This window comes from Myotis nattereri (genome assembly GCF_964212035.1).
Source record: "Myotis nattereri genome assembly, chromosome: 15".
NCBI classification, from domain to species: Eukaryota; Metazoa; Chordata; class Mammalia; order Chiroptera; family Vespertilionidae; genus Myotis; species Myotis nattereri.
In genome coordinates this window covers 18,953,251-19,241,608 of record NC_138090.1, presented here as the reverse complement: position 1 = coordinate 19,241,608, position 288,358 = coordinate 18,953,251, and the positions used below count along the sequence as shown (strand labels likewise).

General features: G+C 42.0%; 9 protein-coding genes across 15 annotated transcripts; 6 read left to right on the top strand and 3 right to left on the bottom strand.

Annotated features, from left to right (window-relative positions):
- Positions 1-141,445: 141,445 nt before the first annotated feature.
- On the top strand, positions 141,446-153,686 carry DUXB (double homeobox B; the record flags this gene model as incomplete). Its single annotated transcript, XM_081108309.1, has 5 exons — positions 141,446-141,470; positions 144,379-144,533; positions 150,640-150,745; positions 151,071-151,213; positions 153,111-153,686. 5 exons carry the CDS (start codon positions 141,446-141,448, stop codon positions 153,684-153,686), a joined length of 1,005 nt encoding a protein of 334 aa, XP_080964435.1.
- A 1,449-nt stretch (positions 153,687-155,135) lies between these two features.
- Positions 155,136-165,075, bottom strand: TERF2IP (TERF2 interacting protein). The gene is made up of 3 exons (XM_081108100.1): positions 164,341-165,075; positions 158,486-158,640; positions 155,136-156,350 (listed from the first exon to the last, which is right to left on the bottom strand). Exons 1-3 carry the CDS (start codon positions 165,008-165,010, stop codon positions 155,958-155,960), a joined length of 1,218 nt encoding a protein of 405 aa, XP_080964226.1. The 5' UTR covers positions 165,011-165,075; the 3' UTR covers positions 155,136-155,957.
- Positions 164,636-179,908, top strand: KARS1 (lysyl-tRNA synthetase 1). Of its 2 annotated transcripts, XM_081108092.1 has the most exons (15): positions 164,636-165,289; positions 168,310-168,489; positions 170,491-170,650; positions 171,815-171,980; positions 173,382-173,475; positions 174,334-174,520; positions 174,603-174,728; positions 175,351-175,470; positions 176,517-176,679; positions 176,782-176,955; positions 177,104-177,189; positions 177,449-177,534; positions 178,107-178,233; positions 178,924-179,067; positions 179,631-179,908. In XM_081108092.1, the coding sequence occupies exons 2-15, from the start codon at positions 168,344-168,346 to the stop codon at positions 179,724-179,726; spliced, it is 1,875 nt and encodes a 624-aa protein (XP_080964218.1). In that variant the 5' UTR covers positions 164,636-165,289; positions 168,310-168,343; the 3' UTR covers positions 179,727-179,908. The 2 variants fall into 2 exon arrangements, with proteins under 2 accessions (XP_080964218.1, XP_080964219.1); XM_081108093.1 differs by lacking the exon at positions 168,310-168,489 and having other exon boundaries at positions 165,175-165,289.
- A 6,626-nt stretch (positions 179,909-186,534) lies between these two features.
- Positions 186,535-202,335, top strand: ADAT1 (adenosine deaminase tRNA specific 1; the record flags this gene model as incomplete). 5 transcript variants are annotated; one of them, XM_081108479.1, is made up of 9 exons in its annotated part: positions 186,535-186,703; positions 186,982-187,050; positions 187,980-188,034; positions 188,596-188,726; positions 192,857-193,475; positions 194,350-194,495; positions 195,237-195,336; positions 198,935-199,021; positions 202,203-202,335. In XM_081108479.1, the coding sequence occupies 9 exons, from the start codon at positions 186,535-186,537 to the stop codon at positions 202,333-202,335; spliced, it is 1,509 nt and encodes a 502-aa protein (XP_080964605.1). The 5 variants fall into 5 exon arrangements, with proteins under 5 accessions (XP_080964605.1, XP_080964606.1, XP_080964608.1 ...); XM_081108480.1 differs by lacking the exons at positions 194,350-194,495; positions 195,237-195,336; XM_081108482.1 differs by lacking the exons at positions 195,237-195,336; positions 202,203-202,335 and having other exon boundaries at positions 198,935-198,984.
- Positions 202,336-214,445: 12,110 nt separating this feature from the next.
- On the bottom strand, positions 214,446-227,804 carry GABARAPL2 (GABA type A receptor associated protein like 2). The gene is made up of 4 exons (XM_081108113.1): positions 227,648-227,804; positions 227,275-227,330; positions 225,937-226,109; positions 214,446-215,057 (listed from the first exon to the last, which is right to left on the bottom strand). Exons 1-4 carry the CDS (start codon positions 227,679-227,681, stop codon positions 214,967-214,969), a joined length of 354 nt encoding a protein of 117 aa, XP_080964239.1. The 5' UTR covers positions 227,682-227,804; the 3' UTR covers positions 214,446-214,966.
- Positions 227,805-232,883: 5,079 nt separating this feature from the next.
- Positions 232,884-253,596, top strand: TMEM231 (transmembrane protein 231). Its single transcript, XM_081108261.1, has 7 exons — positions 232,884-233,063; positions 233,168-233,337; positions 239,287-239,415; positions 239,756-239,899; positions 249,338-249,419; positions 251,246-251,343; positions 251,735-253,596. Exons 1-7 carry the CDS (start codon positions 232,925-232,927, stop codon positions 251,921-251,923), a joined length of 951 nt encoding a protein of 316 aa, XP_080964387.1. The 5' UTR covers positions 232,884-232,924; the 3' UTR covers positions 251,924-253,596.
- Positions 245,734-246,444, bottom strand: LOC308531143 (protein phosphatase inhibitor 2-like; the record flags this gene model as incomplete). The annotated part of the gene is made up of 2 exons (XM_081108013.1): positions 245,734-245,954; positions 246,060-246,444. 2 exons carry the CDS (start codon positions 246,442-246,444, stop codon positions 245,734-245,736), a joined length of 606 nt encoding a protein of 201 aa, XP_080964139.1.
- Positions 253,597-255,308: 1,712 nt separating the features above from the next.
- On the top strand, positions 255,309-266,260 carry LOC308530243 (carbohydrate sulfotransferase 6). Its single transcript, XM_081106768.1, has 3 exons — positions 255,309-255,400; positions 255,542-255,751; positions 264,630-266,260. Exon 3 carries the CDS (start codon positions 264,646-264,648, stop codon positions 265,831-265,833), a length of 1,188 nt encoding a protein of 395 aa, XP_080962894.1. The 5' UTR covers positions 255,309-255,400; positions 255,542-255,751; positions 264,630-264,645; the 3' UTR covers positions 265,834-266,260.
- A 3,279-nt stretch (positions 266,261-269,539) lies between these two features.
- On the top strand, positions 269,540-285,393 carry TMEM170A (transmembrane protein 170A). Of its 2 annotated transcripts, none has more exons than XM_081108112.1 (3): positions 269,540-269,812; positions 281,969-282,070; positions 284,744-285,393. In XM_081108112.1, exons 1-3 carry the CDS (start codon positions 269,680-269,682, stop codon positions 284,872-284,874), a joined length of 366 nt encoding a protein of 121 aa, XP_080964238.1. In that variant the 5' UTR covers positions 269,540-269,679; the 3' UTR covers positions 284,875-285,393. The 2 variants fall into 2 exon arrangements, with proteins under 2 accessions (XP_080964238.1, XP_080964237.1); XM_081108111.1 differs by having other exon boundaries at positions 269,549-269,812; positions 281,969-282,139.
- Positions 285,394-288,358: the final 2,965 nt, after the last annotated feature.

Below are 288,358 nucleotides of genomic sequence, written 5' to 3'. Positions count from 1 at the left end.
ACTTTTTAGGATAAGATACAGACTCCTGGAAGTGCTCATGTGTTAACTTGCTAGGGCTTCTGTAACAAAATATCACAGAATGAGTTGCTTAAACAAAACAAACAAAGAAAAGTGAGAATTTTTAAATCTCACAATTCTAGAGACTAGAAATCCATGATCAAGGTGCTGGTAAATTCAGTTTCTGGTAAGGTCTCTCTTTCTAACTTACTAGAGGCCCAATGCATGAAATTCATGCAAGGGGCTCAGCCCTCGCAGCCCCAGCTGCCCCAACGGGCCCTCGCAGGCCCTCGCAGCTTTGACCAGCTCTCGCAGCCTTGGCCAGCCCTCACAGCCCCTCGCAGCCTCGGCTTTGTCTAGAAGGTCATTTGGAAGGATGTCTGGACAGTCTTTGTGCTATTTGGTCTAATTAGCATATTAGGTCTTTATTATATAGAATAGGCAGCCTCCTTCTTGCTATGTCCTCAGATGGTCTTTCCTCAGAGAGGAACAGAGGTCTCTGATGTCTCTTCTTCACTCTTTTATGAGGACACTAATTCTATCATAAAAGACCCCACTCTTATGATTCACTTAACCTTCTATACCTCCATACAGGCTCTATCTCCAAATACAGTCATATTGAGAGTTAGGGCTTCAACATGTAAATTTGGTGGGGGGGGAGGGGGCACACAATTCAATTCATGACAGTTCTGAATAGCTCTGCCTGGGCCTAAAGGAATTAAAGATCTGGCTGACTTATGCACAACACAACACAACACACAGATACAAACACAACAGGTTGTACCTATTAAAAAGTCTGTATCAACGCTTGAAGGACCTCACAAGGCATGTTTGTGTATGTGTGTATAAATTTTATGGACTTTTAGACCATGCCTTTGTTAACGTAAAAACTTTTAAACCTGTAAAGAATTTTTGTGAGTTTATCTGAGTCAAACTGTTGACAACTGCCGGGAAGTAGAACCTCAACGGATTGAGATAACGCTCCAGAGAATGGTGGTTTCTTCATCTATTTTTATACATTGCAATCAAAGAAGGGGACATAGGTGGATTATATGAAATCCATTGGTGATAGATGAGAGAGCCAGAAGAAAGCAAAGTGGGGAAACCTCTGGGATTGGATAAAAAGTAAAATGATAGACACATATTTAGGTGGGTGCAGGAGAGGGAGGGAGGGAGGGAATGAGGGAGAAAAGGAGGGAGAGAGAAAGAGAGAGGGAGAGATCATTGTGAGAGAAATACATTGATTGGTTGCCCTCCATACATGCCCTGACCAGGGATCAAACCCACAACCCAGGTACATGCCCTGACTGGGAATCAAACAGCAACCTTTCGGTAGACAGGACAACACTTAACCAATTGAGCCACTAAGTCCAGGCAAGAAGCTATTTTTTGAACAAATGGAATTACAATTTAAATCTAACCCAGCACTGGTAGCTCAGTTGGCTAGAGCAAGCATGTCAAACTCTCTGCCCATAGGCCGCATGTAGTCCACATAATTTTTGCGGCCCAGCCAATATAATAGTATGTAAGAAACATTTTAATAAAAATTTCCTAACTTAATTTTTACAATATCCTGTTATAAATAATTATTAATAACTTCAATGTTCACTAATGACTGATTACTATAATCGTGTTGCATTCATTTCCCTTACGCACCTTACACACAGGCGCACCATTTCTCTCCACTAATACAAGCAGCAAATATTTTAGCAGCCAATTGCCATGCCATTAGTCTTGTACTGACTTGTTTGGTGTGCACAACAGGAAAAATTTTGCTTTTGGAGAACAAGAAAAATAGGTTTATTTGCATTACGCTTATTAATTTGTGCAGTTTTTCAGTGTCTGGTAAGTTAACGTTCAAGAAAAAATCTCAATTTTTATTAAAATGTTTTTTTTTCTTCCTTGAATCCTATTCTTTTATGTTAACGATTACTCATTTATTTCAGCCCTTTGTATTTAGCACATCTCTATCGAAATAAACCTACGTTTCTATGAAAATTGAAGCTTTTGTTTTTTTGCAGCCCACATAAACTTAAGCCTAGTTTATTTGGCCCGTGTTAGCCTTTGAGTTTGACATGCTTGGGTAAAGCATTGTCCTGACATGCCAAGGTTCTGGATTCAATCCCTGGTGAGGGCACATATAAAATTTAACAATGATCCAGGAACAGCCAGTCAAATGTCTCTGTGCCTCCACATTGTATCTCTGTGAGAGTCCTGAGTACACTTGGATAGAGTTGTGCATGCTCAGGAGGATCCCCAATACAAGGTCCTAATGAACAACTAGGTGGCACTCAGGAGCCCCCAAGAAGAAGGCCAGGAAATACTGAACTAACAGTAAGTGAGCTAAAAAGATTACATTCAAGCACTGATTTTGTAGAAGAGTCAATTAACTGCAGAGGAAAAAGCAATGAAGTTGATACAAAACTTGACCTAATTGCTGGACACATCATTTTTCCATGACAAATGATTGATTGTTATAAGAAGTTTGAATGATTGTAAGTGATATATTTACATATGACATTTACCCAGAAACAAGAGAAATAGTTTATGAAAAGAATTCAGAAATTATTTTTTTAGTACCTCAACAAAAAGGCTATGCTTCCTATCTCCTAGGCCTGTCTGAAAATGAAAAGCTATATTTATAATAATATACACAGCTGACTTTTGCATAGATGTGCCCTTCATTCATTATTTTAACTGACCTGGATGTCTGCCTAAGTTGTCAGTAATGGTGTTTTCAAAATGTAAAAGCAAATACAGCTTTGCCTTATTCCACACAGCAGGCTTGTTCCAAGTGCTAAAACTGACCTATCCAAATGAGGCTCCTCTCTTGATCTTTTCCATCCAGTCCATAACATTTATATTCATTTCCTATCGCTGCTCTAACAAATTACCACAGACATAGTGGCTTACAGTTTTGTAGGTCAGATGTCTGATGCGGGTCTCATCAGACTGCAGTAAAGGCATTGGAAGGGTACATCTTTGGGAGGGCCTTTATTTTGCCTATCACACCACTGCAAGAAGGTCTTGGCTTCCACACATTGGGCATCTCACCTCTGCAGCATGTTCAGGCTTTCTCCTCTCCTTGCCCAATATCACACAGAGAAAGTCAATGTCAAATGCACAGGGGATATTATTCTCACTTGCATTAGCCTGTTTTATTGGAAACCTGAATGGTGGGACTTAGACTGTTCCTCCATAAAGACCCAGCCTTTGTCACCAGCTGCAGATTCTCTACAAAGGGTCCAATATTATATTTCTATTTTCCAATATTCATACTCAATATGTGCAGAACACAGCCCTTTTGTAAACCATTAATTTTACCATAAAATGAAAAAGGTGAGAGAACATAGCAATAACTCTTGGTGTTGATTACTTCCAGTATAGTTGCTTCAAAAATTACTTCAATTAAGACAAAAAAATTTTAGTGACTGAATCAATATTTAAAAATATAAACGAGGAAAGATTCTTCTTTAAATAGATTTTAATTAAACAATTTGTTAATTGATCTACCACTTAAATTGTTATTAAAATCATATGCAGCCCAGCTGGTATTGCCCAGTGATTGAGCATCGACCTATCAACCAGGAGGTCACGGTTTGATTCCTGGTCAGGGCACATGCCTGGGTTGCAGGCTTGATTCCTGGTAGGGGCGTACAGGAGTCAGCCAATCAATGATTCTCATCATTCATGTTTCTATCTCTCTTTCCCTCTCCCTTGTTCTCTGAAATAAATAAAAACATGTTTTTAAAAAAACATATGGCCCTAACCAGTTTGGCTCAGTGGATAGAGCGTTGGCCTGCGGACTCAAGGGTCCCAGGTTCGATTCAAGTCAAGGGCATGTACCTTGGTTTCAGGCACATCCCCAGTGGGGAGTGTGCAGGAGGCAGCTGATCGGTGTTTCTCTCATCGATGTTTCTAACTCTCTATCCCTCTCCCTTCCTCTCTGTAGAACATCAATAAAATATATTTTTTTAAAAAAACACATATGCAAAGATTTGGCTTTTATGTTGAAAATAAAGCTAATAGATATTTTTTCCTATATCTGAATGCTTTCTTGATACAAATAAAAATATGTTACAATTCAGTTAAAGAAAATTCCAGTATGAACTTAATGCTTTTACTTTTGAGCAATCTGCATAAGAGTAAGTGCATGTAAAAGGGGCAAATGCCTCATCTCCATGACTGTGATCCTATTTTCTTAGTGCCCACATCTGTTCCATATGGTGTAATTTAGGATATAACTTGCAAACCTGGAAAGCACATTTAATAAGATGGTCTTATGACTGTCTAAGGTCCAGCTGTCACCAAGATTACTTCTCCTCCTTCCCTTCTTTATTTTTCCCCCTAGCACTTACCATTTCAAATAGTATATAATAAGCTCACTTATTTGTGCAGAGAAAATGGCTATATCGATGTGTAACAATGGTTAAGAGGCTCCCTGCCCTTTGATGCAGCATCAATAGTGTGAGTTGCACAGGATGGAATATTACATAAATAATAGTAATGACATCACAGAGCCAAGGCAAGGAATATGACATTTATTGTGAATGAATCATTATTCTTTAAAGTTTTATTTGAATCCTTCTCTTTCCTTTTCACCTCAGGGGGTAAAATGTTCATTTGATTTTTTTTATTGTCCACATATCTTCTGTTGCTCAGTTCAATTTTCTTTACCTCAGGTGAATTGAACACAGCAACAGCAAAGTCCTCGGTGATCACAGGACAATTCTGGGTATCCATAGCCACAAGAAAGTGACTCAGCATGAGTTTTACAGACATCAAACTCATAGACTAATATCCCTGCCTGGCTGGCTTCATTGTGAGTATCAAGTCATCTCTGAAAAAGAATGCAAGTGCTCTTGCAGGTGTGGCTCAGTAGGTTGGCACGTTGTCCCCTATGCCAAAAGGTGGTGGGTTCCATTCCTGATCAGGGCACATACCCAGGTTGCAGGAGGCAACCGATCTCTCTCTCTTTCTCTCTCTCTCTCTCTCTCTCTCTCTCTCTCTCTCTCTCCCTCCCTCCCTCCCTCCTTCCCTCCCTCCCTCCCTCCCTCCCTCCCTCCCTCCCTCGATATGAAAGAGAGAGAATGCAAGTTGTTTAGAATGTTCTGCCTTGCCCAGGAAATCAAGTCACTTTCCCAAAACAAGCTCCAGTGGCGCTTAGGAACCATGAATTCCCTTCCCACATGAACTGATGGCTCTGTGGCCTGAAGTAAGCCCCTAAATCCTCAATCCCACTACTTACCTGTACAAAGAACATTCTCTAGTAGAAGAATTAAAGCTTCCTCTCAGCTACTCTGTCCTATTTTAGTTACTAGAATGAAATGACCATCCTCCAATTACATAAAACATGCTTGGAATTCAAAGGCACAAAGGATCATAACATAATCCAGAAACAGGTTATTTTTTCCAGGTGGTATCTTGAAGTCCATTATACACCTACTTTAAGGACAAAGAGAATGGCTGATGAGGGAATTCCTATTCCAGCCTATCATTCATTCTCCAGATAAAAGGAAGACCTGAGAGCAGCAGACTGTCAATCCTCTTCTCATATAGCCTCAGAAATGAATAGTTAACTCACTTCAAGCATCATTTGTTGAATCCCAACTATCTGCCATCATGTGCTGGTTGGTAAAAATCACAATGAGAAATCAGACAACATCTCTAATAGTAAGATTAATCTGATCAAGATGAAACATTTTTAAATACTATTTGCAATACAATATGCTAAGTGTGACAGTAAGTGCTAGCACAAGTAGTGCAAGGATCAAATCTAATTCATTTTGACACAATGTCTGCACGTCCAAGGAACTAATAGCTATCTACTAAAACCATGCACTGAGAGAAGATAAAATTAACTGCCTCTAAAACAGCGGTTCTCAACATATGGGTCGCGACCCCTTTGGCAGTCGAACGACCCTTTCACAGGGGTCGCCTAAGACCATCCTGCATATCAGATATTTATATTACGATTCATAACAGTAGCAACATTACAGTTATGAAGTAGCAACGAAAATAATTTTATGGTTGGCTCACAACATGAAGAACTGTATTTAAAGGGCCAGAAGGTTGAGAACCATTGCTCTAAAAGCTCACATTGAAACAGGACCTATGCTTTGTGCTAAATAATGACAATAATTTGTCCACTCTACATATGTAGGGTAAAAATCATGATGGAATGTAAAGGGAAATAAAAGTTAATGATTTTGGAACAAAACTGCATGATGCAAGTGCTCTGTTGGGAATAAACAAACAAGGAGCAAGTTAGAGGGTTCTGTGAGATGAAGGTCAGTTTCCAGTCCATTCCGCAGAATCAATACAGTGCCTTGGATTTGCAATAGATCTCATAAGTCATAGATTGACTGGGCCATGTATCAACCTCCACCCTGCACAGCCCTCAGTGCGTCTCATGGACAAGTACTGCTGAGCAAAAATCTGTGATAAGACTGCACTTGGAGTGGAATACTGCCCACATATAGACTGGCAGGGAAATGGAGTGGACAGCCAACAGCAAAAAAGTACCATCACTTTCAGGAGACCATATGTCAATTCCAGAATTTATTTCCAAAGTCAAAATTGAAACTGCCATGAGAAGCTTCCTCTGAAATTTCACTTCACAGATGAGATTTGACTCAATGAAAATTGACATTCTGCACAAGTCAGAAAGGCCCAGAGAATCATATTAATGTCCAACCTTCTTCTGGATATGGTTTTCAAATGGAAAAATATTTGAAGAAATAGAATTTTTAAAAAACAGAATGGGAACAATAAGCACTAGGCAATAGCATTTATTTCTCCTATATTGACTAAGTCAGTCGTGCTAACAGGCTGTCAAAAAATCTCTGCCCTCCTAGAGCTTACATTCTACTAAGAGGAAACAGAAAATAAATAAATAAATAAGCATTTCATAGATAGTTATGAGAAGGTGATAAGCACAATGGAGGAAAACAACGCAGAAAAGGCAAGGAGATCATTTGAGGGAGTGGGGCTGTATCAGTCAAGCTGCTATGAAAGTATACTTTATTCAAACACTCCAAAAGTGCTCACTGTCCAGGCAAAGGGAAGCCAAACACTTGGCTTCATCCACTCCAGTATGTAGTTTGACCTCTTAGAGCTAGCAATTAAAAACTATCCAAGGCAGGCATGCTTAAGAAACATTCCCCAGGCCCCCGTCTCATTCTAGCAATGTACTTGATGGACCAGAAAGATAAAACTTTGGCTATAATAATATCGAACATTTATATTACATTTTCTATGATCATCCACATTCTAAGAGCTTCAGTATGCTGACTAACTTAATCCTTGTGTCACTTCCACAAGGCGTATGTATTATCATCCCATTTTTCATATGAAAAGACCAAGACAGTGAGGTTCACTCTGAAGACTGGATTTGTCATTTGAATCCAGATGTTCTGGCCCAGAGACTGTGCCCTTAACTACCACTGTACAACAACATGTGCCTGATTCTAATAGTCTACCTGACACCTCCAATTGGACAGCAAACGGGCAACATGAAACTAATGTGCTCAAAATAAAACTTTGGATCCTTAATACATCTTTCCTCCCTCTTTTTCCATCTCGGCACACCTGCTCCTCACCCAGGCTTCCAGAACTGTCTTTATAAATAGCACACCCTTCACACAGCTGCTCAGGTCCAAATTTAAGCCTTGATTTATCTGTTTCTCTCTCGCTCTTTATTTGATCGGTCTGAAAATCCTGAGAAATATTTCTCAAATCCAGTGACCTCTGAACACTTCCAGGCTGCTGTCAGGTCCACCTACAGGACTAGAACAGCCTTCTAGCTAGTTTCTCCGCTTCCCTCTTGCTGTCAAAAGTCACTTTTCTCTCCTAGAGATAGGAGTGATCTTCTGAAATAAAAATCAGATCATATCATGCCCTTGCTCAAATGAGCCTGAAGGCTTCTATATTAATCAGGGTTCCCCAGAAAAACAGAATCAATAGGAGATAGATAGATAGATAGATAGATAGATAGATAGATAGATAATAATAATAATAATAATAATAATGATAGATAGATAGATAGATAGATAGATATTCATTTTAAGGAATTGGCTGATGCAATTGGGGGATGGGGGTGGGGGTGGGGGTGGAGGTGGGGGTGGGGGTGGAGGCTGGCAAATCCAAAATATGCAGGGTAGGCTGGCAGGCTAGAAACTCCCGAAAGAGTCCTGAGTCCAAAGGCTGGAAGCTCAGGCAGAATTTCTATGTTCCAGGCTGGAGGAAGAATTCCTTCCTCCACAAGGACCTCAATCTTTTTTCTAGTGGCTTTCAACTGATTAGATGAGGCCACCCACAGTATGGAGGGCAATCTGCTTTAATCAGTCTACTGATTTAAATGTTAATAACATCTAAAAAATACTTTCACAGCAACGTCTAGACTGGTGTTTGACCAAACAATTGGGCACCGCAGACTAAGAAGTTGACTCATAAAATTAACCATCAGAGCTTCCCATTCCCATTACATTCAGAACAAAACTCATGGCCTATAGGTTTTTTTCTTCTCACCTTCTCCATTCTCTGGACCACTGGGCCTTCTGTTCTGGGAACATGACATGATCTTTCCTATCTGCAAAAAAACCATGCCTTCTTTTCCTGTTTCTTGTACTTGAATGCTCTTCCCTCAGAACACCATGTGGCTCCCTCCTTCACTTAATTTAGGTCTCTGCTCCAATGTCCTTAGGGAGACCTTCCCAATTAACTTATCTCAAACAGACCAGGACCCCTATACTGCTCTCTAATCCCTCTCTCTATCTGCCTGCATAAAACTTATCAGTACTTAAAAACATATTATGTGCTTGTTTACTGTTTCCCCCTGCCCACCAGAATGTTTTACTTAAAGCCCTAATTCTATTCACTGTATATTCAGATAGTTCCTGCCATATTGTAGGTGCTCAATGAATGAGGCTGTGAAAGTGCATTTTTTAATCCTTTGATAGAAAGGAACTGTAAAAATAGTAAGAAATATTTCACATATTTATGATGTAAATGAAACTATAAATATTACTTTTGCTATAACTTGTATTCCACGCAATATTCTTCTGTTGTAATTGATTTTTGTTTTCATCTAAGGTATTTGCCAATCTTTTGTTTGTGACTTTTTTTTAAATCTGAGGCCATGAATCTATTTTTTTCCTCCCAGAACATTACACTTGGAACAACCCACCTAATCAAAGCACACTGCACTTGAATAACCCACCCTTCAAAAAACCATGCAACTCTATGTTGTACAGCAGATCTCTAGCACTTATTTGTCTTGCATAATTATAACTTTAAAGCCTATAGGTAACAGTAAATACAGTGTTGTGCACTTAACAACTTGATAATGGGCTAGATCTCATGCTAAGTGTTCTTATCACAAATAATATAACAATCAAGTGAGGAAACACAAGAATGCCTTTGGAGATGATATGTTTATTACCTTGTTTGTGGTGATGCATATGTGCAAACTCATCAAAATGTACACTTTAAATACATGCAACTTTTTTATATTAAGTACATATCAATAAAGTTGGGAAAAAATCAGTAAAGTCCACTCCTCCCCAGAGCTTTGACCTTCAGGTTGACTATACTGCAGCTCTGCCTATATATCACCCATTCTTGACTTGTTGTAGCCCATTACATATCTTAAAAACAGCATCAAGCCAGGAATAGAACCAATATAAAAAAATGTATTTATACAGTGACTAATAGTAACGTTTTTGATTTTTAAAGATATTGCTCATCATCTCATCATATAAGCGATTCAAGAGGATTTGGGGTACTCCTGCTTCCAAGTTTGCAAATTAAGTAACCAAAGAAAAATTAATGCTACCAGATTCTGCATTGGTTATAGAGACACCTTAGGAAGTAGGAGGGAAATTAAAGCAAATCTCCTGTTTGACTCCTCTGTGTTTGGCAGAGAAGACCATTACTGGGCATTTTATATGCCATATGTCCTTTTTCCTCATAATAAACAGAGATCCAGAGGGTTCAGTGACTGTTTGTGGTCACAAGGATGGTCCCTTTGCAGAGTCAAAATCCAAACCCAGGATGCTCTGACTCAACCTTTGTTCTTCTCATGACCTGGCTACCCGGAGGCAGAACCCCAAGACTCCAGGAACTCAATACGAGTTCCACAGATGGATGCTGGACTTAGAAACTGCAACCTCTAACTCTCAAGAATGTTTTCAGAAGGCTTTCCACTACCAGTCTATACAGCAAGAATCTCCAGCAGCCCAGTAAAGACCTTAGATTCTGTCTGAAAGTTGACTGAGGAATGAAATAGTGAAGTCTCTGGGTAGACCAGCAGTTCCTCTTGTCCTCTGCTACCAGGACTGTGGCCACAGGACAGAGGACTCTCTTTCCAGCAGCTAAACGTCTCAGCATACAGAGCCCTCTAGTTGCTCATGAGAGAGTTCTGACCTCCAACATGTGACTCTTCCAAAATCATGCAAACATTTTATGAATACTATTCTTTCATTTATCCTCCATGAAAAAATAAATAAATAAAGTGGGCATTTTATTTATGAAATGTGTATGTCTGTGTGTATATATATATATATATATCTACACTAATAAAAGAGAAACATGGTAATTGGCGTACGACCGCTACCCTTTTCATTGGCTAATCAGCAAGATATGCAAATTAACTGTCAGCCAAGATGGCGGCTGGCAGCCAGGCAGCTTGAAACTAACATGAGGCTTGCTTGCCTCAGTGACGGAGGAAACCAACGTTCCCCGCCTGCGGCTGCAGGCCTCTGAGCCGGCAGTTTAAGAAACATTGTAACAAATACCGCCAGACTTCAGCCAGCAGATTCGCAACATTGGAAGCAAAGGCCAGAAACCTATTTTCAGCAGAGGCCTAAGAGCTGGAGCCAAGCCTCAAAGCTAAAGCTGGCCCAGAATAAAAAAATTAAAAAAAGAAAAAAAGGAGCGTTTGGGAGTTCAGTTACCCCGAGCCTGAAAACAGCCCTCAACCCCTCACCCAGACTGGCCAGGCACCCCAGTGGGGACCCCCACCCTGAAGGGTGTGTGACCAGCTGCAAACAGCCATCATCCCCTCACCCAGGCTGGCCAGGCACCCCAGTGGGGACCCCTACCCTGAACCAGGACACCCTTCAGGGCAAACCAGCCGGCCCCACCCATGCACCAGGCCTCTATTCTATATAGTAAAAGGGTAATATGCCTCCCGGCACCGGGATCAGCGGAGCCATGAGGCCTCCCGGCACCAGGATCAGCATGACAGGGGGCAGCACCCAAACCCCCTGATCGCCCTGCGGCTCTGTGTGTGACAGGGGAAGGCGCCCCAACCCCCTGATCAGCCCTGCTCTGTGCCTGATAGGGGGGAGCTCCCCAACCCCGCCCGCCCACGGGCCCTGCTCTGTGTGTGACAGGGTAGAGCCATAACCTCCCCATCATCCCTGCCCTGAGTGTGAGAGTGGCGGAGCCCCAATGCCCTGATCGGCCCTGCTCTGTGGGTGATAGAGGGCGGTGCCCCACCCCCTGATGGGCCCTGCTCTGTGTGTGACGGGGGCAGCGCCCCAACCCCCTGATTGGCCCTGCTCTGTGCGTGACAGGGTACGGAACCCCAACCCCCCTGATGGGCCCTGCTGTGTGCGTGACAGGGGGGAAGCTCCCCAACCCCCTGATGGGCCCTGCTCTGTGCATGACAGGGGGCAGCGCCCCAACCCCGATTGGCCCTGCTCTGTGCATGACAGGGGGTGGCACCGCAACCTCCCCATCGACCCTGCCTTGAGTGTGACAGGGAGCAGTGCCCCAACCCCCCAATCGGCCCTACCCTGAGCGTGACTGAGGGTGGCATCACAACCTCCCAATCTCCCTGCTCTGTGCATGACAGGGGGCGGCGCCCCAACTCCCCAATCGGCCCTGCTCTGAGCCCGACCAGGGGCTGCACCTAGGGACTGGGCCTGCCCTCTGCCACCCGGGAGCAGGCCTAAGCCAGCAGGTCGTTATCTCCTGAGGGGTCCCAGACTGCGAGAGGGCACAGGCCGGGCTGAGGGACCCCCCCTCCCAACCGAGTGCACAAATTTTTGTGCACCGGGCCTCTAGTATGTGTGTGTGTGTATATATATATATATATATATACACACACACACACACACACACACACACACACACATACATGCAACTGGAACACTGGAATGACCGGAAATGACCAGTCACTATGGCATGCACTGACCACCGGGGGGCAGATTCTCAACACAGGAGCTTCCCCCTGGTGGTCAGCGCGCTCCCACAGCCAACCTCCTATGGCCGGCCAACCTCCCAGGTTCCTCCCCCTGTCCGGCAGACCCCAGCCGGCAGCCAGCACCTGGCAGAAAGGAAGGCCCCAGCCAGCAGCCAGAAGGCCCTGATCAGCCCTGATCACTGGCCAGGCCTAGGGACCCCACCCATGCATGAATTTTGTGCACCAGACCTCTAGTTTAATTTATAAAAGAAATGGTAGTTCTAGAGAGAATCCTATGAGCAATCATGTGACTCATGTGAATTTCATGCGCCAACCTCTTGAGCTTTACTTTCCTTAGTTATAAAATGACAAGACTGGGATTCTACAAAATCCATTCTGGCTGTAAGGGTCTGAGAGCTAAAATCAATTAAAACCTGCAAGTTTTTCCTCTCAAATTACACTTCACCTTATTCATTTTTCTCAGTTACATATAATAATATTCTATTAAAAATAAGCTCTTCCCCCACCTTTAATACTCCTTGTCTTTTCATTTTGTTTCTTCTCTTTGTACATCCCAGCAATCACAACTTCAAAAGTGCTGCTCTATTTTGTGCTGAGTTTTATTTCCTTCAGGCTTCCTCTTTCTCTGAACAGCAGGTGCCAGAATAACAAGGCAGTATGAAATTTACCGAAACAATGTGTTTATATAGTGGACTACCTATCTAAAACGTAATGCTCTTCAACTCTAAATCAGATGTCTTGCTATATGCTGCAAGGTGCAAAGAGCATGGACCACTATAAGACTAGAACCTATCGTTTGTGTGCACAAAGGTCTAGAGTCCCAAAATTACTTTGGTGAAGAACAAAAATTTATATGCATCTTTTTACTACATCTTTATATAACAGTGTTTTCAAACACTCTTCAACTGAAAGTGTTCTGTTTATAGACTATTTAATAAGGTCCCAATTAAAAACTATTCACAGCATTAACAATTCTTTAATTTAAGCATATTAAAACAAGTCATAGTGAATTCCTCATGGAGCTGAGCTATAAAATGTAATTCTTTTTGAACAAATAAATAAAAGACATTTCAAGATTAACACCTTTCCTTGTGAAATTTACTTTGTGATTATTTCTGTGATAGTCCTCTCTCAGATGAATTTGTTTTCCTTTAATAAAAGTTAAATAGAAAGGTCTTTGTTTTAAACCAACAAATAGAAATCCCCTATTTGATTCTACTTAAAGATATGTGTGAACTTCTCCTGGATTGGGGATATTAGCCATTGCTTGCTACCCACCCAGGATCAATATACTAGGAAAGCTGAGTAAGTCATTGTATTTTCCTGTTTTCCTATATCTGACATTTCTACTTCTCTCTTCCCCTGTGAAACCATTACCCCACCCAAAATGGGGCCAAGTTTGTATGTTCCAGTGAGGACATACTAGAAATAGTCATCTCTGGGTTCAAATTCAACCCATGCTCTTACAGCATAGATGGTTTTCTTTTAAATCTAATTCCTACATCATGGGCACCTTATCAGTAATGATAACCTCTAACAAATCAAGGTCTCTGCTGGAATTTAGCACTGGGTAGCACCCATAAAGCCTGCATAATGCATCAAATTCAGTATATTTACTATCTTGTATTCCACACTAGGCACCCTGGTGAGCACCACAGGTAGAGTTGAAAAAGATATATTTCTTGACCTCAATGAGGTTGTTACATTTCTAGGAGCCCAGGAAGGACCAAAATATTCCTCCAAATGGCCTGACCATGGGGTCTGAGAGTCCCACGTTTCTCATTATTTTGGAGTGAGGCATTGAAAACAATCATAAGATCACCAGTATGCAATCTCATTAACCCTTACAGAGTAGGATGCATGAGAGTCAACCCATGGACATTCTCAGTACTCACTAACCCAGTTATCCCAACTCTAATGATAATTAAAACCATCAGAGATTTTTTTCTTTAATGCAACAGGCTGGACGTGGAGAGCAGGAATCTGTATGTTCAGCCAGATTTGGAAACTAAAACCTCATTTGTTCTCTTGCTTTCTCTCATTTCCCTTCTTCTTCTCCTTCCTTCCTGTCCTCTCCTTCTCCTTCTCTTCCCTCTTACTTTTCTTTCCTTCTCTTCCAGCACCTCTTCCTGCTTCTCTCCCACTTCCTCTCCCTTCTTCAAATAAATAATTAAATAACAGAAATAAAATATTTCTGTTGTATTCTTCTAAAATATCTTATATGTGAAGATTCAGAATATGGTGGCCAGGACGGTTCTGCACCTCTACATTTTAACATTTGTTCTTAACTATCCAGTTACTAGGAGCATTCCGATTAAATGTGTAAAACAAGCATGTCAAACTCAAAGGCTAACATGGGCCAAATAAACAAGGTTTAAGTTTATGTGGGCCACGAAAAAAAAGCAAAAGCTTCAATTTTCGTAGAAACATAGATTTATTTTGATAGAGGCATGCTGAATACAAAGGGATGAAATAAATGAGTAATCGTTAATATGAAATAGAACATTTTAATAAAAATTAATTTTTCTTGAATATTAACTTACCAGATACTGAATAACTGCACAAATTAAAAAGCATAACGCAAATAAACCTATTTTTCTTGTTCTCTGAAAGCGAAATATTTCCTGTTGCACACATCAAACAAGTCAGTGCGAGACTAATGATGTGGCAGTTGGTCGCAAAACTATTCACTGCTAATATTAGTGGAGAGAAATGGTGCGGCTGCACGTAAGGTGTGTAAGGGAAATGAATGCAACACAATTATAGTAATCAGTCATTAGCGAACGTGTAGTTCGTTATTAATAACTAGAGGCCTGATGCACAAAATTCGTGTAGAGTAGGCCTTCCTTCCCCTGGCTGCTGGCTCTGGTTTCCCTCTGGCACCCGGGACCTGGGCTTCCCTCGCAGCCCCAGCTTCATCCAGAAGGTCATCCGGAAGGACATCTGGTCTAATTAGCATATTATGCTTTTATTATTATAGATAGATTATGTATAACAGGATATTGTAAAAACTAAGTTACAAATTTTTTTTTTATTGATTTTTTAAAGAGAGGAAGGGAGAGGAATAGAGAGTTAGAAACATCGATGAGAGAGAAAATCGATCAGCTGCCTCCTGCACAACCCCTACTGAGGATGTGATGGCAACCAAGGTACATGCCCTTGACCGGAATCGAACCTGGGACCTTCCAGTCCGCAGGCCAATGCTCTATCCACTGAGCCAAACCAGTTAGGGCGTTACGAAATTCTTATTAAAACGTTTCTTACATACCCTTATATTGGCTGGGCTGCAAAAATATTCATTGTGGGCCGCATGCGGCCCGCGGGCAGTGAATTTGACATGCTTTGTGTAAAAGACCCAAGAAAAACCTGGTCATTTTGTTTTGTAGAGCTACTAAACAAAGGTCTTGATTGTTTTCATGTGAACCTTACCGCACACAAGCAGACAAAGGGGATCTTGCAGTGTTAGGTAGTCCTACACACAGAAAATTTGAAATATACTGTATCTATTCTAACAAATAGTCATGGCCCTTTAAGTATTTTCTCTATTATTTCAGACACACTTCACTTGTATATGTGCATTTCTGAGAGATCTGAAGGGACTTTTCAAGGAGTTTTTATTTTAATTTCCATATAATTCTTTCAGAAGTGGCTTGCTTTTTAATAACACTTCTTAAGGCATAGTTTATAAGTGTTTATCACCTTTCATCCAGATTTTAAGGCTTTAAGACTTGAACATATATTAAATGAAGGTGTTTGAGGTTTTGTTTTCTTTGCTTTATCTCTCCAAAAAGCATTATATGCAGGTAATTATTTTAGTAAATGTTCTACTGCTGTTTATTTTATTACTTAGTTACTCTGGCTTTGTCATATTGCTCCCATATCTTCAAGTCTAACTGCTAATTATTTTTCCATCAAATTTCTTAGGATTAATTTAAAACAAAGTTGATAACTCATTCATTTCAATGTGATCTGCTTCATTTTGCATAGCAAATATTTATTCCATTGATAAGTTCTATACACAATATAAATCAAATTGCAATTAAAAACTAGGAATGTATGTCTACTGTCTCAACAAGATTACTCTGAATTGTTTTTCTCTTCTGTGAAAGTGTTTTTCCTTTCTCTAAAACTTGTCAAACAATGTTGTTTTAACTTATTCTTAATCACTTTGGGAATTCTTTTTTATTTGTAGTTAATGAATCTTTGCATGAAAAGATCTCCTGATCTGGGAATATTCTTTTTTTTAAATATATTTTTACTGATTTCAGAGAGGAAAGGAGAGGGAGAGGGAGATAGAAACATCAATGATGAGAGAGAATCACTGATTGGCTGCCTCCTGCACGTCCCCCACCGGGGACCAACTAAGCCTGCAACCCAGGTATGTGCCCTTGATCAGAATCAAATCCGAAACTCTTCACTCTGCAGGCCAAGGCTCTATCCACTGAGCAAACCAGCTAGGGTGATCTGGGAATATTCTTTTTTTTTTTTTAGCAGATTTATAAAATCCATTTTATTTTATTTTTTTTTATTTTTTTATTGCTTAAAGTATTACAAAGGGTATTACATATGTGTCCATTTTATCCCCCCGCCCTAGACAGTCCCCTAGCCTCCCCTATCCCCCAGTGTCTTATGTCCACTGGTTATGCTTATATGCATGCATACAAGACCTTTAGTTGATCTCTTACCCCCCTACCTCCTGCCCCCCAACCCTCCCCGGCCTTCCCGCTGCAGTTTGACAATCTGTTTGAGGCAGCTCTGCCTCTGTATCTATTATTGTTCAAAAGTTTATAATGGTCTCTATTATCCATGAATGAGTGAGATCATGCGGTATTTTTCCTTCATTGACTGGCTTATTTCACTTAGCATAATGCTCTCCAGTTCCATCCATGACGTTGCAAATGGTAAGAGTTCCTTCCTTTTTAGAGCAGCATAGTATTCCATCGTGTAGATGTACCACAGTTTTCTAATCCATTCATCTACTGATGGGCACTTAGGCTGTTTCCAGATCTTAGCTATGGTGAATTGTGCTGCTATGAACATAGGGGTGCATATATCCTTTCTGATTGGTGTTTCTGGTTTCTTGGGATATATTCCTAGAAGTGGGATCACAGGGTCAAATGGGAGTTCCATTTTGGGAATATTCTTAATCAATTATTTGATTAAAAGCTAATTGAATCAAATTAAATTGGTTCTTGCCCTCTGATTTATTTCAAATCTTTCTTCTCATTCAATACTAAAAGTAACTTAATATAAGTAAATGTAAACTATTTATACAACTATTTTGAGATCAGTAACACCAGCATAGGCATAGCATTAGGTTCATATTAAGTAAAGTGTGCACACACACACACAACTGTCAAAAAATAAAAAGTGTACTGGTAGACTGACAAAAATATTTAAAACAAAAAAAATAAAAAAACAAAATAAAAGGTGTATTTGGTTGATGAATTTTCACAAGTGAATATTAGGCAAAAGCTTCCCGCCAGTGACTGCATATAAGGATGAAACTCCAGCTCCTGGGTGCTGCCATCATCGACCCAATGTCCCCTTGGCTCAATGCTGTGCAGCCCTTCCCTTTGGATATCCCATTCCTTAAATAAATTCAATTTTTCTTTATCCACCATCTGAGTTGGCTATTTAGCCTGCCTGCATGCACCACCACGCTAACTATTCAAGTAGCAAACAGAGGTGTAAATGTTGAAGTATTCATGACTATAATCCAGGATAATTTAACAAATGTAACATCCTATTATACCATCACTTCCTGGATTCCTGTGTATATATACATATTTAAAATTGCTTTACCATTGAATTAAGAAAGCATTTTATGAGATTCAAAATACTCCTTCCTAACTATAGAGTGTCAATATTTTATTTTGTTGAACCATATTACATGTGTAATTCACTGAGATATGTAAGTAAAATCTGCTTATCCTTTGAAAGGTAAATAAATACTCTAAACTAAATATCTTCTAAGCCCAGTTTTAGGATACGACAAAGGGGATGGGTAGAAAAGTGTGTCGTCATTTTATCACACTGAGAATCAAGCCTGGATTGCCTCCGATGACAAAAAGATAGAGGGCTATGATGAAGACAGAATTTTTCAGAATAAGACACAAATTTTCATAAGTTCAGACAGGTTGCTCTTCAAGTCACTCAGTACACAGATAGGTTAAACCCAGATCTAAAATCAATATTTATATGCCCTAAAGTTTCCAACTAGGAAGGCAAAGAGGCTCAGATATCAATCAATACTCAGCATGGACAGTGACAGGTGAAATATGGAATTGCTGGCATCAAATTTAATCAGTTTTCAATTCTTCATTTTTTCTAAAGGAATAAATATGTCCAGATATTTGGGAACCTGTTGTTAGGCAATGTGTCTGAATTAGTAATAAGTATGAAGAGGTAGCCACGATAAGAAGGGAAAATATAAAGCTAGCACTATTGGCTGTGGAGATGGTACTTGCAAACTGCTAAGATACATTTTAAAAAAAACAAAAACAAGAAATACAACTTAGAGCACAGATATTAAATATTAAATGCATTTCCTGTCTCTCGTCCACAACCTTAAAGGCAGGAGCTGTTTTACTCATCCACCATAACAAATGCCTCTTACAGTAAACTACATTCAGTAGCTTGCAAAGCAAACACAGCACACAAGCTCACTGCTACATTATGCTCCCTCTCCTTCCAACCCTGCTCTAACATGGCCTCCCCCATTCACCTCTCCCAGAGAGCTCTGCAACTGGCATGTTTCCCACCAACTCCTATAAATCTTTGGTCCAAGGTTCCTTCCTTCCTTCACCCTGGCCTATTACACACCTAGAAGAAAGTAAACAGAATACAGGCTCAGCAGTAACCAAGTCAGGAAAACACTTCTCTAGCATATGGTCTCAAATATAGTGCACAGATCAGGTCCTCAACAAGCACTGGCAGTTCCTTGTCCTTTATCCACATGTTTCCTCTGAACCTTCGATTGACTCAATGAAGACATCCTCATGCTTTCCACTTAGCAGAACCATGTACAGAAAATGAAAATGTGAGTGTTTTCCTGAGTTAGGCACCATGGTCATGGTTTACCCCAAGCAAAATCATTGAAAAACCCTTCTGGTCAGTTCTCAGTCATGAAAAAAACAGCTGTTAGGGCTGGTGTGTGGGTCTTTCATCTTCCACAGGAGTCACTTCTGAAACTCAGTTTAGTTTGAGAGAAGTGGAACTGGTGTACCTACAGGAAGCCAGGCCTAATGGTAGGTGCTTGTAATATATTTCCCTTGAGGGCCTTTTGGAGTTAGGAGGAATCCAACCACATAGAGGGATAGTCCACAGCAGGGACTGAATTATGCATCAAATGCAAGGATAAGGAACTTAGATTTACTGAAGGAAGGGACTTGAATGTGGTAGGAGACCCACAACATTATCTACCTCCACCAGTGATAACTCCTTAAAGCCTTGTGGCCTCACTACCTTGCTCACCAAACCACAGTGGATGCCTAGATTAATAAACACAAATTCCTTTGGTGGCAACGGAACACCACAGTAAGAATTCAACATAGTTCTCTTGATCTTTTCTTCAAGCAACACTAGGTTTCATCTCTTCCGTGCTGCCACCTAAAATATATTCTTTTCCTTTTGTCAGTTGTTGAAATCCTCTATTTTTTCTCCACAGTATAGCTCAAGACTTACTTCCTCTAAGAAACATGTCTATATGCAAATACTTCCTTCCCTACTGATTTCCTTCTCTATTGCATTATCATAAATATGTTCAAATGTTATCTTGAAACAGCCTCTGTTGTCTAAGATATTGTCTAAGTTACCTTGTTTCCCTACAGGGATTAAATTCCAAAAGACAATGAATATAGGGTTTTAGCAGATTATGCAAAAATCAGAAGGTTGTAAAAGCAGCACCTCCCCTCATTGACCCTCAACTCCCAGGCTCAGCTGTTTTCTGGACAGTGCAGCAGCCATACATGGATCATCTAGGATGGTCTCTTTATCCCATAATCCTTAATTTCATCTGTAAAGACTCTTTTTCCAAATAAGATCACATTCACAGTTCCTGGGAATTAGAACACAGACTATCTTTTTTCAAGTCACCATTCAACACATTGAGATAACCTGATTACCTGAATCTTTTTCATTAACATTGGTGGTTTACAATGCACACTCATCACTTAGTTTAAGTATGGCAAATCATTAAGTCACCTCCTTCTCCCGAATTATTGAAATGTGTTCAATGAACACTTGCTAGGTGCTTGGGGGGAGGGGGGGGGGAATAGATGAATTAAGTCTTCCATTACAATATAACCTAGTAGTAAAAACAAACATGTACACAAGTGCAGGGAAGTTGAATAAAGGAGAAAATATAATGCTTTGCAAGCAAGAATAGGGGGAGAGTAAAGACTGTTCCTTTTCCTGTTTCTTCCTCAATATCACTCTTACTAGCAAGCACTCAAATACTTATGTGTATCACAACCACCCTAATAGTTGATGTTTTGGTTTATTTCTTCTATGAACACTTTGCTAAATGTGATATTATAAAGTTCACTAGAGGCCCGGTGCAAGAAAATTCATGCACTCAGGGCGAGGGGTCCCTCAGCCCAGCCTGCGCCCTCTCGTAGTCCAGTACCCCTCAGGGGATGTCCACCTGCCAGCTTAGGCCCACTCCCCAGGGGATAGGGCCTAAGCTGGCAGTCAGACATCCCTCTGGCAGCCCGGGAGCCCTCAGGGGATGTCTGGCTGACGGCTTAGGCCCACTCCAGATAGCCTTAGTGCTGCCAAGGAGGCAGGAGAGGCTCCCTGCCACGGGCGCTGCATTTGCAGTCATCAGCCCAGCTTGTGGCTCAGCGGAGCTCCCCCTGTGGGAGTGCACTGACCATCAGGGGGCAGCTCCTGCGTAGAACGTCTGCCCCCTGATGGTCAGTACACATCATAGCGACCGGTCGTTCCCCTGTTAGGTTCAACTTGTATATTACCCTTTTATTATATAGAAAGGATATGACCCCAAAACCTGAATCTGTCATATTAAAAATATAGATTACATAAAAAATACAGTAACTGCCCAATAAACCTTCAAAGGAAAACAAAATATATGAGCTATAGTATGGTTTCAAACTTATTTTCTTTAATGTGAAAGTCTTTGAAGAATATCTATAAAGCTATATGTGTGTGTGTGTAGATATGTGTGTGTGTGTATATACACACACACATATCTACACACACACACACATCTATATATATATATATATATATATATATATATATATATACACACACACATACACATACATATATAAAATCCTAAGCAACCATTATGACCGAACAACTGGCTGGTAGCTATGACGCGTACTGACCACCAGGGGGCAGACGCTCAATGCAGGAGCTGCCTGCCAATCTCCCATGGTCCCTCCCGCCGAGCCCGCCAGCAGCCCTAATTGGGACTGGGTGAGACGGCCAGGCCAAGGGACCCCACCTGTGCACAAGTTTGTGCACCACACCTCTGGTATGTGTGTGTGTGTGTGTGTGTGTGTATGAAGAAAAAACCATCTACCTTTCTAGAATTCTAGCTGCCTTTATTCCATATAGGACTAGAAATAAATACACATAAAACATTATCTACCACTAAAACTTTTACTAATTTTAACTTCTGCTTTGTGAGAACCATCACATTTCCATTTCTGTGTCTTTATCCATAATTCTGGGTCTTTATCCATGCAGAAGTAACACTAAATCACTTTCACAGAAGGAATGAACTTCTACTGCCAGCTCAGGGTCAACAGTCAGGGCTGGGATGGGAAGAAGTGCTGATTAATAGAGCTTTAAAGACAGGTTCAGATGTCTTAAAACAAGACAAATACCCAAAAGGGCTCCACATCTTTCATTTATAACATCTACTTCTAACCAAATTATATGGGACTACAATTTCCCAATGACAAAAGCCTGTTTCCTTTAGTTTGGGGGCACTTCAAGGGCAATCCATTAATTGACTATAATGTATAGTCAATACATTATAGATATGAAGTAACAGAAAGGAGATCAGGAAATGGAAACAGGGACAGTGTCCTCAGAGGATCAGGTAGAACACAATAGAGTCTCTATCTGATTATTATATTTAAGGGAGCAGATACAAGGAAGAGCACAGTTGGAATGTACTCTTTATTTTATTTTTTATTTTTTGTTAATACTCACCCGAGGATATTTTTCCATTGATTTTTAAGGAGAGTTGAAGAGAGACGGAAAGACAAAGAGAAAAAATCAATGTGAGAGAAACACATCGACTGATTGCCTTCTACAGGAGCCCCAACCAGGGGCCCAGGCCAGGGTGGAGCCTGCAACCAAGGTATGTGCCCTTGACCAGAATCAAACCTGGGACCCTTTGGTCCGCAGGCCGACGCTCTATCCACTGAACAAAACTGGCTAGGGTTGGCCTTGCCTGGTTTGGCTCAATGGATAGAGCATTGGCCTGTGGACTGAAGGGTCCCAGTTCAATTCTGGTCAAGGGCATATGACTGGGTTGAAGGCTGATCCCCAGTGGGGGGCGTGTAGGAGGCAGCTGATCAATGATTCTCTGTCATCAATGATGTTTCTATCTCTCTCTCTCTTCCTCACCCTTCCTCTCTGAAATCAATAAAAATACATTTTTTAAAAAAAACTGGCGAGGGCTGGAATGTACTCTTAATAAACACTTTGGGTTGCTTAAGAAGGAGGGCACTTTGTCTAAACATGAGTACAGAATTTTCCACAAAGGGCTCCTATCCTTAAAGCATTCATCTTTCTAATCCCCAAAGCTTAGCACAAGTTACATAAGAAAAATCTTCTTCATCAAAGTTAAAAAGAGAATATCTATTCATTCCATGCCTTGCCTACCTGGTTCCTCATATACAGAGAATGCTTCCTAAGTGGGAAAAATGATCTAAAGTGGTAGAATTTTTTTTTTAATGAATTGTTCTCACTCAAACAAACTATCAACAAGTATTGAGAAGCAGTTCACCTGTCTGCTGGCTTTGAGTTATTAGCTCAAAGCTGATTACCTAACAGTTTTTCTGTCAAAGCAGAGCCCAGCAGCTATAGATCCAAAGAATCCACCCTTCAGAAGAGACCAGCAGCCTGGCACTGTGAGCACATTGTGCTTCCATAGTAACCTCAGGGGGAGCAAAGTTCTGGATAGCAGCTCAGTATCAACTAAAAGTAGTCATTTGGGGAGTCAAAATTGAATTTATATCCACCTATATATTTTTTAATCAGTTTACTATTTCCCTGCTGAATTCTTCTAAAAGCTTTTCCTCATGGTGCAAAAGGCTGTTTATTTTTTAGAAAAACATCTACAATATAGCATAATCAAGTTTACAGTTCTTTTTCAAGCAGATACTAATCTACAAAAACAAATTTTCCAAAGAATGTCCACTGCTTTGTCCTTTGAACCAAAGTTAGGGTCATTCAGAGATTTGGAAGGTGAAAAAGAAATAGCCAATGATTCTCATGAAGCAATGGTGGGCAAAGTGAGTGTTTCAGGCAATAGCAGATGTTACAATTCGCCAAGCCTTTCAGAATATCCTTCTGCATGTCACTCACTTCAGGGATATAGGCAAATGGATTCATTGGGAGAGGGATCTTGAAGTTTTTGAACTTACTAAAGACATTTTCTCCTCCAGACCATCCATTTATCTTGAAAGCCTCTAATACCCTGTATTAAATTCCTTCCAGAGTAATTTCTTATTCCTGACCAACTCCTGACTAATCCCATAAGGAATACAAATTACTCTCAGACTGATTACTCTGATGTTTAAAAAGTAATTTTTTAAAAGTGAAACTGTTCATTTTATTTAGTCCAAACAACCAGAATTTAATTTAAAATTAACATTTCCACTGAGTCAGATAATAATTATAATTTCCAACCACACCCCATCCTCTGACATAATCTGGGATCATGTGATCATATGGTTGGTTGTTTCAGTAACATCCATTTGACCAATAAGCAATGTACATCATTGAATGTTGACAATGACCCTGTAAATCATTAATATATTATTTCCAATCTGTAGTTAAGGACACCAAGGGTTTCATGATTTGTCCTATATCCCACATCCAGGAATTAGAAGAATTTGAAATCAAACCAGATATTGTCTTATGTCTGAATCTTTTCTGCCACAGTAACTGACTTTTTGCCATAGTTAGGAAGTAATGTTGGAGAGTGGGCATTATGAACATTTTGGGTAATCAATGTAAGATAACAACAGTATGCATTGTTTTGTGATAGCATCTACATTCTGAAATCTCTCCCTTCTGATATTATAGAAATTTTCCCAGCCAGTTCATGTAGTAGATGTGTGGTTTCCAAGATGTCATGAGAACCTACTACCACATGGGTCCCAGTGAAAGTGGCTCCCAAGACTCAGAAAAGCTCTAACAAAGGAGCTGATTACAGGAAACTGATTTAATACAACAATAATAAAAACAACAATCACAAAAACATACTTCCTCAGATGTCATGTCACTGGAAGACATGCTTGCCGTATTCTATGAAATGCACACTTTGATAAATTTCTCCCAAGAACCATCACTTTCTTCCTTAACCCAATTCTGGAAATACTGAGGCTCTTTCAGAAAAGATTTGCTTTTTGCTGGGAACCATGCAACGGCAGAGCTCTCCCTTTGGCAGGCAACCTACTCAAAATATGCCCACTGGACTGCAGAGGTTTGGCTTCACCTGGGGGCAGGAAATTGTACCACCAGCAGTTTTCCCTGCCAATCCTTCTACATGACAAAGAGCATATGGATACAAATAAACTAATCCTTCTCTGGAAGAGTAAGCGGCACCTGGCAGAGAAGATGTGAGTGAGGTACCTGGGGGATTGCCACAAGCAGCAGGGAGAAATGTCCACATAGGATGCCTGAATAAAACCTAATCATCTGCTGGGGTAAATGGCCTCTGAAAGGGATACATGCTAATAATAGCATCAAGCCATAATGTTTTTAAACTGCCTAAAGGTTAGGACTCTTTGCCTATTTATTAAAGAATTCCTGAAGATGGCAACGCCACGGAAGTTCAAATAAATGAATCAAATGAAATTCTACAGAAAGAAACTGTGCATCCTGTTAATTGATAAAGAAGATATTCAGGGACAGGTCACATTCTATACAGGACATAGAGAATCTTTATAGAGAGCCAGATGGATCTCTATAAGAATTGGAACCCACCCGCACTATCACCAAACCACGGCCAAAACAATGAAACAATGATGTTGGTACAGAACATAATTAGGAACAGGAAAATATTCTTAAAAGGATTTGTAAATATATGCTGTAACTCATTTTTCAAAACATTCTCCTTTACTTTCTGTCTCTACCCTGAATTTTATAATAGTGAGGGTGGTTTTTAAAACACTTCTGTGACATCATTGATGCTCCTCCCATAGAGAGATCGGAGTCTATCCCCCTCCTTAAATATGAGTGACTTGCTTGTAACCAATGGGATGCTGCATGACTTCCTAAGCTAGGCAAGGAAAGACGATGAAGCTCCCATCTGGTTCTCATGGAACACTCACTGTAGGGGAACTCAGTCTTTATTTATAGATGACTACTCTGAGATCACCATGCTAGCAAAGATGAATAAAGAAACTCTTACCGCCCTAACCGGTTTGGCTCAGTGGATAGAGCGTCGGCCTGCGAACTCAAGGGTCCAGGTTCGATTCTGGTCAAGGGCATGTACCTTGGTTGCGGGCACATACCCAGTGGGGAGTGTGCAGTAGGCAGCTGATCGATGTTTCTCTCTCATCGATGTTTCTAACTCTCTATCCCTCTCCCTTTCTCTCTGTAAAAAATCAATAAAATATATTTTAAAAAAAAAAAAAAGAAAGAAAAAGAAACTCTTACCCACAATCCCAACTATGGTCCTAGCTTACCACCAGCTTCAACTCCCAGTCATGGGAGTGAGCCATCTTGGACATCCAGGCAGCAAGCTTTTAAATGACTACGGCCACAGCCAACATCGTATCACAATTGCACAATAGACTCCAAACAAGAGCTACCTAGTCAAGCCACCTCCAAATTCCACAGCCATGAAAGTATGACCAAGGAAATGATGGGTTTTTCACACTATTATGTTTGGAGTATTCTGTTATGCAAAACATTGTTGACCATTCCCCAAACTTCCAACAAATAATAAGTTAAGATTTTGTAATGCCTTTCAATTGACAAAGTGTAATCACAAAATCTCATTTATTTTTCTAAATATTATGTGAAACATGTAATTAGCATAAGTTGCAGAGACTGAGACAAATGTTTAATATCACAATTAAGACTCAGATCCCTGTCATCTTATTCCCATGGCCTTCAACACTGTGCCAATTCTCAGATGCAGTGAAGTATTTTAAGTGGCTAAAAATGTTACCTATTCAATGCTATATGATAATAAAAATGACAGCACTGGTCTTTTGCTCAGTATGTCCAGATATACTGTTCTTATAAAATTTAAATAATAATAATAAAGCAATTCCTGGAAAGTCTACATGGCAGCCAATTCTTGCATTTCTTTACATTGTAAATAACATGGTGATTTCTCTGTAGTTTACCTTTAATATTATGAGCAACAGACCAGGTTTCAGGCAGTGAAACAAAGCTAAATTTTAAGCAGACATAGACTGCTTAAAAATCACAACTCCTCTCTGGGTTTCACATCTTTAAACACACGCTGGGAATTAACTGAGTCCTTAAAATTTAGAACTTGTTAATCCTAAAAGAGTTTGCCAAATCTGGCATGTTGTTTAGGTATTTTAGGTTCCCCTTATTAAATTTTTACAATGGATAAATCAACAAAAACACATTTACTTTTTCCTATTAAGGGCACTGATGTGATACAAGAGGTATAAAACATGCTTCAGTCAAACAAAAACTTTACAGTCTAGTTGGGGCTATTTAGAGATAAATTAATATAATGTAGAAGAAAGCACACTGGATTAGCAATGTATTTCCTTGCATACCTAAAAAGGGTGCTATAACGATTAAGAATGGCCCTAGCCGGTTTGGCTCAGTGGACAGAGCCTGTGGACTGAAAGGTCCCAGGTTCAATTCCCGTCAGGGCACATGCCCAGGTTGTGGGTTCGATCCCCAGTAGGGGGCATGCAGGAGACATCCAATCAAGGATTCTCTTTCATCATTTCTCTCTCTCTCTCTCTCTCCCTCTCCCTCTCCCTCTCCCTCTCCCTTCTTCTCTGAAATCAATAAAAATATTTTTTTAAAAAGATTAAGAATGAAAATGCTTTATATCTCACAATACACTAAACAAAAGTAATATAAAATATATGTGTAAATTAAAACAGAAAAGTTTTATCCAAAATGGTAGGCAGATCCCATGGTATTTCTGCTGTTTTTAGGAATTGCTAAATTGTATCTTACTGGCTGATTCCACAGTGATGCTAAACTGTACCTCACTGGCTAATTCCGAAAGAATAGCCCATTTCTGACTGACTGCTAACCACACTGATTACATACATCACATTGGAAGAAAAAAGAAAACAAACAAACAAACATGTTTTCCAGGAGTTGTAATCAAGGTAGACTTTAGTAAGATTCCAGGAATTCACCATCAAGTACAGTCACCAAAAGTTGAGGTCAAGCCGAAACCGGTTTGGCTCAGTGGATAGAGCGTCGGCCTGCGGACTGAAAGGTCCCAGGTTCGATTCCGGTCAAGGGCATGTACCTGGGTTGTGGGCACATCCCTAGTGGGAGATGTGCAGGAGGCAGCTGATCGATGTTTCTCTCTCATCAATGTTTCTAACTCTCTATCTTTCTCCCTTCCTCTCTGTAAAAAATCAATAAAATATATTTTTTAAAAAAAAGTTAAAGTCAAGCTGTGATTTATCAGCACAGAAAATGCCTAATTAAAGTGAAAAATGACAAAAGGAATTGTAAGATATATAAACCAGATACACAAAAAGGTTTATAAAAATTTTTATAAATTTCTTAGAGAAATTTATCTACAGTTTATGAGAATAAATATTTACATGGTCTATGGCTGTTATGAAGTCTCAATTTTTCTGAAGTTATTTTTTTCTATCACTAAAAGGATATGGCATGATCCACAGAAATGAACTGGAGAAGTAGGTACAGTTCTTTTGTACCAGGCACCTAATTTAATGCTGTAAGGAAAATATTGCTAAAAATAAAAAATGAGGGCCTCTTGACCTAGAAGGTATTATGTTAAATGAAATGAGTCAGACAAAAAGAGGACAAATACCATATGATTTCACTTAAAAAAAAAAAAAAAGAGAGAGAGAGAGAGAGAGAGAGCAGAGGAAATAGAGGGGTGGGTGGAAAAGATGAAAGGGATTAAAAGGTATAAATTTCCAGCTATAAAATAAATAAGCCATGGGGATATAATGTACAACACGGGGAATATAGTCAATAATATCGTAATGACTTTGTTCATGACAGATGGTTACTAGACTTACGGTGGGACTCACATCGTAAGATATATAAATGGTGAATCACTGTGTCTGAAACTAATATAATCTACGTCACCTATACTTTAATAAAAAGTTTTAAGAAATATGAGCACCTCTTGAACATTAAGAATACAGACGAGAAGGTGCCTATTTCTCTTGACTGCTATGTTTCAAAACAAACGCGTGGAGGAAGTTTCCAGAATGGGGCACTACCTTGTAAGCCAAGGCACCAATATCTTGATACTAACTGCCAGCAAGTTGTATATAATTTTTTGGCCCAATTTTGGAGTTTCCTCTCCTGTTAAAAGATACAACCAAAGAGAGAGAGAGAGAGACAGAGACTACTCTTTGTAATATTTTAAGCAGCAAAACAAAATTTAAAAAAAAAAGATAGAACCGCAGTGGAATATGTCACGTTCAAGGAAATCTTACCGAGGAGGTTCCCGCTCCAGACCTCCCATGAACACACCGGATCTCCAGCTACGTGAGGAACAACTTTCTTTGAGAAAAAAACAAAAAACCTAAAAACTGGCTGAGGTCCCGCGGCCCCAGGTACGCAGAGAAGGCCCACAGGGCAGCAGGCCCCGGGGGCTGGGACACCATCTCCCCAGCACCCCCACCCGGCGAGGCGAGGCGAGGCGAGGCGAGGCGCCACCCACAGTCTGTGGGAAACTCCGAACCGAACGCGGAGCTTCTCCCCGAGGAGGGAAGGCTTTGAACCCCCGTGGGGCACCGCCGCACTTTAACACCCGCACCCGAGAGGCGGTCCCCATCGCGTGTAGGTTGTGAACCCAACGAGGCTCCCGTCTCTGAGCCCCACAAGATGAGCAATGGCTCGCAGGCCTCGCGCTCCGCCTCACCGCCCAGCGCCCAGCGCGGGGCGCCGTCCAGGGACGCTGGACTCCGTGTGCGGAGGCTCCTTCCGGGGCCTGGGAGCGTGGGTCTGAGGCGACGTCTGTCTGGCTCACCTTTGGGAGCTGCCGGGTTCTCCTCAGGACGGGAACCAGCGGGAGCTTCTTCACCCTCGCTCTTCAGCGGCCAGGTCTCCCGGAGGGGAGTTTGACACGGGCTGTGCCAGCGTTCACGGCTGGTGCCTGGTTTTACTTCCAGGGCCCGTTTTACGTACGTCTGCTGCCGGGATTTACGTCCAGGGCCTCAGGTTTACGTCTGGTGCCTGGTTTTACGTCTAGGGCCTCAGGTTTACGTCTGGTGCCTGGTTTTACGTCCAGGGCCCTGGTTTTACGTCTGGTGTCTGGAATACGTCTAGGACAGGGGTGGGCAAACTTTTTGACTCGAGGGCCACAATGGGTTCTTAAACTGGACCGGAGGGCCGGAACAAAAGCATGGATGGAGTGTTTGTGTGAACTAATATAAATTCAAAGTAAACATCATTACATAAAAGGGTACGGTTTTTTTGTTTTGTTTTTTTTTTAGTTTTATTCATTTCAAACGGGCCGTAGTTTGCCCACGGCTGGTCTAGGGCCATGAATTTATATCCGGTGCCGGGGACCATCTCTATATCCCTGGCTCTGGTGGCCAGCGGGGCTTACATTTGCAGTTCTATAGGACTGTGCATATTTGTACCCTTTAAAAACTGCCACCTGAGGCCCTGGCTAGGGAGACCAGTTGGTTAGAGCATCCTCCCCCAGGAAGGTCCAATCCCTGGTCAGGACACATATCAGAATCAACCAGTGAATGGGTGCAGAAGCATCTCTCTCTCTCTCTCTCTCTCTCTCTCTCTCCCTCTCCCTCTCCCTCTTTCTCTCAAATCAATCAATAAAAATTAAAACAACAACAAAAAGAAAAAACACACAAAAACCTGCTACCTGAGGCGCTCACTTCCAATCAGCCTAAGTCTGGGTGTTGACTGAGATTCACCACCACCACCACCTTCTGTTGGGTACTGACAGGTCTGGGCACATCCTCAACTACGGGAGCCACTGGAAAATAAAATAGGCCTCTTGGACAATCACAGAGGTTGACGGACAACCAAGAGCGAAGGCATGGTTACACAGTGAAGCTCATCTCCTGCAGGAGGCCACTCTTTCAAGACTGAGGGAGGTGGCTGTTTTATCGAATGCATAGAAACCAACACAGAGTAAAGCAAAATGAAGAAACAAAGGAATGTGTTTCAAACAAAACGATAAGGTAAAACCTCAGGGGAAAAAAAAAAACTTAATGAAACAAAGATAAGTAATATAACTGATAAAGGAAATCTTATTGAGCATTCATCAGTGTAATGAAGAAATGGAAGTGACTAACACAAGCAAGGTGGAGAAAAACACAAGGAAAAAGAAATAAACAAGAAAAATACCAGATACTGAAAAGGACAATGAAGAGTACTACTCATAATCCTATATAATAAAAGCCTAATATGCAAATCGACCAAAGGGCAGAACAACCAGTGGGTGGGCAGCGCCAGGCCAGCCAAGGTGGGTGCCAGTGGGCAGAGGAAGGGGATGGCGATTGGGGGCGGCGGTGACCACCAGTCACCTCCCACAGAGGGAGACCAGACTGCGGCTTAGGCCCGCTCCCCATGGGAAGCGGGCCTAAGCCGTCAGTCAGACATCCTCTGAGGGCTCCTGGACTGCGAAAGGGTGCAGGCCAGGCTAAGGGACTTCCCCCACCCCCACCGCCGCCTTTGAGTGCATGAATTTTTGTGCACTGGGCCTCTAGTAGTGTAATAAAATAGTACTATTAAAACAGAGCTGATATTCAAGGTTTCCCAAACTTGGCACCTGACATTTTGGACTGGATAATTCTCTGCGGAGGGGGGGGGGGGGGGGGCGGGGACTGGGAGGGAGGACTTTCCTGTGCATGGAGGGTATTTTTTCAGCATCCATGGCCTCTGCCCACTAGATGCCAGAATGCCCCCTCCAGTGTGACAACCAAAATGTCTCAAGACATTGTCACATGTCCTGTGGGGAGAGAGAGAAATCACCCCAGTTGAGAACCACTGCAATAGAGTCACTAGATGATAACTTTCAGCTCCAAATTTTTATCTTCATAATATCAGACTATAACACTGTATAGCCTGCACCTGCCCTATCCTTCCTTTCATCCAACCTTTGTGATTATAGGTGCCATCTTAAAACTATAAAACTTGCTGAGCTGTTTGCCTCAATAACATTCCAACCTATATTGTAGGAATTGAAAACACTGTCGGACCCTGCAAAATAGATGACAACGTGTCCTGAACTATTGACATAGTTAAGAAACTCGATGAATACAGCTTCTGCGCTATTATCCAGAGACAGACAGGAATACTGTCATTTCTCCAAATAAAAGCACTCATCTGCAGTCATAAAAGATAGCCCATTACCATGGCAGGAAATCAAAGCTGCAATAGATTTCAAAAGAGAAGAATGAGGAGGAGAACACATAAATGATTGCTAGAAAATCTCAAGTGAGAACATACTCAACACATAAAAGGGAGGAGTGCTGTGCAGACCATCACAGTGCTGCATAGGGAGTGACCTGACTCTGCAGTGAACAGGGAGACCCTCAGAAAACTGGTGGCGATATGTCCAGAGGATCTAGATCAGTGATGGCGAACCTTTTGAGCTCGGCGTGTCAGCATTTTGAAAAACCCTAACTTAACTCTGGTGCCGTGTCCCATATATAAATTTTTTGATATTTGTAACCATAGTAAAACAAAGATTTATATTTTTGATATTTATTTTATATATTTAAATGCCATTTAACAAAGAAAAGTCAACCAAAAAAATGAGTTCGCGTGTCACCTCTGACACGCGTGTCATAGATTCGCCATAACTGATCTAGACAGCCCTTCCCTTTGTCATCCGAATCATTTTCAAATTAAGTTGAAACCATGGCAAAGAAAAACCTACTGTTGTATTTCAGTCTGGCTACAGAAGTATTTCATTTGGAAGCTGTTAAATAGCTCATGAAATTAAAACACACCTGAACTCAAAGTCACTGTCTTCTTTCATTTGTGCTAAGACTTCAGGGCATATTCCATAGGAGATTTTGAGCAAGAAACTTTAAAAACCCCAGGAAATATGTCTAATGAGCATTCGAAGAAATAATTGAGCTCTTGGAAATTTATAGCAAATAAAAATTGGATTTCATGAGATCTTTTCTACATAATGCTTTATAGATTCATTAAAATCATTTTTAATGGGGAATTCACATGCCCTTCCCCTTCCAAAGTTATGTTTTATTTATCTACTATGTTAATAATTTTTTTAATCTTTCATAAAAAATATGTTAGAGCAATTGTTTTTCTTTGTTTTTCTAAAGAATTTATCACAGCTTTTCCTTAAATAAGTATAGGTTTCCTGGACTATGTGGCTCAGTGGTTGAGTATTAATCTATGAACCGGGAGGTCATGGCTTGATTCCCAGTCAGGGCACATGCCCAGATTACGAACTTGATCTGCAGTGTGCGGAGTGCAGGAGGCAGCTGATCAATGATTCTCTCTTATCATTGATGTTTCTATCTCTCTCTCCCTTTCCCTTCCTTTCTGAAATCAATAAAAATATATACATTTTTTAAAAGTATAGGTTGGAAAGGGCACAAGATGCCTTGAATCCCCTCCCCTACCAATCGCCAGCTATATGATTCTAGTAATTCACTCAACATTTCTAAGAATCAAATTCTTAAATATAGATTGGGTATAACAATTATATACTATCCATAGGGCAACTGTGAAAATAAAAAAAATGACATATAGGAAAATGCTTTGCAAACTGTAAAGTTCTACCAAGTACCATTTTATTATCATCTTTTTTTGTTGTTATTATTGATTTCAGAGAGGAAGGGAGAGGGAAAGAGAGCTAGAAACATCAATGATGAGAGAGACTCATTGAGCGGCTGTCTTCTGCATGCCCCTCACTGGTGATTGAGCCTGCACGCGGTCATGTGCCCTGACTGGGAATTGAACCATGACCTCCTGGTTCATAGGTTGAAGCTCAACCACTGAGCCATGCCAGCCAGGCTCATCTTATTTTTGAATTAACATGAGATGTGACCACAGTATGGTTTACATAAAACTTTCCAGCATGAATCCTGACCTAAACCCCTGCATCTGTCCCAAGGCCCTCTTTTCTCTGACTTCTTTTGCCCTCTGATTTCTTAGTGAGCCAAAGCAGCCCAGCCTAGGCTCATTTCCCCACCTAGTCCTCCTGTTATCCTAGACCAGTGGTTCTCAACCTTCCTGATGCCGCGACCCTTTAATACAGTTCCTCATGTTGTGGTGACCCCCAATCATAAAATTATTTTCGTTGCTACTTCATAACTGCAATTTTGCTACTGTTATGAATCGTAATGTAAATATCTGATATGCAGGATGTATTTTCATTGTTACAAATTGAACATAATTAAAGCATAGTGATTAATCACAAAAACAATACGTAATTATATAAATGTGTTTTCCGATGGTCTTAGGTGATCCCTGTGAAAGGGTCGTTTGACCCCCAAAGGGGTCTCAACCCACAGGTTGAGAACCGTTGTCCTAGACCCTTCTTTGCGTCACTGTCCTCAGCTTTAATAAATGACCTCTAAAATTTAAAAAAATAAAATCTTTCCAGCATGCAGATGACCAAGGCCTAAGGTTCCTTCACCTCAACTTGATTAAACGTTAGTCAGGTTTCTTCCTGACTCTATGCCCTGACCTCCCCTCCAAGGAGGATTCTCTTTAGAAAACTTATAAATTCTTTCTCTGCCCCTTTGATATGTAAATCCTGGTGAAGGCTTCTTGTTGTGTTATAATCCAGGAAGGTCTATATCAAGAAGCTGGGAGCCTTCTCTTTGAAATGTTAACATCAAGGGAGAAAGCACCCCTATCTCCCTGTGTTTCTAGGAAGGTGGAAAGCTAACTTCCTTGGGCAGTTGACTCTAAGTTGTAACACGACTCTGTCGTGGAGCTAAGAGAAAATTTACTTTTCCTTTGGGTAAGGCCAATTAGCAAACAGATGGCCTGTGACCCCTCCATATCCTTGCTATTAAAAACTCTCCCACACTTTGTTTCTGCAGAGTTAAGTTCAGACTTCAGTTCTGACCTCTCTGCCCTGTTGCACCAACTTTGAGTAAAGCCTTCCTTGGACTTTCAACTTTGCCCTCTCCAATTTTAGCTTTGAAACATATTTGCAAAAGAATGAAGCTATCCTGAGATCTGATTACAGTAAAATTTAACAGACCCTGGTTCTGAGACAGGCCAGTAAAGCCAGGACAAGTGGAACAGGGAAACTGAGGCAGATAGCTGAACCAACTGGCCAAGCAATGTACAGCCAGATACAGGTCACTTCCCTAAAGATAGCATCTAGGCTTCCGTTGTATTTCAGTTCTAGGCCCAGAAAACCAGGTGGGAGACTCCAGGACCAGCTGTAATGACTAAGCCCCGCCCTGCCCTGACACTGACCAATCAGTGGAGACCATGACCCTAAAAGAGCACACTGAAAAAACTGATGAATATTCTGCTAAAACCCTGCCCTGAGATCTCCCCTAAGATTCTGGTCTGTAAGAAAGAAAAAAAAAAAAAAACCCTGAACACAAGAAGCCAGCTTGAGCGCTCCCTCTGGGGTGCACTCCCTACCTTTCTCCTCCCCACCTCCTTCCCCCATAGGCAGCATCCCCTAAACTCTAAGGGACCCCATGAGACTTGCAACCAATGGGCAGTGGCAACTTGTCCCAGGCTAACTCTCTGAACCTGTCTCCAAGGCCCCCTTTTCTCTGACTTCCCAGTGAGCTAAAGCAGCCCAGCCTGGGCTCTCCTATAGCTTCTTCTATGTTAAGCCCTTCCTTGTTTCACTGTCCCCGGCTTTAATAAATGTACCCTCATAGTCACTTGTTACTGGAGAATCAAACTCCTCTGTCACTCATGAAAGCAAGATTCTTGGGATACCACTTAAATAAGCATTTTCAGAAGCCTCCAAGGAAGAATGAGATGTGGTAAAGGCTTTATTTGCATCGAGTTGCATTTCTAGGTTCGTAAAGTCCCCTGTCCCTTAAGCCAATCATGAAAGAGGTACAGCTGGGGTTCCAGTGAAGCCAAAAGCAAGGCCAGTGTCCAGAGCTTCTTGCCATGTTGCAGCCAGGTGTCGTTCAGCATCCAAGCTAATGAAAGCCCATTACTCCAGCCTGGCCAGGGTGGCTAAATGGTTTGAGTGTCGACCTATGAACCAGAAGGTCACGGTTCCATTCCTGGTCAGGGCACATGCCCAGGTTGCAGGCTAAATCCCCAGTGTGGGGCATGCAGGAGGCAGCCGATTAATGATTCTCTCTCATCATTAATATTTCTACCTCTCTCTGTCTCTCTTCCTCTCTAAAATCAAGAAAAATATATATATTTTTTAAAAAGTCCATTACTCCATTGGTGGAGTCCCACATGGCCATGAGCCATGTGGCCAGAGAGCACATCCACTGCAACAGGTGTGGTGTGTGTGTGTGTGTGTGTGTGTGTGTGTGTGTGTGTGAGAGAGAGAGAGAGAGAGAGAGAGAGAGAGAGACTTTCCACATCACTCAGACCTTCCTGGGCATCATCCAAACTGCCTTTGTCCAGTCCCTTCCCCCAGGGATCAGTGGGGAACAGACTGTTAATACAGCTTTTGGCAAAGCTGTATAAGGCATGCCTATAGTATTTAGCCTTCCCTTTACTCCTTTCTTGTTAATAACAACCAGATTATGACAACAGCATCAACGTGGACTCAAGTTGTGAAATCTTTCCTGCACGAAGTCAAGAATCCACACACTGCTGGCCGGCCCTGGGCAAACCCACTCAGAGCCAGGTCCTCTGTCCAGTAACAGCTCCATTTGTGATTCACCCTGGTCACATCTCACATGAGTCTGGTAGATTGTAACCTCTGGAAGAGAGGAACTCATCTAAAACCTGACCACACCTAACAGTGGCCACTCTCTATAAGCCTGTATTCATATATGCGAAGCAACATGGTACCGTTTTCAATGCCCAAATTATCTCAGTATACACATCAGGGTTTAATTTACTAGAAGCTGGGGCACCTGAAATGTTTCCACAGGTGGTTGTTATGGTAATTCTGCAAAGCAGATTGCAAAGTAAATGCATTTTTAACCACTTTATTGAGATCTGATCGACATACCAAAAGCTATACATATTTAATGCACCCAATTTGATGAGTTTGGAGATACATATACAGCCATAAAATCATCACCACAATCATCACCATAAACATATCCATCACTTCCAAAAGTTTTCTTGCACCATCCTTATTTGTTATTTTTTGTGTTTGTGATAAAAAAAAAAAAAAAAACACACACACACACATTTAACTTAAGATGTACCCTCTTAGTAAAATCTTAAGAATTTTATAGTTAACAGAATTGTTAACTGCAGGCACTACACTATACAATAGATCACTAGGACTTCCTCATCTTGTATAATCGAAACTGTTCTCTTTGACTAATATCTCCTTGTTTCCCCCCAGTCCCTGGCAGCCACCATTCCACTCACTGCCTCTATGATTTATATTCCTCATGTAAGTGGTATCATGTAGTATTTATCCTTCTGTGCCTGGCTTATTTCACTTAGCATAACGTCCTCCAGGTTTACCCATATTGTCACAATAACAGGATCTCCTTTTTAAAGGATGAATCATACATATATACACCACATTTTCTTCAGGCATCTGTTGATGGACATTTAGGTTGCTTTCATGTTGTGGCTACTGTGAATCATGCTGCAATGAACATAGGGGTGTAGATATCTATTCAAGACAATGATTTAATTTCCTTTGGCTATATACCCAATGTGGACCATATGGTAGTTCTTTTCTAATTTTTTGAGGAACTGCACATGGTTCTGCGTAGTGGCTGTGCCAAATTACATCCCCACCAGCAGTGCACAAAGGTCCCCTTTCTTCCACATGCTCTCAACTCTTATCTTCTGTTTTTGGTTGTGTGTGTTTTTTTATAATAGCCTTCCTGACAGGGGTGAGGTGCTATCTCATTGTGATTTTGATTAGTGATGTTGAGCCCTTTTCATAGACCTGTTGGCCATTTGCATATCTTTCAAAATGAATGCATTTCAATGCAACTTCACAAATGATGACTTCTATAGATGTCCTAGAGATAGCTAACTGTACAAATATCAAGAAATAGCAATATCAAACATTTGTCAATACTAAATATAATTTGGACATAGTTAATTTAACTCTAAAATGTTTTTGCTAGAAGATGCAGAAAGAATAGATGAGGCAGAAGTATGACAAACGAGAAAAGCAGTGAGTTAAATATTATTATTAAGTCCACTTTATTTGTAAAAACTTTATGTTGATAGTTTTACAGCTTTATGAGATAATACTCAAAACTATACATATTTAATATATGCAATTAGATGCTGAGGGTAAATGTCTTATTTGTCTATCAAGATAGGACTTAAGAAAGGCCTTAAGCCCATTTCTATGTGGATCATCATATCCCAAGAGTTTTAGAAACAATCTTCTTTTAAAATATATTTTTATTAATTTCAGAGAGGAAGGGAGGGGAGAGAGAAATAGAAACATCAATGATGAGAGAGAATCATTGATCGGCTACTTCCTGCACACCCCCTATTAGGGGTTGAGACTGCACCTGGGCATGTGCTCTGACCTCCTGGTTCATAGGTCAGTGCTCAACCATTGAGCCACACCAGCCAGGTGATAGAAGCAATCTGTGATTCCCAACAACCCGTTTTATGTTCCCAGAAGAGTGCTAGGACTAAAGTGCACCCAAAATGATAAAAGTTGGACTTATCCCCAGGACAACTACATGGCTAAATTTTTTTTGCCTGGATTTCCCAGAGCAACAGGTAAGTACATAACACAGATTTATTTATTTTTTAATATATTTTTATTGATTCAGAGAGGAAGGAAGAGAGAGAGAGAGAGAGAGAGAGAAACATCAATGATGAGAGAGAATCATTGATTGGCTGCTTCCTGCACAGCCCCCACTGGGGATCAAGCCCACAACCCGGGCATGTGCCCCCAACCGGAATTGAACCCGGGACCCTTAGGTCCACAGGCCGATGCTTTATCCACTAAGCCAAACCAGTTAGGCACATAACACAGATTTAGAATGACAGGTGCCTCTCTGTAGTCTCAGGAACATAAAGGTCTTAGGGGCAGAATGGCCTTCTTCTTGGACGCAGAGTGAGCTTCCTGAAACGCCTGCCTACGGAGTGCTTCTCCGCATACAGGCTGTGTCACTGGCTGATAAGCACTTTTCCAGGTACTTTAAGGTCATGGCAATTGCTCCTCCAAAAGGAAGAATGCTGCTGAGTCTCCAGCTTGGCATACCCATCAGCATGCAGTTAAATCCTTTATCCTTTGCTTACATTAAAGGGATTTGTGTCCTTTGCCTGTGACTGTTGATATCTCACTGTCAATCACTTTCTCTCTTGTGAAAAACATGCAGAGAATCACAAAACTAATAAGTGGTAGATTTGGTGCTTCAGAAATTCCAATTGCATATCCAAAGATGTCTGCTTGCTATTCCGCAGGGGTAGGGAACATCCGGCCCGCAGGCCGCAAAAGGCTCTCGATATCATTTGGTCTGGCCCTGCCAAGGCATTAGGGGTGAGTTAATTAAATGTCTGACCAAATATAGCAGGCTAATCTTTAAGCTGATAATTCTGTATGGCCTGCAAATGATGTTGTAAATATCCAAATGGCCCTTGGCAGAAAAAAGGTTCCCCATCCCTGAAATGAATACTATAATACAAACCTTAGAAATCACAGAACTGATCCCAAAGTTTATGATCAGAAAAGAATAAATGCTTTAGTATAGTACTGGTTGGGTAGCCCAGTTGGTCAGAGCATCATCCTGATATGCCAAGAATGCCGGTCCCATCTCCAGCCAGGGCACATATAAGAATCAACCAATAAATGCATAAATAAGTGGAACAACAAATTGATATCTCTCTCTCTCTCTCTCTCTCTCTCTCTCTCTCTCTCTCTCTCAAATCAATCAATAAATAAAACATTTTAAAGAATGAGTGCTTTAAAGTTGTAGGAGGAGTTCTGTTTCTGATTAGGATGTAGAATGGTGCAAATGACCCTCATTCCCATGGTAACAACAAGGAAAAAAACACCCTTCTATATAGCTATCAAAGAGCAGAGGATGCGAAGAAGCCTTAATGAGCTGTATGTAATCCAGAGAGAGACAAGCCAAGAGCTGCAGATGTCTCCATAGTTAGCAGCAAAGTCCAATCTGACGGTGGATGTGTGGGAGAGCAAACTTGCCATGGATGAAAGAGGGAGGGATGAGGAGAGATCAGCTGGATTTTAACAGCAAGGGCCAGCAAAGAAAGAATCTGTAATAGGTCAAATACAAAAAAAAAAAAAAAAACAATTGTTCAGCCTGGCTGGCAGTTGAGCATTGACTTATGAACCAGGAGGTCACAGTTCTATTCCTGGTCAGGGCAAATGCCTGGGTTATGGGCTTGATCCCCAGTGGGGTCTGTGCAGGAAGCAGCCGATCCATGATTCTCCTTCATCACTGATGTTTCTATCTCTCTCTTCCTCTCTGAAATCAATAAAAAAATATTTTTAAAAATAAACAATTTTTTTTTAAAAAAGCAAAAATCAATTGTTCAGACCAATATACCTCCATCCCTCCACCCTCTAGGAATTTTCCTGAGAAAGTAGAAGAGATAGTTATGAGGACAGAAGCTAAAAGAAGAAATTTGAACCATTTTGTGGTGCTCAGATCCCAGCACCCTGCAAAATTTGCATCCATAAGTGAATCATAACTGACTAAGCTGAAAATTAACTCTCTCAAGTTGAAATCAAAGGGATTTATTTGTCCCTCAGTTGTAGCAATGATAGTAAAGAAAGTAGGAGTTTAGCTGACAAAGTGAGATCTCCTACATCATATCTGAAATCAGACATAAACCTAAGTAACTGAGCTACCATCCAGCCCTGACCCAAATCGAAGTTAAGTAGAATCTAAAAGAACAGACCCTGCATTGGCTGCCTAGTGGAAGAAAGTTCTTGTACCTCTGGAGGGGAAAAAAAGAAAAGACATAAAAAGCGTCATATTTCACTTTCCGCCATTCTTGAATGCCTGGTATATAATAAAAATTTATAATATATGTAAAGAAGCAGGTAAATTGACCCATAATCAACAGAAAATTTCAATAAAGGCAGACATACTAACGTCTCTAATATTGAAAGCTGAAGACAAACACTTTAAAACAATTGTTCTAAATGCATTAAGTAATTGAAAAATGATAAATTGAACGGGTGAAGAGATGGTGGGGGTTTTTATGGGGATTCTGTAAACTTAAAAATAAATAGAATTCAACTTATCAAACTTTAAGGGGAAAATGTTTTAAATAATTGAATACTGCTGGTGTCTGCAGTCCTTCCCTGCCTGGGCCTCTTCCCAGGGGCCTCTCCAAAGTGCACCTGGGCTTCCTCACAGTACGGTGGCTGTGCTCCAAGAGTATGTTTCCCAAGAGACAGAAGTAGAAGCTGCTGGTTTCTATTGTCAAAGCAGCCACAGAACCCAGATGCAAGAGTGGGGACATAGACCTTTTTTCTCAGTGGGAGGAATATCACAGGATTTGGGGACCATTATTAAACTCACCAGAAGAAGAGAGTGGCTAAATAAGCATGGTATATTGACACATGTATATTTACTTAGCAATAAAAAGGATGGACTAATAATATGCACAACGTGGGTATATTTCAAAAATAGTAGGTTTAGTCAGAGAAGCCGGACTCCTAGGAGTAAATACTGACTCACTCCATTTATATAAAGTTCAAGAACAGTCAAAACCAATTTATAATGGTAAGAATCAGAAGAGTGGCTGCCTTGGAGTGGGAGGGGGAGCATTAGGGGGAGGGAGCAATGGGCTGAAATGGGTGGGGCACACAGACACTTTGGAGGAGATGACATAGTCTATATCAGGGGTCCTCAAACTACGGCCCGCGGGCCACATGCAAATACAAATATTGTATTTGTTCCCGTTTTGTTTTTTTACTTCAAAATAAGATATGTGCAGGGTGCATAGGAATTTGTTGATAGTTTTTTTTTTAAACTATAGTCCGGCCTTCCAACGGTCTGAGGGACAGTGAACTGGCCCCCTGTTTAAAAAGTTTGAGGACCCCTGATCTTTATCTTCTTTATACGTGTGTTGAAAACCAACAGAACTATACACTTAAGGTCTTTGCATTTTACTGCATATACTAATAAATGAGAACAAAATAGAATTGATCAAAACACCAATAAAAAACATTACTGAAACGCAAGCACCTCTGTGGTTCTGGATTAACTACTGATTTGGACAAACCAGTTACAAAAAAATATAACTGGGACATTTGGAAATAATGTTTTGTGTTTCAAGTATTAAGTGATACAAAATTTATTGGCCTGTAAAGACTAAAATATTCTACCAGAAAAAGCAGTGACAAAACAATGTGTACAGTATTGCATTGTTAAAAATATATCACAGAGGATTTTTAGGGCAGTGAAAATACTTTGTATGATACTATCATGGTGGTTGCATGGCATTTTGCATTTGTCCAAACCCATGCAGCCACCATGATAGCATCATACAGAGTATTTTCAGTGACCAACACCAAGAATGAACTGTAATGTAAATTATGGATTTTGAATGATAATGATGTTTCAGTGTAGGTTCGTCAATTGTAACAAATGTTCACACTCTAGTGCGTGGGGATGTGGATAGTGGGGGAGGCTCTGCATGTGTTGGGAGAGAAGGTATATGGGAAATCTCTGTATCTTCCTCTCAAGTTTTCTGTGAACCCAAAACTGCTACCAATATATATTATTGCTCAGGTATATTCATAGAAAACCTGTAGGTGGATACCCTCTAAGGTGTTACTGTGGTAATTCCTGTACCAGGGGAATGTATGAATTTTTTTCTTGTTGTTGTTTTTATTTCAATTACATTTACAGTCAATATTATTTTGTATTAGTTTCAAGTGTACAGCGTATGGTTAGACATACTTTACAAAGTGTTCCCCCAATAGGAAATGTATGGTTTTATTTTGTGTTTTTGCTTGTATGGCATTTTCTAATATTGTACAATGTATAAGTACTGTTTCTATAATAACAAATATGGCCTTGGCCAGTGTGGCTCAGTTGGTTGGGCGTTGTCCCATGCACCAAAAGACGGCAGGTTCAATTCCTGGTCAGGGCACATGCCCAGGTTGTGGGCTTGATTCCCAGTAGGAAGTAGCTGATCATTGTTTCTCTCTCTCTCCCTCTCTCTTCCTCTCTCTCTAAAAAAATCAATAAAAGCATATTAAAAATAAATAAATAAACATCTGTCCCCCAAATATGCCATTTTTACCAAGTGTTCATTGAATTAAAATGTACTATTGCAATATTTAATAGAAAATTGAATAAAGCATAACAATAGGTAAGCTTTATTAAACACTTAACATGTATTTAATCCTTGTATTTAATTCTTGCAAAACCTTCTAAGAAGGATGCTACCACTAGGCCCATTGCAGATGAGGAGCCTGAGGTTCAACAGTCATACTAGCAAAAGTCAGAGTCCCCACTTGGCCGCACTCCTGACTATGGAATCACTCACAGTGCTATTGCCGCACTTATAACACCTTCATTCTCAAAGCACTATTTTGAAATTGCAGAGGCTCAGAAGGTGAAACCAGGAAGGCAAAGACATGAAGGAACTTTCCCAAGGTCACAGCCAGCCAGTGGCATGGCCGGTAATATGAAAGCAGGTGTGACTGCTATTGACAAGAAAATGCTACACTGAATCCCTGGCTTTATCCAGAGGAATGCAGTATTTTCATGTGAAGCTAGCAGAGACCATAACTCCATGCTCTCACTGCAAAACTTATAAAATGCCCAGATAAGAGAAGTGATATTTGTGGAGGGTTATTTGAAGGAAATGAGCCCATGCATTTCGTTATAATCTAGAACTAAAGCCTGATCATCAGAACACTCCATGTTCGGAACATATTATCTTGGCCAGCTGCAAAATTGCTTTCCCTGAGTTCACTGTTCTGTCCTCAGTGCTTATTGAGGGATGAGTCAAGAAAACATTTCCTGAATCCCATAAATGTGTTTGCAATCGCAAAGTCATAAGCGAACATTTTTACCTGGCCTCTCACCGTCCTATGGATAAAGTGACGCCCCCAATGAGAATTATCCTTTAAAATTAGGTACTGAGTGAAACTACATTCCTTGAGATATTTCCTTAGCATTTACTTTATTTTTTATTTTAAAAATAATTAAATAGTGCTACCTTCGTGCCAGCCACTGTTCCATCTGCTTTACTAATACTGGCACATTTGACTTAATCCTCTTAACATACCTATATAAAGAAGTTACCTCTATCAGTCCCAATCAACTTATCAGGATACTGAAGCACAGAGTAATTACTAAATTTGCCCAAGATTATACAGTTAATAAGTGTCTTATTTTCTTTCTTTCTTTCTTTCTTTCTTTCTTTCTTTCTTTTTTACTTACAACATTCTCTTGGCAAAAAAGTCTTCTCTTTTTTATTTTTAATGTTTTTATTGATGTCAGAGAGGAAGGGAGAGGGAGAAATAAAAACATCAATGAAGCCCTATCCGTGGTGGGCAAACCATGGCTCACAAGCCACATGCGGCTCTTTGGCCCCTTGAGTGTGGCTCTTCCACAAAATACCACGTGCGGGCACGCACACACAGTGCGATTGAAACTTCGTGGCCCATGCGCAGAAGTTGGTATTTTGTGGAAGAGTGGGTATTTTGTGCAAGAGCCACACTCAAGGGGCCAAAGAGCCGCATGTGGCTCACGAGCCGCAGTTTGCCGAGCCACAGTTTGCCGACCACTGCCCTAGTTGACTTCGCTCTGTGGATAGAGCGTCAGCCTACGGACTGAAGGGTCCTAGGTTCGATTCTGGTCAAGGGCACATACCTGGGTTGCAGGCTCGATCCCCAGTAAGGTATGTGCAGGGGGCAGCCAATCAATGATTCTCTCTCATCGTTGATGTTTCTATCTCTCTCTCTCCCTCTCCCTTCCTCTCTGAAATCAATAAAAATAATAACATTTTTAAAAATCAATGAAGAGAAGAATCATTCATCAGCTGCCTCCTGTACACCCCACACTGGGGATCAAGCCCACAACCCAGGCATGTTCCCTGCCCAGGAATCGAACCTCCTGGTTCATAGGTCGACGCTCAACCACAGACCCACACCGGCCGGCTGTGTTTTCTTTCTTACTGAGCTTGCTAGGAGGTTCAGGGACAGAATTTTTACCTACCTCTAGCAGTTCTGTAAGATACTTTCACTTGTAAATATGCATCTCGTTTCCCTTTGTAGTTCTGATATCACATTATATTTTTCATTTTCTTTGTTCCTGGATGAATAGATACAGGAATGAAAATAAGGATGGAGCCAATGACTAAGCTCTATATAAAACTACAATTATGTTCGCAATTCCTGTGTGTGAAGACAAATACTTTGTAATTAAATCAAGGGAAACGAATGATTTCTGTATTTGATTAAAGGTTTGAGAAGAGTTCAAATTAAATCTTGAAACAAAGATGTGAATGAAGTTACCTTAATTAAAAATCTAAATATGCTTAGTCAAAAGGAAAAAGAATGGTAATTTTTTTTTTAAATCTGCTGAGCAAACTCAATGGGTTTAGAAGAGAAGGCAAAAGTATATGCAGGAGTTTGTCATTGCGTGGCCCAGAGTTTTGTTGTCTTTTTATTTTTATTTTTTATTTATTTCAGAGAGGAAGAGAGAGGGAGAGAGAAATAGAAACAATGAGAGAGAATCGATTGGCTGCCTCCTGCACGCCCCCTACTGGGGAGCAAGCGTGCAACCCGAGCATGTGCCCTTGATGGGAATCGAACCTACCTTTCCAGTCAGCGAGCAGATGCTCTATCCACTGAGTCAAAGCAGCTAGGGCCAAAGTTTGTCTTTTTAAAGTAACTTAACAAGGCACAGGAAAGCATTCAAGAGCCTGAACATGTAAACCACTTGTTAGAACACGATAATACTAAGAAATACCTGTTTTATTTTTTTATCTATCTATCTATCTATCTATCTATCTATCTATTTTACATTTTAAGTCTTATGCTTTCTGGTTTATTCTTTTTTGTAATTTTGTTGAATTTATTGGGGTAATATTGGTTAATAAAATTATGGAGGTTTCAGGTTCCTGTCTTTTGTTGCAGTAATGACAGATTCTCATTTGTAAGCATTCATAGTCAACTTCAGCTCTGCACTGAACCAAAGCAACTTCACACAGTGAAGAATTTTTTCAATGTTGTTTCTATAATATTCCTTTGTCAGAAAAGTGATGAGAACTGTTCCCATGGGCGATGGATGGCTTCTGTGAAAATAAAAAACAGTTTATTAGATGCTATTTATTTATAGAGATACTCACTTATCATACTTTTGAAATCATGCCCAAGATACTGCCAACATCATAACAACATAATGGTTGAGAAGCCAGTTAAATGTTTCTCTGACCAAAAGGATCACAATGATAAGGCAATGAATGCCTCACCTGTGTGTGGGACGGTGGCGGGACTCTGCTTCTAGGGATACTTGTGTATTTCGTGTTCTTGGGTTGCCATAAAAATTTACCACAGGGGGTGTTTAAACAACAGAAGTTTATTTTCTCTCAGTTCTGGAGACTGGAAGTCCAGGATCCAGGTATTGGCAGATTGGTTTCTTCTGAGGCCTCTCTCCGCGGCTTCTGTTCTGTTTCTTCATATGGTCCCCGCCCTGTGCGTGCCTGTTTCCTAAGTTCCTCTTCTTATAAGGACAACAGTTATACTGCATTAGGACCCACCCTAGTGACCTCACTTTGACTTAATTTCCTCTTCTAAGGCCATATGGCCAAATACATTCTGAGGTACCAGGAATTAGGACTTCAACATATGAATTTGATGGAACATAATTCAGCTCATAGCTCTGTGCTGGTAGGCCAGTGTGCCTCAGCAGTTGGTCATCGACCCATAAACCAAGAGGTCACCAGTTTGATTCCCAGTCATGGCACATACCGGGTTGTGGGCTAGATTCCCCAGGAAAGGGGGGTTAGGGGGAGGAGGTATGTGTGCAGGAGGCAGCCGCTCCATGATCTCTCGCATTAATGTTTCTATCTCTCTACCCTCTCTTTCTAAAAATGAATAAAAACATGTTTTAAAAAACTATTTTTTTAAAAAGCTGATGATTTACTACCAAAAGCCATTTGAGCAGACTTAGGAAAGAATTTCAACTACAAAATAAATTAGGGTCTCAATTTTTTTTTTCAACTCTTGTGTGACATAAATGTGAATTGAGAAAATACCCCAAACTAGAATCAGAATAATAGGAATAAAAGTGACATTTTAATTTCCGAGGCCCCAGCTAGGCATTTAGAGAGACCTCAAAGGAGCACACAGCTGAGAAATGACAAAGGAAGCCACTGCACCTTAAGAAGACTTAAACCAGAGCGACAATAGGATACATCACAAACTTCCCTGACAGCCCCTCCATCAAATCAAGGAATCACAATAAAACTGGAAAGGGCAGATTAAACATCAATCAATGCAGCCTTCCTAATATCCAAAGAAGATACTGTTGATGGGGTTTATAAATAGAACAAGAGGAGGCACATTAGCCTCCCGATGTCCACTGCGCACTCTGAACATTCCAGAGTTCCTCATTGTTTGCACAGTTTGAGCCAAAGGAGCTCAACCTCCTGAAATAGGAGCCATTGTTGCATTTCAGTAAATCCAGGTCTTTCTAGAGGTATCCATAGCACGCTAGAGCTGGAGAAGACCTTACACTCACCAAATCCAGTACCCTTCAGGTGGTCCACGCAATGTCAATAGATTTACCAGAACAGGGTTTGTAGTCCAATAGCTTGGGGAATGCAAACTGTGTTGTCTGTTGTTGTTATTATTGTTATTGTTGTTTTGCCCCAGCAGACTTCTCAGAGCCCCATGGTTACTAAAACATAGTTACAGTTTAAACACACCAAGGGACCTGGCAGCTTTTTATAACTTTCTTGACCTCAGAAGCACTGTTACAAGGACGGTTTTTAGAACACACCGTGCAGTTGCAAAATAGCCACAGAGATGCGGATTGCAGCATGGGGTATATGGTGAAAAAATGTTGAGATAACTGGGAATGGGACCAGGTGGGTGCTTGGGGTGGGAGGGAGAACCAGGACTCTGTAGAGTACACGTGGTTTTCCAGCCACCTTGCTGCACATCTGAAACTGGCGCAGAATGGTATATATAATAATAAAAGTGTAATATGCTAATTAGACCAGATAGCCGAATGACCTTCTGGACAAAGCCGCAGTGGTGGGGGCCAGGGCAGAGGCAGTTAAGGGTGCTCAGGTAAGCAGGCGAGCAGTTAGGGGCAATCAGGCAGGCAGGCAGAGTGGTTAGGGGCGATCAGGGAGGCAGGCAAGCAGTTAGGGGCGATCAGGCAGGCAAGCAGAGTGGTTAGGGCAATCAAGAAGGCAGGCAGGTGTGCGGTTAGGAGCCAGGGGTTCTGGATTGCGAGATGGATGTCCGACTGCCGGTTTAGGCCCGATCCTAGTCAGACATCCCCCGAGTGGTCCCGAATTGCGAGAGGGCGTAGGCCGTGCATAAATTTCGTGTACCGGGCCTCTAGTTGAATATAAACTGTAGTGGAAAATAAAAAAAAAAATAGAATACAGCTTGAAAAACTGATTGTAGTCTGATTTGCCTCATTTTACAGATTAAGAAAGAAGCACAATATTGATGCCATTTTCCCGAGGGCAGTGGCACGATCATGACAGTCCTTTTCTCGATGCCATTGAACTTCTTCCTAATGAACACTGCTCTCTGGACTTGGACAGAGGGCCAGTGCAGATATCCATTCAGGAAATCTGAATCTAAAATGTTTTCATAGGCAGATGTTCACAGAAGTCTAACGAAGAACATAGACAAAGAAAACCATTAGAAAACACAACATTCTCAGCCAGAATATCTATCTCCCTGGTCCTAACTACTTATAAAAAGAGCAATTTCAGCTGAAACCGGTTTGGCTCAGTGGATAGAGTGTCGGCCTGCGGACTGAAAGGTCCCAGGTTCGATTCCGGTCAAGGGCATGTACCTGGGTTGTGGGCACATCCCCAGTAGGAGATGTGCAGGAGGCAGCTGATCGATGTTTCTCTCTCATCGATGTTTCTAACTCTCTATCTCTCTCCCTTCCTCTCTGTAAAAAATCAATAAAATATATTTAAAAAAAAAAGAGCAATTTCAACTTTGTTTTCCTTCGCCTAAGAATAGGAAGGATATCCAAGTAAAATACAGGGTGCCCATGCTAAATTTGAATCTTAGATAAATAATGAACAGATTTTTAATATAAGTCGCTCTTAAATATTGCATAAAATATGCTTACACTGCATTTCTAGTTTCTAAATCTGGCTATTTCACCTATGAAGGATACTCACACTTAATGTAAAGACCTTAAGGTAATTAACAGATGAAAAAGTTATTAGAAAGTAAAAGTTAAGAGTAAGGAAAAGGGTGCTCATCATTCAATAACTGAGGCTCAAGTCTAAGATTTAAACTCAAGTACTGGGCAGGGGAAGGGGGACACCTTCAATTATGTCAACAATAAAAGTTTTTTGGGTTTTTTTGTTTGTTTTTTTTATATATTTTATTGATTTTTTACAGAGAGGAAGGGAGAGAGATAGAGAGTTAGAAACATCGATGAGAGAGAAACATCGATCAGCTGCCTTCTGCACATCTCCCACTGGGAATGTGCCCGCAACCCAGGTACATGCCCTTGACTGGAATCGAACCCGGGACCTTCCAGTCCACAGGCTGACGCTCTATCCACTGAGCTAAACCGGTTTCGGCAACAATAAAAGTTTTTAATAATGAAATAAATAATAAACTCAAGTACTAGAAATGAAAGGCTAAGGAATAATTTTGTGGATTATATTACATTTCCTACATTCCCAACTTAAGCCTCGATGAAAACTATCAAATGTAAACCTATATTTAAAGTGTAAGTTAGTATCTATGTCATAGCAAACAAAAAGTTAAGGAACTATTCCAGGCATAACCCATTTATGGGTGAGTTTCTTTGTGTTTAATTAAAACTATTTAATATATGTCTACGTCATACTGTGATATCACCACTGAGCTCTGAGCCTGGTGCATCTTAGCATTCAGTAACATTGCTGTATGAATGAATGAGCGAGGCCAATCCCCACCTCATTTTTACATTGGCACCTCTGGCTAAAATCAGGGAAAGAAAACTAAAATAGTATCATGACCCAGAGAAATAATGTAAGGGGTGTCCAGCTGGAAGACATTAAGGGAAGGTTGGGTGTGCGATAAACTGTATAACACTTGCTTCTCACCCATCTGGTCAAGATGAGACACACAACCCAGCTGGTGTGGCTCAGTGGTTGAGCATCAACCTATGAACCAGGAGGTCACAGTTTGATTCCTGGTCAGGGCACATGCCTGGGTTGTGGGCTCGATCCCCAGTAGGGGGTGTGCAGGAGGCAGCAGATCAATGATTCTCTCTCATCATTGGTGTTTCTATCTCTCTCTCCCTCTCCCTTCCTCTCTGAAACCAATCCTATATAATAAAAGGCTAATATGCAAATCAACCAAACAGAGGAATGACTGGTCGCTATGACCCACACTGACCACCAGGGGGCAGATGCTCAATGCAGGAACTGCCCCCTGGTGGTCAGTGCAATCCTACAGGGGAAGCGCTGCTCAGCCAGAAGCCGGGCTCAAGGCTGGTGAGTGCAGTGATGGTGGCAGGAGCCTCTCCTGCCTCTGTGGCAGCACTAAGGACCCCTCGGGGGTCCCGGACTGCGAGAGGGCATAGGCCGGGCTGAGGGGAACCCTCCCCCTCCCCCTCATGAATGTCGTGCACCAGGCCTCTAGTAAAAATATAAATGTTTAAAAAAAAAAAGATGAGACACACAGAGGGGAGAAAAGATATGGAACTGAAGAGTAAATTTAATAAACATTTACCAAGTGTATTAATTATCCAAAATTTAAAAGGCCTTCATATCACAGAAAGTACATTATTGTGGAAACTGCGTAGATATCAGAACCTAAAATAGAAGGTTTTGCTTAAAAACTCAGCCAATTTACAAGGAAAACAAGAGGTCCAGACAAGAGCTCTAGTGAAAAGACTCACACCTGTGGTGAAGCCACCACCCTGAACCAAGGAAGCGTGATGCACCGGAAGTGAAGGCAAGCATGACATCACACCCATTTCTTCAGAGACTGAGATTTCAGTTCACTACAGGCCTCATCTCCCTCTCACATTCTGTATCCTTAAACCTTAATTGTATGTTTACTGGACAAATTTATCCCAGTATGAAAACATATTGTTAGTATATAAATTCTTTCTAATAGTTACTTCTATTAACAATAGTTAATATGCAACTTATTTTCAATATGAAAGAGCACAAAGAAACTCTTGCTTCAACAAAAAAAAACCCAAAACACTAATTTGAGAGAACATATGCATTCCTCTATTCATTGCAGTGTTATTTACAGTAAGATTTGGAAGCAGCCCAAGTGTCCATCAGTAGATGAGTGGGTAAAAAAGCTATGGTACAGCCCTGACCGGTTTGGCTCAGTGGATGGAGCATCCGCCTGCGGACTGAAGGGTCCCAGGTTCGATTCCGGTCAAGGGCATGTACCTTGGTTGCGGGCACATCCCCAGTGGGAGATGTGTAGGAGGCAGCTGATCGATGTTTCTCTCTCATCGATGTTTCTGACTCTCTATTCCTCTCCCTTCCTCTCTGTAAAAAATCAATAAAATATATTTTTTTAAAAAAAGCTATGGTACATTTACACAATGGAATACTACTCAGCCATAAAGAGAAGGAAGTATTACCCCTTGAGACAGCATGGCTGGACCTGGAGAGCATTATTCTAAGTGAGATAAGCCAGTCAGAGAAAGACAAGTACTATATGATTTCACTCATATGTGGAATTTAATTAACAAATTGGACTAACAAAATAGATATAGATCCATAGATAGAGAGCTCTGGTGGTGGGGAGTGTGTGGAGGGGGTTGGAGGGATTGAGCAAAAGAGAAAAAAACTCATGGGCATGGACAACAGTGTGGTGATTGCCAGGGGGGTAGAGAAAGAGAGAAACATCTATGTGAGAGAGAACCATCAATTGGTTTCTTCCCATACACTTCCTGACCAAGGATCAAACCCACAACTTAGGTATGTGTCCTGACCAGGAATGGAACCTGCAACCTCTTGCTGTACAGGACTGTGCTCCAACCAACTAAGCCACCAGGACAGGGCGTTTGTTGGGAGTTTTTAGATTATTGCTTTAATTTCATTAGTTGTAACGGTCTATTCAGATTATCTGATTCTTTCTGAGGTGGGTGTCTTGTAAACAGCATATATATGGGTCTTGTTTTCCTATCCATTTAGCTACCCTGTGTCTTTAGATTAAAGCATTTAGGCCATTTATATTTAAAGTCAATAATATTATAATAGCGATGCATGGTGTCAGGAGGGTACTAAAAATACTGGGGGGGGAAGGGGGTCGGCTGGCTGGCATGGCTCAGTGGTTGAGCATCGACCTATGAACCAGGAGGTCATGGTTCAATCCCCATTCAGGACACATGCCCAGGTTGCAGGCTCAATCCCCAGTAGGGGGTGAGCAGGAGGCAGTCAATCAATGAATTTCTCTCATCATTGATGTCTCTATCCCTCTCTCCTTCTCCCTTCCTCTCTGAAATCAATTAAAAATATGTATTAAAAATATATGTATGTGGGAAACACTTTGTAAAGTATGTTGTCTAACCACAATGCTGTACAAACTAATAGAAAATAATATTGAATGTAAACTGTAATTGGAAAAGTGTTTTTTAATTTTTAAAATTTGATTTTACTTTTTAGAATGTGTGTGTGTGTGTGTGTGTGTGTGTGTGTGTGATTTGCTGCTTGCTTTATCAGCCACTTGGATTTTGACCAAAGAAATCCTTCCAGGGTATGTTTATAAGAGAATCTATCAAAATTAAAATAAGCATTATTTATCAGTGAAGCCAAAAAGAACATGTATATTAACACCTAAAGCTCCTAAAGCTTGTATGTACCAGAAAACAGAAACCCTTGCATACTAGCATCATCTAAAGCAAATCTTAGTAGATGAGGAAAGGGCAGCAAATGGGTAATGAACCGTGCAGAACTTGCTTTGAGAGGCACCTCGTTTGAAAAGAGCATTGTCAAGTTGACAGAAGCATTTGTCTCAGTAAGTGTTCTTCTTCATTCCTAAACCATTCAACCATGAGAAGGTGAGCACAGATAGTAGTCTAAAACTCTCTAATGAATACTTGCAACACATAAGCCAAAAAAATTCTTGATCTATCGGCCTTTTGTGTAAAATAACAAGAGCTGAAGATGGGGTTAAAAAATGAGGGAGAGGTGCCCTGGCCAGGGTGGCTCAGTCGGTTGGAGCATTGAACACCAAAAGGGTTCAATTCCCAGTCAGGACACATAGCCAGGTTATGGGTTCCACCCCCTGTCAGGGCACATACCAGAGGCAATCGATTGAGGTTTCTCTCTCATATCGATGTTTCTCCCTCTCTCCCACTCCCTACCTCTCTCTAAAACAGGGGTGGAGAATGTTGGGCCCCTTCTATGTGCTTTCTTCTTTAATTCTCTACTTGTAGGACTTCCACTCGGCCAGATTTCAGTTGCTCCTTGGAAAAAGTATGGGGTAGCCCTAACTGGTTTGGCTCAGTGGACAGAGCGTCAGCCTGTGGACTGAAGGGTCCCAGGTTCAATTCCAGTCAAGGGCACATGCTCAGGTTGCAGGATCAGTCCCCAGTGTGGGGGGGCATGCAGGAGGCATCTGATCAATGATTCTCTCTCATCATCAATGTTTCTATCTCTCTCTCTCCTTCCCCCTTCCTCTCTGAAATCAATAAAAATATATATTTTTTAAAAAAAGAAAGAAAAAGGATGGGATAGCCAGCAGATGAGCCTGGAGCATTGTCATTAACAGGCAAGAATCATGACTGGACACTAATTAAAATTGGGGGAAAGTTTGAAAAAAAAGGAGGATATTTATATAGCCTTCAAGTATCTTCTCATACCTTTTAGCTAATTATAAAATAAAGTTATAGTGAAGAAAATAGATAACAACTTATTGTAATCAAAATTATTCACCAAAAACATCACTTGTGTAGTATTCAGACCCAAAATACATAACATCAAGTCATTCATGAGGAAACATCAAAGAAACCCAAATTGAGGAACATTCTACAAACTACCTGGCCTGTATTTTTTCATGAAAGACCAAGGAAGGCTGAGGTATTCTTCTTGATTCAAGAACATTAAAGAGACGTGACAACTAAATGCAATATCTGATCCTAAACTGGATCCTCTCTAATGAGGTAAAATTTAACTTTTTCCAGTTTTTACATTAAATAAAGTCCCTTGTTAGACAAGATTTTCTTAAAAATATATAAAAAGAGAGAGCAAATGTGTCATGCATTTCAAACAATGGGCAGGAAAATAGTAGCGAAATGAACTGGCAAAAGATGTTTTAAAAACCCCAAGTGTCTGCCTGGCAACGTGGTTCAGGGGTTGAACGCTGTGGTTCGATTCCCAGTCATGGCACATGTCCGGGTTTCGGGTTCTATCCCCAGTGTGGGGCATGCAGGAGGCAGCTGATCCATGAGTCTTATTGTTGCTGTTTCTTTCTCTCTCTCTTTCCCTTTCCCTTCCTCTCTGAAATCAATTAAAATATATTTAAAAAAAATAAAATAAATAAAAACCACAAGTTTCTGAGGTACCCAAATGTGAAGATACCACAGAGGCCATTTTCAATCTCCATTTTCTCCTCTCCTTCAATACCTTTAACAATAACAGGGCTTGTAACATCAATCAGTTAGCATGATTCATAACCTGTGATAAGTCACATTTTTATTGCATAATCACTGGGACCAATCAAATGTCATTTATTAGATGGGCTCCCATTTACATAATTTTTCCTTCCATAGGATGTTGGCAGTGTGAACAATTATCACAAGGATAAAAGAATATGTATTCTCTTACCGGAAATCAAAGAGCGCTTAAATTTCAAAAGTCTTTAATTTACATTAAGAAGTCAATGTCATAAATTATTTTCATGTGGCTTTTCATCTCATTGCAAATAAAATCAAAGTCCTTACAAGGGCTTACAAGGTTCTACATGATCTTGCCCCTCCCTCGATCTCATTTCTCACCATGACTACCTCATTTATGCAATCTGAGGTACTCATACTGACCTCCTTGCTGTTTCTAGAATATTCCAGGTGCACTTAAGACGTAGCATTTGCTCTCTCCTTTAGTACCTGGAATTCTCTTTACCTGGATACCTGTATAGTTTTCCTCCTCTCTTCTGTCAAATCAGTGAAACCTTCCTTCCCTGCCCTCTGTGTATTTTCAACTCTCCATGCACACACCCTTCCTGGCCTTATTTTTATCCTTCGCCCTTATCATCATTGAATGCATTATAATCTTCCTATCACTCTTGGGTACTCATAGAATATAAGCTGCAAGAAGGCAACACTTTTAGCCTGTGTTGTTCACTCAGACCCCAGAACAGTGCTCAACACATAATTGCTAAATGAATGAAAGAATTAATAAGTAAAAGAAAAACTGAATGAATGACAACTCATGGGCAGAGGCTGGAGAGTTAGAGAGAGGCCAGATGATCCAGGGCTCATAGGTCAGGTTATGGGATTTAGATCTCCTTCTAAATGCAATGGCAAGTCATCAAAGATTTTAAGTGGGGAATGATATGGTCAATTTATATTGTAAATTCATAATTTATAACAAGAATGATAAAGGGGGAAGCAGAGAGGAGGCAATGACCCCAAGTTGTCGGTGACTCCAGTCAGGATGATAGTTGTGGAACAAAACTGGCATGGTGCCATGGATGCCAGCAGGAGAGATTGCCTTAAGGATAAAGAGGTTGAGCCAGATGTTCCCTGATGATAGAAGAGGGTGTAGACTACAGAGGGCTCATTGCATTTAATGACTTGGAAGTCCCTGCTAACCTCAGGGAGAAACATTAAGGCCACTCACAGAAGACAGGGTCTCAGGAAACCAGCCAGAGAATACATGGAAAATCAATAATGTGGACACCATGGCTTTGAGGAGAGATGGCAATGGTGTTTAAGTCAAAGGTCTATTGTTCTCACATGGAGGTTGGGGGAAAGAGGCTGGCATATCCAACTCTGTTCCTTTCTTATGCCGTCTTACAAATAACTCTCAGTCCAATTCCACTCTTCTTCTAGACAAAATGCCCTTGAGAAACAGGAAGTAGGTTAACCTTCTCTAAGTAACAATTCTACTGCTTAACCCTAGCTTTGCAAACTAAGGCCCTTAAATCCTAGGTAAATCCTCCATACCACAGGCTATTTTAGGACCATAATCTCTTCTCACTGCAGGATCAAACCAACTATCCAAATACAGTCAAGTTTTGTTTTGCATTTTTAATACATTGAATATAAAGGTTGAAATAAGAGTCTGAAAGGGTAATTGCATGTAATTATATTCCTTTATCACTAATTTCAAAAGCCCACATAACCATAATTTGCTGCCTTTGCAAATGTCATCTTGTATTGCTCATAATCTGTTAATTACTGTGTTGCTCAAATACTCTTCTTGTAAATTTTCTGGATCTGTCTATTTACCTCCTTTGAAAGTTACTCTCAGGTACACTTCCTTATAACCTTAATCATCTCCTTGAGTTGTGATGTTACTAAAATTATAGTTTTTCAGAAGATGAAAGAAAATCTGTAATGAGCAATTATAGGCATGCTCTGAGATCACCGATCAGTATACCCTCAAACTTTACTTTTCCCACCCATATTTTACTAGTACACTGTGTTTGTTACTTCCCAATTTCCCACCTTAGGAGGCTCAACATAAGTCAATTTACTTCCTAGTTAGAATGCTCAATCATACAAAAGGAAGACATTTTCAATATCTACATTTCTTAAATTATTTGAATCAAATAAGAATAGCATGTATGTCCTTTATCTTATTCATTCCTGTGCCTGGCACATATCAGATACTTAATACATACGTCGCTAAATGAACAAGGGACTGAATGAAAGCATTTCACAAATTTATGGCAGAATGTGTGATGGTCTAAATATCCTGATATTAAAGGGGAAAGGAAATTACTCTATGCACTTACAGGTGTGTGATTTTTTTAAATCAGTATTATCCTTCAGAAATTATTAAGATGATGGAAATGTTCTACATCAGTGATGGCGAACCTATGGCACGTGTGTCAGGGGTGACACGCGAACTCATTTTCTTGGTTGATTTTTCTTTGTTAAATGGCATTTAAATATATAAAATAAATACCAAAAATATAAGTCTTTGTTTTACTATGGTTGCAAATATCAAAAAATTTCTATATGTGACACGGCACCAGAGTTAAGTTAGGGTTTTTCAAAATGCTGACACGCCGAGCTCAAAAGGTTCGCTATCACTGTCTACAATCATGCTGTTCATTATGGTATCCATTAACCACATTCAGCTTCTGGGCACTTGAAATGTGACCAGTGTGCCTGAGGAACTGAACTTTTAGTTATATTTAATTGTAACTAATTTAAATTTAAGTAGCCGCATGTGGCTATCATGGTGAACAGTGCAGCTTTGAATGAATCAGTACATGTTTGGTCCAGATAAAGATAATTTGGTCCTTCTAAAGACTAAAAGCATCTTCTTGAAAGACCCATACAATCCTAAAAATAAACAAATTCAAACACCAGTTTCGGATATTTACATGAGTTTTAAACCTTAGTCAAAGACTGAGGCTGGAATAGAGTTGAGTAGGCTGGACAAACAGTCTTTGATAGTACCTCCTTCTACTCCCCCGACCCCAACACACACACACACTCCTCCACAGTGATAGGAAGGAGAGCCAGGCTAGAACACAGGTGTTCTGCCTGCTCACCCAGTGCCTATGTATTATATAAATACAGATGTGCCTTGACTTACCACTGATGGGGTTACAGCAATTAAAATCATCATAAGTTGAAAATATTGTAATTTGAAATGTACTACAAAATACCATAGCTTAGCCTAGCTTGTCTTAAACATGTTTAGAACACAATATCCGAAAAACTGGCAACACAGTACACTGGAGAGTATCGGTTACTTAATCTTATGATCACATGCCTCACTGGGATCAAAAGTTCAGGTGTGGTTTCTATTGAATGCGTATTGCTTTCGCACTATGTAAAGCTAAAAAATTGTGAGTTGAACCATCCTAAGTTGCAGACAATCTATATAGGCAACTATTTTAACTTGCTACTCGGGAACTGTTAGCAAATGGACCATTTTTTAATAACTGGTGTTTACAAAAGTCTGTCTTTTGCTGGCAGTTACAACAAACCAATTGCTCAGAGTCACTGGAATCAATATCATTCTCCCCTGGAACTTGGCTTAAATAAACTGGTAGAGAAGATGAGCAGGTATAAAGCACGGGGGCATGAATTTTGGCTTCAGGATTCTAATTAGAGGCAGGGTTTCACAGTGAATTATTTATATCTCTGTCACCTGAGGACTTCCAGGGGACAATTGGGCTAATTCACATACTGTAATTCACCAAACATTCTAAGCTTTTACTTTCTAATAAACCATGGAGAGTTTTTAATTGCTAATTAGAAAATGATTATACTTTGTCTGTAAAAACCACACTTCTTTGACTATATTGCTGTGTTTATGCAATTACTGTTCAAATTAGCTTAAACAATGTACAACACAGGAATTCTGAATTTTGTCTGAGCTGCCAGGTAATGTGAGCATGGCCGGGTTTAGGGGCATCCTGAGTGTGAGCACATTGTTCTTCATTTATAGTGCTTTCTCAGTTCATTCTAGAGTTCTTTGAAACACAAAGGGGGCACTTGGCTGCTTCCAAATCTTGGCTCTTGTAAATAACACTGCAATGAACAGAGGAGTGCATATATTCTTTCGAATCAGTGTTTCAGGTTTCTGTGGGTATGGTATTCCCAGAAGTGGTATCACTGGACCATATGGCATTCCCGTTGAAAGATAACCCACTGAATAGGAGAACACATTCAAAATGATACATCTGCCGAAACCGGTTTGGCTCAGTGGATAGAGCGTCAGCCTGCGGACTGAAAGGTCCCAGGTTCGATTCCGGTCAAGGGCATGTACCTGGGTTGCGGGCATATCCCCAGTAGGAGATGTGCAGGAGGCAGCTGATCGATGTTTCTCTCTCATCGATGTTTCTAACTCTCTATCTCTCTCCCTTCCTCTCTGTGAAAAATCAATAAAATATATTAAAAAAAAATGATACATCTGATAAGGGATTAATATCAAAATTAATAAAAACTTATATAACTCAAGAGCAAAAAAAAAAAAAAAAAAACCATCCAATTTAAAAAATGGGCAAAGGCCCTGAATAAACACTTCTCTGAAGAGGACATACAGATGGCCAATAGCCATTAAAAGATGCTCAACGTCACTAATCATCAAGAAATACAAATTAAAACCACAATGAGATACCACCTCACACCTGTCAGAATGGCTATCATCAATAAATCCACAAATGACAAGTGTTGATGAGGATGTGGAGAAAAGGGAACCCTCATACACTATTACTGTGAATGCAGATTGGTGCAGCCACTATGGAAAACAGTATGGAGTTTCCTCAAAAAATTGAAAATAGAACTGCATTATAAGATAATTCTACCCAATAATTTTTTAAAAAAATATTTAATGACACATGCATAGTGAGACTAATTTGATAGAGACCACCCAGAATCAAGAAATGTTTCTCCCTTCCCCAGTAAAAACAATGCTGATAGACTTGCTCCATGTAGGGGTCCCACAAACCTTCAATTTATAAAAAGCACAGTATTTGCAAAGTGCAATATAGTGAAGCACAATAAAATGAGGTGTGCCTACATATGACATTTTTCCAAAAAAAGGAAATAAAATTATACACATTGCTTATGTATTATTAAATATTGTGTGGTAATTCCCTCCATGCATCTAATCTATAATAATAAAAGCGTAATATGCTAATTAGACCGAACATCCTTCCAGATGAAGCCAGGGCTGTGAGGGAAACTGGGGTCCCTGGTGCCTGCCGGGGGCCGGAGGAAAGCCTGGGCCCCGGTGCCAGAGGGAAGCTGGTGCTGGCAACCAGGGGAAGGAAGGCCTACTCTTGCACAAATTTCGTGCATTGGGCCTCTAGTAAAGAAATATAAATACAGAGAAGTAAATTGCCCAAGAGGACAGAATATCTAGTGGAAAAATAAAAATAAATAAATTGACCCAGATTTCAAGAATTGTTCTTCTTAGCAGATGGCTCCTACCTATACAATAAATGCCATCTTCTCCCCCCCCCCCCCCCACCCCACAAAAAAGTAATAATTCAATCTTTCTACTGTAGATAAGTAATGTGTTTTGGTCCAATCTCACCAAATTGTTCATTCCAAAATTCCAAGTATGATCAGTAAAAGGAAGAGATAAGATAAAAGGGCATGCTTGAATTATGTAAAAAGTCAGATGAGTAAAATCCTGAAACAAGAACACTATTCAAATTGCTAACGCATTTCCCACCGATTGGGAACAATTAAAAATTTGACTTCGCTATAAGAAAAGCTATCTTGCTCATTCAATCATTTAAGAAATATTTACTGAGCACCTCTATATGCTAGGCAGATAAAAATAAAATGAAGGGAGATTTAACATCTCAGTAGAAAAATGAGAAGTGATATATGCTTGTAAAAGAACTTGATTTTTATGTCAAACTTCAAATAGACCAAATGACAAAAAAAAATTGCCAACTCATAAAGAGTTACTTATAAAAAGAATCACCCTCTTTAATGTTGGGAGTGTATTTGAAGAATCGGCAAATGAATCACTGCCCGGGGGCAGGCACACAAAAGGAACCTTAAAGGCTAAGGCACACAGGTAACCAGAGGCACCACTTGAACAGCCTCCAGTGCTGTGCTCAGTACAACTATTCATTTAATGAAATAAAGTAAATTTCAGGTCAGATAACAAAATAATACTCTTCACTTTGTATTATCTAGGAAATTGCTTGTGGGAATAGCACAAAAGAAAACCAGATAACACAGGTTTTAATTCCAGCTTTGTCGATAGCTAAGTGTGTGAATGTGAGCAAGTCTCGATTTTTTATTTTTTTTTTTAGTCTCTATGTATTTGTTTGTAAAGTAGGAATAATGTACATATTCCCTATTTACTGTGTGAGATGAAAATGAGGCCAAATCTGAAAGAATTTCTGAACCACATATCACTCCATAACATAAATAACATGTTAATATATAAGAAATGTGTTGTTTTCATAGAATTATAGACCTGTCCAAAACAAAGCCACTTTTATCTGTGTTGGTTTTTCCCTGTCTGAACTACAAACATACAAGTAGGAATAAAATGAAATAGGATACAAAGATTTTTCATGGGGTTGATCACCCCTGCCTATTCCTCTTTTCTGGCAAAGAGAGAGTTCCCTTGACCAACACCTGGATTTAAACATTTTGTTAACAGCAAAATAACTCGTTTTTAGGGAATACTGGAGTATAAATACATATGTTGAGAGCAATATGGCTGCTTTATGGTGTCCAGATTTGTAACTAAAGTACTTACAGACACCACAAGTTAGTCTTTGTTGGAATAACTGAAAGGACAACAGAATATTGAGAAGATAAGAGAGGTGAGGACATTTTGGCAGCTAAAAATAGGTGCTGCTGCAATGCAAGTTTGTGGAAAAAATAAGGTAGACTAACAAAGGTGAGGCCGCGGAAGGACACTGCAGCAGTAACAGACAAGGGGTTTGAGTGAGTTTTACTTCTAGGTTCTGCTAACAACCGGCATGAATCACTTCAGGGCAGAGTTCAAACCATAAGAATCTAGTACATTTTCACCTCTAGGAGGATGATTGGAGTTTTACTGAAAACTTTACCTGTTCATAGCATGCTAGCTATTCAGTCTTTAGAATCTCAGATAGAACCAGAAGTGAGGCAAAACAATTTTTTAAGAAAATCATGTTGCCTGGCTGGTGTGGCTCAGTGGTTGAGCATTGACCTATATGAACCAAGGTCATGCTTTGATTCCCAGTCAGGGCACATGCCCAGGTTGCGGGCTAGATCCCCAGTAGGGGGTGTGCAGGAGTCAGCCAATCAATGATTCTCTCTCATCATTGATGTTTCTATCTCTCCCTCTCCCTTCCTCTCTGAAATCAATAAAAATATTTTTAAAGAAAATCATGTTAATAGTATGCAAGAACATAAAAAGTAAATTCAATGGCTTCACACTGGTTTGTGATTATAAAAATCACAGAAAAAGAGTTTGTTTTGAGGCAGGCTTTACTGCTATTCTCTGATGCCTCCTTCTCCAAATCTTAGAACTTGGAATCAGCCATGTGTTTTTGCTTTGGGAAGTGTTGTTTGTAAATTCCTAGTGGAAGAATTTAATTGTTGGTGCTAATCTTTCTAACACAGCTGGCTCTGCCCTCAGGTTTGTGAAGGAGCCTGGCTGAGCCATGACATGGAAGGTAGTCACCCTGGAGCCTCCCAAACTTGCAGTGGATTTTGAGTGAGTGAAAAAATAAATGTTTAAAATAAATAGATAGCCCTGGCCTGTGTTGCTCAGTGGATAGAGCATCGGCCTGCGGACTGGGGGGTCCGGGGTTTGATTCTGGTCAAGGGCACATCACATGCCCAGGTTGTGGGCTTGGTCCTGGTAGGGGCATGCAGGAGGCAGCCAATCAATGATTCTCTCATCATTGATATTTCTATCTCTTCCTCTCCCCCCCTTTCTGATATCAATAAAATATATATATCTATGTTTTAAAAATAAATAAATAAATAAAATAGATAGCCCTGGCCAATGTGACTCAGGTGGTTGGGCGTCATCCCATGCACCATAAGGTTGTCAGTTCGATTCCCAATAAGGAAACATGCCTGGGTTGTGGGTTCAACCCCCAGTAGAGGGTGTGCAGGAGGCAGCTGATCAATGTTTCACTCTCACATCAATATTTCTCTCTCTTTCCCTCTCCCATCCTCTTTCTCTAAAAATCAATTTTAAGTATTTTTTAATTAAATAAATAAATAAGTGAATAAATAAATGCCTGCTCTTTTAGGCCATTAGAATTGGGGATTGCCTAGCATTTGATTGGTTCTAAGATCACCACTAAAAACCTGGAAATATAAATCTCAGTGTAGCACTGGCTTACAGCATAAGCAGTCAGAAAAATTACATTACAGGCCAGAAAGATGGCAAGCCATATTATGAAGTAGCAAAGTAACAATTAACATGTGATAACTTCTAAGATAATTTATGTTCCTAGTCACATTGTAGCTCTAGGGAAAGTAATTGGAAAACAAAACATTAGTAGCCTTGTCCTTAGAGAAATTGGGGTGTCCTCCTCGCCACTGGGTGCTGGAGGTGGGGTCCATACAATATCTGGAGAAAAAGAATTTTCTGAGATTCTCACTGGAGGGTGAGTGATTTTCATTTGCGGTGAATTACATCTCTCTGTTTGTAAAGTCCCATCCCAGTCACAGAAGTGTAGCTGAGGCTTCGGTAGAGCTAGAAACAAAGCCAATGTCCAGAGTTTCCATTCCATGTTGCAACCAGGTCCAGTTCAGCACCAGGCTAGTTACAGTCCGTTAGTCCATGGTGTGTGGGGTCCACATGGCCGTGGGTCATGTGCGTGAATACAGGAGAGCATGCCCTGAGCAATAAGAATCCCAAGAGCATAAGAGGAACCAAGAGAGCACAGGGCAGCAAGGTTCTTTGTTCAGGGGAATAAACATCCCAAATCTTCCCACACTTGCAGGGGCCACCCCCATTCTGGCCAATAACCTGTTCACAGGTGTGACTGACAGACAAGTGCCTTCCCCACGGCACCCCACCTTCACTGGGCATGCGTCTATTTTCCTCCCTGTTCCGTCCCTTCCCACAGCGATCTGCAGGGAACAGACCGATGGCTCCCTGGGGAACACAAGGCTTTAGCTTCCTGGTGAAGCTGCCAAAGGCAGGGGTGGGCAAACTTTTTGACTCGAGGGCCACAATGGGTTCTTAAACTGGACCGGAGGGCCGGAACAAAAGCATGGATGGAGTGTTTGTGTGAACTAATATAAATTCAAAGTAAACATCATTACATAAAAGGGTACGGTCTTTTTTTTTTTTTAGTTTTATTCATTTCAAACGGGCCGGATCCGGCCCACGGGCCGTAGTTTGCCCACGGCTGGCCAAAGGACATGCCTGTAATACTTGGCCTTCCCTTTACTCCTTCCCTGCTATTAATAACTAGGTTAATTACAGTGGTATCAGCATGAGTTTCTTATTGTTGGATGCATTTGACAAAGTAATTCAAGAGAGAAAAGAATTTCCATTTGTAAGAAGGAATAAAAAGGTCTAAACATTCTAGGATTTGCAAAGTCAGAAGAGGCAACAGCACCTCATCCCAGCTGGTGAAGGATTAAAATATAAGGCTTTTTCCCCTCATTCCTATCTTAATTTGGTTTCTCCCACATTGACTTAGCAATATTTGACGCAGTGGGTCATTCCTTCAAAACGCTTTCTTCACTTCGCTTTCAGGTCACTCCGCCTTCCTGTTTTTCCTCCTTTCTCACTGATCACTCATTTCAGTTTCCTTTATGGTTCTTCCCAATCTCCCTGATCCCTAAATTTGTCCAAGGACATCTTCTATATCTATATGTACACTTACTCCTTGGCAATCTCATAGCTTTCCAATGTCACAGGTACACTGACAATTTCCAACTTCTGCCCCAAAATTCCAGCTGTCTACTTGACATATCTACTTGGGTTGTGAATGAACATATCAAGCTTTCTGTGTCCAAAATTGAATGCATGCCCCCTAAACAAACAAATACCTAATCTTTCAAAACCTAGTCTTCCAACAGGCTTCATCCCCTCCTGGTTTCAATGCTATAAATCTTGGTGAACTGCTCACCTCCTGTCCTGTCACAGCCACATGCAATCCATTAGCAACCCAATTAGCTGTATTTTTCAAAATACAGAGAATCTGACCCCTTCTCTCTACCTCTTCCATTAATACTTACTGTTAACGCCATCATCTCTTTCCAGAATTACTGTCAGCACCTCTTAACTTTTCTACCTACTTCCCCTCCACCAACCCCCTTACCAGCCACCTAGAATCTATGCCCAACATAGCAGATAAGCCGGGGTTTTTTAAAACAGGTCAGGCCATGTCACTTTCCCAGGCCCTAAAAGTGATTCCCAGATGACTTAGAGAACAGGCCATGCCCCCTCAATGACCTACACGATTTTGACTTCATCGTTTATTCTCAACCCTTCCCTTCTCTTTCTCTGGAATAGTCTTTCCTCTTTCCCTTGCTTTCTTCAAATTGCTGCTCAAATGTCACCTTCTCCATCTATTTTCTTCACTATGGTGTCTCCACACCCAGAAGAGTGTCTAGAGCAGTGATGGCGAACCTTTTGAGCTCAGCATGTCAGCATTTTGAAAAACCCTAACTTAACTAAACCCTAATTTCTATATGTGCTGTGTCACATATAGAAATTTTTTGATATTTGCAACCATAGTAAAACAAAGACTTATATTTTTGATATTTATTTTATATATTTAAATGCCATTTAACAAAGAAAAATCAACCAAAAAAATGAGTTCGTGTGTCGCCTCTGACACGCTTGTCATAGGTTCACCATCACTGGTCTAGAGCATAGCAGAATTCCATTAAATGTTTGAAAGTCTACACACCCAGAGAAAACATACTTAACATCAACCCTCTTTCTCATAGATTGAGAAGATGTTAGCCTACAAGATATCAGACTGAATGCAGGCTCCTTATGACCGGATGATATCTCAGAGTAAGACAGCTTGTCCAAGGCAGCACAGTGTCTGTGGGCTAAAGCAGAGACTACACTGGAATCCATTCAAAACACTACACACATAACGCATATACATATGCACAAACATACGGGGGTGAGCAAAAGTACATTAACAGTTGTAATACAAACAAATAATACAATAAATAATAATAATAATAAGAAGAAGAAGAAGAAGAAGAAGAAGAAGAAGAAGAACAAGAACAAGAACAAGAAGAACAAGAACAAGAAGAACAAGAAAAAGAAGAACAAGAAAAAGAAGAAAGAATAAACTCTGGCCCTAGCCGGTTTGGCTCAGTGGATAGAGCATCGGCCCATGGACTGAAGGGTCCAGGGCTCAATTCTGATCAAGGGCAGATACCTTGGTTGCAGGTTCCCCAACCCTCACCGGGGTGCGTGCAGGAGGCAACCAATTGATGTGTCTCTCTCACATCGATGTTTCTCTCTGTCTCCCCCTCTCCTTCCACTCTCTCTAAAAAGCCAATGGAAAAATATCCTTGCATGAGGATTAACAAACCAAACAAAAGAATAAACTCTGTGTTTCAGGTACTCACAACTGTAAACCTACTTTTACCCACTCCTGTATATATGTATACATGCATGCACATGTACACACTTATGTCTGTGTGTGTGCATGTGTGTGTACATAAGTAGTTTCTAAACATCTTAAGAACCAACTTGCTCTGAGTGACCTTTTAACAACAGGCAGCAACTCCTCAGGTCCTTGATTTCTCTATAACAGTGGTTGGCAAACTCATTAGTCAACAGAGCCAAATATCAACAGTACAACGATTGAAATTTCTTTTGAGAGCCAAATTTTTTAAACTTAAACTATATTGGTAGGTACATTGTTATTAACTTAATTAGGGTACTCCTAAGGCTTAGGAAGAGCCACACTCAAGGGGCCAAAGAGCCGCATGTGGCTCGCAAGCTGCTGTTTGCCAACCACAGCTCTACAAAATCAACATAGAGGCTAGAATCGATAATCCCTAAAAAGACCTACTTTTCCTTCCAGGACTAAAAATAAGGTAGCTATTTTATATTCCAGCACACACTTCAGAGTTCAATACTAAGATGGACATTTGCACCCTTAAGCAAATATTACTCTTTGGATCACCTTAAACATGTCACAAGGCCTGCATTTGGCTCAGCAAATCAGCCCTGCTCTTTCTACAGTGTTTTCTCCTGACACCAGGAAAATTATTCTTCCCAATATTTCAAGATTCCCCACACTCCTGTTTTAAGATCATTTTGTAAATTGCCCTGCACTAGTCTTAAGATTAGATTTCCATTTCAGAATTCATATTGCAGTTTAAGGAAAACGAAATCCTTTTACAAATCATGCAAATATCATCATGGCTTAATGTAGCCAGCTTAGAAAGATAAGTAGAACTGAGTCTACCAGCTAACAGCATCTTACAGATGATACGCTCTGATAGACAGACAGGTACTTAACGTTAGTTGGAAGATCTGGACCTGAAATCTTATCATTTTTGTTATTAGACTCCTTCACAATAAAATGGGAACCATAATTCGGAGCTTAAAGGAGACATTTTAGTCACTTCTCTTGCTGTTCATAATAGTTTGCGGGGGGTTTTCATGCTGCCCATTCAGTATGTGTTAGTTTAACGTACTTGGGTATCAGTGAGTCCAAACTCAGTGCATTTTTCATTAACTAGGACGCTTCCTGTAGACGCCCAGGTTTCATTTAGAGTTAGCCACCCGAGCAGACCGAGCCAGAGTCCATCCAGTGATACCGCCGTCCTGCACATAAATCCCCTTCATACACTGCTGGCCATGAACACTGCTGTGTTGGAATCAGTGACCTAGAAATGCACAGCCATTGCAAGCGAGCTGAAATAAACAAAACTCTCTTGCACCCTGTAGTTGACGTGGTGGTGTGTGCCCAATATGCTCAGGGCCTAAGAAGAAAATGGGATATCCGTTTGTCCCGATTCTGGACGCTATTCGAGTAATTATAAATCAGTGTCCCTGATGTGAACGGAATACATAATGCTCACAACGATGCTCCTTTGGGGAACATTATATTCATTTTATAATCACCCCAAACACATAAAGAACACATCCTGCCTTTCATTAGTCTGGGCAAACAACCCATCAAACTCTCTCTCAGTTGAACTAGTGGAAACATTTTACTCTAATACACTGTTTGGTGTTTCCACCTTTAAAGCTCAAACATTTTCCTGTTATGTGCACTCATGCACTGCTGACATCCGCATCTTTGTGTATCCCTTTGTCATATCAGGGTCATCTCAGCTAACCGGTAAACAATCTATACAGGGCTGCAGCAACTTGGAGAAACAAACTGATGAAGCTGGTAAACAGGAATTGAGAAGTTCATTTTCTGCGAGCTAGTGAAATCCATTTAATGTTTGACTTCCCTTTTACTGTTCTTAAGCATTGCCTTTACATGTCAAACACACACTAGTTTGCTGCATTTCTCTGGCAGCCAGAAGGAAGTAAACATACCAATTACTCCATTATTTCACTGCCTTCCCCTATATCTCTAAGAACTGATCCTAAAAGAATCAATTCTGGGAATTTTACTATATGTGGTTCTGAGAGGAACCATCGCCCACAACCTTTCTCCACCTGTTTGCCTTTTTTGTTTTATAGGCAAGCTAACCTCCAAAGAGTGGGCTTTTCCCATGGACCCAGTAGTCCCCTACAGCATCCTGAAGACATTATACCTTTGGCTTTTTCATTATGATTTAATCTTATACACATGAAAATATTGCCCCAAATTCGTTCTATTTTCTTAAAGATATTTGGTCATGTTATTCCTATTATGTCTTTTTTAGTGCAGAGCTTGAGTAGGAGTTACATAAATATTGAAAGAATGGAGGGATGAGTGAGTAAATGAGTGAATCCATGGTGTGTCTTTGTTGACTTCTGGGATGTTTTTTTCCTAGTTTCCTTCAGGGAACACTCTGCTTTACTCACTGGTTGTGTATGCATGTGTCTGTGTCTGTGTGTGAGTGTGAGCACACACCCATATACATAAATTATTTCACATTCTACCTGTAACTCTGACTATAGCCTGGCTCTAATCTGCAGTACTCCCTGCATCTTACCTTGGGTGGCAGGCTGCCAGCCTCCTCAACTCTGGTTACAGCCAGCCCCTTCTAGAATCTCTAACCAGCTTCTTCCCAGGTTCCAAAAGCAGAGGAAGCCGCATCCTGGAGATTCAAGTGAAGTATGAAATGAGCTCAATAAGTAATGGGAATGAGAGCATTGGAGAGAGGGAAAGAAGATATAAAAATGGTTCCTATAAAACTTTTATTAGTGGGAATGCAGACTGGTGCAGCCACTGTGGAGAACAGTATGGAGCTACCTCAGAAGACTAAAAATGGAACTCCCATTTGACCCTGTGATCCCACTTCTAGGAATATATCCCAAGAAACCAGAAACGCCAATTAGAAAGGATATATGCACCCCTATGTTCATAGCAGCACAATTCACCATAGCTAAGATTTGGAAACAGCCTAAGTGCCCATCAGCAGATGAGTGGATTAGAAAACTGTGGTACATATACACAATGGAATACTATGCTGCGGTAAAAAAAAAGGAACTCTTGCCTTTTGCAACAGCATGGATGGAACTGGAGAGCATTATGCTAAGTGAAATAAGCCAGTCAGAGAAAGATAAATACCACATGATCTCACTCATTTGTGGATTATAGAGAACAACATAGATTGATGAAAAAGGACAGACCCAAAGACTGAGAAACAGCGATCAGGCTATCAATCCCTAGAAGGAAAGTAGGGGAGGGTGGGGGTAAGGGGAAGAGATCAACAGAAGGACTTGTATACATGTATATAAGCCAAACCAATGGACATGGACAACGGGGGGATGGGAGCACGAGTTTGTGTGTGGGGGGGAGGTTGGGGGTTAAAGGGGGGGATGAGGACACATTTGTAATTCCTTAACTAATAATAATAATAAAAAAAAAAAGAAAATCATGTTAAAAAAAAAAAAAAAACTTTTATTAGATGTAGTCTTCACTATACTAATACTTTGCCATTGTATAGCCTTCTTGCCCCCAAATTATGTTTCGCAGCTATCAATTGATTAAAGCTCATAATAGTTTGAGCCATATCACTTGATTTAGTTTGTGCCAACTATCTTGGAAATAGTCAACTAAACCAAATGAGGAGTTTTACCAGCCATATTTCTTTTTAAAAAAATATGTTTTGTATTGATTTCACAGAGGAAGGGTGAGGGAGAGAGAGAGAGAAACATCGATGAGAGAGAATCATTGATCAGCTGCCTCCTGCACACTCCCTACTGGGGATCAAGCCCGCCACCTGGGCATGTGCCCTGACAGGGAATCAAACCGTGGCCTCCTGGTTCATAGGTCGACACTCAACCACTGAGCTACACTGGCTGGGCTACTAGTATATTTCTGAAGTTATCTGAGCCACGCCTCAATTTCCCACTTCTAGAATTGTATCCCTATCAATGTGTCAGAAGAGTAGACTGGGGAAAGGGGATACACTTCCATCCTGTATGTGTCAAACGGGATTCAGAGTCCTTTAATGCAATAAGAAAGGACAAAGAGCCCTGTCAATCAGGTAGGAAAACGTAAAAACATTTTTATTCTCAAACAAATATAAAAGGGTTTTTTCCTTAAAATTTAAGAAAAATAATATAAAGTGTTCATTTTACTGCATAGATAACTGTCCCATAAGAACAATTATACATAATCATCCAAATGTCATGTCCCCCTCCACCATGCAATAACCCCACTTAATTAAAGTTGCTATCTTTGATTTTTTAAAATACTTCTTTAAGAAATAGAAACATGAACCCAACACATAAATAGCTAAATCTGGATGATTTGAATGTGTTTAAAATGTTGAGACCCTATTTACATTTTAATAAGACATTTCCTCAGTGCAGGTCTTAGATAAATCTCCATGGAGATGCCAACTAGGACACAGAATTAAGAAGAAAGAAGCACCCTTGACAATTTGGGGGGGAAAGGAAAGATAAGCAGAGTGCTGTTTAATAGAAACAGATGTGGATGTAATCCTTTTAAGAAGAAAAAAGCAGGACAAATATAACATAGGAGGGGGAGAAATGGCTTCAGACACATATAATGGGAAAGCCTGGGGAGCTTGGAGAGCTCAAGCTAAGAATGAGTTCATGACTCAGACTCTCTTCTGATTCACAGCCCGACCACTGGGGTGTTATGTGGATAACTTGAAGGAAGACATGGTGTTGAGCGTAATATGTTATTTATAAGACAGATTAACAGGAGTTTCTGAACATGGCAATGGAGGGCCAAAAAAGGAGGATTTTTAAGCCTAAAAATGCATTAATTAGATATACAGTCACAGATATGTATGCTGGTTGGCACATCTCTAATCTATGACCTGTAACAACTGTTTAATACTTTAGCAGGAAGGATTTGAATAAGCCTTAAGGGAAACCTATTGACTAAAGTTTAAACATTAAAATATGGTAATGGTATTCGTAACCACCTCTAGTTCTGCAATGCTTGGCACAGGTTGCAGGAGTATAAAATAGACCTGGAGTTACAATCCCACCATCAACGGATGCATGGTTAGCAGTTAAGTAATAAGGAGGATTTGGGGGAAGTTGCTAGAAGAAAATGTCTCCCAGTATACTACATTGAGCCAGAGCAGCACCCCCTCACTCTTCAAGGATATTCTCTCTACCTCTGAGGAAATATTTTCCTTCCTGCATAAAAAAATGGCCTAAGTGCAGCCATTTTTTTCAATAGAACCATAGCAGCCAGTCCAGAGGAATTGTATTTATTCCTTGAAACTGTATGAGGCCAAACCTTAGAACCAGGCTAACCCAGGATTGTTTTACAAACAATGGTTTGTTAAATCGGCAAGAACTCGAATGTCCCGATCACAAGGACTGATGATTGTCAACCACCTATGGACTAGAAAAATCAGTCACCAACCACACATAGCCAAGAGCAGCTCAGCTTGTCAAGACCAATAGAAATGTTTTTCTTCTTTTTAGGTAACTATTCCTTTCCTTTTTCTCATAAAACTCCTTGCTTTCACCCTGTAATCAGGACACTTTTTGCATTCTGCCTGAATCTATGTTCCCAAATGTGGTTCTTTAATCCCAAATAAGCACTTGTTGCTGGACATTTCAGGATTCTTTTTTAACTTTTGGTTAACACCTGTGTTTTATGTTTTCCCTGACTTTAAGGAACTGAGACTAAGTGACTCTCCACCTTGCTCTTTAGAGAAAAAGGGATGAGCAGAGATGGTGTCAGGGAAAACCTTTACCTGGAGAAGATTTAGAGGCAGAGGTATGCAAATCTTTCCTAAAAGTAAAGAATAAAAACCAGAGATTCTGTGTCCTGTAAATCTTGACCCTCAAATCCTATGTCTCAGGCAAGAACTTCGAACTCCAAACACATCTCTCAAAGCCAAATCACATCATTGATGGATATTATAAAAAATGAAAATAAAAAACTGTGAACAGCATCACAGTGATTCACCGAATCCCAGTGATTCAACTAATCCAAGGCTGTGATTGCTTAAAATAACTCTCCATTTAAGTTAAGTAAAATTTCTCCACCAAATTCATTCTACATAGTTGTGACTACAGACTGATACAAAAGCAACATCCTTCAGTTGGTGCAGTTGTAGGGAGAGTGGTAGAGCTGCATAATATGGGATATATTCTCCGCCTGAGCCATGCTCTCTGCCTCATTTCTGGTTAATCCTCACCAGAGGATACTTTTTCCATTGATTTTTTTTTTTTTTTAGAGAGAGTGGAAAGGAGGGAAGCAGAGAGATAGGTGAGAAGACACATTGATTGGCTTCCTCCTGCATGCCACCTACTAGGGCTGGGGATCAAGCCTGTAACCAAGGTACATGCCCTTACTAGGAATCAAACCTAGGACCTTCTGTGCTTGAGGGTCATGCTCTAACCAGCTAGCAACACTGGCCAGGGTGCTCACTGCCTCTTAATGTAGGCACAGTGAGTCAAGATTATTTAGAAGGAAAGACAACAGCAGGGTCAAGCAAACTGAAAAGTTCCCTGAGCTAACAAGTGAAGCAAATTATAGATGAGTAAAGACTTTAGAGCAAGCGAATTTATTTTTTGTAAATATTCAAGTTAACTTTGAGTATACATAGATTCAAGTAAATTCTCTACGAGCAATAATTATTACTGATTATTATAGTAAGAAGGTTCAGAAACGCTAAAAAAATTATTGTAGCATCCGCATAAAATATTGGGTTAAAACCTTCATCCATATTTTTTAAATATATAGTGGATGTTATCTATTATGAAGTGAGATGTGGGTATCCAGGGTGGACCAAACTAGGCAAAGAGCACCTTTCCTACAATCTGTATTAACAGTGATTATCTCTGTTATTTGGGTTTTTCTTCTTAAATATTCTGAGTTGCTTTGAACAGGTCTTCATATTTCCATAGTAGTTTATTTAAATAATTGTAGTGTTTATTTGCTGAGCCTAGCACTTTGATCATATATAGTTGCAGGGAAAGCAAATGGCATTTAAAATAAGAGTCTATTCACAAGACACACACACACACACACACACACACACACACACCAGTTTTAATATTCAAGGTGCAAAGTCACTTTTCCCTAGGGCAGTGGTCGGCAAACCACGGCTCACGAGCCACATGCGGCTCTTTGGCCCCTTGAGTGTGGCTCTTCCACAAAATATCACGTGCGGGTGCACACGTACAGTGCAACTGAAACTTCGTGGCCCATGAGCAGAAGTCGGTTTTCAGCCTGGGCGAGTCTATTTTGAAGAAGTGTCATTAAAAGAAGTGGGGTACGGTCGCTGAGGTCGACCCCTCAGATTGAGGACGTTTTTAGCAAAGGCCAGCTTAGGAGTACCCTAATTAAGTTAATAACAATGTACCTACCAATATAGTTTAAGTTTAAAAAATTTGGCTCTCAAAAGAAATTTCAATCGTTGTACTGTTGATATTTGGCTCTGTTGACTAATGAGTTTGCCGACCACTGCCCTAGGGTAATGGGAGTAGGAATGGGAAAGGTTCCTTAGATAAGGCACATTGGAAAACGAAAGGCAGGGGGTGGGGTGATGAAAGAACATCTCTGTGACTTCCCACACCTGGAAGCAGGAGCTGCTGAGGGAGATGGGAGGGGAGGGAGGGAAGGAAGGGAGAGGAGGTAACAAGGTGGGTTTTGGACATCCCCACTCAGTGGCTGGACAAGGAGCTACCACCCAGAGGCCTGAGGCTGCCAGTCTCTGATCAACAGAAGAGGTTCCTGCAAATGGAGAAGTGCTTGAAACCATGAGAGATTCAGACCAATGGGCCTATTATCACACAAAATGAGACATTGCAACATCATGGCTACCACATAAAGAGATTTTCCCTCATGTTTACATAGTCTAGGGAAATCTAATAATTTAACACTTGACTGCATGTGTGCAATATACACACCTTGGATTAGCCTATTCAAGAAACTATCATTTCCATTTGCACCTCTTCTCCGCTTCTTCCTCTCCGTTTCCAATAACAATCTCATTCTGAAGCTCAGTCCCAGAACAAGAGCTGTGCCCAGCAGACTTGCCTGATTCATATTCTCCACATAACGTGTGGGAAAGTGGCCGGAATGATTGAAACACATTAAATGCCTGTTGTGGTTTTAGAAATCACCCAGGAAATATCACATATAGAACTCTCACCAAATATTTCAATTTAGTAGTGACAAGTACATGCTTCTTATCAAAATGGATTTTCTCTTCCTGGAGAGATGCTTAAGCCAGGATTTCTAATTCATATTCATCTTTCCTCAAAAATTAGTGGCCCTTAAGAAGTTGTGCTGATCAAGTGGGAAAGGACCTTTGATATGGGCTAGTTTATTCCTACTTGTCACCTCCCTTCCCTAGCTCAGTGGAGAGCTGAGTGAGCTCCATGTTGCTAAGCAACTCTGAAAAGATTTTTTTAATCTTATTAACTAAATAATTCTGAAGGGCACTTGGACAAAATGGACGTATCCTATCCAAACCAGGCAGGGGAAATACTCACAAACAGCAAGCAGGAGAACACAGTATGAAGACCAATCACACCAAAGAGCTCGGTGGATGCTGTTCATACAAGCAAGGTTTCCAACCATTTGTGACAACATGAATAGATCTTCAGGGCCTGATGCCAATTGAGATCAGTCAGATGGAGAAAGACAATTGGCCCTTGAAAAACATAGGTTTGAACTGCGCAGGTCCACATGGGATTTGTTTCATAAAATTTTTTATATATTTCCTTACTACCATGCAGCAATCGAATCAATTACACTCCATTACCAGTTGTTCTCTGTGTTGCCTCATGGAGTTTCATCCTACATATGGGAATTTTACTATTCACCAACAAGTTCAAAAGGACCCCTATTCTGATTTCTGGAGCCACTTTTTGCATAACTTCCTCTTTTCTAGTACTCTGCTCTGAAAATTTCACCTACTTCATCCTCCCCCAACTCTAATCTCTGTCTTCTCAACTCAATGAGAATGTTGTACCCTGCCTGGGTTGTCCTTTTCTATGCCATGGTCCACAAAGGATCTCCAGTGACTGTAACCGGAGCAGTTGTAGGGCTCACATCATTTATTATCCTTTTCCCTGGATCACCATCCTTCACTGTCTATTGCCAATTTCAGAAAACAGATGCTTCATTTTTTCCCCAATTTTTCAAAACTTTACAGCAAGAGGACAAATCTAATACCAGTTACTTCAACATAACAAGAAGTGGGAAATCTACAGTTTCAGTGGGTAAGAAAATCAGGACAACTTGAATGGGTACTTCTAACTCATGATCTCTCATGAGGTTGCAGTTGACATGTTGGCCAGGACTATAATAATATGAAGGCTTATGGGGCTGGAGAATCTATTCCAAAGTAACTCACCAATGTGGATGGCAAGTTGATACTGGTTGTTCAAGGAAGTCATAGTTCCTCACCTATCAGATGGATGTTTCTATCAGACTGCTTGAGTGCTTTCATGGCACAACAGCTGGCTTCTCCAGGAGCAAGTGATCCAAAAGCTACCTATGCCTTCTGTGACCACCAATGTGCTGCGCTAGCACAGCTAAGAGTGAACCTGAGGAGGGCCGGTAAAGGATTGAAGAAAAGACAGACAAGAGAATACAGCTGGGGCTCGGTAGATCTCCCATGCCTGGATGAAGACACAAAAGACCCAGCCTGCAAGCCAATGCTTTATTTTATAGTCTGATTAAAATAAAGGTAGATTAACATGTATACAAATGTTTTTGTTTTGGCAACACTTGCTGTTCCTCCCACAGCCCATTAGCTACTTAGGAAGGAATTAGGGAGGGCTACAAGGTCAGGCTTACTTATGCTAGGAGAGCTCTGCCCTGCAGGCTGGGACTTGTTTGTGGCCCTGCCACAGGTCTACCTGAGGCTTGACCCAAGAGCCGCTCCCTACACACCAACAGACATAAAACACAAGGAAACACATAAATGACGAATTGATATTCTTTTTAGTACAAACCACACTGGATTGCATTCTCAGCTCACAGAAGAACTATATCCAACAAATTCTTCAATGATTTATTATGAAAAAAAACTAACCAACATTCAGTTTGGTAAAAATAAATGCAACCCCCAGAAATCTGATCATCATCTCGACAAACTGTCCTCTTTTTCATAAGAAAGTTGTCACATTATTTCAGAGATTCTAGTTAATGATCTTCCCCAAGACTCTCAAGAGGGCCTAAGAGGGTTTTGCTTGGCACACGTCAGTGCCCCCAAATAACTAGAGCCCTGATACCAACACTCCCTTTGCACATCTCAATGTACTTGGCTGTCCCTGCTGCTCTTTCTCACAAGGCTGAGCCAGCAGCCTCTTTCTGAGAGTTCTGCCAGCCCAAGCCGCCACCTCAAAAATATAATAAGGAAAGAAAGCCCTTTCTAATGAGGGGTATGCCACGTCCTAAGAAAAAGATGATCAAGCAGATTCTGGCTTCTCTGTTGCTGCAGATGTGGTCCATTTAAAGGGCAAGGGGGCCTTGGCTTCGAAGTGAAGACAACTTGCAAGTCACATAACATTTTAAAAGACATGCATTTCCTTAGACTTTTTATGTATTCATTCCACAAAATTCATTTCTCTTCCAAGTGTATACGACCCAAAGTTCTTAGCAATAAATTTAGCATTTAACATGCAGAAGTCTAAGATAGGAAGTCAACAGAGGGGAGAGATTCACACAGAATTTTTCTGGCTCACACAATTATATTGTACATATAGTTCCCATTTAGCTTGTCTTCATAAGAATTAGAGCAATAAACAGACGCAAAGTCTAGCAGTCAGTTCACAAGCATTTACTGCTGCCCGCTTTGTAGCATTCGCTGTGCAGGATGCTGGAGACATACTGAGTTGTTTGCTTTCAAGAACCATAGACTAGGCAATCTGCACACAAGTAACATACTTCAAACTATTCAGTATACATTTAATTACATCACTATGTGAGAAACTCTCTGTCAGACAGAGAGGTTTCAAAGTACAAAAAAAAGGATTCTGACATTAACATGGCCCAAACACAATAAACCAGAATTGGTCAAAGGACATTGAGAGAGAGACATCAATACCATTTCTATGGCTTAAAATGTTTGCATAGTATATATTTTTTGGGTGATAGTCTGAGATTTGATAATTATGAAACACTATACAGATTCTGTGCTAAGAAGATGTTTTCGAAAATGAAGAATGTCATTTGTCAGCCTTACTTGTGCTCTCATTAATTCACTTGCATTTATAATGAAAGTTTGTAAATACTCCTCTAAACATCTCATGATCACACCCTTCTTTTAGAGTCTTAATCCTCACAATCTACAGCTGTGTTCTCTAATATGGCAGCTATTTAAGTTTAAATTTATATTAGTTAAAAGTAAAAACTTAAATTCACTTCCTCGGTCCTACTATTCTCATTCCAAGTTCTCAATAGCCACTGTATTATAGAATATTTCCATCATCATAGAAAGTTCTATTGGACAGAACTGGTTTATTAATGTCTAAAATGAGAAAGTAATCTTCCAACTCAAGTTATATTATGTTTTCCAAGCATGTTTCCATAGCATTTCATTATTTCTTTTTATTGATAAGTAACTTTTTGGACTCCAGTGGATAAACTCAATATTAATCATTTTATAATTATCAAAATAGTAACTTATTACTAAACATGTCCCTTATACTAAGTCTATTCTCTACCATATAGCACCACCATGTGAGGACACCATAATCAAAGTAACACTACTTTTTTTCTTATTTAATCTTCACCTGAGGATATTTTTTCCATTGATTTTTTTTTTTTAGAGAGTATAGGGGAGATGGGGGGAGGAGAGAGAAAAACACTGATGTGAGAAACACACATCAATTGGTTGTCTTCTGCATGCGCCCCAACTGGAGATCAAGCCTGCAACTGAGGTATGTGCCCTTGACAAGGAATTGAACTCTTGACCCTTCAGGCCGTGGGCTGACACTCTAACCACTGAACAAACTAGCCAGGCTTAAAGTAATAGTTTAATTTTTTTTAAATATATTTTATTGATTTTTTACAGAGAGAAAGGAAGGAGGGCTAGAGAGTTAGAAACATCAATGAGAGAGAAACATCAATCAGCTGCCTCCTGCACACCACCTACTGGGGATGTGCCCACAACCAAGATACATGCCCCTGACCAGAATCGAACCTGGGACCCTTCAGTCCACAAGCCGACACTCTATTCACTGAACCAAACTGGCTAGGGCTACAGTTTAATTTTTTAATATTAAATTTGAAATACCATTTAAAATTTAAAATTGAACACAATAAAATTCAATCAACTACTTATTTTCTTCATGAAGGGTACACTGAAAATATATCATTTTCTTCTTGGATGATTGCAAACTACTTGTTAATGAAAAATTTGGACATTCTGGATTTTGTACAATATGCTTCTAGATTTTGTTTTTCACAGTGAGAGAGATTGAAAGAAGTGTGTTTGCATATACTTCATCAATTAAAGAAACTTTCAGGTTTCCTTTTAAAACTCAAACTGACATAGCATCAAGAATGATGATAATTTACTTGTTATTGGGCAAAAGAAAATTAAACCTAATGATAATTGGACTCAATTTTCCTACTTGGATATTTTATTATAATTCCTCATATTGAATATGAGAAAATTCCACAGGATAATTCAAATATTCCACTAAACAAAGGAAGTTAAATAGTATTGTGTGGCCTTGTTCTTTCTGTGAATAGGCTTTCTCTCTGGCTTCACCCACAAGATATCCTTTTGTTAAGAATTTAAGATGACCTCACCTAATTTCTTTGGTAGACAAAGGCAGTTCTTCTATGTTAGACCTCAGGTTTACATAGATATTCTTTTCTATTTTCCAAATTCCTCAATTAAGTTTGATACTATAATCTATACTTTGGGGATATTGGAAAATTCTCTCTCTCTCATATGGAAGAATATCTGTGCTTCTTAAATCCTGTAACCCACAATTGCATTACAATTTTAAATACAGTATCAATATTACTAATTCTAAGAGGAAAAGAACTTCATTCCTCAATCTTAAACACCACAGAGTTAACTGTGGCTCAACTGGACACAAAGGTGGTCTATGAAGAGAAATGTGTCTTATCTGTTGATTTACCTCTTTATGCTTACATCATTTTAATTGTCAGCAAAAATTAGTTTACTAATAATTGAAGAATAGTATCTATAGTCCTGGGATCTTTGATTTTTCCATCATTCTCATCAGACACTTTCTCCTCTTCAGATCCAAACAGATACATGCAGAGATCAAACACCAAGCCCCTGATCAAAATAACTGTCGTTTCCCTGCTAGAATGGCTTTCTCCCTGTGTTTACCAAAGGGTTGATATGATTTTCCTGTCAAATATGTCAAGTAAGTCTTTAATGGTATCTGTCAACAGCCAACATGAGTGCTGCCTTCAGGAAGGAAGCAGACAGCTTCCAGAGTCATAAAAGGCCATGAAACTCCCATCATCAGGGAACACTCCTATCTGAATCTCAAGTCTGGATTTTCAGAAGATGTGGAAATATAGGAAAGCAGCCTCTGCAGATGCCTTGAGAGGGGGATATTCCTTTACTTCCAAAACAACACTAATGGCTCATTAAATTCGATGTTCTGTACAGAAAATAGGAAGTTCCCCATGAATCTAAATATTATTCCTTACAAATTTTCAGGAAACTGGAGACTTCCCACTAGGATAGACTTCCGAGCTGTAAGAATCTCTGTTTTTTCTTATCTCAACTCTATGGAAGGCAAGCCTGTATTTAGGATGAGTCATTGGATATGGGAATGAAGATACTAAAGTGGTCTAGAGACTTCTCAACAGCTAGATGTCCCACATTACCACTGCTTAACAGAAAGGCTAATAAAGAGCTGCCTCAAGTAGTTGATCTATATAAGTCACATTTCAGCTCTACTGATGATTCATCAGATATATTTCTTGCAGTGTACAGGAGCTTTCTGTCTGACAGAATGGAGTTTGGCTTAGAAACCAGAGTTCAGATTGCTGTGTTTTCTACCTTCCATGCTATGCTCTCCTAAAGGTCCTGTAATAAACAGATCAACTGTCCTTGCCATCATCCTCTTCTACTTTCAAACAGAAACTAAAGAGGCACATATCTGAGATATGTATCAACCTTATAAAAATTGAGAAAAATAATGCGATGAATTTAATTTTAAAATAACAGTTAAATGATAAGTTCCAAATGGTCTCGATAAGGATATGGCTAACAAACACAGAAAATAGAGCTCCCTTATTATCCAGCGATTCCACTTCTGGGAATATATCCAACAAAATATGAAACACTAACTTGAAAGAATATATGCACTCCTTTGTTCACTGCAGCATTATTTATAATAGCCAAGATTTGGAAGCAGTCCAAGGGTCTATCAGTAGATGAGTGGTTAAAATAGCTATGATACATTTATACCATGGAATACTACTTAGTCATAAAATAGAAGGAAATCTTACCCTTTGCAACAGCATGGATAAGGGTAAGTCTGATACCATATCTACACTTTGAGGATATTGCTAACTGAAATAAGCCAGTAAGAGAAAGACAAATACCATATGATTTCACACATATGTGGAATCTAATGAGCAAAGTAAACTAACAAACAAAATTTTTTAAAAATGAAAATAATAGAGTATGTGGGAGAAGCATTACTGATTCCTTTTGAGATGACAACAGGTCAAGAAATGTTCCAGGATTTTCGGTCGCTTAAGAACAAATTAAAACAGTGCCCTTGGCAGTCCTGGATCTGTCTCTTGCTTCAACAGTGTTTGGACGGAACAGACCCAGGGACGACCCTAGCCTCTGAACACCCTCCAGCATTATCCAGTCACCATCGCAGCACCCTCAGCCTCCGAGACCAGCCAACATCGTTTTGTTTTCTTTACCTTAACTTCTCGTTGCCCAGCAACTAGGACAGTGGTTCTCAACCTGTGGGTCGCGACCCCTTTGGCGGTCAAACAAAGGCGACCTTTCACAGAGGTCGCCTAAGACCATCCTGCATATCTGATATTTACATTACGATTCATAACAGTAGCAACATTACAGTTATGAAGTAGCAACAAAAATAATTTTATGGTTGGGTCACAACATGAGGAACTGTATTTAAAGGGCTAGAAGGTTGAGAACCACTGAACTAGGAGCTCCCAAATTCGGCAGAATTATTCCACCAAAGTGGAGGCTGCTGTCAACCGCCTGGCCAACCTGCATCTGTGGGCCGCCCACACCTACCTCTCTCTGGGCTTCTATTTCAACTGAGAGGATGTGGCTCTGGAGCATGAGGGCCACTTCCTCGAGCTGACAGAGAAGGAGAAGTGTGAAAGCGCCCAGCATCTCTCAAAGATGCAAAACCAGCGCAGTGGCTGTATTCTCCTCTAGGACATGCTGAAGCCTTCCCAAGATCAATGGGGCAAAACTCAGGACGCCCTGGAAGCCAACACAGCCTTGGAGAGAAACCTGGACCAGGCCCTTTTGGAGCTGCAGGCCCTGGTTCTACCCCTGCAGACCCTCATCGCTGTGACTTCCGGGAGAACCACTTCCTGGGTGAAGAGGTGAAACAGGCAACACCTGACTCACCTCCTCAGGCTGTCAGCCCCCAGGCTGGGCTGGGCAAGTATCTCTTCGAAAGGCTGACCTCAAGCACAACTAGGAGCCTTTGGAACCCAGGGGCCTTTGAGGGGCCCCTCTGCATTCCCCTGGTGTCTGACTTTTGCCTGGGCCTCTCACTGAAACCACTAGCCATTCTTTTCACCACCCTGAAGCCCTCTCCCATGCATTGGACCAAATGGAAACAATACAGCTTTTTGCAGAAAAATAAAAAAGAATAAATTAAGAATGAATGCATGCTTTATGAAAATAGAAATTAAGATGATTATCTGAAAAGTATTATATATTTGAATAAGTGAAAAGTAACTGTGCATTGAAGAATAATAACATAATGTCTCTTCATTCTATGTAATATTTATTCTTAATAAAATATATTTAAATCAGCCCTAGCCAGTTTGGCTCAGTGGAGAGAGCGTCAGCCTGCAGACTGAAGGATCCCGAGGTTAGATCCCGGTCAAAGGCATGTACCTCAGTTGCAGGCTCCACCCTGGCCAAGGCCCTGGTCAGGGCCACATGCAGGAGGCAACCGATGGATGTGTTTCTCTCACATCGATGTTTCTCTCTGTCTTTCCTTCTCTCTTCCACTCTCTCTAAAAATCAATGGAAAAATATCCTTGGGTGAGGATTGAAAAATATATGTACTTAAATCAAACTAAATGCCTATAATCAGATGTAGTGATTATATATACACATATGTGATTGTGTGTATGAATGTATATTTGAATGTATATTTCAATTATATAAAAATATTCTGCAGCTCCAATTATATAAAAATATTCTATAAAAATGGAATTTCAATTCCATTTATGTATGTATAATTTATTTAGAAGTAAACCATAATTCTAAAACACTACATTGGAAGATTTTTTTCTCTTTTTAAATATATTTTTATTGATTTCATGCCGAAACCGGTTTGGCTCAGTGGATAGAGCGTCGGCCTGTGGACTGAAAGGTCCCAGGTTCGATTCCGGTCAAGGGCATGTACCTGGGTTGCGGGCATATCCCCAGTTGGAGATGTGCAGGAGGCAGCTGATCGATGTTTCTCCCTCATCGATGTTTCTAACTCTCTATCTCTCTCTCCCTTCCTCTCTGTAAAAAATCAATAAAATATATAAAAAAAAAATTATTAAATATATTTTTATTGATTTCAGAGAGGAAGGAAGACGGAGAGCTAGAAACATCAATGATGAGAGAGAATCATTGATTGGCTACCTCCTGCATGCCTCCCACTGGGGATTGAGCCCACAACCCAGGCATGTGCCCTTGACCAGAATGGAACCTGGGACCCTTCCGTCCGCAGGCCGACGCTCTATCCACCAAGCCAAACCATCTAGGGCAGAAGACTTTTTTCATGATACTGCAAAATATAAATATACTAAATGAAAAAAACTAGTATATCATTCAATAAATTTAAAAAATGCATTAAAATTCACATATATATCACCTATGAAATATTTATAATATGTAAATGTATCATAAAAACAAGATTGGAAATGACACCAGCACAGATTTCAAAGGCTTTTTGCAACTTTTGTTCCTCATTATGGAAATCATAAATGCCCATTTTAACAAAGATAAAAGGTTTTTTTAAGTAATTTTTAAAAGTAAATTAAAGTATTTAAAAGAAAGCAAAAGTTATTACCCAAAGAAGTCCATGAGCATAATTTGGTATATAATTTCCCAATCTTGGGTTCAAAATGTACCTTAATGTATTCTTATCTTCTGAAGAATTTGTTTATTCACTTTGGTTCAATTTCAGATAAATAATCTTTTGCATGTTTAAAATATTATTTTTCAATATTTCACATGTGTTAGGTTTTTGTTTGTTTTTTTGTTTGTTTGTTTGTCTTTGGGGTTTTTTTAGTATTATGTATTGTGTTGTCTCCTTTCAATTTTCTACAAACTACTGACATGCAAAAGAAAGCAGAGGAGAGGGAGGAGCAAAAAGTGCTGCAGAGTACCAACTTTGAAACCTCATAGTTTATAAGGGAAACAGTTAATAAAGAGTTTCTGTAATCAAGGAGTTCAGTATATTTTATTTCCATGTTGTTCAACTCAATAAGCCTATTATTTAGCAACAAGACACATTACACATATAACTACAAACACATCTGGAGACTATGAGATGCTAGGTAACCCTCCACCTCCAATGTGTAAAGAGACTGCTCAAGGCTGGATTTTTTTCTCTCTCATGAAATGTGTGTGTTTATTTACACTTACACTGCCAGTATGTTCCTGGATTCTATGTTTTGGTGCCCCAGTGATAAGGAGATGTTGTCAATATCATTCACACATAGGAAAACTAAGGAAAATGAAAGTATAGTTAGTAAACATATTAGTAGCACAATGCCACACCATCACTCTGCTTGAAGTCAGCCACTCCTTTTTCAATAACCAAATGTGGGGGGTTTTATCGTAGAAAAAATGGAAACTCTTCTTGGACGCTTTTCCAGTCAGTCAATACCACACACACTTATTGAATAGCATCTAGACATGTGCCAGCTACTGTTGCTGGTGCAAGCGTTTATGGTAAATTATTCTATCTCTGCAACATGTTATTTGGAGGCAAATTGGCACTATTTACAAGGAACTTTGGGTTTAATTTGCATCTAAAAATTTTAAAGGCCCATAATTGTAGATTGCCAGGAACATTACCCATGGTTAATTTGCATATTGTTCCTATTGTCCCTAAAATGTGAGGACATTTAACAATGCTTTATGCCACAGGACACCGCTCAGCACACTGAGAGCAAAGATCACTCAGGGCTGATGAAACTTGGCATTGAGGACTTTTGGCATCATGATGAACCCACCAGACAGTTTAACACCTTTTCATGTCATGCCCACTGAATTTCCCTTTTGAGCACGCCTCCTGCCCAAGCTCTTACAGATTCATCCAGGGATGTCTGGCTCAGTTATCTTTGTCCTTCGCAGAATCACACTTCACAGGTTCAAAGGGCTCATGAGTTATCTATCAGGCCGTTTCTATTTCAAATATAAAAAAATCTGTGCACTCTGGTCAAACTGACATTTTCTTCATCCTTTACTATCAGTGGCTCCAAAGCTGATGCTCCTTCCACCTTGAGATTCTGAACTTTATGCTTTAATGTAACAGTCCTTTCACGACCTCCTTTCCCAGGCTCATTGATTGCTTCTACTGAAAATACTCTAACCTTATATTCCTTTGTTATTATGAATAAAACAGTCATCCAGACCCTGAGAAATTTTTATGGTCTCTAACACTTTCATCCTGCAACTGTGTCAATAGCAAAAACTGAACCAAGGCTCTTTGGGGAAAAGTGTAAGTTTCAAAGGGAAGCTGCATTGTCTAACACATGCCTCCATGTTATCTGTTTATGAGTCTCTGGCAGCTATGCTACATCTCTGTAAATTGTAGATAACTGATAGCAATGAAAAGTAATTCTTACCTATAGAAACACAAATCTTCCCTGTCCAAAAAGTCACTTGACCTCCTTGCCCCACTGTGGAGAAGCCAGGATTTTCTTTTGAACCTGTTTAACATCTACTTCTGCTTAATTCCCTCATTAACTCATGACTTCAAAAAAATCTTTATCTTTTTTTTTTAATGAACATTTAACAGCTTCAAATGAGGAAAAAGAAGCATAACTTGGGTATTGATCAGGGAATTTATAAAAATGAGGTGACGAAAGAGGGCACATCCTGCAAGAGGAGCTCAAAAGTTATATTCTCTCATGTTTTTCTAAGCATAAACAAACTGCAATCGAGGGGGGATGAAAATGAATGGTTATGTAATAATTTTCTCTAAAAGTAATAACAGTTATCTTGATGGAAATGATTAAAGGGTAATAGTTAGTATATGAAACCATTATCAAAGCAAAAATTGCACCGAAGTTGAACAGATAAGCAAGATTTTATTCAAGGCCATTGCAATAGGGAAGAAAGACCAGTCTGAAATCAACTCCACTGAAACAATGGGCAGAAGAGTTTTTAAAAGCTGGGATGGGCCCTAGGCGATTTGGCTCAGTAGGTAGAGCATCAGCCTGTGGACTGAAGGGTCCTGAGTTTGATTCTAGTCAAGGGCATGTACCTCAGTTGCAGGCTTAATCCCTGGTCTTGGGTGGGTTGTGTGCGGGAGGCAACCACTCGATGTGTCTCTCTCACATCGATGTTTCTCTCTCTGTCTCCCACTCACTTCCACTTTCTCTAAAAATCAATTTAAAAATATCTTCCCGGAGAGGGGAGAAGATGGCGGCGATATAGGCAGACGCGTCCCAGGTCCTGTCCCGGAGCAAATGGAGAGAGCAGCTGAAACTAATAGCATCCACCCCGAATTGGCGAAATTGCTCAGCTGGTGAGACAGTTTGCAGCCGGGAAGAGCAGAACTCCCCTGGAAAGGTAAAAAAAACCAGGGTTGTGGGCAGGAAAGTTTGCCAGACCTCTGAGCCCAGAGAGTCGGAGTGAGACCGCGTGGCAGACAGCCGCGTCCCTTGGGACAGGCACAGCCCCTGACGGGGGAAAGGAGAACCGCGGGATTCCTGGCGCCGCCGGGGGAGTTGAGAGCTGGGTTCTGTGATCACGGAGGACTGAACCTAAAGGGGGCAGCCTGAAGAGCTGACCAGACCATGCAGTCCCGGTAGGAGAAGAAGCTTACAGAAACTGAGCCTTTCCCGTTTCCGCGGCCGGCGTTTGTTTGTTTGTTTTCACTGAATCCTGTTCATGGGACATTTCGGATACAGACACTCACCTGTGCTGAAGAGAGGGAGAGTGTGCGGAGGAGTAGAATCTGGGGAGAGACTGAAGAGAGAGGGGGGCCGGGAGAGGTGGCAGCGAATTGAGTGCTGAGACACCCCTGAGCCCAGGTCTGGGGCAGCCATTCTCTCCAGAGAGTGAGACTCCTCCCCCCAGCCCCCAGGCAAGGAGCACAGCCACACCCAGATTCCACCCTGTAGGAGATCAAGGATTAAAATAATCTGATCAATCCCTGGGAGTTAACAGGGTCTGGCCTATAGAGGGATTTTCAATCCCAGCAACAACACAGCGCAGGTAACTAACTATTACGCAGCCAGCTCTGGGCAGTGAACTTCCACTGGACAGAGAGGCCCTATAGCCTCAGAGGCCAACCCCAGAACACTGCCACCCAGAGGCTGACCCACAAACTGACTCTTTGCTAAACACAAAATAAGGCAGTCTGGGAAACAAATGCGGCTTGCTTTAAAATAAGGACTGTGGTTTACAACACAGAGGAACAGTGTATCGCAGGGAAACCCAACACTCTCCTGGATACCTGGCAGGTCTAAGGCGAGCCACACTGAAGAATAGAAGAACCGAAGGACCTTCACTACTGCAATTCTTTTTTTTTTTCTTTTTTCACCTTTTAACTAAGAAACCAATTTTTTTCTTCTTCTTTTTTTTTCTTTTCTTTTTTTTTCTTCTTTTTCCATCACCTCATTTTATCCTTTTAACTATTACCTTCTTATTTTTAACCAGTATTATTACTGCTACCATTTTACCATTTTTTAAAGTGCCATTTTATTTTCTCTTTATTTTATTTTGGGATTAGTGTTCTCATTCTATTTTCATCATTATATTATTGGTTGTTTCTAGTTTGCATTCATCTCCACGGAGCTGTTGCTGGAATCTGTTGGGATTAATGGCGGTTCTATAGGAGTATTCTCCTCATATTAAAGTCTCTTCCCCTCTTCCACTTCATTCTCTCTTTTCACTCTTTTCTTTTCTTTTTTTTTTTTCTTGTCTTTTCTTTTCTCGCTTTTTTTCCCCCCTCCTTTTTCCCAATTTCATTTTTGCACTCCTTTTTTTGGTCCCTACTTTTCTTTTCATTTTTCTCTTTTATCTTTTTCCCTTCCATCCTCCTTATCCCCTAATTCTCTTAATTCGGGTGGTCACCTTTATTTGGGGTTATTAATATCGTGAATATATTTGTGTATACTGCCGGGTACGTGGTGCCTTGTTGTGTTGTATTTTGTGCTTTTAAATCAATGCAGCAGATCGAAGCTACAGCAACCTCCAGAGCACCACACCCTCTGCTGAGGAACAGCAGCTGTATGTGAAGCCTCGCCCCACCAGCCAGAAGAGCCACCTCAGCTGTGAACAGCACACACCAGAGGAGCTGCTGCCAACTGAAGAGCAGCTGCTACCGCAACTGCCCGAAGAGCAACCACAGACCAAGGAGTCACTGCCACCAAGGGAGCAACCACTGAACGACTCAACGTCTAGATATGTCAGTGAGATCAAACATGGGTAGACAAAGAAACCCCCAAAGAAAAGAGAAGGAGGACTCTCCAGAAAAGCAGCTAAGTAATACAGAGGCATGCAACATGACAGACAAAGAATTCAGAATAAGGGTCCTAGAGTGCATAAACCGGATGGAGGAAAAAATCGACATCCTCTGCAAGAAGCAAGAAGAAACAGATGAAAAAATCGATAACATATGGAATAAGCTAGAAGAAACCGATGAAAAAATCAACAACTTAAGTAAGACCCAAGAAGAAATGAAGAGTGATATAGCTGCAATGAAAAACTCCATTGAAAGTATCAACAGTAGACTAGGAGAAGCGGAGGACCGAATTAGTGAATTAGAAGACAAGGAAGCAAAACACACCCAAAATGTACTGCAATTGGAGAAAAAAATTAAAAGACAGGAGGAGAGCCTAAGGGAGCTTCGGGACAACATGAAACGAAACAACATACGAATAATAGGGGTACCAGAACAACAGAAGGATGAACAAGGATTAGAAAACCTATTAGAAGAAATAATATCAGAAAACTTCCCTGAGGTGGGGAAGAAAAAAGTCACACAAGCCCAGAGAGTCCCAAACAAGGTGAACCCGAAAAGACCCACACCAAGACACATCATAATTACCATGGCAAATGTTCAGGACAAAGAGAGAATCTTACAGGCTGCAAGAGAGAGACGGAAAGTTACATACAAGGGATCTCCCATTAGATTGTCAAATGATTTCTCAACAGAAACACATCAGGCCAGAAAAGAATGGACAGAAATTTACAAAGTGATGCAAAGCAAAGGACTGAATCCAAGAATACTCTATCCAGCAAGGCTATCATTCAAACTTGAAGGGGAAATAAGAAGCTTCACAGACAAAAAAAGGCTAAGGGAGTTTATCACCACCAAGCCAGCAATGCAAGGAATGCTAAAGGGACTGGTATAAAAATAATAAAAAGCTCAGAAAGAAAACAGCCACACACACAAAAAAAGAAATGGCTACAAATAAGTACCTTTCAATAATAACTTTAAACGTAAACGGAATAAATGCTCCAAACAAAAGACATCGAGTGGCTGAATGGATAAAAAAACATGACCCATACATCTGCTGTCTACAAGAAACCCACATCATTAGAAGGGACTCACACAGACTGAAAGTGAAAGGATGGAAAAATATCTTTCAGGCAAATGGAAAGGAAAAGAAAGCTGGGGTAGCAATACTTATATCGGACAAAATAAACCTCAAAGTGAAGGCCATAACAAGAGATAAGGAAGGCCACTTCATAATACTAAAGGGATCAATTCAACAAGAAGATATAACCCTGGTAAACATATATGCACCCAATGCAGGCGCACCCAAATTCATAAAAAAAACTCCTGGAAGATATCAAAGGAGAGATCAACAACAATACAATCATAGTAGGGGACTTTAATACACCACTGACAGCACTGGATAAGTCCTCTAGACAAACAATCAGCAAAGATACAGCAATCCTAAATGACTCACTAGATCAGATGGACTTAATAGACATCTTCAGAACACTTCACCCCAGTGCCACGGAATATACATTCTACTCCAGTGCTCACGACACATATTCAAAAATAGACCACATATTGGGTCACAAGCAAAGTATCCCCAAATTCAAGAAGATTGAAATCATAAAAAGCATCTTCTCAGACCACGATGGCATAATATTAGAAATAAACTACAATAAAAACAACCCAAAATACTCAAACACCTGGAAGCTGAATAGCATGCTATTAAATATTGATTGGATTACCAATGAAATCAAAGAAGAAATTCAAAACATCCTGGAAACTAATGACAATGAAAACACAACAATCCAAAACCTATGGGACACAATGAAAGCAGTCCTGAGAGGGAAGTTTATAGCTCTACAGGCCTATCTCAAAAAACAAGAAAAAATGGTAGTAAATCAGCTAACTCTACAACTCAAAGAATTAGAAAGAGAGCAACAAGAAAACCCCAGAGTGAGCAGAAGGAAGGAGATAATAAAGATTAAAGCAGAAATAAATGACATAGAGACCAAAAAAACAATACAGAAAATCAATGAAACCAAGAGTTGGTTCTTTGAAAGGATAAACAAGATTGACAAACCTCTAGCCAGACTCACCAAGAAGCAAAGAGAGAGGACCCAAATAAACAAAATCAGAAACGATAGAGGCGAAATAACAACAGACCCCACAGAAATACAAATGATTGTTAAAAAATACTATGGTCAGCTCTACTCCAACAAACTAGACAACCTGGAGGAAATGGACAAATTCCTAGAAAAATACAACATTCCAAAACTCAATCAGGAAGAATCTAAAAATCTCAACAGGCCAATAACTATGGAAGAAATTGAAGCAGTCATCAAAAAGCTTCCATCAAACAAAAGCCCAGGACCAGACGGCTTCACAGGGGAGTTTTACCAAACATTCAAGGAAGAACTAAAACCTATCCTCCTCAGACTACTAAAAAAAATTCAAGAGGAAGGAACACTTCCAAGCTCATTCTATGAAGCCAGCATCACCCTAATACCAAAACCAGGTAAAGACAACACAATGAAAGAGAATTACAGGCCAATATCCCTCATGAACATAGATGCCAAAATCCTCAACAAAATCTTAGCAAATCGGATCCAGCAGTACATCAGAAAGATCATACACCATGACCAAGTAGGATTTATCCCAGGGATGCAAGGATGGTACAATATCCGCAAATCAATAAACGTGATACATCACATAAACAAACTGAAAGAAAAAAACCACATGGTCATATCAATTGATGCAGAAAAAGCATTTGACAAAATTCAACACCCATTTTTGATAAAAACTCTCAGCAAGGTGGGAGTAGATGGATCATACCTCAACATAATAAAAGCCATATATGACAGGCCCACAGCCAACATCATACTCAATGGACAAAAACTAACACCATTTCCCCTAAGAACAGGAACAAGACAGGGATGCCCCCTCTCACCACTCCTGTTCAACATAGTACTGGAAGTGTTAGCCATTGCAATTCGGCAAGAAGAAGAAATAAAAGGCATCCAAATTGGAAAAGAGGAAGTAAAACTGTCCTTATTTGCAGACGACATGATATTATACATACAAAACCCTAGAGACTCCATCAAAAAGCTACTAGACTTAATACATGAATTTGGCAATGTAGCAGGATACAAAATTAACCCCAAGAAATCTGAGGCATTTCTATACACCAATAGTGAACTTTCAGAAAGAGAGATTATAAAAACAATCCCGTTTACCATCGCACCAAAAAAATTAAGCTACCTAGGAATAAACTTAACTAAAGAGGTAAAAGACCTCTACTCAGAAAACTACAGGACGTTGAAAAAAGATATAGAGGAAGACATAAACAGATGGAAGAACATACCGTGTTCATGGATTGGTAGAATCAACATCATTAAAATGTCCATACTACCCAAAGCAATCTATAAATTCAACGCACTTCCCATTAAAATACCAACGGCATACTTCAGAGATCTAGAACGAACTCTCCAAAAATTCATCTGGAATAAAAAAAGACCCCGAATAGCTGCAGCAATCCTGAAAAAGAACAAAGTAGGTGGGATCTCAATACCAGATATCAAGTTGTATTACAAAGCCACTGTTCTCAAAACAGCCTGGTACTGGCACAAGAATAGGCATATAGATCAATGGAATAGAATAGAGAGCCCAGAAATCGGCCCGAACCAATATGCTCAATTAATATTTGACAAAGGAGGCAAGAACATTCAATGGAGCCAAGATAGTCTCTTCAATAAATGGTGTTGGGAAAATTGGACAGATATATGCAAGAAAATGAAACTAGACCACCAACTTACACCATACACAAAAATAAACTCAAAATGGATAAAGGACTTAAATGTACGACAGGAAACCATAAAAATTCTAGAAGAATCCAAAGGCAACAAAATCTCAGACATATGCCGAAGCAATTTCTTCACTGATACAGCTCCTAGGGCACTTGAAACTAAAGAGAAAATGAACAAATGGGACTACATCAAAATAAAAAGCTTCTGCACAGCAAAAGAAAGCATCAACAAAACAACGAGAAAACCCACTGTGTGGGAAAACATATTTGCCAATGTCATATCTGATAAGGGCCTAATCTCCAAAATCTATAGGGAACTCATACAACTTAACAAAAGGAAGATAAACAATCCAATCAAAAAATGGGCAAAGGACCTAAATAGACACCTTTCAAAAGAGGACATTCAGAAAGCCAAGAGACATATGAAAACATGCTCAAAGTCACTAATCATCCGAGAGATGCAAATCAAAACAACAATGAGGTACCATCTCACACCTGTCAGACTGGCTATCATCAACAAATCAACAAACGACAAGTGCTGGAGAGGATGTGGAGAAAAAGGAACACTTGTGCACTGCTGGTGGGAATGCAGACTGGTGCAGCCACTATGGAAGACAGTATGGCGTTTCCTTAAAAAACTGAAAATGGAACTCCCATTTGACCCTGTGATCCCACTTCTAGGAATATATCCCAAGAAACCAGAAACACCAATCAGAAAGGATATATGCACCCCTATGTTCATAGCAGCACAATTCACCATAGCTAAGATCTGGAAACAGCCTAAGTGCCCATCAGTAGATGAATGGATTAGAAAACTGTGGTACATCTACACGATGGAATACTATGCAGCTCTAAAAAGGAAGGAACTCTTACCATTTGCAACGTCATGGATGGAACTGGAGAGCATTATGCTAAGTGAAATAAGCCAGTCAATGAAGGAAAAATACCACATGATCTCACTCATTCATGGATAATAGAGACCATTATAAACTTTTGAACAATAATAGATACAGAGGCAGAGCTGCCTCAAACAGATTGTCATACTGCAGCGGGAAGGCCGGGGAGGGTTGGGGGGCAGGAGGTAGGGGGGTAAGAGATGAACCTAAGGACTTGTATGCATGCATATAAGCATAACCAATGGACATAAGACACTGGGGGATAGGGGAGGCTGGGGGACTGTCTAGGGCGGGGGGATAAAATGGACACATATGTAATACCCTTTGTAATACTTCAAGCAATAAAAAAAAAAATATATATCTTCCCATGAGAATTAACAACAACAAAGCTGGGTTGGGGGATATTATAGATCATCTCTGTTTCCTAATTGGCCGTACCCAAAAGAAAAGGGAGGCCGAGGGAGATTTTACATTCAGAGAGGAGAAAGCAATGTAAAGATAAAGCAGAGAGAGATTTGAAGGTCCTTGCCTTAAAGAATGTAATGATGCAGCTGCTAGCCAAGGAATGCTGGTATCCACTATAAGCTGGAGGAGTCATGAAAAGTATTCTCCCCTAGAGACTCCAAAGTGAGCACAGCTCTGCCGACAGCCTGATTTTGACCCAGTAATACTGGTTTCTGGCCTCCAGAACTACAAGAGAATACATTTCTGTTGTTTAAAGCCACCAAGTTTGTGGTAATTTGTTATAGCAGCCACAGGAAACGAATACAGATTTTGATATCAAGAAGTGGGAGGCTGCTGTAACAAATAACTAAAAATGTGGAAGTGGCTTGGGAATTGGTAATGGACAGAGGCTGGAAGAATTTTGAGGCACATCATAGATACAGCCTAGATTGCTTTAATAGACTATTGGCAGAAATATGAACATTGAAAATAATGCTGGTAAGAGTTCAGAAAGAAGTGAGAAGTACAGTAGAGGAAGCCTATATCATCTTAGAGAATATGTGTATTGTCATAAACAGAGTATTGGCAGAAATATGAATATTAAAGCTGCTACTCGGGGGCTCAGAAGGAAATGAGAAACATACTATTGTAAAATAGAAAAAAAGCAATCCTTGTTACATAGTGGCAGAGAGTGTCACTGAATTGTGACCAAGCACTGTGTGAGAGACAGAGCCTGTAGAGATGAATTTGGATATTTATCTGAGAAGATTTCCAGCTGAAGCACTGAAGACACAGCATGGTTTCTTCTTGCCACTTACACTAAAATGCCAGAGGAAAAAGACAACTTGAGGAAATAATTATTAAGCAAAAAGGAACCAGAACTTGATTTAGGAAGCTCCCAAATGGTCCAGGTTACAAAAGATGGTAAAATTAGGAGATTCGCTGTTATCATTACAGCAAAGTAACCGAGAAATGGGAAGACAGACCTCCAAGCACTCGAAAGATGTAGAAATTCACCTTTATTCCAAAAGCAGTGCCAGTTCCCAAAAGCTGAGTGCCTCTATCCTGCTGAATCCAAACTTTTATATATATATATATTTTATTGATTTTTTATAGAGGAAGGGAGAGGGATAGAGAGTTAGAAACATCGATGAGAAACATCGATCAGCTGCCTCCTGCACACCCCCTACTGGGGATGTGCCCACAACCAAGGTACATGCCCTTGACCGGAATCGAACCTGGGACCCTTCAGTCCTCAGGCCGACGCTCTATCCACTGAGCCAAACCGGTCAGGGCTGAACCCAATCTTATATAGCCCCACATTCTGTTTCTTGCTTCCAGGTCTGTGTGTGGGTTTTTCTAAAAGCTACTTTGCTGAAAAGTAGGTGATAACAGACCCCTGGCTGACACCAGCTGCTAACACCTAGGGACTTAGTTTCAGTTCAAAGCCTCTGCAACTTACTACCCCAGGATGTGGGTCTGCAAGATACAGCAAGTGGGGGCTAAACTGATTATAGATAAGCAAACATCCTGTTACTGCTGGGGTTGGGTTAAGCTGCCCTTCCATTATGAAAGCGTGCTGCTCTCCTTCTCGGATAGAAGGTCAAAGGTATAGCTGAAGAACCTTTTGTCAGTGCTGAAGAGATTAAGCATGAGCCAAGGGGAACACCGTTGGGGGACTGGAGCAAGCTAGGTGAGAAATAACGAGGCATTGGTTGGGAAGTATATGTGGTGGTCAAGCTCTATAGGTGATGAAAAGTGGTTGGATTCTGGATATAATGGAAGACAGAACTGATGTTATTTTCTGAATGATTATATATTCTCTGTGAGAGAGAAGTGTTGAGGATTATTCCAAAGCATTGGGTGTGGATAACTGGAAGGATGCAATTGACATTTCCTGAGGTAAGTTTACAAGAAAATTCCAGGAGCTAATTTTTAATGGAATAGATTGATATTTCCATTTAAAAGAGCAAGTGGAGATTTTTGAAAAGTAATCCTATATAATCAAACCCTAATATGCAAATCGACCAAACAGCGGAACAACTGGTTGCTATGATGCGCACTGACCACCAGGGGACAGATGCTCAATGCAGGAGCTGCCCCCTTGTGGTCAGTGCGCTCCCATAGGGGGAGCGCCCCTCAGCCAGAAGCCAGGCTCATGGCTGCTGAGCGCAGCAACAGTGGCGGGAGCCTCTCCCACCTCCACAGCAGCGCTAAGGATCCCTCAGGGTATATCCAACTGCCTGTGAGAGGGCACAGGCCGGGCTGAGGGGATTCCCCCCTCCCCAGTGCACAAATGTCATGCACAGGACCTCTAGTTGAATATAGGAGTCCAGAGACAAGCATCTAGGTCCAGTCTACTGCTATAAATTCAGGGTCATCAAATAGAGATACTGTCTGAAGCACTGAAGACTGAAAGATAGTCATCAGGAAGGGACTGCAGATACAAAATAAAAAGTTCAAAAACTGAGTCATGGGAGCCTCCAAAATTAAAAGTATAGGAGAAGAGGAGGGACCCGCAGAGGAGGCTGAGAAGGAGTGTAGTTGGAGAAAAACCAGGAGAGTGTGGAGTTCTGCTAACCCAAATGAAGGAAGTGTTTCCATGGAAGGGTGATCAGAAGTGTCAGACACTGCTGAGAAGATGAGGAAGAGGACAGAATTATCCATGCGATATGGTGCCGGAAGCCGGTCCATCCTTGCTGCTTGACACAGTCGCTGCAGGAAAGAAACATCTGCACAGCATATGTTTCAAGGGACCTGGCGTATATGGCATACTGTTCTTAATATGTTTGCTCCCCTTAGCACTGTGTGTTTTAACCAAGGTCACCTCTCCTAGAAAGGTTGTTTCCCCAGGTAGGGATTTTTCCCTGAAGTCAGGGAGGGGATAAAACTCCTTAACTAAGTGCCAGGCGGGTAGTTAATCACTTTAACTACAAACAATCATGCTTAAGCTACATAATCTTTACTCCCTGGAATGGAGATAAGAAACACCCTAACTTTTGTAATAGAAATTGACAGGATTAAAATCAACTGGTATAAATATGGATATAACAAGACAATAAACAGCAGAACCTCTCTGGAGATCCAGACCAGAACTTGGCTGGAGATCCTGGCTGGAGATCCTGGCTAGGCTGCTGATCAACTGAACACTGTCTCCATGTCCTTCCTTCTTCGCCGACTCTGTCTACGCCTTTGGGAACCCCTGGACCTGCTGGGGTTGGACCCCGGCAATATGGCAACCTGGAAATTCTTGGGGATGTTGGCTAGAGAAGTTTGGTTACAATATTGGGAAAAGAAGTTAGACATGATGATTTCAGTCAGAGAGAAGAGAGAGAATTTGAAGACAGTATATATAGGAAATGAAATAAAATTGACTGGAAAGTCCATTAAGTTTGCTTTTAAAACATCTACTTATTCAGCCAGAATAAGCTCATTACTAAGTTAAAAGAGAAAAATTTTGCTAAGAGGCACCAGACAACTAAAGGTATAAAGGAAATGAGTAACCAACATGGATCACTCAATTAGAGAGTTTGCTAATTTAAAAAAGAGGTAGTAAGTGCATGGTAATTTGCAAGATCTAAGGGGAAAGCAAATGTGATTGTTTTAATCTGCTTACTCTGTTAAGCCTGTGAGGTAAAACGTAAGAAGTGAGTGAATGGGGGGTTCTTGAAGGGTTGGGAGTGATGTGAACAAAAAGCAAAGGTAAAGGAGTCCAGAGACAAGCATCTAGGTCCAGCACGTTAGGCAAGAAGTCTTTCTTCCTCAGAAACCTTACGGGTAGGGTTTCTCAATCCTAGCACTATTGAAACTTTGAGCTGAATAATTCTTTGCTGTGGGAGGGCTGTTCTGTGCATCATAGGACATTTAACATCCTAACCCAGCCGTGGGCAAACTACAGCCCGCGGGCCAGATCCAGCCCGTTTGAAATGAATAAAACTAAAAAAAAAAAAGACCGTACCCTTTTATGTAATGATGTTTACTTTGAATTTATATTAGTTCACACAAACACTCCATCCATGCTTTTGTTACGGGCCTCCGGTCCAGTTTAAGAACCCATTGTGGCCCTTGAGTCAAAAAGTTTGCCCACCCCTGTCCTAACCACTAGATGCCATTAGCACTTTCCCCCTTCATGACAGCTCCAAATGTTTCCAACATTGCCTGTGGGCAAAATCTCTTTGGCTAAGAACCACTGAAAACGAGACATTTTGAAACCCTAGCTGGTTTTGCTCAGTGGAGAGAGCATCAGCCTGCAGACTGAAGGGTCCCAGGTTTAATTCCAGTCAACGGCATATGCCCGGGTTGTGGAAAGATCCCGGCGTGTAGGAGGCAGCCGATCAATGATTCTCATCATTGATGTTTCTATCTCTCTCCCTCTCCCTTCCTCTGAGATCAATAAAAATATTTTTTTAAAAAGAAAAGAAAAGAAGAAGAAATCAAGTCACAATAGCTCTTACTATTCTTGAGATGTCATAGCCATCTGCCAAAAATAGAAGGAAGGGCTTTCAATGGCCAGTGTTCTGGTTTGTACCTAGAACAGTGATGGCGAACCTATGACACGCGTGTCAGAGGTGACACGCGAACTCATTTTTTTTGGTTGGTTTTTCTTTGTAAAATGGCATTTAAATATATAAAATAAATATCAAAAATATAAATCTTTTATTATGGTTGCAAATATCAAAAAATTTCTATATGTGACACGGCATCAGAGTTAAGTTAGGGTTTTTCAAAATGCTGACACGCCGAGCTCAAACGGTTCGCCATCACTGCCCTAGAACATAGTCTCTCTAGGGATGCCTTCTATTTCACCTGATCAGAGTCTGTCTCCACTAAAGGAAAAAAGATCGTGCAGACATGGGCAATATAAATGAACTCAAGAATTTACAGACATGGCCAACCCATGTTAAAACAAAGAATTTATCAGGATTAAGAACTGACTCATCAGTTTAGTTTCTCAGTAACTGTATTTGTCCTCTAAATAAATTTGCTGCTAGGATGGCTGTTTTAATCAGTTTTAGGTAAAATAAATGTAACAAGAAAATTGAGGAGAGATTGCTTTCTTCAGATGAAAGAGTGAGAAAGTCCTAGAGGGAAAAGGCTAAAAAAAAAATAATAGGAAGCAAGGTTTGACAATTCAACTGTATATGGCAGTACTCTAAGAGAAAAAAACACAATTTAGTAAAATTCAATAAATAGTTCTTTTAAATTAAATTATTTGTTAAAATTAAGCTGTGCTCTGGGTTTTAAAATCAAAATGAATATAATGTGGTAATTGGGGATATGAGAAAAATAAATTAACACTACTTGAAACATCGTTAATGTGTCTGAATTGATGCCAATACCTGTTTGTAAGAGGGAACAATATTCTAGTAGATGAAAATTGCAAATTGAGTTTTAATAGGTTCATATACAGTGGTAGGTGAATTGTTATACTGATTTTCTTCTGAATACTCCAATTTGCACTCTATTCCTCCAATAATGTCTGCTTCAATGACTGTATATTGATCCTCACTATGTATTATTTTTTCTTAAATTAAATACTCTATTTGTAAGTGGAGGTGGAAACACATAAAGACTAACCCCAATTCTGGTGAAACCACCTGATCTTTTATTAATATGCCATTTCATTTTTTAAAATAATTCCTATGACTTTTTTTTTTTGCTTTGAACACTCAGGAATTGGCTATCCATATGTATTTATTCGCCTTGCTTTTCCTTCATTTTTGATCTTTGTTTCTGCCTTGAGACATTTCACAGCTAATTAATTTCTCTACCTTCCAAGTGCAAAGAAGAAAGACATAGTAATGTAAGCTATTCTTGTAGTGTCCACAGAGGGGGAAAAAAGAAAGGGACTAAACCCGTGGTCAGCAAACTGCGGCTCACGAGCCACATGCGGCTCACGAGCCACATGCAGCTCTTTGGTCCCTTGAGTGTGGCTCTTCCTAAGCCTTAGGAGTATCCTAATTAAGTTAATAACAATGTACCTACCTATACAGTTTAAGTTTAAAAAATTTGGCTCTCAAAAGCAATTTCAATCGTTGTACTATTGATATTTGGCTCTGTTGACTAATGAGTTTGCTGACCACTGGACTAAACTGTTGCTCCGAATGTCAGTGCCAGCTGACCCCAGTTCCACTTATTTCCTTCAGCACTGCCCCTGGTATGAAAAGCCCTTGACACGCCACTCTATTTCTGCCCCACTCAGAGAGAGAGCCAATTCTGCCGGCCCTGGCTGTCTATGTGGAAATAAACATGCACCAGCACCATAGTCTTGCTTTCCCAATACAAGAAAGCCTTGGCTATAGCATGCTTACTGAGCATTCCCTCCAACCCTTCCACATCAAGTTCTTCTAAAGAACACAGCTCTATTTTCTTTTTCTTATTGATATTCTGTCTCCCTGGAGGGTCAAGAATCCTCCTCACTCTTGCTCTCATGTGGATGGACTGCCAACAATGCACCCAGCCAGCTCCTTCTCCCACCTTTGCCTGCTCCCTTCTCTAGGGGACCAGAATCTACTCCTGTAAGATCAGGCACTGTTTCAGAGAAGACATACCTTGGGAAATCTTATTTCCACCACCTAGCGATCGGAACGAAACAGCCACATGGAACTCCATAGCTGGCTCAAACTCTGCTTTATTCTTCCTTTCCCTCATGGACAATGTTTTGGAGACTTGGCTACTTAATTTGAAGGTACCTCAGTCTCCAGTTTGTCCACTAACCAGGCCCTTCCGTTTCCTTGTTCTCTCAGCATCCCCACCAACCAACATTCAAAGTTCTATAATAGTTTATATATATTTAGGTTGATTTAATTTCTTCTTTTTTGTCATTGTTTCTTACTCCAGGTAATCAAAATTTGTTAGCAATTATAGTAATAGCTGAGAACCGACGTCAGGTTTCTCTACAGTAAGTTTCTTTTAAAGCAAGATTAATAGACTAGCCCTGACTGGTTTGGCTCAGTGGATAGAGCGTTGGCCTGTGGACCCAAGGGTCCCAGGTTTGATTCCGGTCATGGGCTCCAGAAACAAATAAAATAAAAAAAAAGATTGATAGACTATGCAATAAAACTGGTACAAAATATTGAGCCAGCTTCTCTGTGGGTCTATGAATACTTGGCGAATGTAAAGAAGCCCTGGAGGGACACCTCGGAACTAAAAGAATTAGCCACACATTGATCTTCTATTTGGCCTTGTGTTAAAAATACTTGGGAGTCCAAAAAAGGCATAAGGTCACTCTGTCTTAATATGCCAACATCCCCAGTATCTATCACACTACATTGCCATAGTGGGTTTTTACAAACATTAGTTGAATAAAGAAGTGGATGGATGAATATAGAATCTTTTGCCTGATTTCAAAGTATCAAAAATAATAGAATAAAAATCAGTTATGGAGGAGTCATGCAAAAAATACTGAGTGCTGACTGTACAAGGACTGTAAAAGTTGAAAGGAAAGAGAGAATAGAAGGTAGTGGAAAGTTGGGGAAAGACTACATGGAGAATTTAGAACTAAATCAGCCTTAAATTTTAGCCAAGGTTTAGCATCAGGCAAGGAGAAAGCATTCCTGGCACAGGGAACAGAATACATGAATACCTACAGGTGCATAAGAGCATGGACCAGTGAGGAGAACAGCTCTATTGGAGCGGAGAATGTGCAGGAAATACAGTTAGATGGATAGACTGGGGTCAGAACATGGAGATCATTAAAACAGGCTGAGGGGGACTTGGAAAAGCACCTTGAAAGCTTAAGTCTGGTCAAACAAGATGTTTTTTGTGTGCCAAGACACTAACTTCCCCTCCATTCACTAAGTCTATTTTTCCAAAAGATGCATCTTTTTTCCTCATGCTGTATTAGATTTAAGACCCCAGAATGGGCAGGGCGGTGGGTGGGGGCGGTTAAAGAAATAATCGTTATCCACAAGAGATCATGGTAAACTGAACTCTTGTACTTATCAAATACAAGATAAAGGAGTTTGGGCTGTAATGTTGTCAAGTACTGGTTCCCCAAACTATCACCAAGGCATCTGTTGATAAAACAAAGCTCAGATAACTGCTTACCAGAGTAAGGGAGAACACTAGGCCAACAGAGTCTTAGTTATGTCCTAGAGGAGAAAGGACAAAGTTGGGATGTTTATTCAGAATTCGAAGTCTGGATTAAGGCAGGTCTTTCAATATAAAGGCTTGATCACTATTGCATAGGGATCATGACATAAAAGTTTAGGATTAGTGGACCCAGCAAGGTAAGAATTTTGAGGCAAGGGGTTCAAAGAGTCTGGCATAAACTATCTACTGATGCTTTCTACAAATGAGTTGAAGGGTCAGGGCACCTTCTATGAGTCAACTCTAGAAGTCCTTAGAATGAAAAGGTAAGTTATATACAACTTGTATTTTCCTGGTAAGGAGTCTCATGAAATACTAGAGTCATGTTGAAGACAATGGAATAATAAAATCATGTTAATATAGATGGTAAGCTGCATGCAAAGAGCAGAGGAAGCAGAACGGAAGGAAGAGGGGCCAAGATCTGCTAAGTGGATTCAGAGAAGCTTTCAAATAGAGTGTGCTCTCTGTGTCAAACTTGAAAAATGAGTAGGAGTTTATCCTGTGTACAAAAAAAGAGAAAGGATTCAAGAAAAGGACATAATGTGTAACAAAAGATGTGAAAGAATGTGTCTGGGCTGAGGGTCTCCGAGTAGTTTCCATAAGCAGAAGGCTTTCACTATGATTCTAAAGGAGAAATGGATGCACTTTTACTTATTAGCGTTAATGATTCAGAGTATATTGTTGAGTATAAATTTTTTGTATAAGTTAAGGATGACTCTTAAAATTATTCCTGAAACCACTTTTTTATTTTAAGATTCATTTAAAACAAATGTATGATTTGGGGAGATAAATTTAAAACCATGTGGGATATATATATATAATGAACAAATTGTGAAAATACATAGCAACTCACTCCCACCTAGGGCGAATAAAAGAGAAAGGGAGCAGGGAGCTTCCAGCGGGGTTTATAGTTTCTCTGAAGTGGTGTAATGGCATTCAAATCCTCCATGAAAAGGAAAGAAATAGTCCTTTTGAAAGCCAGAGCCCAGACCATTCAGATCTCTCTTCTGCAGGTCAGGGAATTTTTGGTAAACTAACTGAGAAATAAATCCAAATGGATTATGATTGCCATGCTGTATCATAGAAGAGATGACCTTGAAGGAAATTTAATCAGGAAATAAATGTCAAAGTCAAAAGCATGCCTTAGTGCAAGAACATCAGGAAACCACCCTGACCCGTGTTGGGCATCATCCCGTGCACTGAAATGTTGGCTGGTTTGATTCCTAGTCGTGGCACATATTTGGGTTGCAGGCTCAACTCCCAGTGGGCAGCAGGCAGTGATCACATCGATGTTTCTCTCTCCTTCTCCCTTCCTCTCTCTCGCTCTAAAAATTAATTTTTTAAAGAAGAAATTATCAACATTTGCTTCTCTTACTAGCCTCAACTAGAAAACTGCATCCTTATCCCTTTGGTGCTCATGTCTGACAAGGGTCAGGGCACCTTCTATGAGTCAGCCAGACCCAGGTCCTCCAGTGGGTGATGAGCACAGCTCAGATCAACAAGCTGCAAGCCTGCTAACCCCACACCTGAAAGCTCAGACAGATTCAAAACAACCAGCTAATTAAACCTGGAGCACCAAGCTATCATCATCTGAGATTCATGGGCATCCAACAAGCAGAACTAGCAACACAGCATTCGGCAACAGCTGTCACCTGCTATAATGTTCTTTAATTATCTTAAAATCTCTAAGAACTGACAAATGGGTGACAAAATGCAATTTTCTATGTCAGGAAGCGAGAGACAAGCCTGTGTTGCTTTGATGAGAGGAAATACTGTAAAATCATCTCTCTCAGCTCCTCTTATTGGTGTGTGGGGGGGGGGGGGGTGCTGGGGGAGAGGGACTGTTGCCACTCAATTTTAGTTGTAAACACACTCATTACAGGACTCCTGGAGGGACATGTTCCTTCTTCAAAAAGATGGAATGCGAGAGGCTTGAATGAGCACTGGACTGTGCCAAGCTCTCTTCCATAGGCTCAGCGCTTCTTTCAAATTCAGTCCCAGCTCCAGTCCTACCCCCACCATGGTACTTACTTCCCATGGAACTGCACTCATGAGGTGGACCATTAGCAAAAACCCACTCAAGTTACCTGGAATTATGCCATGCCTCTTGTCATAGATTCCTCCAGGTGCCTGTCCAACTTGTGCCCTAATACCTCTAGGTGGCAGTGATGCTTATTATGACCTCCATGGTGATTTTCATTAGTCCCTAAGGTCTGTTGGTCATTATACTCTACTGAATGGGCATAACATCCTTTGTTCCTTTGGGGCAAGTTTACTTCTATCATTTGCGCAATTTTGCCAGCCTTTGGGGGTTAAAAATGTTCACTAGGGCACACAATAAATTTCAGAAAGATCACCGTGTAGTAAATATCTCGTAACAATATCATCTGTGTAGAGGAGGAGGGCACTCATCAGCCAAGAGCATTGCATCACTCATGGACTCACAAAATAAGGAAAAATATGGGCTAGCTCCCATAGCTGGGAGTATAAGATGGTCCTTAGAACTTGAGGAAAACATGTATTACCAGTGTGCTACAACAGATCGCTATATACAGTTGAAACTGATGTGTAGTCGTGTGTGTTTTTTAGTATCTGAGAGACAAGTAGCATAAACAATTAACATGCTAGTATCTGTTACCAGGCACTAACAATCTAAAAGGATCACTAATAATTCTCAAAGCATACAATATTTCTGAACTGTTCTTAAAATTGCATAAATATATTAATGCACATAATAATTACAAGCTCTGGTTACCTTTTGGAAATATCAGAACAAAAATTTTCATATTGAGATTTAAATTAGAGTATCAATAGCTGAACATTCCTGCTCATTAATTATAGCATAACCATTTAAATTTATTTTTTATTGATTTCAGCGGGAGAGAAACATTGATTTGTTGTTCCACTTATCTATGTATTCATTGGTTGACTCTTGTATGTGCCTTGGCATATGGATGACACTCTAACCAACTGAGCTAACTGGTCAGGGCAGCACATTATTTTAACATCTCTTAATAGTTAAATTAGTCTGTTTTTGTGCTCTCTGAAATGTAAGCTCTCTGGGGACAAGACCAAGATCTGTTAAGTGGTTTTGTTTATGGTACTTTGATAATGTTAATATTATCAACATTAGGGTTTTGATAATAGGGATAAATGAATTATTATCTCCAAGGCCATGTAGTCAACTTCATCCAGTTATTTATTTTCGATTTTCAATCTCATTAGCTATTCCATCAATGCATCATCTCACCTCACCACTTCTGGGCCCACAGGTCCAGGCATCTCAGTGTCCAGTACATGATTAGACCAATTCATTGAAATGGCAGCTGAAATGAACATGCCACTAATCTGAAGAGATAAGAAAAGATAAAATTTTCTCCGATCAACTTCCACTGAAACTCCAGGTTAGGGTATGAAGTTGATCCAGAAGAAGGTACAGCACCAGAATGCTTCTTAAGCAACCATAAAATCTATATTCCCAATTGACCATTTACTTAAGGCAAAAAAGACCTGTGTAATAAACATATCCATTCTAACAGCTGATAGCTCAATTTTGAAAATGAAACGTATTTTAATAAACACTGTCTCTATAATTATTCAAAGTATGTATATACATTTTTGAGGGACACCCTAAATTTAATATAATTTGAGAATGTTCAAGCTAAGAAGAACCATTGTTTTTAACTCTGAAAAATGACGGTAAAACTATAAGAACCCTGAGTCCCAAAGAAACAAAATTGATCCAAGTTCACAAAATAAATGAGGGACTCATATGAAACTCACTGGCATTTGCATTGAAACACTGCGTTGCATTGCAAGTCTAAAATGTGGACATTTAAATTATATACCACAGCCCCTGTCCTCACAACCTTTGACTCCTTTCAAAATAGAGTAAATAAGAGGAATTCGACAGGGGTCACACTTCCCCCTCATGACTGCAATAGTGGCCTTCAGTGGAACTTGATCATGGACATAGAGCCCAGATAATACTAATAATCTAACAAGCTTCAAGAAAGATTAGATGATGTATTATAGGTACAAAAAAAATTCATTTACCACGTGTCAAATCAGTCCCGATAGATTTATTTTCCACTGTGATTTATTCATATTTGTGAAATAGCAATACCAAAAAAGTGAAAAGCACTTCATAGCTTACCAAACACATCTATATACATTCTTGAGCACTGACAGCAACTAGACAAAGATAATCAGCTGACCAACAGAAATCTATGCTTCTCTTTCACAGTCCAAAGTTGTTGGTGGAAAAAGGTGCCCAGCTAGCCGGAGTGTGAGCTGGATGTGTGCCGCTTCTGGGCTCAGATGTTTGTTAAGTACTGGGTGTTCAACCCTCTACCCTCTCACCCTTCACTACATGGCCAATGGACAAAAGATACAATGGAAGACACTAAGGAGGTCTTCGGGGATGGAAAGTCACAGCTTAGAGGAGAGTCACATAAATATAGGGTGTAAGTGGGGAATTACTGACATTTGGGGATTTATGTTTCATTAGGTAGTGGAAGCAATACTGGCCAAAAAAAAGTGACAACACATGTACCAGTCAGTACTTAGCTCACATAAGGCATTCAGCAAATGGAGACAGATGAGCGGACAAATGGATGGATGGATAGGTGGATGGATGGATGGATGGATGGGTGGATGAACAAGTGGCAGCAGCATTATATTCTAACCCATTAAATATGGAAATTACGCATTCCTGGCACAAATACAACACTACATAGTAATGTGAATTTCCAATACATGTGAAATGGGCTAATAGTTATTTTTAAAGAAATATGGATAATCTATAAAATAGTAATATACTGCTGACCAACTTTCTCAGAAGAATATCAGAAAAATTGTAAAGTGTACTAATTAGAAATTAAGCAAATTAAGTAATATGATTCTCTCAAAATATCTGAAGACTTATAACCATAACTTTCCCCAATCACTTATAAAAATGAGATTTGGAGAACTATTACATAGATTTAGCAGCATTAGGCTTTGAGATTAGGAAGATATTAATTCAGGTCCAGGCCATAGCACTTACTAGCTAAGTGACTTCAAATGGGCTACATACCCTCTCTAAGCTTCATGCAATAACAGAAGTACAACACTTAGCACAGTGCCTCACACACAGAAGGCGCTCAATACATGTTAGGCTACTACTCTTATTTTTGAGGGTGAATCTATACATTATGGTTGTTAATTAAAATACATTTTAGTTACTCTGCCACAATGGCAGGTAATTTCACAGATATTAAAGCATAGGAATCTTTTAAAGATTCCTCCAATGTTCAAGCATGGTTAAAAAGAGAATCAATAACTAACTGTTGTATTGCAAAATCTGAAGCTTTACAAGGGTGCTATCAGTGGCTGCAGTATAACTTATGATCACTGAGCTATTCTTTCTGAAATACAAATTGAACCTGTCAATCCAGTGATTGCTAACTGTTGTTGAATATCAAGGTCCATACTCATGACATTCTCATTCTCACTGGTTTGTTTCTTTTCTATCCAAATGGGTTTTCCAATGCTCCTGCCACCATCTTCCAGACAAGTTATAATTTCTACCTTTGAGTATTTTTTGGATCTCCCAGTTTGATGAACCACTTTCCTCCTAGTCTTTAATCTCCTGGGCAAATATTAGACCCAAGGTCACATGACTAAAGCCCCTTGCACACTTTATACACCCAGCACATGCCAAGGCTCTTATCTCTCTCCACTTCTACTGCAATGGATCTCTCGGCTCCTTGGGTTACTATAGCATATACAACCCATATACAATAGAGTACTTACTCCTACACTCTTGTATATTACTACTTAATTCTTTCACGTTTTATTTTTAATCCTCTCAAATAAGATTGTAAATTTCTTGAGGGTCTCAGTATCCTCATCTGTGATATGAGGGATTTGTCTTGGTTTCTTCTTGCTCTAAAATTCTCATTATCTCTTTGATCATCTTGTCTGTGAACCCCAAAGCACTGAGCACGAAGATGACCGTCTTGGCTCAGCCACTAATTAAAGAGTTAAGAGGAAATATGTCACCCCTACGGCAATTCTATCCAGATCAGGTCTAATGTGAACCTTCTCTGTATACATCTGTGTACAGAACGATGTTCACTAAGATTTTTCTCTTTACAGATTTAGGGCTAAGAAAATTTATGGGATATGTTTTTCCCGGTTTTTGTGAAATTGAAAAGCAACAGAAGGCCAGGAAACAGTATAGAACCATTCTTGCTCCTCCAGGAAGGAACAGTCTCTATTTTCAAAAATAGTCTTCAATGCTCCAGGATGTCTGCCCTCACTTACAAAAACTGACTTAAGGTGGAAATCCATGTTGTTCCACTTTCCTCATACTCAAATTGATTTACCATGAAACTAATAAGATTTAACTTTCAGGGCCCCCTATTTGAGAGAACTCCAGCAATTTGTCCACATGGTCCAATGCTGTACAATTTGCAAATGTAAAATATCCTATATAATAAAAGCCTAATATGCAAATCACTGAACAGAACAACCAGTGGAACAACTGGTGGAACACCAGTCATTATGACATGCACTGACCACCAGCGGGCAGATGCTCAATGCAGGAGTTGCCCCTAGCCTGCAGGCCCCAGGCCAGCCAATACAGGTGCCAGCAGCCCTCCCCCTCCCCCCGTATCATCCCGCCAGTAGCCCTGCAGAGGGAGGCGACCAGTGGTGGTGGCAGGGGAGCAGGGCTGGCTGGTGAACAGGCGGCGGCAGGGGATAGGGCTGGCGAGTGGGCAGCATCAGGCCAGCCAAGGCAGGTGCCAGCACGCCCCCCCACCCACCCAATCACCCTGCTGGTTGCCCCACAGATCGACCCTGATTGGCGACCAAGCCTAGGGACTCTACCTGTTCATGAATTTCGTGCACTGGGCCTCTAGTTTCATTCATAATAAGTGACTTCTGTCTCTTTCCACTCTGATTTTCCCTCCTTTTACTTCCCTTTGTTAAAGTGGTAGTGGGCACTTTTGAAATCCAGGTAAAAGGATGTAAGATTGTGGTAGTTGGGAACACATTTTCCTTTGGTTTAGTCAGATGTTTTCACGCAGTTTGCCATCACTTTCATAAAGTTAAGCTATTGCTTGCCGAGAGTGGCAAAGCTAGAATTCAAATCTAGATTTGTCTAATTCTAATGCTAACATATCATATTATCTCCTGCCCATTATATTCTGTGGGATCCATTAGTTCTTTGGTTCCTTAATTTAAATATGCAACTCTATGCTCAGCTACTTGGCAACATTTGGCACTTCTTCCCACCTCCCAACCTGGTGCCACCACACTTTTTTTTAATAACTTTTTTTTTTCAGAGAGTGGAAGGGAGAGAGAAAGAGAGAAACTTCAATGATGAGAGAGAATCATTGATCAGCTGCCTCCTGCACGCCCCTTAATGGGGATTGAGCCCACAACCTGGGCAGGTGCCCTGACCCGGTATCAGGAATCAAACCATAACCTCCTGGTTCATAGGTCAACCCTCAACCACTGAGCCACACCAGCGACGCCCATCACACTTTCTTAGCCCTAACATCCCCATGCTCCTACCTGCACAAACAACTCAATCCAAGCAGGATTTCTTGTCTTTGCCACATTGTAGTTTTGTTCATGCTCTTTTCTCAACTATAATGGTCTTGACCAATCACATTATGTAAATCTTATTAGTATCTTGATAAATTGACTTAAAACATCAATGCAGATAATACATAACGCATGATATGCCACTACTGCAAGAGCATCAGTGAAAAACTGGTCACCAGAGTGGAGCTGAACCACAACATGTGGCTGGCTCTGAGATCTTCAGGAAGCATTTCCAGCTGTCAGTCAAAGGGCATATTCATTAAAATAGAAATACCTAAGAGGAAAATTATCAGTGATAGTGGAGGAATTATTTTGAAGCATTTACCAAAAGAGATAAATGCTATTCTAGATGCTGCCTGGCCCTGGGACATGTCCATCCTGGACAGCACTGAACTTAAAAGGATTCATTCTTACATGCAGCTGTTTCTGCTTTAGAAAGGAAGAGAGAAAGAAAGAAGAAAAGAGAGAGGGGGGAGGGAAGGAAGGAAGGAAGGAAGGAAGGAAGGAAGGAAGGAAGGAAAAGGAAGAAGAGAGAAAGAGAGAGAGAAAGAAAGAAAGAGAGGAAGGAAGAGAAAAAGAAGCCCTAAAGGAAGACCCAAGTGTGTGGGTCTTTCTATTTGTAAAATTTATGAGGCAATGAATGGTAATACTTATCAAAATGAAAATTGGTTTATGTTATAACTTGGAATTTCAATTCTGAGAATTAATTGAATAGAGATAATAACACAAATACATAAACATGTATTTATAAAGTTTTTTATTAAATCAATACTCTTAATAGCACAAAACAAAAGAAAGAAACTAAATTGCACACATAGAGTATTGACTAAATATATAAAGCATAATATAACCATAAAGTGGAATGATAGAGATTCATTGTGAAGAAGAAGTGATGTTATATGGGACAGGCATTCATTGTTAAGCATAGAAAGTACATCACTAGAGAATGTGGTTAATGTAAGCCATTTGCATTCTAAACATACGGAAATGTTTAGAAAGCTGAATAACAAATTGTTAATAGTTTTATCTCTACAAGAGAGATTAAATAACAAAGTCACTTTGGACTTTGTGAATTGGTTATTTTATAAGTGTATTTTTTTTAATATATTTTATTGATTTTTTACAGAGAGGAAGGGAGAGAGATAGAGAGTTAGAAACATCGATGAGAGAGAAACATCCATCAGCTGCCTCCTGCACATCTCCTACTGGGGATATGCCTGCAACCCAGGTACATGCCCTTGACCGGAATCGAACCTGGGACCTTTCAGTCCGCAGGCCAACGCTCTATCCACTGAGCCAAACCGGTTTCGGCTATAAGTGTATTTTTACACCACTTTTTTTTTTTACACTTTTTCAACCAACAAAAAGTAAGGATGCTTTGAAAATATAAGAAAGCAATATAACAAAAAGAAACTTAGTTTACTTATATTATTGCCCTAACAAGAAGATCCTCTCCTTGACAAAATTATTCACCAAAAGATATCTTTTTGTTGTTGTTAATCCTCACCTGAGGATATTTTTCTATTGCTTTTCAGAGTACAAGGGAAAAAGGGAGGGAGGGAGGGAGGGAGGGAGGGATGGAGGGAGGGAAAGATTGATGTGAGAGACCCACATCAAAAGGTTGCCTCCCACCTGACCTTGGCTGGGAATCAAACCTGCAACCCTCTGTGCGAGAGCCAAAGCTCTAACCACTGGACACACCAGCCAGGGCAAAAGCTATCTTAAGGAATAAATTGTGTCTGTACATTTAGTCACAGATTACAGGGTCCTAAGAACAGAGGAATTCAAGATTGACATCTTAAAGGCTACTGCTATTAAAATAACCAACAGTCATAAGAGAAAAGTGTCTCTAAATTTATACTGTACCACTTAAAGTATTATAAATTGGGAAAAAACTTATAAACTTGCAAAACTTCCATTTAAATCCAATTTATGCAAGCCTATGTCTATAGGGTCTTAAAATAAGGCCCAAATGTATGTGTGACAGCCCAGCTTCCTGCAGGTCTCTTTGGAGTCCAAATCATTGCGATACAACATCAGGGTGAATTATACCCAAAAACACAACAAAGGAACAGCACCAGAGAGCAAAGGCAATGGATCTGAGCCCTAAGGAAGGAGGACAGGAGTAGTAGGCAAGATGAAGCTAACTGTCAGGCATGTTTACTTATATTAGAGCCTTCTCTTTTTTTTTTTTTTACTCTATTAATTCTATTTTATTATTTAGCTGTCTTATGATAACCAAAAGAGATATCTTTGTAAATCTTTGGCACCCTCTTTTGGACAATATTATTATTTCAAACCTAAATTTGTGTCAATGAAACATTTCTAAGTTACAGGAAAACTGACATTAGACACGTGTTATTTTTTATATTTTTGTTTTTATAATTAATAGAATTTACTTTTAGAGCAGTTTTAGTTTTACAGAAAAAAAGTGAGCAGATCATACAAAGTTCTCACATACTCCCCTCCTCAAAACTGTTTCCTCTATAATTTACATCTTGCATTAGTGTGGTACATTTGTTAACGTTAAAGAAACCGTATTATTACATTATTATTAACTAACGTCCATGGTATACAATGAGGTTATACATTTCTGTACAACCAATGGGTTATGACAAATTCATAAATCTACCGCAATAGTGTCGTCGAGAATAGCGTCAATGCCCTAAAAATCCCTTGTGCAGTATATCTTCATCCTTCCTCCTTTCCCCTGAACCCTTGGAACCCTGAGCTTTTATTTACAGTCTGTATAGTTGTTTGTGTCTCTATAGTTTTCCAGAATGACTTCACTTAGCTATATGCATCTCAGAGTCCTCCCTATCATTTTGTGGTTTAATCATTTATTTTTGTCACTGAATAATACTCCATTGTATGGATGTGCTATTCCCTGTTGATGAACATCTCTTTCCAGCTTGGGCAATTATAAAACTGCTATAAACATTTATGTGCAGGTGTGTGTGAGTGTGTGTGTGTGTGTGTGTATGTGTGTGTACACAAGTTTTTAACTCATTTTTGTAAATACCAAAGATTGATGTGAGCATGGTATAACTTTCTACATTCCTTTACTCTTTATAGATCTGTGTCTTTATATTTAAAGTGGCTTACTTATAGGCAATATGTGGTTGAGCTTTACTCTTTATCCACTCTGACAGTCATTTAATTGGTATATTTAGACCATTCACATTTTAAGTGATTATTCATACAGTTGGATTAAAATATATCATGTGTATAACTATTTACTATTTGTTTAACTTTTTCTTATTCTTTTGTTTTAATCTTCCCTTCTTTTTCTGCCTCTCTGGTTTTAATTGAGCAGGTTATGATTCCATTTTCTCTGCCTTCTTAATATATTACACTTTTCAAAATTTTTTCCTGCCCTGGCCAGTTTTGCTCAATGGATAGGGCATTGGCCTCCAGACTGAAGGGCCACATGTGTGATTCCAGTCAAGGGCATGCACTCACTTGCAGACTCGATTCCTGGCCCTGGTCGGGATAGGTTCAGGAGACAACCAATCGATATGTCTCTCTCACAATGATATGTCTCGCTTTCTCTCCCCATCCCTCCCACTCTCTCTAAAAATCAATGGGGAAATGTCCTCAGGTGAGGTGAGGATTAACACACAAAAAAGTTTTTCCCTTAGTGCTGTAGTTTGCAATATTTATTTACAACTAATTCAAATAACACTATTCCACTTCGTAAATAGTGCAGGTACCTTGTAACAGAATATTCCAAAATTTTTCCTCCCATTCCCTATAATGTTGCTGTCGCTCATTTCATTTATCAATACTTATAATCATCCAATACATTGTTACTATTACTTGAATAGTTATCTATTAAATCTATTAAGAATAAGAAAATTGGAAGATATCTGTAATACATTCAACAATAAAGATAAAGTTTTTAAAATAAGAAAAATAAAAGATCTCATTTCACCTTCATATAATCCTTCTCTGATACTCTTCCCTTCTTTATGTATATCTGAGTTTCTGACCTACATCATTTTCCTTCTCTGAAGAACTTGTTTTTAACATTTCTTGTAAGACAGGTCTACCATCAACAATTTTCCTCAGTTGTTTGTTTGTTTTATTTGTTTTGTCCAACAGTGTCTTTATTTCTCTTTCTCTTTCACTTTCGAAGGGTAGTTTCTCTGGCTACAGAATTCTAGGTTGGTGGTTATTTCTTCTTTACTAGTAAACATTTCACTACACTCTCTTCTTATTAAATGATTTCTGAAGAGTCCAGCATAATTCTTATGAGTTCTTCTATAGATAAGTCCCCCACCCTGACTTCTTTCTCTTTGTCTTTGATTTTCTGTGGTTTGAATATGACATGTGTAGGTGTAGATTTTTTGGTATTTATCCTGCCTGTTATCTACGGTTCTTGGTTCTGTCATTTGGTGCCTGTCATTAATTTGGAAAATTTTCAGCATTATAACTTCAAATATTTCTTCTGTTCCTTTCTCACTTTTTTTTACTGTTATTCCTTTTCTCATTGTCCCATGGTTCTTGGATATCTTGCTCCATTTTTTCTTTTTTCCTTTTGCATTTCAGTTTGGGAAGTTTCTGTTACTTATCTCCAAGCTCACTGGTTCTTTCCTCAGTCATATGCTCCTCAAAGGAATTCCATTTCCCATCTGTTGTTGTATGTGGTCTACTTTTTCAATCAGATCCCTTAACATAATAATTATAGCTATTTTAAATTCCCTATCTGATAATTCCAAAATCTGTGTCATATATGAGGCTAGTTCTGATCCTTGCTTTCTCTATTCAAGATCTGTTTTTGTCTGGCCTTTTGGTATGTCTTGTATTTTTGTTGAAAGCAGGACATGATGTATTTGGTAATTGGAACTGAGGTATTCAGGCTTTTAGCATGAGATTTTAGGTTAACCTGCCTGCTTAGGAGTTGGGCTGCGTTTATTGTTTGCTATAGCTGTAGGTGTCAGAGACTTCAGTTTCCTTGTTCTGTTTTTCCCTTCTCCTTCCCTATTGTCGTTGGGTTGTCCTAAAAACTCCTTCTTAAATGGAGTGTGTCCTAAAGCTCTGTCAGTTATAATCCACTGTTGTACTGGAGCTCTGTTGATGTGGTGGTACTGGGTAGGGGGGAATTTTATACACTTATGATAAATTTATAATCTTTTAGGGGCCTGAGTTCCTGGGCTGGGACTGACAGAAGTATTTTTAGCCTTTTTTTTTTTTTTAATTCAGTTTGTGTGATGAGAAGACTGCAGGAGCCTGGAGTTATCTAACCATCCTCCCCCAAGACAGACAAAGAAATTTGGCTTCAGGATGAACCTTTGTAAAAATGCTCTGGGTGTATTTCAAAATGATTACTTTTACTCTCTTCCTTCATGAAGCGCCAGGGAGTTTTTCTCCAGTCTGCACTGTGAGAACCTGGCTGAGGTAAAACCACAAAGGTGTGCCTGACTCACTGAGATTGGGCACCCAGGAGTTTTTATCTCTCAGGCTACTCCACATCCAGCCTCTAAGCCATTAGTCAGCTACTATTTAGGTGTTCCTACCGTTACTGGCTCCAGCAGTTTCTGCTTCCTATACGCTGATATGGGCTGGGAGTGTCTGTATTCCTGTCTCTCCAGTTTTGGGGTTTGGGGTTTGCCCTGTGATCTCAATTCTCTGGTGGATCTAAGAAGAGTCATTGATTTTCCATTTGATTGATTTGCTTCTTGTAGAGAGGATGGGATGATGACTTTTGAGTTCTTTACATCTTATATCTGAAACCAGTCTTCACAAGTGATTTTTAATTTTTGCAGGGGTATATTCTTGTTACCAACTCACAGCAATCCTCGCTCTCATTCCTTTAGAAAAGGCGGGTGTGTTTCTCAAGGTGACCTATTCCTCAAAAAGGGATGTGGCATATAAGCAGTTGTGTACTTGAAAACCAGCTTTAGGCAGGAGGGTGGGTAATCCAAATCAGCAATACAGCCTTTTCTGATTTCCCTGGTGCAAATACTCCAATGATGGTCTTTAAAGAAGTGATTAAGGTAAAATTAGGTCATTATTGTGGACCCTAATCCAATATGACTGATGCCCTTATAAGAAGAGGAATTAGGACACTGAGGAAGACAGAGTGAAGACACAGGGAGCAGGTGGTCATTTACAAGCCAAGGAGAGAAGCCTTGGAAGAAAACAACACTGCCAACACCTTGATCTCAGCTTTTTAGCTTCCAGAATTGTGGGAAAATAATTTCTGTTGTTTAAGCCACCCAGTCTGTGGTATTTTGCATGGCAGCCCTAGCAAACTAATATAAACACCAATCAGAGAATGGTCCCTTAGGACCTTAAAAACAAGTGCTTCCAAGGTACATTCATATAACCACATCTCAGCACAACACTTTTACCTTGAAACCATTGTTTTCTCTTTAACTATACAAAAGTCATTCTTGGATTGTTTGACTAAGCATAATATGGTAAAAATCAAAGTTAGACAGAAATGTGTCTACTACCCTATAGTTTTCACATAACTCAAACTCCTGGCAGCTTCTTGGAGACTAGGAATCTTTATAAACATCAAGTCATACCAAGGTTAAACCCAAATCCCTAAGAATAGCTGTGGTGCTGTGTGTGGGCCTTATGATAACTCATCATTTTCAAAGTCTCACAGGGACTGGCTCATATGCCCAGGCAAAAGAGGAAATCATGTATCAAAGACTGGATGATAAAACTCTGGGAAACTGCAAACAAGAATTCATATTGAGTATTTCTGTTAGAGCTTTTACAGTCAGAAGACTTCATGCAAGCATGTCAAACTCGCAGCCAGTGGGCCACATGCCCCTCATTTGGCATGCTTGCAATTCATTTCCCTTCACAAGGGGTACCAGTTTTCTCATGTGTGTGAAACAAAGATTCAATCCATTAGCCAATCTCTAAGGCTGTTAACAGCTCCAAAAATGTATAAATTAGAAAAGTAAAAGAGGATGATATCCAATGAGAAACTCTGCGATGATTGACTTAAAGGAAACCTAAGTCACTCTTTCTATGACTGGACAAGGCTGCATTAAAAAACAAACACAAAAGCAAAGCAGTCATCTCACTGTAGTATAAGACATGCCACTGAGGTGATATCAGTGAAAATGGCAGAATAAGAACCTCCAAAACTTTATCCCTTCATAAAAGCAAAGAGAGAGAAAAAATAACCTGGCAAAAATTAGCAGTCACCTTTGTCAGAGCTCCAGATATTAACCAAAGACATGTAGTAATCTAAGGAGCATTTATTCAAGAAAATAATGGCTAAAATGTCATAAAAGCAGCAGGCTTTGTGGTGTTTCCATTTACCCTAGTATCATCCTCCATGGCCCATCTCACCAGTAGCCTTGGAAACCAACAGCCTGCACACCTGGCTCCTAAAAGAACAAAGAAATACAGCACAGAGAAAGGGAGAAGAATCTGCAAATCACATATCTAATAAGGATATAGTACCCAGAATATGTAAACAACTATTACATTTCATAATAAAAAGACAACACAAAATTTAAAATGGGAAAGGGTTCAAATACACACTTGTCCAGACAGATAGATAGATAGATAGATAGATAGATAGATAGATAGATTGATTGATTGATAGATAGAGGCAACTAAGCACATGAGAAGGTGCTCAGCATCATTCATTAGAGAAATGAAAATCAAAACCACATGAAATACCACTTCATGGCCACTAAAATGACTATAATCTTAAAAAATAAAAACTAACAAGTGTTGACAAGGATGTGAAGAAATTGGAATCCTCATTCATTGCGAATGAGGATGAAAAATTGCACAGCTGCTGTGGGAAACAGTTTGGCTATTCCTCAAAAAGTTCCACATAGTTACTATGTGACTCAGCAATTTCACTACTAGGTATACTTCAGAAATGAAAACATATGTTCACACAAAAACTTGCACACAAACGTTCAGAGCAGCATTATTCATAATAGCCAAAAAATGGAAACAAAACACATTCTGTGAGAAATGGCTCACCTGTCCGAATTTCAAATGATGGACTGGGAAACAGAAACATAAGGAAAATGAGACTTTTAATAACACTCTCAAGAGTGGGCATCCATTGTAGGGCACACATGTGGGGCAGGGAACATAGCTTATTTATGTTGTCCCTCCTCCAGTTCCTCATTGGCTGAGTACTATTTGGTCACCTGCTTCCTAATACATCGCTTAAGTCTTGCTGTTTCCCATTGGGCCGTTTTAAATATTGTGCTGAGACTTTTCTAGCTGTCTCCACCTCCCCTCTCTAGCTGAGGCAGACGCCTGGGGGTTTCCACCATATTGGCCCACATGCACAGCCCCTTGCCCTTACATCCTTTTCCCTCCTCCCCACATTCTGCTTTCCCTGGGGAAATTCAACAAATTCCATCAGAAGCCGACCATGCTGGAGATGGATCACTGAGGTCCATTTCTTACATTCTCATCAACTTATAAATGTATAAATGAAATGTGGTATAAGCTATACAATGGAATACGATTCATCCATAGAAGCGAATGCAGTACTGATACTTGCTGCAACATGGATGTATCTCGAAAAGTTTTGCTAAATGAAAGTAGCCAGACACAACAGAGCCCACATTATAGGACTCAGTTTATAGGAAATGTCCAAGATAGGCAAATCCACATAGACAGAAGGTACATTAGTGATTTCATCTTTTTGGATTGATAAATGAACTCAAAACCACTGAGCCCTAGCCATTTGGCTCAGTGGATAGAGTGTCGGCCTGCGGCCTGAAGGGTCCCAGGTTTGATTCCAATCAAGGGCACATGCCCAGGTTGCGGGCTCAATCCCCAGTTGGGGGCGCGTGCAGGAGGCAGCCGATCGGTGATTCTCTCTCATCATTGATGTTTCTCCCTCTCTCTCCTTCTCCCTTCCTCTTTGAAATCAATCAAAATATATTTTTAAAAAACAAACACTGAGCCCTAACCGGTTTGGCTCGATGGGTAGAGCGTCGGCCTGCAGACTGAAAGGTCCCAGGTTCGATGCCGGCCAAGGGCATGTACCTTGGTTGCGGGCACATCCCCAGTAGGTGGTGTGCAGGAGGCAGCTGATCGATGTTCCTCTCTCATTGATGTTTCTAACTCTCTATCCCTCTCCCTTCCGCTCTGTGAAAAATCAATAAAATATATTTTTTTAAAAAAAACACTAAAATGTACACTTCAAAATGATAATTTTATGCAAAGTACACCTCAACAACTAAAGACATGCATTTAAATCAAATATTGCCACTGATTTCAAAAGCTTGGCCTTGACGATGGGCAAACAGGCCCCATCAATGAGAATGAACACCAATACTGTGGCTTCTCTGATGTTTCAAAAGTCCAACGTGTTGCCAATAAATCATTTTTGTTTTAAGCTTCATAAGAAGCTGGCCTATTGTTGTCATCATCCCTTGCCTGACATGTGATTTTATTTTATTTCCACAACATAGTGAATTCTCATAGATCACAGTAATTTCCGTCCACGAGGATCTTTCAGCTATAGGCGTGAATTAGAAAGATATTTTTATATTGCCTATTTGAGATAACAGGCCCTAGCACCATGCTTCAGGCAAAATACATCAAAAGAATGAACTGAAAGGTTAAGTTTCCTTTTAGATCTCAATTTTTATAACATCACAAAAATTCTTGCCTAAAAGCAATTCAAATTATTCAACTGCAAGATATTCCACATTCCCCTCATTCAGCCTGAGGGAAAGAGAAAACGTCAGTAGCTGGAGACACTTCTAAGGTTGAAGCACATTCATCTTCTCATTATGCCCTTCTAAGTCACCAATCCTAGGACAGGACGCCGGGACCCTCAGAGAGAAAAGCTTTCTATTATGTCGTATTTGCAAAGGTAATTCTCATGTGAAAGAAGCAATAAGAAAGTCAGGTAATGAAATTTAAATACCATGTCCAACAATTATTACCATTTTATCCTACCCAAATCAGTCAATTAAATTTAACTATCTCTCTAAATTAGTGTTAGAATGCACTTAATCCGAATTTGATGAAAAAAGGGGGGGGGGGCAGCTTTGTGTATATACTTGTCCCTATGAAAAAACAAGTTTCTTGCTGGGATTATGGATCTTAGAGAATGAAAGGGCTACTGAGCTCTTTGCCTGGAACTCGGTAGATTATAAAGCAGTGTTTGTATTCAGAACTCCCTGGGATCTTTACCCCAAGGGGTTGTTTTCTGAACTACTCCAGGGAGCCTCCTTATAAGATGATTCCAAATATACAGGTATCCACTGATGGGTTATTCAGGAGCAACTCTGATGACAAGTTCACATTTAATCAAGTCCCTCTTGGCTTCCATCTGTTTTGTGCAGGGCCTGGCTTTTGTCACACACAGAGCTCACTGGGGTTGTACAACACTGGTCCTGCTTAACAAATCCTTCTAAAAAAACTAAAAAAACTTGATTGAGATATAATTGATGTATTTTAAAAACTGCAGCCCGGCCGGAGTGGCTCAGTGGTTGGGCATCTTCCTATGAACCAGGAGGTCAAGGTTCGATTTCCTGTAAGGGCACATATCCAGGTTTTGGGCTCGATCCCCAATAGGGGGCATGCAGGAGGCAGTGGATGGATGATTCTCTCTCATCATTGATGTTTCTGTCTCTCTCTCTCCCTCTCCCTTGCCTTCCTCTCTGAAATTAACTTATAAATATATATATATATATATATATATATATATATATATATATGTTAATTTATAAGTTAATACATATATATGTATATATTTTTTTAAAACTGCATACATTTAGCCTTAACCCATTTGGCTCAGTAGATAGAGTGTTGACACACCAACTGAAGTTTGATTCTGGTCAAGGGCATGTATCTCAGTTGCAGGCTCGATCCCCAGCCCTGGCTAAGGCGCGTGTGGGAGACAAACAATGGATGTGTCTCTCTTACATTGATGTTTCTCTCTGTGTCTCTCCCACTACCTTCCACTCTCTAAAAAAAAAAAAAAAAAAAAAAAAACTTGCACATATTTAATGTATACATCCTAATGAGTTTGGACATATGCATATACCCATGATACCATCACCACAACCAAGGTATTGAGCATGTCCATTACCTGTAAAAATTTTCTTACTTTCTTTTGTGGGCTTTGTTTTTGCTTTCCTTGGAGGGAATGGTTGGGGTAAGATACAATATGAGATCTACCTTCTTAACATATTTTAAACTGAACACCACTGTATTATGTATTCTAGGCACCTTGTTGAATAAACGCTTCGCGATCGGAGGATGACAATGGACGTGGTATCAGGCCCTGGGACACATGTTCATTGATTCACATAAGAAATGATTTTGTGTTGATCACTCCATTTGTGCCAGGTCCTGTCTTGGCACTGGCGACAGGATGATGAACAAGGAAAGCAAGGCCTCTGACCTCATGCAGTTTTACATTTTAGTGAGAGCAGGCAGGAAATAAGCATAGCCTAGGAGAATAAGAGCATTTCAAATACTGGTAAGTGCACAGAGGGGCTCAGCTCATCAGGCCATCCACGCGTACAGAGACCAGTCAAGCTCCAAAACTGAGAACACCGTGGGAACATGAAACATTCCAGGAGCAGAGGTGTGAAGGCCAGGTAAGAAATCAGCGTGCCCGTGAAAACATTCAACTCACATCAGGTCTCACTGGGTCTGCTTTAATAAGACCCCATTAAGTTTAGTGAGCGCACCTTTTCACACATGGTAGCTCTATCCTATTTCAGTTTTCAAAAGGTATTCACCTACATACTGGCCACAGTTCTGATATTCCGCAATGAAAAAAGCTCACTTTCCACTTTGCCTTAAAGACAGAATTCAAGAACTGTGCATCCTGAAATATCCCACTGAACTGCTGATAGTCATCATGACCCTTAGAAATAAGAAAAGGGATGCAGTTTTCCAATGAACAAATGAACAAGGTCAAAATGTAATTTGGGAAGGGAAAATTAGCTGAAAATGGTACTCTAGATGTGAGTTATTTACAACTGCTACTTTAAAGAGATCTATTTAATACTTCATTAATATTAGGAGACAAACCTCTGAATTTATATACTATCTTTCAGTTAGACAATGTAATTCATAAATAGTAATTTATAAATTCATATAATGAAGGTATCTGCCAAAGTGAGGCCAAATGTGTGACATTCCTTGCTACACTTGGGAAACTCAGAATATTGGGTGAAGTAGGCATACTAGTATTTGCTTGAAGGACTAATGGCTTAAAGAAATAGTGGAAGTTCACTGAGATGTTCGCATTTCTTGAAGTGAACAAGAGAACACCAAGACTAAAATGTCTTCTATTCCACTTAAATCAGCTTCATTAAGACATAAAACAGTGCTCTAGTCAGACCTGACATAATCTGTAAAAAATTTTACCTTGTCAATGCTATTTCTTTATTATCACAAGCTTCATTGTTTTGTGTATTATTTTGTAATCTACATAACATATTTGAATAGTGCTTCATGTATAATTTATAAGTAACTAGACAAATATATTGGATACTTACTAGAACAGCATCCTATATAATAAAGAGGTAATATGCAAATTGACCATCATGCCCTTGCACAAGATGGCCACCACAAGATGGCCAGCAGGTGAGGGCAGTTATGGCCAATCAGGCCAGCAGGGGAGGGCAGTTGGGAGTGACCAGGCCAGCAGGGGAGGGCAGTTGGGAGTGACCAAGCCAGCAGGGGAGGGCAGTTGGGGGGGTCCAGGCCTGCAGGGGAGGGCAGTTGGGAGTGACCAGGTCAGCAGGGGAGGGCAGTTGGAGGCGATCAGGCCGGCAGGGGAATGGTTAGGGGGTGATCAGGCTGGCAGACAGAAGCGGTTAGGGGCAATCAGGCAGGCATGCAGGAGAGCAGTTAGGAGCCAGCGGTCCCGGATTGTGAGAGGGATGTCCAACTGCCGGTTTAGGCCCAATCCCCACAGGGGATCATCCCCCAAGGGGACCATCCCAGATTGGAGAGGGTGCAGGCTGGGCTAAGGGGAATTTCATGCACTGAGCCTCTAGTTTTATTATAAGGATGTTTGATCAAAATAGTTTGGAGACTCTAGTCTAAAACACCATTTTAATTATATCAATCAATCGAAAACTATAATTTAATCTCCACTGGCTACAAAGTATCATCTAAACTCTTATTGTGGCAAATGTGCCCCTTCACAATGTGGCCCCAACACTTTTATTTTTTTAATTGATTGGAGAGAGAAAAAAATCAATGAGACATTGATTGGCTGCCTCCTGCATGCCCCCTACTAGGGACTGAGCCTGAAAACGGGCATGTACCCAAAATCCGGGCATGTGCCCTGACCAGGAATCTGACCAGCAACCTCTTGGTGCAAGGGTCGATGTTCAACCACTGAGCCACACCTGCTGGGATCCAACTCCTTTCTTATCCTTGTTTCCTGCCACTGTTCTCATTCCTGGTACCCATATGGGAAGACTCACCCAGTCTTCCCTGAACTTGTTACAATATTTTGAGTATCTATCTCCTATGTGATCTTAGCACTGTCGGGTATCGACTGATATTGGCCCCTTTCACAAGTAGAAAATTTCTACACATCTTTCAAACCCTGATGGATGGTCACCTACTCTGTGAAGCTCCCTCCAGACTCCCCCAAGAGTTATAAAGCACATGCTTGTGCTGTCATTGGGGTCCATATCTGTGTCTCCCACAAGGACAGGAGAGCACATATTATCATTCTTCTCTGTGTGGGTCTTATATACCAGACATGAATGAATGTTAATCAGTGCCCTCCACCATAAATATACTAAAATCTATTTAGAGGTGGAAAAATTATTCTAACAACTGTATTATTTCTACTACAGGGTCCTAGTTAAGAGAATGTCATAAATCACTTCAATCTATGGCATGTAGTATTTCAGGCAAAATAGCTTTATAAATTTTACACTGATGTAAAAATTGCACAATAATATATATATATAGGAATAAAGTGGAGCTCAACCAAGCAGACTTGTGTGCCTAAACTAATACCAAATATATTATTTCTTTGTTTGTTATCAGCAGAGAAAGCACTGAAAAATCTGCATTTATTTTCCTCAAAACTAAATGCTGGGACATAGTTGCACTTAAAGACTAACCATCAGACATTCCTTTTGATGGATAATTACCATAGCCACATTTCAAAAATCTTTACATAAACAACCTCAAGAATTACTCCTAAAATCATGCTAGATGAAGCCTGCCAAGAACAGACTAGGTGCAATGTATAGAAAGACATATATACCACCCTTCAATACAAAATTTTTCAAAAAAAACTCATGGAGAGTATAACAATTTATATGTATAAAGAACCACTGTATATATATTAACACTGTTATAAAGAACAAAACAAACTCAGGAAAAAAGTAACCAAAGTATTACTCCTAACACATAAGGCAACTAATGCCCGAGTATCTCTAAATCCTTTAAAAAAGAAGATAGCATAAGAAGTTCTAGCTCAGGGTTTTGCTGGTGTGTGTGTGTGTGTGTGTGTGTGTGTGTGTGTGTTACTTTTGTTTCTTCTTTTTCTTTTCATCTGCTTCCATTTAAAGCTTAAGTTCTCCAGCCATAAGAGCTCCCAGTTTCTTATTTTTTGCTTCCTTGATCTTTTTCTTGATGGCAGCCATATCAATTTTAGTTTCGGTAGAAGCTTCCTCTGGTTTTTCTTTAGGTGGAATAAAAGCTTTGTTTCTTTCCTCTTTTCTCTTACTGAGAGCTTCTGCTTGTTTAGCCTTTATTGCTTCCATTTTCTGTCACTTCTTTTGACTTGCCTTCAGAAAGTATTCACCACTAGCCAATTTTTTTTCAAATTATAAGAGAAAGTTTATTTAGAAAATTACAGAGGTAGTAGAAGTGAGTCAGCTGGGCTGCGTAGGCTCAGGAAACAAGTTACAGAAGGAAAAGAGGGCCCTTAGAGCTTAGGAGAGAGAAGACAAAGGTAAGGCTTTGGAGGGGGAATGAAGGGGGCATGGAGGGCATGCCTAGGCAATTCTTTTTTTATATATTATTTTGAGTTTATTAAAATATAGAAATTAACTACATTTCTTTGACTGTCAGACTCAGAGCATATTAGAAGTGAGGCATCATTTGATACATATATCTTTTTGTTTTTCTTTTTTATTTATTTTATTGGGGTGACAATCCTATGTAATAAAAGGCTAATATGCAAATCAACCGAACGGCAGAACGACTGGTCGTTATGACGCACACTGACCACCAGGGGGCAGACGCTCAATGTAGGAGCTGCCCCCTGGTGGTCAGTGCACTCCCACAGCGGGAGCATTGCTCAGCCAGAAGCCCTGAACCAGGCTCACAGCTGGCAAGCGCAGCAGCAGTGGTGGGAGCCTCTGCAGCAGCGCTAAGGATGTCTGACTGACGGCTTAGGCCAGGGGTGGGCAAACTTTCTGACTCGAGGGCCACAATGAGTTCTTAAACTGGACCGGAAGGCCGGAACAAAAGCATGGATGGAGTGTTTGTGTGAACTAATATAAATTCAAAGTAAACATCATTACATAAAAGGGTACGGTCTTTTTTGTTTGTTTGTTTTATTCATTTCAAACGGGCTGGATCCAGCCCGCGGGCCGTAGTTTGCCCACGGCTGGCTTAGGCCCACTCCCCATGTGGGCCTAAGCCATCAGTTGGACATCCCCTGAGGGCTTCCGGACTGCAAGAGGGCACAGGCCAGGCTGAGGGACCCCCCCCCCCCCAGTGCACAAATTTTGTGCACTGGGCCTCTAGTAGTTAATAAAATCCTATAGGTTTCCTGGGTACAATTCTACAATACATCATCTGTATATTGTATTGTATGTTCACCACCCCAAGACAAGTTTCCTTTCATACCATTTATTCCCTCTTTACCCTCTTCTACCTTCCCCACCCTCCTTCCCTTCTGGTAATCACCATACTCTTGTCCGTGTCTATGAGATTTGTGTGTTTTTTTGTCTTACTACTTTTACCTTTTTCACCCAGCCCCTTACCCTCTCCCCTCTGGCAGCTGTCTGTCTATTCTCTGCATCTGTGAGCCTGTTTCTCTTTTGTTTGTTAGTTTATTTCATTACGTTCCACATATAAGTGAAATCATATGGTATTTGTCTTTCTCTGACTGACTTATTGCACTTAGCATCATACTCTCCAGGTCTATCCATGCTGTCGCAAAGGGTAAGATTTCCTTTTTTTACAGCCAAGTAGTATTCCATTGTGCAAATGTACCACAGCTTTTCTATCCACTCATCTACTGATGGGCACCTGGGCTGCTTCTAAATCTTGGTTCTCGTAAATAACATTGCAACGAACATAGAGGTGCATATGTTCTTTCAAATTAGTGTTTCAGGATTTTTTGGGTATAGTCCCAGGAGTGGAATCACTGCGTCATAAGGCAGTTGCATTTTTAATTATTTTAGGAAACTCCATCTGCTTTCCACAGAGGCTGCACCAATCTGCATTCCCACCAACAGTGCACAAGGGGCGTGTTTCATTTGAACAGGACAAATTCTTCAGGATGATGTTGCAGGTGATATCATTAAAATAGGTTCTTTAGTAAGAAATAAAGATTTGTAAAAAGACAACAGCTTATTGGTCCCAAAGGATCTACATTGAAGGCACTGGAATTCTTTTTTTTTTAAATTAAATCTTTATTGTTCAGATTATTACATTAGTTACTCTTTTTTCCCACCATAACTCCCCTCCACCCAGTTCCCACCCCACCCTCCGCCCTCACTCCCCACCCACTGTCCTCATCCATAGGTGCACGATTTTTGTCCAGTCTCTTCCCTCACCCCACACCCCTTTCCCCCACCCAAGAATAGTCAGTCCATTCCCTTTCTATGTCCCTGATTCTATTACAATCGCCAGTTCATACTGTTCATCAGATTATTTATTCCCTTGATTTTTAGATTCACTTGTTGATAGATGTGTATTTGTTGTTCATAATTTGTATCTTTACCTTTTTCTTCTTCTTCCTCTTCTTAAAGGATACCTTTCAGCATTTCATATAATCCTGGTTTGGTGGTGATGAACTCCTTTAGCTTTTCCTTATCTGTGAAGCTCTTTATCTGGCCTTCACTTCTGAATGATAGCTTTGCTGGATAAAGTAATCTTGGTTGTAGGTTCTTGGTATTCATCACTTTGAATATTTCTTGCCATTCCCTTCTGGCCTGCAAAGTTTCTGTTGAGAAATCCACTGACAGTCGTATGGGTACTCCCTTGTAGGTAACTGATTTTCTTTCTCTTGCTGCTTTTAGGATTCTCTCTTTGTCTTTTTCTCTTGGCATTTTAATTATGATGTGTCTTGGTGTGGTCCTCTTTGGATTCCTTTTGTTTGGGGTTCTCTGTGCTTCCTGGACTTGTAAGTCTATTTCTTTCACCAGGTAGGGGAAGTTTTCTGTCATTATTTCTTCAAATAGGTTTTCAATATCTTGCTCTCTCTCTTCTTCTGGCACCCCTATAATTCGGATGTTGGTGCGCTTGAAGCTGTCCCAGAGGCTCCTTACACTATCTTCGTATTTTTGGATTCTTTTTTCATTTTGCTTTTCCAGTTGGGTGTTTTTTGCTTCTTCGTATTTCAAATCTTTGACTTGATTCTTGTGATCCTCTGGTCTGCTGTTGGGAGTCTGTACAATGTTCTTTATTTCAGTCAGTGTATGCTTAATTTTTAGTTGGTCCTTTATCACAACATCGAGGGTCTCATTAGATTTCTTGAGGATCTCACTACATTTATCGGCAGTCTCACCAGTCTTTTCGAGGGCCTTATTAAATTTATCGGTGGCTTCTAGACAGTTCTTTAAAGACCTTAAAAGTGTGGTTTTGAACTCTATATCCGCAGTTTGCTTTCCTCCAATTCTGTCATTTGTGTCCTGTTTCTTTGTCTCGGCATTTTTTATGGTTCGCTGTGTCGATAGAGTGCCTTTCTGCGCTAAGTGTCCCAATTACCTGAGGTAGACACTCTTGGTGCACCCCCTTGTGGGCTTTTTGCACATTCTTGTTGTAATTAAGCCTTGATTGTTGTAGTTATCACTGTGAGGAATTGACCTCCAGGCCAATTGGCTGTGAGAATCAGCTGTGTCTGCAGTGGGAGAACTTCTGTGCTGGAGACACCCCTCTGGGGCTAGACTTGCTTCGATGGGGCTTTGGTGCTCACTGAGTCTGCCCCCTGAGTGTGTCTTTTATGGTTCCACGGAGCTGCAAACTGGATGGTCCCACTCTGACCTCTGGGCTTCCTGGCTCCTGGATCTCTAAGGAGGTGCTAATCTAGCCTCTGCCTGAGACTATCCAGCAAAAGTCTCCCTGCAGGGCTTGGGCGGGGCGGGTCCCACGGGATCCACAGGGCGGGGTTAGCAATTATGGCTGCTCTCAGTCTTGCCCTCAGAGGCTCTGCTTCTCAGTGTCCCAGTAATCGCTGCAAGCCCCATGGAGAGAAAGCTGCCCTAGGGTTTTGAGCGATGCCAGACAGTCCCACTTCTCCCGTATGAGTCTGGGTCCCTAGAGACTCGACTGGAACTGGAGCTCAGAGCCTGAGACTCCCTCCCGATTGAAAACAACAACCACGCCCTCAGCTGCCAGCCCGCTCCGCATGCACTCCGCATCTTAGTATTTTACTTCCGCACTGCGCCTCCTCTGAGTCTCGGTATGCTTTCTCTTTCCTCCTAGTTGTAGAACTTCCACTCAGCCAGCCTTCCTGTGGTTCTGGATGATGTCCGTTCCGTCTTTTAGTTGTATTTTTGAAGTGGTTGTTCGAGGCAGCAAACTCCGGTGTTTACCTATGCCGCCATCTTGGTTTCCCCAGGAACTCTTAACAAGCTTACATTATGGTTCAGGGAAACACAGTTTCAGCCATTGGACCTTTTAGTGGCTTAAAAGAGGTTTGAAAAATAGTTCTAAATTCTATGAAGAATATTCATCCAATTTATAATATTAAAACCTTATTGATTAAATGAGTTGGAAAAATGTAATCATTAATGTTTTAATGAGCCTAATAGTTTTATTAGGTCTGGCCCTAATGGTGACATAAAGTCATACTGCCTTCAGTCAGGTCCAGGGTTGTATTAACGTGCTTTGTTCTCCAGCTCTGGCTTCTGGTAACGAAATTCACTTTTCCCAGCCGCTGTGGCTGGCCCATTCAGTATGGATGACGCCATCTTCCCAAATATATAATTTTATGTATCTCTTAAAAGAACCTAGAAATGCTTTGTGCTGTGCTTTTTCTAAAAAGCATCTTTGCTATGTAACACTGCCACCTAGTGGTAGACTTCAAAATACAGCAACTCAAAATAATCCTGTCATCACTGTTTCAAAGATAAGTAATAGGACCTTCGCTTCTGGCCATGATGGAATAACAGGGAACCAATTTTTCCTCCAAAAAAAAAATTCCACAATGGTATGCAAGACAGTGGACAATAGGCAATAAAGGACAGTGGTTCTTTGAAACAGGAAACAAACAAGGTCAACACTATAATTGTCCCCGGATTGCTGTCTTGAAAGAGATCCCAGGCCACAGGGCAAAGAGAGGAACCCAGAGGAGCCTAGTGGACTCATTATTGATCATGTATCAATATTTGTTCATCATTTTTAACAAATGTCCCACTCTAATGCAAGATGTCAATTACAGAGGAAACTATATGTTATAAACTGTATGTTTATAAAAACCCTTCATACTTTATGCTCAATTTTTCTGTAAACCTAAAACTGCTCTGAATAGTGTGTATGGCCAAGGCATGAGGAGCACTGGGGGTGCACCTGGGCTAGTTGGGGGGATCTCCAAGTGAGGCATACCTAGCAGGCCTTAAGATGGAGTCCGGGATGGGGTTAGTATGATCCTAGTGCCTTTCATGCCCTCTGAGAGTCCTATCTGCCTCTCTCCCAGACTCTTCCCACCCCCCAGTCACTTGGCTTATGATTCAGTCCCCTGGATGGGGCAAGACAGAAATGAGCCTCTTTGGCAGCGGCTCGCACAGCCAGGGAAGCAGGTGTTCACTCACAGGCTCAACTTTTTTCCACATGGGAGAAATCACAGGCTGAAAAAAATCCCTTTTGGCCCTAAACTGCTGCCTTGGAGAAGGAGTGATGAAGGTAAAGTCAGGCTATTCTTATCCACTCCAATGCACCCAAACCTGTAATTCTTTTCTCTTTTATTCCATTGGTGTGCTGGAACTTCTGTTCTGGAAACATGGACTTCCATACAGGCTCTCGCATCAGTGTTTTCAGAGGCTCCTGGACTGTGGCCAAGAGGGACTGGGGCTGCTTCACAGGCCACCGCAGTGTCCATAGTCAGGACCACCATCAGCCTGCCTATTACCCAATGCACAGTTGGGTGAGACTTCTGCATCCCTTAGCATATGTTGCTGGATCTCACAGCTCCTCTAATGGCACTTTTGCCCATGGATGGACACTACATTTTTACTGTTGGGGGACAAAAAACAAGGGATATCATACGTAGCTATGATGCTGACATTCTAGAGACAATTGTTATTGTAATGTTGGGGAAGGATGCTACTGGCATCTGGTAGACAGGGAATAGGATGCTGTGATCTAGGACAGCTCCCACAAAGAATGAGCCTATACAAAATGTCAACAGAGCCCTAGAGGATTTGGCTCAATGGATAGAGCGTCAACCTGCAGACTGAAGGGTCCCAGGTTCAATTCCGGTCAAGGGCACATGCCCATATTGCGGGCTCAATCCCCAGTGGAGGGGCGTGCAGGAGGCAGCCAATCAATGATTCTCTTTCATCATTGATGTTTCTATCTCTCTCTCTCTCCTTCTCTGTTCCTCTCTGAAATCAATAATCATATATTAAAAAGAAAGAAAGAAAATGTCAACAGAGTCAAGGTTGGGAAATGCTGATGAATAATATCCAACCTATTTTGAAAAGGGAGAACAAAGTTAGAGGACTTAACCTACCTGATTTCAAGACACAATATAAAGTTACGGTGATCAAAACAGTACAATTGGTATAAAGATAGATGAATATGTGGTGATATAGTCATGCTGCCCTTGATCAGGTCCAGGGTTGCATTAACATGCTTTGTTCTCCAGCTTTGACTTCTGGTTATGAAATTCACTTTTCCCAGCCGCTGTGGCTGGCCCATTCAGTATTCTGAAGAACCCAAACAGAACAGAATATTGAATGCAGAAATAGACGCATACATATCAATTGGTTTCCACAAGGTACCAACAACATTTGATAGGGAAAGAATAATCTTTGAACAAATGGTACTGAAACAATAAATGTAAGTATAAAACATATACAAAATTTAAGTCAAGTTATATCATAGACCAAGATTTTCGATCACTGTGTCACAGTACACTGGTGTGCTGCAAGAATTTTTAAAAGATGCAATACCTAGAGAAAAAGGGCGGTGGAGTAAGTGGATACTACACATCATACTCCCAGGACCAAACTGGAATTACACCTAAAATTTAAAAAAAAAAATCCTGAATAATCAACTAAAGACTAGCTGGAGGATATCCTGATAACCAAGGATGGAAAGTGGAGACCACATAGAGACTGGTAGGAAGGGTGGAGGCACCATAAGGCTGGCCAGGCTCCCAGAGACTAGAGGGATATCTCAGCTGTGAGGGTTGCCACTGAGAATTCTGGGGTCTAAAACCCAAGCTTGGTCCCCCCAGCAGATAGCACCAGAACTGAAAAAGGTGCCCACATAACATCTGGCTATGAAAAGCAGCAGGGTTACTGTCTGCCAGGGAAAGACACTGGAAATGCAGGTACCCTCTTAAAGGGCCAATGCACAAAATTTTGTGTGCAGCCACTCACCTTGAGCTTCAGCAGAGGGATGGCAGAGTAAACTGTAGCTGTGTGACCAGAAACCAGGATTGGTGACTTTGGGATTAGAACTCAAAAGGCCAACACCCTAGTTTCCAGTGCTGAGTCATTTCCTCATGCTGCAGAGGACACTAAGAGACTGAAAATAACAGCCTCCAGGCAGAAGCAATTGCCCCACCCTGTTGGGAAAACCTCTCAGCCCACCTGTGGATGATTACCTGAGGCTACTCAAGACAATCCAATCAGTCTGCAGGCAAAGGTGGATCTCTGAAGGATCTGAGTCTTACCCTGATATAATTAGTCAGAAAAAGCATTTGACACTGTCCTGCACTAGAGATTGAGAGGTATAGCAGATCTACCTACTACATAGTCACAAACCCAAACAGGCAACCAAAATGGGGAGACAAAAATACAACCCCTAAATGAAAGAAAAGAGAATTCTCCAGAAGAGATAAATGAAGATAAGAAATTTATCAGACATAGAGTTCAGAATAATGATGGCAAAGATGCTCAACAGCATGAGAAAAGATATAGTAACTATGAAAAGTGAAATAGCACTAATAAAAAACACATGTGAAGGAATACACAGCAGTTTAGGGGAAGCCGAGGATCAGATCAGTGAATTTGAAGATAGGGTAAAAAAAATCACCCAATCTGAGAACCAAAACAGAAAAAAAAATAATAAAAAATAGTAGAACAGCTTAAGGGTGCTGTGGAGCAACATGAAACATAACAATATATGCATAGTAGGTATGCCAGAAGGAACAGAAAGTGAGCAAGGGATAGAGAATGTGTTTGAAAAAATGGCAGAAAACTTCCCTAACTTGGTAAAGGAAAAAGCCACACAAATACAGGAGGCGCAGAGAATCCCAAGCAAGAAGAACTCAAGGAGGCCCATGCTCAGACACATCATAATTAATATAAATAAATAAGTAATTGTATACTAATTGGAAGGAAGACCATGAAATAATTGATGCCCATAAAGACCATATGAAGCATCTCCAAACTGGGAAAGTTTCACTGCAGTCAGATAAGGGCACAGTTAGAAAGGGAGGTGACACAGCTTCAGTGGAAGCTTCAAGTCCTCCCTGAAATGTATCAGGAAAAATATAATTTTCACCAGATACCTGATTTAGAGAGAATATACCCTGCAAAGAAAAACATGGGGAAATTCTTCAAGACCAGCCAGTAACATGAAAAGTTGGACACCTACAAAATACAAACTGAAATTCTTTCCAGAAAATTTGAAAGCCTAGTCTCAAAGCATATTTAGAGCAAAGCTCATGGTAATGAGCTGAGACTCTTGGCTGAAAGAGCTTCCCTTCTTCTCTCTCTAAAATCTCCACAGCTGCCGAAACCGGTTTGGCTCAGTGGATAGAGCCTCGGCCTGCGGACTGAGAGGTCCCGGGTTCGATTCCGGTCAAGGGCATGTACCTGGGTTGCGGGCATATCCCCAGTAGGAGATGTGCAGGAGGCAGCTGATCGATGTTTCTCTCTCATCGATGTTTCTAACTCTCTATCTCTCTCCCTTCCTCTCTGTAAAAAATCAATAAAATATATTTTAAAAAAAAAAAATCTCCACAGCTTAAGAAAATAAAATCCAGTGCTAGCTGGTTTACCTCAGTCGATACAGCGTCGGCCTGTGGACCAATGGGTCCGGGGTTTGATTCTGGTCAAGGGCATGTATCTTGGTTGCAGGCTCCTCTCCAGCCCAGGCCCTAGTCAGAGCTCATGCAGGAAGCAACCAATCAACGCGTTTCTCTCACATCAATGTTTCTCTCTGTCTTTCCCTCTCTCTTCCACTCTCCCTAAAAAATCAATGGGAAAATATCCTCAAGTGAGGATTAACAAAAAGAAGGAAGAGGAGGAAGAGGAGGAGGGGGAAGACGAGGAGTAGGAGGTGGTAGTGGAAGAGAAAAGAAAATCCATGCCTGAGACCCCAAAGAGAAAGAATGTAAGGTTTTGAAAAATATCTGTATGTCCCTGGTGTTGCCAAAAGAACTTCTGGCAGTGTCCAGAGAGGAGGACCACCAGGGCATCGGAATTCCACTGACCCATACTCTGGTCCTCCAGCTTGCCTTATCAAACATCAGATGTTTTAGAGCAGCCGTGGGCAAACTACGGCCCGTGGGCATTTGAAATGAATAAAACTAAAAAAAAAAAAGACCGTACCCTTTTATGTAATGATGTTTACTTTGAATTTATATTAGTTCACACCAACACTCTATCCATGCTTTTGTTCCAGCCCTCCGGTCCAGTTTAAGAACCCATTGTGGCCCTCGAGTCAAAAAGTTTGCCCACCCTTGTTTTAGAGGCTTAAGGGGCAGATCCAGAGAAGACTCTCAGCTCATCCCCCATTCTAGAAATTCAGCAAGAAATTAGCTAAGAATGTTCATCCAACACCTATAGAAACATCCAACACCTGTAGAGAATTTTATGAGTTTGTTTGAGCCAAACTGATGACAATTGCTGGGAAGCAAGATCTCAAATGCTCCAGACAGTGACAGTTTTGCAATTTCTTTTCTGCATTTAAAATTAAGGAGAGAATTTAAGGAAGAGCACAGGAGGTGGGAGAAAGCAAGATGGGGATTGGCTTATGGGATAGTTAACACGATTATGTGCTCTCTTAAGAGTGGTCACACTGTAGTATGGGTCTGAAAGTGTGGTCAGATATTAGAAGGAGGGATCTGAAAGGGGGCATTTGAAAGGTGTGTTAAACTAGATGCACAAGAACAATAGACAGGGCTTGCTTAAGGCAAAGATAAGCCTTTTACTGAATAAATTATATGCCTGGGGCATGACTACCCACCACAACCTGCCCAGTTAGAAATTTATGATCAGATCACCCCGTAAGGTTACTTTCTGTAGAACCCCTTTTTGGTCCACAGAACCTTCTCCATGGTGGGCCTTACATGGCTCCGAACTTCCTCCCCATCTTTCATCAACTACAAGCAGTATCTTTACAAGAAAGGTTGTCCAGCTCTTTCTCTCTCGCTCTCTCCCTCCTTCCCTCCTTCTCCTCCCTCCCCCTCTTCTCTCTCCCTTCCACCTTCTCCCTCCCTCTCCCTCCTTCTCCCTCCCTCCCCCTCTTCTCTCTCCCTCCCTCCTTCCCCCTCCCTCTCCCTCTCCTCTCTCCCTCCCTCCTTCATTCTCCCTCTCCCTCCTTCCCCCTCCTCTTCTCTCTCCTTTCCTCCTTCTCCCTCCCTCTCCCTCTCTTCCTCCTTTTATCCCTCCTCCCTCCCTCTTTCTTCCACCTTTCTCCCCTCCCCTCTCTTTCCCCTAAAATAAAAAGGTTGTCCACACAGCCTAAAAACAGAAGTGAGTCATCTCTAAATTGACTCCAGTAAGTCTACAACTATAGTCAGAAACACAGCAAGACACTCTTCTTCTCTCTACCCAAATAATTTTTCTATTTTATTTTCATTGCTAGTAAGTGATTATGTAATGTCCAAAATGAAAAACACATAGGATTATACTTCCTACAAAAATAGGAATTATAATAAACCTCTAGTTTATTTCCATGTGGCACCAAATTAATTGCTTCTATTTTATTCTATTTGCAAGCAGCATAATTACAGGTTTTCATTTATTTGTTTTGTTTTGTTGTTATTTTTGTTGTGGTTAATCTTCACCTGAGGATATTTTTCCCATTGCTTTTCAGAGAGAGTAGAAGAGAGAGAGAGAGAGAGAGAGAGAGAGAGAGAGAGAGAGAGAAAGAAACATCGAAGGGAGAGGCAACCATTGACTGGTTGCCTCCCGAAGCAAACCCTTAAACCAGTATGCGCCCTTGACCAGGAATCAAACTGGAGACCCCACAGTGCGAAGGCCGACACTCTAACCACTGAGACACACTGGACTTTTAACAAGTCTTCTAATAAACCTAGGAAACCAGCAAATATTTTATTTTGACTTTCCTTTAAAATAATTTTGATTTTTTTCTATTGATTTTATTGACATTATATAAAGTAATTACACAACATCTCAGAAGGAGGCAAGTGGACTACAATGTTTAGAATTGTGGATTATTTTGTCCCTGCCTTGAATGTGAATCAGATTTAACCCTGAAGCCACAGCTGCCCACCCTCCTGAACTCCTTGAGGAGTTGATTGGGAGGCAACCTACACATTGACTCTGAAAGGTGTCCCAGGTGGGGGTTGGGGAACTAGCAGGATTCACAGCTCAAACCCAGCTGTTAGGTAGGAAGTTAGAGGTGAGCGGCTGGAGGGTAGGGTCTGCCCTGGGGGCCTGAACAAGGGTGGGACCAACACTACCTTTAGACCGCCTTCTATGGGTGTGGTCCAGCACCCAGCAAACGCACCAGCAAGCAGGTTCAGGTTCTTGGCGAAAGCTTAGAGGAAAAGGACATGACCTCAATTATAATAAAATTTACATTTCGGTTTTCACACACACACCCATGGGTTTTTCTGTATGAATTATGGGTAAGAGCAAGTCCAGAAGAAATATAGTTATGTAACCCTTTTCTGTCAATTATCCCTGAATGCAAATGAAAGTCTTAACCCAGAAAATCCCTCATTTAAACTACATAACCCCAAAGTTCCAGGCCCATTGTCTCTCTCAACTGTCCCATTCCTCACTTGGAGTGTATCTTCAATAAATCCCACTTTGCTTTACTTTCATTTTCATTGACCTTGAAATCTTTTCTGCATCAACGAGAACTGAGGTCCCAACCAGTAACCTCAATTGGTAACAGCCACTTCTTTTTTTTTACTATGTATTTATTGATTTCAGAGAGGAAGGGAAAGGGAGAGGAAGAAAAACATCAACGATGAGAGAGAATCATTGATCGGCTGCCTCCTGCACACCCCCCCACTGGGGACTGAGCCCACAACTCAGGCATGTGCCCTTGACTGGAATCGAACTCGGGATCCTTCAGTTCGCAGCCGACACTCTATCCACTGAACCAAACCAGCTAGGGCAGTAACAGCCACTTCTTAACCCAGGTTCTGTCCCAGACAAAATTCCTAGAAACATACAATCTTCCAAAACTGAATCAAGAAGAAACAGAAAATCTGAACAGACTGATGACAACTAATGAAATAAAAGCAGTAATCAAAAAACTCCCATTAAACAAAAGTCCTCAACCGATGGCTTCAAAAGTGAATTTTACCAAACATTCGAATAAGAACACATTTCCTCAAACTATTCCAAAAAATCAAAAAGGAGGGAAAACTCCCAAGTTCATTTTACGAGGCCAGCACTATCCCAATTCCAAATCCAGATACAAATATTACAAAGAAAGAATATTATAGGCCAATATCCCCGATGAACATAGATGGAAAAATCCTCAAGAAAATATTAGCAAACCAAATTCAGCAATACATTAAAAGGATCATAGGCCATGCTCGGGCCAGGTGGCTCAGTTGGTTGGAATGTTGTTCCATACAGCATTTGGGCCACAGCAGGCCACCTTTCCAATGACCCTGAGGTCCTTGAGAACGGCTGATCCGAATGAGGTGGGGTCTGGGAGTAAATGTATTCTGTTACTCAAGTTAATGAAATACAGACTATCTCCCAGTCTTGTGGGGATGGGCATAAAGCATGTAGTAGAGCAAGTCTCTGACCTTGGCCATGAGTGAATGAGACTACCTATCGATTCTACATGCAAAATCCAATGTGTCCCTTACCCAGTTTATTTGTTTCTGAAGACAAATTACACAGTTATTTGAGGGGAAAATAGTAGGCCAGGGAAGGTGCTCTCCTCCCACGGCCAAAGAAACAGTGTAAGGTTTTAGTTGTATTGTGACACTTTGCCTGCTCATATTACTATAATTTTTCTTTGATCGTATTGATTTACAAACACTTTGGAGATTGGCAGATATGTCCTCAGTTAGCCCAAGTATAGCGGTCTCCATTAGTTGATGTATTTTCTCTTTTTTTTTAATATATATATTTGTATTGATTTCAGAGAGGGAGAGGGAGAGGGAGAAACATCAATGATGAGAGAGAATTATTGATTGGCTGCCTCCTGCACACCTCGTACTGGCGATGATCAAGACCATAACACAGGCATGTGCCCTTGACTGAATCGAACCTGGGACCCTTCAGTCCGCAGGCCGACGCTCTATCCGCTGAGCCAAACCAGTCAGGGCTAGTTGATGTGTTTTCATCCGAGGTAGTGCTCTAGAACTGCCTCTGCCCAGAGGCTTCCTAAACAGAGTGCCCACCTAAGCTGGACCTGACCCTCTGAACCCAGGACAGGACCCAAAATAAGACCTGACCCTTGGACCTATCATGGAGTATTGATTTACTCGACATATCCCTTGATATCACATGTGCCTGAGTAACCTGATATCCAGGACAAGCCCAATATGGGTCCAGGCAAATTACTTACCAGCAAATAATCTGGGCACTGTGTCCACCCATCTTTTTTTTTATCTTATTTGTAATTATGTCATTCTTTGTAACTTCAGTTTTTATTCTCAGAGTTTATGAAGTTTAAAATGATGTTGAGTCCAAACTTAGAAATGTCTTAGAATTGGATTTGGGAGGAAAGGCATGTAGCAAATGAATATATAGTTCCATAGTAAATTGAAAACTATTCAGCATGATTTCATGGTTCTAAGAAACAAAGTCTTTTTTTCTATTAATTAAATAATTGCATTGAACCTCAAAAAAAATTTGGAATCTGAGATTCAATAGATAGGAACAGTCTCCTTAATAACACTTTTGTATCTCCTTCATGAACTGGGAGATGCATGAACAATTAAGAAAAAATTAGAAAAAAGGAGAGTTTTTAGAATTGAGGCCTGATAATTTGAATAGATGATTTATTTTATATTCCTTCCAACTGATAGAATATTTAGGACACTTCAGGTTTCAGAAAGGCAAATAGAATTTTTCCTAGACAAAATAACATAAGAACATTATCAGGTCATCTATACTAATAAAAGGGTAATATGCTAATTAGACTGGATGTCTTCCGGATGACCATCCGGACATCCTTCCTGACAAAGCCAGGCTTGGGAGAAGCTGCCCTCCCCGTGGTCCCCGGCACCTGTGGCTGTGGCCCAGGCGAAGCCGCCCGCCCATGGTCCCCTGAGGCTGTGGCTGGCCTGGGCAAAGCCAGCCCAGGTCCAGAGTGCCTGCAGCTGGCCAGAGGAGGGAATCCTGGGTCCCGGGTGGAGAGCCGGGGCAGAGGCAATTAGGGACGATCAGGCCAGCAGGGGAGCAGTTAAGGGCAATCAGGCAGGCAACAGGCAGGCAGCGAGAGGGGTAAGGGGTGATCAGGCAGGCAGAGGTGGTTAGGCGTGATCAGGAAGACAGGCAGAGGAGTTAGGGGCAATCAGGCAGGCAGGCAGACAAGCAGTTAGGAGTCAGTGGTCCCGGATTTTGAGAGGCATGTCCGACTGCCAGTTTAGGCCCAATCTTTACTGAGACTATTGTCTTTTTGCATCTAAGATAACATATCTTTGGAATGTCAGGGTAACTTGTAACTTCCCTTTTTCCAGGCCCCTCAGGGCACAACCACTGTGCCAGGGCAGGGACCAAAAATTCCCTCACTATTATTGTTATCTTATTAATTATTGACTATTAACTCTTCTATACCCACTTTTGTACAAGAAGCATGTGTCTATCATTTTACTTTTTTAAAAAAATATATTTTTATTGATTTTAGAGAGGAAGGGAGGAGAGAGAGATAGAAACATCAACGATGCAAGAGAATCATTGATCAACTGCCTCCTGCATGCCCCCCACTGGGGATTAAGCCCACAATCTGGGCATGTACCCTTGACCAGAATCAAACCTGGGACCCTTCAATCCACAAGCCAATACTCTATCCACTGAGCCAAACCAACTAGAGCTATCATTTTATTTTTAATCCAATCCCAGATGTTTCCTCACTTTGCTTTCTCCTGCCTCCTTAATCAATGGAGTTCATGTAACCCACTTACGTCACCTCTTTTGATTATAATGTATAAAACAAGGTGAAAAACCGCCATTCTCCGGAGCACTGCCTCAATACCTTGAGATTCTGCTTCCCGGCAATTGTTGACAGTTTGGCTCAAATAAACTCACAAAAATTCTTTTTTTTTTTTCTTTTTCTTTTTTCTTTTTTTTTTTTTTTGAAAATATATTTTATTGGTTTCTTACAGAGAGGAAGGGAGAGGGATAGAGAGTTAGAAACATCGATGAGAGGGAAACATCGCTCAGCTGCCTCCTGCACAACCCCACTGGGAATGTGCCCACAACCAAGGTACATGCCCTTGACCAGAATCGAACCTGGGACCCTTCCGTCCGCAGGCCAACGCTCTGTCCACTGAGCCACACCGGTCAGGGCACAAAAATTCTTTACAGGTTTGAATGTTTCATACATTACCAAAGTATTCTAGAAATAAATATAAATGCATATATATTTATTCATACACATTGTATAGTGTGTTATAGTCAAAGGAATATGAAAAATGTGCTACATTAGATTATTTCTCAGCAATGGACAATGAAGTGTGTGCTATGCTGGATGCAAGGTTAGAGGTAAGAATATGTGATATAACATAATAGTTGGTAGTCAAGGATATCTTAAAATCCAAATAACATTATGAAGGTTCTGGCTACTTATGTCAAGCTTCTAGGTTTTAGCCTCAGTAACATTTACCCCAGGATCTCCCATTGTCTCTCAGATCCTTAGCAGTCCAGCCATGGTAGCTTAACCAGCTTATTCCTGGGGAATTGCTGCTGGTGTGTCATGGTCATATGCATATGAAACAGTTCTGAAAAGGATCCCAGGACCAAATGAGAAGAGCTATATTTCATATGTACCCATTTCCATTGTATTTCATAAAGTTTATATTCTTGAGAATTTCACATTTTATTTTGAACTTCTTATTTTATTTATTTTTTTATTGCTTAAAGTAATACAAAGGGTATTACATATGTGTCCATTTTTCCCCCCCGCCCTAGACAGTCCCCTAGCCTCCCCTATCCACCAGTGTCTTATGTCCATTGGTTATGCTTATATGCATGCATACAAGTCCTTTGGTTGATCTCTTACCCCCCTACCTCCTGTCCCCCAACCCTCCCCGGCCTTCCCGCTGCAGTTTGACAATCTGTTTGAGGCGCTCTGCCTCTGTATCTATTATTGTTCAAAAGTTTATAATGGTCTCTATTACCCTATTTTGAACTTCTTAATTTGAATATTAGAAATAAAATATGATTCATAGGAAAATCTACTTACATATCTTCCTGAAGCATCCAGACAGAGAGAGGCCTGAGATTTTAGAATATCAAGATTCAGCGGTATCTTGATCTTTATCAAGTCTAAGAATCAAAAGTGGAGCAGCGCCCAGTAGTGTGGTTCAGTGGTTGGGTGTCGAACCATGCACCAAGAGGTCACAGGTTTAATTCTCTCTCTTCTTTTTTTTTTTAAATATATTTTTATTGATTTTAGAGAAGGAGGAAGAGGGAGAGAGAGATAGAAACATCAATGATGAGAGAGAATCATTGATTGGCTGCTTCCTGCATGCTCCCCACTGGGGATCGAGCCTGCAACCTGGGCAAGTGCCCTTGACCAGAATAGAAATTGGGACCCTTCAGTCCACAGGCTGGCACTCTATCCACCAAGCCAAACCAGCTAGGGCTCCCTCTCTTCTTATAGAACCAACTCCAATACCAATATCTATATCATTTAATGTTCAATCAGAAACAGAATCAGGACTGTTCTGAATGCAAGTTGTATAGTGAAATTATACACGTGTGTGGGCACATAGATACACACACACACACATATGCATGCACACACACATACACATATATATGTGCACACACACACACATCAAGACATCCTATATAATAAAAGCCTAATCTGCTAAGTGTCCAGTTGTCCTGTCGGCCGTTCAACCTATCAAAGCTTAATATGCTAATGATATGCTTCTAGTTTATTTAAGGAATTGGCTTATACACTTGTGGGGCCTGGATAGGGGAGAATGAGATTTCTCGGGCGGGCCAGTGGAAGGGCAGGCTGACACTCTGGCAGGAAAGAAATCTGCTGTAAAGGGTGTGATTTCTTTTCCCTGGGGAACGAAGAAGCTTTGCTCCTAAGACTATCAATGATTGCATCGCCCAGATTATTGAGAATCAAATCCAACTGTTTCTATAATCCAACCAACCCACAAAATGCCTTTGCAGCAGCACCGAACCTGGGACCTTTCAGTCCGCAGGCCGACGCTCTATCCACTGAGCCAAACCGGTTTTGGCTCTTTTTTTCTTTTTTTTTTTTAATATATTTTATTGATTTTTTACAGAGAGGAAGGGAGAGAGATAGTTAGAAACATCAATGAAAGAGAAACATTGATCAGCTGCCTCCTGCACATCTCCTACTGGGGATATGCCCGCAACCCAGGTACATGCCCTTGACCAGAATCGAACCTGGGACCTTTCAGTCTGCAGGCCGACGCTCTATCCACTGAGCCAAACCGGTCTTGGCTAGTGAGTTTTCTTAATAACTGTGCAGTATAGACGAGCCAAGAAGACATGTAAGCCATCCCCTCAACGATGGAAAGAAATGTGTCAGTAAGAGCTGAGAAAACAGAAAAAATACAAAGAGAAGTCAGGATATCTATATACTATAAATAATATTGTCAAGCAAAAGGTAATTAAGAATCAAGAGTTCTAAAACATTATAGAGAAAAAATGTTTATATATGTATACATGTATAACTAGAGAGCATAGATTCTAAGTCATGTAAATTCTAAATCATATCTTGGGAAAATTTGATAGATGTAAAATTGCCTGGTAGAATCTGTACTGCCTCTTAACCTGATTGCTTCAAATTTCTTTCTAAATGTGTTACATAGTTAATTAAGGGATTAAGTAGGAGGGCATTTAAGAAAAGGGAGGGTCACGCTGGGTATTTATAAACCCTGGATCTTGGAGAGCTGCTCAGTTCCCCTCTCCTCTCTGTGGAATCCAGGTGCTTCTTCCCAAGATGGGTGTGACCAGCACTGCAGGTGGTAAGTTGCCATCTGCTTCTTGCTCTCTTCTTTGATAATGCCACATGCTTTGTGTTCTTTCCAGAGATTATTAAGGTTAAACTCAGTCACAATTAGAGAAATAGATTGTTGGAGTCTGGGGTGTTTTATGTTGATACATTATGTTAGGGGCAGAAATATGAATCATGCTCTGTTAACCATGATTGATCTGTGCTGGTTAGAGAAAGCACATTTTTCTTTTAACATCTTTTTATAGATTTCAGGAAGGAACAGAGAGGGAGAGAGCTAGAAACTTCAATGATGAGAAAGAATCATTGATGGGCTGCCTCTTGCATGGCCTCTGCTGGGGATCGAGCCGAAACACAGGCTTGTGCCCTGACAGGGAATCGAACCATGATCTCCTGGTTTATAAGTCAATGCTCAACCTCTGACCTGGCTGGATGAGAAATCACAGTCTAACCTGGCTGAGAGTTGTACTCCCTGGGACATGGGAGTTGACCTGGGAATGCGGTCCATTCTCCTTTTTCAAGAAATGCCTATCATCATGGAAAGATTAACAACCTCGTTGCCAAAACAATACACCCCACCCCCGCCCGAATTGCCTCTAATTTGTATCATTTTACCCATTCTTATTCCTTTTGCCTACTTCCCCATGCCCGAATACCCATTTTTATTCCTTTTGCATCCCATTCTTATTCCCTTTGCCTACTTTCCTATGTAATCTTTGTCTTTTTACCCAATATAAGCAGCTAGCTTATGGGGGGAGGGAGGTAAAGCAGATTTTCATGAACGACCTGCTACTCTCCCATACTGCTGGCATTATTGGAATAAGCACTCATATGTGATTCAATCCTGTCTCTGCTTAATTGGCTCAAGTAGTGACAGGCAACCTGGGCCCATTTGTTGTCCCTTTAAGATGTTATACAACAGGAAAAACCTTCTGGGCAACATACATAGCAAGAGACAGTCATGAGTCCCATCTGTGGATTGTCAAAAGTTTTAAAGTTGGCACTTTATTTTTTGTTAATCCTCACCAGAGGATATTTTTTCCATTGCTCTTCAGAGAGTATGGGAGAGAGGGAGGGAGGGAAAGAGACATCAATGTGAGAGAGACACATCGACTGGTTGCCTCCCGAACATGCCCCCATGGAGGCTGGGGATCAAACCTGCAGCCCAGATACGTGCTCTTGACCGGGAATTGAGCCTGAGACCCTTCAGTGTGTGGACCAATGCTCTAACCAGTTAGCAACACTGGCCAGGGCAAAGTTGGCACTTTATGTATTTTTGTATTTTAAATATATTTCTATTGATTTCAGAGAGGAAGGAAGAGGGAGAGATAGAAACATCAATGAGAAAGAATCATTGATCGGCACCTCCTGCACACCCTCTACTGGGGATTGAGCCTGCAACCCAGGCATGGGCCCTTGACCAGAATCGTTCAGGCCACAGGCCGACATTCTATCCACTGAGCCAAACGGCTAGGGTAAAGTTGGCACTTTAAATGAAGAAAAATATATATGGAATCCCTAAATATTTTATATGTAATTTCCCTAAAATTTATTTTTATCTCAAAGTAACAGTTTTTGTGTATTTTATTAATTCTATTAAGTTTTTTCATGTGTTACTTGTGTTATTTATTTCCATTAGTTTTTCTGGCTCCTATTGCTTGCTATTCTCTTTGCATGTAATTGTGTGGATTTTCAGTAACTTCTTCCTTTGGTAACTCAGACCATAGGCTGTCTTTTTTTTTTTACTACTGTATATATATACATATATATAGCCAAACTATATGTCTTCAATTTAGCATGACTATAACTCTATTCCTAAAGAAAAAATAGAGAATACTGTCAAACCTTAGCTCTTGAAAGTAGTCTCCCATCTCGAACAATTCAGTTATTGAAAATTCAGTTCTCTACGAAGTTGTTCACGAAAAAATGTCTCCACTTTCTAACAAAACTTCAATTCTGAATCTGACAACCCTTTCCTGTTGACATATCAGCATTACAAAAAGCATCTCCTAGGTCCAAACAAAGGAGAGAATGCAGGTCTGTTTACCCCTAACACTCCAGTTGTTTAAATCTCAGGAAATTGTGCTGTATATCTTCCTGGGTGTTTTTTTGTTTTGTTTTGCTATTGTTGCTAGTGAAATGGATCCTTAGCACAATTTTAAAACATGAAGAGGCCATCAAGTGCCATTGATGCTACTAAGGTTGTGAAAGTGCTCACAAAACAAAGATGACAGACAATTGAGGAAGTAGAAAAACTGTTGTTTTGGATAAACAAAAAGCAGTTGACAGCATTTCTGAGGCAATGATACGTGAAAAAGGGAAGATGCTGCACCCCTGGAACGAGTGCTGAAAGTGATTTAAGACTAGTAGGGATGGTTTAATAAATTTAAGAAAAGAAGTATTTGTTTATAGCAGGGTCCTCAAACTTTTTAAACAGGGGGCCAGTTCACTGTCCTTTAGACCGTTGGAGGGCCAGACTATAGTTTAAAAAAAAAACTATGAACAAATTCCTATACACACTGCACATATCTTATTTTGAAGTAAAAAAACAAAACGGGAACAAATACAATATTTGTATTTGCATGTGGCCCGTGGGCCGTAGTTTGAGGACCCCTGGTTTATAGGTTAAACAGGATATTAGACATACTTTATATAAGAAAGGTTAAATAGGGAATCATTTAGGGATCTAGAATGGATTAATTCAACTTACATGATTTCTAATGAGAAAGAATGATTTGGTTTTCGAACAAATTGCTTCTCAAATAGCCTTCCAGAATGAAGTAAGTTCCAGAACAGGGGTTCCACTGTAATCACTGGACCTACAAGCTTTCAACCTGAAATAAACATAAGACATATGCTCACACAGTTTTTAATACATAAGTACATCCTTCATATTTCTCTCCCCATTTTCTCTTCATCAGGCAAACTACAGAAAAGAACCTGGCAAGGCAATGCTATTTTCAACCAGAGTCAAAAGGATATCCTTCTGAAACAGTTTAAACAAAACCCCTACCTTAATAGAGCTACTAAGGAACAGTTGGCCAAGGAGATTGGCATTCCGGAAAAAAAGATTCTGGTAAGCACTAGCTTCCTAATTCATTATCTATCAGAGTCAAGGTGAAGAAAAAAGGTGGGCTCAGCACTGTCAGGCAAATCTCTTATGTCTGGTATGCTTCCCAGAAGGTTTTTCCTGTTATATAACTTTTAAAACAAAATAAAAGGCACAAGAACTCTGTTTATATCTTTTACCAATGGGGGAAACAATTCATTGACGGAAGAATATATTAACGTAGGTTCTCATAGGAGAGACTTAAAATCAATTTTAGCAAATATAATAAATTAGATCACTATGATAGCGATATGATATTAAATATTAGAATATATACTGCAGAATAATTATTATCTACTTATATAAAAACCATGGGTGGTGTTCCTCACATACAGATGAACAGCAACCAAGCGGAAGGAAGTCAGTCCTACAGGGGTTGTCTTGGCAACGGCTGCACCCACTCCCCAAGCTGTTTCCTGTAAGGGCGGAGTTTGAGGCAGGAACCAGTGTTTTCACTCTTAATGTGGTATACAGGGAGACATTAGAATAAGTTTAATCACTTTATCAGTCATTGTTTGCATCACTGTTGTTTTTATATCATGTTTTTGCCTCTCTTGTTGTTATATCCTTTTGTTACTGTTTACTTATTAATAAATTTATATATAATTTTCAATATTTTACTAATTTCCTTTCATCTCTCACATTTCTATTATAGAGAAAGGGCAAATAGCAATGTTAAAATATCTCTGCTAATTAATTTCCTTTTTAAAAAAATATATTTTATTGAGTTTTTACAGAGAGGAAGGGAGACAGATAGAGTTAGAAACATCAATAAGATGGAAACATCGATCAGCTGCCTCCTGCACACTCCCCACCGGGGATGTGCCCACAACCAAGGTACATGCCCTTGACCAGAATCGAACCCGGGACCCTTGAGTCCACAGGCTGATGCTCTATCCACTGAGCAAAACCGGTTAGGGCAATTAATTCCCTTTTAATGTGCATGAATTTTCTGCACTGGGCTACTAGTTATTACATAATTAGGAAACTGGGGCAAGAACTTATTTAACTCCCAATTTACAAACCAGGTTTTTCTTTTTTTAAATTAATATATATATATATATATATATATATATATATATATATATTTTATATATTTTTTTAAAATATATTTTATTGATTTTTTACAGAGAGGAAGGGAGAGAGATAGTTAGAAACATCAATGAGAGAGAAACATCGATCAGCTGCCTCCTGCGTATCTCCTACTGGGGATGTGCCCGCAACCCAGGTACATGCCCTTGACCGGAATCGAACCTGGGACCTTTCAGTCCGCAGGCCGACGCTCTATCCACCGAGCCAAACCGGTTTCAGCATATTGATTTTTTTACAGAGAGGAAGGGAGAGAGGTAGAGAGTTAGAAACATCGATGAGAGAGAAACATCGATCAGCTGCCTCCTGCACATCTCCCACCGGGGATGTGCCCGCAACCCAGGTACATGCCCTTGACCGGAATCGAACCTGGGACCTTTCAGTCCGCAGGCCGACGCTCTATCCACTGAGCCAAACCGGTTTCAGCAATATATTTTTTTATGTTTTTAAAAATATATTGTTATTGATTTCAGAGAGGAAGTGAGAGGGAGAGAGAAACATCAATGATGAGAATCATTGATTGGCTGCCTCCTGCATTCCCCCCATTGGGGGTGGAGCCCACAATCCGGGCATGTGCCCTTGACTGGAATTGAACCCAGGACCTTTTAGTATGCAGGCTGATGCTCTATCCACTGAGCCAAACCAGTTAGGGCTAAATTAGTATCTTAAATGTGATTCATAAACAGGAGTATATTAAGTAAAATCCCATATTGTGTTATTTTGAATAGAACTACTGATGTAAAACTGAAAATAAGTTGGATTTCTTCAGTCAGCAAGAAGATAGCTGTAAATAATACAATTATGCCAGATGAAACAGTATTTAAAACAATGAAGACGATTGAAATATGCTTTTGGAGCAGTGGTTCTCAACCTTCTGGCCCTTTAAATACAGTTCCTCATATTGTGACCTAACCATAAAATTATTTTCGTTGCTACTTCATAACTGTAATGTTGCTACTGTTATGAATCGTAATGTAAATATCTGATACGCAGGATGGTCTTAGGCGACCCCTATGAAAGGGTCATTTGACCACCAAAGGGGTCACAACCTACAGATTGACAACCTCTAAGGAAAATAATGAGTTCAGATTTAGTCATAAGGTTCTCAATCTGATGAGATTCTGGGAAAAAGAAATTTTACTCTTCATGCACTTGTTCTGGGTGTGGGACAGTTTACTCAAATCTCATCCTATGGCAATATCTGGTGATCATAGCTGAATGAGAGATATTGGGCCTATTTGAGCTGATGTGGAAGATGGCAAGTCCAGAAAACAAGGTAGGATGAGGTTGGCTCTGCCATAGTGTTCACTGATTTATTCATTAGTTTCCAGGTGCCACCTGTGCTTAAAACATATTTAAAAATGTTTTTAGTAATTAATTTAGAGAACAGATATAACCTTTTAGCATAACGCCTGGGTTTAAGAGTGGTTCCTTGGCTACTGGTTGTCATTAATAGTCTAACTTTTATCACAAATTATCTATATATATAAAAGCCTAATATGCTAAGTGTCCAACCATTCAACTGTTCGACCAGTCATTATGATGTGCACTGACCACCAGGGGGCAGACCCTCTGACTGGTAGATTAGCTTGTTGCTGGGGTGCGGCCAATCGGGACTGGGTGAGATGAGCCGGACATACCCTGAGCCCTTGCACAGTCCCTCCCCGGACCCGATCGATCGTGCACCACTGGGGTCCCTAGGCCTGGTCTGCACCCTCTCGCAATCCAGGACCTCTCAAAGGATGTCAGTTTCAGCCTGATTCCCACAGGCCAGGTTGAGGGACGCCCCCCCCCCCACCTGGTGCACAAATCCATGCACCGGGCCTCTAGTCTAATTATAAAAGTAAAACATTCAGCACTCTGACTCCAGTAATGAAGAAATGAGTAAAGGGGAGAAAACCAAGATGGCGGCATAGGTAAACACCTGAAATTGCTGCCTCGCACAACCACTTCAAAAATACAACTAAAAGACAAAACTGACATCATCCAGAACCACAGGAAGGCTGGCTGAGTGAAAATTCTACAACTAGAAGGAAAGAGAAAAGCACATTGAGGCTCAGAGGAGGTGCTGAAGTAAAGTGCAGATGTATGGAGGCTTGAGCGCGTGCGGAAAGGGGCTGGCAACGGAGGACGCCGGTGTCTTTTGCAATCGGGAGGGAGGCACAAGCTCCCAACAGCCCTGACTCCTGTTCCAGGCGAGTCTCTGGGGACCCAGACTCATATGGGGAGAAACTAGACTGTCTGGCAGCAGGTGGAACTCGAGGGCGGCTTTCTCTCAGAGATGCTTGCAGCGATTACCAGGACACTGAGATGAGGGACCTCTTAGGGCAGGACTGAGGATCAGCCATAGCTGTTTGCTCCGCCCTGTTGATTCCCTGAGACGCCGCCCCACCCAAGCTGTGCGCAGAGGCGTTTGCATATGAATGGGCTGGCTCTTTGAGGTCTAAAATTACCTAACAAACTGCAGCTGGGTCAGAAAGACTCAGAACATCCAAAAGAAGGCCCAAGGCCCCACAGCAGCTTGCATTGCTTCACAGCTGGGCCTCATCTGGGCACCTCCAAAACTCAAACAAGGAAGAGGAACCTGCAGATCTCTCCGTAGCTCCTGCTGGGTAGCCTCAGGCAGAGGCTAAATTAGCACCTCCTTAGAGATCCAAGAGCCTGAGTACCCAGTGGTCAGATTGGGACCATCCAGATTACAACTCCTAGGTCCATAAGGGACACACTCAGGGGGTAGACTCAGTGAGCACCAAAGCCCCACTGAAGCAAGTCTTGCCCCAGAAGGGTGTCTCCAGCACAGAAGTTCTCCCACTATAGACACAGCTGATTCTCACAGTCAATTGGCCTGGAGGTCAATTCCTCCCAGTGATACCTACAACAATCAAGGCTTAACTACAACAAGACTGTGCATACAGCCCACAAAGGGGTGCACCAAGAGTGTCCGCCTCAGGTAATTGAGGAGGCTGAGCCACTGGGTCCTATAGGACACCTAGCACAGAAAGCCACTCTATCAACACAGGGACGCATAAAAAATGCGGAGACAAAGAAACAGATCACACATGACAGAAATGGAGGAAAGCAAACTACTGGATATAACCACGGTTATAAGGTTTTTCAAGAATTTTCTAGAAACCACCGATAAATTTAGTGAGACCCTCGAGGATATGAAAAAGGACCAACTAGAAATTAAGCATACACTGACTGAAATAAAGAATAATATACAGAGATTCAACAGCAGACAAGAGGATCCCAAGAATCAAGTCAAAGATTTGAAATATGAAGAAGTAAAAAACACCCAACCGGAAAAGCAAAATGAAAAAAGAATCCAAAAATATGAAGACAGTGTAAGGAGCTTCTGGGACAACTTCAAGTGTCCCAATATTGAATTACAGAGGTGCCAGAAAAAGACAGAGAGCAAGATATTGAAAACCTATTTAAAGAAATAATGACAGAAAACTTCCCCTACCTGGTGAAAGAAATAGACTTTTAAGTCCAGGAAGCGCAGAGAACCCCAAACAAAAGGAATCCAAAGAGGACCACACCAAGACATATCATAATAAAAATGCCAAGAGCAAAAGACAAAGAGAAAATCTTAAAAGCAGCAAGAGAAAAAAAGTCAGTTACCTACAAGGGAGTTCCCATACAATTGTCAGCTGATTTCTCAACAGAAACTATGCAGGCCAGAAGGGAGTGACAAGAAATATTCAAAGTGATGAATAGCAGGAACCTACAACCAAGATTGCTTTATCCAGCAAAGCTATCATTCAGAATTGAAGGTCAGATAAAGAGCTTCACTGATAAGAAAAAGCTAAAGGAGTTCATCACCACCAAACCAGTATTATATGAAATGCTGAAAGATATTCTTTAAGAAGAGGAAGAAAAAGGTAAAGATAAAAATTATGAACAGTAAATACATATTTATCAACAAGTGAATCTAAAAATCAAGTGAATAAAAAATCTGATGAACAGAGTAAACTGGTGAATATAATAGAATCAGGGGCATAGAAAGGGAGTGGACTGACAATTCTCGGCGGGAAAGGCATGTGGGGGATGTGGGAAGAGACTGGGCAAAAATCGTACACCTATGGATGAGGACAGTGGGGGGAGGGGGTAAGGGCAGAGGGTGGGGTGAGAACTGGGTGGAGGGGAGCTATGGGGGGGGGGGAAAGAGGAACAATTGTAATAATCTGAACAATAAAGATTTATTTTTAAAAAAAGAACTGAGCAAAGAGTTCACCTTTTTAAAAGAATGTTTTTATTGATTTTAGAAAGAGAGAAAAGGGGAAGGGTTGATAGAGACATCATCCATTATCTGTCCCCTGCACTTCCCCTATTGGGGATTGAGCCTGCAACCTGGGCATGTGCCCTGATGAGCGACTTCTTGGTTCATGGGTTGATGCTCAACCATGGAGCCATACCAGCTGGGCAAGAGATCACTTTTTATGTTAGTGACAGTAGTTTCACAGTGAGGTGAACAGAGTCTCTAGGAGTCTCCTTACCTATTGCTGAGTATGGGATAAAATAAGTAAGAGGAAATGTGGACATGTGTTAGTCCAGCTCTTAACTATAGCTAATTCTATTCCCCAGTTAAATTATTTTCTAAGATCACATCCATATGTATTGAGTATTTCTTATGAAGAGATGATGGGGGCCAAGAAGACATTTAAACATTGAAGACCTGCTATAAGAGCAAGAGATCTGGGGAGAGAAATACTGATCTCCTTTGAGAGAACTAACAGTGTCTTTTAAATCAGGGAGATCTACTTTGGATACTATGAGGATGACCATAAAGGAAATGTTAATTTGAGTTGAGATTGTGTGCTGCCTGAATTGTATGCTAATAGTTACATCATTCCTAGGATAATACATCACCTTCTTCTTATGGTTATTATCCCAATGGCAGTTGATCAAATCATTTTAACTGCATTGATATTTGCAGTGACATGGATTGGGTTACATGAATTTCATGTCTTTTCCTACTTAGACTTGGTTTAAAAACCACAGAGCAAAACTGAGAACATTGGGAATTGAACCGTCCTCAGGAAAAGACCACACTCAGGAGCAGCACCAGCATCAGCCTTGGACTCAAGGTAAGAATCCAGAGATCCAAAGGAATTTCTTCAGTGGGTCCCATTGAGAGCAAAAACGATTCCGCATGTTGTGTTCAAATTCTCCACAAAATGTCCTTATCTTAGGACCTAGTTACAGCTTGTTCTAGGAACCCTAGAGTCAGAAATATAAGCATGGTCCGGCAGTTGGCTGGGACAGGCAAGTTCTCAGCAAGCAAATCTATGGGTCTTTTGGCCCTGCTCCTCTAAGCCTGGTGTCACCTCAGGGGGATTCAGAGAGAGTAAGTATAGTCAACATGGTCTTCTCAAACTTGAGTTTCCAGATCAAATGTGAAAACTGTCCTAGAAGCTGCCAGAAAAGGTCAGACATCCATCACAAGTTCTCAATCAAACATCCTAGTTCAAGGCTTTGACAGAAACCAATTACCTAATACTGCAACCGGGAAAATGTTGGCTGAACAAACAGGCATTCAGGAATCAAGAATTCAAGTAAGTTCTATGTCTGTGGCACTAAATACCTCCTATGATATTGCCCCTCAAAGACTGCTGGAAAAGGGTTGCCTTATCTTGAGTTATCAGTCATCAAGGGACAAAGATAATGGATGGAAAGACCTGGCACTGTAAGTCAGATTCCTACAAAAGGAAGCATTTTTGCATCATATTGTCAGTGGTGTGTCCATTTAAAATCACCAGCAATCTGGCTGACATGGCTCAGTGGTTGAGCATCAACCAAAAATCAGAAGGTCACAGTTCAATTCCCAGTCAGGGCACATGCCCGGGATGCAGGCTCAATCTCCAGTGTGGGGTGTGCAAGAGGCAGCTGATCAATGATTCTCTCTTATCATTAGTGTTTCTCTCCCTCTTCCTTCCTGTCTGAAACCAATAAAAATATGTTTCAAATAATTTTTAAAAATAAGATCAGCAAAAATGTGGGAAAATGTTGTAATTAAAGGGAGGATTCTAGAGCATATACCTTTTTAGCCAGTTTCAAATCATCTGTTGCTGAGTGTGCTATGACCTTAATTTATGTGTGTTTGTGTATATACACATGCATATGCATACACACATACACATACTGAACACATTTCACGTATGTGTGTGTGTGTGTGAATATATATCCTATCTAATAATAGAGAAACATGGTAATTAATCGTAACTTCGCTACCCTTCCCATTGGCTAATCAGCAAGATATGCAAATTAACTGTCAGCCAAGATGGCGGCCAGCAGCCAGGCAGCTGAAGCAAACATGAGGCTTGCTTGCTCCAGTGATGGAGGAAGCCAAGGTTCCCCGCATGCACGGCCCAGCTCTGAGCTCCGGATGCAACAATGTTGCAATTGTAGAAGCTAAACAAGCTCCAGATACCTGCTTTCAGTGGGCAGCGGGCTCAGAGTTTAGCACGCCAGTGATGGCAACAGAGTTTCAATTATAGAATCTAAACAAACCCAGATACCTGCTTTCAGCCAGCAATGGCCTCAGAGCTGGAGCTGGCTCTCAGCTCCAGTGACAGCTATAGAAAGTAAATAAATCCCAGAAGAAGAAAAAAAAAAGGCTGGGAGCTTTAGTCACCCGCCAGCCTGAAAACGGCCCTCAACCCCTCACCCAGACTTGCCAGGCACCCCAGTGGGGACCCGCACCCTGAAGGGGGTGTGACCAGCTGCAAACAGCCATCAGCCCGTCATCCAGGCTGGCCAGGCACCCAAGCGGGACCCCCACCCTGATCCTGGACACCCTTCAGGGCAAACCAGCCGGCCCCCTCCCGTTCACCAGGCCTCAATCCTATACAGTAAAAGGGTAATATGCAAACTGACCCTAACAGCAGAAAGACTGGGAATGACTGTTCACTGTGACACACACTCACCACCAGGGGGCAGATGATCAACGTAGGAGCTGCCCTCTGGTGGTCAGTGTGCTCTCACAGGGGGGAGCTCTGCTCAGCCACAAGCCAGGCTGACGGCTGCCAGTACAGCAGTGGTGGTGAGAGCCTCTCCTGCCTCCTCAGCAGCGCTAAGGATGTCTGACTGCAGCTTAGGTCTGCTCCCCACTGGCAAGTGGACATCCCCCGAGGGCTGCTGGGCTGCCAGAGGGATGTCTGATTGCCATCTTAGGCCCAATCCCCTGGGGAGCAGGCCTAAGCCAGCAAGTGGTCACCCCCGAGGGGTCCGAGACTGCGAAAGGGCACAGGCCTGGCTGAGGGACCCCCTACCCCCGAGTGCAAATTTTTGTGCACTGGGCCTCTAGTATATATATATATATATATATACACACACATATATATTCATCCTGATATTAGGGCCTATGTTAATATTGCCTTTGCTTTATACAGTTTGAGAAGCGGTGCCAGAATTGCTTAACTTATGTCCATGTCTCCCCTTCTCCTTCCATACATGTGGTTTCAGAACCAAAGATCTCCTCACCCAGGGCAGAGCAGAAGTAAGCCTGTGAATTCCTTGGTAGAGGACCCAAATGGGACACGAGATCTGATACTTCAGCAGCACCAAATCAACCTGCCCTTGCTCTCATGCGGGTCTCATTTTCCTTCCTCCAATGTTTTCAGCAATAACCAAACATCTCTACCTGCACTACTCCCATCCCATGTGTCCTCTGTCCCTTCTGTGAGCCAAGGACCAATTGTCATGATGGTGCAGCCCATGCAGGCTGGGCAGGGAGGAGAGAACTCTCCCTCTACGTGGACACTTATAAATTACCTGCCAATACTGCTGACTCCAGGAGGGGGCCTCTCCAATGCTCACAATCCTTTCTGGCTCCAAAACCAAGAAAAATGCCAGAATCACGAAGAACAGACTGCCACAGGAACACTACAGTTGAAGGACTATTCTCAGCCTCATCCTGACCACAAAAAACACCAATTACAGGATCTGGATCAGATGGACATATCTTACATTGGGAAATGGTGGGATGAGTGGTGCCAGGCTTTGATTGCAGAATGGGACCCTCGGTAAGGGACACACTGAGCCACACAACACACAGCTCAGCTGGAGACCCATCTTATTCCCTCGGCTAATTGCACCAACAATATTTAGAAACCTCAAGCCTTTTTTTACTTTACTTTTTTGTTATTCCTCACCCAAGGATATTTTTCCATTGATTTTTAGAGACAGTGGAAGGGAGAGGAAGAGACAGAGAAAGACACATCGATTGGTTGCCTCCCATACACACCCCAACCAGGGCTGGGGATTGAGCCTGCAATCAAGGTATAAAGTACCAGCCCTTGACCGGTATTAAACCTGGGACCCTTCACTCCAAGGGCAGACATTTTATCCACTGAGTCAAACAAACTAGGGTAAAACCTCAAGTCTTTAGGTCAGTGATGGCGAACCTATGACACGCGAACTCATTTTTTTGGTTGATTTTTCTTTGTTAAATGGCATGTAAATATATAAAATAAATATCAAAAATATAAGTCTTTGTTTTACTATGGTTGCAAAGATAAAAAAAATTTCTATATGTGACACGGCACCAGAGTTAAGTTAGGGTTTTTCAAAATGCTGATACGCCGAGCTCAAAAGGTTAGCCATCACTGGTTTAGGTCAACTCCTGCAATCCCCAAATTTTCAGGAAAGGTACAAACTTTTCTGAGTACTGTTTCCACATGAAAAAGACACTCAAGGATTCCAGTTGCGCCTCAGTGAACAATTTCAGGCTCTTTTCCACGTAATGTAAAGCTCACTTTCAGGAGGAGGAAGACAACATCATTCTCATGGAAACTGGTCCAGGCCTCCTTTCTTTGGAGGCAGGATCAGTGCAATTTAAAGGACGATAAACAAGCCCTAGCTGGTTTGGCTCAGTAGATAGAGCATCAGCCTGCAGACCAAAGGGTCCTGGGCTCGATTCCAGTCAAGGGCACATGCCCAGGGTTGCAGGCTCAATCCCTAGTAGGGGGCGTGCAGGAGGCAGCCAATCAATGATTCTCTCTCATCATTGGTATTTCTCTCTCTCCCTCTCCCTTCCTCTCTGAAATCAATAAAAATATATTTTTTAAAATAATAAAATAAATAAAGGATGATAAACTATGAACTCATCCTGTTCAGGACCAGCCTAATGAAAGGGCAGGAGAAATCACCTGGAAACCCAAATAAAAGTTCTACTCTGTGTTGTGGGCATGGGGATATGGGTAAGATACTCATACCTCCTGTTACACACCTGATAGTTCCTGATTGTTTCAGATTGGCTTCTCTCCCCTTTGGCTCTCAGCAGTTCACACTATTTTGCCATCTTTCACAGTCTTAACACAGATCTCTTTGCTCCATCCATTTTGCTCATGACCTAATAGTTCTAAAATGGAAGTACTTTAGTGATTATCTAAATAATAAGCAAAAAGGTCAGTTCCTTTATGGTTTTTATACCTAAAAATTTTTGTGAATACAATCAAACACTATTGGACACTCAAATACAAAGTTCCATTTATTTTCAATAACAAAAGCAACACAACGAAGAGGAATTCACTAATTTTTAACTCTAACAAGCTTATCACAAAATTATCCTCAACAAATAGAAACACATTATTACTAGTAACCAAGTAAGAGTATTCTTGAGACTCTCTAAACAAAACTGGGTGATAGGTAAAGAATGTTAGATGCTTGACAAGGACTCAAAGAACAGCCAAGGAGCAGGGTCCCCAAATATTAAGTTAGCAAAGGAAACATGGGGTTTTCAAAGTAGTTGACAGATCCAAGTTAAATTTTCCATTAACTGTCGGATGATCTTAGAAATCAGAGCTCACTGGGGGATGCAAAGGTTTGGGGTAATCCATGTTCAAGGCCTTGCAATGAAATCTTTCCATATTTCTAAATTCTTGACTTAGAATCTATCACAATCTAGAGGAGCTTCTGCCAAAGGACAGGAGGCTCTTTATTCACACTGCCTGAAAAGACCTGTCTTCCAATTTTCTTCCTTTGACTGGGTTATTAGCTCCTGTACAATAAGATACAGGTTCCATTCCCAAAAAAAGATTACTATGTAGACCAACCTCTGTCTGGTTTATATTTTCCTTCAAGAAACACTGATACTGCCAGGGACAGCTCTAAATATATCCAATATCTTTTATTTTTATCCTACACAACTCTGCGTGGCTATAAAATCTTGGACTCACAGAGCAATGACAGCATTTGGTCAGAAGATGTGTCAGTTCCAACAAAAATCTCTGAAGTTCAATGGTCACAAAATACCACCTCATCTGCCACACCTCTTTTCTTTTCTCGTTATCCTGTCAATTATTTCTTTCGGAATTCAATTCTCCGAGCTACATTCTGAGCACCAAATTTTTTAACCAATGTATCTCGGGCATCCTCATCACCCTTTTGCAAATCTAAGTCATCCTGTCGGGACCAAATGGGATACCCATCAGCCCTCTGACCAGACTCTAAAAAGGAGGTGGTAGCCTCTACCTCACCACTATTTTTTAGGAAGGCCTGTGTAACTGTTGACAGATCCAAGTTAAACTTTTCCATTAACTGCCGGATGATCTTAATTGCAGCTCCCACTTCTGGTGGAGAAACTTTTCCTTCTTCTTCCTCATCAGGCTGTGTTTCTGAGTCTTCTTCAGGTGTGGGTGGATCATCATCACACATTGTTATGTGTATTTCAAAATCAGGGCTTTCCTCCACCTAGAGAAAGTGATAAATAAAACGAGTCTAATTACCCAGTTACACTTAGTCTTGCAATATCTGGTCTCTCCCAATTACCTTCTCCTTGCGCTTTTCACTCTAATCACACTGGACTTCCTCCAGTTTCTTTAATATGCCATGTTCCTTCTTACATTTATTTGTCTTGAATGTGTGTCTGTGTATGTATATATACGTATGTATGTACATATGTGATAGCAGGCTAAGAAAAATGTGTGTGCAGGTGGGGTGTGTGTGTGTACAAACGTGCATCTGTATGTATGTATATGTATAATTATCTATGGTATCCCAAAAGAACATTAGAAGCTACACTGAACATGAAAAAAATATACGTATATGCATACAAATGTGTATATTTTTGCAGATTATTTGAGGTATTTTTTGTTTTGTTTTTAAGAATACTGTTCTTTTTGTTTGTTTTATATATTTTTTTATTGATTTCAGAGAGGAAGGGAGAGAGAAAAACATCAATGATGAGAGAGAATCATTGATCAGCTGCTTTTTGCACACCCCCACTGGGGATCCAGCCCGCAAACAGGCATGTGCCCTTGACCGGAATCAAACCTGGGACCCTTCAGTCTGCAGGCCGATGTTCTATCCATTGAGCCAAACCAGATAGGGCAGTATTACATTATTTGTTAAAAGTGACTTCATTCCCAAATTATAAGCTCTATAAGGAGAAAAACTGTACTGTTTTGCTTATCATTAATCCATCCCCACTACATATCAATGGCTGCACATAAGTAGTAAAAAAACATTGCTGTAGGTCCAGCTGGTTTGGCTCGGTGGATAGAGTGTCAGACTGCAGACTAAAGGGTCCTAGGTTCGATTCTGGTCAAGGACACATACCCAGGTTGTGGGCTCAACCCCCCAGTGGGGATGGTGCAGGAGGCAGCCAACTGATTCTCTCTCATCATTCGTGTTTCTAGCTGTCTCTCCCCCTCCCTTCTTCTCTGAAATCAATATAAAAACAAAACACACACACACACACACACACACACACACACAAAAAAAAAACATTGCTGTATTAGGGCCTCTAAACTATACTACATTTAGCCACATTATAAAATATGTCATGTGAGAAGAGACCTATGTAGGCCATGTTTGGGAGCTGTTGAGAGCGTTTGGAAGTTTATGGAAAATTAGCCTATGTAATATCAAATAATAAAACAAAACTCAGATTACACAAGGCAAACAATCCCTGAATTCTGCCAATTCTTGTGCATTCCTTCACTCACCAGTTAGAGAAACTTTAAATTATTTTCCTGATTTAGACTGAGGCCTAACCACTTTTTTGTGTGTTAATAAGAAAAGTTCATTTAAAAGACCCTTTTTCCCCCAGCCGATGTGGCTAAATGGTTGAGCTTCGACCTATGAACCAGGTCATGGTTCAATTCCCAATCATGGCACATTACCTAAATTGCGGGCTCAATCCCCAGTGTGGGGCGTGGAGGCAGCCAATTAGTGACTCTCTCTCATCAGAGATGTCTCTATCTCTCTCTTCCTCTCCATTCCTTTCTGAAATCAATAAAAACATGTATTAAAAATAAATAAAATATCATTTTTCTTAGAGAAGATATGCACATATAATTTGGAGTTTTTTCAATTTCTGCTCATTATTTTATGGCTCCTGCCTTACTCTATAATGATGATTAAATATGGGATTTCAACAGAGTATTAGAAGTGAGACTGAATATGGAAGAACTAAAATTTTCCTAAAAAGCTCTTAATACACAAAAAACAACTTGCTTGGTTAAGAAATTAAACTCTTTTTAAAATTATATTTATGTTCCTGAGAAGCATAAAAAAATTTTTATAAAATGCTAACTTTGAAAAACTTGTACTGAGATCAAAGTACTAAAAATGGGATGTTTTATACTGTTTAAAAGGAATTTGCCCCAACTTTTCTACTTATCCCCCTCATGCTTTCCTGTCAAAAAGCAAAAACTACATGCCTAGAACCTAGAACAGTCGCACTTTCCATTTCCCTCTTCCACCTTGAACTTCTCTTTTACCTTTCTGGACACTGGGTATATAAAAAGGGTAGATGGGAGGACCAATTTCAAAGGAGAAGAATGCAGATACAGAAAAAAATGAGTTAAATCTAGTTAACATACCACAACCTCCTCAAACCCCCGGGTGGCTTCTATAAGCATCTTTTTGACTGCTTCTTCATTCTCCTTGATCTCTTCCTTTACAAATTCTTCTTCCTCTTCTTCCTCCTCTTCCTCTTCTTCTTCAGGCAAGTCGGGAGTTCTCTTATTCTGTGGTTCTATTACAGAGAAGAACAGCACTAGATTAGAATGAGCCTCTTTTACAGAAAACAAAAATTTAGTGCATGCTCTGTGAGCTCTGGACCAAAAGCGAGCCTGTACTTTTTTTTCCATTAGAAGACATCTGTTTTTTTATCAGAAGGAGAAGAAAAACGTAAGACATGCATATTCAATAATTTCTGCTCTTGCTTCTGAAAAATTGTACTATCCAAATGGTGGTAATTTTCCTAGGTCCTTATATGTAAAATAAAAATACTCTTCAAGCTTAATGCATTTTTTTGTCTTGTATTAATGGATTTTTCAAATTAACCAAACTGAAATAAACTGGGTTCTCTGGGAAGCAGATCCTGAGGTGGAGGTTACTATATAAGGTGTTTATCAGAGAGCATGCCTGGGAAAACACCCATTCAAGTGGAGAAAGCGGGACAGAGAAAAATTGAGTTGTGAAAGAGTGCCAACAAGGCCTCATCTGAAGCTAGAAGGTCCTTCAGAATTGAACCAGTTGGGGCAAGGGAGCCAAGACTTTAAAACTGTATATAGATCAGTCACTGGATACCAGCCGCTCTAAGATGATAGGACTTTAGACAAGGCAGCTCTCCCAGCTGCTGAAGGCAGATCTGGGGGCTATACCACAAGCTATCACATACTATCTACACAAAGGATAGATGGAACTATTTTTGTGATGGAACTATTCTATATCCTGATTTTTGGTGGTGGTTACACAAATCTATACATGTTAAAACACATAACTGGGAAATGGTCCGACAGTTCCTCAAACTATTACACATAAAATTAGCATATGCATGAGCAATTCCACTTCTGGGTTTTTGCTCCCCAAAAATGAAAGCAGGGTCTCAAACAGATTTTACTATACCCATATCCATAGCAGCATTATTCACAATAGCCAAGAGACAGAAAAAACCCAAATGTCCATTGATGGATAAACAAAAAGTAGTAGATATACAGTGGAATATTATCTAGCCTTAAAAATAAATGAAATTCTGCCGAAACCGGTTTGGCTCAGTGGATAGAGCGTCGGCCTGCGGACTGAAAGGTCCCAGGTTCGATTCCGGTCAAGGGCATGTACCTGGGTTGCGGGCATATCCCCAGTGGGGGATGTGCAGGAGGCAGCTGATCGATGTTTCTCTCTCATCGATGTTTCTAACTCTCTATCTCTTTCCCTTCCTCTCTGTTAAAAAATCAATAAATTATATTTTAAAAAAAAATAAAAATAAAAATAAATGAAATTCTGACACAATACATTATTCTAAGTGAAATAACCAGGACAAATATTGTATGACTCCACTTATATAAAGTACCTAGAGAGACTAAATTCAGAGACAAAAAGTAAAACAGTGCTTGTCAGGGGATGGGGGAATGAGAAATAGGGAGTATTTAATGGATACAGAGTTTCAGTTTTGGAATATCAAAAAGTTCTGATATGAATGTACTTAATGCCACTGAACAATTAAAACCAGCTAAATGGTAAGTTTTATGTGATGTGCATTTTACCACAATAAAAAATAAATTTTGAAAATGCATAAACTGCCCAGACAGGGTGGCTCAGTGGTTGAGTGTCAATCCATGAACCAGGAGGTCATGGTTTGATTCCCAGTCAGGGCACATGCCGAGGTTGCAGGCTCGATCCCCAGTGTGGAATGTGCAGGAGGCAGCCAATCAATGGTTCTCTCTCACCATTGATGTTTCTATCTCTCTCTCCCTGTCCCCTCCTCTCTGAAATTAATAAAAAATATATATTTTAAAAATGCATAAACTGAAAAAAAAATGCATAAACTGTATACAAAAATAAGTCAATTTTCTTTTATATAAATTTTTAAATAGTAATTTTTAAAAAGCCTTATCTTTTGGAGATAATGCTGAAATAAATAAAATGCATGATGCTTGACATTTACTTCAAAATAATACCAAAAGTCTGCCTGGCTGGAGTGGCTCAGTTGGTTGAGCATCGTCCCATGCACTGAAGGGTTGCCAGTTCTATTCCCAGTCAGGGCACATACCTGGGTTGCTGGTTTGATCCCTAGTCAGAGAGTGTACAGAAGGCAATCAGCAACTGGTTAATGTTTCTCTCTTTCTCCCTTCCTCTAAGCATGTCCTCAGGTGAGGACATAATAAATAAATAAATAATCTCAAAAGTCTGGATTGAAAGAAATAAATGTAAAAAAATTGACCATGGCCGAGACCGGTTTGGCTCAGTGGATAGAGCGTCGGCCTGCGGACTGAAAGGTCCCAGGTTCGATTCCAGTCAAGGGCATGTACCTGGGTTGCGGGCATATCCCCAGTGGGAGATGTGCAGGGACAGCTGATCGATGTTTCTCTCTCATCGATGTTTCTAACTCTCTGTCTCTCTCCCTTCCTCTCTGTGAAAAATCAATAAAATATATTAAAAAAAAAAATTGACCATGAACTATAATCACGTGAAGTTGGGTAATGGGTACATGCAGTGTAGTTCATTATACTATTCTACTTTTATAAACGTTTGAAATTTTCTATAATAAAATGAACAAATTATAGTTCATTCCCAAAATGGAATACAATGCAATCAATAAGCAAATAATGAGCTGAAGCAACACAGACACAAAGACTTCAAGGTCTATCATTATTAAGTTAAAAAAAAACACACGGCAGAACTGGTTTCTAGGATATACTAGTATTATCATTAGCAAAAAGTACACATAACAAGGACAATAGTAATGGTTGCCTCTGGGAGAGGAACCAGGGGAAGGGGTATATGTATATAGCAAGGAGACTTACTTTTCACTATTTGACCCTTTTGTGTTCTGTATATCTGTAGGATAAATTCCTAGAAGCAATATTGCCTAGGTTAAGGGAACAAGCAATTTTAACAATGCCCTTCAAAGAAATTGTATCAATTTTCTTCTATTAACAGTGTAGGAGTGTATTTGTTTGCATATACCTCCCTAACTTTGGATATTACTCATTTTGTTAATTTTTGCCAGTTTGATAGATAAAATATGACATTTCCTTGCTCTAGTTTACTTTAAACACACATACACACACTTATTATTTCATAGTTTCCATGGGTCAGAAAGTTCAGGCATGGCTTATTTGGTCCTCTGTTCAGGGTCTAGTTTATTTTTATTTAATAACAATATTTCTCCATTGTTTATGGCCATTTATTTCCTTTTCTGGAAACTTCTTGTTCCATTTCCTTTGCTCATTTTTCTACTAGTTTTTCTTTTTTGGTTACTAGCTTTTGCAAGCTCTTTGGACATTAAGGAAACTAACTCTATTGCAATGTATTGGAAATATTTTTCCAGTCTGCCCTCCGACTTTATCATGAGAAGTTTTTATTTTTTAAAACATTAAAATATGTTTTTATTGATTTTAGAGAGAGAGGAAGGGAGAGAGATAGATAGAAACATCGATGAGAAACAATGATCTCCTGCATGTCCCTTATGGGGATTGAGGCGGCAACCCAGGCATGTGCCCTGACCAGGAAATGAACCAGGGACCTCTTGGTTAATGGGTCGTCGATCAATCACTGAGCTACATCTGCTGGAAAAAAGCTTTTAATTTTAAGTAATCAAATTTAGAAAATGTTTCCTTAGTCTTCTTGATTTTAGGATTATCACCATGCTAATATTAAAAAGTATATTCACATTTTCTCTTAGTCACTTTAGGATTTTAATTTTTACATTTAAACATCTTATCATCAAAATACTATTTCGAGTGGGTGAGTTAGCCTAATTTTGTCCCAAGTCGAAAATGGCTTGCCAGTAGTCCCAATATCACTGATTTAAAAGCAAGGTCCTAAATGATCTACTTCGCCCATGCACCTAGCCCTGTCCTCTCCTAGAATGCTCCCTCTCGTTTACTCCATTCCAGCCACAGTGATTTCTTTGTTGCTCCAAGAAAATATTTCCACCTCAGGGCCTTTGCACTTATTCCCTCTATGTGAAACACTTCCTCAGGTAACCACCTGGCTTACTCTCATTTCCTTTGGTCTCTGCTCAAATATCAGCTCATCATCATGACCTTCCCTATAACCCTATGGAAAACAACCTCCTCCCCAACCTTTACCCTGATTTTTCTCTATAGCACTTACAACTTTCCAGCTAGCATCTTAAGCTCCAGGACCACAGGGACTTTAACTTATTGTTACATCCCAGCAGGATAACAGTGTCTGGCACCCAAATCTCTGTTCAATGAATAAATCTGAAATGTCACTTTTACCAAAAACAAAATTCTACAAAGCATACCAAAAGGAGAAATAGATTTTACCTCCCCAGACTTTAACTGTCACATAACAGAAGGGAAGTAGAGAGAAAGCAAGCTTCTTTAAACAAATGGGTTTGTCAATCTAAGTTCCAATAGCCATTATTATGTAAAAAGTGATGTGCCTTAAAGCCTTTGCACTGAGCACTAACCAGGCCTGCGTCTCAACATTCAATTCACCTGCCTTAAAAACTCACTTCTTGGCTTAATGGATAGAGCGTGGACCTGCAGACTAAAGAGTCCTAGGTTTGATTCCAGTCATCGGCACATGCCGGGTTGCCGGCTAGACCCCCAGTGGGGAGCATGCAGGAGGCAGCCAATCAGTGATTCCCTCGCATCATTGATGTTTCTATCTTTTCCTCTTCCTTCCTCTCTGAAATCAATAAAAATATATTTTTTTAAAAAATTCACTTCACCCATGACACCAGGAAGCGACTTCCAATAGCCAAGAACCTTCTTATGTGGATACACATTCAATTAAGCCAAAAGAGAAAAACAAACTGATCTGGCTTGCCTTTAAAATGGTTTATACTGAATCTACCCGAACACAGGAGAAATATGTCCTCAAACTGGTGGTTGCCAGAAGGCCGGGGAATGGGGTGGGAGTGGGGGGCAGGCAAAGTAGGTAAGGGGGACTAAGAGGTACACGTTTCCAGTTATAAGTCCCAGGATGTAATGTACAGTACAGGGCAGGGATTTTCCACTTTTTCCATCTCATGGCACCCATAAGCTGATTCCTAAAATTCTGCGGCACACCGAAATATATATGTTTTTGCCCATCTTACCAAAGAATGGTACCATTTTGATTCATTCACACTGGAGGGCTACTGTTGTGTTGGCTGCTGTCATTTTATTACTTGACAATCTAAGGGAAACGAGGTCAGTGCCTCTGTCTAGTCAGGTACTGCACGGTGGTGAAAATTCCTGCAGCACACAGTTGAAGACCGCTGGCATAGAGAATAGAGTCGGCAACCTTGTATGGTGACTACATTCATGGTGATCATTTCATGATGCACACAAATACCTAATCACCATGCTGTACACCTGAAGCTAACCTAATATTGTATGTCACCTATAATGCAATAACTAAATGATTAAAATAAACTAGGACGACTCTCTGAACTCTCTCTGATAAAGTTTATACTCTGGGGAAGAAAACTGGATAGCTTAACTGGTGAGTAGAGAACATTTTCTAGATATAGGTGTGTTTTTTTTTACACCCTTTGAATATTAAACCGTGGCAATATACTAATTATTGAAAAAAGGAAATCGAAGAGATTAGAAAATGGTGTAATTTTACCCGGATGTCAAAGGGGGGAGGGGCCGGACGATGACACCAAAGCCGCCAAAAAGGACGCCAGACGGGACGGGGATGGGGGGCCCGCCCCCACCAGCACCAGGACAGGCGGAGGGACCCGCACGGCCGCAGCACCAGGCCTCACCCCCGCTGTCGGCAGCCTCCGGGTCTTCCTCCGCTTTCCGCTTGAGTTTCTGGGAGGACGGGCTCACGGGGGCGTCCCCCAAAAGGTACTTGTGCTCCTGGCCCCGCAGGTGCTTTAAGTAGCGGTCCTTCAGGGACTGCCACGAGTGCGGAGTGAGCGCGCTTTTCTCCATCGCTTTCCACAAGGCGTTGCCCGTGACGGAGCTGGTCGAGCGGGCATGTTCCTTCACGTAGGTGAGGATGGCCACGTCGTCCGCGTCGGTGAAGGCGACCCGCCCCGTGAGCGGCGGCCCCTCGGGCTCCACGGCGGCGCGCTCGGCCGGAGCCCCGCTCTTCGTCTCCGCTGCCGGGTCGGCCGCCGGGGCCAGGCCCAGCCGATAGGCCTCCAAGTCGAGCCTCTCGTTGCGCTCCACGCAGTCTAGAATGTACTGCGTGGAGATGAAGTCGCCCGAGGCCTCGGCCGCCGCCTCCCCGGGCTGGGCCAGCAGCACGGCCCCCGGCTCCTGCACCCGGCACAGGGTGCCGCCGCCGTGCAGGATGAGCGTCGAGAGCCGGCGTTTCGCCGGGCTGGGGCGCACGTAGAAGGATATGGAGCTGCCATCTTCCCTCACGAACAGAGTCGAGGAATGAGTGGGCCCGTTGTCTTTGCCCACATCCATCGCCTCCGCCATAGCTGACGCAGAGGACGAGAAGAACTAGGCACTGAGCACCTCGGACGGACCTGAGGTACCGCTCCCGACGCCGCGGCTGCGAAACCCCTCACTGCGCCTGCGCGGCGGCAGCGTGCAAGGAGTGCCCGCCCCTTCTCTCCGGAAGAGGCGGGGCTTCCGACCTGGATTGGGACTTCACTGTACAGCCTCGTTACTTTCACTTCGGGCCTCGGGAGAGATGGCTGCGGTGCAGGAGTCTGGGGTGAATGTGGACGGCGGCGAGTCAAAACTGAGCAAGAAGTAAGTAGTTTTGCGGGTCACTAAGGCCTTTGCATCCAGAGAGTCCGGGCTAGGAAATTCCTCTAGGCTCCGGCAGAGGGGGCCAAGCCTGGGGCCTTCCTGCTGGTTCTCATGGGTGAGGACGCGTGGGGACAGAGTCGCTACGCCCAGAAACTACATTGCCCAGGGTGTCCCGGGGTCTAGGCCTGGTGGGTTCCCCACCTGTCGGATCCTGGAATAAAGAGAATTCCAAGAACTGGGAGGTGATTGAAAAGCGAAACTTGACAAGCGAAACTTACTCCTCCCATTTCCTGCCCCCCCCCCCCCCGAGAAAATGTGTTGTTTTAATACTGAACCCACGCCCTAATAAGGAGGTTGGAGAAATGTTAAATACCCTGGCTGTTCAGAAAGACCTTAATTTCCCTTGGCCTCTCTAAGGCCATTCTGAACCTGGTGTATTAAAGCGATCAGTTCTGGCCCTGGCAGGGTACTCAGTTGGGGAGAGTGTCTCCCTTTATGCCAGGGTTTCTGATTCCATCCCAGGTCAGGGCACATACAAGAATCAACCAATGAATGAATACATGGATGGGTGGAACAACAAAATCTCCCTCTCCCCCTTCCTCTCTCTCAAATCAATAAATAAAAATTTTAAAAAATAAAGTTATCAGTTATAAAATGTGTCATGCACCTGTCCATATGGATTATTCAAAGAATCTGTGAGTACTGGGAATGACCAACGTCTAGTAGTAGGAACTGTCTTAGCCAGCCAGGAATACTAAGCTGCATTTAGCATTGCTGGATATAATTTTGTTCATTGCACTCCTTGAAGTGTGAAGGTAAATATAAATAAGTAAAGACTATCCTCCCCCTGCCTTTTAAAAAAATGTTTTTATTGATTTGAGAGAGGAAGAGAGAGAGAGAGAGAGAGATAGAAATACCCATGAGAGAGAATCATCGATCTGCTGCTTCCTGCACACCCCCTACTGGGGATCAAATGCTGACCAGGAATCTATCTGGTAACCTCTTGGTTCCTGGGTCAACACAACCACTGAGCTATACCAGGGATCGGGTCTAAGCCGGTAGGCAGACATCCCTCTCCCAGTCCAGGCCGGAACTCACACAGTCCAGGAGGACCCCTTGCTCCTTACCACCCACCTGCAGCGGAGGCAGGAGAGGCTCCCGCCACCACTGCTGCACTCAGCAGCCGTGAGCCCAGCTTCTGGCTGAGCGGCGCTCCCCCTATGGGAGCCCACTGACCATCACGGGGGCAGCTCCTGCATTGAGCATCTGCCCCCCTGGTGGTCAGTGCGAGTGTCAGCGACCGGTCGTTCTGCTGTTCGGTTAATTTGCATATTAGGGTTTTATTATATAGGATGGCTGTTTTTAGTACATTAGGGCTCAGTTCTCTTGCTGAGCCCTGCTGGAATTGCTCTCAATTAGTAAAAATGTTTCCTTTGTGTCTCTGGGTTTATTCTCTAAGTATTATTGAAAAATTAAAATACCGAAAGTCATGGTTTGATAGACCCTAATATTTTGTTCTGAGTGTCTGATGGATCTCTACGTTTGGAAGCTGGTCTTGGACTTCCGCCTTTGGGAAGATTGACTGGACTTTGATCTGTTACATTAGTATTGAATATTAGGGCGTAAATCACAGATGACTGATAAGCAAGGTCTGCAGTTAAAAGTACAATTTTAAGATAAATATAGGAAACTGGCCACTTCCTATTGAATTTTCTTAAATTAAGCATAGCTACCACTTTTTAAAGCAGCTTTTCTGTGTCAGGCACTGTGCTGGGAATGTACAAACTTTTTATGTGATCTCAATAATAACCTTGCAAGTGTCCATTTTTCATTTTAATGGACTGAGACTCTGGGTGATTACATACATTGCTGAAGTGTGCATAACTAAAGTATGGTCTACCACTGATCCAAAGCTCTGGAGCAGACATCTAAAATCAAACTCTCTTTAGTGACTGCACCATACCTCATGTTGTCTAAAAGAATCTGTCGTTGATGGCATACCTCTAGTGACCATGAGTTAAAATAATATTATTAATATTTTCTACTATTGTTCTTGGAATTTCCTTGGTCTGAATCTGTAGTGAGCACCATTTGATACCAGTTATTTTCTCCAAGTTTAAAAATAGATGGCCTGTGTCTGGAGTCATGGGCATTCCATGGAGACCTCCCCATGAGGAGAGGCACAGGCCAGAGGGCTGTTGCCCATGCCCATCCCAGGCATAAGGGATCTCCTTGCCTTGCTGCTTCATGTCCTTCGCAGGGGATATCCTCAGCACTAATCAGCTCTGCAGTGGGAGACAGGATGTCCATGTTCTCTCCCTTCCCACGAACATTAAGAGATGTAATGAGAAGCATTGAGATTGTTCAGAAATAAAAGCAAGATGCCCGCAAAAAAAAACACACAAAAAAAACCCACACCAAAAAAACACATGGCCTGCCTGGCAGGTGACTTATTTCCAGATGAAAGGCCAAATTTATTTGAATGCAATAAAGAACATGATCCCTGTATTTCTGTTGCCTTCCAGTGTTGATGTATAAACATAATATAGTTTTAAGACCCTTCCTGAAATTCTCCTTTCTCCCTTATTCCGAGAGCTCCAAACAAGTCTTATCTTTGACTCAGGTGCTTTTGTGTGGCTTGCTTTTACCTTCATCTAGAGTTGTAGTTGACAGTGACATTTTTTAAGCTTTTCTGTGCCAAGAAATAGGAGCTTCAGAAGCACTGCTTTAGGTCCTGTCTCTGATTTTCTAGAATATTGTCATCATTTCTACCTGTAAGTTATTGCTGTTGACTTTTGACCCCAGATGTGCATCTTTTTACCATAGCCTGGACTGAGAACATTGTCATTTCCAGTTGCAGAAGAGTGAGTGTTAGGGGCTGCTTTACTTAAGAGGGTTTTAAGTAAAATGGGTCACTGAAAGGTTTTGCATCCTCCCCCACCCCATAGAGTAGGAGTGCTAGTTGGGTTTATGTATACTGTCTGTCCCATCTGACACCACATCTCTGTGTTTCCTGTTAGGTGGTGGTAATCATTAGTTCCAGGGTGTTCTGCCATGTTGACGCAAGCTGCTATAAGGCTTGTTAGGGGGTCCCTGCGCCAAACCTCCTGGGCACAGTGGGGGCAGAGGCAGCCGCGACTGGGTCCACTTGCTCCTTTCACAGCGCTTCACAAGGACCTGCCACTTTCTAATAAAAGAAGGTTGGTGCTCATTACCTTCTTTATTGTTCTGGGAGCAAAAGTCCTCCCCTTACTTGGGTCCTTTTCTGTTAAGCCTCTGGCTAAGTCTTTGGACTTGTTGCTAAGGAAACAAAAAGCCTTGCTACCAAAACTTTTCTCATGTTCTCTTTAATAAATTCATATGCTCTGTCCTTAAAATTCTGGAAAAGACTTGCAGATTTTATTCTAGAACTGCTGAAAAGAAACCTTGTATGAATAAAAAATTTCTAGTTCAGGTTGTTTTCCCTTTCCTGTCTGTCTAGAGTGTGTTTGCTCTTGAGATTAACTTGGTTTCCAGTCTAATTTCTAGCCACATGACCTTTTTGGATTATCCTTAGGATTGATTTGGTTTAAAGAGCAACACCTAGCCCTAACTATTTGGCTCAGTGAATAGAGTGTCAGACTGCGGACTGAAGGGTCCCGGGTTCCTTTCTGATCAAGGGTATATGCTGGGGTTGCAGGCTTGATTCCCAGTATGGGGCATACAGGAGGCAGCAGATCACTGATTTTTTCTCATCATTGATGTTTTTCTATCTCTCCCTTCTCTGAAATCAATAAAAGTATATTTTACAAAAGAGTGAGAGAGCAACACCCTGTTGAATGGGTTTATTATGTTAATGCTAGGGAGAACTAGATAGGATGAGATGCACCCTGGCTGAATTACAGCACAGTAGAGGGAGAGAGAGAGGTGAGAGATGAGAGCAGAGCATCAATCAGCTGCCTCCTGCATACCCCCACTGGGGATCCAGCCCCCAAATCGGGCATGTGCTCTGACCAGGAATCAAACTAGAGATCTCCTGGTGCACAGGATGACGCCTAACCAACTGAGCTACACTGGCCATGGCAAGAATGATCAATTCTATTTAAATGATGTGGGTATCCCTTTCTACCCAAATCTATTTGGTTTCTGGGTTCACATAGCAAGTTTCAGATCATAAGGGATACCAAGTTATGTGAATTGCTTTACTTTTTGAGTCTCATATGACAAGTACCAAGAGTGAGAAGTAAGGGAGTTGACCAAAGGTTCATGTAAGGTTTCTGTCCTGGGTGCAGTGAATAAAGGGTTAAGATAGTGAGGGATACCTGTAATAGCTCACATTTGCATGCTTACCATATGCTTTAGGGACAGGGTCATCTCGTTGCATACATTATCTCAATCCTCACAATAACATTTGGGGAGGAGGGTATCTATTATCCATTTCACAAGATGGAGAGAAGTAAAGTCACTTGTCCAAGGTCACATAATTGATAGGTAGATGTGTCAGAATTGAGTCCCGGGGAGTCTGGCTCCAAAGATGATAAGTTACCCCCTATGCTATGCCACTTTGTATACTGTTCTATCCAGTTTGTTGTCTGAGCCAGGCTCCAGTGAGCAGAGTGAGACTAATGCTGAAGGCCCTTGTCATTGCGTTAATTAATGCAAAGGGAGCGATTATCTGTGGAATGTCTCCTCGAACTCTGAAGAGCCACCCTTCCCTGCCCCAGACTAACCCACTCCTTGGAGGGGGTAGGGAAGGGTGGCAGGCAGAGCTAGAGATATTGCCTTCTCGTATCACGTCTGGTACTCAAGGAACTTCATACTCTACAAAGGATAGATACCAGACAACTAAGATTCAGTCCCTGGCTTCAGAAGGCTCCCTGACCTAATTAGCTTGAGAAAAGACTATATTGCTGATTTTTCTGGAAAACCTTTTTTCCTATTTTAAACATAAACTAATATATAGGATTTTTCTTTCCCATGGACCTTAGACTGGAAAGCATATACTGAGAAAGAACTTTCCCAACTTTATTCTAAATTTACTTTTCCCTTTGTCTCTCTATGTACAGAGTTTAGTGACCAAGAGACTAGAACTGGGGGGTGGAGAACTAAGCAAGGACATTTCTGCCATGCTGTTCATGTTTTTGACAAGTGGCTATGGGGCAGAACATAGTAGAGGACTCTTCAGACAACTATCATATTGAACATTTTCATCTTCCCAACAGTGAACTAAAGAGACGCCTGAAAGCTGAGAAGAAAGTAGCGGAGAAGGAAGCCAAGCAGAAGGAGCTCAGTGAGAAACAACTAAGCCAGGCCAATGCTGCTGCCACCAACCACACCACTGACAATGATGTGGGTCCCGAGGAGGAGAGCCTGGACCCAAACGTGAGTCCTCTGGGCCACCACCCTGGCTGGGCTTGGGGAAGCTTTTGATGGGGCTTCTGGCAAATCCCTGGGAACCGATGACTAAGAAGATAAAATAGGAACTGGAACAGCCACTGGGCCCTAAGTCACGGCAGAAGGATGAGAGAGAGCCTACCACTCCATCTGCTCAAAAGCACAGGCCCTGAGCATTTTTCTAAGCAGCTGTCAACAGGCATTTAGGAGCATCTAGTACTTCAAAGTGACTGATTAATCTTCCTCGGAACTAGCTGGGCAGTAATGCAGCTCTAGAGAAAGTGTCTCCAGTCTAAGGTCCATGGAAAGTGTATACTTTAAACAAGAGATGGTAAACAGTGGTCTGCAGGCCAGATCCATTCCCCCTTATCCCCATCTCCTCCCTCCTCCCTGGTATTGTAAGTAAAATTAGATCACAGCCATGACTTTTTTTTTTTCAAATGTCTGAGGTTGCTTTCAGACTACAACAGTAGGGTTGAGTAGTTGTTTCAGAAAACGTTTACTAACCCCTGCTGTAGAATATTCATATATATACATATACATATACATATACATATACATATACATTAAATTTATTATAGAGAGGAAGGGAGAGGGAGAGAGAGATAGAAACATCAATGATGAGAATCATTGATCGGCTGCCTCCTGCACTCCCCCTATTGGGGATTGAGCCCACAACCCGGGCATGTGCCCTTGACCGGAATCAAACCCGGAACCTTTCAGTTTGCAGGCTGACACTCTATCCACTGAGCCAAACTGGCTAGGGCTAGAATATTCCTTTTTTAACATCCTCCTGGCCCCAGGGGCCTGCCTTAGGGAAAAGTCTAATGTGAGTAAATGGGAATGAAGTTAATGCTTATGTGTCCACAAATGTAGTAACCAAAGCCACCTGTACCAATTATGCTTATTATTTTAGGCAGAACTCAAATTTTTTTATTTGTCGAATCTTGCTTTTAAGTGCAAATCTCACTCTATATCCACTCCTGTGATTTCAAGGGTATTGGGGTGTATTGGAGGCAGTTATAGAAACCTCAGTGTATTAGGGCCACTCCAAGGCAGAATACAGTACTCTGTCAGATGGGCCACTAATCTGACCAGGTTCAACTTCTCACTTGAATTTTCACTTTCATTTTTGTTTTTGTATTTAAATAGCAATACTACAAGATCCGAAGCCAAGCAGTCCACCAACTAAAGGTCAGTGGAGAAAACCCATACCCACACAAGTTCCATGTAGACATCTCGCTCACTCACTTCATCCAAGAATACAGTCACCTGCAGCCTGGGGACCACCTGAGTGACATTACCTTAAAGGTGGCAGGTAAGAAGACTCCAACTTCACTGAGCTCCCTCTTTTGTTATTTTAGTCAAGTGTTCAGAAATATAGTAGCTTGCTTTCTGAGATTTCCAGGCTCTCTTTCCCCTTCGTTTTTGCTGTAACTTCTCTTTCCTTTGTCTGTTTCCCTGGTCTTATTCAATTTTGCAAGGACTTGTCCTAGAAGAGATCTCTGGCTGTTAAATTTAGACAGTTCCTGGGGCCTACGCTAGAGGGCTTCATCTTCTAGACCAGTGGTTCCCAACGTGGGGCACACGCCCCACAGGGGGGCAGTTTGATTTTTAAAGGGAGCAATTCAAGAGTGAGTTATTAACAATATATATTTTACATTTCTTATGGTTCTAGCGGCCTCATATACAGTATCTATATATATAAAAGCCTAGTATGCAAATTGTCCCCGTGGGCGTTCAACCAGGAGACCAATCGCTCACTATGACATGTGCTCACCACCAGGGGGTGGTGCGAAATGAAGGAAGGTCCCAATCGGCCCTGCTCGCTGGCCAGGCCTAGGGACCCTACACGTCCATGAATTTCGTGCACGAGGCCTCTAGTATAAATATATATTGTAACATATATATGCATTTCAGTTCTCTATGTTTTGAAACTTTATTTGCTATTTTTTCATACCACTTCATATTATTTTTTTAACAATTTCTTAGTGATTTCTTCCTCAGTACTTCAGCTGACCTTTCATTCTTTTATTTTTCTCTTTCATGGATGCCATGTTCTTTGGAAACTTGTTTACACCAAGTTAATGGCCTTTTAGGCTTCCTCCACATGAATAGGAGTTCACTTTTTGAATAATGAGAATTATATGTCACGGGGGGACATCAGGATTTTAGAGATGCTTAGGTGGGACATGGCCAAAACAAGGTTGGGAACCACTGCCCTAGACTTCAATGCAGCCCATTGTACTCACTCGCAGTGGGCAGACCCCCTTCCAGTTTCAGCTGCTGTCTTCCATTCAGCCTGCCACATTTTCCAGTGAATACCTATGACTATTTGGGAGATTGTCAGTTTTCAGACCCATTGGACACCCCATTGCTCCCCATATAGAGGCATTGGGACTCTTGGTGATTTGCCTTATTGTTTGTGAGAATTCAGGATGATCCAAAAAAGTCTATGCTGCCACCAACATTGCCATCTTTCGTGAATTCAGTGAACATCTTTAAAGTCAGATCTTCCTGCACATCTTTAACTGGTTGGAATGGGCATCCAACATTGTCCTGAAGACAAAGGCAGGGTTTAGGCCTATGGCTAAATTCAAATTGTTCTGAATTGTGTTGTGCCCAGATACACAAAAATGCAGAGGGAGCTTTTTTGGCATTGATATCATGAAATGGCTTCTGGTTCTATCAGTCAATATTCTTGCTATTCTTTTTCTAGGAAGGATCCATGCCAAAAGAGCATCTGGAGGAAAGCTCATCTTCTATGACCTTCGAGGAGAGGGTGTCAAGTTGCAAGTCATGGCCAATTCTAGGTATACAGAAGTATCCTATTTCATGATTTCTAGGGTGGACAAGAACAACATAGTTGGGGACAAAGTTCCTTGTGGTCTTCTTTTCCCCTTGGTTAGAAGAAGTAGGATATGGTTAGGTACAAAAAGCTGAAGAGCCCTGACCAGTTTGGCTCAGTGGACAGAGCATCGGCCTGCAGACTGAAGGGTCCCAGGTTCGATTCCGATCAAGGGCATGTACCTTGGTTGCGGGCACATCCCCAGTAAGGAGTGTGCAGGAAGCAGCTGAATCGATGTTTCTCATCGATGTTTCTAACTCTATCCCTTTCCTTCTCCCTTCCTCTCTGTAAAAAAATCAATAAAATATATATTTTTTTAAAAACCTGAAAAGAGAATAAAAAGGCCATGTGGTCACCTGGAGAGTAATGAATGCTCTTGGGTTGTGTAGCAGTTAAAAGATAATACTTTTTTTTTAAATACATATTTTTATAGATTTCAGAGAGGAAGGGAGAAGGAAAGGGATAGAGAGTTAGAGACATCGAAGAGAGAGAAACATCGATTCAGCTGCTTCCTGCACACTCCCTACTGGGGATCAAGCCTGCAACCCTGGCATGTGCCCTTGATCGGAATTGAACCTGGGACCCTTCAGTCTGCAGGCTGACACTCTATCCACTGAGCCAAACCAGCTAGGGCAAAAGATAATACTTTTTATTTTATTAATAGTTGATCTTGAATCTGAGATTTTTCTTGGGCTCACATTAACTAGGCATTAACAGTTTAGTGAGGTTTCCAGAGTAAGCCAGTGGTCAGGATTTTTGTTTTGTTTGTTGTCAATTTTAATTTGGAATATTGTATACTGAATCACATTTTCCTTTTACTCAGGAATTATAAATCAGAAGAAGAATTTGTTCGTATCAATAACAAACTGCGTCGGGGAGACATAATTGGAGTTCAGGGTAATCCTGGGAAAACCAAGAAGGGTGAACTGAGCATTATTCCCTATGAGATCACACTGCTGTCTCCTTGCTTGCATATGTTACCTCATCTTCACTTTGGCCTCAAAGACAAGGTAAGCTCTCGTGACTTCCCAACTGTGGTCTACCATACCATTGAATCAGCCGTGTTAGTGATCTCTGTTGCTTTTGGTTTAGGAAACACGATATCGTCAAAGATACCTGGACTTGATCCTGAATGACTTTGTGAGACAGAAATTTATCATCCGTTCTAAGATCATCACATATATAAGAAGTTTCTTGGATGAGCTGGGATTCCTAGAGGTAATGGAGAGTTCTTAACAAATAGGCTGCCTTGCCATGCTTGCCTCTTACTGTTCCTTCTCTTCCCTTTCCAAGGCATGTCTTGTGTCAGTATCCTTCATGCTCAATGAAAAGTTCCCTTTCTTGCCAGCATCTTGGTACTACTTTGTTTTCTTAGTACCCTGATTCGGAAGGACTTGGTTTCCTAGATAAAGGACAAAGTGTAGTATGATACCATCCAAACAGTAATGATACCACATTCAGTGTGTTATCAACTCCTTTTGCTTTTCTGTAGCATTAAAAAATTGTTTTAATTTCTTAACATCATTGATAGATTCTGCAACCTTAAACAAAATAACATAATGAAATCAATTTTACCATTGATAAGGCTGATTGATATTAAGAGTTAAGTTCCTGTGGCATTTAAATGTTATAACTAACATTAATGAAATGTTATCCAAGGAACTGTTGTACTATGTTAATGGTGCTTGGTATTTGGAAAATTAAGCCGCGTCTACTTTTTTGTCAAGTACTTGCACATTACTATTGAACTTAACTTTTACTTAGGGATAGAACATGAACTTTCCCCCAATGCCTCTGGTTTGACACCCCTGAGAACTAAATGTTTCTCCCTGTTCTTTAGATTGAAACTCCCATGATGAACATCATCCCAGGAGGAGCTGTGGCAAAGCCTTTTATCACCTACCACAATGAGCTGGACATGAATTTATACATGAGAATTGCTCCAGAACTCTACCATAAGGTAATCAAGAAGAAGATGCCTGTGGCCTTAGAGAAGCAGAATGCTGGAGAGCCATTGACTGGACAGATGCAGTCAGAAATAAGAGGAATAGTGAGGGTAGAACAGCCAGGAGAATATTCTAATTTGTCAGGCTTGTGACGGTTAAACTTACAGAATTTCTCTACAAGATCGGTAGAGCATTACAGGTTAGAGGGCAAAGGGATCTTTCCTAGGTGTACAAGTCCTCCTACCCTGCGTTGGTTTCCATTATAGTTTATAGTTCTCCTTGAATTAGATCTGATTTTAGTGTTTTGTAAAAAAGAGAACTTAATCTCTCTCTAGAACTTTGAAATAACTACCTTCAAATCACCAAAATAAATATTGAAAACTGTCATTCAAGATTCTTAGTTGCAGACAACAAAATCTCTTACAACTAGTTTAAGCAAAAGAAAAATGTATTAAAATATATGAGAATGCTCACAGTTTTCAGGAGGATCAAAAAATCAGGTTTGGAAACCACATGATGAGGTTTCTAAATCCGTTGTGAAGTCATTCCCTGGGAAACCTAGTATCTTTTCTACTAGGCACAGTTACCATGGCTCATAACCCTGGCACTAGGCACAGGTCACTGCCCCTAGGACCCTCTGCAGTTACTACTTCTGAAAGCTAGATCTCTCTGGCGCGTTGGCCAGAAGGAATGCCGTGCAATACCTCATCTTCTCTCAATAGCTTCCTAGTTGAAGCCTCACAGTTATGTCTGATTGATGGGGAGCTGTGGTCATGTGTCTGCATCCTAACCCCAAGAGAGGCTTCTTTCTTGGGGAGGCTCACACTCATAAGATGTGGGGGACACCCAGACAAAGGAACAGTATTCCGAGGTCCTGGGCAGCCAAAATAATTAGTGATGACTGTCCACTACAAAGACCTAGAGAGCAGGGTGCTTGGCATTGGTAGGGACCTGAGACCATGCTTGAGCTGTAGACACCAAGGTACAGCTGTTACAGGCTGAAACTTCCCAGTCATTCAGATAAGATTAGCCACCATGACATCATATATTTCATTGTTAGATGCTGGTGGTTGGTGGCATTGACCGGGTTTATGAAATTGGCCGCCAGTTCCGGAACGAAGGAATTGACATGACTCACAATCCTGAGTTCACCACCTGTGAGTTCTACATGGCCTACGCAGACTATCGAGATCTCATGGAAATCACAGAGAAGATGATTTCAGGTGACCCCTCCCGCTTGCTTTCTCTTTCACATCAGTCTGAGGGGCTGGTGTGCTGCTTTCAGGAGGACTTCCCATGGTATTTAAATGGTATTTCTTTCCCAGGGATGGTAAAGCACATCACAGGCAGTTATAAGGTCACCTACCATCCAGATGGCCCAGAGGGCCAAGCCTACGAGATTGACTTCACCCCACCATTTCGGAAAATCAGCATGGTGGAAGAGCTTGAGAAGGCCCTGGGCGTGAAGCTGCCAGAAACGAACCTCTTCGAAACGGAAGGTAAAGTGATGCAGGCCTCCACTGTATGCCCCTCCTTTCTGTTTAGTTCTGAATTAGATAATGTTGGGGCTAGCATTTCCCACTTTCTACACCTTCTTACTGGGGAAGTATGATGTCTTCTGTCCTAACTCATACATTTATATTACAGAAACTCGCAAAATTCTTGATGATATCTGTGTGAGAAAAGGTGTTGAATGCCCTCCACCTCGGACTACAGCCAGGCTCCTAGATAAGGTGAAAGGCCATGCACGTTAGTACGTCCCCTCATCCGGTGGTCACCAGACCCCCGTTCCTTATGAAGGTGAACTAGACAAAAGAGAATTAACAAGTTTTGCTGTATTAAATTCTGCAAAATAGTTATGGCTGGTAGCTCAGTTAATCCTTAGCCCTTGTAGAATTGGTGTGGGTGGAGACTGATCCTCTTCCACCTAGCCTGGGGCAATCAAAAGGCCATTCAGAAAGGATCTCAAGCTTGCTTTTCTTTCTCACTAAGCTTGTTGGGGAGTTCCTGGAAGTGACATGCATCAATCCTACATTCATCTGTGACCACCCTCAGATAATGAGCCCTTTGGCAAAATGGTAAGATACAGGATTGTGTCAGTTACCTATTGCTTCATAACATCCCCAGAACTTAGTAGCATAAAATAGCTTATTAATTCTCAACATTTCATGAGTTCATTGGGTAATCTCTCTGTTCTACGTAGTGTTGGCTAGGGTAACTCACGTGGCTTTTTTCAACTGGGAACTCTGCCAGGGCACCCTGCTTCTCTCCACGTGTACCTCTCTGACAGTGTAGCCTGGACTCTTATTTGGCAGCTGGGTTCTAAGAGGAAGCACTCCCAGTGTGCAAACACATATCAGGCCTCTGCTGTTGTCCCATTGACCAAGCAAGTCATATGGGCAGCCCAGAGTCCATGCGACAGGGACTATAGGAAGTGTGGTTCAGTGTGGCAGTCAACCACACAGGTTTGTTGTGAAGATAGAGCTTCCTTGTCTCCCTGTGTAACTGTCCTCACTATTGTACCAAATGATTTGGTGCTGAGAATGTGTGCAGGCTTCAGTAACTTTTGAGTCAGCTGGAGTTCAGGAACTCACGTTCGTACCAGATGGTAGATTATTAGTGAACCTCCCCTTTGGTCTCTTGTCTCCAGGCACCGCTCTAAAGAGGGTCTGACTGAGCGCTTTGAGCTTTTTGTCATGAAGAAGGAAATATGCAATGCCTACACCGAGCTGAATGACCCCATGAAGCAGCGGCAGCTTTTCGAAGAACAGGCCAAGGTAAAGAAGGAGAGGGAACAGAGGCATATATTTCATAAGGAAATCAGCTTGACCCTGGTCTGTGTCATTGTTTGCATCTCTTGGTGACTTCAGCAGAAATGAAGGATAAAGCCACTGGCTTCACTAGAGGAACTCACATTTCAAGACTGAGAACTTGACTAGTTGAGTCCTAGAATTTCTACATAAGAGGAGCTTTAGGCAAGATTATCTCTGTAAGGAGTGTGACACTTGTCTTACAAATACATTTGCCTAACAAGAATGTAATTTTTCTCAGATGGTACATTTATTGAAGTGACTCGGGGTGAGAGGTAGATAAAGATTAATGCAGACAAAGCCCTCACAGGCTGCCTGCACAAACATTGCCACTGACAGGTGGTTTTAGGAAATGAGGGGAGGACTCTTGGGAATCATCAGAGTCTCTGAAAATCAGTCTCACTGGGTTTGCAGAGCCCCAGGCAGTGGAGCTGTTTTTATTTCAGAGAAATATGCATGTGATCTGAGGTAGATTTCATCATTCCTGACCTCCAGGCTCCATCCTAGAGTTACGAGGAAACCCCATTCCCAGTAAGTGCTGGGTGTTCAGAGCATCCCTGGAATGGTCATCCTCTGAGGGTCTTAACATGCTGACTCAGACACCGAGAGATGATGCAGCCCAGAACAGTGTCCCTGTGTTGTTCTCTTCTCTTCTAGGCCAAGGCCGCTGGCGATGATGAGGCCATGTTCATAGATGAAAACTTCTGCACTGCCCTGGAATACGGGCTGCCCCCCACAGCTGGCTGGGGCATGGGCATTGACCGAGTCACCATGTTTCTCACAGACTCCAATAACATCAAGGTACAGTAGCCCTCCATGCGCACACCACCCTGAAGTGCTCCACTGGGTCAGACCTGGGGCTTGGTGGGCCTGGAGAATAAGAGTGTGCTTTAGGCTAGAGGGAGGAGAAGGCAAAGGAGTTCTATGCAACACCATGAGCAGAAGATCAGAGAATGTAACCTTACAGGATTTGAGGCAGAAGGAATACTAATTGTTTGCATTTCTTGAGGATCCAAGAAACATGCTATGAATCATCTCATTTAACTTGAGTCAGCCCTTTGAGGTGTAGAAACTATTGTTAGTCCATTTTTATAGATGAGGAAATCAAATTTTCAGAGAACTCCCACGTTTATTGATCCTTTTGACATTGTGCCCTGGGCAGTGCAGTGCATGTTTGTATTCTTTTCTTTCCTCTATAATTGAAAGGAACTGAGTTGAATTAAAGAACACATCTGTCTATTCAGCTGGGATATAGAGATCTCTAGGTTTTGGTTGTAACAATCACCAGAGGCAAAAGGAATGGGTGGAGAGCTGTGAAAAAAAAGAGTGTTTCTTAGTTTCAAAATGCATTTTATCTCCCGTAGGAAGTACTTCTGTTTCCTGCCATGAAACCTGAAGACAAGAAGGAAAATGTAACTGTTGATACATTGGAAGGCACAGCAGTTGGCACTTCTGTCTAGAAAATAGTAATTGCAAGTCACAGAACTCAGGCATCTTTGCACTATTGCAGAAGATCAAGGACTGCAAGGGAATTCTTGTATGTTGCTATCCACTTGACTATTGCAGTTCAGTAACCACAGAGAGAAAAGGAATTAAGAATTCCTCTTTTACTTCTTGTTACCAAATAAACCATTTGTCTCTATTCCTGCCTCATCACTCTTTTACCTTTGGAATGTCAACATTTTTCTCAGGTTGCTGGCCTAAAGAAGGTTTAGAATTATACTGCTTTATTCAACAAATTTATATTAATGTCTGCCAGGCATTGGTCTAAGGCCGTGGTCGGCAAACCGCTGCTCACAAGCCACATGTGACTCTTTGGCTCCTTGAGTGTGGCTCTTCCACAAAATACCACGTGCGGGCGCGCACATACAGTGCGACTGAAACTTTGTGGCCCATGTGCAAAAGTCAGTATTTTGTGGAAGAGCCACACTCAAGGGGCCAAAGAGCCGCATGTGGCTCAAGAGCCGCAGTTTGCTGACCACTGGTCTAAGGGATTAGGAACACAGCAGTGAACAAAAGCCAAGTCCCTGCTTTCATAGAACTTATATTCTTTACTTAGGGGTGGGGGTTGGGTGAGCAGACATTTAAGAGACAAGTATATATTCTGATAGAAGTACATACTAAGAAGAAAAATAAAGCAGAATAAGGAGATAGGTGATTAGGGAATATGTGATTAGGGAATATCTAGGTAACTAAGTAGAGATCTGGAGGTGGAGATCTGAGAGAAAAGAGTAATCCAGACTGGAGGACCACATTTTTTTAGGGAGAGCAAAGGTTCTGGTGTGACTGGAGAACTAATGAAGGTCAGTGAAGGGCCAGATCTCACAGCCCCTCTTCCACCCCCCACCCCCACCCCCGTAAGCCATGCAAAGGGGTGTTTTATAAATGAGATGGAAAGCCACTGAGTTTTGAACAAAGGAATGTTTTTATTAATATGTGGTGTGTTTTTTAATTGATTTCAGAGAGGGAGGGAGAGAGAAACATCAATGACAAGAGAATCGCCAATTGGCTGCCTCCGGCACACCTCCAACTGGAGATAGAGCCTGCAAGCTGGGTATGTGTCCTGACCAGGAATTAACCTGTGACCTCCTGGTTCATGGGTCGATGCTCAACCACTGAGTCACTCTGGCTGGGCAGAGCAGATGGTTGTTTTTAGAAGATCTAGTTTGCATGTGGAGGACAAGAGTGCAAAGTAGGGGGACCACTTAATGCTATTGCAGTGGGATGTGGAGAGATGATGGCTTAGACGTAGGTGGTTTAAGATAATAAAAGTCATTGGACTCTCTGCCTGTGTTCCTGAGGTCAGCAAAATTTGCTGATCGAAAGAGGATTGTGAGAAAGAGCCTAAGATGATTGCAAGGTTTGGGGTCTAAACGACTGAAAAGTAGAGTTGCCCTATATTTACTGAGATGGATGAAACAGGAAGGGCAGGTTTGAAAGGGAAGAGTGAGTATTTGATTAAGTTTGACATGCCTGTTAGAAAATGGATGGGGATAGCAGCATGTTGAATAGTCTGAATTTTTCTTATTTTCAGTTCAACTCAAGAATGACAAGGGTATGGCTGAGGGACTGCTGTTATAATGGAGTCCCTGGCACAGGGAGGCATCTGGGGGGACCTTTTTTTCCAATGAGTCAGGATTTATCTTCTGTACCTCAGCAAAACGGCAAGCATCTGGTTTGAGACGTGCCAGTGTACTGATAAAATGACCTAAGCATGCTGAGTTACCTAAGTAGGAATAACGAGAGTGGTGAGCACCTATCCCTCTTACTGTTAGTTAAACATAGGCTCCTGGAGCACTTGGCACATCCTTCAGCAAGTGGTGTTAAAGTGAAAACAATCATCTCGCCAAGGCAGAGGGTATAGAGCCAAGATAAGGGCCTGGACTTTAGGAACACTGTGCCATCAATGTGGACCTTTGAAGACGCAAGAAGGATTAATGAGGTCACAAGTGACCATTAAAGAGCTTATTAGTAGTAAGCTGGGGGGAGAAGCCAGCTCTCACCTTAACGAGGCTGGAGATAGAACTGAAGCAGCAGCAGACAACTTGTTTATGGGGTCAGCAGGAAAATGACAAATAGGACGATAGAAGGATTATCAAGTCCTCATTATTAGCCACATGTGGCTATTGAGTATTAGAAATGTGGCTGGTTCAAATTGAGATATGCTCAAAGTGTAAAATACACCCTGGATTTCTTAAACTTGGTATAAAAGTTTTTTTAAATATCTCAATTTTTTAACATTGATTACCTTTGAAATACTATTTTGGATATACTGGGTTAAGTAAGATAGGTGATTAAAATTAGTTTCACCTATTTAGTTTGACTTTTTAAAATATGTCTATTAGAAATTTTTAAATTACATATCTAGCTCAATTTTAAGTTACATATCTAGCTCAAATTATATTTCTATTGGACACTGCTGTTTTAGACAGAAATTGAGGCTCGTGTTCCAAGACATGATATCATTCAACTATTATTTGAACCATATCTTACCCCGGAGTCAGCTTCCTTCAGCCCATTTCACCTGTACCTACTTAGAGTTCCGCAAGCCGCCCGACCGGAAGCACCAGCACCACGCCCCCTGCAGGACTACAAGAGCCAGCGTTCCCTGCGCGCTTCTGGGGGCGGGGCTTGGAAGAACAGTCTCTTTGTGACGTTACGTTCCCTACGCTGCGTGGTTCCGCTTGTTCCCGCGAGGGCGCGCGTCTTGAAGGTGGGAGGGGAACGTCGGTGACACGGTGGGTTTACTCGGCCAAGGGCACGCGAGCGAGCTGGGGCCCTGGGACTCCCGGTGAGGTGCCCTCGGTCTGACTTTTCCGAGGCCATATTGTGTGGGAAGAGGTGAGGACCGTCCCACCCCTGATGCGCGCTACGTGGCCAAGTGCTGCTCCTTGTCCGCCGCGTGTGCGAGCTCTAGCTGCGGGCGAGCGCGGGGGGTGTGCCCTCCGCCGTCCGCATAACCCGCGGAGGTAGGCGCGCACCTTCTCCCTGCTTCACGGGTCTGCAGACGCCCTTGGAACCTTGGGTGTCTGTTGTAACTGGACGAATGGGCCCCAGCCCAGGCCTCTGGAGAAGAGGGTCCGCTGCCGCGTTCGTTGAGGAGGGGGCCTCAGGGGAGTGGCTTACGTCCTCCCAACATCGCTAAACCCTTCACTCCCCTGGCACCGACCTGCCTTAATTTTTACTTCAAAAGGTGTGGGTTCATAAGCTCTTTGCAACTGCGGGACAAAACAAAAACAAAAAAAGCCTGTTTAACGGAGCTATTATTGCATGGGAAGCAGCTGTTCAAGATCTAGGAGAGAGTGGATTTGAATTTTAGTGGACCTAGTATATAAAAAACATTTCTTCATCTATTGTGTTAATGTTAATGAGGTGATATACAGTTCTGGGCTGCTTCATCGTAGGCGTCAACGTTTCCTACCGCAAGTTGTGTCTTCCTTGCTCTTAGTAGCTTGTGGTGTGTATCTCTGGTTTAATTACAGGTTGTTTCTCTGAGTATCTGCCTTCATAAAATATATTGCCCTGTGATAGCCGCATCCCTTCCCCCTAGAAATGAGAGGGAAATCCAGATGGAGGATTTCAGAGTCTCCTATACTTTTCTTATGCTCCAATAGACGCAAGACTTAGGTTGGATTTCTGACTTTAAAGTCACAGTTATGTCAGTTTTTGCCAGATTCCTGTTTTAAATCACTCTGGTCTGATTTTCCATGACCAGTTATTGCAGGGACAGGCCTGCACATCTGAACTGCTAAATAGAGAGGCATATGAAAGAATTTTAAGCGTTTATTTGAGCAAGAAGCAATACTAACCCTCCAGCACCAAACCGGAAGTGGTTTGGGGCACTCTGGAAGCAGGAGCTAGGGGAAAGACAGAAAGAGCATAAGCAAGAAAGGAAGTTATCTGATTGGCTGTAGCTTAAAGCCTAATTGGCTGTGATTGGTTGTCCTCATTGTTTTGATGTAAGCTTTGTGGAGGTAAGAAAGGTCCAAATCTACAATTTTATGAGTGTATTTGAACCAAACTGACAATTCCCAGGAAGCAGACCTTGATGGATTGAGAAAATGCTTTAGAGAATAGCAGTTTTGCAACTTATTTCATGTATTAGAATAAAAGGAGAGGTAGGAGGGTTACATGAAATCCATGTAGATTAAGGGGGCTGGAGAAAGCAAATCAGGGACACCTCTGGGATTAGATAAAAAGGCAAAAGAGAGAAACACATATATCTTTTACACTGGTAGATACAGGATAGTCAATCATCAACATTTATAGCACATTAGAGGCCTGATGCATGAAATTCCTGCAAGAGCAGGCATTCCTTTCCCCCCTCCCCCCGGCTGCCGGCACCAGCTTCCCTCCAGCACCTGGGCCCCGGGCTGCTTCCCTCTTACAGCCGCCCAAAGGCACCTGGGACCTGGGCTGGCTTCCCTCCAGCCCTGACTTCATCAGGAAAGACGTCCGGAATGATGTCCAGAAGACATCCAGTCTAATTAGCATACTACCCTTTTATTATTATAGATGGATAGAACAAGATGACAGTGAGGGCTTCTATGGTCTCTTGCTCTGGTGGTAGTTGTGCCCTGAGGGATCTGGAAAAGGAGAATACTCTGATATTTCAAAAGTATGTTTTCTTAGACGCAGAAAGACAATAGACAGGTTCACTTAAGGTAAAGATTGACCTTTGTCAGGGGAATCTACAGGCCTAGGACACGACTACCCACCATAACTTTCTTTTAGTTAGGAAGTTTTATATTCAGGCCATCTATGTAGTTACTTTTGGTCTCTGAGGTTTTTTTTGTTTGTTTGTTTTTTTCTTTTTTTTTTAAATATTTTTATTGATTTTTTACAGAGAAGAAAGGAGAGAGATAGTTAGAAACATCGATGGGAGAGAAACATCGATCAGCTGCCTCCTGCACACTCCCCACTGGGGATGTGCCCGCAACCCAGGTACATGCCCTTGACCAGAATCGAACCCGGGACCCCTCAGTCCGCAGGCCGACGCTCTATCCACTGAGCCAAACCGGTTTCGGCGGTCTCTGAGTTTGTAAGGCTTGCCATATAGGCCTTCCCTGAGCTTGTCTGGTTTAGGATGTGGCCCCTTTTTCCTTCACATCCAAAGGTTCCTCCAAATTTGGTTTTCCTCCAAATCAGAAGTTCTTTTTAGTATTACTAATCACAGTTGACACTAATTGTGCTCAATATTATAGCAGTTACTTTTTATAGATACTTAATCCTCACAATAACCCCATGGATTAAATTTGACTGTAATTATTATTTTAATAGATGAAGAAACAGACACAGGTTAAGCAATCTACCCAGTTGCACACAGTTAATATAAGCAAAGCCATAATTAGAACCCAGAAATGGTGACTAGAACCCACATTCTTCCCAATTCCTATGAGAACATTTGACGTGTGAGAATCTACTGGGCTCTGTCACTTCACTCTGCATCATAAAATGATATAGGAGAAATTAAAGGTTTGCTTTCCTGAGAGGGGCATCAGTGGAGATTTACTGGAGGGAAATACAGAACCAATTTGCACCCTAGCCAGTTTGGCTTAGTGGATAGAATGTCAGCCTGCAGGCTAAAGGGTCCCAGGTTCAATTCTGGTCAGGGGCTCAGTCCTCAGTGAGGGGCATGCAGGAGGCAGTCAATCAATGATTCTCTCATCATTGATGTTTCTATCTCTCCCTTTCTCTTTCAAGTAATAAAAATATATTTTTCTCTTTTTTTTTTTTTAAATATATTTTATTGATTTTTTACAGAGAGGAAGGGAGAGAGATAGTTAGAAACATCGATGAGAGAGAAACATCGATCAGCTGCCTCCTGCACATCTCCTACTGCATGTGCCCTCAGCCAAGGTACATGCCCCTGACCGGAATCGAACCTGGGACCCTTCAGTCCGCAGGCCGACGCTCTATCCACTGAGCCAAACCGGTTTCGGCAAAAATATATTTTTCAAAAAGAGAACCAATTTAGGGTGGAGGGGGTAGAGGAGAGAGAAAAATAAAATGCCTGAAAGTGAGGATAAAAAACAGCTTGGCCCTGGCCGGTTTGGCTTAGTGGATAGAGCGTTGGCCTGGGAACCAAAGGGTCCCCGGTTCAATTCTGGTCAAGGGCACACGTCTGGGTTGCAGGCTTGATCCCCAGTGGGGGGCATGCAGGAGGCAGCCAATCAATGATTCTCATCAATGTTTCTGTCTCTCTCCCCCTCTCCCTTCCTTTCTGAAGTCAATAAAAATATATATATTTATTTATTTTTTTATTTTTTATATATATTTTATTGATTTTTCACAGAGAGGAAGGGAGAGGGATAGAGAGTTAGAAACATCGATGAGAGAGAAACATCGATCAGCTGCCTCCTGCACATCTCCCACTGGGGATGTGCCTGCAACCCAGGTACATGCCCCTGACCGGAATCGAACCTGGGACCTTTCAGTCCACAGGCCGACGCTCTATCCACTGAGCCAAACGGGTTTTGGCAAAATATATATATTTAAAAAAAACAGCTTGAAGAAATAAATGTCTTCTGGGGTTGATAGGATTTGGGATTTCTTTGATCTTTCCTTAAAGATGAAAATGGGCAGGGAAGTAGGAGAAAATGACCCACAGAGTTTCAGATAAAGAAGCCTCAGTGTGAGCACAGGTGAGCTACACCGGAAAGCCTGTTGAAACACACTGGTGCGAGGGTGTGGCATTGTGCATTGGTCCTCCTGTCTGTACTTAGGATGGTTGTGATTTTTGACCAGGATCTCAGCACCAGCTCAACCATGTGGACCCCGGATGAGATTGCGCGCCTGTGTTACGAGCACTATGGGAGCAGGCTGCCCAAGCAGGGGAAGCCTGAGCCCAACCGGGAATGGACGTTACTAGCAGCCGTGGTGAAAATACAGCCCATAGCTGGCCAAGCCTGTGACTGCCCTGACAAACAGGTGCAAGGTGAGACCTTTTCTCCTTGAAACTCTTCCTCTTTTTGTCAGAGGTGGTAGAATGATACATGGCTTTATACGCCGCGGGTATAAACTGCGATATTGGGCATGTTCCCCTGCTCTCCGCCAGGTGGCGCAGCACTTCAAGTGGTGGGAAATGGCCCTGCCGGAACCCCAGTCCTCTCAGATGGGTCAGCCTATGGGAATGCTGAGGAATGTGCAGACTGAGGACTGGGGACTATTCCGATTCTAAAAGCTCACTAATAACTCGTTTTTTTCTTCCCTCAGTGACAAAGGAAGTTGTCTCAATGGGAACAGGAACAAAATGCATAGGCCAGTCCAAAATGAGGAAGAGCGGTAAGCCCACATTGGGTCTAAACATTGCCTGTCTAGGGGAGCTTTGGAAATGCTGTCCATGTTGCACTTTCCTCTCCTCTTCAGAGCCAAGGGGTCATATTACTGAGATGGCTGACATTTCAGTTCACACTGACTGTCACTGGCTCCAGTTGGAAGGACAGAACTCATTTAAAGAATGGGAATACCCAATGGAAGCAAAGGCTGCCAGGAACGCGCTTTCTTAGTGGATTGAAAGTTGGCCAGTATTTTCATGCTCAAACCAGAAGTTCCCTGGGCTTAGCTAATTTTCAGTTTCTCTGAAAACCCAGAAAGCAATCGACACCAAAAAGAATATGGAAATTCCTTGGAGTTCTGGCATCTTCATCTTCTGCTTCCAGTTAGGAAAGTCTTCCTGGAGTTTGCTTCGCCCATTCTCCCAGCTTTGCCTCCTGTATATGAGGAAGTTGTTCAAGGACCACTGTGGATTGAATTCCATGGAAATGTATCAGCATGAGCCCAAGTATGATACCAGGGCACAAAAGATCTGGATCCCTGTCCTTCAGATAAAGATTTCTTATAAATCAGTAGTTCTCAGCTAGGGGAGATGTTGCCCCCAGGGGGCAGTTAGCAATGTCTGGAGACATTTTTGGTTGTCATACCTGGGAGAGGGGAGTGTGTTGCTGGCCTGCCAGGAATGCTGCTTAACATCCTACAATGCACAGGACAGACCCCCACAACAAAGAATTTTCTGGTCCAAAATGTCAATAGTGCTGAGTTGAGGAAGCCTGAAGTAAATGCATTGCCATTAATGATTGTGATGCTTTCTGGCAGAGCCCTCCAGGAGCTACGTGGCCATCCTGGGTGCTGGGGGAAACTGCTATGTTCTGCTGCCAGGAACCAGGGCATCTCCAGGTTCCTATGTCTTCACTAGTGTCCTGTCTTTGCCACAGGAGATATCCTCAATGATAGCCATGCTGAGGTCATAGCCAGAAGGAGTTTCCAAAGGTAAAGTCACGTCTCCAGAGAGTCTGATTTAGCCTGGGTTGGGGGCCCCAGAATTTGCACTTCTAATAAGCTCCCAGCAAAACTGATTATGTTATTTAGCCTGTAAACTAAACTTTGACTAACACTGGTCTATACAGTGGGTCTCATGCTTGAGTGTACATCAGAATCACCTAAAGGGTTTGTTAAAATCCAAATTGCTGGGCCCACCCCCACAGATTCTGAATCAGCAGGTCAAAAGTGGAGTCTGAAAAGTTACACTTTTCTTTTCTTTTCTCTTCTCTTCCCTTCCTTCCCTTCCCTTCCCTTCCCTTCCCTTCCCTTCTCTTTTCTTTCTTTTCTTTTCTTTCTGACGTTGCATTTCTAACAAATTCCTGATGATGCTTATGCAGCCAGTTCAAGGACCACACTTTGAGAATCACTGGTCTAGATTTCTCATAATTCCAAATAACTATCAGTTCCATTGGTCATTAGTAGATCTTTCTTTCTTAGTAATTACCCAGCTAGTCTTCCCCATTACCACAGAGATCGGTATTCTTTCTGATATCCTCCTGCACCCATTAGGTACCTTCTCCATCAACTTCACTTGGCAGCCACCTTGAAGGAGGATAGCATCTTTATCCCAGGAACTCAGAGAGGACTGTGGAAACTCAGGCCAGACCTTTCGTTTTTATTTTTCTCCAGCCATACACCCTGTAAGTATATTCAAGCCTTTGGATTAATGTTGCATTGTCTACTTCCTTCTGTTCATCTTATCTGTAGATATGTTTCTCAAAAAAAAAGCACTTCTAGCTGAAGTGTAGCTACAACCAACAGCAGTGCCTTTTTGTGAATAGACCAGTGTGCCTAACCATTTCTCTGCCAAGAAAAGGTAGGGGGCGGGGGTATTGGGGGAGGGGTACTCACTTCTCATTTTCTAATCAGGACTGGGGAACCTAAAGCTGAAACCCCACCAGGTCTGAAACCAACAATAAGGCTTAGAAGTACAAACTTATTTCATTCACTCACTCACTCATTCATTCATTCATTCATGCATTAAACAAATATTTTCTATTTGTCAGGGACAGTGTGACACACTGGGTACATAGCAGTGAATAAGACTAGCCCCTGACTTACTCTCATAGTCTTTTAGGGAATGTTGACAGTCATGGTTAGTTAAGGTAAATCTTGGTGAGTTACTGGAGGATGTTCAGGTGCTGGGGTTGCATTAGGCAGGAAGACCAAACCTGGCCTACAGAGAGTCATTTCTATTCTGTTTTCTGTCTTGAAAATTAAGAATAATTTCTGCCCTTTGTAGGCAACAACTAGGGGATGGCAGTCCTCACCATAAAACTTTGAAATAAGGATGTAAGATTATTCTCTGTGTGTTACTTTAAGAGTAACACATGTAATTAGAGCAAAGATGGGTAATCACTCTAAGAGACAGAATAGCTCTCAAGACTTGATCATAATTCAAATAAAAAGTAGAGTTTAAGAAAGACTGAGTTGCCATGACCGGTTTGACTCAGTGGATAGAGCATTGGCCTGTGGACTGAAGGGTCCCAGGTTCGATTCCAGTCAAGGGCATGTACCTTTGTTGCGAGCACATCCCCAGTGGGGAGTGTGCAGGAGGCAGCTGATCGATGTTTCTCTCTCATCAATGTTTCTAACTCTCTATCCCTCTCCCTTCCTCTCTGTACAAAATCAAATAAAATATATATTTTAAAAAAAGAAAAAAAAGAATGAGTTGATTGAAAAAGCGTTGATTAAGAGTCAAAGGCCAGAAAAATGATGGGGCTCATCCATGCTGTTCTTAACAGTGGGTGCTCTGGTCCTAGGACCAAAGGACCTTTCCTAACTCAGTGCTTCTCAGACTGTAATATGCATATGAATCACCGAGGAATCTTGCTAAAATGCAGATTTACATTCTGGGGTGGAGCCTGAGCTTCTACATTTCTAATCAACTCATGGTCGATGCCAGTGGTGTTGGTCTATGAATCACACTTTGAATAGCCAGGGTCTGGCTGATTCTAGTAGAGAATCAGATGCATCTGGGGATCAAGCTAGTCCAACCACCTAATCAAATGACATAAATCAATGTCCGTAGGTTGGTACTGCTCTGTGAGTGTACTGATCTATGAGAAAAATCAGAACTATGTAGTGAGTTTTTTAAAAAGCTAATTTCTTTCCATTTAAAGGTTATAAGATTTTAATATTTTTAAAATAGCAGTACTGTAATTAGGATCCTTAAAGACCTTACTTGATGAAATAAAAAGTTTATCGCCTTCTGTTAATCTTAAAATCTTATGGAAATTTTACTGGTCTGTGAAATAAAAATCTAGAGCCACTAATCTAACTCCCTGGCTCATTTAAGAAATATTTTTTACACAAAAACGTAAGAGAAAATTTAGTAAGGCACAGATGTAGAAGTGAACAGTAGAAGAAATGGGCTCAGGAGTTAATGGGCTGTACATAAGGGGGCAGGGGAAGCTGCCTGCGTGTTCCCTGGTGGGAGGGCTCTAAAAAAAGTTTTTAAATGTGATGTCCACCCAGGGTTTGTCTGCAGAAAGAAAGAACACTACCTAGAGATGTGACTCTTTGGCTCTCTTGGCATTTATTCCTCATTATTAATTGATAATTTGGTGCATGGGTTAGTTACTTCAGACTCTTATTTGTGAGTTTTATTAGCATGAGTCAGCCTCTCGAGTTCAGGCATCTGTCAAGATCAAATCTCTGAGCCTCAGAGTGGGAGGTGAGCCCTGATGAATTCTCCAAAGTCACTGTCACCTTATGAGGTCTCTGGAAATCTGCCAGCCAGCCTCTCTGGCAACACGCCCACTAATGCATCTCTTGCCTTTCCCACTCTTGGGTTTTAAGGCTACAGATGTATTACTCACATGCTTTAGAAAAGCACCACATTAGGTTAGTGTTTGAAGTAGTAGCTCCCTTCTCAAAAGCTGTGCTCTTTCTTTTTTCCTTTATTGATTAAGGTATACATATGTGTATTTATTCCCCCATTGCCCCCCACCCCCGCGCTCATGCCCTCACCCCCCTGGTGTCTGTGTCCATTGGTTAGGCTTATATGCATGCATACAATTCCTTTGCTTGATCTCTCTCCCTTACCCCCACCCTCCTCTACCTTCCCTCTGAGGTTTGACGGTCTGATCGATGCTTCTCTGTCTCTGGATCTGTTTTTGTTCATCAGTTTATGTTGTTCATTATATTCCACAAATGAGTGAGATCATGTGATATTTATCTTTCTCTGACTGGCTTATTTCGCTTAGCATAATGCTCTCCAGTTCCATCCATGCTGTTGTAAATGGTAAGAATTCCTTCTTTTTTACCAAAGCGTAGTATTCCATTGTGTCAATGTACCACAGTTTTTTAATCCACTTATCTGCTGATGGACACTTAGGCTGTTTCCAAATCTTAGCTATTGTAAATTGTGATGCGATGAACATAGGGGTGCACATATCCTTTCTGATTGGTGTTTCTAGTTTCTTGGGGTATATTCCTAGAAGTGGGATCACTGGGTCAAATGGGAGTTCCATTTTTAGTTTTTTGAGGAAACTCCATAAAAACTCCACAGTGGCTGCACCAGTCTGCATTCCCACCAGCAGTGCACGAGGGTTCGTTTTTCTCCGCATCCTCGCCAGCACTTGTCATTTGTTGATGTTAGCCATTCTGACAGGTGTGAGATGGTACCACATTGTCATTTTGATTTGCATCTCTCGGAGTGCTCTTTACTAACCTGTTTTTGTTTCTTTTCTATTCCCTGTAAGCACAGAGTAGGTCAGAAATCCCTAAACCAGTATAGGGAAACACCAGCTGTGTAATGTACTGCAGAGTTTTTACTCTGAGGATATGCACATACATCTCCAAGATGGGAAAACTGTAAGCATTGTTTGCCAAACTTATTTAACCGTGAAATCAGCCACCCACTTTTGTTTTCCAAGACATCTTGTGGGATAACATTTTACAAAATGCACTTGGGAAACTGCTCATTCTAAACAAATGGTTCTCAGCTTAGGACTATTTTGTTCCCCAGGAGACATTTAACAACATCTGGAGACATTTTTATAGTCAGACTAGGGAACTCTAATAAGTGGAGACCAGGGAGGTTGCTAAACATCCTACAATGTACAGGACAGACCCCACAGCATAGACTTACCTGACCCAAATGTCAGTAATGCGGAGGTTGAGAAACCCTGGTCTAAAACTAGTGTTGCCCTAGCCAGTTTGGCTCAGTGGCTAGAGCGTCGGCCTGCAGACTGAAGGGTCCCAGGTTTGATTCTGGTCAAGGGCACATGCTTGGGTTTCAGGCTCAATTCCCAGTAGGGGGCGTGCAGGAGGCAGCCAACCAATGATTCTCTCTCATTATTGATGTTTCTGTCTCTCTCTCTCCCTTTCTCTGAAATATATTAAAACTAGTGTTTCCAAAACTTCCTGTGATAAGAGTTCCCTGGGATCTTTGTTAAAATATTCAGTTTTCCAGACCCCCTTCCCTCCAGAGATTATAACTCACTGAGTCTAGGAGAGGTTCAGGGTCATCAACAAGAGGATTCGTATTAGGCAAATTTGGGCAACTGTTCCTAATTCATCTCAGGTCAGCTGGGAGAATAATATTGAGCTTTGTTTAAAGTAGTGGTCTCAAAGTTGAGTTTGCATCCGAATCATCTGGAGAGTTCATTAGTGTACAGACTGCTAGATACACCTCCAGAGTTTCTGATGTAGCAGATCTACTGTGGGTCCCAAAAATTTGCATTTCTAACAAGTTGCTAAGATATGCTGCTGTGGCTAGTGGCACTTTGAGAACCACTGGTTTAAGGGGTTTCTTCTCCTGTAGGTGGGGATGCCTCTATCATCCCAATGCTCGAGTTTGAAGATCAGCCTTGCTATCCTGTCAATAGAGATTGGGCCCATAACCCATCAATGGAAGCCAGTGGTAACCTGGAAGCTACTGAAGATAAAAGGAAATGTGAAGACCCGGACAGTCCCATGACCAAAAAAATGAGGCTTGAACCCAGAACTCCTGACAGAAAAGTCACCAACGGTGTGGCTCACCATCAGAGTTTTGGCAATCAGGGAAGTGGCCCAGTCCCCCCAAGTGTCAGCTGCTCTAATGTCACCTCAGAGGAACTGGCCACTGTCACTGGGATGGCCCCCAGTGGTGCCAAAGTGGTGGATGTTTATAGGACAGGAGCCAAGTGTGTGCCTGGCGAAGTGGGAGACTCGGGGAAGCCTGGTGTTGCGTATCACCGGGTAGGGCTGCTCCGAGTGAAGCCAGGCCGGGGAGACAGGACTTGCTCCATGTCCTGCAGCGACAAGTTGGCACGGTGGAATGTCCTCGGATGCCAGGGGTCACTGTTGATGCACTTCCTAGAAGAGCCTGTCTACCTGTCAGCTGTGGTCATCGGGAAGTGCCCATACAGCCAGGAAGCCATGCAGAGAGCACTAATTAGGAGGTGAGAGGGCAGGGAGGGGGGGCTCCAAACATTTAGCTTTGTGTGTCGTCATTTTTTTTTTAAATATCCTTTTTAAAAATATATATATTTTGTTGATTTTTTTACAGAGAGAAAGGGAGAGGGATAGAGAGTTAGAAACATTGATGAGCGAGAAACATCGATTAGCTGCCTCCTGCACACTCCCTACTGGGTATGTACCCGCAACCAAGGTACATGCCCTTGACCAGAATTGAACCTGGGATGCTTGAGTCCGCAGGCCGTAGCTCTATCCACTGAGCAAAACCGGTTAGGGCAGTGTTGTCATTTATTAAAAAGAAAAGGAAATCACTAAAATGGCCAGCAATAGATCAAGTGTTTTCTGTTAAGACTTCAGTTGAGGAAATTTAATATGGTAAGATGCACATAATGTTTAAAGAACAATTCAGAAGATAAAGTAAGTTCATTTTGGTCTTAAAGTATATATGCCTATAGAAAAAGATTATAGGAAGATGTACACAAAGGTATTAATATTTATTACCACTGAGATGTGGTATTATTGGTAGTTTTTTCTTTGTGATTATTGTATTTTCTAATTTTTCTACACTGTACGTATATTGCTGTTAAATTTTTTAAAAAACCTTCAAACATTAGCGTTAATTTTTAAAAAGGTAAATGACAAAGGATGACCACTCAGTGTGGTCTCCCTAAAGAAGGCAGCTAAGGCCAGTGAATGCTGTAGTAACTGAGGGCAGAATGAAGCCATGGCCAGGGGAAGGCCTGTGTCAAATGGCCTTTGCCCGCCACCGAGACACAGGGGTGGTGATGTGGTCCACAGTCCTGGATACTCTCTTTCTCAGGGGGTATGCCTCAACAGTGCATTTCCCCTCACGTTTAGGTGTCAGAATGTCTCCTCTTTACCCAAAGGCTTTGGAGTCCAAGAAGTAAAAATACAGCAGTCGGGTTTACTGTTTGAGCAGAGCCGCTGTGCGGTGCAGGCAAAAAGGGCTGACTGTCCAGGGCGACTTGTGCCTTGTGGAGCAGGTAAGGGATCCAGGTCCCACTTGCCCTGGAGTAACTTGTCCCCAGTCCATGGAGTGGCGTGGGGTGGGCTGCATCCTCTCGGCCTGGGAGGCTGTTTACCATGCACATGGTCAGTCATGTGGACTTTGGAGACACCCACACTATCAGGTTCCTGCTCTATGTGACCCTGGGAAACCTACTTATCCTCTTTCAGCCTCAATTTCTTCATCTTTAGATAAGAATATAATTTATTTATCAGGGTTGTTAGGATTAAATGAGAAATTCTGTTTCATTCATTTACTGTGTGTTTAGCATATAATAAATGCTCAGTGATAGTTGTTATGATGATGATAATGAGGAGGAGGAGGAGGAGGATTAATTATGAACCACTTGTACTCTGGAAGCCAAGGGTCAGAGTGACAGTCATTATGTCTGCCATTATATCTAACTCTCATGGGTCTGCAGAGGCAGGGAAATATTTTTTTAATATATTTTTATTGAATTTTTACAGAGAGGAAGGGAGAGGGATAGAGAGTTAGAAATATCGATCAGCTGCCTCCTGCACACTCCCCATTGGGGATATGCCCGCAACCAAGGTACATGCCCTTGACCGGAATCGAACCTGGGACCCTTGAGTCCGCAGGCCGACGCTCTATCCACTGAGCCAAACCGGTTAGGGCCAGGGAAATATTTTTATCAAAATACTTCTGGGGTTTATAGAAAACTGAACAGTTTTAACTCTAGAATCTTATCTTTTCACAGCCATCAGCTGGAGTGCAGTTCCTGAGCAGCCATTGGATGTCACTGCTAATGGCTTTCCACAGGGAACAACAAAGAAAGGAATCAGAAGCCTTCAGGCCAGGTACAGCACATTGGGACAGAAGGAGGTGGTGGCTGTGTACTTACACCACACCAGTAATTCCAGAACATTTCATCATTCCAAAAAGAAAACCCCATAACCATTAACGGTCACTCCCCACACTTCCCTCTCCCCACTTCAGGCAGCCCCTAATTTCCAGTCTGTCTCCACAGATTTATCTATTCTAGATGTGTCACATAAATAGTATCATACCTCATGTGGCCTTTTATGTCTAACTTAATTCACTTAGCATTAGCCTCAGGGTGGGAGGGATTGTGGGGGAGTGGCCTCTCCACCACAATCTGGGTTGAGCTGTGCAATTGAATTTCACAGGTGGATTTTTTTGGACATGTTTATTTGTCTGATTGAACACAAACAATAACTAGTTACATCTTATTAGACTTAAAATAAGGTTCATTCTTCACAGCCATTAACCAGCTTTTAAATGGCCTAAACAGCAGACTTGGCCTGTCCCTGGTGGCCTAGGATGTTGAATTGAGTAATGTTTACAAAACTGTTGTAGGTAGAGATTTTTGGAGTTTTCCCCCAAGAGCCTTCCTGGCTTCAGGCCACCATTGTCAGCGCCTCTCAAGGGCACAACGCAGGTCATGAGGGACAGGAACCACATGTTTCCTGCTGAGTCTTGGTGAGGGCCTAGCAGCAGCTCTTATGGCCCCACCCGCCTGACTGTGGTTTAGGTTTGCTACTTTGCTTAAGTCTAAAATGCTCTTCTTCACTGTGAATGCACACCCTCTTTTACTTTAAACATTCAGCTCAACCACCACTGCCTTCTGGCTCAAAATGATCATCTTTTCCCTAAATTCCCATAGTAGTGTTCTCCAGCTTCTCCCAACATATGATTGATGTCTGTGTGATTGGGAGTGTCACCTGTTCCCACCTTGCTCTGTCTCTGGTTATGCAGGTGACTTTGAACAAACCCCCCTGCCCTCTGGGCCTCAGTGTGTTCATATCTGTAAAACGAGGACATTGGAGTAGATGATCTGAGGTCTCTGACACATTGTCTCTCTGCACTTAGAAGGCAAACTCCACACAGGGAGGAAGTATATGGTCAGAAAAGCAGGCGCTTTGTACTTCCTGGCTCCCTTTCTTCCTGGTTGTGTGAACTTGAAAAGATTACTCTGGCCTCTGAGCTTCCATTTTCCAAGCAGTGAAGCAAGGATAACTAAGAGTATGCATTGCACAGGCATGTTGTGAAAATTGAAGGAAAGGATGCCTCTAACATGGTGCAGGGCTTGCAGTAGACATCTTGTTAAGATGGATTTCCCGTTCATTTGTCAAATAAAGCTTCATATTATTTGTGAAAGAGTCAGTTTTATTCTAAAGACCAGCAGCTGCTGGGGGAAAAGCAGGTTTTCTCATTGCTCATTCCTGAGTGCTGGCATCCAGGGACCACCTTCTTTAGAACTATAGGGAATAGGAACTCAGACTGGGACAATATACTAGTACAACACTAAAGGAACTATTTTATTTAAATCTTCGTGTTTTCATTTGTTTTTTTACCAACAATGAGATAACAGGACGCTCATTTTTGAGAAGCTTTATTTTATCCTGCTTCTTACAGGCAAATTCCTTTGCCCTAAAGTGGAAAATTCTCTTCCCCTCCCTGTCCAGATAACAAGCATCCCAAAGAATTATTATGTAGCTCATTGGATTATAAAAGAAAAGACTGAGGGATTACAAAATAAATTTATATCTATTTGTTACTCTCTGCTGCAATCAGTGTTTGTATCCAGCAACTTGTGCTAACACTTATTATACTATTATTTTATTTAGGAATTCCTTTGGAATTTTTAAAATTTTTATTGAATTTGGGAGAGAGAGAAACATTGATTTGTTGTTCCACTTATTGAAGAATTTATGGGTTGCTTCTTATATGTGCCCTAACTGGAGATTGAACCCCAAATCTTGGCATATCAGGACGATGTTCTAACCAACTGAGCTACCTGGCCAAGGCCTAGAATTTTTTAAAATAGATAATCTTTTGCAAGTAGCATTTCCTCTCTAATCCTCCATTTCTTTCATTTTTTTGACTTACTGTGCTGGCTAGAACTGACAACATCACACTCATCTGCAAATAAAAGCTTTGGTTTTTGCTTTTCTTTTTTAATATTATTATTTATTTCAGAGAGGAAGGGAGAGAGAGAGAGAGATAGAAACATCAATGATGGGAGAGAATCATTGATTGGCTGCCTCCTACACACCCTCTACTGGGGATCGAGCCCGCAACCTGGGCATGTGCCCTTGACTAGAATCGAACATGGGACCCTTCAGTCTGCAGGCGATGCTCTAGCCACTGAACCAAACCAACTAGAGCTAGTTTTTGCTTTTCGATCTTTATTCCTTTTATTTCTTGGCTTACTGTACAAAACCTTTGTATAATGTTAGATAAAAGCAGTGATGACAAGTACTCTTGTCTTATTCCTGATTTTAAGGACATTAATTGCTGTAGGTTTTTATAGATACCCTGCATGAATTTCAATACCTTTCTTAGTTCTCATTTGTAAAAGGTTTTAAATCATTTGATGGATGTTGAATTCTAACAAATGCTTTTTCTGCATACATTTTCCTCATAGTTATATTACTTTTCTCCTCTAATCTGTTAATGAGGTGAGTTCCTTTATTTTTTTGGCTTTGGAGGGGTTTTTTTTTTTAATGTTAAAGCAGCTTTATATTCCTGAGTGCCAATAGCCACTTACCACAATTAAGGCCCAGGGAAAGCAGCCTGTGAGGGCTCAAGGTTCTGCTTTAAGCCATGATTCTTTTCAGTAGGCCAGGTCCCAGCCAGGTAAGGGAGTCTCTTGACAGATTGTACAATCCCCTATATCATATGTTCCAATATGGCCACTGTGTCCAAGCTGATGGTGCCATTTGTGGAAACAGTGGAGGATACAGTGTGTAGACACGAGACACACATTGTGGGCACACGCAACAGTTCCCAACTTCTAAATCAGCTCATGAATTGTGTTTATGAGGGAAAGGAAGGAAGTACATACAGTCTAGTACACACCGACGTGGATGAGCCAAACCAAGAAGCCCCAGGTGAGCTGGTAAGGAATCCACACTCACGTCCTTCACTGTTCAAATGACCTCCCTAAAGATTGATGTTAGAAGCAATGGGTTGGCCTGCAATGGCTCGTGTGCCCAAAGGGAGAGTCTGGAGACTCTGCCTCAGATGGCTCATCCAAGTGGACTCCATACAAGGAGCAGCACTCAAGGTTCTGAAACAAAGCTTTTAATTTCTTGTAAACAGTGTTACCCAAGGGGCCAGCTTTCTTGAAAGGAGGTAGCCAATGTGTCCTGGAGTGTGTTCTGGGGGGAATTTGGTAATTTCACCTCTGCCTTTACCCCATTTGAACCTGTCCCTTGATGATTTCACTGATGGTGACTTTTCTACAGATGAGATTCATTTTTGTGCCTCGACCTAATCAAAGCCTCAGGTCTAGATTTTCTCCTTGCCAGTACAGGTGAAATGGGGCTCTGGCACATGCAAACCTAAATACCATGTGAAGCCTAGCATCTTTGATAGGGATCTGATACGTAGCAAACACTTAATGAGTCCTTTTTGTCTTTTTCCAAACAGATCTCGAATCAGTAAAGTGGAACTCTTTAGATCATTCCAGGAGCTGCTAAGCAGTATTTCAGAGGACAAGTGGCCGGACTCCCTCAGGTAACACTATTGACCCATGTTTTTTCACAGTTAGGAAGGCTTCTGGTTTTGCTCTGGCTCATGCGTAGCAGGAAGCTTTAGCAGGAGTGTTTCCATAGGCCAGTGGGTGCTCACTGCTGACCACATGCTCTTCCATCCCGTCCCCATGGCCCTGCTTGTAGATCCGTGTATGATCTGAGGTATGGAGGATGGGTGGTTTGTGGTACAAACGTTTTCAGTTATCAGACAATGACTACCTAGAGTTAGGCAAAACTTCACAGAATAAGGGCACTGCCCTCACCTCAGATGCTAGCCACAAGCTCAGGGGCCCCAAGGCACTCATACTCTGACCCACTGACTACAAACCCGGGGGGTTGCCACTCATGTTCAATAATTCACCAGAACAACTGATAGGAAAGCACCGTAGTTACAATTACCTTTTACCTTTTAAAAAATACCAGTTAGGCCCTAGCTGGTTTGGCTCAGTGGATAGAGCATTGCCTGCGGCCTGAAGGGTCCCAGATTCCATTCTGGTCAGGGCACATGCCTGGGTTGTGGGCTTGATCCCCAGTCATGGGAGGCAACTGATCAGTGATTCTCTCACATCATTGATGTTTCTCTCTCTCTCTCCCTCTCCCTTCCTCTCTGAAATCAATAAAAATATATTGCGGGGGGAGGGGGGGGAAGGGGGAGGAGATATGAGTTAAAACCAGCTAAAAGAAGGGACACATAGGGCGAGGTCTGGGAGAGGCCCAAACTTGATGTTTGCACGTCCCAAGGATGCATCACCCTTTCAGCACCAACCAAGAAGCTGACCTGCGCTTCAGGGTCCAGAGTTACTGGGTTTTTATTAATAAGAATGGTTGATTGACTCATAGTTCACATGATATGATTGAACTCAGTCTTCGTCTCCTCCTCCCACCCTAGGAGGCTGTAGTGGTATCAGGTGTCTCAGTACTCCAATTCTCTCATCTCCTGGTTGGTGTTTCTGGTATGGCCAGCCCCATTCTGAAACTCTAGGGCCCACCATGAGTTACCTTGTTAAACATAAACTTAGGTGTGATCTCAGGGTTCACCATGAATAACAAAAACAGCCCTATCACTGGGGAAATTCTAAGGATTTAGAGGTTCCCATTTAGGAACTGACAACAAAGACCAGCCAAAATCTTTATTAGATAACAGTAGGGAAGCAGCAGAGTAGCCAGAAACTTCTATATGAAGAGGCTAGCCACCGTTATCACCATCATCCATACTGTGGTCAGTATTGATGCCCTTCAGTCTTTGGTGGTCAGGTTTTTTTGTTTCTTGTCTGGAAAAATGAATCAAGCTGGAACTGGGTGGGTTTCCATACATTCTTGTGTTAAAAACAAATCTGGACTTAGGTAAGGAGAGACTTTACTCAGAAGGATTATTGCGTAAGAGAAGGGGTCTGTTACAGTAGGAGGTCTAATGCAATGGCAAGAACACTCCAGTCATAAGCTTTGTAAGCCTCTCAAAGGGCAGGTGGAAAGAGGGTTTCTTCTATATGGAGGGGTACGCAAGACTAAACAGAACCTGGAATGGGGGAGTGGGATGAGCAGGTGGTGTGATGGGACAGTTGAACAGGAAATGTCTTCTCTTGCTGTCAGTCAATTCCCAGGAGGGGCTGTTAAGGGGTGGTTATACATTCTGGTGCTGGCTCAGGTTGAGGTTGGATCAAAGTTCTAGGGCCTGGGCTAAGGAGAGAAGTGTAAGTAATATTTGGCCAAGTTACCAGGTATTTTGTCAAGATTGGTCAGTGGTTTCAGCTAATCATTATGAGGCAAAGAGTGGGAATTTGATGGGTCTGTGTCTGGCCTGTCATAGGTAACCCAGGGGGGCATCCATGAGTCTTATCTAAGTCATGGGAAAAGGCAGTTCTTTGCGATCAGCCATTTCCCAGGACACGGAAGGATGGGAGGGAGATTTCTTAACCATCACTGTGTTTTAGAAACTCGGAGCTTGGGTAAAGTTTAACTGTCGTGTGTGTAGATCCCACTCTTTAACCAACAAAAAGCTGTAGGAAATTGATCGAACAACTGAAATCAATTTTTGCTGCAGTTAGAAACTTTGCCTGCTGAAGTGAGCTAAGATACAACTTAGAAGCAGGGCAAACTGGATCAATAAGACACGAGTATCAGTTTCTTCACCTGTAAGATGCAAGGACAGAGCTCAAGGTCCAAGCTGAGAAAAGGGCTCAGAGGAGCCTGACTCAGATTTGGTCAAAGGAGAGAAGAGTCTGTCACAAGAAAATCTCTTAACAGGATATAAGTATTACAAATATTACTCAGCATGGCCATTTTTTAGCAGGCAGAGACAACTAAGGGATTGGGAGGGATGTTGTTGGCTGGTATAGGAGAGTATGGGTAGAATGGAAAGTGCTTTGCTTTGTTAGGGAAAATGTAGCCAAGAGGTTTCTAATGGCTGTATGCTGTGGTGGAAATTACAGACACTTAGGAAACTTTAAACCAAAAATATAATAGTTATTCTTGTTTTATCTGATTTTACCAGGACCAGACAAAGCTAGCATTCTGTTTAGTCTTGCCTGTTTTGTTTTGTTTTTTAATTTTTTTTTATTGATTTCAGAGAGGAAGAGGGAGAGAGAGATAGAAACATCAGTGATGAGAGAGAATCATTGATTGCCTCCTGCACACCCCACACCAGGGATGAGCCCACAATCTAGGTATATGCCTGACCAGGGATCGAACTGTGACCTCCTGGTTCAAAAGTCAGTGGTCAACCACTGAGCCACACTGGCTGAGCTGGGTGGGGATTTTTTGGGTGCGGGGGGGGGGGTGTTTAAAAAATTGATTTTGGAGAGAGGAAGGGGAGAGAGAGAGAAAGAAACACCGATTAGTTGCCTCCTGCACATGCCCCGACAAGGGCCAGGGATTGAATTTGCAACCTGGGTTTGTGCCCTCAGCACCTTTTGGTGTATGGGACGATGCTCCAAGCAGCTGAGCCACATGAACAAGGTCTCATTCTTGCCTGTTTTAATCCATGTTACTTTGTAGTGGGTTTCTTACAAAGGAGCCAGAGTCTCTCTAGGAAAGCATACTAAGATTATCCTGTTCCTAAGTCTCTTGTAGTAAATCTGAACAGTTGATTACTCAGGTGTCTTGTTGGCCATAGTGGTGAGCTGTTCAATGAAAACCTGTGTGCTTGGTGGTTATGTGTGCATTAGGGTGCGGAAGCTAGAAACATACCAGGAGTACAAGGAGGCTGCATCTGCTTACCAGGAAGCCTGGAGCGCACTCCGGAAGCAGGCATTTGGGTCCTGGATCAGAAACCCCCCGGATTACCACCAGTTTAAATAAGAAGAGAAAGTCTGCAAAGAGCTTACTGGTAGCAAGGTATTTTCCAGCCCTTCATGCTGGACCATATTTTTCCCTTTGTGCTGGATAAGCCTTAGCTTTTCTTGAGGCTGAATGAGGACAAAAGTCTGCCTTCTACCAGAGCCACATATCTCTTCTGTGCAAGAAGGATGGAACTCCAGAACATGGAACAATCTGTACTTGACTGAAGCAGCTGTCTGCTAAAATGGAATCTCGCTAATGACCTTCGTATCTATCTGTCCTGACTTGTTTTTTATTGCTTCTCTAAAATATGGACTAAGAATTTGAAACACTATAATACTTTAAAAGTGATGCTCTGCTTTGTATTCCTACATTAATTCAGCAAATGTATTGTGCTGAGATGATGTTTTAATCTCTGCAAGTTCTAGAGCTTTGCCTCGCATAGTGGACGTATATTTCATATACCCAGCCTTTCTTCCTTCGGAGAGCCACCCTTTCCTGCTCAGTGGGAAACTCTATGCAACCATGAGACTTGTTTGAAGCAAACCTTATTCCTGGCTCTAGGAATGTGAGCTAGCCCTGGACAGTCCTGGAACTATTGCCAGAGCTATCAGGAAAGATTCTCTCTCCTTTTGTATCAGGAGCTGTAAGGGCCACAGAATCTTGGAACTTGCCCTTCACACAAAGACAGCCAGCTTGAGAATTAAGGCAGCAAAGAATGAAACAGCCAAGAAAATCAAAGCTCTGGTGACCTTGTTTGGATGCCTGAAGCTAGTGCCCACGGTGGACTTCAATTATGTGAGATAAATTCCTATTGTTTTGAGTAGGCCTAGCTGATCCCAGAGAGACTGCTCCTCCCAGGACTAGCCTGTCCCTACAGATACTAAGACTCATCTGGAATAAGCTACATAAAATATTTCGTATTTTTGCCAATAAATTTAGAAGTGGGATTTGCTGAATCAAAGGGTAAATGAACATATAATTTTGCTTTACTTAAATATGTCTTCAAAATTTTGTTTCTAAGTATGAGTGCAAAAAATAAAGCAAAATGCAAGACAGCATTATAACATTTCATTTGTATATATATAAAAACAAAAACAAAAAAACCCCACGATGAGCCCTAGGTGATTTGACTCAGTGGATAGGGTGTCAGCCTGTGGACTGAAGGGTCCCAAGTTCGGTTCCGGTCAAGGGCACATGCCCAGATTGCAGGCTCCATCCCTAGTGGGGAATGTGCAGGAGGCAGTCTATCAATGGTTCTCTCTCATCATTAATGTTTCTATCTCTCCCTCTCCCTTTCTCTCTGAAATCAATAAAAATATATTTTTTTATAAAGAACGATGGAAGTTATGTATCTGTTTTGTTTGTATATGCTAAACTATCTCTGAATAGACAGATACACAAGAAACCACTAACACAGGCTATGGGGAAGGAGAGGGAGTGGCTGAGGCCCAAGAGTGGGAAGGACACTTGTCCCTGAAGACCCTTTATATTTTGTTATTTAAAAAAAAAAAAATTGAACCATATTAATATAGTACCTATTTTAAAAATACACTTTTAGAAATTAAAAAAAATGGAAAAAAGTTTCTTTATTTAAACTGTAGGAACACCAGAAAATATTCAGTGATATTGTATAGGAAAGAGGGACTCACCACATGCTTTCGGCAGCTCTGTTTATAATTCCACAGAATTATATCTTTCCTAACAAAATGACTTCTGGAATTTGACTATTTCAGGAGAGTTTACACTTTGGTGTTCTATGTTCACAAGTGGGTCCTAATGTTATGACTGTGTGTGCATCATTTTCTTTTTCTTTAGAATATTAAAAAAAAAACTTAGCTTGATTTAATTTTGTGTATATATTCCATGAAGTCATTTCTGCCTCAAACCGCGGGGTTAAGTGCCTTTTTTTTTTTTCATGGAGTTTGCCAGTGCCAAGCATTAGCTCACTGTCTAGGGAGATGAATCCGCTGTGGAGAAAATGACCCGGCCTGGCCGCCAGCGCTCCGGGGGGAAGAGAAGCAGGCACCGTCTGCTCTCATCGTGTCTGTGGCTGGCGGAAAGCTGCCTCCACCTGGACCTTGGCAACATTCTTTGGCTTTAAGACAATGTTCTGAGCAAGACTTACTCAAAGTTTTCCAGTTTCTAAAACCCAGTTTCCAGTTTCTCAGTTCCCTTGCTGGCTATTACATTTTCAGCTACCACTGTTCTGGGATGATGTCTGGGGAAGTCAGATGAGCTGTTCAGAGTCTCACTGCAGCAGGACGGTTACTGACACCAGGAAATGGCCTCCGAGTAGAAAGATAGGGTGCATATGTGCTCACTTTCAAAGGCTCAAGCAATCCTTTCCACAGAAACAAAGGCTGCTGTCCTGAGGAGTGGTTGGATACAGAAAGAGGCAAGAAGGCAGATGTTTTGGGAGAAAGCAACTGTATGTTCCAGAAAGACGAGTTCTTTTTATACCGCATGTTGAGGAATCCTAATTGACCTTCATAACCTATAAATGTAAATTCCTTTAAATCTAAATGTGTCTGTACTGGGACAAAGACTGACTTGCTGAAAAGCTTTTCAGATGGATCTAAAACAAAGCTTAAGTAGTACTTGTGGTCCAAAGGGGAGAGCAAAATTCTGCAGACACTTCAGGGAAGCAGGCAGAGTTGCATACATTCAATTTTCACTTCTTAAAAGTGGGGCCCCAAACTAATCATAGAAATCAGAATAGTGGTTGTTGCCTGCTGGGGGAAGATGGGAGATTGGGGTTGAGTGGGAAAAGGCCCAAGGGAACTTTCTAGGATGATGGAAACATTCTGTTTTGATTAGAGTGCTGACTATATGAGTGTAAAAAATTGCAAACTTTATTTAGCTCTACACTTAACAAGATCTGTGCTTATTGTATGTAATTTGACTTCAATGTAAAAATTTTAAAAATAAACTAGTCCTTATAGGACTGGATATTCAAGTAATTATGTTCTCATACCAACTCTTGCCACTGCCTGTGTAGATGTAGGGAAAGTGTTCAATCTCTGATTTCTAACCTGTGAGCTATTCTACAAAATAAGGTCCCAGTTAGTAGGATGCTCAGTTTTGTTCAACGGTAAGGTGGAATTTCTCATAAAAATTCTTAATGGGGTAAATAATACAAGAGAAATTTTCTTCAGGAAACTGAGCCCATTGATGCTTTGAGAAACATATGGCCTCAGTAATGTCTGTAACAAGGAAGGGATGGAAATAATTCTCATCTGAGTTCAGTAACCTGGGTTCTGTATTTGGTGTGGACTTTTTGTGTCTCATCCCAATGAGCCAGCAGGATTCAGAACCAGCTTTTAGAACTAAGCGTGTTCAGCATTGCTTTTCAACCTCCAAATGCAGGAAAGTGTCTTGATGGGGAAAAGGCAAAGGCAGAAAGTCACTGCAAGTGGGGAGCCAGGCTGCCAAATGTGTCTTGAGCACATGTTCCCTGAATTTGGGCTTGGCTCCAGAGGAGAAGAGCTCACAATGGAAACAGTGATGGCTGTATGCTCAGGCAGCCAAGAGAAAGAAAAGCGCATTGAAACCCGCAACGTCTCCCCGGGGAGAGGCACGGTGGGCCCCTCGGTGGTGAAACCAACCTGACAACAGCCCATTCCCAGCATCTTTCTTCAGTTCAACAACAGGACCTTTATGTGCAAAATCTCAGGAAATCTCTGAGGAATTATACTACGGGCAACCCAAGCTTTGCCCAACAACAAATGCAGATAATCTAGTTTGCCCATTTTTGCTGAATTAGATTCTTTTACTTGAGAGAAAGAAGAGCTCTTCTTGATGTATATTCTACCAGCCACTCCAAGATTTCATCAGCTTCCTTTTTTATTGCTGCCACTTGTGAACTGTCCTGACCTCCCGTGAGTTCCTTTTCAGCTGGTATTTTTAGGTTGCACTTTTGTTCCTCACTTATCCAGTGCCATTGTGAATGCACTTCTATCCTAGCACAGCCGGACCCACTGGGCTGAGAAACCAGCAGGCAGCCGGAGAAACAAGGCCTCAGGGGCTTTTGGCTGTAGCCCTGAGTTTGAATTGTACTCTAGGATGTAAATTGGTTGTGTGATCTTAGGAGGTAACTATATTATCAGAGTGTCAGTGTGCTCACCTTTGAAATGAGAGCAGCACTACCCCCTGGCAATAGGGCTGTGGGAATGAGATGAGATCATGCACAAGATAGGTATGAGAAGGGCTGCCCACCATGTGTACAGTGCCTGGCACATAGGAAGCACCAACCTTGGTCTGTCACTCAGCTCATAAGTGACTCTTCAATTTGCTAGTCCCAATTTCCAGAGCTTATGCTAGTAAACATGAGATTGTCTTCAGGAGAAGCATATTGGGCAAATGTTTGTGGAGCCTCTTGCTGCACACCAGGCATGTGTAAGTTTGCCTGCATGCACCTTCTCCATCCCACATCTGGAAGCAACAGCCTGTCTCCAGCTGCTGAGGAGGCAAGGGAGCAAAGCTGTTGATCACAGAGCTATATATAGATCCTCCTGTGGAACTCATGGCTCTGCCTCCCACATGTCAACCACCAGGATCTTTTTTTCTCCCTAAGGAAATAAAAGATGAAAAGGGGAACCAACTGTGCTTTTTAAAGCGTTCTACCATTCAGTCTAATTAAAGAGTCTTTTAAGAATAAGAACATAGCTATATTACCTTCTTCCAAATTCTCCTTGAAGGAGATCCTCGGACCACCTTTGGGATTGGTGCCCTGGTGCACAAACCTGACTCATGCCCTCCAGGTGGCGCTGTTTCAGCCACTGTTTGCAGAATTAAGATTGCACTAACACTTGTTAAGTAAGCTCTCAGCTCCAGGTGGACCAGTCATGTCATCAGAACACCATCAACAGGCGAGGCAAGGCACTACGCACCTGAGGGACAAGGATAGGGGATAGTTCTCTTGTTGTTCATTGACCAATAGGAAAGAGGTCACAGCCTTTGCAGTGGGACAGTACAATGTCATCTGAGGTCGATACCCAACCTGGCAGAGGAAGCAGCCCAGATATACTTGAGCAAAGAGGTGAAGGGGAAGGATTAGGCAAGTGAAGGGAAATGGTGGTACATATGGAGACAGTTTTGAGGATATCTGAGGTAGAGAATCACCATATGCAAAGGTCAGAGATGAAAGCACACCATGGCTGGGCTGGCAAGTATGGAAGGGGCTGGAGAGATCCTTGGGGCATGTTGGGGAGGACTTTATATACCCTGTGAAAGGGAATGTTCTAGTCCTGACTCAGCATTTCAGGAATTTTTATTTATTTAATTTTTTTTAAGAAAAGGTGTTGGTATGGAATTTGCATTTTTAAAAGATTGGTCTCTTGCCGAAACCGGTTTGGCTCAGTGGATAGAGCATCGGCCTGCGGACTCAAGGGTCCCAGGTTCGATTCCGGTCAAGGGCATGTACCTTGGTTGCAGGCACATCCCCAGTAGGGGGTGTGCAAGAGGCAGCTGATCGATGTTTCTCTCTCATCGATGTTTCTAACTATCCCTCTCCCTTCCTCTCTGTAAAAAATCAATAAAATATATATTTTTTAAAAAAAAAGATTGGTCTCTTTTGTAGCAAAGAGGATGGATTGGCAGAGGTGGGGATGATGGCAGGGAGACCATAGTTGGGGGATTACCATAGTAATTAGGAATGAGGCCCACCCAGACAATAATGGTTTTAGGAGCCATAGGGAGGGGACTGACTTGAGAAACACACAGAGGCTGGTGAGGCTGATGACTGATTGCAGTAGGGGATGAGGGAGAGTACGTAGAGGATGGCTCCCAGGTTACTGTATGGGTGACAGGATGGAATGTGGTGCCATGTATCAGAAAAGGGGGCAGAGGAAGAGGAAATGGTCTTGCAGGGCAGGAGATGCAGGCAGGGGACAAAGCTGTTTCCAAGTTTAGGATTTCTGTGATATCATGGGATAAGGACCTAGAGTGGGCATTTGGAGGGACTCGGTTTGGGGCTCAGGAGAGAGATGGGCTGGAGATAGAGATTTTGGAGTCTCTATTTATAGGAAGTCTTTGGGGACATGGATTAGAGTAAAATCATCTAGAGAGAATGTGTATAGAATGAAATGGGGACTCTGGATTGAACCCTAAGGAACAGAGTTCAGGAGCAGATGGAGAAGCAGAGGAAAGCATGTGACCAGAGGCCCAGGGAAAACCAGGAGAAAGCTATCTTAGAGCTGTAAGGAGGGAGTAAAGTATAGAATATATTAAAAGAAAGAGAATCAAGGAAGGTAAGAACAAAGAACCTTATCATCCCCTGCTCCCCTATTGGCAGACAAGGTTATTTTTTGTAACCTCAGCAAAGGCAGGGTCAGGGAAGTGGAAGCTAGCCTCCTTGGCTGAGCAGTAGAAGGAAAATGAGAAATGGAGGTACTGTGTGCTCTTTTGAGAAGGACCAATCTCTGTTCTCACTGTGTAACTTAAAAATAAAAAGTTATGAAATATTTCAGACACAATAGAAAAAATTAACACCCACCACGCAATTAACAGTAAACATTTTGCTATATTTGCTTCAGGTTTTTACTTTCCAAAGAAGTAAAACATGAGTAGTTGTATTTAAAAATCCCACATTTACCCCTCCATGCTACTATTCCCTTCCCTCCATTAGGTAACCTTCATCCTGAATTGCACGGTTTATAGTTCTATTACATAAATTTGCATCTGTAAGCAATACATATTATTGTTTTGGATGGCTTTAAACTTTATAGAAATGATAGCTGAATATATTTCTGCATCTTGCTTTCATTTATGTTGACATATGTAGCATAGGGACATTCGTCTTAACTACTGTGTCGTATTCCTTTGTGTGACTATGCTGCATACTAAGTCTCCATTCTCCTGCTAATGGACATTCTCCTACTAATGGACAGTTGGCTTCCAATTTTTTGCTCATTCGAACAAAGCTGCAGTGATCACTCTTATGCATGGGTAGGGATGTAATTAGGACATGGGTTATCTGGATCTCAACTTCCCTGGATATTGACAAACTGCTCTCCAGTGTGATGGTACTAGTTTACCCTCACAGCAGCAGTTGAGAATTCCAGATGTTTCACATACTCCCTGACATTTTAGATGTCAAAACTTTTAATTTGGCCAATTTGATGAGTGTGAAATGATATCCCATAGTTTATTTTCCTTTGCATTTACACAGGGCCACCAACTGTATAGTGTAAGTTGTATCTTTTAGTGTAGAGTTTGTGCACCGCACAACTCTAGGGGGCACAGTTCATGTTGTAGTGTTTGTGAAAGGCACATTGTAGAGTTGGTGCAATGTACAGCACATACAGTGGCCTTGAGTGAAGATTTTTGTGTTATCTTTTGCCCATTGTTCTCTTGGGTTGTCTTATTAATTGGAAGAGTTCTTTATTTATTCTGAATATTAATTCTTTTTTGGTTAATATCTGTTACATTTTCACCCAATCTGTGGTTTCCATTAATTTTGTTTATAGTACCTTTTTTATGTTCAAAAGTTAAAGATTTTTAATGTACTTAAATATATCTTTTCCTTGACCTTCTATATTTTTTATCTTGTCTAAGAAATCTCTCCTACTCCAAGGTCACAGATAGTCTAATTTTTTAAAATTTTATTTTGAGAGTTTGTTTATTAAAGCTGGGGACAGTGAAACGAGGAAGAGCTTAGGACAGAAGAAGCAACAGGAGAGAGCCTAGGTGGGCTCTCTAGAAACATTATGGGAAAGAAATGAGCCAAGACAGGGCTCTGTCAGTTCACTAGAGAGGCAGAGTAGAGGGAGCCTTGGAGACAGCTTCAGGGGGTTAGCCTCAGTCCAGCTGCCACTGCCATTGCTCCCTGGTTGCAAGTCTCATGAGAACCTTAGAGTTCAGGAGAAAGAAAAGTCACTCAAAAAGATTTGACTTTGTAATACTTTAAGCAATAAAACAATTTAAAAAAAAAAAAAGATTTGAGTAGGCTTGCCCCAGGAGGGCATGCCTTTCTAGATTTTTTTTTTTAAGTTTTGCTTTTCTTCATTTACATCTTTAATTCACCTTGAATTTATTTTAGGCATATTTTTTCATATATATAACTGATTGTAGAATCAAATCATGGATTAACTAGTTCATTTCCCTTTGATTTTCATGCCACCACTATTATATTTTAAACATGTGTCTGTTTCTGTCTTGTTCTCTGGTTTATTTATCTCTTATGCCATATGGCACAGTCTTAATTACTGCAAATACATGTCTCCCCAGCTCGCCTTAACATTTTTTGGTTATTCTTAGCCATTTGCTCTTCTAGATGGATTTTAGCATCAATTGTCAGATTCTTGCATTAAACTCAGACTAATCTGGGGGCAATATGCCTCTTTACAATATTGGTTGTTCTCAACCTTGAATGTAGTGTATTAGTATATCCTTTCATGTAGGTCTTCTTTTATGTCCTTAAACAATGTCTTATTTTCTCCATGAAGGTCTTGCATATCTTATATTAAATATATTCCTACATGCTTATAGATTTTTCTCCTATTAAGAATGAGACCTGCTGAAACCGGTTTGGCTCGGTGGATAGAGCGTCGGCCTGCGGACTGAAGGGTCCTGGGTTCGATTCCGGTCAAGGGCATATATCTGGGTTGCGGGCACATCCCCAGTAGGAGATGTGCAGGAGGCAGCTGATCGATGTTTCTCTCTCATCGATGTTTCTGACTTTCTATCTCTCTCCCGTCCTCTCTGTGAAAAATCAATAAAATATATTTAAAAAAAAAAAGAAAAAAGAATGAGACCTATGGCCCTGGACTGGTAGCTCAGTTGGTTGGAGTATCATCCTGATATGCCAAAGTTTCAGGTTCAATCCCATCAGGGCACATTCAAGAATTAACCAATGAATGTGTAAATAAGTGGAACAACAAATTGATGTTTCTCTGTCTCTAAAATCAATTTTAAAAAAACAAAATAATGAGCCCTAGCCAGTTTGGCTCAGTGGATAGAGCATTGGCCTGCGGACTGAAGGGTCCCAGGTTCGATTCCCGTCAAGGGCACATGCCCTGGTTGTGGGCTCGATCCCATGGGGAGTGTGCAAGAGGCAGCTGATGGATGATTCTCTTTCATCATTGATGTGTGTCTCTCTCTCCCTCTTCCTTCCTCTCTGAAATCAATAAAAATATATTTTAAAAAATGAGATCTTTATTATTTTTCCCAATTGGTTACATCTGGTATGTAGAAACATCATCAGTGTTTGTTTAACTGATCTGGTACCCTGCAACCATGCTGAATTTTGTTCTAATTTTTTTTTTGTTTGTTTGTTTGTTTTTTGTTTGTTTTTTTTTTAAATATATTTTATTGATTTTTCACAGAGAGGAAGGGAAAGAGATAGAAAGTTAGAAACATCGATGAGAGAGAAACATCGATCAGCTGCCTCCCGCACACCTCCCACTGGGGATGTGCCCGCAACCCAGGTACATGCCCTTGACCGGAATCGAACCTGGGACCTTTCAGTCCGCAGGCCGACGCTCTATCCACTGAGCCAAACCGGTTTCGGCTTGTTCTAATTTTTATAGATTCTTTTGGATTTTTTCTATGTAGACTATCACTGTCTGCATATAAGCACATTTAGTCTCCCTTTCTGATTTTTATGCTTCTCTCTTACTTTTCCTCTTTTATTGTATTGGTTTTATGTTAGAACTGTGTTCAGTAAAAGCAATGATTAACTTTTAACAGGTTTATGAGACATAATTCACATACCATAAACTTCATCCTTCAGACTTTAGTTTCTTTAAATGTTAGCTTTGCTTTTCAACATCTTTATTACTTTTTTAATGTTTTTATTAATTTTTAGAGAGAGAGGAAGTGAGAGAGAGATCTAGAAACATCAATAAGAGAAACATCAATTGGCTGTATTCTGTACACCCCTCACTGGGGATGGAGCCCAAAACCCAGGCATGTGCTCCAACCAGGAGTCGAACGAGTAACATTTTGGTTCCTGGGTTGATGCTCAACCACTGAGCACACAGGCCAGACTTTAGTTCCTGTTTTTAATGGGAATGCCTCTAAAGTTTTATAAGTAACCAACTGTAACAATAACATTTGTATTCATTGACTGGTTTATCATTCCCCTAATTTGTTATGCCACCTCTGACATGTTGGTTTTTTTAAAGTGGGTGGTTTATTTTTTTTTCATTTAGAGAGAAAAGGAGGAGAGAAAGGAAGGGAGAGAAAGAGGGAGAGAGTTGATTGCTCAATAAATGTTAACTATAAATCACTTTTGAAAGAAAAACAGTTAGCTTCAGTAACATTTGCATTTTGGTTTTCTTCCCTCTGTTTCTTCTCAGTTGAATTTGTGGGTTTGTGGTTGTGAAACAGAAACAGATCAAAAGGCCTTCGGAAAGCTATCCCCTCCCCCATGTCTGTTTAATCCTGTTCTGGTCACATGTTTAAGAAGAGGGCACCATTCCCTGCCCACCAGTCCCTCCCCCAAAGCAGGGGGCTGTTTAGTTATTCAAGCAAGTCCAGAGTCCTCCCAGGGACTGTTGACATTGTTCTCAGAAGAAATACTCTTCCTCCTACTGGAGTGGCCAAGCCAAGGGGCCATCTTTGCCATAACATGGAAGGAATCTGCCTGGGAATGAAGTCAACGTAGAGGAAAATAAAACCAAGGGATGGAGTTTTGACGTCATCATCTGATCTCTGGTTCAAGCTATGCCTGAAGTCAGTGAATCGTCCTTGACAATTGAAATGATAAATTGCCTTTTCAGAGCTTAAGCCAGTTTGTTGGGTATTATGTCACTGCCAACAAGATTCCTTGTAACAGAATTGGTTCCTTCCCCTTCACCTGGCTCACTCAGAGGTCAGTTTCTTTTTTTTGTTTTGTTTCAGAGGTCAGTTTCTCTTTCTAATTTGAAACTACCAGCAAAGAGGCCCACATATTTTATTGAATCGGGTGTGGGAAAGACCAACAGGATGCTTATGACAAGAATGTTTCTACTAAACCAAAATAAAGCTTCATCAAGTATAAAACAAATAAAAAATAATAAACATGTTTCTTCTGATCCCAAGTGGGAAGCTGACATCAGTAGAGAGCTTTGATGGGTTGCTTATATATATAATCTGGTAAAGAAGCAGCTAAAGATCTTTGTTTCTTCCCTGGTAGAAATCTGATAGCCATTTTAACTACATGTTCTTAGATCACTGGGTGATACCTGTTTTCTTGAATGTTCTATGTAGAGCTCTAGCCTCGAACACAATCTGTCTGGAAGATTTAGGAAGTAAGCAAGCATTTCCTATTAATAAATCATGAAACTCATGGACCAGGAAAAATCTAAATTTTCATTTTTTTGAAAAAAGGGATTAAGGAGCAGCACCTTAATAAGTGCAGGTACATATAAAGGCTATATGAATATAGTTATCATTCCAACACTGTATGTAACAGTAAAAGATTGCAAACAACCCAAATACCATTCATAGGGAACTACTTAAGTAATAATCATATACCCACACATTGCAATACTATTTGCTGTAAAAATGAATGAAAGGCTATGGACTGATATGGAAAGATCACCAGGATATATTGTTAAATTAAAAAAAGCAATATACATAAGTATATAATGTGTTTTCTATAAGAAAAAGAATAGGATATATAGTCATATTTAATTGTACTTCCAAAAATAAATACTAAAAAGAAACAAGAAGCCAGTAAAAGTAGTTTCCCATAGGCAGTAGACAGTGGTGGGAACTCTCAATGTATACCTTTTATAGAGGCTTGATATCTGAACCACCAGAACACATTAACCACTTAAAAAAGTCCCGCCCTAGCTGGTTTGGCTCAGTGGATAGAGCGTTGGACTGCAGACTGGAAGGTCCTGGGTTCAATTCTGGTCAAGGGCACATGCTTGGGTTGTGGGCTTGATCCCCAGTAGGAGGCATCCAATCAACAATACCTCTTTCATCATTGATATTTCTGTCCCTCTCTCCTCTCCCTTCCTCTTTGAAATCAAAATATATATATATATTTTTTAAAGTCCCTTCTTATGACAGGCCACTGCTTCCTGTTCAAAGCTGTGCTGCCATGGCCCCACAAACCCTCCTCCTGGCCTGGCAGGTATAAGAGCTACTTGTCTGACTCATGTAAAAGATGGTGAATAAAGTACATGGTCACACTGCAATGCCTTTATAACAGGAAGTTTTATTGTTAATTATTTACCTTAATAGTTTCAGAAAGAGGAACAGATTAGCTCAGTCCAACATGATTGGCAGTTGGCAAAATCTAGTAAAGCAAGTGTTCTGATTGCTAAGGATTTAATTTGAATGCTTTTAATACTTAGCCATCTAACACTTCAAATATAGTCCAGAATAAAATGCATTGTCTCCCTCCCTTTCACTTTAATACCCCACCTACCTCACTTCAATATGGAAATATCTTCATTAAATATGATTCCTAGAGGAACAAGTTCTCTGGAGAGTATAGCCATGAGGACAGTGCACAAAAAGAAAAACTCAAAATAAAACTCTGTATGATAACTTACTAGTCTAAGGAAACAAAAACCTTCCAATATATTAAGAAATCAATCCAGTTACAAATGCACTAATAGTTCTATGTGAAGAGGTTCTGGTATAGTAACTGAAAATGGCCGGCTATTTACAAGATACACAAGCAGGTACAGTGCACCTCGCCCAGCACGGGCCCTCAGAAGCCAAACGTGTTCTCTCCACTGTAGGCCACATACAAGAATCCATCTTCATCTTTTTCCTTCTCGTAAAGTTGTCCCATAGTTAGGCTTGAAAGAGAAAAACAAAAAACAACATTGAAAATGTATACATAGGCTCTCCCCGCCCCTTTCAGCATCCATTAATTACTGAACTTTGTAAACGGGCATTAAAACATTACACACAGTTTTGCTGCACCAACTTAAATATAAACTTTTACAGTACAATCCATGTTATTTTCTAGAAACAAACCAAAGGTTAATTTCTCAAGGTTCTTGCTGCCTGCTTTAGCAGTATTTAATGGAGAATCTTTCATATACATTTGTAATATTAGAAAAATAAACCAGATTGCAAATCCTTTTTTTAAAATATATTTTTATTGATTTCAGAAAGGAAAGGGAGAGAGAGAGAGAGAGAAACATCAATGATGACAGAGAATCATTGATCGGCAGCCTCCTACTGGGGATCGAGCCCACAACCTGGGCATGTGCCCTTGACAGGAATCGAACATGGGACCCTTCAGTCCACAGGCCAACGCTCTATCCACTGAGCCAAACCAACGAGGGCCTAAAACCATTTTTTTTTTTTTATGCTTAAACCATGTACCAAATTTGTGGTCCAAATCATGTAAAATAAGTTAAACTGCATTCTCTCTCTCTCTTTTTTAAAATATATTCCTTTTTTTTGTGTGTGTGCCCTTGACCGGAATCAAACCCACGACCCTTCAGTCCACAGGCCGACACTCTATCCACTGAGCCAAACCCGCCAGGGCTTTAATATATTTCTTTATTTATTTCAGAGAGGAAGGGAGAGGAAGAGAGAGATAGAAATATCAATGATGAGAGAGAATCATTGATCAGTTGCCTCCTGCATGCCCCCTACTGGGGATCGAGCCCTTAACTCAGGCATGTGCCCTTGGCCGGAATTGAACCCAGGACCCTTCAGTCCACAGGCCGATCGATGCTCTATCCACTGAACCAAACCAGCTAGGGCTAATCTTCATTCTCTTAACCAATATAACTGTATTTCTGTAAACATAGTTATCTTGAAATAAAGTTTTTAAAAAGAAAAACAACATTAAAAATTGGGTTTGATTACTAAGTCTAAGTGTTGGGAGAAAGATTACTTATGGATAAGGAACTTAATACTTAAACTAGCTACTCTCTCCCACAACTTTGGTGGTAGATGGTTAAAAAGAAATTCAGGTCTCATTAATGCTACATTCCTGTTGTAAAGAAGGTAAATGGAGCCACAAAAGATTAAGGTAAATTAGGCCTTTGGGAATCACAAGACTAGAATCAATTCTCCATTCTCCTGCTCCAAGGCAAAGCTATTTGCACTCACCTTTACACAAAGTAAATCCTTCAGAGGCCAGCTCTATCTAGCTCCTTAAGTGGGGCTGGCTGGTTAGTACTGGTTAATACGTATACATTTAGAATGCTTTCTGAATGCCAAGGGCAAGGGGAAAAAACGAAGCGAAATTAAAAGCCTATGAAGCCCATCCCTGTATGGATGGAGGATCAAGGAAAGGAAGAGTACATGGAGCTTGCTTCTGCTTCAGGCTCGTTATTGAAGATTTCTAATTTGTAATTACAAGTGGGTTCATTCTTGTGGAAGCTCCTCCACCAAAAACCCTGTGCTCCACAGACTTGTGTCAGCATCATCAAAGAGAAGTTACTTTCCTCACATGCAATGCAAACATCTCTCAGATTGTATCTGGAATCCAAAGAAGCCCTGCCTGGCCTTCCTAAGGACCCTCCAGAAACAGATACTGCTCAAACTAAATATGTGGGTGGGAAAGCTGGCTTTCCCTAAGCCATGAATTGGACTGCACTACCACCTCCAGAGTAAGACTTGTAACACCCAGAACCCTGGATGAGCTCTGGCCACATGACTGTACTATTAGGAGCAGGAGTCAAAGGAATATGCTAAACATCAGTGCAACCATGAGTGGTGAGGTCAACCAGCCTGGACAGGTCACAATAGATGCTAAATGCAGGATTCAGTAAAACAAGGTCCACTGGGGTGGATGATGAGAGGTCCAGGGCCTCAAGCTGGTGAAGCAATGACTGCTCACTCCGCTGCTGTGCTCCTGGTGGGCTGTGTGGGACTTCCATGTAAACAGGGACATGGTCTCCATTTATTAAGGGGAGATTTCTTCCTTTTTTATTCTTCCTACCTGTTTTCAAGCTCAGCCCATTTGGCTGTGTGGGTAGATGAGAACTATTAAGTAACAAAGTGGGGGTGGATGAGTATGAATACAAAAAGGTCTGTCATCAGCCTCTTGTGCAATGAAACAGTGCTCCTTTTGCGGATCTCTTAACCTGGAATTTGTAAAATAAGGACTTCCTGGAACAGCATGGTCTGCTAGAAATTTCTGCTATGACAAAAATGTCATATACTTTTACTGTCCAATACAGTAGTCACTAACTACATTTAGCATTTGAAATGTGGCTCATCTGAATTGGAATATGCTGCCCTGACCGGGTAGCTCGGTTGGTTAGAGCGCTCTCCCAATATGCCAAGATTGCAGGTTCAATTCCCAATCAGGGCACATACAAGAATCTACAAATGAACACATAAATAAATGGAACAACAAATTGATGCCTTTCTTTCTCTTTCCCACTCCCCTACCCCTCTCTCTAAAATCAATCCAAAGATCCCTTTGAATTGGGATGTGCTGTAAGTATAAAATATACACAAGATTTCAAAGACTTAGTATGAAGAAAAAAAAGGATGTAAAGTATCTCAATTTTGGTTACATGTTGAAATGATGATATTATGTATATACTGGAAAAATAAAATATATTATTAATATTAATGTCACATGTTTCTTTTTCCTTCTTCTTTTTTTTTTTTTAAATATATTTTATTGATTTTTTACAGAGAGGAAGGGAGAGAGACAGAGAGTTAGAAACATCGATGGGCCAAAGCCGGTTTGGCTCAGCGGATAGAGCGTCGGCCTGCGGACTGAAAGGTCCCAGGTTCGATTCCGGTCAAGGGCATGTACCTGGGTTGCAGGCACTTCCCCAGTGGGGGATGTGCAGGAGGCAGCTGATCGATGTTTCTCTCTCATCGATGTTTCTAACTCTCTCTCTCCCTTCCTCTCTGTAAAAAATCAATAAAATATATTAAAAAAAAAAAAAAAAAGAAACATCGATGAGAGAGAAACATCGATCAGCTGCCTCCAGCACATCTCCTACTGGGGATGTGCCCGCAACCCAGGTACACGCCCTTGACCGGAATCGAACCTGGGACCTTTCAGTCCGCAGAACAACGCTCTATCCACTGAGCCAAACCGGTTTTGGCTCTTTTTCCTTCTTAATGTGACTATTAGAAAATTGAAAATTACAAATGTAGTTCTCATGCCATTCCTATTGACAATACTGCCCTGGAACATGTGAGGACTTGGGGAACAGTGGATAGAGGGAGGAACCCCTGCTCACGAGAACATCTGGAGTGGTGGGTCTCAACCTTGGCTGCACATCAGAAACAATGGGGAGCTTTAAAAACATCTCCACACATAAGCCCCACCCCAGGTCAATTATATCTGAACCTCTGGAGGTGTAGGACCCAGGCATCGGTACATCAGCATGTTTTAAAATGCCAACAAAGATTCCATGTGCATCCAAGGTTGAGAACCAGTCCCTGTGCCAAAGGGAGATAGCTGTTTGTCCTTTTTTTCTTCTCTTTTTGAGATGCTTATCTTGAAGAGCCATGTGATCAGGAAGCAAAGTGACACGGCAGGAAGTAAAGCAAGGAGCCAGCAACTAGCAAAGGTGTTGAACAAGTAGCTGAGTCTCTCAAGACTTCTACCCTGGTGGTTGGGAATGCCCTCAAAGAGATTTCTCTGAGATTTCTCGGAATAAGGCTGAGGGGAAAACAGCTACAGCTATTGCCACAATTCCCTTTGCCCCATTTGGTCCAAGTGTCCAGGGTGACCTTGATGAGACCTGTCCCTACCATCTCCCCACTACTATTACCACAGTGTTTAGACACAGAGGTAACAGACATTGTGTGGAATTCAAAGGCAGCCACCCCTTGGTGCCTACGTTGTTTGCTTCCATCTGACAGACTAAGTTCTGCTCTTACTCTCTGTGTGCTGTCTGACATACTGGAACCACTATCGTCTAAGGCAGGCTCTGAGACTCTGAGATGGGGATAATCATGGGGCTTTCTGTCTTTAGATTCCATTGTCTTTTAAGTGAAATGTGTTTTTTTAATTTGCTTAAGCAGTGCCCTAGCAGTTACAGAGGCTAATCATAAAAATCCTAACTATAAAAGCAAACCCGTGCCAAGCACTATTCTAAGTATGTTACATGCATTAACTCTATCCTCACAACAACCTTATGAGGCAGGTACTATCCTAATCCATAGTTCATAGATAAAAGTGAGGCGGAAAGGTTAAATAATTTACCCCAGGTCATAAAGCCAGGAGACATTCTTACCACCAAGCTTTGCTGCCTCCAAGTGGATACACAGCTAGATCTAATGCCCCAATGTCAGCATCCCTGTACCTTCTACAGAGATCTTCCTTAACACCGTGCTTCTCACACAAACATGCATACAAAATCACCAGGTCAGGGTGAGGCTTTGTGACTCTGTATTTCTAACAAGTTCCCAGGTAAGGCTACTGCGGCCAGCCTCTGCATCACACACTGAGTAGCCAGGTCTTAGCGGTCTCTCCTGCAGATCCTGTAATTTGACAAGGAGATGGCTATGCATAATGACTTTAAGAGCCCTCTCACTGTTCTCCTATTCTGTCACGTAGCCTTGTGTGGAAACTTTATTTAGTTGGCAGTAGCAATGTATCACTGTATCCTTACACTCAGGGTACCCACTGGGTAGGAACTTGAAAACTGACAATGCTCAATGCTAGGAGCTAAACCCTCCATTCAGCAGCCTGTGACGGAATGCCTTATTTCGAGGCTTCTCTGGGTCCATGAAAGAAGACTGCCATATCTGTACAGTATGATTTGTAAACAGATGTGTAGTACCAGGCCACACACAGAGTAACTTGGCCTGGAGCCAAAAAGAACTGGGCCGCAAATCTAGTTTCTTAAAAAATGTTTTTATGTCCCATTAAAAGAATAGTCAAATGGAAGTGCAAGATGCAAAACGTGACCCTAGTCAGCAGGCAGCCTATTGCAGAAGGCCGCTGTGTCAGTTAAGACCAGTTCCATGAGCCTCCAAGATGAACTTCCCTCTAAGAACTCGCAGAGGCCATGACACGGCATTGAGCAGCCCACTGCTGGAGCGCCTGGGGATCCTGAAGCACAGAGGCAGCTCTGATGTGCGTGTCTGGCTAAACTGCACAGGCTTGCTGGATGGCCTGACAATTCACAAACAGCACCACAAAGCCAAGGCTTCCTGCCCAAGCTACTGGTTGCAGAAGACACCCAAAGGTGGCTTACAGTCTATCAAGTATTACCTGCTTTCCTCCGAGAAGGATGCTGCTGAGGACAAGGGGTACTGCCACCTTCCAAGCTCGGAGTCTGATGCGGAAAGACTGGAAAAACCAATTGGCAGACCCAAGACAAGGAGCCAATCTAAGGTGTGGTGGGACCTGAAGTACTGAATGGAATGGACCTAAATTACCCCCTAAAACCGTGTCTCCCACTGCTCCCTTCAGGGTCACAGATCCAAACAAACTAACCAATAGCCTTTTAGAAGAATCCCTATCCAGGAATGGCCATGCTGCTTTAAACTATTTAAATAAACTATATAAATAGTTTAGCTTTAAACTATTCAACAGCTTATAAATCAGGAGGTTGACCTAGAATTGTGTGGATGCCCTTTCCCTACAGAACCCCCCTTATCCCCCAACCAAGGTCATGTATACTGTGGGATCTAGCCTGACTCATGAATTAGCTAACTGATAGGCACACCTGGCCACCCATCTGCTTTGAAGCACACAGGCTTCCATTGGACCTGGATTTATCTCTTTTCCAGCAGGGGTATAGAGAGATGGGGTGAGGTGGGAGGACAATGGCTACTGCTGTGGATCCTGGAAAGACATTGACCTCAAAGTCAAAGTTAATATGACCCTGAGAGTTCCCCACACATAAAAATTCTGAAACATAAAAGTTAATTTCTGCTTATTCCTTTTATCAGATTTTTCTCTCATATAAATAAACCTTGTTCAGTGGCTGAAATAAACCCCATTATTGAAGAGTTATTTACCCAGAAATTATCAAAAGTGCTTGATTTAAGCACATTTCTAAATAAAATTTGAATGGACTATACAACACAACTTCCTTTTACTCAGTGCCTCTTTTTTAAAAAAATATTTTTTTGATTTTAGAGATGAAGGGAGAGGAAGCGAGATAGAAACATCTGTGATGAGAGAGAATCATTGATCAACTGCCTCCTGCACGCCCCCCACTGGGGATTGAGCTCAAAACCCAGGCATGTGTCCTTGACCAGAATTGAACCCGGGACCCTTCAGTCTGAAGACTGACACTCTATCCACTGAGCCAAACCAGCTAAGGCCTTAGTACCTCTTTTAAGATCTAGAACCAACTCAACACGATTAATCTTAAACAGTACAGGATTACCAATGTAACATTTCCAAATTATCACATCTTAGAGATATTTTATTTAATAATATACTCCTGTTTCTATTTAAAACATAGATGAACAAAACTCTTATCTGTGTTCTAAACAAAAGGCCAAAAGGTAGGCACCACTGCCAGGTCAGGGTTCCCCTCCAATGCCACAACTGAGAATCTGTACACTGACATGCTTTCTCAGGTCCTATCTGCACCAACCCATAGTTCTCTTTTGGTTTTTAGCCTGATCCTGGATGCAGGCACCTAGGTAGAGAACTCAACTTTCCAATATTAAATGTGAGAAGGCAGTTGTGATCCCCTTTTTAAAAAACAGAACTCAAGCCGAAGCCGGTTTGGCTCAGTGGATAGAGCGTCAGCCTGCGGACTGAAAGGTCCCAGGTTCGATTCTGGTCAAGGGCATGTACCTGGGTTGTGGGCACATCCCCAGTGGGAGATGTGCAGGAGGCAGCTGATCGATGTTTCTCTCTCATCGATGTTTCTAACTCTCTATCTCTCTCCCTTCCTCTCTGTAAAAAATCAATAAAATATATTTAAAAAAAAAAAAAACAGAACTCAGAAAGAATTTAGGAAGTAAAACTCTTAGGGACTTGCCTGTGTCTATTTCCAGAATCAACATCTATATATATAAAAGCCTAAGCGACCAAATGACCAGTCAAGTGATTGCTATGATGCACACTGACCACCAGGGGGCAGATGCTCAATGCAGGAGTTGCCCCCTGGTGTTCAGTGTGCTCCCACAGCCAACTTCCTGCAGTCCCTCCCCCAGGCCAGCCACCCCCCCTCCCCGCCCCCACCATTGGCCCCATCACTGGCCAGGCCGAGGGACCCCACCAGTGCGGGCCTCTAGTTTAATACTAACCACTGTAAACAATAATCACAACATTCTATATGGTGATCGCCTGTGTTCAGAACACTGCCAAAGTCCTGCTCCAAGGCAGGTATAATGGAAGTCACTATCGCTCAGCCTCAGCATAAGTGATCCTAGTGCAGACCTTGCTGGATGGGGGAGGGCTCTGTAGGGTTGGATTCATCCTTTCTTGACTCATTTCCCCAGCATCTATGAAGCAGCAAACACTGGCTACAGGTTAAGAGAGGCTCTGGGCTTCCCTAAGGAGTCTGGAAAGAGCTGAGAAAAAGGTTGCTAACCTACCTTGGGTAAGGAGAGAGAGAAGTTGACTCACACACCAGCTTTAGGAAGGCAACCCTGAGGCAATTTTATTTGTGCTATTAGGTGATTAGCATTTGCATAAAGCCCCATGATGTCACTTGTTTGTAAACAAATGTGTTTTTAAGAATAACCCCTCTCCCCCAAACAAACAAACCCCTGCTGCTTTAAGTGTGGAGCAAGAAGTCATTAACTGGGGCAAAGGCACTAGGGGCATGGGCAAAGGGGCCCTCTTAGTGACTCAAATCCTGACTTGGATCACTAGTATAAATCTGCTTTAGGGTAGAGTCTTACCAGGTTGGAAAGGCAAATGAGAATTGGAGAGAAAATGGCTCTGAAGCAGCCTCTGCTTGCCTAAGAATCACTTTTCATTTCTAATTCTATTTATATCTCAGGGACAATGGGGGGGAGGGGGAGTAATTGCTAAAAATTTGCAGCCATTTTAATTGTGAGATTAACGTGGAGTAATCTTAATGGCCTCGGAAGCCTGCTTCATTTCCTTTTAAATATCAGAGGATCAGAATTCAAGGAAATAAACTCAATGCCATAGGTAACAGTGACCTACTTCCTCCCACTAAGAAGCCACCTCCAGGAAGGAAGAAACAGTCTCAAAGGCTTGCAGAAGTTGCAGGTAATACGAATGAAGATTTACCTTCCCTACCACCTTAAGGGAAGCCGAGTGACCACACATGGGTGGGGCTCCCTCCCCTGGTGAACAGTGGGCCCAGCTCCACACTGCCCAGAGGCCTAAGAAGGAAGGCTAGAAGAGTCCAACTCGGGCTTGACACCCCTGGCAAAACCACAGCTCCCTGAGCAACAGCTATAGCAGACCAACAGCACCCAGAAGGCAGGACATAGGCCTGTGGATGAAAAAGAGATTCTATGGAAAGTAACCTCACAGGATGATCTGATCACACTTTTTAAAATATATATATATTTTCATTGATTTTTTACAGAGAGGGAGAGGGATAGTTAGAAACATTGATGAGAAACATCGATCAGATGCCTCTTGCACACCCCCTACTGGGGTTTGAGTCCGCAACCCAGGCATGCACCCTGACCAGGAATGGAACCCAGGACCCTTCAGTCCATGGCCCGAGGCTCTATCCACTGAGCCAAACCGATCAGGACTGATCACACGTTTTTTTTAATGTGGTTTTATTTCTTTTAGAGAGAGAGGAAGGGAGAGGGAGAAACATCAATGAGAGAGAAACATCCATTGACTTTATCCTGCACGCCCCCTACTGGGGATTGAACCCACAACCGAGGGATGTGCCCTGACCAGGAATTGAACCAGAAACCTCTAGATCAGCCGTGGGCAAACTACGGCCCGGGGGCCGGATCCGGCCAGTTTGAAATGAATAAAACTAAAAAAAAAAAGACCGTACCCTTTTATGTAATGATGTTTACTTTGAATTTATATTAGTTCACACAAACACTCCATCCATGCTTTTGTTCCGGCCCTCCGGTCCAGTTTAAGAACCCATTGTGGCCCTCGAGTCAAAAAGCTTGCCCACCCCTGTTCTAGATGCATGAGACAACATTCAACCAACTGAGGCACACAGGCCACGTCTGATCATAAATTGTTACCGAGCAGGTCATGATGGCTAGTCACACCCCAAGCATATAACTTTTTTAGTTAAAGTTTCATCTTTGCCTTAAGCAAACCCTGTCCCATTGTTCTTGTGCATCTAGGTTAATATACCTTTGAAATAAGTGTAACCCCATTCTCAAGAAAGCACAAAATCTTAACTATCCTGTAATCCAATCCGCACCTTGCTTTCTCCTACCTGCATGTAATCTTCATTACGTTACTTCCTTAATTTCAAATGCATAAAAGAAACTGAAAAACTGTCACTCTCCCAAGAATTTGTGATCTTGTTTCCCAACAACTGTGTCATCTGTTTGGGCTCAAATAAACTTACAAAAATTCTCTACATGTTTGGGCATTTCTTATGTCGACAAACCTTAGGGAAGAACCTTCCATTTCTTCCCTATCCTGCTTCTCTGCATAACACCAGGAAGGGGAGGAGATGGAGATTAGGAAAGAGCAAATTAGACCAAAACATAGCATTTCTGCTTTTTGGTTTTTAAGACAAAAAAATAGAGCTTCTTACCTTTTGTGGGAAGAGGATTAGAATATGGCCTAGGCCTCTTCTAGACCTTTCAAGGATTTTCAAAAGGAAGGTATTTTTTTGGCCACACTGGGCCAGCTCCCAGGGCTTCTGAAAGCCTTAGCTTCTACAAGTACTACTTTAGAGGGGGAGAGGGGGAGCGCAACAAATTAAACGTAGTTTGGGTCACAAAGATGAGATGCAGCCAGGAACTCACTCAGGAGACAGGGGCCAGCATCTGGCACAGGGCCTGGAAGTATTCAATCAGTAACAAGAAAGGACTGACCAGGGACTTAGCCTGAGCCAGTCCACTTTCCCCTATCCACAGGCAGACTCTGACAGTGAGAACAGGTGGCACTAAGGGAGGCTTATCTGTAGAGAGACCTCAGAGCCCTTTGCTGGACGGCAGCCATTTTAGCGAATTAAAGATCAGGTGCAGCGAGAGACTCCCACAGTTGCAGAGTTGACTGAACGTGGAGAGCAAGCACGCAGGGTGATTAACTAAAGTGAGCCTCAGCAAGGCCAAGCTTCTGGTGGAGAATGACAGGACTTATTTCATGAACCATTTGGAGAAAATTATTTCAGGCTTCAGTTCTGCTGGTGACTTAAGCCTAAGAGTCCTCAGCTGTTTTAGAGGATTCTTGGGGGTTGAGACTGAATTTCTTCATTAAAAAAAAAGTCCAGCCCTGGCCGGTTTGGCTCAGTGGATGGAGCATCAGCCTGCGGACTGAGGGGTTCCGGGTTCGATTCCAGTCAGGGGCATGTACCTTGGTTGCGGGCACATCCCCAGTAGGGAGTGTGCAGGAGGCAGCTGATTGATGTTTCTCTCTCATCGATGTTTCTAAGTCTCTTTCCCTCTCCCTCTCTCTCTGTAAAAAATCAATAAAATATATTAATAATATTTTAAAAAGTCCAGGTCTTGTTCTATTTTCTTAACCCAAAGTACACTCTCATGTATTGCAGCCCATACTTTCCTTGAGCTACTGAAGTACAAAAATCCAGATTTCTAGTTAGGACATCTAGGAGTTTTCAGACCTCCAAAATTTTTGAGTTCTGTAAGCAGCCAAGCAGATGGCCCATACCAGTAAACATCCCTTACCTGGACTGTGGGACTGTCTTATCCACAAACAGGAAGATTGCCTTTTCAGAAGGAAGCTGGATCCTTTTCCTGATGATCCACATGAACTGAGCCACGGTGATGTCAGATGGAACCAGATACTTCCGTTTGTCAATGTCAACAATCTGAGAGCCTGAGACTTTTTCCACGATCACCTGGGAAAGCAAAGAGAGGTCAGGCCTGGATTTCTCATGTGAGGCTCTGGCCTTGCATTGTCAGCGAGCTCATGAATAATAGTGTGTGGGCGAGGAGGTGGGTGGGGAACTGCATCACATAAAGAAATATGCCCCTGGCTTAATAAACCACACATAGTGGAGGTTAAAAACCGATATAAATATGTTAGAAGGGAACAGTAAGTGCTTCTGTGGTCGATTATTACATTTCTCATCTCTGATCTCTGCATGCGTAAGAGAAGTACAGCTTTTAATACAAGGCTTTTCAACGTTTTGTCTGGGCAGACCCAAGAATATCTGGTGGGAGTTTCATTTACAGCCTATTATTCCAGCACCCCAGTATGGATCTGCCTTCACACTGCAGGGGAATCAAGATCCCAGGAACACAGGAAATGAAAAAGGATGGACTAATGGGAACGATTGGCAATCCCAGCCGGCCAGGAACCACGCTCTTCATGCGGCCTGTTGCTTTTCTCTGAACTGGGTTTCAAATATGTCCCTCCTGCCCCGTCTCCTAAGGAAGGGATCACAAGCAATGAGCTACAATAACAGGCCTGCTGTCCTTTAAAAATCAAGAGGGATTGCAGAAACCATCTCCCCTACGATGGAAGAAATATAGCATCATATTTATTATAGATGAAGGGAAAACCAAGGGAGAAGGGGTTTTCAGCGGCTTCTCAGAATTTCTTTTTGGTCAGGAAAGGATGACAGGGCGGGGGTGAGAAAAGGAAGCTATTAGTCAGGTAAACATGGGGTCTCAAAGTTAAAGATGAGACTGTCGTCCTGAGACTAAAGTACCACGTCCAAGACCAAAGTGACAGGCTCCCTCCACCACCGTTCCCCAAAGTGGCAGTGACCTGTTGCCCTGTCCTAGAATATCGTTCCTTATATAATTGGCCAGGGAGCCCAGAGACTGCAGGCAGCTCACTGGCCTAGATCGGGAGATTCAGCACTGAAGCACCCTAAACAGCGCCAGCCCCAGCCCCTCAAGTTCAAGTCTCGGATGACCCCCAACCCCGTCTGTCCAGTCGGCTACTGTAACCGGGGCTGGAACCTCAAGTTGTCAACTCTTAAAGGGTTCGGGCCCCATCACGAGTCCTAGAAGACAGAGGTGACAGTGAGGTGAAGGGGCGGGGAGTCCACTCACCGGAACCCGGTCGGGATATTTCGCTCGGATCTTCGCGGATTCCACGCATCTGTGTTCTGGGGGAGAAACACCAGGATGACTGTCGCGCCTGCCTGCCGGTCCCCAGGCCCCCAACCTTCCTCCCCCGCGACCTACGCACGCCCTGGGCCCTGGTTCCGGCGTGCCCGAGGCCTCGGTCTCCTGATACCGAGAGGTCCTCCCGAAGGCGGCACGGGGTCTGTGGGCCGATCGGGGGACCGGGACCTCGGAGACGCCAGCCCAAAGAGCTGCAACCGCCCTGCCCGGCCCAGCCCAGCCCAGGGCGGCCCGAGTGGGGGAGGGGGCCCACCCGCCGCGCCGGCCCCCACGGCCCGGCCCGTGTCCGGATTCTTACCCAGCGAGTGGTCCTCCTTAAACATCCACTTCATGGCGGCGGCGGGGAAGGGACGCAGCCGGCTCTCGGAGCCGCGGAGCTCAGAGCACCAACCACAACAACAACGACAGCGGCGGCGGCGGCGGTGACTACACGACAGGCGGGACTTCCGGCTGCCGGAGCCTAGCAACCGGCAGGGGGCGGGGCTTCCGGCGCGGTTGGTCTGGTGGCCGCTCCAAGGGGTGGGGCCGCACGCCAGGGGCGGGGCAGGGGAGGGCGCCGCGGGGTGTCAGCTCGGGCGTGGAGTTGATGACGTGGGAGTCAGGGGCGTCCGTGAGGGACACTGGCGACGTGGGAGGGGATATTCGGGATGGGTAATAGGAGCGGGTCTCGGTGACGTGGCTAAGGGGAAGGAGAGGGTGAGGGTCTGGCTGGTCGGATAGGGCTCTTACAGAGGGAGGTCTGACTGGGGCCTCAGGGACAAGAGGGGTATTTTGGGGGGTGGGGGGGAGGCGGGTATGAATGACAGAAAAGGAGTCTCTGGTGGTCAGTGATGGCGGGAGGGGGGTTCTGTTGGGCATTGACGGTTTGGGAAGTGCTATGTGGAGTAACAGGTTGGGGGCTCCATAGAGTTCAGTATTAAGAGGAGCCATAACAGGTTGGCTTGGACCTAGAAATTCCATTTAAACAAATCCAGTTTCTTTCCTTTATTCATAAATACGTGTTTGAATAAATATTTAAGAAGCGTTATCAGAAATGTGCATTCGAGGACTGTAACATTACACCGATCACAGAGAGACCCCTTAACCTTAACAAGCAGAGGAGTTAGAGGTGACCATCAGACTCGGAGAATTCCCCTGATAGCTGATCATGAGATGGGCTTCTTTGGTCATCAGTGTGAGGTGCAGCAATCGCAGCATAAGCTCTGTGTGTGTGTGTCATCTGCCTGAGCCTTCAGGATTTCCAGTGATGTCATCAGGGCTCTCGATCATCATATGTTTATGAGCTGGTGAATATGTAACAAGAATATTTGCTTAATTGGGCACATGATCCTTGCCACATGCCTGTGATTCTGATGCATCTGAAAGGCCTGTATATTTGAACATTGTCATGTATCATTTCCTATAGTTGAAATTCCTGATGGATGCTGTGGAATCTAACTTCATTCTAAAATTATTTTTGTTATTTTTAAATTGTGTGTCTGAGCAACCAAAATAGTTTTTAGTTTACTTGCTTTTTTAAAAAATATATTTTATTGATTTTTTACAGAGAGAAAGGGAGAGGGATAGAGAGTTAGAAACATTGATGAGAGGGAAACATCAATTTAGCTGCCTCCCGCACACTCCCCACTGAGGATGTACCCGCAACCAAGGTACATGCCCTTGACTGGAATCGAACCTGGGACCCTTCAGTCCGCAGGCCGACGCTCTATCCACTGAGCCAAACCAGTTAGGGCAACTTGCTTGCTTTTAATGAAATGAAAAAAATTCATTTTAATGAATTTCATACCAAAAATTATTGTTGTGTATAGCAACACTGTTCTGGGATTTGGGAAAAACCAGTGAACAGAACAGACATCTCTGCTCTCATGGGGTTCGTATTCTAGTGAAACGAGATAAAAAATAAATGTCAGGTAATGATGGGTGCTGTTTAGAAAAATAAAACAGGGTTGGTGACAAGAGAGTGATAGAATGCTAATTAGATAAAGTGGTTGGCACATCTAGGAGCAGGAAGGAAACCCCTGTGGTTGGAGCAGAAAAAACAAGGCGGAGTATGTTATGAGATGAGATAAAGGAGATTGAAACCAAAAGTGTTGAGCTTTTGAATTTCATGTTAAGTGGAGGTGTGATGTGATATAACTCTCCTTTTTAAGTGATCAGGCTAGCTTCCGTGTAGACAGTAGACTATAAGGGGTTTAGTAGGGAAGCAAGGGGAAGAGTTAAGAGGCTATTGTGATAAACCAGGTGAAATATGATGGCTTATACCAAGATGGTGCCCGTGCCGGTGGTGGGAAGCAATTGTACTCTAAATATATTCTGAAAATAGAGCTGACAAAATTTGCTGATAGAGTGGAGATGATGTGTGACAGATAAGTCAAAGTCAAGATTTTTTGGAAGGATAGAATTGCCATTTACTGAAATAGAGTGGATTCAGCTTGGGGTGGTGAGAATTAAGAGTTTTGTATATATTAAGTATAAGATGTCCAAGAGACACATGCAAATGAAGATGTAGAGTCATTGAGTGGCTCTATGAGTCTCAAATTCAGGAGAGAAGTACTTAAAGCTATTAAATTAGCGAGAGAGTGAAAATGTAAATGCCTTATTTGCAAATAGAAACAAACATTAAGGAATGAAGATGGTTGTTCACCATCTGATATTGAGTCAGTGGAGGAGTTAGAAATTGGACTGAAACACCTGCTTCCCTTTACAGAGCTGGTCATGTGTCCTACTCCAAGGCATGTACACCTCCTTGCACATGGAAGAGCTTAGTACACTTCTCTGGGGAACAATCCACCACCTACCAATCCATAGGCATGACACCTGAGGATCTTAATGATGTACAGTGTCTTTCTGTTTTCTATCTTTACATGCTTTCATGATGTCTCTTTCCAGTTCTAATTAAATTCTCTGATCTGCCTTGATAATATACATCACCTTCTTTACCCATTGGGTAGTTATATTCGGCGTATTGGATGTTCTAAGGACACTGGATGTCTTCCTTGAGGGGGTGGTTAGTTGAAGAGGTAAGTTAGGAGGAAAAATAGGATAATGAATATATGCAATTACACATTAACAGACCTATAAAAAAATTTCAAATGTTGGAGAGGTGTGTGAATATGGGATACTGAGGGATGGCTTAGGGCAATGGGGCTGACACAAAGCCAAGAGAGGTTTAGTAAGAAAGACTTCAGAGAAAATGTGAATCTTATGTTTTGGGATGGTTACATTTTTCAAAGGATAATCTTTCCTTAACACATATAAACAAAAGCTGTAGTTATAAGAAACTGGAAAGCCAAAAGTTCAGTGATATAGGTAAATGCCAAGAAGTGTTGGAAAACCTTGAAGCAAATATTCAGGAGTTCTAACATGACTCAAAGGCCCTGAATAGGAGCTTCTAGAAAAGAATAGAACATAATTAAAATATGTAGCTTTCAGAGAATGACTCTTTTTGTCCTTGGAAACCAAAAAGTCAGTTCTGAGTCATGAATGCATAAAAATGACACAATATACGCAGATCTTTAGCATTAAAAAAAAATCAAATGTTCTAAAAGAATTGAAATAGAACCACAAAGACTAGCTTCTTCAAGTCATGGCATCAAAGAGTAAATATCAGTATCTATTATTGTTAAGACTAGAGGCCCAATGCATGAAATTTGTGCAAGAGTAGGCCTTCCTTCCCCTGGCTGCCGGCACCGGCTTCTCCCTGGCACCTGGGACCTGGGCTTCCCTCGCAGCCCCGGCTTCATCCGGAAGGATGTCTGGTCTAATTAGCATATTACGCTTTTATTATTATAGACTAGAGGCCCAGTGCATGAATTCATGCACAGGTGGAGTCCAGGCCGATTGGGCTGGGGGAGGGACCATAGGCGGTTGGCCGGATGGCCCCACCCCCTGGTCAAATGGGACAATTTGCATATTAGCCTTTTATTACATAGATAGTTTTGGAAACTCATGGCATCTCAGGGGAGGCTGAAGCACTTCATACACCTAAATTCTTGGCAGTCACCTCCCTGTTTCAGCAGTGACTAAGCTAACACTAGCTACAATGTGTGTGTTTCCTTCTGCTGAAAGAAGGAGCCTTGAAGGCAAACATCTCCTTCCTCAGAGCAGAGCCACCCTTAGAAGATGACACTAGAACAGTGATGGTGAACCTATGACATGCGTGTCAGAGGTGACGCGCGAACTCATTTTTTTGGTTGATTTTTCTTTGTTAAATGGCATTTAAATATATAAAATAAATATCAAAAATATACATCTTTGTTTTACTATGGTTGCAAATATCAAAAAATTTCTATATGTGACACGGCACCAAAGTTAGGGTTTTTCAAAATGCTGACACGCCGTGCTCAAAAGGTTCGCCATCACTGGACTAGAACGATCTATTCTAGAACCATCTTATTTTGATGGTTATTTAATTGAATGAAAGACATCTACTTAAAGCATAGATACAATATACTGTAATGTCAGAATCATAACAAGATTTAAGAAATACAATTACTATCTTTAAGAGTTTCGTGGCCATCCCAGAAAAGCTTTAAAGCAAGAATGAGTAGTGCTGGACCAGAGGTCAAAAGCATCTTTTGGCTGATGACATTGTCATTTTGGACTGTGGTAAGGAACCTGGATCATTTTTAAAGAAGGGCAGGTCTTGACCTCTCTCTGTTTTTCTGTTAGGATCTCAGCTGTTCTCTTAATCGAAAAGCCACTTCTAGGTTGCCTTCAAAATAAGGGCCTCAACTACTGGACTCCACACTCCCTCTTGGCACTGTAATGTGACCCTTCAAGGCCTTTTGAAGAACTTGGATATGAACCATGGTTTTTAAAAAGAGAGAGAGAATTTCTGCCATGTTTGAAATACTGGCTCACAGCCGGGGATTGGGGCACTCAATTCAGTGATAAGCCAGTGTTATCTTTGGGGAGGATCACAGCTTCCCCTAAAACCGAGAGACAAGCTTGTGCCCAATCAGGGTAACAAAGTATGACCGAGAGAGCTATGTAGTAATTATTCTTTATCCCACAAAGAACCGGGAGATTTGTGTCCTGTTTCCGAACCTATGCTGCCATATAGTGAAAGCAACAGGAAATTTGGAGACAAAGGGGCTCGATCTTGGTCTTAGCCCAGGACCAGGTCCGAGATCACGGACACAATGATGTTCTGTGCTTTCCTTCAATGCAGGGTGTATCGGGACTGGTTGAACTCAAATATGAACCACTGATTCATATTTAATGAAAGACGCACAAATATTTAACTTCGGGCCAACTTTTATGAAAATCTTATTTTATACACACTAACACGACAGCTACGATTTTGGTGCACAGAAACGTATTCCCACTCCGCCTTTGGGAAAACGCACGTAATGTGTAAAGCGAGGTCAACCGTCCCAGTGGGCACCGCCCCTCGTCAGCTCCCCGCCCACCGAGGCCCCGCGTCCTTGCTATTGGTTCCCTTCCCTGCGCCGTCCGTTGCAGTGGAGACCAAGGCTATGGCAACCAGGAGAAGCCAAACTTGCTCATCCCTTCGCTACCGCCAAGGGGTCTCTAGACTCTAGGCGGGGCGGACTCTCTCGGCGCTGTGTTCATGGCGCTCTACGAGCTCTTCTCTCAGCCGGTCGAGCGCGGCTACCGCGCGGGGCTCTGCTCCAAGGCCGCGCTGTTCCTGCTGCTGGCCACCGCGCTCACGTACATCCCGCCGCTGCTCGTGGCCTTCCGGAGCCACGGTGAGCCTCCCCCGGTGGGCGCGCGCCACAGCTGCCCGGCCCGCCGCAGCCGCGCGGGCCTGGCTGACATCCTCCCCACCGCCTTCCCGCCCTTTTCACCTCAGGGTTTTGGCTGAAGCGGAGCAGCTACGAGGAGCAGCCGACTGTGCGCTTCCAGCACCAGGTACTGCTCCTGGCCCTGCTAGGACCCGAGCGCGGCGGGTTCCTCGCCTGGAGCACGTTCCCCGCCTTCAACCGGCTGCAGGGGGATCATCTGCGCGTCCCGCTCGTTTCGGTGCGTGGTTCCTGCCGGGGCCCAGCTGCCCACCCGGACTGGGTGGAGGTAGGGGCGGGAGCGGGGGTAGGAGAGGGCGAGCGCCCGGCCCCGTGGGAGCTGCAGCTTAGGTCTTCAGGGTCCTCGATCCCACGGTAAGTGGTGTACACAGGCTCAGTGGTTTGAACATAGGCTTAACCTCCTGGGGAGTAAATCTCTTATTTCATTCGATATCTCCAAGCTGCCCGTAACCCCAAGAAAGTTAGCAGCCGCTGTCAGCGTGCTACCTGGCGCCGAGTCCAGAAGCCTGCCGCTGCCTGTTTGCAGGCCCCGTCATTTCCGTGGGCTGCCTGATAGAAAGGTGGTCGCGAAAGCTCCGCGATGGGTCATGGAGGACCAGCAGTGTTCTTGTTGCAACCCTCAGTGCTGCTGCAATTGTGCATCCAAACACTCGAACGGAAGGAGCAGGCATTTTTATGCAGGCTTGACCCTGGGAAGCCCCGGCCCTGATTGGTTACACGACCTCCGGGAATGCCCTCCCGCCTCCCGGGCTGGTCTTATTAGATGCCGCTGTTCCATCTTGTAGCTGTCCAGAAGGAAAAGGAAGCATTTTACTGTCTGTAATTTAGTATTCGGTTCAGGTAAGTGAGTGCTTCCTTTACAAACACTCACGTTTTGAAAACATTTCCCTTTAGAAATATGAAAATTCTGGTTTCCTTCTTCCAAAGTTTAATCTCAGCAAACATCTCTGAGATTATTAGCCTGCAAGCCAAACTTGTGTAGCTGGAAAAAAAAAATAATTCAGACTTTTTTCCCCCCAGCAACTAAATAAAATGAAAAAAAAATTAAATCTGATTAGTTATATAAATAACGACACACAAAATACGATTCAAGTTTTTTTCTGATTACATTTTCTTATATTTTTCTGATTATAAAATTGCATGCTTATTGTAAAATGTTAAAGTTACTGGTATATATAATGACATAAAATTAAAGGCTCAGTTTGGGGTATGTATCAATACTTGTTAATCAACCTTATTCTTTTTTTTTTTTTAATATATTTTATTGATTTTTTACAGAGAGGAAGGGAGAGGGATAGAGAGTTAGAAACATCGATGAGAGAGAAACATCGATCAGCCGCCTCCTGCACACTCCCTACTGGGGATATGCCTGCAACCAAGGTACATGCCCTTGACCGGAATCGAACCAGGGACCCTTGAGTCTGCAGGCTGATACTCTATCCATTGAGCCAAACCGGTTAGGGCAACCTTATTCTTTTTAAGATCTACAAGGTATTTCATGATATGGAACAACTGTGATGGATTTGATTTCACTTTTTCACTATTAGAATATTGCCATGAACAAGTTTTTTTTTTTTTTAAAATGTTTTTATTGATTTTAGAGTGAGAGGAAGGGAGAGGGATAAATAGAAACATTGATTGGCTGCCTCCTTCATGCCCCCCACTGGGGATCGAGCCCTTCCCAGACATAATCCCTGACCGGGAATCAAATTGGTGACCTCTTGCCCAACCCGGTTTGGCTCAGTGGATGGAGCGTTGGTCTGTGGACTGAAGGGTCCTGGATTCAATTCTGGTCAAGGGCACATGCCTGGGTTGTGGGCTCGATCCTCAGTGGGGGCTGTGCAGGAGGCAACCAATCAATTATTCTCTCTCACGATTGATGTTTCTATCTCTCTCTCCTTCTCCCTTCCTCTCTGAAATCAATAAAAATACATTTTTTGTAAATCTTAAAAACAAAAAATGGTGACCTCTTGGTTCATGAGTTGACACTCAACCATTGAGCAACACTGGCCCAGGCATGAACTAGATTTTGAATAAACATCAAATTGTGAGGAATTTCAATAGAAGCTGATTGTTGAAATTGTATAAGTAAATAGAAAACTAAGCAAGCAAATAAAATACTTATTAACTTTAGAGAAATAAAAAATAAGGGAAAAGTGAGAAAGGTCATTAAAGTTGTGAATAGGATTTACAGTGAAATGAGAGTTTAACTCTATTGGTGGGATGGGAAGGGTATGTGTGTGGTGGAGGCTGGTGGGTGGTGCATTTCATAATTGATTTGAGGCCCGGTGCACAAAAATTTGTGCACTGGCAAGGGTAGGGGGGTGTCCCTCAGCCCCACTTGTGCCCTCTCACAGTCTGGGACCCCTCGGGAGATAACCACCTGCTGGCTTAGGCCCACTCCCCGGGTGGCAGATAGCAGGCCCGATCCCTCGATGCCTGCCCCAGGTCGCGCACAGGTTGGGGTGCCACCCCGGGTCAGGCCACACACAGGATGCCTGGGCGGGCCAGCCAATTGCTGCTGAACCGCCCGGCTGCCCGGATCAGGTCGCACACGGGACGCCCCGCCACTGCAGGTTGCAGATAGCAGACCTGGATGGCGTCAGGTCAGGCGGGATGGCGCTGTCCCGCCCCACTGCCCTGGTGGCAAATAGCAGGCCCAGATGGTGGCAGGGCAGGCAGGATGGCGCTGTCCTGCCCTGCCTGCAGTATGCAAATTAGCCGCCATCTTTGTTGGCAGTTAATTTGCATATTGTGCTGATTAGCCAATGGGGGGCGTAGCAAAGGTACGGTCAATTACCATGTTTGTCTATTATTAGATAGGATGACATCTTAGACTCATTGAAATACAGGTAGTAAGGATTTGATGAGTCTAGGAGTCCTGAAGTAGTGGTCCCTATTTTTAGGAGACCCAAAGAGTAATGCCAAAGAGTATTTTCAACATAAAAAGAAAAAACCGGAACATTCAATGACAAATATATGGTAAAATGAACACTGGTATAAACTAGGAAATTAGCCTTTATAATAAAAGAATATTGCCCTAACCGGTTTGGCTCAGTGGATAGGGCGTCGGCCTGCGGACTCAAGGGTCCTAGGTTCAATTCCGGTCAAGGGCATGTACCTTGGTTGCGGGCACATCTCCAGTGGGGAGTGTGCAGGAGGCGGCTGATCGATGTTTCTCTCTCATCGATGTTTCTAACTCTCTATCCCTCTCCCGTCCTCTCTGTAAAAAAGTCAATAAAAATATATGTTTTTTAAAAAAGAATATTACTCAACAGAATGAACAGTGTAAAAACAAACAATGAGATACTTGGTGGGGAAAATATTGCAAGTCAGGGCATTTGGAAACAATTGCACTCCTTAATTTATAGCAACTCTTACAGTCAGATGGTGCATTGTTTTTAGTCTTGTGTCAGCTCCAAAGTCGCCCTCCTATCTCTGCTTTGTGATGCTCACACTGAGATGATGAAAACCACATTCTCTTCTGCCCACTGACTCCCTGTTAGGTTCTGCCAGTAGGAGGCATGACGAGCCTTGTTCTAGGAGTAGGAAAAAACTAGAAACTGCAACCAGTTGCTACTGCCAGTTGAAGAACCAGTGCCAGGGTGATACAAACAGGAAAGAGTGAGTCTTTCCTCCAGCCTTATCCATTCCCTCTCATGGTTTCCTCCTCCAAAGCTCTAGAGGTATCAGTGTCAGCTGGGAAGCGCTTCCTTCCTGAGGCCTGAGGCCCAGCTCCTGGTGGTAATGCCAGCCTCTTCCCTTCCTGCTCCAGCTCCAGGCGCGGGAGCTGCTTCCTGCAGTTACCCTCTCTGTGTTATCACAGCATTCCCTTTTTGCCTTTTTCGTCCCCTTATGCTATTAATTATCCCCTATACTAAATTCCCTCTGTTAAAATAACTGTTTTGTTTCTGTTTTCCTGATTGGTACAGGTAGACTGAGTGATATGCACTGACTAAATGCTGCAATGCCTATATTTATCCGACCTAGTATATTGGTATTGATTTCATATATATCTGGAAAAGATTACCTTTCTTTAACTACCAGAAATCTTTGAAATTGGGGTTCTTGTGGGCTATTATCGAAGGAGCACTGAATCAGGATTCTATAAACCTAAGTCCTAGCCCCAATTCTGTCATTGGATTACATACCCTCTCTCGGCCTCAATGTGACTATATAAAGAACACGATAGTACCTACCTCTCTAATTATTACTATTATTAATATTCTTATATCTCTTGGGATATGCAGTGGGACTAGTTGAAACAACCAGTGGATATTAACATTGTTCCAAATTGCACATATACCTTATAGAAATAAGATGATGGTGTGATTTATGAATTATCTTGGCCAGACACATCAATTTGATTTTAGATAATAACCTTGAACTTGTGTTAAAGAAGTATTAGTTCTTTGAATGCCTGCCTTGATAGCTTTGCACATGTGTTGAGATTGATTTGGAATAAATAGAATTAAATAATTGATTTCATTAGTGGTCCAAGTGATAGCATAGAATGTAGCCCACCTTGCCATCCTTAGGGGAGTGAGATTCTAACTTGGTGACAGGTCATTGTGGGAGATGCACCTTTTATATCATTTCTTATCCCCATTACTAGCTGTACCAATAAATCCCTTCACCTCCCTGAACCTTGATTTTCTCATCTATACAATGGGGATAATACTTGCTCTGCTTACCTTAGACTTATTTTAAAGATCAAATGAATTGCTTTTCTCTCCCACGCTGTGTTGGGGTTTGTATTCTGGCAATTCCCTCCTATCCACTATCCTCCCTTGCAAGTTGAGACATTTGATCTTTGTTTTCCTGTTTAACCTAAGGATCCAGAAGGCATAGATCCACCCCAGAGAGTTAACCCGACTTTGTCTTCCAAGTCTTCCCAGATAGATACCAGCTAAGGAAGATTCACAGAAAGACAAGGCAGCCTCTTTTCTATCCTAACCATAATTGCTAATACATAATTGCCTCAGTAATTTGATCATCAGCCCGAGTAACAGATATCCCTCCGCTGCACCTGCAAAGTTGATGGAATAGGACAGTGAAAATAGTATCCAACAGAAGACAGAGGGCGAGTTTCTCTATAACAAGGCCGAGGATAAGGACATTATTGTCTAGAAGGAAAGAAGCAATTGAAAGTTTCTGAAAACTGAGATAGCTCCATCTTAAAACGACCTTCTTAGCCTGAAAAAAGAACAAAGAATCTCTTCCTTGCATAATGGTATTGGTGGAAAGAAAAATGAATCAGTAGATGGAGAATTCAGATGGGAATGTTGATACACCATAGTAAAATCCTTCTGGGAACCTACACTGGGAAAGGATCAGTTGTAGTAACAAGATCCAGAGCGTGCCAAGGAATGGTGTCAGCGGCGATCACATTTCTGTAGCCATCCTTTCCTGCTAGTCGTAGTAGGATTACTAAGAGGCAAGACTATGGATGACAAGATTGGGTACCAGTGTTTTTTTTTATGAGCTGTAATTTGTCTTTTTCCCTCCTAAGATCTGTTTTCCCTACTTTCATGTACATAATTTATGAAGTATCTGTGGTTTTAATGGCTTACTGATTTTCCAGAGCTTCCTTTTTTGCTTTATTGATTGGCACTAAAAGTACGCTAGGCTTTAAAGTCCTGACAATGATGAGATGCAGTCCAATACTGAGAATTTGCCGCAGAGACACTCGTGGTTAAACGATGTACTGTATAAATAGAGCTTGGTGTTTTTCTGCTGAATCTGGGGAATGCATAATGATTCGTATTAGTTTTCTTTTCTAGACAAGTAGACAATAATTCTGATATGCTACTTAAACTTTCCATACCAGCTCCAGCCTGTTTGTAAAAATGAAAAGATGCCAGCAACAAAACAAACAAACAAAAATATCAAATGAGACTGAAAAAGAAAAATACCATCAGTTGTTTGTTGTTGTTGTTACCTATTCAAATTCCTGTTCACTTTGGCCCTTGAATATTTGAGAAGCACACGTATGAAGTTCAGGGGCCATGCACATTGTGTGTCTCTCCAATATTGATCCCTTATACCTATGCATTTTTCTCCTGATGAGGGAGCTAATACCTGTGTATCGCAGGACAGTGGTTCATTGTGTATGTACAATAGTAATATGGATTCTTCCCGACTTAATAAGGGTCGCTGGGTTTCTTAGACTAGAGAAGAAGACAGAAACCAGGACGGGAAAATGGACATGCTACATTTTAAACTGGAGCTTCCCCTGCAGTCCACGGAGCATGTTCTTGGTGTGCAACTCATCTTGACTTTCTCCTACCAATTGCATGTGAGTCAATTCCTGAGGGAAGCCTGTCCTCTCCCTTTTGTCTTTTAATAGAACAGATCCCTCTTTCTGATTTCTAGGAAAACCCACACTGTAGAAAAAGGCTCTTTTCTGAGGTACAGTTGGGGTTTAACTTGGGCAGGTCAAATGTTTTTCATTAGGGCCATATTAATTTATACAATGTCTGAACAGTTCCGAGGGTTCTGGGCAGAGTTCTGCCTGCATGGCCAAGCCAGGTATGTGGGGGACTGTTAGGCTTCCACCACAGACAGGTGACGCTTAGAACCCAGAGCCCTTAAGATCTGACTGAAACTGATCTTGTCTCTCCCTCTAATGATTTCAGAGGATGTCAACCTTCGTGATGCAGAGCATGGCATTTCTTCAGTCCTCCTTCGCTATTCCGGGGTCCCAGTTATATGTGAACGGAGACCTGAGGCTGCAGCAGAAGCAGCCCCTAAGCTATGATGGCCTAGACGTGCGATACAACGTAAGGATGCTTCTCCTTGTCCATCTCCTTTTATTTGTATATGTTAGTGTTTACCAGTTCTTTGTAGAGGGAGTAATGGAAGTTGGAAATAGCATTTCTCTGTAGGGGCACAGAAGAGGATTTCTGAGGAATTCCTGCCATGAATTCTTTCAAAATAATGGAGACAGATGTGCCTGTATTTATATCTAGAAAGAAAGGAAAAAAATCTCTGTTTTTAATCTAAGAACCAAATTGTTAAATGCTTTTGGATGCGCGCACACACACACACACACACACACACACCATATTTTAAGTGATCCTTTTTTAGTTATGTACAACATTTCAAAAATAATGCTAACTACCGATTATTGGAGCACATAATCCTGAGTTAAGAGGTTTAAATATATTATCTTGTTTAATCATCACAGCAACCTCAGGAGATGCCTACTCAGCCGTTTCCCAACTCGCCAGCTGCTTGTCCTGTCATGGCCCCCTTGCTCCATTCTAGCCATACGGGCCTTCGTGCTGTTGTTCAAATCCGCAAAGTGGCTCCTGCCTCAGGGCTTTTGCACTGGCCTTTCCCTCTGCCAAGTATCCACATAGCTTATGCTCCCACTCCATTCACTTTCTTTTAAATACCTCTGAACACAGTCCTTCCCTGACACTTCTTTCTAAAGTAGCATTCCCCTCTCTCTCCATCATTCCTCACCTAGGTTCACTGTTTTTTGTTTTTTTTGTTTTGTTTTGTTTTGTTTTGTTTTTAAATATATTTTATTGATTTTTTACAGAGAGGAAGGGAGAGAGATAGAGAGTTAGAAACATCGATGAGAGAGAAACATCGATCAGCTGCCTCCCGCACATCCCCCACTGGGGATGTGCCCGCAACCCAGGCACATGCCCTTGACCGGAATCGAACCTGGGACCCCTCAGTCCGCAGGCGGACGCTCTATCCACTGAGCCAAACCGGTTTCGGCTAGGTTCACTGTTTTACTTCCACCTGAAATATTAAAGATATGTTATTCGTTTATTTGCTAATTCCCTCAATAGTAAAAGTGCTGACATCTATACTTTCACCCCAGTGCCTAAAACAGTGCTGGCACACTATAAGTACTCAGACAGACTTGTTGAAAGAATGAACTCATTTTACACTTGAGGAAACTAGGACTTACAGGGATTAATTAATTTTTCCAAAGTCCCACAGCATGAAAGGAACAGAGCCATGAATTGTCTAAGACCAGAACTCATTCATTTCAACACTTATTGCTACTAACCTTTATTATATCCCAGGGAGGGGGGCATATAAGTTGGGCTGGGTTACTTTTGAAAAGGAAAGAGGAACTTTATCAGTTATTTCAGGTCTGTTCCAGACACACGTGGATATATGGTCACCCTAGCTATAATCAAGGTCAGTTTTTTATTTGTTTTTTAAAGGAGGACTATACAGTATAAACTTAATATGGCACTTTTTTTTTAACTTGAAAAAGATTTTTACTTTTTTTGTGGGTTTTTTTCCCCCCAGCTTTATTGAGGTATAATTGACAAACTTGTAAACTATTTAAAGTATACATCATGGTGATTTGATAGATGAATACATTGTGAAAGGATTCCTTTCAATTGGTTAACACATCCATCACCACACATTTATCTTTTTTGTATATGTCTGAGAACATTTAAGTTCTACTCTCTTAGCAAATTTCAGTTACATAGTGCAGTATTACTAATTGTAGTCATCTTGTTATACATTAGATCCTCAGACTATTCATCTTATAGCTGAAACTTTGTACTTTAACCCTTTCCCTATTGCCCTCTGCTCCCAGCCCCCGGCAACCAATTTTCTACTCTGTTTCTATGAGTTTGATTTCTTATTTAGATTCCACATATAAGTGAATGCCATGCAGTATTTCTCTTTCTCTGTCTGGTTTATTTCATTTAGCATAATGCCTTCAAGGTCCATCCATGTTGTTGCAAATGGCAGGAGTTCCTTCTTTTTTCATGTTTGAATTATCTTCTTTATCCCATCTTCTTTATTCATTCATCCATTGACAGACAGGCACTTAGGTTGTTTCCATATCTTGACCATTGTAAATGATGCTGCAGTGAACATCTCTTCAATATCCTGTTTTATTCCTTTAGATATATACACAGAAGTAGAATTTCAGGATCATATGGTAGTTATATTTTTAATTTTTTGAGGTACCTCCATACTGTTTTCTATAGTGGCTGCACCAAGTTACAGTCCTACCAACAGTGCACAAGGGTTTCCTTTTCCTCATCTCCTTGCCGACACTTGTTATCTCTTGTATTTTTGGTAACAGGCTTTAAGTAATACCTCATTGTGGTTTTGATTTGCATGTCCTTGATGATTAGTGATGTTGAGCACCTTTTCATGTGCCTGTTGGCCATCTATATGTCTTCTTTTATATATATATATATATATATATATATATATATATATATATATATATATATATATATTTTATTGATTTTTTACAGAGAGGAAGGGAGAGAGATAGAAACATTGATGAAAACATCTGATGAAACATTCTGATGAAACATCGATCAGCTGCCTCCTGCACACCCCCTCCTGGGGATGTGCCCGCAACCAAGGTACATGCCTTTGACCGGAATCGAACCTGGGACCTTTCAGTCCACAGGCCGATGCTCTATCCACTGAGCCAAACCAGTCAGGGCTATATGTCTACTTTAGAAAAATGCCTATTTGGTTCCTCTGCTTGTTTTTAAAAATACATATTTTTATTGATTTCAGAGAGGAAGGGAGAGGGAGGGAAAGATAGAAACATCAATGAGGAGAATCATTGATTGGCTGCCTCTTGCACACCCGCTACTGGGGATCGAGCCCGCAACTCAAGCATGTGCCTTGACTGGGAATCGAACCATGACCTCCTGGTTCATAGGTTGATGCTCAACCACTGAATCACACAAGCCGGGCTCTCTGCCCATTTTTAAAATCAGATTGTTTTGCTATTGTGTTGTGTGAGTTTATATCTTCATATATTTTGGATATTAACCCCTTATCAGATATATTATTTGCTAATATTTTCTCCCATTCTGTAAGTTGCCTTTTTATTTTGTTGTGCTTTGCTGTGCTTTTAACTTGACATAATCTCACTTATTATTTTTGCTTTTGTTGCTTGTACTTTTGGTGTCAAATCCAAAAAATCATTGCCAAGACTGATGTCAAGGAGCATACCTGCTATGTTTTCTTCTAGTTTTACAATTTCAGGTTTTAAATTAAGTTTAATCCATTTTTATTTTTTTATTATTATTTTTAAATATATTTTATTGATTTTTCACAGAGAGGAAAGGAGAGGGATAGAAAGTTAGAAACATCGATGAGAGAGAAACATTGATCAGCTGCCTCCTACACACCTCCCACTGGGGATGTGCCCGCAACCAAGGTACATGCCCTTGGCCGGAATCGAACCCGGGACCTCTCAGTCCACAGGCCGACGCTCTATCTACTGAGCCAAACAGGCTAGGGCAAGTTTAATCCATTTTTAATTGATTTGTATATATGATGTAAGATAGGAGTCTAATTTCATTCTTTTGCATGTGGCTGTCCAGTGTTCCTAACACCATTTATTGAAGAGACTATACTTTCCCCATTGAATGCTTGGCTCTTTTGTCATAAATTAACTGACCATATATTGGTGGGTTTATTTCTAGATTCTCTATTCTGTTCCATTGATATGTGTCTGTTTTTATGCCAATATCATACTGTTTCAATTACTATAGTTTTATTTTTTCTCCTACTTTTTATTTATTTTGACATATTTTGATATTTCCATAAACTTGTAAGTGGAAGATAAGCTGTACAATAAAAGCCATTTTATATATATAATATACAGAAATTATTTTAAAAGTTTGTTCAACCTGGGCTGGTGCGGCTCAGTGGTTGAGCTTCGACCTATGAACCAGGAGGTCACAGTTCAATTCCCAGTCAGAGCACATACCCTGGTTGTGGGTTTGATCCCCAATAGGGGGCATACAGGAGCAGCCAATCAATGATTCTCTCTCATCATTGATATTTCTATCTTTCTCTCCCAACCTCTCTGAAATAAATAAAAATATATTTAATTTTTTTAAAAGTCTGTTCATATAATGGATTCTTTGGATAATAAAAAAATTTTAAGATACAAATAATTGACTAAAAGTGCAATTATCACTAAACCAAGATACACAGGAATTGCACTTCATTCCAGGGGTGGGGGGGTCTCAACCTTACAGTGTTAGGAGAATAAAGTACATTTGTCATAGTATACATTATCATATTCCCTTAAAGCAGGGATTAAAGTTTTTAAATTAAAATACTTTCAGGATTACTTCTGTCTGTACATTCAGGAACTATCATTATTTTACTGGCTACACACAATTATCCCATCATACAAAAAAAATCTCAGTTGTATCCTAAGGTCTGTTTAAGTCAGATAGTAAACTAGTAATAGCAATTTAATTAGCAAGCTAAAATCAGAACAGTGTAGAAATTCTGCAGTTGAATTGTATTTCCTGTAGTATTGCTGCTATTAAATCTGTTTTCTCCATGTATTAGAAGGAAAAAAATAAGCATTGATAGTCAAAATAAAATTTTCATTGTTGTAGTACATGATAGAATATATGAGAGAAAGAAGAGTTCCTAATGTCATGACAATCTTTATGAACCTTTACTAGTGTAAAGGTTAAAGATTATTGTGTGTATATATGTGGAAAGAAATAAGAAACAAAGGCAGGTGGTTAGGACAGGCATATAAAGGGAATGCTGAGACTATATTATTACATTTATTTTTAAAAACTGATCTGAAGTCAGATGTTAGTGTAAATTTAACCTGATAATTTATTTGTGAATAAAGCTAGTTTTTTTTTTTAATCCTCATCTGAGGATGTGTTTATTGATTTTAGAGAGAGGGGAAAGGAGAGAGAGAAACATTGATCAACTGCTTCCCATATGTACCCTGACCGGGAATCGAACCTGCAACCTTTTTGGTGTATGGGACAATGATCCAACCAACTGAGCCTCACGGCAAGGGCAATAAAACTAGTTTCGTGGGAAACAGTTTATTTTTTAAAAATATTTTTATATTTTTATTGATTTCAGAGAGGAAGGAAGAGGGAGATAGAAAGATCTATGATGAGAGAGAATCATGGATTGGCTGCCTCCTGCAAGTTCCCCACTAGGGATTAAGTCCACAACCTGGGCATGTGCCCTTGACTGGAATCAAACCTGGGACCTTTTGGTTTGCAGGCCAATGCTCTATCCATTGAGCCAAACCATCCAGGGCAGTGGGAAACAGTTTAATTCTTTCCTTTTAAACATAAAGCAACTCAAAAGGAATTTTAAAGGTAGTAGGCCAGAAAATGCAACAGTAACTCCTATCATAATCCTTTTCAAATAAACAAATCAAGTTGAGACATGTGTTAAAATACTTTTCAGACTGAGTATTTATCAGCCTATATAATCCAATAGGATTTTGATATTTTATAAGAGCTATTACATCTAGAAGTGAAGAAAATAAATTAGATGCCCTCCCCAAGATATTGTTTAACCTTTAAAGCATCATAAGCTATATAATATCTTATGCAAATTAACGAGTGTTCTTACAAAAGTAGTACAGTTTTGGACTGATACTATGCTGTATTTGTAGTGAGTAATAGGCACAAGAATATGTATCAATTAGGCATTTTCAGTCTACTTAGTCTCTAAAGTTATTTAATTATTGGCTCCATATAATAACTGGCGTGCATTTTGGTACTTAAGTCATGAATTGTAGAGAACAGGAAGCAGTATGATATAGTAATAGGGTTTGTATCAGGCAATCACAGTGTTGAACAAATCTCTTCTATGAACTGTGTGATTTGTTTTGCAGTTGGTCACCTGTAGTAGATCCTTGATTTGATTCTTCCATATTCATATTTTTTCCAGCTGCAGTTGTTGATATTTCTTCATCTTCCTCCAACTCAAGTAGTTCTTTTGAAATTAATTGCCTAGCTAATTTAAGATTAAGTCCTTCATTATCATGAAGCTTCCTTTTCATTTCAAACTCTAGCTGTTTTTCACTAACTCGTTTGGAAATTCTGTGAAGCTGGGTCTTTCCTCCCCCCTGCTCATTTCCTACAGAGCACCTGAAAAAGAATAAACAGCAGGTAGTCAATAAAGACTTTTTACCTTCAGTTGAGAAGTCGCTGTCTTCATCTTCACTGCTTTCTTGTTCACGAACCAGATACTTTGGCTTTGAGCCTTTAGCAGCAGCTAATTTCTTAGCTAACATCTCTGGGTTCAGGACTTCAATGGTTTCTGAATCACACAGAGCACCTTCATCACTTTCCATGCTATTTTCTGGAGTGCTTGGTTCATGTACTTTAATTAAATCTTCGTCTTCTATATAATATGTCGCCACGATGTTCATTTCATCCCACTTCTGGGATTTTTTACTCAGTTCGTCCACACTTTTGTTCCGCTGCTGTATTGCGGAGGGCACCAGAGAGCAAGCCACAGAACTCTTGTTCTTCAGAATCCCCTTAATGGGCTGTTGCGAAGCCGAGGCTGCCATGGCCTGCTGCGAGGATGCCATGGCCCGCTGCGAGACTGCCATGGCCTGGTGCGAGGATGCCATGGCCCGCTGCGATGGTGGGCTTAAGGGTCGCTGGTTGGCGCTGGGTCCAGGAAGGAAAGGGCTAGGGGCGAAGGGAGACTGGCCAGGCAGCCGCCGAGCCCACCGGGGGCTAAAGCGCTGCACCTGCTGTCACGGTGACAGCTACTAGCGTCGTTTTCACGACACAAGGACCCCGACCCCGACGCGTTGGCGCCTGCTAGCCCGCGCTGGCGCCGGCGGCTGGCTGCTCTGGGTGCGCCTGTGGCCAACGCACTGTATCCGCGGCAGGCGGAGAAGCCCAACAGCCTGTAATACAGTTTCAATCAGGAAGTTTGATGCCTTCGGCTTTCTCTTTCTCAAGATTGCTTTGGCTATTTGGGGTCTTTTGTGATTCCATACATTCTTTAGGATTGTTTTTTTCTACATCTGTGAAAAATAACGCTGGGATTTCGATGGGGATTCCACTGATTCTGTAGGTAGCTTTGGGTAGTATGGACATTTTAATAGCATTAATTCTTTTAACACATGAACACAGTAACTTTCCATTAATTTGTGCCTTCTTCGGTTTCTTTTATCAATGTCCTATAGTTTTCAGTGTACAGATATTTCACCTCCTTAGTTAAATTTATTTCTATGTATTTTATATTACTTTTGATGCAATGTAATGGGATTTTTTTTGTAATTTCTCTTTCTAATACTTCATTGTTAGTGATTTTGTGTATGATTATGTATCCTGCAACTTTACTAATTCATTTATAAGTTCTAACAGTTTCTTCGGTAGAGTCTTTAGGGTGTTCTATTATATAATATTGTGTCATAGGCCAATAGTGACAATTTTACATCTTCCTTTCCAATTGGGATGACTTTTTTTTCTTTTTCTTGCCTAATTGCTCTGGCTGAGACTTCATATACTATGTTGAATAAAAGTTGTGAGAGTGGGCATCCTTGTCTTCTTCCTGATCTTGGAGGGAAAATTTTCAGCTTTTCACCATTGAGCATGATATTAGCAGTGGGCTTGTCCTATATGTCCTTTATTATATTAAGGTATGTTCCTCTGTACCCACTTTGTTGAGAGGTGTTTTTTTAAATAATTGCATGTTGAATTTTGTCAAATGCTTTTTATGCGTCTATTAAGATGATTTTTAAAAAATATTCTTTTATTGATTTCAGAGAGGAAGGGAGAGGGAGAGAGAGATAGAAACATCAATGATGCAACAGAATCCTACACACACACACACACACACACACACACACACACACACCACTGCAACTGGGCATGTGCCCTTACCAGGAATCAAACTGTGAACTCCTGTTTCATAGGTTGAGACTCAAGCACTGAGCCACACCAGCCAGGCAAGATTTTTATCCTTCATTTTATTAATGTGGTGTATCACATCTATTACTTTGTGGATGTTGAGCCATCCTTGCATCCTTGGAATAAATCCCACTTAATCATGGTATCTGATCCTTTTAATGTATTGTTGAATTTTGTTTGCTAATGTTTTGTTGAGGATTTTGCATTTCTGTTCATCAGGTATATTTAGCTGTGATTTTCTTATAATTCCTTTTTTACTTTGTTCATGAATTATTCTCCTGACATCAGTGAGCATCTTTGTGACTGATATTTTAAATTCTTTTTTCAAATAAGTCACTTATCTCCATTTTATTAAGGTCTGTCTCTGGAGTTTTACCTTATTCTTTTGTGTGGAACATATTCCTCTATTTCTTTATTTTCCTTGACTCTCTGTTGGTTTCTGTGCATTAGATAAAACATCCCTCTCTCCCAGTCTTGACAGAGTGGACTCATGTAGGAAATTAATCTTACCAATCAGCTCAGCCAGAGTTCTTCGTTGCTGTCAAGCCTTTGTCATTTTCCAAGCTGCCTTCAGTGTTCTTGTGGCTCCTAGTAGTTGAGGGTTTGCTAAGATCATTTCAATGTGGGTGATGTGGATATTTTCTCATTTGCCCAATGTGTAGGAGTCACTCAACTAAGTTTCTGAATTTCTTTCGGAGGGAATTTCTCCATGTATAGTTGTAGATTTAGTTTGTCAGTGGGAGGAGGTCAGTTCAGGAAGTTCCTTTGTTGCTATCTTGGAATGGAACCCTTTTTTTTATTTCACTTTTTTGTTGTTGTTTTTAATTGATTGCAGCGAAGGGAAGGGAGAGAGAAAAAGAGATAGAAACCTCAATGAGGAGAGAGAATCATTGATTGGCTGCCTCCTGCACGCTCCCGCTGGGGACCAAGTTCAAAATCTGGGCATGTACCCTGACTAGGAATCAAGCTGTGATCTCTTGGTTCATGGATTGATGTTCAACCGGCCAGGCTATTTTACTGAGCAAAACCAGCCAGGCTATTTTACATTTTTAAATATCTCCCTTAAGTCTTTAGCATTTGAATCTGCCTTCACCTAGAAACCCATAGCACTTTTTATTCCCATATCAATGGGAATATGATACTAGGGGGCAGGAAGTCATTTCCTTCTTCAGAGGATTATATGCTTACTATTTGCACTTTATCCTTTTTCCAAATCTACATTTGAAAGATCATCTAGAGAAGAGCAAGGACAAGACAAAGAAGTTGAAAATATGGTCTATTTTTAAAAATTAAAGGATTTATTTCTGACATTGGAATAGAGAGAGGTATTTTATAAATAGCTTAAAAACCTATGAAAAGTAGATATTGACCCCTTGTTTCCATCCCACAAGTGGAAAGATTGAGAGCAAATAAATTATTGTAAGACTGGAATAGGTCCCCAAGAACAAGAAGGTGGTCCTGGGCGGGCAGGAGGGTAGAAAGGCCAGAGAAGAAGCTGTTCCGGTGCTTACATCAGGGCCTCCTCCTATATCGCAGGTGTCTGTCATCAACGGAACCAGTCCTTTTGCCCATGACTATGACCTCACGCATATTGTTGCTGCCTATCAAGAAAGGAACAGTGAGTAAATTTCATTCAGCTGCTTCACAAAGACTTTCCAGGTTAGTGGGGGTCTTTGGAGAGAAACAGAATTGGAATCCTTATCACGATGAAAATGTCAAAACCAATGAATGCTCAGTGATGTGAGACAAACAGGCAACCTGGCGCTTTTCCTTTTTCCTCCTGATCTAAAGACCCACAGTCCACGCCACCGTCACTTCTATGATCCATCAGGTTAGTGCCAATTAATTGCCATATCTATTCCACCACTGGTTTGATGGATTTCCTTTTTTAAAAATAAGCGTAATTGAGGCGCTCCATTTACTTGTAAAAGAAGCCAAAGACAAATTACTGTTTCTAGTTTTCAGATGGAAATAGGGAATGTGAGTGACTCACCCCATACCAGCAAATGAATTAGGAGAATAGATGCGATGCACCCAAGGTTCTGGCTATAAGGCAGAGTGTGTCCGTCCCTTACTGAGGTGAGGCTCTTAGGCCATCCCATGCACTTGACTTGGCCTGCTTGGCTGGTTGGTGGTCTGAGGTTTTCTCTAAAGACATATTAAGTATTGCTTGGCAACCAGACATCATGGATACTAAGCACAGACACTTAACAAGTGGCGGGACTGCAATTCCAGTATTTCTTTCTGATTTTATGTAATACATGAACAGCATTATTTTAAAAATAAATTTTAAAACAAAAAAACATTGAAACTAAACTAAAACACTACAAATCAAGTTTTTAAAATTTTTTTCTATATGCAAATCTCTCTTATTTTTTCAGTTGATTTCAGAGAGGAAGGGAGAGAGAGATAGAAACATTAATGATGAGAGAGAATCATTGATCGGCTTCCTCCTGCACACCCCACACTGGGGATCCAGCCCACAACCCAAGTATGTGCCCTTGACTGGAATCAAACCCGGACCCTTCAGTCCACAGGTTGATGTTCTATCCACCGAGCCAAAGTTGCCTGGCTATATGCAAATCTTTTTATATAGCTGCTATCATAATTTAGAGACACTTTTGGATCCAGTTTATTTCTTTTTGTTGTTGTTGTTAATCCTCACCCGAGGATATTTTTTCCATTGGCTTTTAGAGAGAGTAAATGGGAAGGAGGGAGAAAAAAACATCCTTGCGAGAGAGACACGTTGATTGGTTGCTCCCATACATGCTCCAGCTGGGGCTGGGGATCAAACCTGCGACCCTTTGGTCTGTGGTTGACTCTCTAACCACTGAGAAAAACCGACCAGGCCAGTTTATTTCTATTTACTTTGTAATATAAACATTTTTCCCATGTTGCTACAAAGTTTTAATTGGTGTTATTTTTACTGGTAGCATAGTATTCCTTTGCTTAGCCACTCAACAACTACAGAAGAACACATAGGCTGTTTCCACATTTTTTTATGATGTGTTTTGACAAGTATTTTAACAAAGTGTAAGCAACTTTGCATATTCAATTTCACTTCTTTCCTTTTAAATCATTTCTTAGATATAAATTTTGAAGTACAGAATTTGCCTGAGAGGTCAAAAGAGTATTTTCATAGCTCTCAATTTTTTTAAAGTTTACATGTATTTTTTTAATTAAAATATTTTTATATATGCTATTATTAATATCAGAGAGAGGAAGGGAAAAGGAGAGATAGAAAGATGATGAGAGAAAATCATCAATCAGCTGCCTCCTGTACAACCCTAGTGCGGATCGAGCTGGCAACCTGGGCATGTGCCCTGACTGACCTCCTGGTTCATGGGTTGATGCTCAACCACTGAGCAACACCAGCTGGGCATAGCCCTCGATATTTTATTGCCAAAGAGAGCATTTGTGGATTAATTCCTGATTGTATTGCAGTAACCACCATTCTGACTGTCCCCAACCCCGTCTGGCTGGTGGGAAGGGCTGCCGAAGCTCCATTTGTGATTAATGCTATCATCCGATACCCTGTGGAAGTCATATCATATCCTTTCTGCTAAGAAGCCAACAGTAGCTCAGTTTCAAAAAAGGAAAAAGGATTCCTCACTTGTCCCAAGAAAAAACAGATGTGGGAAGCCTTAAGTTGAAATTGCTACAGCATTGCAGCCCCACACAAACCACTCTGTCTGCTATTCATACGAGGGTTGGGGTGGGGGGGTGGGGGGGGGGGCTGGGGAATTCATTTCCTGTTCCTATTTCTTTATGAGCAATTTTTCTAGGCCAGAATCATCCATATTTATGTCCTAATAATCTTTTGTTATCCCTTTTATCTTAGAGGTATTTGAAACATTTTTGCCATATCCTGTCTAAACTTACCCGTTTACTGGTAACATTTACTTAGAAAATGTCATCTGAGATTCCTTAACTGTGTATACTTATCTACCAGGATTCTGGGAAATTATAAAGTTTGCCTGGATCCAGTATGTCAGTATCCTACTTATCTTCCTCTGGGTGTTTGAAAGAATAAAAAGATTTGTGTTTCAGAATCAAGTGGTCACCACAATCCCTGTAACAGCAATGCCCCAGGGAGAACTCTATAAGCAGCACTTATCGTAAGAAGACCATGACTCTAAGCAGGACCTGGCTACCTCATATTGTCTTCTGAGAACGGCCATCTTAGGACACTTCGGAAAAGGGCCCATGGACACGTGCCAGCATGTGTGTTTTTCCTACCAGCGACAAAGAAGAGTTCTTTCTAATTTTTCTCTACACAAATTCCCTATCTTCTAAGTGCCTACCAGAATCTTCAGAGACTAGTTTGTGGGAAGGTCTGAAAAGGCTATAATTTGCTCTCCCGCCCCCCTTTTTTTGCCCTAGACTTGAATTTCAAGAGAAAACTATAATCAATTGAGACATGTTGGAAAGAGTATCACCTCTAGTCAAGCAGACCTTTGCTTCCTTGAACCGAGAAACATGCTATGCATTTCTTCCCCCAATTGTAAGGCACTTTTGACTCTTTTCAGGGCTCTCAGAACAGATATGCAAATCATTAGCATTTCCCCCATTCAGAACTTTGATTTCCAGAACTGAGAGGCCGTTAACTGGAGAACTGGAGAGAGAGGGAGTGCTCAAGAACATGTGTGTGCACCCACGTGAGGGTGGGCAACTTGAGGACACTAGGACCATCCACCTGCCCTCAGTCTAACAGACATCTTCTGTCATCAGCTCAGCTGAAAAGCCCTTTATCCTGCCCTTATGTGGCTGGCTCTTTGCCCTGCCTTTTGCTCTCTGTCTGTGCCCCTGGAGTAGCAGGCTGAAGTCAGAAGTGCTGTTTCATTCACAATCCTCTGGGCAACTGTGGGGGGAATAAGGATTGTAACCGTTTTTTTTTTCTCTCTGGCCCTCACCCAACAGCCTGGACACTTGCCACTCCTCCTTCTCGACAGCCTCTCCCCCTTCCTGAAAAGGACATGGGTGACAGAGGACCTGTTGTTGGTATTGGCTCCCTGCCCAACAACCACAGAGTTTATTTGGAGGGCTAGCGGGAAGCCCAGCTCCTTGTATTTCCCTTGACTAAGGAACAGGGTGCCCATCGGAGCCGGCCGCTTTGGGAGGGACGCAAGGAGCAGTGCGGGGAGGAAGAGGATGCTAGTCCCCGCAGCTCAGTCCAGCCTGGCCCAGACCAGAATGGCGGGCAGTCCAGTCAGATGACGCTCATGACTAAGCGAGTGTCTGCAGGAGAAGAGTGCTGGGACAGGTCTTTGTTACACACAGAGACTGATTTCTTTTCGCCCTAAGAAAACATGGGGTTCCTCAGAGGATGGATAGATCTGCTTTATGATCCCGAGATGTCATTGGTACTGAAAGGACACACCCACTATGACCTGTGCTTCAGGCCCAGTCATAAACACACACTTCAGTGTGTGCCTCAGTTTACCTTGGAGATTCAGTTTTTATTTCCAAACCACCTTTTCTTTCAGACTGACTAAAATAAGTATTTTGGAAACAAAGCTATTTTGAAGTGTTCAAGCACACAAAATCCTAACAGTGGCCCCTCTGGTTTTTCTTTTAAACTTTAGGACTGCTTATTTATATGCCTAAAAATTTTTTGAGATTTCAATCAATGAAAATTGGTTGCTGAATTTTCTGAATTACAAAAAGATAAGGAGATATGGAAAGACAGCTAAAGATGTATAGACATTGCTTTGCATTTTATTAAATTGTTTTAATGTAAGACAAAATTTGTATAACAAACCATGTGTTTCATAACTTTCTAATTAAAATGTTCAAAATGGAGGCTGCATGTGGCTTTTTAGAGGGGACAGGTTTGGAAAGGGGAAGAGTGGGGAGGGCAGAGGTAGCACACATTTCTCCAAGTTACTCTCCAGCAGTCTTGCTTTGCCAGGGTTCTGCTCAAAGACCTTGGAGCTTTTGTTAGCTCTTTGGCAAAAGTCCCCTGGTCCAGCCCCAAGTAAATGTGAGTGTTTGGTGGAATCCACATTGCATGTGGAAACCACAGGCTGGAAAATTACAACTGTGTCTGATGAATGTCATATTTACAGATCAGATATTCGTAGCTTCTGAACCTGAATCACACAGTGTAGTTGCAAGAGAAAACGTGAGAAATACACAGGATTTTATCCACTGAGCTGTAACCAATAGCTAAGTCAGGTTACTCAATATTTGGAGTAACTAGTTTTAAAGTGTCTTCCGGGGCTCCAGCCTCACTTACTCCCCACGTGGCTCCGCTGTGGAGTGGAACTTGGAAGAGACGACAAGAAGCCTTTACACAGCCTCACTCAATATTTGGAGGGGGCGATCCCTAATTTTTTGAAATGATTATCCAGTTTCTGTTTGAATTAGGTGAGGCCTTTAAGGCCCCACTTGGGTCCCATCATTAAGGTAAACAAAGCAATTCTATATCTTCCCCTTTCTCTCATGTTCATGCTTTTAAAAAGAAGTTTCTTTCTGATCAGAGCAGTTCTAAATGTCTATTGGGGGAAATGTGTAATTAAACCTAAAGAAAATAAAGTTGTAACTTCGCTACCCAGAAGTTACCACTGTTGGCATTCTGGTACACATATTTTGTTATATATTTTGCTGTCATACACTTCTTTGAACCCTGTGTACAAATCCTTGTTGCTGGTTTATTTCCTTAAGATAGATCCTAGAAAGGAATTATTAATTCAGAAAGCTTATGGCTGTTCTTAAGGATTTTAACTCATCTTGCCAAGCCACAACCTGGAAAGAATGCACTCATCTATACTCTCGCAGCAGACTTCTTTTAGAACCCACCGCAGATTCCCAGAGGTCAGAATTGTCTACCATTTTCAGATGCCTGGACTCTGCTGTTTTATCTGGAGGGGGGGCGCCCCGGGGGCGGGGGGGGGGGCGGCGGGGGCGGGGGCGATCTGCTTTATTTACTGAAACATATCCTGTATTTATCCGGGGATTCGCTGCCTTCTTGGCTAGAGCAGGGAGGGGAGGAGAGGGGCAGCCACCCAGCTTCGGGCCTAGTTCCTGCGGGCCACCTGGTGTCCCAGCCCCTCGCAGCTCCACTACTTCGTGGGTTCACCTGGCATCAAGGTGCCTTGTACGTACTTGGCTTAGGGCTGAGGCTGGGGCCTTGGGAAGCTGGTTTGGATTCCAAGTCACTTCGCTGCGAGAATGCCACCGAGAGCGAGGAGGGGCAAAATTAAGATTAATTTTTTCCTTCACAAGGGCCTTTTGTGCTCCTGGGAACCTCCCTTTTTGGGGCTGTTTTGGTCAATTAGTGAGATGAGAGGCGACTCTGCTAGAGCCCTTCCCCAAACAGTGCGCCTCCTGCAACTCCAGAGCCCACCTGTGCCTCCTCTTACCCGGGGCCCTCCGGCGCCCGCCCCTGGCCAGCTGTCCCACCCCCAAGGCGTGGCCCCCCGGCCCGTGTGGGGCTGGTAGTCGGAGCCGGGGGCCAACCGGCTTCTTTCTTCCCTCCCACCCTGGCTCCCGCCGGCCGGCTCGGGACCGCAGCCACGTCTGAAAGCGCCTCATTGTGTGCGCTCCGCTCGCAGCGGGCAGCGCCGAACCGCGCGCAGGCCGCCGGCGGCCGCACAGGTAGCGCCGGGGGCCACGGGGCTGGTGCGGGCGGGGAACCCCGGGTCAGGACGGATCTGGTCCTTGTGGCGCCAGGACCGCCGCCACCCCAACATCTTATGACGCCTCTCTTTTCTACGGGAACTCCTGCCCTGTTTACAGGTTCCTCCGCCGTGGGTCCCCAGGTGCCGCCAATATCTTGGTATCCGTAAAGCCCCATCCATCCCTGGTATCACCGGGTGCCCCTTAGCAACCTTGGGGTCTCAACGGAACAAATCAGCCCGTGCGGACTCCCAGGGAAGAGACAGCAGGCTGTGGAGTGGAACTTGGAAGAGACAAGAAGCCTTTTCGGAGCCTCGGAAGCTGCGCCAGGTCAGCCAAGGACCCCCAGCTTGGGGGTATGTTGGTTCGTCCCCTCGCTGCGCGGCTGCCCCCACCTTAGGCGGGCTTGGGGCTGAGCCAGTGGCACAGTTGGGGGGGGGGCATTAATCTTGCAACTTGGGGGGCGGGGCGGGGCTGAAGGGGATGGTTTATCTGAACGCGCAAAGGGCATCGCTGCCCCCCCCCCCCCCCCGGCACTGGTTTTAAAGTGTCTTCCGGGGCTCCAGCCTCACTCGGCGGCATCACGAGATCACGGCTGGGGATCCCTCATCTCCTGAAACTTGAGTGTCAAAGGGTGGCTTTCATCTAGATCGCTCTCCCAGGGCTTTTTCCTGGGAACGCCTGAGGAGCAGCAGCTTGGAGAGTGAATTTGGAACCAGATCCAGCTGATTTGAGTCCGGCAGCCCCTGCTTGGGCAGCAAGGAGACTTCTCTTGGCCTCCGCATAGGTGCCCAGCAAATGTCAACCCTCCTTTTCCTTCCTTCTTGTACCAGAGGCGTGGGCATGGGAAAAGTGAGGCCTACAGAACAGAAAGGCTTTGGCTGCCCTGAAACCGTGAGTTAATTAGAATAGTGTGCTGCCCCCGGGCCGGTGTGGCTCGGTTGGTTGAGCGTAGTCCAGTGCATCAAAAGGTGGTGGGTTCGATTCCCGGTCAAGGCACATACCCAGGTTGCAGGTTCAATCCCGATCGGGGTGCGTGCGGGAGGCCACTGATCCATGTTTCTCTCTCTCTCTCTTTCTCTCTCTCTCTCTCTCTCTCTCTCTCAGAACAGAATAGTGAAAACAGTAAGAATAGTGTGCTGCTCAGTGAGCGCTGACTATGCTAAGATCAGAGTGTCCCATTCCCTCCTCTGTGGTACCTGCTGTGATCACCTGAAGCCCAGGGAGCTTAGGGGTGACTTGCTCATTCACAGGCCTCAGTGGTTGTAGAGGCAGGATCTGAACCCAGTCTGGCTTCAGAAGCCAGGCTTCTGGCCTTTCCTCACTGTTCTCTGTTTTCTGTGTACATGTCCTGCCCCTGCCTGGCTTGCCAGGTTCTGTAACTAGGGTGCCAGAGTCACCTGCACCTGATTAGGCTACTGTCCTTGAATTTTCCTTGTCAAATCCAAGGTTTCCCTTGGATTCATATAGAATATAGTTGTAACCCAGGGTTTGGAACAATCCTGAACAGGCACTTATACGTGTACTTGGTACTAGATATTGTCCTAAGTGCTTTATAAATATTAACTCATTTAATTGTCAAATTAAGCCCATGCTTTGGGTTATAAAGGGATGGGCAAAAGTAGGTTTACCGTTCGGAGTATGTGAAACAGTTTATCCTTGTATTATTTATTTATTTATTTATTTATTTGTAATATGTAAACCTACTTTTGCCAGCCCTGTTTTATTTCCCCCGTTTTATAGATTAGGGGGGAAAAGGCACAGAGAGATTAAGTAACTTGCCCAACATCACACAGTAGATGATCAAGTGGAGTCACACTATTAACCACTGTGCTACTGCCTCCTTCCTCTAATGAGACAGACCACATCCTGCTTCTGTTCTCGTAAGGGGAGATAGCAATGCATAAACAAGAGAATTCTGGGTAGTGATAATAGCATTAACAATGGTTTCTCAATATCACCTAATACAGTACTCAGTTCATATTCAAATTTCTCTGATTGCTTTAAAGATATCTTCTTGCGGTTGCTTGGTTTGGATCAGAATTCAAACAAGGTCCACAACTTGTTATGCGTTTTGAGTTGTTTTCTTCTAAAACAGCCTCTTTTTATGTCATTGACTTTTAAGAATGATTCACTTTTTAAAAATCAATCCATTAAAATAAAAGCTTACAAAAATAAACCGGAGAACATTACAGATGATCTCTGTAATAAAAGGGCTCAGTCTGCCCTAGCCGGTTTGGCTCAGTGGATAGAGCGTTGGCCTGCGGACTGAAGGGTCCAGGTTCGATTCCAGTCAAGGGCATGTACCTTGGTTGCGGGCACATCCCCAGTAGGGGGTGTGCAGAAGGCAGCTGATCAATGTTTCTCTCCCATCGATGATTCTAATTCTCTATTCCTCTTCCTTCCTCTTTGTAAAAAATCAATAAAATATATTTAAAAAATAAAAATAAAAAAATAAAAGGGCTCAGTCAACACCTGGGGGAACACAGGGGAATGTGTTAAATGTACACCCCCTACCTCCATAATGTGCGTGTGTTATTAATGAGAAGAGGTGGTAATGAGAAGGTGGAAGGCCCAGACTGTAGGGCCCTCCAGCTGCCAGGTTCTATGCAAAGTGTACTTTGAGGATCCCCAACGCTCAGAGCTAGGGAAAGGGGTTTATGGGTTATCTGCTCTAAAGTTCCCCCAGGGTGACTCTGAGCGAGGGGGCTTGGGGCTCTTTTCCCAGACTAATTTGATTTCATTTCCCACTAGATTCTTGCAGGCAAATCTGTCTCCTCCAGCAACATCTGGGTTGTGTGACTCCAGCCTCCTAGTGCCACACAGTTGCTCATAGGGCAGGCAGAGAGATGCCAGATGTGCTAGGGCTTGGGGTCAGCCACCTGTTGTGCTACAGCCCAGCCCAGCTCACTGGGCACGTGAGCCTCCACACTATCACTGCATAGGAGGTAATTCATCCTACTGCCCAGCCTTCTGGTCAACTGGATAACACATCAGCTGGGAGGTAGATAAGCAGGCACCTCTCTCCCTGCAATGGAGGCTGCAGCAGGCAAACTGTACCCATGCTTCCTTAACCAACTAAAAAGAACTGATTTTATGATTCCCAAAGTAATAAAAGTTTATTGTAGACTATCTGGGAAAATGCAGCAAAACACTAATAAGAAAAATCAATACTTATAATCGGGCCATAGAAAATAATCACTAATATTTCGCACGCATCCTTCCAGATTTCCTCTTATAAATACACATACTTGTGTAATTATTAGAACAGCTTTATTGAGATATACACATACATTAAAGTTCATCCTTTTAAAGTGTACAATTCACTGGCTTGTGGTATGTTTAGTGTTGTGCGTTAATCGCCTCAAGGTTCATCCATGTTGTGGCATGTATCGGTACTTCATTCCTTTTTTTCTCATTCCTTTTTTATTGCCAAATAATATTCAGTTATATGGATACATCACATTTTGTTTATCCGTTCATCAATTGATGACTATTTGAAATGTTTCCGTTCTAGGCCATTAGAATAATGCTACTATGACAGTTCATGAACAAGTTTTTGTGTGGACGTGGTTTCAGTTCTCTTGGGTATATATTTTGGAGTGGGGTTGCTACATGGTAAAGAGTGTTTAAACTTTAGAGGAACTGCCTGTTTTCCACAGCAACTGCACCATCTCCCATTCCTGTCAGCAGTGTAGGAGGGTTCCAATTTCTCCTCATTCTCACTAACACTTGATATTATCTACCTTTTTCATTATAGCCATCCTAGTGGGTGAAAGTGGGCTCTCATATTTTTTTCATCCTCACCCGAGAATATATATATTTCCCATTGAATGATTTTTTGAGAGTGCAAGGGAGGGGGAGAGACAGAGAGACACATCGATGTGAGAGAGAGACCACAACGATTGGTTGCCTCCTGCACGCACCCCAAACAGAACGGGGGATTGAGCCTACAACCAATGTGCCCTTGACCAGAATCGAACCCGAGACCCTTCAGCCCACAGGCTGATGCTCGGCTAGGCGCTCATTGTAGTTTTGATTTGCATTTCTCTAGTGACTAAAAATGTCAAGCATCTTTTCATGTGCTTATAGGTTAGCTGTACATCTTCTTTGGAGAAATTTCTACTTAAATCTTTTGCCCATTTAAATATCAGGTTGTCTTTTATGTGGAGTTGTAACAGCATTTTATATACTTGTATTTTGAATATAAGTCTTTTGTTGTGTTTATGATTTGCAAACATTTTCTCCCATTTGTGGGCGTCCTTTTATTTTATTGATGGTGCCCTTGGATATTTGTGTGTGTTTTTTTTTTTTAACACAATTGGTATCATACACAATTAACACACTTGGTATGTGTATCTGTGTGTATTTTGTTACTTGTGTTTTTCCACTTGATACTATATAGTTAAAAGCTCTGACCTTAGAGGGTTCAAATTCTGACTCAGCTGCTATGTGTGTGGGTCCTCTAGGCAAGTTCCTTAATCTTTCTAAGTCTCAGTTTCTCCGTTTGTAAAATAGGATGAGCATCAGGTCTACTTCATAGGGTTGTTGTGAAGATTAAACCTGAAGATGGTAGAAAAGGCTTGGCATACAAGAAGCCCTCAGTGGACGGTATTTACTGATGGTCCGTGTACCCACTCTGCCATGAGCACTCACCTTCCCCCTCCTGTCTCTCTCTTCCTCCCTCTCTGCTTGATTTTTTTCTCTTCTCTCTCCCTCCTTTTGTCTTCTTTCCTTCCCTCCTTTTTAGCTTGCTCCCTAATGAATGGCCAGGCTCCATTAGAGCTGTTTTGCCCCCGCTGGGGTGGCCCTTGATACCTAGAGTCCACTGATCCCACATCCAGAACCCATTTTCTGTGGCCTTTGGGATTCCTGAACAGGGATGGCCTCCGGCTGATGCTGAACTGAGAGAACTCTGAGCCAGGGATTTGTACCTACAATTACATTTCACTCCCTTAGATTCTGTGCCAGGGCTGGGAGAGGCTGGTGACAGGAGGTGCTGCTGAGTTAAGGGCAGGCAAAGCTGGGCTGCAAGTCAGCGCTGCCCAGACAGCTAGATTCCTGGGCTCCAGCTCTTTCCTTCCCCTTTCAGGGGTAACTAATATGGTTGCTCTTTTGTATAAACTTCCAGGGATACCTTATGTTTATTTAAGCTAAATGTATTATTGTTATTATTTTTAAATCCTCACCCATAGGATATGTTTTCTGAGAGAGAAAGAGAGAGAGAGAGAGAGAAACATCAGTGTGAGAGAGAAACATCGATTGGTTGCCCTCCTATATGCCCCCTAACTGGCAATTGAACCTGCAACCTAAGTATGTGCTCTGACCAAGAATCGAACCCACTACATTTTGGTGCACAGGACAACACTCCAACCAGCTGAGCCACCCAGCCAGGGCACGCTATGTGGATTATTTTGACAAAAATAAATTTCAAAGACTCTCTGACGAAACAGTTTCAGTAACTTGAGAAAGTGGAAGGTGGTCCTGGGTGTCAGAGTAGAAGAGGCAACTTTCTATTCTTTCTATGGCCTCTTGTGCTTGACTGAAATACATGATTATTTTCATCATCATTGTCAATATCATCAAAGACTTGGTGGAACCGGAAGGCAGGGGAGGCCCATAGGGGACAGAGGATGTCTCTTCCTTTTGATTGAGTGGCTCTTGTGCTTGGGTGTGGGGCTGTGTCTGCCAGAGGATGGGACCCCTTTCCTAATTTTTCACAAATAAAACATGAGCCCACGATGCCTCCATCTGTATATTATTTTGTGCCACTTCTGTGTGATACCTTTTCCAAAAATTGAACATATTATAAATATGCGCCTCCCAAATGACTTTATTTATTTTTTAAATATATTTTATTGATTTTTTACAGAGAGGAAGGGAGAGGGATAGAGAGTTAGAAACATCGATGAGAGAGAAACATCGATCAGGAATCGAACCTGGGACCCTTGAGTCCGCAGGCTGATGCTCTATCCACTCAGCCAAACCGGTTAGGGCCCAAATGACTTTAAACAGGAAAGAATTCATAGGGGCGGGCAGGGGACTTCCAGGATGGGGAACTAGTACACAAAGGCTTAGGAAGCGACCCACCCCAGGACCCTCCACGGGGGGTCGGGCACTTGGATTTAAACCTCTGCTCTGTGCCTTACTGGCTGAGTATTCATTGTCTGAACCCATTGCCTCAATTAAAACAAACAGGGATAATTTCTACCTCCTAGGGGCTCGGGGAGGATAAAATTCAATCATGAAGATAAAAGTACACGTCACCGTGCCTGCCTGACATGTTCTAACTAACTTCGAACCCTGGGTCAGTTGGTAGGTGTGCTGCACATAAGGCTCCTTATGGGGACCTGGACTTCGCTGGACAGCCTACGTGGCATAGGATGTTTCCACCCCCCTTCCTAGCTCTTGAGTTCCAATAGCAGGATCAGATAGCAGTTCCTGTATTGTGTGAGTCACTTAAGAAGACCTCTGGCTTCCCTGGAGTGCAGGTAACAAGCACCTTGGCCTGTGGTCAAGATCCTTCTCTGCAGGGGGGGCTGGGCTGTCCAGGCAGCTGTGCTTGAGCCAATACATCAGAGTCCTGCACTCCGCAGGGACTGGACAGGCCAGCCGACTGGGATCAGAAAGTGTGAGGAGCGCCTGGCCAGCATAGCTCAGCGGTTGAGCGACAGCCTATGAACCAGAAGGTCACAGTTTGATTCCCGGTCAGGCAGCTGATCAAGGATTCTCTCTCATCATTGATGTTTCTATCTCTCCCTCTCCCTTCTTCTCTGAAATTATACATATATATAAATTTTTTTATTTTTTTAAGAAAGTGCCAGGAGCTTAGCAATGGAAGTCCAGGGTTGGAGTCCCGGTTTCCTGCTGTCTCTTTAAGCCTTGGGGTCCTTTACCTAATAAACTGAGATCATAATGGCCGCCTCAGGGGCTGCTGAGTTAAATAATAGAGTGGATATAAAGCATCTCACACTTGAGGTGATTTCTGTCAGCACCCCAGTTGTGAGTTCCCTTCCTCTCCTGCCCCCTGCTCTCAGGGGGAGCACACCCTCAAGGAGAGGAGACAACAAGTGCAGAGCAGATGGGTGGTTACTCTCCATGTCTTCTAGGTTTTCCAGGAGTGGGCATGGGATCCAGGAGGCAGCTCTGGAGTTAGCAGATGGCAGCTATTGAGCATCCTCCTTCCACTCCTACAGCCTACCAATAAGGGGAAGCCACAGAGATGGGATCTGCTCATGATCTAGATCAGTGGTTCTCAACCTTCCGGCCCTTTACAGTTCCTCATGTTGTGACCCAACCATAAAATTATTTTCGTTGCTACTTCATAACTGTCATGTTGCTACTGTGATGAATCATAATGTAAATATCTGATATGCAGGATGGCCTTAGGCGACCCCTGTGAAAGGTCATTCGACTGCCAAAGGGGTCGCGACCCACAGGTTGAGAACCGCTGGTCTAGACCCTGGCTTCTCTCAGTGGGGACATGGGCAGGGAGGGTGTTATTAGGGAGCAAATACTGTGAAACTAAGGGGGAACTTCCAGGCCCCTATCTTCCGGAGCACCTCATCCTTGATCATTGCAGGAGCAACAGGTGCAGAGGAGACTTGGGAACCTTGGGGTGTGGAAGGCTCAGTGTTCCTTTCTGCAGCACAAGCACGGCATTTAAAGGTTCACCAAAGGGTTCAGGGTGGTTGGGGTGAGAGGTGGGCCTGGGAAGTGTTGGGATTCCAAGCAGAGGTGACCTCAGGTGTCTCATCTGGGTGATCTCTCATGGTTCTTCCTCTCCAGACCCAGCTCAACGCAGCAAGAATAATCTGGGGAATAAATATGCCACCTCACCAAGCCCTTTCCTCTTATGGGTTTGTCCCAGCATTCCTTACAGCAACTGTCAGAGGTTAAATGTTATCCCCAATTTACAAAGGAGGAAATTGAGCTTCGGAGAATTCAAGTCATTTGCCCCAGGTCTCATAGCTCCTAAGTGGCAGGGGAGGAACTCCAAGCCAGTCCTCTCTCCTGCACTTAGCAGGAGACACAGTCAGTTCACTCATTTGGAAAAATGTATCCAGCACCCGGTCTGAGCCCAGCTGCAGCCAGGGCAGGGCTAGCTCCCCCTGTGGGGCTGCTGCTTCCTCAGGACCTGAGGCTCCTCCAGGCATCCCCCATGATAGAGGTGGGCAGTTACCCCGCAGTCCCGGGCCGTGGTGGGTAACCTCAGCAGGGAAATGGCAAGCAGCCACCAGGGGCCTGACTCCACTCTCACCTCCCAGCTTCTCCAGCTCCATCCTATCTCTCCCTGAACTTCTTCTGCAAACTCACAGGTTCCAGAAGGACACCCTCCCTCTGGAGTCCAAGCATCCTGCAGCACTTTACTCCCCGTGGGTGATGGCAACAATTGGTGTTCTTTGTCTTTTATTTGTTTGTTTACTTTTAATAACAAAAGTTGTATCTGCATGTAAAAATTTTTCAGACAGTGCAGAAGCTCAATGTGTAGAAAATACTAGCTATCCATTATGGAGGTTTAGTACGTTCCCCCTGCCCCCATGCTCATACCAATACTCCAGGATCAGTATTGTCCCCTTTTTACAGATGGGTAAACTGAGTCATGGAGAGATTAAGTGTTTGGTCCAAGATCACAGGATTGGAAGTAGCTGAACCAGGATTCAACCTGAGGGAGCCAAATCACCCATCAAACTGTTCAACTAAACAACGGAAACGCGTCTCCCTAAAAGGAATTCTTAACCAACAGGCGGGAGTTTTTGTTTTTAAAAATATTTCCTTCAACCCTGCCGGTGTTGCTTCATGGTTGAGCCTTGCTTGACCTATGAACCAGGAGGTCAGAATTAGATTCCCAATCAGGGCTCCATTCCCCAGTAGGGGGCGTGCAGGAGGCAGCCAATCAATGATTCTCTCGTTGATGTTTCTATTTCTCTCTCCTCCCTTCCTCTCTGAAATCAATAAAAATATATATTAAAATATTTCCTTCACCAGGTAGGGAGTGAGGGAGGAAGAGAAGAGAATAAAAGTGAAGAGAAGAGAAAGGATTTCCCATAATATTCTGCCACTGGCCTTTTGCTCTGCATAGACTAGATCATGGCTTAGGTCGAAATGTCACCTTCCTCGGGCTGCTCCCCCCTGTAATCACTGAGCAGAAGTTGGGTTGTGGACAAGGGCGCTGTGGGTCCCTAACTGCTAACCTTCCCTCCCGCAGGCCCCTTGCACGCAGCATGTGGCTGCCACGCATCTCCAGCACTACGGTGACCGCGCTCCTGCTGGCGCAGACCGGCCTCCTGCTCTTCCTGGTCTCCCGGCCCAGGCTGACATCCCCAGCAGATGGCGAGGAACGGGTGCATGTGCTGGTGCTGTCTTCATGGCGCTCCGGCTCATCTTTCGTGGGCCAGCTCTTCAGCCAGCACCCCGATGTCTTCTACCTGATGGAGCCCGCGTGGCACGTGTGGTCCGCCCTGTCGCAGGGCAGCGCGCCGGCGCTGCACATGGCCGTGCGTGACCTGGTGCGGTCCGTCTTCTTGTGTGACATGGATGTGTTCGATGCCTACCTGCCGTGGCGTCGCAACCTCTCAGACCTCTTCCAGTGGGCCGTGAGCCGCGCGCTGTGCTCGCCGCCGGCCTGCAGCGCCTTTCCGCGCGGAGCCATCAGCAGCGAGGCCGTGTGCAAGCCGCTGTGCGCACGGAGGCCCTTCGGCCTGGCCCAGGAAGCCTGCCGCTCCTACAGCCACGTGGTGCTCAAGGAGGTGCGCTTCTTCAACCTGCAGGTGCTCTACCCGCTGCTCACCGACCCAGCTCTCAACCTGCACATCGTGCACCTGGTGCGTGACCCACGGGCGGTGCTGCGCTCACGCGAGCAGACAGCCAAGGCCCTGGCGCGCGACAATGGCATCGTGCTGGGCACAAACGGCACGTGGGTGGAGGCCGACCCAGGCCTGCGCGTGGTGCGGGAGGTGTGCCGCAGCCACGTGCGCATCGCTGAGGCCGCCACCCGCAAGCCACCGCCCTTCTTGCGTGGCCGCTACCGCCTGGTGCGCTTCGAGGACCTGGCGCGAGCACCGCTGCCCGAGATCCGTGCCCTGTACGCCTTCGCGGGCCTTAGCCTCACGCCGCAGCTGGAGGCCTGGATCCACAACATCACGCATGGGTCCGGGCCTGGCGCGCGCCGCGAAGCCTTCAAGACCACGTCCAGGGACGCACTCAACGTCTCCCAGGCCTGGCGCCACGCGCTGTCCTTCACCAAGATCCGCCGGGTGCAGGAGCTGTGTGCTGGCGCGCTGCAGCTGCTGGGATACCGACCCGTGTTTTCCGAGGAAGAGCAGCGTGACCTGGCCCTGGACCTGGTGCTGCCGCGCGGCCCGGGCAGCTTCAGCTGGGCATCGTCCACCAATGCGCACCCTGGGCCTTAGCAGAAGGCCCGGTTGTGGCGGTCGCCAGGGCCAGGAGAAAACTGGTGGGGAGAGGGCTGGGTTACACAGGGCGCAGGCCGCTACTGGAGGGGCCGGGAGTTTGGGGATCCACCCTTGTATTAGGAAAGGACTGCGTCCCCAAACTCCCTTTTATTGCCACTTCTTGACTTTCCTTGGAGTCCTTTTTTGCTGCTGGGTTTCCATCAGGCACATTCTTCATAGAAAGCAAAGCTTGTGCCCAGCCAGTGTGGCTCAGTGGATTGAGTGTTGTCCCATGCACCAGGAGGTCACAGTTGGATTCCTGGTCAGGGCACATGCCCGGGTTGCCCACTCGATCCCCAGTGGGAGTCATGCAGGAGGCAGCTGGTGATGTTTCTATCTCTCCCTCTCCCTTCTCTCTCTAAAATAAACAATAAAAATATTTTTTAAAAGGAAAACAAAGCTTGTGTCCCTACTTCCTCTGGGCACTGGGAATAGTTCAGACAACTTGGCTCCTGCTGAGGGTCTTTCTTTTTCCTTATCTCTCTCCTCCCTTGGGAGAGAAGGTTGGGAAGATCTGGGAGGCAAGCCAGGTAGAGCGTGTGGTGGAACAAGAGGTTGGCAGCAGAATCAGTGCGGTGAATGTAACTAGATCAGGCTTGCTATGAGCTTGGGGTAGGGGGTAGGGAGGGAAGGCTTTGTCTTCCCTTGGTCCTTCCAGGCTGGGCCCTACAGGAGAGCAGAGTAAGATTCCTAACTGCAAACCACAACACCTTGCTCTGGAGCAAAGCCTTGTGAAAAGGATGCTGGGTGTGTAGAGGGCTTAGAACTGAGCTCAGAAAAATGACTAAATGGGGGAGGAGGAGCTCACAAACCCTCTAGGAAGGTCAAGGCAGCAGATTTGTGACCACTCAAATAGAATACAGCAAATTCCACTGGAGCAGAGAGTTGGTCTGGAAACTGAAGGTTGCCACCAGAACTACGATGCCTATTACCTCTGGAAATGAGGGAGCAACCCTCACTGGTGCTGTCAGGCACAAGAAGGGGTTCTAGAGGTTGCTAGCCTCTCAGTCTCAGCTGGGGTGTGGTCTTAGATTGGTGAGACCTCAGTTGTGGACCCACATCTATCCTTGCAAGTAGGCAAGGCAAGGGGGATGTGGCATTTTCTGCTTCTTTCCCTGCGGGAAGCAGTGGTATATTGTCCTTGAAACTGAGGCCTCGGGGCTCCTCATTGTAGGATTCCATCAAGCTATAGGGCTTCGGGCTCCATAAAACCCAGACCTGCCCCTGCTCACAATATTATGGAGAAGGTATTTAAAAACCCGGATTTGCCGAGGCCGGTTTGGCTCGGTGGATGGAGCATCCGCCTGCGGACTGGGGGGTCCCAGGTTCGATTCCGGTCAGGGGCATGTGCCTGGGTTGCGGGCATATCCCCAGTGGGGGATGTGCAGGAGGCAGCTGATCGATGTTTCTAGCTCTCTGTCTCTCTCCCTTCCTCTCTGTGGAAAATCAATAAAATATATTTTAAAAAAATAAATAAATAAAGACCTGGATTTATTAACCTGGCTGGTGTGGCTCAGTTGGTTAGGTATCATCCCATGCACCTAAAGGTTGCTGGTTCGATTCCAGGTCAGGGTACATGCCTAGGTTGTGGGCCCCATCCCTGGTAGGGGGTGTGGAGGAGGCAAACTGATCCATCTCTCTCTGTCCCTCCCTTCTCCCTCTTCCTCTCTCCTTCCACTCTCTCTAAAAATCAGTAGAAAAAATATCCTTAGGTGAGATTAACAACAAAAATTGAGCTTTTTTTTTTTTTTTTTTTTCCTAAGTCTGAGCTTCTTAACTAGTTTGTCTATAGCTTGAAATCAGTTACATTATTCTTCCTGAGGACACTCTTCTTTCGGTTCCAATTTGGTTAGGTGGCTGCTAGGACTACTGCACAGAAGTCAGTTTAACCCTCCTGGTTAAATCTACCATTTCTTGTATTGCACATATTTTTCTTTCTTGGTTATCACTCTAACTTCACTGGAGTATATACTCAGCTCCCTTAGAAAGGGCACATGAAACATACATTTTCTGAGTCCTGAAAGTCTAAATGTCTTTTTTTTTTTTTTTTTAAACTTCTCAATCCACACTTTGGGGATAGAATTTTAAGTTCAAGATAACATTTCTGCCCTGAACAGTGTGGCTTAGTTGGTTGGGCATCGTCCTGTGCATGGAAAGGTTGCCGATTGGATTCCCAGTCAGGGCACATGCAGCAGCCGATCCATGTCTGGCTCTCACATGGATGGTTCTCTCTCCCCCTCCCCCTTTCTCTCTCTCTAAAATCAATTTAACATTATTTTTTTAAAAAGATAACATTTCCTAATGTCATACATGACTGATTGTTATATTACCTTCAAGTAATTGGTTTCTTCCACTTATGCATTCTGCTAGTCTGGGAAATGTACCAAAAGACAGCATTCTTAAATATTTCATGACTTTTTTATACTTACTATTTTTGTTTTAGAAAAGTTTTTTTAAAAATACATTTTTATTGATTTCAGATAGGAAGGGAGAGCGAAACATCAATGAGAGAGAATCATTGTTTGGCTGCCTCCTGCATGCCCCCTACTGGGGGTCAAGCCGGCAACCAGAGCATGTGCCCTTGACTGGAATCTAACCTGGGATCCTTCAGTCCACAGGCAGATGCTCTATCCACTGAGCCAAACCAGTTAGGGCTAGAAACGTTTCTTGATTTGAGGCCAAATCCCAGTTGTAGTGTTGGACAAATGGTTTTAAAACAGTTTCCAAAACAAATACTTTCAAGAGGGAATTTTTTTTTTTTAAATATATTTTATTGATTTTTTACAGAGAGGAAGAGAGAGAGATAGAGAGAGTTGGAAACATCGATGAGAGAGAAACATCGATCAGCTGCCTCCTGCACATCTCCTATTGGGGATATGCCCGCAACCCAGGTACATGCCCTTGACCGGAATCGAACCTGGGACCTTTCAGTCTGCAGGCCGACGCTCTATCCACTGAGCCAAACCGGTTTCGGCTCAAGAGGGAACTTTTAAACAAGCTTGCTAACAATCTTGAATTAAAAGGAAAGGAAAATACTATGTATTTTCTACACAATGCTTTTAAATTTAAAGTAAATTAAGTTTTCAAAAAAAATCATTTCCCCTCAAAATATTGAAGTTATTGCTGCATTGTCTTCCAGCTTCCTTCACTTTGTTGCTGAACCATCTTTTTTTTTAATGTTTTTTAAATATATTTTATTGATTTTTTACAGAGAGGAAGGGAGAGGGACAGAGAGAAACATCGATCAGCTGCCTCCTGCACACCTTCTACTGGGGATGTGCCCGCAACCAAGGTACATGCTCTTGACTGGAATCGAACCTGGGAACCCCTCAGTCCGCAGGCGGACGCTCTATCCACTGAGACAAACCGGCCAGGGCTGTTGCTCAACTATCTTATTCTCATGGCCAGATCCGTTTTAAATCTACATCTTGGTCAGCTGGGACGTATAGAATCCCCCTACTTCCTTATAGGTGGCGCTGCAGACAAGGGCAAAGCGGAGCGCGCCCTGCTGGAGCAGGAGAGACTTTCCACTAGGGGGCGTATTGCGTGGGTGCGGTGTCTCGGTGAGCCTTACGCAACGTGAGGGGCGGGAACAATTCTCGCCCCGCCCCCTCCATCTGCAGCGCGCTCTGATTGGAGGAAGGTACCATCACTCGACAGGGCCGTTGGAGTAGGAGGAAGAGGGCCCTGGCCGAAGGTGACGCTGAGGCGGCGGATGCACGGAGAGCAGAGCCGACCGTCAGAGCGAGCCACAGCGACACTGCGGACGCTCTGCCCGGTCCCTCTGCGGTGAATGGCGGCGGGATGGAGCACGAGGGGAGCGGCGGCAGCGAGGGGTCGGCCGGGCTCCTGCAGCAGATCCTCAGCCTGAAGCTCGTTCCGCGAGTGGGCAACGGGACCCTGTGCCCCAACGCCACTTCTCTCTGCACCTTCCCAGGTACCGGCGGGCGCCCGCGTGCTGCGCTCCCCGCCGGGGCCGCCCGACGGTGGGCAGGCGCCCTTCCCCATCCCGAATGCAAACTGGGTCCCGCCGCCCCGAGATCTGGGGGCTGTTTTCCTTCCCCAGGGGAGGGTCCCGCTCCCTCGGCCGAGAGCTGGGGGCTCCTGCCGGCCCCTTAGACCGCTCGGTCCCCCCAGTCCCGCGCTGGGGGCGAGGTCGGAGGGCGCGGCCGCGGGTGTACCCGTCCATGGAGGGAGCTGGGCCAGCACCCGAACTAGTATTGCTTTTTGGAGTTTCCAGACGCCCGAGTTCAGACTTGAACTCGACAGAGCCCCGGGGGCGGTCATCTCCGCCTTGTTTAGGGCGCAGGATGCGCCTGGCCGCTTCCGTCCGCGCCGGCTGCTCGGCGTTCGCCGCTCGACGCCCAGCCGTCCCGGCCAGACTGAGGGGCAGTCGGAGCTGACACTTGCTTTGTTTCTAGCCCGGTCTCTTCCCTCGTCGCCAGGAGGTTCCCTGCCGATCGCTCGCACCTCCGCCCCACTCCTCCAGCTTCTCTTTCTAGGAATCACTTTCCGAGACTTGTTGCTGAGTCTCCGGCTCTCGTGCTCGACACCGTTGGCACAGCTTCTTTTTAATTACCCAGTTCCCCCTCCCCGCCACCCCGGACCTTCTCCCGATGGGAGGGCTTTTCATATTTATAATACCTACAAGATAGCTATCCGCGCGCCGAGAGCCGAGAGGAGAAGTTACTGGGGAAAGGCTCCCGGGGGAGAGCGCAGGGAGGGTGTGTGGGAGCTTAAGGGGGAGGAGCACACTGGCGATGGAAGGCTGAGGTTGGGCTCCCCAGCTAAGCTGACACCTTGACTTAGGAAAGAGAGCGAGAACGGGGCCGGAGACCTGCAGAGGAAGGAGGATTGGGTTACTGACTGTAGTTATAAACAAGGCATCTGTGATTTTTTTTTTTTTTCATCCACTGGGCAGCGACTGCTAGGCGCCATTCAGTGGACACCGGGGACTTGCCGTGTATTACCTGTCCAGTATCTTTGCGGACAGGTTTGTGAAATAGCCGGTGATGGGACAGATGCAGATGTTAGCTTGAAATCATGCCCGAAAGGGCCCGAGGTCACACTGACAGTGATAATATGGCATTCTGGAGACGCTGCCCCCCCAAAGTGAAAGGCCCATGCAGTCTGGAGGCAGGCACGACAGGACCAGATTAGGTGTTTTTCCCCCCCTTTATTTTCCCAACTCTTTGAGAATTTTCAAACCTATTGAAATAATAGTATAATAAATACCCATATGCCCTTGACTGAGATTTGTTATTCATATTTAGATGCTTTTGCTTTCTATATATGTGCAGAGTCATTTGAAAGGAAGTTACAGAAATGATGGCACTTGATGCCTAATACGGTAGCATGGATCTCTTATTTTTTAAAATGTGTTTTTATTGACTTTTAGAGGAAGGGAGAGCAAGATAGAAACACTGATGTGAGAGATTATAGATCTTTTAAAACAAGGACATTTTATGTCGTAGCCAAAAAAAATTATATATCACACCCAAGAAATTTAACATTGATACACTATTACCTAATTATGGACCTTATTTAAATGTCCCCAGTTGTCTGAAGAATATTGTTTGCAGTTGTTTTCCTTTTTAAAAAAACATTGATTTTTTTACAGAGAGGAAGGGAGGGGGCGAGGGATAGAGAGTTAGAAACATCGATCAGCTGCCTCCTGCACACTCCCTACTGGGGATGTGCCCGCAACCAACATACATGCCCTTGACCGGAATCGAACCTGGGACCCTTCAGTCCACAGGCCGACGCTCTATCCACTGAGCCAAACCAGTTAGGGCGTTTTTTTCCTTTTTTAAAAAAATTTAGGATTTAGTCAAGGATCATACATTGCATTTAGTTGTCATGTCTCTTGAGTCTGGTTGAATCTAGAACAGTTCCTTCATCTTTGTTTCAGTTTCTTGAGATGGACGTTTTTGAGGAGTCCAGGCTAATTGTGTCTCACTTTTTCCCACAGTCTAAATTTAATTGTTTCTTCATCGTTACATTCAGATTTTTGGTCAGCCTACTACCTCACAGATGATGTTATCCACTTTCCAGTGCATCATATCAGGAGACATTTAACGTCTGGTGAAACAGTGTTTATCAGATCTCTCCACTGTAAGGGTACCTTAATCCCTTGATCCTTTTTTTGTTGTTAATTCTTACCCAAGGATATTTTTCCATTAATTTTTAGAGAGAGTGGAAGGGACAGAGGGAGAGAGGGAGACATAGACATTGATTGGTTGCCTCCTGCACACCCATCTGGGATGGAACCTGCAACCCTTTGGTGTGAGGGGCAACACTATAACCACTGAGAAACACGGCCGGGCGAACTTTAATTATTTTTTAAATATATTTTTATTGATTTCAGAGAGGAAGGGAGAGGGAAAGGATGATTGAAACATCAATGATGAGAGAGTATCATCGATCAGCTGCCTCTTGCACGCCCCCCAATAGGGATCAAGTGTGCAACCTAGGCATGTGCCCTGACATGAAATAGAACTGTGACCTCCTGGTTTAGGTTGATGCTCAACCACTGAGCCATGCCGGCCAGGCCATTTTAAAATTAATACATCATGTGAGGTGATACTTTGAAATTGCAAATTTGCTGTGCAGTCTGTCTGGCTTTTAGTTGCCTTTTCTTTCTTTGAGAAAATATTGAGATGACTAGATTTGGGACAACACTTGTAACATTACCTCACATTAGAGAATCTGTAGCAATGAGAATTGTTTTGCTTTCAGAAATTGTTCTGAAGATATTAAACTGCAATATGTACTTGAGCTTATGGGTACTTCTATGGAGATATAATTGGAGGTGTTAATCACCAGGGAGCATTCATTCAGCAATACAGGTTTTCCTCACTATCTGAAAGAGTTCCTGTGAAGCCCTAGCCAATTTGGCTCAGTGGATAGAGCAGTGGTTCTCACCCTTCTGGCCCTTTAAATACAGTTCCTCATGTGGTGACCCCAACCATAAAATTATTTTCGTTGCTGCTTCATAACTGTAATGTTGCTACCGTTATGAATCATAATGTAAATATCTGATATGCAGGATGGTCTTAGGCGACCCCTGTGAAAGGATCGTTCGACCCCCAAAGGGGTCGCGACCCACAGGTTGAGAACTGCTGGGATAGAGCGTCGGCCTGCGGACTGAATGGTCCTGGGTTCGATTCCGCTCAAGGGCATGTACCTTGGTTGTGGGCTTCTGGCCCTGGTCGGGGGCATGCAGGAGGCAACCAGTCAATGGCTCTCTCACATTGGTGTCTCTCCCTCTAAAAATCTTCTCTCTAAAAATCAATGGAAAAAATATCCTTAGGTGAAGATAAACAAACCAACCAACACATAAAAAGGGTTCTGAAAACTTGCTTAGGCCGAAATGGTATGAAGTGGAGAAGTAATCACTTTAGAGCAGGCCTTGCTAATGGATGCACAAATTACATCAAGATAAAGCACAGATGCTCACAGACAGTTCAAAAATATGAGGACTTGATGCCGAGTGTAGTTCCTGGGGAAGGAACTTGGTGTTGCCACTTGCTGCTCCTGGTGTGTGCTACCTGCAATAATGGCTCACCGCAAAGCAAACACTGAACACTGTTTTTGCTTTTTTTTTTTTTTTTTTTTTTTTTGGTAAAAGTGAAAATCCTCTTTGAATTTCTTAGGCTAGTGAAAACTGGTCTTTCGTCAAAGCAGAGTGGCAGAAAGTGAACTTTTGTGCATGTTTTTTAGCAGAATTTTTATTTATTTACTTTTTATTTTTATCACCTGGGGATATTTTTCCACTGATTTTTAGAGAGAGTGGAAGAGATGGGGAGATACACAGAGGGAGAAACATCCTGCACATGTCCCCACCAGGGCCAGGAATTGAGCCTGCAACCCTTGACCAGAATCAAACCCGGATCCTTCAGTCCACAGGCTGATGTTCTATCCACTGAGCCAAACTGGCTGGGGCAGAAAGTGAACTTTTAAAAAGCAGGAGATCCCTGTACACATTTAGCAAAGTGCAGGCTCTGGGCTGGGGGTGTTCACATGCATGTACCTCAAGTTGATCAGAATGTGATAAGCAATTACTTAACCTCCCTGCTATGTCTCATTTTTAGTTGGAATAATGGATACAATAGGTGCATGAAGTTTGAGCTTGCTGACAGTGAATTTCATTCATTGACCTGGATCTGAAATAGTTCCTATTTTGGCCCCACTGAAAAGGTTACTTGTATTTAATGCTAACTCAATATGGCAAAATCATTGCTTTGAAATATTCTGTGGTTTTATCAGGAAGTTTTGAATTTATTTTTTTTAAACCTGCATTTGCGATTTAACCATTTAGATTTCTGCCTAACCCTTCCTTACCCTGAGTTGTTCAGATTTCTTTTGTTGTTGCCATTTAAAAAAAATCTGAATGCCAAGAAAGGCAGACCATTTCTTTATATCAAGAATGACATTAGCTTTCTGAACACATGGATTTCATTAAAATCAATGTCAAAGTGTATCTTGTGATAATTAAACTAAAATTGACTAATGTTGGGTTGTTGGAGTGCTGGGATCAAAAATGGGCCACACTTGGAGCAGTTATTTATTCATGTATTCAAAAAATATTTACTCGGTGCCTGTACATGCCTATTGTTTTTTAGGCACCAAGTACAGATGTGGTAGTGAACAAAACAAAGGAGCTTTTATTCTAGGGGGTGAGAGAAAAGAAATAAACAAAATGTAAAAGTGTGGAAAGGAGCAGCTGGTGGTGAGTATGAGGCAGGGTAGGGGGATAGTAAGTGTCGGGTCTTGTGTGCCCAAGTGGAACCTTATTTTACATAAGGTTGGAAGCCCTTCTGATAATGCCATGGAACCAAAATCTGAGGAAGTGAGGAGTGAGCCCCAGGGCTGTTTCGTGAAGAGTATTCTGGGTGAGGGCACAGCAGGTTCAGAGACCCTGGAGTAGGAGCTTACTTAAGAAACATAAAGGAGCCCTGGCCAGTTTGGCTCACTGGATGGAGTGTCGGCCTGGGGACTGAAGAGTCCCGGGTTCGATTCTGGCCAAGGGCATGTACCTTGGTTGCGGGCACATCCCCAGTGGGGGTTGTGCAGGAGGCAGCTGATGGATGCTTCTCTCTCATCGATGTTTCTTTCTATCCCTCTCCCTTCCTCTCTGTAAAAAAATCAATTATATATATATATATATATATATATATATATATATATATGAAAGAAACATAAAGGAGACCAACCCAACACTGTGGGTAAAGCAGCAGGTGAAGGGAGGTCACATCCCAGGGACTATATTGGAGGGTTTTGAGCAGAGGAGGGATCTGACTTGCTGTTGTTTTTAAGTGTACAATTCAGTGATTTTTAGTATATTTCCAGAGTTTGCAGCCATCACCACAAGGAACTAGAGAATATTTGTATCACCTCAACGAGAAACCTCGTACCCACTACCACTGACTTCCTGTCATCGTGTGGAGAATAGATGAAGGTCAGATCAGGACAGACAAGATCTAGCCTTGCTAGAACCAAGACCATTGTGGTGAGGCAGGCCAGGGAGATACACTCAGGACTCAGGAGTGAGGGGAGAGTCTGTCAGTAGTGTCAGGTGAGGGGTGGCAGCCTGCAGTTGGTAGTCCTGGTGGGCAAGTCATCATTGTTAGGGAGGAGTGGAGGGGTATCTAGGAAAAGCGCACTGTTGTCCTTTACTCTCACACTACTACCATACTCACAACACTCTGACACCAGAGGTGTGGGTTTTCCACATCAGCTAATTCTGTGACATCAGTTGGGTGCCACTACAATTCAATTCAGTTCTGACCCTGTCTACCTGGAGTTTGCATCCGATCCCACAGGTTAAGGGCTCGTTCCACAAGGCTGCCTCCACCCCCCACTTTCAGACCCAAACAGAAGTCCAGGTTATCGTGTGTGCTTCTGACCGACTAGCTATAAAACAGAGGTTCCTAACGTCCCTTCCATGGTGTGATTAATTTTCTAGAGCAGCTCACAGAACTCAGAAAAACAGTTTACTGCTAGATGACTAGTTTATTACAAAGGATATTAAAGGGTACAAATGAACACCAGATGAAGGAGATAAACAGGGTGAGGTCTGGAAGGAGCTTTTGTTCCTGTGGATTTGGAGTGGGCCATCCACCCAGCATGGAGATGTCTTCTCCAACCCAGAAGTTCTCTGAACTCTGCACTTTGGGCTTTTTATGGAGGCTCCATGACATAGGCACGATTGATTATTAACTCCACTTCCAGCCCCTCACTCCACTTCCAGCTCCTCTTCCCTTTCCAAAGAATGGGGGTGGGGTGGAGCTGCATGTTCCAAGCTTATAATCGAGGCTTTCTGGTCACCAGCCCCTATCCAGTAGCCCACCAAGAGTCACCTTGGGAGAACAAAAGACGATTCTGGAAATTCCAAGAGATTTAGGAGCTGTGTCAGGAACCAGGGGCGAAGACCAATATGTATGTACGTAGGTATTATTTCACTAGGGAACAGATGGTCCCCTGGCAGGTCAGTGGGATTCAGTAAGAGAGGGGTCTCACAGTGAGCATGTGGGGAGTTGCGGGCTTTTGGGCAATTAGCATCAGTGCAGTCCAGCATCAGAGTTGTAGGACAGGGCAGAACTACAGTTCCTGGGAAGACTTATGTGGTCTACTTAGAACCTCAGCTTCAGAGGACCTGGATGTGTCCAGACAGTGTGACCTGGAACATTAGGTAGAGTGGGGCCAGTTGAAAGGATGGCTAAGTTGCTGAGCCTCACTGCCCACTTGGCTTAGGCTTCTTTCATTTCTGCTCATCGGGTCCAGGTGGCCTTGAGACCTTCCTTGGAATTTAGGTGACTCAGTTGTAGATGTTATAGGGCCAGGGAGCCAGCCATTACAAACCCCTTTAGTTAATAAAGAACTCAACTAAAGGATTCTACAATCTATGTGGCTTTTCTCTTTAACTGAAATGTCTGTTTGAAAAATAGATTTTGTTTGCCCTGGCCTGTGTGGCTCCATTGGTTGGGTGTCATCCCGTGCACATGCCTGGTTGCAGGTTCAGTTGATCCCCAGTAGGGGGAATACAGGAGGCATCCGATCAACACTGATGTTTCTCTTCTCTAAAAATCAATTTAAAAAATCTTTAAAAAAGAAGAAAAATAGATAATAAGTTCCCTGTAGGTAGAAATCTTTGTCTTTTTATGTTGTTTTTCTTTTCACTGAAGTGCCTGGCTTATAGAATGGGCTAAATAAGTATCTGTTGAATGAATGAACTCTTAGTTTGTTGCCACTGTAACAACTTATTCCAAATTTAGTGTCTTAAAACAACACAGACTTATGATTTTATAGTTCTGGAGATCAGAAGTCCAAAATAGGTCAGCAGTTCTGTGTTCCTTTAAAGGCTCTAGGAAGAATTGGTTTCCTTGCTTTCAGCTTCTAGAGGTACCTGCATTCCTTGGCTCTTGGCCTCTTCCTCCATCTTTAAAGCCAGAAGCATCTTTGGATCTCTCTGACTCTGACTTTACTGCTTTCCTCTTATGGGGACTCTTGTGATTACATTAGGCCCACTTGGAAAATCCAGGCTAATCTCTCAAGATGCTTAATCTAATCATACTTGCAAACCCCCTTTTGCCACACACTCACAAGCTCTGGGGATAAATATGTAGACATCTTTGGGGCCCATTTGTCACCAGTGCTTAATCTGATTTCCCCTTATAATCTTTTATTACAGACTATTTGATTTATACTTCAACATCAGGAAGTGATGTGACTTTAGCTGCCAAAATAAACAAAGCTGATGATAATGCACTTGATTTAAACCGTGAACAAGGAAATACTGAGCTATATATAGACAAAGATTTTTGAGTGTGTTGAGCCAGGGAAATAAAAAGTAATGTATGATAATCAATAAATAGCTATTAGAGAGCAAATTAAGGTGCAGTAGATTAAAGGGAAATCACTTAGTGTTTGTTTTGTTTTTAAAGTATTTCATTGATTGGGGTTTGCCTTTGCTATTAGAGTCTTATAATCCATCCATCTGAAAAGTGTTTTCTAAACTACTACTCATCTAATGTAATAAAGCCGTTTTTTCTGCATGCAGTGATTTAAGTGGCACTATGTAAAACATGCAGGCACTGAGGTAGCTAATGGATGTAGCTCAGGGCTGCAGGGGAGTGCTTCCCCCTCAGAAACTCGGAGGTGCTGACCTGCTATGCCAGACCTTGTTTGCCAAAAGGCCTTGCAGCTTTTAGGAAAATTGAGGTGCGGTTTGGTAGTCTAGCAGGTCCCCTGGGGCAAGTCTTGTGCTCCAGAGTGAGACCAGGTGAGTGTTGCTGTGTGAGTCTGCTCAGGCTGCTGTTACAAAATACCATAGACTGAGTGGCTTAAATAACAGACATTGATTTTCTCACGGCTCTGGAGGCTGACGTCTGAGAACAGGGTGCCAGCATGGCTGTGTTATGGTTGGGGCCCTCGGGTCACCTTCTTGCTGTGTCCTCACATGGCAGGGAGAGAGAGGGGTGGGGAGAGGCTACAGTACAATTGAACTAGAGGTTCAGTGTATGAATTTTGATGGAACACGTTCAGCCCATAGCAGTTGGGTAGCACACCTAAGTGTCCAGACTCACTTTTATGGACGTTAACTTAGAGTGTCTCTGGCAAATCTAGGCTTCACCTCCAAGTCCACTATGTGGCAGCCAGTAAGAGGACAGGTGCCAGCAGCCTTGAGTTGCGGCAGAAAGCAGTGCTTATCTCTAAAACTTGGGGAGCTCCAACAGGGCCCAGAGCAGTGTTAGGGCAGTGGCGGCAGCCAGCAGCCAGCATGGCAACTGCTCTGCATCTTGGAGGCAGATTTGCAATCCCATTTGCCCACCCCGCGACGGTGGTATTCCTCGTGCCTTCACATAACTTAGTTGGCACATTGGGTGGTGGTATGGAGGTCAGAGTCTGGTAAGGACTGGGATCTAAGGTGGGGTTAACTGCTCTGGAAGGGAATCGCATGGTACTGCACTGTATCTTGGGGATAAGCTAGTGGTGGGGTGGCGTACAAGGGGGCCTTAGGCTGGGGGCCAGACTGCTCTCACTGAGCCAGGGTGCAGCAGAAGCTGCCCAGGCAGGAGGGATTTGTGGGTGTCAGAGCTCTAGTGGGTGCACTTTTATTGGGGAGGAGCAGTATCTGGACACCAGACATTGAAACATCTGGAGCTGCTGCCAAGAAGAGAGGGCCAGTCTCCTGGGCAGTGGAAGCAAGAAGAGCTCCCAGCCCAAGGCTGGAAAAGCTATAGTAGTGTAGGTTTGTTTCTGAAGAGGACACAACTCAAAGAGGATTCGGAATCCTGCCTGCAATTTCTGATCAACACTGTTGACTGGAAAGGTTTTTTTCTTTGTAGGGGAAGGGCAGTAATAAGTAAATATATTTTTTATATATTACATATATATTATTTTTATGTTATATATTTAATTTTCAAAGTTGGGACACAAGTGTTTAATTACTTTATATTCCATATTGCATGATTTAACATCTTTTAACAGAATTTGCAAAAAACCATCAATTCAAATACAAGTAAACCAGTTTCAACAGTTTTATAAAACAACTAGTGACCCGGTGCACGGATTCATGCACATTGAGAGGAAAATAATTAGAAGAAATATTTTAATATTGCTATTCGCCCTTTCTCTATAATAGAAGTGTCAGAGATGAAAGAAAATTAGTAAAATGTACATGAAATATTTGCACCTGGCTATAAAGCAAATTGGGTTCCTGGGCTGAAGAAACTCCAAAGAGGCTAGTCCAGGGGTGGGCAAACTTTTTGACTCGAGCGCCACAATGGGTTCTTAGACTGGACCGGAGGGCCGGAACAAAAGCATGGATGGAGTGTTTGTGTGAACTAATATGAATTCAAAGTAAACATCATTACATAAAAGGGTACGGTCTTTTTTTTTTTTAGTTTTATTCATTTTAAATGGGCCGGATCTGGCCCGCAGGCCGTAGTTTGCCCACGGCTGGGCTAGTCACTAGGGAGAGGAAGCCGGGCATTGCTATGCGATGTCATTACCTGGCACCCACAGCAACCGTTTCCGGGCTGGGCTGGGCTGGGCTGTAGGCCACATTTTACACAATGGGGTCTTGGCAGAGTTGGCTGCGATTTGGTGGGGTGGTGGCAGGGCCTGTGTCGCACTTGGGGAAAGACGAGTGTTGCTTTGTGGTTGCCAGGTCCATGGTGCCGTTTATTTTTAAATGGCCAGTGTGCCTCATGGCAGCTCCTGTGTTGCGCGCCTGCCCCCTGGTGGTCATCACGCATCATAGGTACCTGTCAGATGGACGAACACCTAGCCTTTTATATATATAGATTCTGGCCCTGGCTGTTGTTGCTCAGTGGTTAGAGTGCTGGCCCATGCACAGAAGGGTTGTGGGTTCAATTCCAGGTCAAGGGCATGTACCTCCCTTACAGGTTCAATTCTCTCCCCCACCCCCACCCCCTATCCCCATCAGGGTGTGAGCGGGATGCGAGTGGGAGGCAACCAGTCGATGTATCTCATGACTATGTTTCTCTCCTCTCTCTCTTTCTCCCCCCTCTACCACCCCACTTCCTTGCCCCTCCCTTCTACTATCTCTAAAAAAAAAAAAGTGGAAAAATATCCTCATTCTTCGGGTGAAGATTTTAAAAAACAATGAGCTTTGATATCCTAAAAGGAGGCAGTGGCTTGATATTTATTGCACTGTCTTGAAAATGATTGTTGAATGAATATAATTGTACCAGAGGCCTGATGCACAAAATTCGTGCAAGGGGCTCAGTCCTTGCAGCCACGGTGGCTGCCTTGGTCCTTGCAGCCCTGGCTTCATCCGGAAGCTCATCCAGATGGTCTTCTGCTATTAGGCTGTTTGGTTGATTTGCATATTATGCTTTTATTATTATAGACTAGAGGCCTGGTGCACGAAATTCATGCACAGGGGGGCGGAGAGGGTATGCCCCTCAGCCCAGCCTGCACCCTCTCCAATCTGGGACCCCTCAAGGGATGTCTGACTGCCCGTTTAGGGATGTCCGACTGCCCAGTGTGGGATCGGGCCTAAATGGACAGTCAGACATCCCTCGCACAATTCAGGACTGCTGGCTCCCAACCGCTTGCCTGCCTGCCTGCCTGATTGCCCCTAACCGCTTCTGCCTGCCGGCCTGATCAGCCCCTAACCACTCCCCTGCCAGCCTGATCGACCCCTAACTGCTCCCTTGCTGGCCCGATTGCCCCCAACTGCCCTCCCCTGCTGGCCTAGTCCTCTCTTGCTGCCCTCCCCTGCTGGCCTGATCCCCCCCAACTGCCCTCCCCCTGCTGGCCTGGTTCCCCCCAACTGCCTTCCCCCTGCTGGCCTGGTCCCCACAACTGCCCTCCCCTGCTGGCCTGGTTCCCCCCAACTGCCCTCCCCCTGCTGGCCTGGTTGCCCCCAACTGCCCTCCCCCTGCTGGCCTGGTCCTCTCTTGCTGCCCTCCCCCTGTAGGCCTGATCTTCCCCAACTGCCCTCCCCTTCTGACCATCTTGTGGCTGTCATCTTTGATCACATGGGGGCAGCCCTCTTGGGGCTGTTGTGTGTTGGAGTGATGGTCAATTTGCATATTACTCATTTATTAGATAGGATAGCTTTCCAGTTTAGGAGACCGGATGGTAAAAAAGCTAGAAAAATCAACAGGCATTGATTGCAATGACCTGTCAATGAATTTACGCTTGTAACTTCTTATGGGAGGGACATTATTTAGGGCAGTTTTCAAATCTCTGGGGGTAGTTTATCAGGGATTGGTAAAGTTTTTCTGTGAAGAGCCAGCTAGTTAATATTCTGGACTTTGTAGACCATGTGGTCCCTGTCACTGTTTCAGCTCTGCTTTTGTAGCTAAAAAGCAGCCATAGACAAGACTTAAATGAATGGGCATGGCTCTGTTCCAGTAAGACTTCATGTACTAAAACAGGTGGTGGCTGTAGTTTGCTGGTCCCTCTAAAACCATCAATATTTGGATACTTGACTGATGAACCTGCATTGCAACTGACTGGCTTTGAGAGTGAATGACTGGGTATAATGACCACCCCTCTGTAATGACTGCACTGGGAAAGGCAGTGATTTGTGACCTTTCTTTGCTTTCCCTTATAGAGATGTGGTATGGTGTGTTCCTGTGGGCACTGGTGTCCTCTCTCTTCTTTCATGTCCCCGCTGGATTACTGGCCCTCTTCACCCTCAGACATCACAAATATGGTAGGTTCATGTCTGTAGGCATCCTGTTGATGGGCATCGTGGGACCAATTACTGCTGGAATCTTGACAAGTATGTTAGACATTAAAATATCAGTCAAAATATTTCATATGATTTAGTCAATTTCAGGATCCATTTTAGAAACATGTTTGAGTGGGATGAAGAAAAAGAATGGTCTTTAACCACCGGTCTTTTTTTTTAAAGTATTTTTTAAAATATATTTTTGTTGATTTTGAACCATAGACTCCAACCATGACCTCCAGGTTCATAGGTCAACACACAACCACTGAGCCATGTGGGCAGGGCTATACTGTTTTTTTCCTCACCCTCGGGCCCCCATATTTGGCTAATATCTTTGAGTTCCTCAGTCAGGTTTTCTCTTGGTGGCTTCAGGGAAGCCGTTGTTCAGCTTTGTGAGGTACATCTGACATAGGTCACCAGCAAAAGAAAGATATTTGCCTTTTGGAAGCTATTGGTCCTTCCTCATTAGCTGTCACTTGACTGATAGCGTGGAAGGATGGTTGATCACTTCCATTTGGTAGGTGGTTACTTTAAGGATGGAAGAATAATTCCAATGACAAGAATTCTTGTTTTAAAAAGGACTTGGTTATTTTTTTCCTCTCAGGACTTTCTGAATAAAAAATAGAGTAACATTCATATTATAAATTATTTTTACCTGTTTTTTTTTCTTGGCTTTTCTCATGTCACCAGGATGAGAATAAGTTTAAATCTTTTAAAGCTCATAATTAAATAGGAATAGCATGTATATTTTATATAAGTTAAAAAGTATAAGAAAGCAAAGATAAAAATCCTCCATTTCCACATCCCTAAATGATAATCACAGTTTGCATTTGGGTATATACTTGCAGACTTTTTTCTGGGTATACATGTAAAACATAAGTATATTCTTAAAAAATAGAAACATAATATTCCTACTAATTTGTAACTTTATTTCCCCTGTGAATTTAAACCTTGGGCTTCAAGCAGAAATCTATCTCCCTTTGTCTCTTTGACTGGAGGGGGCTTTGGGGACAAAGTGGCCTCTTTTCTCTGTGTTCTGTAAATGGTGAAACCTTTGTGATAACACAGGAAGGAGGCCAGTTTCTCCTGTCTGCAGAAAGGAGTTTCCGTAACAGGCCTTACCCAATATTTTTAACTATATCAGTTGTCTTCAGAGACCCTCTGCTCCAGTTTCCTGACTGGAGTACTGGCTTTGAAGACCTGTTTCAGATTTCTCATCAGTAAAATAGGGGTAAACACTGCCCACCTCATATGCTGTGTGTTGATTAAATGAAATAATGTGTCTATAAAATATTTAACATAATACTAACACATAGTAATTATGCAGTAAATGTCATGTTTATTTCTGTCTTTAAGATTTTATGCCTAGAGTCTCTGTTTTCTTCTCATGTTGTTGCTCCTTCTATAAGCTTTTTCCTTTCTTCCCATCTTCATCATCCAAATCCCACTTTAGGGCCCAGTTCAAGTTGCTTTGGCTTCTTTCTATCCAACCAACTTTTTTGGAGCTAAATTATAAAGGGGCCTAATGAAACATGTGCCTCTCAGATGTTAGTAGCACAGTATTGTATGCATTGCTACTGGAGGTGGGCATTTCAAAGTCATAAATGTTCCAGAAAAGCAACACAGGTATTAGTTAATATTGTTCTTCTTAAAACATGTTAATATACGTTCAAATCACATTTATAAACTGTGTGGACATGTGATTGATACACTGTTTGTTTTGAATCATTAAAAATCTCTTTCATGCTTATGCTTCTGTCTTGTGTCCCCAACTAGATCCTATGCACTATGAAAATAGGTATCACACCTTACAAAACATAGAAATACATAAATATTTGAGTGAACAAACTGGGAATTTTGTTTGGAGCATTTGGGGGAGTCATCTGAAAACTTTGGATCTGTTCTTTTTAAATTAATGAAATCTTGACTTTCTTGGTAGATGCTGAGTATCTTCAGCAACTCAGATGTGTACCTGAGTAGATACTCAGTTTCTAGGGAGTAATAGTGAATAAAATAATAAAAACGATTAATGACATAGGGAACAGAAAGGAATCCCTGAGTATCCCTCCCTTCACACCCTTTGAATTAATAGCAAATTTATAGGCTTAGAGTCCTCTCTTCCTTCTTGTATCCCTCTCTTCCCTGCTCCATCCATTTCCTGAAGGGAACTCTGAGTATAGTAGAAAGTGGAGTGGGGATTCCCTGTGGCTTCTCTTGAAGTATTTCTTGCTCAGTCTCATACAGAAAATTCTTTGTCATTTATTGCCAAGAATTTATTAGGTACCTGTTAAATGCATGGGGAATAAAGAGATGTTTTTGAGTTTGTAATCAGATCATATGTAAGTTGCAGTCTTTGTGATTTGGGTTATGACTTCCAGATGGTTTTATTCACTATGTCCAGGAGACTCTTGGTTTTAAGGAGTCACTTTTCAACACTTAAAAGCACATGTCACTAAATTGCAAACCTTATAAGGAATACTTAAAACGTAGGCTAGTCAGCAAAAAGAATAGGGAAAACAAAACATTTCTATAATATTTAAATTTTAATGTAAAAATCTGGAACATTTTACTTATAGTTGAATTTTAAGTGCTATTAATATAATATCATGATTATATTAATCTTGATTTTTCTTTAACACTTGAATTTTTGAACAGGTGCAGCAATTGCTGGAGTATACCGAGCAGCAGGAAAAGATATGATACCATTCGAAGCCCTCACCTTGGGCACTGGACAGACGTTTTGTGTCGTGGTGGTCTCCTTTTTACGGATTTTAGCTACTCTATAGCATACACCCTTATACTATGACATCGAACCTAAGTTTTAAAGAATCCGCAGAAAGAATACAATAAGGAAAGTAGTGTTTTCTTAGTTCTTTAAATGGAAGCAACTTGGATGAAAAAGTATGTGAAGAGCAGCATCTCAGCCTTTTCTTCAATTTGAAGCTCCAAGGAATTGAAGCTCTTTTGGACTCCTGTCGTTCTCAACCAAAACAAGTCAAGTTTTATTTTGTTTTGATATTTAAGCAGTTTCACAGGTGCACCTTTACCCAAAGCCAAGGCAGCGGTGCTTCTGGGTTAGCAGTCTTCACACTGAAATGTACAATATTCTGCGAGAAAATGCAGCGTTGCATTTTTTCAGAAAAACTATGGAAAACATTGGTTTATTTCTGAGCAGAGCATAATGTACTAAAAATCTTATTTGATCTAATCATGATTAATATTTGCAGGCTCGTCTTTTGCTACATCTCATGATAGTAAGTGCCAAATAGTTTTGGTTGAGTATAGCTTTGTGAGCAAAATTGGTTAAATAAAACAGGGAAAAAAATATCTAGAATACAAACAGTGACTTTGATTCCACTTTTTTTTAAGAAAGGAGACAACTACTGAATGATGTGACATTTTATGGATAACGATCTTGACCTCTGATTATTTAATATATTTTAAAAGATGTGAATCTTATCAAAATAAGCTAGCTAATTGAGACTTTTCAGAATTCCAGTACCACCTTTCCCTATCACTTTTATTCTATTACTTTTATTTGGTTTAATTGGAAACATACCCCATTAAATAATTCAAGTTGAAAATTCTAAGCCAAATGGGTTAGGATACTCTTGACATTAAGGCACATAAAGAAAAGATACTTTGAACATTCTTTTATAGTTTTTATTGACTGGTTTATTACTGGCTCTTGAAAAATTGTAGAAGTTCAGCTTAAACTAGCATTAGGGTTATTGATTTCTCTTAATAGCTACTTAGTCTTCTTAATTCCTTAGTGGTGAGTCTTCAGCCCATTTTCACAGTATTGTGTGTCACTCCCAGAAAGTGCCTAAAGTTTAATTTTCAGATATGTCTTCAACTTTGCCCTTTACATTTTCCTTGTAGAGAATTTATGCCCTTAAAGAGAATGAAATATTGAGTTTTTTAAAACCCAATTTTAGCTATTTAAAATTTCTTCTACTGCCTAGCTTTCTTTTCATTAAAAGGCCTGAAAACTGTGACCTTCAAAACAGAAAGGATTGCAGAAATTAGTGTCTAACTTGATCCTGACCATTGAAACTGTTTTGTGTGGAATACAATCAGTGTTGTTATCTGTTTTCAAAATAGCTTCTGGTAATTAAGTCTGACGTTTCTAAAGGAAAGTTTTCATTGTGAGAGTAAGGCTGACAGCCCATGAGGTCATGTACACACGACTATGTCTGTTCTACTTGAAGAAATATGCATTCTGGCTTTTGAATAAAAATAGCCGGGAGGACCAATTTACTAGGGATAGTCAAAGAGAAAAATTACAAAGGGGTCACGGAAATTAACTGGACATTTTCTTTTAACTAATAGGCCATTAGACTACTTATCAAAATTATGGTGACATACTCAGAGTAGGTGGAAAATTATAGGTAGAGTTGGAATGCAGGCAAATGTCCTTAGACATACCCCAATAAGATTACTCTCCAATGCTCAAATCCTTCTTTCAAGCAAATTTTAAAATTTAAAATAGTCTTTAGTTAAAGACGATTTTTCAGTTGAAGGAGCTGTGATTTTGAAAAGTAGCCATTCAGTCTAAGAAATTTGGGATTTTGTAGCCTGTATTATAAGAAGTGATTTTAATCATCTCTATCAAAGTGCGGTGTTCACACAACATTCTTTTAGGTAGAATTTCACAAATTAAACAGGTGGGCCATCTTGATCTATGATTTAAATGTTTGGTTATTTTTCTTTTAGAGCCAAGACACAAAAATTAATGCATTTTGAAAGATGTCTTTTGTTTCCATCTCTTTCGTGTTTTTGTATATTTTGATTATCCACTCTTCTTAAAAACTTCAAATATAAAATGTATCTTCAAATTGAATGTTTCTTCCATCCCAGTATGTGAACATTCTTCTGTGAATATATGTATATATACCTTATGTAAATTGAACTTTGTAGCTTGAAATGTTTTCGGAACAAAACTGTTTTGTGTGTTTTTTTAATTTTTCTCCTCAAATACACAATTATTTGGGGGTAGTTGCTCAGAAGAAAAAATATTGGCATTTGTGTTGAACATTTTACTTTATCATCTATAAATTTTTAAGAATTTTTACCAACTGGCTTTCTTAAGTGACACATACAACCATCCCATCCCCCAGCTGTGCATCCACTTTTCCTTTTTTTTTTTTTTTGTGGGGGAGGGAGACCACACCCAACCATAAAAACTGATTTCTGGATTCTTTAAAATGGGTGTTTGGGGTAAAGGCATTTCATGAAAACTTAAGTCCACATTTAAATGCGTAATGAATATTCCAAGAGAAACATGTCTGTGCTATTAACTTTTTTTGGCAGCAAAACATTACTTCCTAGGAAATGTCCAAACTAGTGAGAAAAAGTTCACGCAAATAATTACTTTTAAACCCTTCCTTATGTTGTTTAAGTTTTTAAATTGTATGTTGGCTTTTGATTCCAATGCCCTTTCTGACTGCTCTGGTTTGAATTAAGTTCTTATTACAACTGCAATGCATATAAACTTCCCTAAGAAACCATTTCCTGGAATGTGAAGCCCTGGTGCCATTAGCTGTCTATATGCGGAACATCTTATGTGCCTGCATTTCTTGTTGTGCATTCTGTTGGGCTGGTTGTGACTAAAATCAGCGTAACTTTTTGTATTAGATTATTTCACTAACTGCTACAGTCAAAATGATCAAATCTTTGTACGATGAAAAATTATTTAAATTGTATTTTTCTACTGACATTTCTAATTCTGGTATAAATGTTTATCAATAAAGAATTACTTTCAGTTCTGTGAACTGGAACTGTTATTTCTTTTTCAGTTGCCAATGAGTTTAATCTTTTGTAATAAAGTTGTCTAATTTAAGTTCTTGTTTTTCCAAATATATTTTTACTCATTTCAGAGAGGAAGGGATAGGAAAGGAGAGATAGAAACATCATTGATGAGAGAGAATTATTGATCGGCTGCCTCCTGCATGTCTCACAATGGGATCAAACCCACAACCTTGACCGGAATCGAACCTGGGACCCTTCAGTCCACAGGCTGACACACTATCCACTGAGCCAAACCAGCTAGGGCAGTTCTTGTTTGTTTTTATAACAGTACATAACATGTTTAGCTATATTTCTTTTATGTTCAACTTCTTATTAATATACGGTAAAACTCTTGTTCAAAGATGTGATTAGCCGAAACCGGTTTGGCTCAGTGGATAGAGCGTCGGCCTGCGGACTGAGGGGTCCCAGGTTCGATTCCGGTCAAGGGCATGTACCTGGGTTGCGGGCACATCCCCAGTG

Bases quoted from the DNA above. Each gene is read 5' to 3' on its own strand.
- GABARAPL2 (XM_081108113.1), bottom strand. From the start codon at position 227,681: ATGAAGTGGATGTTTAAGGAGGACCACTCGCTGG. The intron at 226,110-227,274 runs GTGAGTGGACTC...TTGCTTTCCCAG, and splicing joins AATATCCCGACCGGGTTCCG to GTGATCGTGGAAAAAGTCTC. The intron at 215,058-225,936 runs GTAAGGGATGTT...TTCTCTTTCAAG, and splicing joins AAGACAGTCCCACAGTCCAG to CCTAACTATGGGACAACTTT.
- TMEM231 (XM_081108261.1), top strand. From the start codon at position 232,925: ATGGCGCTCTACGAGCTCTTCTCTCAGCCGGTCGAGCGCGGCTACCGC. The intron at 239,416-239,755 runs GTGAGTCAATTC...TAATGATTTCAG, and splicing joins CTTTCTCCTACCAATTGCAT to AGGATGTCAACCTTCGTGAT. The intron at 239,900-249,337 runs GTAAGGATGCTT...CCTATATCGCAG, and splicing joins GCCTAGACGTGCGATACAAC to GTGTCTGTCATCAACGGAAC.
- KARS1 (XM_081108092.1), top strand. From the start codon at position 168,344: ATGTTGACGCAAGCTGCTATAAGGCTTGTTAGGGGGTCCCTGCGCCAA. The intron at 171,981-173,381 runs GTAAGAAGACTC...TTCTTTTTCTAG, and splicing joins CATTACCTTAAAGGTGGCAG to GAAGGATCCATGCCAAAAGA. The intron at 174,521-174,602 runs GTAAGCTCTCGT...CTTTTGGTTTAG, and splicing joins ACTTTGGCCTCAAAGACAAG to GAAACACGATATCGTCAAAG.
- TMEM170A (XM_081108111.1), top strand. From the start codon at position 269,680: ATGGAGCACGAGGGGAGCGGCGGCAGCGAGGGGTCGGCCGGGCTCCTG. The intron at 269,813-281,968 runs GTACCGGCGGGC...TTTCCCTTATAG, and splicing joins TTCTCTCTGCACCTTCCCAG to AGATGTGGTATGGTGTGTTC. The intron at 282,140-284,743 runs GTATGTTAGACA...ATTTTTGAACAG, and splicing joins TACTGCTGGAATCTTGACAA to GTGCAGCAATTGCTGGAGTA.
- TERF2IP (XM_081108100.1), bottom strand. From the start codon at position 165,010: ATGGCGGAGGCGATGGATGTGGGCAAAGACAACGGGCCCACTCATTCC. The intron at 158,641-164,340 runs GTGAGGCCTGGT...TCTCTGTAATAG, and splicing joins GGAGGCTGCCGACAGCGGGG to AACCACAGAATAAGAGAACT. The intron at 156,351-158,485 runs GTATGTTAACTA...CACTTTCTCTAG, and splicing joins GGGGGTTTGAGGAGGTTGTG to GTGGAGGAAAGCCCTGATTT.
- LOC308530243 (XM_081106768.1), top strand. From the start codon at position 264,646: ATGTGGCTGCCACGCATCTCCAGCACTACGGTGACCGCGCTCCTGCTG.